Source organism: Sus scrofa, chromosome 17, assembly GCF_000003025.6.
Source record: "Sus scrofa isolate TJ Tabasco breed Duroc chromosome 17, Sscrofa11.1, whole genome shotgun sequence".
Classification (NCBI taxonomy): Eukaryota; Metazoa; Chordata; class Mammalia; order Artiodactyla; family Suidae; genus Sus; species Sus scrofa.
The window spans coordinates 56,476,820-56,765,177 of NC_010459.5; the positions used below are offsets into that span (position 1 = coordinate 56,476,820).

At 42.6% G+C, this 288,358-nt stretch overlaps 1 protein-coding gene across 1 annotated transcript; it reads right to left on the minus strand.

Moving 5' to 3' along the window:
- CBLN4 (cerebellin 4 precursor) lies at positions 198,053–206,442 on the minus strand. Its single transcript, NM_001123092.1, has 3 exons — positions 204,870–206,442; positions 201,840–201,956; positions 198,053–199,368 (listed from the first exon to the last, which is right to left on the minus strand). The coding sequence occupies exons 1-3, from the start codon at positions 205,158–205,160 to the stop codon at positions 199,171–199,173; spliced, it is 606 nt and encodes a 201-aa protein (NP_001116564.1). The 5' UTR covers positions 205,161–206,442; the 3' UTR covers positions 198,053–199,170.

Consider the following 288,358-nt stretch of genomic DNA (forward strand, 5'->3'; position numbering starts at 1 on the left):
CTTAGCAAAGGAGTAAGCCCCCCAGTCTGAGTCACTGTGGGTTCAACAATGCCTTGTTATCCTCTACTCTATTCGTATGCCGTAACGCTTACCAAATTGTGTCTTAGTAGACTTTATGAACAAAATAATATTTTGTGATGATACGCTAGAATCTGGAAGCTTCAAGGTCTTGGGGCTTTATTCTTGAGAAAGACGAAGGTGTCATGATGTAATCAACTTGCTTTTGAGAGAAAACGGTGGGTAGAACAATGGACTTTTTTGTAGACATTCCTAGAAAACCATGTTATCTGGGGCAAATAAGTGTATTATTTAATTGTGAGTGCTGTTAGAATCAGTTTCTTTTATTGGCTGGGAGATTTCACTGAATCTTAATATGCAAATACAATTTGTGAATTTCAAGGAGACAGTAAACAGTGTTTTCCAAGTTTAGATGAACAGAAAACACTTTCTCAGGAGTTCCCGTCGTGGCGCAGTGGTTAACAAATCCGACTAGAAACCATGAGGTTGTGGGTTCGATCCCTGGCCTCGCTCAGCGGAGCGTTGCCGTGAGCTGTGGTGTAGGTTGCAGATGCAGCTTGGATCCCACATTGCTGTGGCTCTGGTGTAGGCTGGCAGCTACAGCTCTGATTAGACCCCTAGTCTGGGAACCTCCATATGCCATGAGAGTGGCCCTAGAAAAAGCAAAAAAGACAAAAACACTTTCTCTTGGGGCCACTAGATAAGAATCTCTAGGAATCAGTGTCCTCTGATACACAGTTGGAGAAAAAGAAGTTTATTGTATAACAACAGAAGTTATCCCTATAAGTAGTTTCCTGTAGGTAATCTATAGGTGTGTTAGTTAAACTGACCTGCAAGGAAAGCACATGTACTGTTCATTCTGCTTTGTCCCCTTTGAGGATCCTCTTTTTACAGGTTGCTTTTGGGAATTCTGAGATGTCTTCACGTGGAAATTAAGCACCTAGAAGGATCCCAGGGAACTATGTGTCTGTATGATGTCCATGACACATTGGAGATCAAGTACTGCTTAGGGCCACGCCTGATACAGGAGTAGGAGCTTCACAAAGACTCCTAAAGCCTCACTTACAGAGCTGTGGGATTAGCTTCCTATCTGAGCAGAGTGAAGAGCATCAAAAATTAGTCCAAAGCAATTAATTGAAGCACGAGAAAAGCAAAGAGAGCAAAGAAAATTCATTGTGTAAATGCCTTAGTTATCAAAACTGTTCAGACTTTGGTCTTTCCTTTCTTCACTAAGCACCATGTCCATTTCCAATGCTCTTAAAAATTCTTTGAAAACTTTAATTGGAGGGTTTCCTGCCATCTCATTAGCATGGATGTACCAAAACCCATTTAAAACAATTCCCTATTGTTTAACACTGAGCTGCCCCTCAAAGCCACAAAAACCAGGATGCAGTGGAAATTCTTTTGTATAAACTTTTTTTTTTCATTCACAAATATTTGTGTGTCAATATGTATATGCAGCCTTAGACTCTGGGAGTCCAAAGGTGAGGAAAAAAATGAGAGTCCTTGCCCTTGATGATTCCTACAACCATATGTAAAACTCTCAACCTTGAACGTGGTTTTAGCGAGAGGAAGACTGGCCTGAGAAAAAGAACAAGGGTCTCTGGGGGACAAACAGCATCACTTCTTTGAAGAGGAAGAAAGGAAGTTTTCTGCCCCCCACCCCAGTTCACGCCATTTAAATTTTAATGTTAAGATGTCTTATGGTGGTTGTTAATTCCTCAATTTCTTCTAAAGCTAGGGTGTCTCCTTCTCAGGAAATTTTTTTTTTTTTTTTTGCTTTTAAGGGCTGCACCTGCGGGATATTGAAGTTCCCAGGCTAGGGGTCAAATCAGAGCTGCATCTGCCACCCTACCCCACAGCCACAGCAATACCAGATGCAAGCAGTGTCTGCAACCTATACCATAGCTTACAGCCACATCGGATCCTTAACCCAGTGAGCGTGGCCAGGGATTGAACCCACATCCTCATGGACATTCGTCGGGTTTGTTACCACTAAGCCACCATGGGAACGCCTCAGGGAAACAATTTTGCTTTTCCAGTGAACTCCCCTGGAATTGTGAGGAGTCATATGAACTGGATGGGTCACCCTTTGGCAAGGAAACTGACCTCCTCTTAGTCAGCGGGATCCCTTACTTGTTACTCAGAGTAGTTGCCTTGAGAATGTTCATGCAGATAATTTTTAAACTATCTTGCTTTGGATGTGTGGACACGAGAAAGTTTATTTGTTTGGGGTTGTTTGGGTTTGCTGTTTCTTAACCATCGCTCAAAGCACAGTGCAAGATTTCAGGGTGTGTGCCTGGAGTGGGGATCTGATAAGTTTTCCATTTGCCTCAAACGGTTCACTCTGTCAAAGGATACCTCCGACCGTTTTTCAGTTTTAGGTGTTTTCAGTCCTATCATAGTTTGTAAATAAGGTTTTGTGGACGTGGTACAAACAGTGCATTTTTGCCAAAACAGGATGGGAAAAGATAAGAAACGCTTTCCAATCTGATGAGAGAAGTGATGGACAAAGAAAACCACCACGACAGACAAAATAGCTGCAGAATACAAATGCGTCTTCAACGGCACAGGGGGAAAGGGTAAAAGAAAATTCCTCGGGGGCCAGATCCGGATAACACAGCATCCCAGACATCTTTCTCATTTGCATGAGCATCATCTCATGTCTTTTCTCTGAGAGTCAAATAAAGTCTTAAAACTTGTCTGCTGGGGAAAATATTAAATTATGGAATCTTTCCAACTAGAAGACGCCATGGTAAAGGAATAAAAAAAAAATTCCAGTTATGTATATTGCCTCTAAAATGACCATGACTGTGAATATGCAAAAGAGAGAATATGAGTGAACATGCTGATTGCAAAAGATAAAAGCACTGACTGTCCCTTAATAACAATAATGCCTCAAATTGGTGTGTTTCTCTCTGAATTTACTATTAACCATAAATCATCAGGAGACTTAATATTTCGCTTGGACTCATTTGTGTTTAATGTTCCAAGGAGACAGAGATGGAGACGGGGTGTTTTCATAAAGAAAATGATCCAGTGTTTAATGCTTTTCAAATCTCATTCTACTAACAGTATATCTTTCCCTAAATAGCTTCCGTTTTTATGGCCATTCCATCACCATGAGTCTTGTTGATTAATAGGACTCTTATTTATCATGTGTTTAAATTCTTAGGAACTTTATATAACAGAGGCAGGTAGTTAGACTTATTTCAGTCTTTTCTTCTTAACTTCTGGACCCACCTCCACAGGAGAGGAGGGTTTCTAATTACCAGGTAAGGAAGGACTATATAAGCAGTGGGGAAATATCAGGGCGAACCATTTACCCCAATTTTCTAACTAATCTCAAAGGGAGCTAAGCCTGAACCTCAGTGTTTCACCTGGATTATGTCTATGTTCTCTGATTGGATTTACGGGCCAATTTCTAACTCTCTACAACCCTTTGCAATTCTCTCATGCACCCATTGAGACGTTATATTCTAGATTCTAGAGAGCCAAGTTAGAATGCATTTATGGTTTTGTAATTCTCTGCAAGATGTAGCACATCCGTTTAAGCTCTTTTGATTGCCAAAGGACAAAAACACATTTCAAATTTGCTTAAGCTCAAAGGGGATCTCTTTTCTCAGGTCACAGAAAACTACAGGATTCAGCGTGGCTTGCTGTGGGTCTTGAGGGCGTGGGTCAAATTATGTCACCAGGACCTGGAAGCTTGGGCATCTCTGTCCTCCTCCATGTCACCCTCATCTTCAGATTCCACCCAGAAGAGGTTGGCTGCCAATAGACTCAGGCCTTTGGGCTCTTAGAACAAGGATTTCTCCTCATGCCCCATTCTGAGGTGATATCCTGAGCTTCCTGTGCCCAATGTAACCTAGCCCTGGTGACAAGGAAGAAGAAATGACAGGCCCAAGGCCCGTGGCCAGTCCTGGAGCTGAGAATAGGGTCAATACCCAGGAAACTTCATGAACTGAAGAGACTGGTTCCCCCCAATAAAAGATGGTCTATGACTAGAAGAAGGGTCCTTGGAATTGAGGCAGCCAATCAAGTAACAAGTGCATATCAATAAGTCAATTAATTAAAGAAACAAAAGCAACACCCAAATATCCAGTACAATTATTATCATCTCTAGACTCAGATGAAATGTCAGGCTTCTTTCCGTTATTTTCTAGTGGAAAATAAATAACATCCTTTGTTATTCCTCAAAGAAACTCATAATGGGCTGGTGACACATCAGGCATTCAGGAAAAGAAATGAACCAGCCCACCAAGCTCTGGTCAATTGTGCATGCGGATGTTCAAGTGTGCTGTAGAGCAAAGCCAGACAGAACCCATCGATTCCAGAGCTACAGAAGAGTTTTTGTTGTGTTTCGGTGTCAACCAGGGGTCACATCTACTCAAATTTAAATTCTAGTCATTCTCAGAATACTTCAAGGTTAGGGGGGAAAAAATCTCTTTTCATTAAAAAAAAAAAAGATTAAACATAATCAATTTTACCTAGAGAACAAAAAAGTGGGACATTTTCTACTAAACCGTTTGATGAGAGACAGGACCAGAAAACCAGCTGGCAAAGAGGAGATCTGAAAACAAACAAACAAAAAAAAAAAAAGGGAAAAAATCCACAAGATCACTGTTTTTGTATATTTGGAACTAAGAGCTGCTGTAAATAGTTCTTTCCTTCAAGCCGAGAAAGTTATAAAATCTTAAAACATATCTTTAAATTCTACCTTTCGCTCTCCAAGATTCCCCTCTTTCAGACTATGTTATTGACCCTCTCCCACGTGACACACACAGTGCTGGTCCACTGGGGAAGACGCCACCGACTGTGCTCCATCACTCACAACTCAGATAGACCACCGTCTCCTTGGAATGTCATCTTCTCTCGAATTGTGGTTGTCTTGAGTGTGTAGTCGGCAACCAAAGCCATGCGTATGGATGAAACCTTAAAGGATGAAGGGAGGAGAAAAAAAGAGGAAAGGAGAGGCGGAAGGGGAAACCAGGAGAGAGGAAGGCAGGGCAGGGGAGGGCTTGCATCCTAAGGGGGCTTACTGTCATGGAGCACCACATCTGCGGAGGAAAGTAGTGATCTTCTAACTCATCTACCTCCTGTGGAAGGGAAGGAAACTGAACCCCAGGTCTATCAAGTGCTTGTAAGTAAGTAGAGAGAAGGTTACTCTAATAAACTAATTAATTGCTAAAGACATTTGAGGACAATTTAAAAAAAAATGTATGGCCACATCTACAGCATATGGAGGTTCCCAGGCTAGGCGTCAAATCAGAGCTACAGCTGCTGGCCTATACCACAGCCACAGCAACTCAGGATCCAAGCCACATCTGCAGCCTATACCACCGCTCACAGCAGTGCCAGATCCTTAACCCCTTGAGCGAGGCCAGGGATCAAGCCCACATCCTCCTGGATCCTAGTCAGGTTCCTTAACCGCTGAGCCACAAAGGGAACGCCTAAAAATGGTCAATGCTGAGTTGTAAGAAGATAGCTATTAAATTGTTTTCTAAACTTTTAAAATTCCCTCCAAAAACTTACTAAAGCCTATGACATTCCCCCACAATAAAGGCAGGAGTGAAAAATAACCAATTACCCTCTCTGCTAAACCCTGTTCCCCTTGAGGGCAGACACATACGTGTTCTTATGTCCAAAAGTCATTTTGAGCTTGAAATGGAGCCTGCATCTTCCAGAGTAAATCCGCAAATCTGATCAATTCAGTAAAACTCATGGTTTAATATTCAGAGTATAAATATTGAGAAGGGGAGCATCTTAGGAATGTCATAGGTTAGAAGTGCCTTCCAGGATGACTTTCCTCTCTCTGTATGGACAGTGGGAGGGTCTCATGGTGTTTTCATATTTTCTACTTAAAAGGGAAAAGGTACCCAAATTTTATTTTGTCTTTTGTCTTTGTAGGGCCGCACCTGTGACATACAGAAGTTCCCAGGCCTAGGGGTCCAGTCTGAGCTACAGCTGCCAGCCTACACCACTGCCACGGCAACATAGGATCCCAGCCACGTCTATGACCTACCCCACAGCTCACGGCAACGCCAGATCCTTAACCCACTGAGCAAGGCCAGGGATCCAACCTCCTGGATATTAGTGAGGTTCTGATATTAGTGAGGTTCGTTAGCCGCTGAGCCACGACAGAAGCTCCTTAGCCAGATTTTAAATCCCAAGGCCTGGCCTCCACTGTGTTCCCTCACCCTGTCCCTCATCCCCCTGCCTTTACATCAGATTGGAGTTCTGCCGTGATTCCAGCAGGTCTAGCTCAGCCCCTGGGTACCACTTCAGAAAACAGCCACGAGGCCCATCAATTGACGGCAATTACAGGCCTGAGACATTTTCCTCTGGCGCTGTATTGTATTAACTTTTTTGTTTGTTTCCTTTAAATTACAGGGTGACCTGTTTTCAGCTTAGAAGTTATAACCAGTGGCCGAATGAGTACAATACTTTTCATCGAAAATAACAAAAGAGCTGAGGATTCCTCAAAGATTCTAGAGCCCTGAGAAGGCAAATGAACAGACACAAAGCTCAGCTATTACGAGACACAGACCTTTTTTAAAAAGATGAACTTTTCACACTCAAATGTGATTTTTTTCGCACATTGATCTGCAGACATTTATGTCATGATGCCCTGCTGCATATTTATATGCAAAAATGCATAAATATTGTTGGTGTGGGATGCACAGTGCATTAGTCTGATGGAGTATCATGTTATCTAGTTAACTTCATCTTACATTTTACCTTCTGGGCCTGTGGTGTTGAGACACTCATCAAACTCATTTCTCGGTAAATAAGTTCATATAAAGAAAGTTCTCTGCCCCAAGGTCTATTTGGGCCCGAAATACATATTTACATATCGTGGCAATAAATAAATACGTAGCAGATTAAGAGAAGACCTAAGTGTTGCTCATGTCTGGCGCTGGAAATTAACAGTCTGTGCTTCATGATAACTGAAAAATTAGCACAAATTGTTCTGAGTAGAAGCAAACCAAACAGAGGGGCAAGGAGCAAGCTTTGAACTGTTAGAGCTTGCACAAATTATAAAGCATTGTTAGGGAATCGCTGAATGATTTGAATCGTACTAAGATTTTGAAATAAAGCTAGGAAAATATCAAAGCTTTATCCATAGTAAACTATTGCACAATGACCAGAGGATCCATAGGAAGTGTCTGATAGATCTCAGAATCACAAAATTTCAGGAGGCATCTGCTGTAACTTACAACCATGGATTCAATGTATTCCTTACCCACCGACTTTGCTTAAATGTCTGTGTTGGCAAGCAAACACGTCCCTCTGCAAAGCAATCGCACGGCATTTCAGATAAGTCTGAGAAAGAAAAAGGAGGGAGGGATTTCTCAGCTGGATTCAAATCTGCCTTCCTGCCATTTTTATCCTAGAGCTACTGTCTGATATTGTACAGAATAGGACCGACTGAACCCCTTCTGGGTAGGGCTACACTTCAGCCTTAGAACTCAGCTGGCAGGAGTTCCCATTGTGGCAAAGTGGAAGCAAATCTGACTAGCATCCCTGAGGATGTGGGTTCGATTCCTGGCCTCGCTCAGTGGGTAGGATCCAGGGGGATCCATTGTTGTCGTGAGCTGTGGTATAGGTTGCAAATGTGGCTCAGTTCTCGCATCGCTATGTCTGTGGTGTAGGCTGGCAGCTATAGCTCTGATTTGACCCCTGGCCTAGGAACTTCCATATGCTGTGAATGCTGCCCTAAAAAGCAAAACAAAAACAAAAACAAACTCAGCTGGCCTGTCTCCTCCAGGTCTTTGCTAAAGTAGGGCAAACATCTCCAGTTCATTTGGTTTGTTGTTTTGTTTTTTCAGTTCACATGTTTTTTTCAATGGCCAAAGTTCTTTTAACACTATTTCAAACAGTCGTCTTAAAGAAAAACTCCAATATCAAACTGTATATAAAGAATGATCTAATAGGAAACAAATGACACAATTTTTAATATATTTTTTTTTTATGGCTACACCACAGCATATGGAAGTTCCCAGGCCAGGGATTGAATCCAAGCTACAGCTGCAGCAACACCGGATCCTTTAACCTACTGTGCTGGGCCAGGAATCAAACCCACACCTCCTCAGTGACCTGAGCTGCGGCAGTGGGATTTTTTACCTCACTGTGCCAAAGCAAGAACACCACAGTTTTTGAATACAATTTAGTTTTGGATTTAAAAATAGACTCCTGAGCAAATCCAGTCCATTAGTGATAGTTAGATAGGTAAATAATATATTTTGTACATATAATAAAAATATGTATGTATAATATACACATATAAATGTTATGTCCTTGTGGGTATATACATATATTATATAAATTATGTAATATATAGATTATATATATATATAGAGAGAGAGAGAGAGAGAGAGAAGTATTCCCCTTCATTTTTCTTGGAAGGTACGCCCAGTTTAAATACTAAGTTTCTCACTAAGTGTCTTCATTAACCTTGTTAGGAAATCCCAAATGTTGAACACTCTCTTGACAAAAAACTGGATGCGAAGATTAGAATTCCATCCTTGGAGATGGGTTACGTGTATGTGGGGGTGTGGTTCAGGATAAAGGGAATCAAATTCTGCGGCGTGGAGGAGAAAAATTTAATTGAGCAAATATAAATTGCATGTTTCCCACGTGCCAACTTGTGGTTGTGAGATACGAGGAACAGACACCATAAACTAGATGTCAGAGGCTGGTGCAAACGGCACACCCATCTTCCTTCAGGTAAGGACACGCATTCTTTCACTCAACCAACATTTATTGAGCATTTCCGATGTATGAACATTGTTCTGATAAACAGAAAGGACGTCAATGTGCCTGGAACAGAGGACGCAGCAGAAAAATGTATTTCAAATAATTCTAGATAACTTGAACTAATTTAAGTGGTGGTGTGCCTTCAACTCGGGCAGGACAAAGAATAACCCCAGCAGAAGGAGTGGTCTGCCTTCCCAAATGGGTGTTTGGTAATAGTACTACTCTAGAGTGCTAATAACAACCTTTACCTGAGGGCTTACTGTGTGCCCAAGCAATGAGCTAAGCCCTGTACTCTCATTAGATGTCTTTATCTTCACAACAATACTTTGGGAATGATATATGACATAACTCATCGCTATTTGACATGCACAGAAGCAAAAGCCTAGTTATCCAAGACCCCATAGCTGATGAGCATATACGGTAGCTTAATCACAAAAATAGCCACAGTTCTCCCTAAAGCCATCCCCTTGGCAGTGTACACTTGCAGCTCCTCCAGTCTAGAGGTGGGGTCTATTTCTCTATTTCTTGGAATCTTGTTGGCCTGCGACTTACCTTTGCCAACTGAATACAACGGAAGTGGCAATGCACCAGTCTCCAGCCTCAGGCTTAAAAGACTTTGCAAGCTTCTGTTCTGTGTCTGACTCCTGGGATCACCATATGAACAAGCCCAAACCGGCCTGCTGGAAAATGAGAGGTCCATGGGGAGAGCGTTCCAGGTGAGGGCACCCAGACAAGCCAATACCAAGTGATGCATCCACTGACTGCAGAAACCTGAAAGAGCCTGGCGAAGTATAGCCGAGCCCCACCAAGGCTCCCCCACTCCCAAGACAAGAATAGCCACCAGCTAGCCTGCAGACTTGTGACCAAGGATAAATTCTTGTTTTAAGCCACTAAGTTTTGAGGCAGTTTCTTATAAGATTGAAACCAAGATTGCCTGACTCCAGATGTGATGCGTTTAACTGCTATCTGTTGTCATGTCAAACACTGAGACACAGTTCTCCATCTTAGAAGTATGGAATTTTTTTTCCATATCGGATGACCAATGAATGTATTTTCAATGATTTTGCTTTTTTCCTAATTCTCCCAAACAAGAAATCCATCTTGTTTATGCAAATTGATTTTTCTGTTCTAAGGTTGTTTTTCTCCCCAAACTCTCATTTCCAGCTGCTCTGGGTCAGGGGTAAAGACAGAGCCTTCCAACAAGCCTTTTGGCATTCCAGAGCCGAGAGCCATCTGTTTGGCTGTAGGCTATTCACCATGGACCAGCAAGTAACATGTTTCTGACCAGTGGCTGATAATTTGATAGCTCATCATTACCCAATAAATATGCTAATCATTGCCCCTGAAGTGGGACTAAAACAGTAATTTGATTGCAAAACATCTAGTGCATGTCCAGAAGATAGAGAATGAGTGTGATCCAGGCTTAATTTCATTAAGCTGTCGTGTTGTTGTTTATCCCATTTTATTTGCACCCAAACTCTGATCTATCCATTACCACACGTGAGAGATCCAGTGGTACTCCCTGTTTTCTGATAAATAAGTATATACTCACTTGCTTTGACATGTGATCATTTTACCCCTTTCTCATCTTCCAGATGAATTTTCTTCTTCAAAACTCTAATAGATTAGCTGAGGCATCCAAGAGAGAAAAATGAGAGAGAGGTGTGGATCAAGGAACCACTTACTCACTCCTCCAACATCTGACCATCAAAATTACTTAAAAAGTGCCTCCTATCTGCAACATGACTTCAAATTAGATTCCAGAATCTATTAAGCCACCTCCATTGGATGGATGTTCTTCTTCATTAGGTAATCATAATGATGACACCTATTTAATATGGAAAATAATATGAAAGTATTTAAACCCCTTCGTAGTCATCATTTTATCTTTTTAGTAACAGTCAAGAGAATGAATCTAGAAACCACTAAAGGACTTACTCCTAATCTCAGGTATGTTTTTCCTTTTATGTGAAGATTGGGGTTATTAATAGACCAACAAGGAATAGACACCCATATCCTGGGCGTCACCTCTGCCTTGAGTATTTGCATCACTTGCTGTGTGCGCCGCGCCCTTGGGGGTTAGACAGTGTACAGTCATGAGGCTGTACATGGCAGTGAGGAGATGGCCACAGACGTACCAGAAATAAGGATTTGAGAACAGTCATTTTAACAGATCTGTTTTAATGTGTAGACTCTTTCAAAGATGTCAGCTAGATTCTGAATGGGAATAACAATGTTACTTATTAAACAGCACACGTGTGTGCTAAACATGGAATACACACTATCTCACTTCATCTTTAAAACAATTTTCTGAATTGGGTGTTAGTATCATTATCCCTGTATCGCAGAGAAATATGAAGCCCAAGATGTAAAGCACCCTCCCCAAGGTCACGCAGCGATGGGAGGCAGGGCTGTGACCCAGAGGTGGGTGCTTCTGAAGCAGATTTCTGCTTGGGGAAATGAAACATCTACAGGGAAGGGAGAATGCAGCGGCATTTCCAGAGAGCAGCAGAACGGAGAGACAGAGATAGAATTTTCAAAACAATAAACAGAGGCTAGGCCTTGGGTTCCCAAAGACGGTGCTTCTTGGGTTCCCACGGAGGGTATTCCCACGGAGGGATCCACAGTAAAAAGACAGATGCTCCTCATCTCCAATTCATCACAAGCCAAAACATTTTTTTGGTAAAAAGTAATAAAAAGTAAGATACTAGGAAATAAAAAAATAGAAAATACAAGGCTCTGATTTTTATTATTAAATCCAGAAAAAGCAAAATTATTCAATAAATTGCTGGAAGTGCATAAACACTTTAAGTTTCTGTCCTTTCCTGGTGGATAAGTAGGAATCCGTCAAGGACCACATTTTGAGCAGACAGCTCAGCTGCCTTGGGAGAGTTTCTGGTATTCACTCCAGAGCTCAAACCCTACCCTCTGTTCCTTGAGGATCAAACTGCATGTATCAGAACTTCAGTAAAATGATACAAATGAACTCATTTGTGAGGAAGAAATAGACTAACAGGCATAGAAAACAAATTTATGGTTACCAAAGGGGCAAGGGATAAATTAGGACTTTGGGATTAGCAGATACACATCTACTATATAGAAAATAGATGAACAACAAGGACCTACTGGAGGGTACAGGGAACTATACTCAACATCTTGTAATAATCTATAAGGGAAATGAAAATATTGTGTGTATATACATATATATAACTGAATCATTTTTCTGTACACCTGAAACTAACACAATGTTATAAATCAACTATGCTTCAATTTAAAAAATAAAAATGAGGAGTTTCTGTCATGGCTCAGTGGTTAACAAATCCGACTAGGAACCACCATGAGGGTGTGGGTCTGATCCCTGGCCTCAGTCAGTGAATTAAGGATCCAGCGTTGCCATGAGCTGTGGTGTAGGTTGCGGATACAGCTCGGATCCCACATTGCTGTGGCTCTGGCGTAGGCTGGCAGCTACAGCTCTGATTCAACCCCTAGCCTGGGAACCTCCATATGCTGTGGGTGCGGCCCTAGAACAGGCAAAAAGACAAAAATAAATAAATAAATAAAATAAAATTTTAAAAAATAAATTTAAAAAGTAAAAAAAAAATAGTTTTAAGAAAGAACTTCAGTATCAGGATAGTTTAGTGGTTACAAGATGCTCACTTGCAAATGAGAGATATCTGAGTAGCTCCTTTGAACACAATGATACAGCAAAAACATTTTTAGTGATTTTATGAATTAAAACTCTTCGAAGCCATGTAAACATAAATGAGAGATATAATGGCTAAATGGGAATCTGCATTAAATGAAATTTAACAAATATTTACCTTTCCTTCCTTCTCAGACTTTCAAAAATTCCTAGAACTGGAAAATACTTGGAGGGATTTCTCTCTCCCTTAGCCTTTTGCAACTGCTTCCTCTTCTACTTCCACCCCAACTTTTCCAGCAAGAGTAACATAAAATAAATAGGCAATTTTCTTGAAAAATTTTTTGTTAGAATACAGGTTATTTATGGTGTTGTACCAATTTCTGCTGTACAGCAAAGTGATCCAGTCATACATATATGTATACATTCCCTTTCTCATACTATCGTCCATCATGGTCTATCCCAAGAGACTAGATAGAGTTCCCTGTGCTGTACAGCAGGACCTCATTTTTCATCAATTCTAAATGTAATAGTTTGCATCTAGAATCCTAACTCCCCTCCCCCTCCGCCTTGGCAACTGTAAGTCTGTATTCTATGGCTGTGAGACTCTTTCTCTTTGATAGATAGCTTCATTTGTGCTATATTTTAGATTCCACATATAAATGATATCATATAGTATTTGTCTTTCTCTTCCTGACCTACCTCATTTAGTATGAGACTCTCTAGTTTCATCCCTGTTGCTGCAAATGGCAGTATTTCATTCTTTTTATGGTTGAGTAATATTCCGTTATATATTTTCAAAGACAGCAATTTTGTGTCACTTCATTATCTCAGAGTCTTTTTTTTTTTTTTGAGGAACAGGAAGTGAGGAGAATATTCCTCTCACAAGTCAAAGGCTGGTCTAGGAGGATGGAGAGGTGGGCTTTGGTCATCATGAAAAGAAAAGACCCTGAGTTAAGTCACTTGGTTAGTTAATTGGACCCAGCAACACTGAACAGACATATCCTTGGAAAAAGGCAGCCAATGAAATATTTCCGAGGGAATCCTCAGAAGGATAAGCAAGTCATTATGAATGGAGTCTATGTTGCATGGAGAACCACCCAAATTAAGCAGCAGCCTGCTCTGTTTCTCTCACACGGAGCCTTCTAAACTCACAAGTGAACAGGTGAACATACCATTAGTCTTGTCTGTTTTATCTCAGTGCATCTGAAGGAAAATATGAGATGTGAACAAATGAACAGCCAACAGGATCATGCAGGTTAGGATAAGGTCTCTGGGGCCAGCTCGCGGAGGCTGTAGCATCCATCCAGGAGATGATAAATGGGTCTCGAATGTCTCCAAGCCCCCTCTTCTCCTCCATCCTCCCCCCATCTGCTTCTTTCTTAAAGTTTCACTTTTTAAAAAAAATGCAAACCTATAGGAAAGTTGTAAAACTAGCACCCATATGCAAAAATGAATCCCTCGGGAGCTTGGGCTTATCAGACACAACTTAGAATAGATTTACAAGGAGATCCTGCTGAGTAGCATTGAGAACTATGTCTAGATACTCATATTGCAGCAGAAGAAAGAGTGGGGGGAAAAATGTATACATGTAAGGATAACTTGATCCCTTTGCTGTACAGTGGGAAAAAAATAAATTAAAAAAAATGAATCCCATATACTGCTCACCCAAATCACTCATTTTGTCACACTTGTCTTCTCTCTCTGTGTGTGTGCGTGCGTCTACATACAGCATGCCCAGGAAATATGCATGTACACTGCCACTGTTATGTTGCTACACAAGCTGGCCTTTCATCCTAAATACATCAGCACACATCTCCTGAGACTAAGGATATTATTTGACATAATCCCAATTCAGCTATTCAATTCAGGACATTCATTAATCCTAATATAATACTATTATCTAATAGACATTCCGTATTCAAATTTCACTAATCATCGCAATAACATACTTTGTACATTTTTTTGTTCTGATCCAGGCTCAGGGTCATGCACTGCATTTAATTGTTTTGTCTCTTCAGTGCCCTCAATCTGGAACAGACTTTCAAGACATTGACTTCTTTTGAAGGGCACCTGACAAGTGCTTTGCAGAATACCCTTCAATTGAGGTCTGACTGTTCGCTCATGATCGGATTCAAGTTACACCTGTATACTCTATCAGTGACAGCCTGGCATTCCCAGACACCCTACTGAACTATGATCCCACAGGGGAGGCTGTTTCTGGAAGACTCTCCTGGAAAGTCAGCTGATTCCCTTTCATAAAAGTAATCAATTGGGAGATGCACTGATATTGCACAAATAGTCTGTTCCCCAGCAAACCCATCCAGTGGTTTTTGCACAAACTCCTCTTATTATTTCTGTTTGTAACAATGGCCAAGTAGTTCATGTAAACCGTTCTGAAATTTAATTACACGCTCAGCCCTTGCCAGCTCTGAGCTGGTATGACCTATCAGTTTACTGTATATGCCGTGAGCCTTCTCCATCCATTTTAAAAGCAGTCCCTTTCCATGTTAACAGGTGAAGCCTTGGAGATTAATCCACATTCACACTTTATATCTGAGGGATGATGACACGGGCGCTGCTATGATCTTGATACATCTCCCCGTTCCTATTTCACCCCATGAAAAGTGACCTTGCCTGGACTCTGTCTTAGGACACCACGGTTGCTTTAGAAGGGCTGGGCAAAGCAGGTGAGGAAAAACATCTACATTCAGAAACCATACCAAGTCCCAGCCAATCTGGAAAGGAAAATGCCCGCTTAGTCTGCAAGCCACAGCAGGGCATCCTGCTGACTTCTAAGCAAAATTAATTGCAAGACCCTGGCAAAGCGCCAAACCACCGGCGTTCCTCCCTTCATTATCGCAAATGTCTGCTGTCACTTCTTAATCAACGCTGCCTTCGCAATTCTATAGACCATATTTTGCTTGCATTTAGAGAGAGGCTGGTGCAAACACCACTTTCATGCCACACTTGCTTTGCTTGAGGACTTAAGCTGGAGCTCACAGTTGGGCAAGATTTGGAATTTAGGCAGCAAAAACCCCTCAGGGCACACTGGGAACCACATGGACTCCTACCTACACTGGGGAGACACGTGGAAACTCTCTCAAGGTCATGGAAACACACCCTGCAGATATCAGCCCATAAAGTGAAATCAGCAAGCTCACGCACTCTCTCTCTCTTTTTTGCTAGGAGTGCAAAAATAAAAGAGACCAATAAAGAGGAGTTGGCCACAAAGGGAAAATATGTTAACATTTATTGGGAAGTTTTTCGACGCGTTTCTCTTCCTGCTTGATATGAGAATATCACAAGAGGTAACCTGTTTTTCTCCAGACCTGGCCTTCATGCTCCAATCCTTTCCTCATTTGCAAAACCAAATAAGTCAAACCAAGTCGTGCAACATTATTAAGATAAGGAGTATTAACATCCACTGACACTGACTATCAAAAAATTATCTACTGAGACAGGAAAAGGGGAATTTAAGGATATTTGAAGGATATTGCAGGAAAAAACACAGTTGCAGAAGGTAGGTGAACTGGGGGTTTGAGGAAGGCCTAAAAAAGGCCTCCATTAATAAATCAAAGAAGTAAATCAAGGTGATTTTAATTGTTCTTTTTTCTTTGGAACATTATCGCGATATCTGATGCTCAGAGAAGTCTCGTGGTCTAAAACCCAAGCAGTGAACAAAATTGCCAATGGCCCAAATCAATTTCCTTGAAAATTCTTCTGAGATAAACATTCTATAACCTCTCTTTGGAGGAATGAAATAAAAGTAGGTCTGACTCCCCCAAGAAGGAGCTGGCGGTCATACCCTGTTTATATAAAAGGACACAGTCAATTCGCCGCGTGTAATTGAGCACAGGTGTAGGTTATGTTGGCCCAGTGGTATCTGGAAGGTCCCAGGATGCCTTGCTAATATATTTGCCTAGAGTCGCTTCTGTGGCTCCGAAGTCTCCAATGGCTCCTTCTCTTTACACTTAGAGCAAAACCCAAGCCCTTCACCAAGGATCAAGCCAAGACCCGCTGATCTGGCCTTACGTGTGCCCATCTTCTTTCCCCCAAAGTTTACGATCCTCCAGCCCCATGGGGTCTCGCCCAGTTCCTTGAGCTTGCCAACACGTCTGTCTCCTGGAATTGTGCATTTACTCTTTCCACAGCTTGGACAGCAAAAGCCTGGAAGGCTGGTCTTTGGGTCTCAACTCAACATGCCATCTCCTCTGAGAAGCCTCCCATTACCCCTGCCTCCAGGGCACTCCGCCCCGCCTCTCTCTGTGGAGCTATTCACTGGATGCCCCTTCTTCGCTATCTGAAAGCCTTGCGCAGTTGTCGCTTTACCTGTTTCTGTTCTCGCCCGCTGCCAACAGGAGACCTTTTTGGTCCTGTTCAGGACTCAGTAGACCAGAGCTCCGCTCAGTAAGCAGAGGGTAAACGAACAGAAGCCCCAGTAAAGGACTCTAACAGGTGAAGGTCATGTGGATTCGGTTTCATGTTGGTGCTTCTGCCTTGCATCTTAAGTACTCAGGGTCAAGATTAATGGTCTCTAACAGAGGAAGAGCTCTTCGAGGCTAAGCGCTCTGCCCTGTATCTCCCTCTTTCCCCCTGCAGCAGCCACCACTCAGGGAAGCTTGCTGAATGTCGGAAGGAAGGGAGGGACAGCGGGAAAGGAGGCAGAGTGTGAAAAGTGAGAACTTCTTGCACCCTGGTCTAGAAAGAGACGATAAAGTAAAACACAGAGGGAGGGAAGGGACGGGAAGGAGGGAAGGAAGAATGTGCCACGTGCTGGGCCGTGGTTTTTCCGGTAGCAACACGCTGAAGCAGGGCACCATGAATTTGCTGCTGGAGCTTGTAGCAATAAGGATACTGCTCTCAGTATAAATTCCGAGCAGAGAAGCGCTGCCAAGTGTCTGCGGGAGTGTGGAAGGTGGTACTGGAGAAGTCTCCCCCGGGCAGCCCCTAAACCGTGGGAAGCCGAAGCTCAGCAAGTGAGAGACGGGTTTTCCCACGAGCCCCAAGGAACAATCTTTAAAATCAGGGAGCCAGATGGTCTGCCTTATTAAAGGGTGCCTCTCAAAGACAAATCGCTTTATTTTTTCCCTTTACTATTCACCTTGGTGAAAGGTGAACTTCTATCTTGGACTCAATCTCTCTAAGGTCCCCTGTTTCAGCCTCGACTTCTGTTCAGCAGCAGGACATTCGGCCTCTGCTGTCTGCTTAGTGTTATGAGGAGGACGCGGAGCTCGTCCCCAGCAGCCCAAGGGCGGCGTTTTTGCCCTGCGTCATCTCAGAGACAGGGTACAAATCCCATTTCCATCTAAAGCTTGGCTGGAGGAGAAATCACCTCCACGGCGGCACTGACACCCTCAACAGCTGCTGTGTTCCAGGAACGCCACGCTCCTACCAGGATGCTTTCTGTGGAATGCCCTGGAATGGCTCCCCGCTGCCCATTCTGTGAAGATAGCATGATGCCGTGAAAAGAGGGAACCACTCGGAGCTGGGTCACAAAGTCGGTATGGGATCCTGGACATGTCACATCACCGCCCGCTCCCCACCCCCACCCCACCCCTGCCCTGGGGTCTGTTTCCCCCACTGGGCCAGATGACTTTACACACCTTGGGAAGAAAACAAGGTTAAAATCACTACTTAAATTACAATGAAAGATCGCTACTTCTGACTTCTAAGGGAGATCCTGAATGATTTCAGCAACAATCTTTGCTAGTTTTTTGCTTAGTTTGTTTTATTTCAATCTAACTCCGTGACTCTCAACCTGCTGTCCTTAGACTGGCAGCACCAGCATCATGTAGGGAACTCACTGGAAATTAAGATTCTCAGCCCCATCATGGACCTACTGAATCAGAAACCGTGGGGATGTGACCCAGAATTCTGTACATTTCCAAGATCTGTAGGCGATGCTGATGCTCAGATTTGAAAACGGCTGGTCTAAACAAATACTTTGAAGCACCCTGCAATGGACATACGTTTGCAGCCTTTCCTACATCTGACCCCTCTCATTTCCATCTATGGTCTCCAGGGTCCCAGAGACTCTAAACCCACCCATCCCTAAGGACAGGGCACATGGCTTTGCTAAGCCTATTGGTGCATCCCATTCTTCTGGCTATAGTAATTGGTGCAGGGCAGTTATGTGACCTAAGCAAATCCAAACAAAGGGAGTTTCAGGACTTTTGGTGGGACAGCGACACTCCCAGTGAGGAAGTGCTGTGGGCATCAGCTGCTTGGGGGTCATAAGAGAATCAGGCTTAAGATGAACCAGACACCATGGAAGGAAGATGGGAGATTGAAGAAAACTAAAGCTTTGGTGACACTGCTGGGCTATCCCTTGCTTGGTGTCAGTTCTACTACAGTTTAGCTCTTCTGTGTCAAAAGGCAATGAATTCTATTTATTTTTTAAGCCTGTGTGAACCAGGTTTTCTATCAGTTGGCTCTAACTTGAACATCCACCTTAAGTGTGAAAAGTGAGAACTTCTTGCACCCTGGTCTAGAAGAACGAGATAAGGTAAAACACAGAGAGAGTAAAGAGCTCCCCATAGAGTAATATGAACCTGGGGTTGTTTCCTGGCTAAGACTGAGGAGAATTAAGATGGGGTGGAAAGGTAAGAAGGTGAGCAGGAAAAAAAAGGAATATTTCAGAAGGGAAGGGAAGAAAGTTTATGTCAAAAGTCAGATACTTGTGGGGAATATAGCCATTAAGAAATGGCCTTGGGAATTCCTGTTGTGGTGCAGCAGGTGACAAACCTGGCTAGTATCCATAAGGACGCAGGTTTGGTCCCTGGCCTCGCTCAGTGGGTTAAGGATCCAGCCTTGCTGTGAGCTGTGGTGTAGGTCACAGACCCGGCTTGGATCCCATGTGGTTGTGGTTGTGGTTGTGGTGTAGGCTGGCAGCTGCAGTTCCGATTTGCCCCCTAGACCGAGAACTTCCATATGCTGCCCTAAAAAGACAAAATTATATGTATACAAAATTCACTTGTAGCACTTGCAGATTGTGAAGGAGCATATGAAATCCAGATTTCCAGCTGCCCTTGGAAAACTCAGAAGATCGAGAAACACTGAGCTCATGTTTCTACAACAAAACAGCTGTGAGAGTTGAGTCACGGCTTCCCACTGCAGGCAGGACACGTGCTCTCAAAGCTCTCACCACTCCTATCGCCATGCCCCACCTGTCTGTCCTCCAAAGGCACCAACATTTCATTCTCTGCCTTATTTAGTCAGACTTCTCTCAGTGTATTGTTTTGCCCACGCCATCCTGACTCATGCCACTCTCTCCACCATGTCCTGAGTCATAGTTACTCTCCTGTTGAGAGCGGAGTCAATTTGCGCCCCACCTCTTCCCACTTCTCTGAATCCATCTGATCTCTTAGGCGCTCCCTTGTCATTGTCATATTCAGAAAAACTTCAGCTGACTTTGGTCAATGTCAGTCCCTTCCTTCTCTGATCACTGGAATTCCTTCTTTCAATTAGGAAGTCTGGTTTCTATGTATAATGATACACCATTCTCTTGTAGCATTTCTCTTCTTTGAAAGTGAAAATAGAAACAGTAACATGGCAGGAAGGGGTCTAAAAACTCACCTGTGGGTCAAGGCCTGCTAGGCCCAATTCTCTACTAGGATATCACTGGGATTGAAAAGTTATAAACTCTGCCTTTGACTAAGGTTCCTCAACTTCAAGACTGTTGACATTTAAGACCAGATAATTCTTGGCCATAGGGGACAGTTCTGTGCTTTGTATATGTTTAGCAGCATCCTTGCCTCTTCCCCCTAGAGGCCAAGAGCAATGCCCCAGTTTTGATGACCAAAAATGTCTCCAGACATATGGGCGACTGTTCCCTGGGGCTCAAAACCACCGCAGGATGGATATTGCCGCAATAAAGGAATTCAAAATCTCATTGAAGAAATCAAAATGACCATAGAAATAGGATTAAAATCATGGAGGTAGAGACCTGCTGTGTGTGAGCATCATACCCAACGCGTCTTCTTTCAGAAACAGTTCTGGGATGTTTTAAGGGACACCTCCCTCTTTTCCTTTGGCTGCTGTCTGCTAGGACTGTTGATGACTGTGTCTGAATCTTCCCCCTTCCAGTTCAGGGAAAGACTCGTGCCTAAGTCTAGCCAGTTGAGCACAGCCACATCCTCCCTCAATGACCCACAAAAACAGCCTCACGTTCACTGGCTTTCATTCACCGCAGAAGCCACAGCTAAAAGTTACTGTCAGGCAATGTCTGCCACCAACACTTTCTGGAACTTCCGAAGTCTAGGTCTTTCAACCCTTTCGAAGTCTAGATCCTTCAACCCTTTGAGCAGCCAACAACCCTTCAGATAAATTCTGGTTTTGGATACGTAAGTCAGGGTAGGTTTCTGTTGTTTGCCGACAAAGACTCATCATTGATTTAGTACCTTAAAAGGATAGAAAATAACCAGCATAATTTATAACTGAATATATAAATACATATTCTATGAACAGATATGTATTTTGATCCTCATTAATATATCTGATTACGTATAAATATATGGGCACCTAGACAACGGTACATATGAAAAAGTAGACTTAAATATTAAGAAGCCATTGTAATTGGGAAATGACAGGGCAGATGATCTGAACTGAGATATTTTCTGCACTTTTCTAGGTATTATTTTTAATATTCTCCTGTGTTTTACATACAGATACATTTATCCTATCATTTAAAAGCCTATGTATTTTTAAATGTCTAAAATGCCCACAGTTATTGATATTTTGCTTTTTTATATGTTTTCTCTCAAACATTTAGTGCTTTACTAACAACTGAGCCTCTATCGAACCAAAAATTCATTCTACTTTTCTGAAATCAAAATGAATAGCACCAGTAGGATTGAACAATCCTACATTTTTCCCCACTTCTACTTAAAACCATTTCACCATATGACCTCAAAACACTTCAATTTTGAGGTCCGATAACTCGCGTTAATTAGTAAAGTATTTTTGCTAATTTACTAAGGGTTTGCTGCTATGGCCCTTAATAACTGGGAATATTTGATATGTCCTCATCAGTTAAGCAAAATTGGAAAAAGTCATGATAACAAAAGCAAATGGAAAAGGACCACACTGGGAGGCAGATATATAATTAACGAGCCCCTTTATCTAAATTTTCATTAAAGACAAACAATCAAATGTTGAGATTTAAAAGGCACAACTTTAATTAAAGTGTAGCTTCCTTTCAAGAACTGCTTCGCCTTGGGCAAACATTTGTCAGCAGACATCCCAAACCATCACTCTTTCCCAGGGTGACTAGCTGGTATTTTAGCACATTTTCAGATCACTCAAAATAATAAATTAACTTATGAATGCAACAAGTGAAATTGAGAAGCAGAGTCTAATACATTTGTCACATACAAAAAAAAATCCATCTCTTTAGAGAATTAAAGGATACATAAATATTCAGCGCCTAGGATAAATTCTTAATTTCTAGCCTCACCCTCTCACAGACATCCACGCTTGCCAAGGACAAACACCGTCTAATGCTTTTAATTGTTTGCTTTTAAGAACTGAAGAGGAAATGCCCTACTTGCCTATGTGTAAACATACTCTATCAACCTGAAAATCAGGTTTAGAGAAAAAAAATCTCCAAATTACCCCTGCCATCTAAACATGAGGCCAGATTATAAAGGGGGCGGGCAATAGGGTCCCTGCCTTTACTGCAGCTCATCCAGAAAGAAAATATCCCTTCCACTTCTTCCATTGGCACCAATATTCTAAGTCCATCCCATCCTGCCTCTGTTCTGTTTTGAGGATGGTCCATTTGGGCTCCTCAGCTAGCTTTGTTTCCTCTTGCTGTTGGCATTTTCCCTAAGTCCCACGTGGTTAAAGGGACCACTCTGCTTGCATAGAGCAGGTTGTGTCTTTGTCAGCCTCCATCACCTCCTCACGGTATCTTCCCTCCACAAACTGCATGGCATTGCCATTCAATTCTTTACCACAGAACACAGCAGAGCCACCCGACAACCTCTTGGCAGGCACTCAGTACAGGGGCCACTGGAGGGGCTATGGAGTTAGGCTGGGTTCAAATACCAACAGCGTTTCTTGTTAGCTGAGTATGACCTGGGTGGGAACGGACTATCTCCTCTGCTTTAATCCCCTCCTCAGAATAAAGGGGATTGCCTTTATGGGAGCAATCTAAGAAGCCATCAAAGGAAGCTCACGCATATATGAAATGTTTTGCACAGTGCTTAGCACACTGTAAACACTCAGCCAATGGAAACTTGCACGTGTAAGCCATTGTTTTTGCCTTGGAAGTTATTTGCCTACATGATATGAGGGCTAGCAAGGATGTCTATCTCAAAAATCCTCTAATTGCTCTGAGTACCCCAGACTCCCATCACTCAAATCCCCTGAGATTTTTCTAAGGACAGAAGTTTCCTATATAAGCACAAAGATGCTAGCGAGGAAGAAGGGCACGTGGTGAGCCATTTTCACTCATTAAGAGCAATTAGTTTACCAAATTAGCTATCCCAGTCAACTAGCAGCTTCCTGCTCCAATTCAACACACATAAGCTCAGCACTTGCTGCCGTGAGAGACTGTACTAAGGGCTGGGGAAGAAGCAGAGCTGAGTAAAAGCTGATCCCAGCTTCAAGGAGCTCATAAAATAACGGCAATGATGGACGTGCATGGATGGATGTACACACAGTATAAGGAACACACTGGGTATGGAATTGCTGTGCACACATGCTTTTATGGGAAGAGAGCCGCTATAGGCTGACCCTCTGTGTTCCCCTGCCCCCAAATCCATACATTGAAATCTTAACCCCCAGCATGGTGGTATTAGGATGGAGCCTTTGGGAGGCAATGAGGTCACGAAGGTGGAGCTTCACTGCAATGACCCAGCAAGACGACGAGAAGATGGCCATCTATGAACCGTGAAGTGGGTTCTCACCAGACACCAAATCTACCTGCACCTTGAACGTGGACTTGCCAGCCTCCAGCACTGTGAGGAATAAATGTTTATTGTTTAAGCCACATGATCTGCAGTTCAAACTGTCAAAGAGAGAAGTATAAATGCCCTTCTACATTAAAAAAAATTTTTTTTTGTCTTTTTAGGGCCGCACCAGCTGCATATGGAGGTTCCCAGGCTAGGAATTGAATTGGAGCTGTAGCTGCCAGCCTACACCACAGTCACAGCAACGCAGGATCCAAGCCACGTCTGCGACCTACACCACAGCTGACGGCAACGGCGGATCCTTAACCCATTGAGCAAGGCCAGGATTTGAACCTGCGTCCTCATGGATAGCAGTCAGATTCATTTACACTGCGCCACAATGGGAACTCCCTAGAAGAAACTACTTTTGAGCTGTAGTACTCATTCATTCATTCACTCATCCATCCATCTCACATACACTATTAAATGCCAACTGGATGCAAAGCATATACTAGGCACTGAGTTTGTTAAAATGGTGAAGATAACAAATGCTAACCCTGGCTGGTCCAGTGTGGTGGCCAGCAAACACACAGATGGATATATAATCACAAGTTGAGACAGGAATTAGAACGAAAACCAAGAGTGGTTTATGAAGTATTTAGAACCGTGCCTGGCACATAACAAAGAGTCGGATTAGTAGCTATTATTGTCATCTAGTCAGAGTATGACTGTGACTGTGATTACGTATATGGATGAATGGATACAAACTGACTCCCTGACACTCAGACATGAGAAGGGCCACCATCCAGTTAAGTAATTTGCCCAAGATTATGAGGCTAAAAATGGTGCATATTGGCTTAAACACCCAAAACCTGGCTCCAGAACTAAGCTTTCTAACTGTCCCATTGGCCTTCTAATATATACAAGGGCTTACACTGTTTAGGCTATTTTGTAATAGGGCTTTAAATTTAGCAAACTATTAAAACATATCCCTGTTTCTATTAAAAAAATATATTGCAACATCATTTTAATATGTGCTGCATGATTTACTTAACTATCTACAGAACACAGAGATAGTCTCCAGGCTTTTTGGTACCATAAATAATGCTGTAATGAACATCTCTTTATTGTTTGTTTCGCCCACAATGATGACTTTTTCCTTTCTAAGAATTAATTCTTACAAGAGAGACTGTTGTTGAATATGCATGAAGGTTTCAAGGATGTTGCCACATGCTGCTAAGTCATTTTTCAGAAATGTTGCACCAGTGTATTCTCTCATAAGTTTTCGACTGATTCCTCTCAATAACCAAAGACTTGGCCACAGGGCATCGGGGTGGCTGCTCTTAGGGCCAAATCAGCTGAGCCTCTAAATGTCCCGCAGACCCGTCTCTACCATCTCCATGGCCATTGATGGGGGAGGTGCCTCTGCACAGAAACGCCCTGCTGGACCTTGGCAGATAGAGAGGCACTGAGTGGGAAGATAAGGAAGGAAGAGGAAGATGTTCAAGGAAAGGGCAGCCTTCCCTCGACCGGCCCCTCCCAAAGCGATGCTGCCCGGTACCTGTATTTTCGGGCTGGCATTTGGTATGGGAAGTTCAAGTACAAGGCTTCAGCATTAGTAGCGAAGGTCAAATTCTCATCAGTCTTCTGTCTTTAGATAAATTACCTTCCGAATCTCAATTTCCTCAAATTATTATATGTCAATAATATGAGTACAAAATTGGGAAGGACGTATTTCACTGATACTAAAAGGTATGTTTTTCACATTTTGCTCTTCTGAAATGGGGATACAGGATACAGTTGATCATTTTAAAAAGTACACTGTTTCAGAGTTCCTGTTGTGGCTCAGCGGTAACGAACCTGACTAGCATCCATGAAGATGTGGGTTAAAGATCTGGCTTTGCCATGAGCTGAAGCATAGGTCACAGATGCGGCTCAGATCTGGCATTGCCACAGCTGTGGTGTAGGCTGGCAGCTACAGCTCCAATTAGACCCCTAGCCTGGGAACTTCCATATGCCATGGGTGCAGCCCTAAACAAACAAACAAACAGCACATTGTTCCATAGTCTAACTGGCAGTGTTTTTTCTTTTCCCAGGTGGGTGTGGTAGGCAGAATTTTAAAAATGACCCCACCCCATGAGCCTTGCCCTTGTATAACCTCCCCCCCACCGCCCTTGAGTGTGGCTGGACCCTCTGCATAAGACACAATGTCCCCCTAGGGACTGAGTCACGCTCTACAGCAAAGGGAGCTTTCCAAGAAGACCTTATCCAATCACAGGAGCTCTGAGCGTTTTCCCAGCTGGTAGGGAGAAGGAGAATTCAGAAAGATGCAAGGCAGATCAGAGATTTCAGAGACAGAACCCCTGATGAAAGATGGCTCAGAGAAATAGGGCTTTGTTGTTTCTGCAGGGAGACAGCCAGGCCCCGGGTCCCAGCTCAACATCTATTAGGACACAGGTTCCCTCTAAAATTTTGCTCCAGCATCTGCCTCCCTGCTCCCATCACCTCTTATCCTTGGACCATGGGGAAGGCCAAGGACAAAGGAAACATGCTGATGAATGTGTCTTTTCCTCAGGAAGCAAAGACGCTCCCCAGAGACTTTGGCTAACGTCTCCTCATGGATTACCTTTCCCCATGTTTAGCCCTAGCTGCAAGGGAATCTGAAAGGTAATTTTCTTCTGGGCACATTGCTACCCTAAAGGAACTCATCCTTCTTAGTGATGAGCACAGATGTTGTTAGCATGGATTTGAATAGGTAGAGCCTGCCATGGCCAAGGCAGACCCCGCTGCCCCCGGTGGGCACGGCAGCAGGTGTCGGGCCATTTTCATCCCTTGTCCTTCAACCTATCATCAGTGTATTTATCATCAGTGTATTTCTTTTCTTTTCTTAGGTATAATTGATTTACAACATTATGGTAATTTCTGCTGTGCAACAAAGTGATTCTGTTTTATATATACATACAGCACTTCTTTTTCCGATTCTTTTCCCAAATAGATTATCATAGAATATTGGCTCCGCTAGCCAATCGTTCCATATCGTGGGTATATTCCTTAAAAAATGGCTGATCCTGAACATTTGTTCTAGAGTTTCCAGGACTGAACTTGCCTGAATTTAAATACTGAAGTCGTTTCAGGATTTTTCACTGGGAACTTACTTTTTTGATTTTTAGTGACAAAAGTAATGGGTTTATCCTCCTTTGTTCTTTCCAGGGACACCCAAACAAAGTTCTCAGAAATAATCAAACGAAAATAGCTCTTCAAATCTTCTAGTACCTCCATTGAAAGCCCTCAGGCAGCGCTTCTAAGAAACAAAGAAATACCAGTGTTCTCCCCTGGGTCAGAGAGTCACCCAGCGCTGGGCAGGCCGTTCAGAATCTCTGCTCAGTATCTATAAGTTATTCAAATGCCAGGAATGAATTTCTGAAGAACAGGACATTTTATTGATTTTTTAAATAAAGAATGTATTCCATCTGTCTGTAAGAATTGCTTTCAGCCACATATTTTTTTTTTCCTCCTCTGAGAAAGGCAGAATATGTCAAAAACAAATAGCAACAAACTTTCTGAAGGACGTGGCTTTTATTTAATTTTGTGAATCAAGGGAAACTGCCAAGCATTTCCAAATGGAGGCTGGGTTTCTTTCTCTCTCGTTTATTTTTGGCACCTGCTGGAAACTGGCAAAAGCAATGTTAGTGGGTTTGGGTTTGTGCTTATTTAGCATCGGGGATGCAGGTGGACAAAACGGTCAGGAGACTGGATGACCTGAGAGCTGGCTTTGCAGCTGAGGTGTCGTGGGAGCAGTCCAAGGTGGCAGCTTCCAATTGTGTAAGAAAAAGAGGAAACACCCCCCACCTAAATTCCTGCAGGTTAAATGAGAAGTCAGCACTTGTGTGTGTACACCCATGTCATATGTATTTCATGAAATAGGTAAGTATTGGATAATTTGGACTAACAAGGAAAATGACATCAAGAAGTCAAATCCGCAGTTTTCCCCATACTGCAATTATAAAAAAAAATGTCCAATAGGATAAAAAATAATTTCATAAACAGCTCTTAGTACTATGAGAAAATAGAAAGAATGTCATCCAGGTTCCGGAAACTTTAAGGAATTGCTACCATAGATTACACAGCTAGAATCAAGTTGAAAAAGGAAGAAAGTGGTAACTGAATTCCCAAAACTACGTGGGAGTCATGAGTACTGAAAGACGGTAGAGTGGTCCCCATACAACCCCACCTCAAGGAGTGACAGCAGGCCATGGGGCTGGAGGTTACAATCAGCATAAGAGCAGCCAGATGAAAGAGTGTATAAGTGTGTCCTGGGCAGTATTTGGGATATACTTATACTAAAAATAATTTATTACTTATCCAAAAAATTTTTTTTGTCTTTTTTGGCCTTTTTTAAGGGGCGCTCCTGAGGCACATGGAGATTCCCAGGCTAGGGGTCTAATTGGAGCTGTAGCCACTGGCCTACACCAGAGCCACAGCAACGCAGGATCCGAGCCGCGTCTGCAACCTACACCACAGCTCACGGCAACGCCGGATCCTTAACCCACTGAGCAAGGGCAGGGACCGAACCCGCAACCTCATGGTTCCTGGTCGGATTCATTAACCACTGTGCCATGATGGGAACTCCTCCAAAATTTAAATTTAACTGGGTATTCTGTATTTTTATTTGCTAAACCTAAAAACAAGCCTAAACCAGCAAAAGATGCTGGTGGAGACTGGAAAGTCTCAAGCAGCCATAAGCCAAGTGCCACCAGATACAAATATTCAGGCCCATGGAAAGATATTTCCTGTTGTCAAGAGGGGCTCAGTCTCTGATGCCCTAAAAGAAGTAGGGAAGGATTTTAGAGAATGTTTCATTTTTCAAGTGATCCTATAGGATACTCCAGATATTAATCTAGAAGCAGCTGGTACAAAGAAGATCAAAACAAATGAACTAAAATGAACCTATCTACGAAACAGAAACAGACTCACAGGCATAAAGAACAGACTTGTGGTTGCCAAGTGGGAGGGAGAAGGAGAGACTGGGAGTTTGGGGTCAGTAGATTCAAATGATTATATTTAGAGTGGTAAGCAACGAGGTCCTGCTGTACAGCACAGGGAACTCTATCCAATCTCGTGGGGCCAGACCATGACGGCAAAGAATATGAAAGAGAAAGTGTGTATATATACATGTAGCCAGAGCTCCTTTGTCTGGTCATGTATCCATAATGTAATCCTCTTTGTTCGAATCAGTATATAAGTATCCAACTCTAACTGCTTCTTTGGGTCTTCCTTTCTGCAGTGGGCTCCTGTGTCTTATGTGTGTTTTTCTCTTGTCAATCTGTTTTATGCCCCCTTAACTCTCAGGCCAGGGAGAAACCCCTGTGGTGGCTGCAGCAGCACTGTCTCCCCAGTCCCCTCTTCCACATAGTGTGCCCCCTCCCCCCATTGCCACCCATGATCTTCGGAAATGCCATGCACTCCAGCAGGTGACAGTGCCAGTGATGCTGCCACATGCCACCGCCAGGAATTCTCTGGGATCCCGGCTCCTCCCCTTCCTGACTCAGAGTTCAAAGCAAGGGAAGCTTTATGCCAACAGGTAGCCAGCATTGCAGCTTGGCAAACCCAGCTGGACAGGCGAGCAGAAAGGCCAAAATCTGGCTGCTGAAATCTTCGAAAATGGGAAGAAGGTTCAAACAGTGGCAGTTAATTTTTTTTTAAAGGCCAGCTCCACCCAGAAATAAAAAAAAAAAAAAAAAATACATGAAAACACCAGCTTTGGGTGTCTGGGTTGTCATCTATTTGGGGAAATAAGGTTCTTTAAATTTTTCTGCATTGTCTAAAGTGTCTATCAGGAACATGTATTTACATCCCAGTTTGGGGAAAAAAGTGATTGTGTGTGTGTGTGTGTGTGTGTGTGTTTTCGCCATTTCTTGGGCCACTCCTGCAGCATATGGAGGTTCCCAGGCTAGGAGTTGAATCAGAGCTGTAGCTGCTGGCCTACACCACAGTCACAGCAATGCGGGATCCGAGCCGCGTCTTCGACCTACACCACAGCTCACAGCAACGCCAGATCCCCAACCCACTGAGCAAGGCCAGGGATCGAACCCGAAACCTCATGGTTCTTAGTTGGATTCGTTCCCAACGGGAGCTCCGGGAAAAAAGGGATTTTTTAAAAGACTTCAAATATCTCTCCCAAACCTAATGATAATTACTTCTACCCGTTTAATCTTGCATATCCTTTGGGTGGTAATGAAACATTGTTTAGAGTTTTATTTTTCATCAGGATATTAAAATATTTTTCCTGATCATAAATTCATCCCACTGTGTCATGGAAAATTCCCTTAAGAAGAGGCCAGGCAGAGCAGAGCTCAAGATACAAGAAAATATTACCAGTTGCTTTGTGACAGGCTTCCTAGGAGGAAATGAATGATGCCACTTCTTACAATAATGCCACTTGGTACAGGAAGGGGCAAGTCTTGCAGGTAGAGGCACCATCCATTACTGTCTCTCTAGCACCTGTACCTTAGGAGAGCGAGGGCCATCAGGATAAAATGTGGCATGCAGCCCATGTAAATCAACCGAGGTGAGCGAAAACCCAGGAGACACTCGCACTTGTTTTGCAGGTGGTGTGCGCCCCACGCCAGCCCAGAATGTCATGGTCTTGTTTATGCAGCCACAGATATTTCAATCAATGCATATGGTGATATCTGAGTATGTCTTTAAAGAAGGAGGAAGCATGAGCTCAAATCCAAATCCTATTTGTATTCCATCGAGAACGATACCTATGAGCAAGCCAAACAAAATCAGGTCCTTCTGCAAGAACCACTCTTCTGTGTGATCCGGACTGAGAAATCTGAGCATGTAGTAAGAGGCGGCGAGAGAGCCGGGGAGGCAGGTGGGAAAGTCAGAGGTGAGGCGAGCTACATTTATCTTGCGATGTCACCTTGGTCTTTCTATTCGCTCTCATTGTAGCGTTCTGCCCTTGTCATGTTTTTTTCATTTGTAGACACTTGGAAGCAGCCCTAACCTTATTATATTCATTATTAGTTACCAGCCATGGATCATTCTGTTTTTCAGTTCATCTCCCATTGCATAGGAAACACCGCATCGTTTGTATTTTGCTGTGCCTTGATAGTTGGCGTGAACAAGCAATCCTGTGTAGCCAGCATGTGGGCGGGGGGAGTCCACTGCCAGGGTCTGGTGTTTAATCTCACCGACATTCGTCAGCCCATGCAGTCCTCACGCCCTCTCTGACAGGGATACGCCACGGCTGCAAGCTCAGCCTCTGGAACCTACACCTGGCTTCACGTCACACCTCCGTGACTGCTGGCTGGGTGAGCTTGAGCAAGCCGCTCCCCCCCTCTGAATTTCAGATACGCACCTGCAAATGGGCATAAATACACCTATCCCAAAAGTTTGTCACTAGGCTTACTGAGGTACGAAATTTTAGGTGCTTAGTGTAGATTAGTGTGGACAAATATATCTACACACACAAATACGTATCACTTATAAGTAATACATATATAGGTTATGTATACATAAGATGAATCCTTATACTCTACAGAGAATATTTGTCTTAAGTACAGTGGATTTATTTCTTCTTCATGAACTGGGTTCTATTTTTTGATAACGATTTTTGTTTTTCCCATTATAGTTGATGTACAGGGTTCTGTCAGTTTTGCACTATACAGCAGTGACCCAGTCATGCACACACACACACACACACACACACACACACACACACACATATACATATTCTTTTTCTCACATTATCCTCCACCATGTTCCATCACAAGTGACTAGATATAGTTCCCAGTGCTATACAGCAGGATCTCACTGCTTATCCACTCCAAATGCAAGAGTTTGTATCTACTAACCCCAGACTCTCATCCATCCCACTTCCTCCTGCTTCCCCTTGGAAACCACAAGTCTGTTCTCCAAGTCCATGCGTTTCTTTTCTGTGGAAAGGATGAACTGGGTTCTAAAACTCTTATCTAGTCATAATTACTTTTGAAAAATCTCTTGGGTGATGCACAAAGGATGGGATTAACATTACGAGTCTGAACGAGCGTGTTATTCCTCCGGCGGTACACGAGATCACTCCGAGCACCAGAGGTAGGGGCTGACCCTCAAGTATTAGCAACACACCCAGAAGGGAGAGATATCTGCACTCTATGGAGCATGGAGAACCTCAGAAGTCCAGGGAAAGCAGATCTGGGCCCCCCACCCCATGCTCAGGCAGCCAGCACTTCCTAAAATTCTCTTTTTGCCTCCTGCCTCCCTCCCCCAGGTGTAATGAATAAAGTATGGTTTATGTTAATTACACTAGTATGAAGAAAGAAGATGAGATGTGATTGACCCTAGCAGTAATGGCAGAGTCAATAGCAGTAATGGCCATGTGGATATCATGTTTTGGTTTGAGGCTCTTGTTTCAGCCTGCACACCTGAGGTCCAGCGAGTGGTTCTCCAACATCAGCAGGGACACGGTCACTTGAAGAGCCTGTTGAAAATACAGCAGTTCCCCTCTTGGCGCAGCAGAAACGAATCTGACTAGGAGCCATAAGGTTGCAGGTTCGATCCCTGGCCTGGCTCAGTGGCTCAGTGGGTTAAAGATTTGGTATTGCCGTGAGCTGTGGTATAGATCGCAGATGCGGCTCGGATCTGGCATTGCTGTGGCTGTAGTGTGGACCAGCAGCTGCAGCTCCGATTAGACCCCTAGCCTGGGAACCTCCATAGGCAGCAGGCATGGCCCTAAAAAGACAAAAAAAAAAAAAAAATGCAGATTCCAGGGAGTTCCCTGGTGGTCTAAGGGTTAGGATTCAGTGCTTTCACTGCTATGGCCTAGGTTCAATCCCTGGTCTGAAAACTTAAAATCCCATATCAAGCTGCTGCACACCACTTGATAATAATACAATAAACTAATAATAATAAAATAATAACATAATAAAAATAAAATGTAGATTCCAGGGCCATATTTCTTGAGATTCACTATACTTGGGGTTGACCCTGGACCATGATACAGGTGATACTGGCTCAGAATCAAGTTCTTAGAGCATATTTTGGGCCTCATTCAGGCCCATATCTCACATCTGACAAATCCAAGGGAATAATTCCTTGTTGAAATTCAGCAACAATTGCATGAAACTTGAGAGGCTTCAGGGGAAACAAATGAATACAGCATATATAGAAGGTTAAAAATGTTTCAGTTAATACATTTGTTAACACTTGCTTGAGTTGTCCAATAATAGCCCAAAGCCTTAAGTCTTAATTCCTAGTATTTAATATACCAGCCACTCGAAATTTTTTTGAAAAACCACTTCTGCTCTTCCAAATAGGAAAAAATCAAGGGCAAATATTGCATTTAATAATTCCAGACAAAGATCCCAACATGAAAAGTATTCTTAAAAAAAGACACAGCAGAACCAAATGCAATTAGGTATGCTGGATGGGATCCTGGGTTGGGGCGGGGTGGGGAGGGGGAAAGAAGAAAAGCTGGTAAAATTCAAAAAAAAAAAAAAAATAAGGAACTTAGTTAATGGTCATGCACCAATGTTGATTTCTGAATTTCCCCAAATATGCCATAGTCCTGTGACATGATGATATTGGAGAATATTAGGTGAGGGGCATTCAGGCACTCTATTATCTCTGCAAATTTTCTATAAATATAAAAATTACACCCAAATTAAAAGCTTATTTTTTAATGGCAGTAGAACGTAACATTTACAAGCATAAGTTTTAAGTCAGATGGCTCTTAGTTTGGATCTTGGACATAACCAGCTCTCACTGGCCATGTGGCCACGAGCAACTTACTCATCAGGCCTGCAACTCTTCATCTGTAAAATGGGGATAATACTTGTACCACCTCCTAAGAATATTTGAAGATTAGATGAGTTAAAACACATAAAGTGGAGAGTTCCCGTCATGGCGCAGTAGGTTACGAACCTGACTAGTATCCATGAGGATGCAGGTTCCATCCCTGGCCTCAATTAAGGTCAGGGTTAAGGTCCCAGCATTGCCGTGAGTTGTCCTGTAGGTCAGAGATGCAGCTCGGGTCCTGTGTTGCTGTGGCTGTGGCATAGGCCAGCATAGATTCAGTCCCTAGCCTGGGAACTTCCATGTGCTGCAGGAAGCAGCCCTAAAAAGCAAAACAAAACACCTAAAGTGTGTAACAGTGTGCCTGGTACCTAAAGAATGTGCCCCTATTATGTTCAGCCAGACAGCTGTAGTTTCTTCCTGCATAAGAAGTGAATAATAGCAGGAGTTCCCATTGTGGCTCCGTGGGTTAAGAACCCTGACTAGGGGTTCCCGTCGTGGCACAGTGGTTAACGAATCGACTAGGAACCATGAGGTCGCGGGTTCGATCCCTGCCCTTGCTCAGGGGGTTAAGGATCCAGCATCATCGTGAGCCATGGTGTAGGTCACAAATGTGGCTTGGACCCCCACATTGCCATGTCTGTGGCGTAAGCCTGCAGCTGCAGCTCTGATTCAACCCCTTGCCCAGGAAATTCCATATGCTGCAGGTGCTGCCCTAAAAAGAAAAAAAAAATAGTGGACAATAGAGTACCCACTCACCAACTTGCCAGGATGACTGAAAGAAAGGCAGCAAAGTCAACCCTCAGCACAGTGTCTGTACACAGAGCGCCTGAAATAGAATTTGGCTCAGATTAAACATCCAACAAATGGTAGCTGTAATTATTATCATTAGTACTAATAAAAGCCGGTGGGTGACCTGCCCCACTTCTGGCTTCAAAGAGACAAGGATGTTGGATTTGAACTCATTAGCTCCTCCCTGGCCTCTGCTTGGTATGCATATCTAAAAATGGAAAGACACAGACGCTGGGGGGCCTTTATATCCCCAGCCCTGTCCTTTTCCCGGGTAAGAGGCACTCCTCTTTAAGGGATCTCAAGGCAATTGATGGAAAACACAAATCAGACTGACCCAAGAATAAACCCGGGTCACTGGCTTCATAACCATGCCGAGAAGGCTGACTCCAGGGATTCAAACTGCTGCCACCAGGGTCCCGCTCTCTCCACTTCTTGGCTGTACTTTCCTCCAGGCTGGCTTCACACTCCAGCTGCACATGATAAGGAACACCTGTCCAGAGTTCAAGTACCAGGTCCTCAAGGGTCCAAGTCCACAAGGAAAGAGTCTCTTTTCCCTGAAATGCGAACCCAAGTCCAGAGCCTGACTCCCAAAGAACCCGCGAAGGTCACGTCCACCCCAGAGCAATCACAGTGCTTAGGGAGGTTGGGATTCACTGGTCTGCTGGAGTCTGACCCACCTGTCCATCCCAGGTACCAAAGGGGAAGTCAGCCAAATGGAGTGGGAATATGGAGGGGTGTTGCCCCCAAAGAAACATCAGACGCTGGGGCCAAAGCCGAGGTAATGGATGCTGTGTGGCTATAAAACAGCATATGTTCACCATAATTGTGTGGATTTTAGAATTGATGATCACAGTTGGCTAAGCAGATGTAGAAACTTCAGGAAGAGAAAAGTCAGGTGCCCTGCTCCCCGTCCTCTCCACCTGAGCAGCAAATCTAGTCGCCCCGGGAGTCATCCCTCCATGGGCACAGACCCCTCCAGCCCTTTGAGGGTACACAGCTTCGATTCAATTCACCATGGTTTTCTCCAGCACTTAGTATGTGCCAGGCACTGTGCAAGGTCCTGATTCTAAACTATTATTTACACTTTACAAAAGAAAGAATATATTCCATGGTGAATCCATAAAACTAAAAAATTTCTTTTCTTTTCTTCTTCTTTTTTTTTTTTTAAGGGCCTCCCCTGCAGCATATGAAAGTTCCTGGGCTAGGGGTTGAATGGGAGCTGCAGCTGCCAGCCTAGCCACAGCCACAGCCACACCAGATCCGAGCCATGTCTGTGACCTCCACCACAGTGCACAGCAACGCTGAACCCTTTAACCCCCTGAGCGAGGCCAGGGATTGAACTCACATCCTCATGGATACTAGTCAGATTCCTAACCCACTGAGCCACAATGGGAACTCCCCCATAAAACTTTTCAGACAGATTTTTTTTTTTCCCCACACCATAAAATTCGCCTCGTTTAAGTATCCCTCGCAGTCATTTGTGGTGTATGCACACAGGTGTGCCATCACCGCCAGAATCTAGGTTTTAAGACTCTTCTCTCACGCCCATTTAAGTGAGTCCATGTTCACACGCCTATTCCCAAGCAACCCCCGGCAAATCTACTTTCTGTTTTTATGGATTTGCCTTTCTGGATATTTCAGATGAAATCATACCATAATATGGTCTTTGGTGCCTGGCGTTCTTCATCTTCAAAAATATTGTAGCAAGTATTTGCATTTTCTTCCTTTTCATTTGCTGGATCATATTCTATTGTAAGGCAGTGTCACTATGGTTTTCGACCCATCATGTGTGGACACGTGTATCATTTACATGTTCGAATATTATGAATAACGAACATATTAGGGCCACCTGAGTACAAGATTCCTGTGGACATGTATGTTCGCCTCTCTGGGGTAAATACCTAGGAGTGGAATTTCTGGATCATATTGTAAACGTTCCCAAATTCTACTACATAAAAATGAAAACCCTTATTGTGTGCCCGCTTTTTTCCACAAGTAGAAATATCCAAAACTAAATCTGTGCTCCTTCACCCCAAGCAAATCATATTCTTAGTATTATGCATATAACCCTAATAAAGGTTAGAACCTATATGGACTAGCCTTTCCACCAAGTTATGAAAAGGAAAAAAAAAAACCAAATACAAACAAACAAACAAAACCCAAAGCATTGAATGGTAACCCAAAGTTAACTGCATAAATAATCCACCCATTAATCACTTGAGGAAAATTTATATCCCTCAACACTTTATAAACATCTCCTTCCCTTTCCTTTCTGATTTCCTTCTCCCCTATTAAAAAAAACAAAAACAAAAAACAAAACCTCTGTTCACTTGATCCATGTGGCATTTTTTGGTCTGTCCCCTCCTCTTTCTCCTCTCTTACTCTCATGGAGCCTCTCTGATTTATTCCTGTGCTAGAGACTGTCTGAGGAACGAGAGGCCTGTTTCTGTCTCTTCAATGCCAAAATCTAGTTCAGGAAAATAAACATCCAACCTGTCATGCCACTGAAATGCCTGTGAAATTTTGCCAAGCCAGTCTCTGACAGATTACAGGGAATTCAGCTTTAGTCTCTTTGTCTATAACTCCATCAAGGCATTAGATCAATCCGGATGGGCTAGGGACACCAAATGACAAACAACCCCCAGATCCCCATGGCTTACAACAACCACACGGCTTGGTGGGTTGGCAGGGAGGCTTTGCTCATATCTGTCCCTCAAGGCCCAAGTGGACAGTGCAGCCACATCCGTGCCACCATGACAAAGAACTTTAGAGAGTCTTGCACTGGTCATGAAATATTTATCCCAGATGTGAAACATACCCCTTCTGCTTGCAACTCATGAGCAAGAACGAGCCAATGTTCCCCCTTGACGACAGGAGGTCAAGTACGAGCCTACCACCTGCTCAGAAAATGGGACAAAATGTATTCAGCATCTAGGACTAAAGACTCTCAGGGCTATCAGTTGCCCTAGAGTGCCTGACATTTGCAAAAATGTGGAGTTTCACAAGATATTTGTTTAAAAAAAAAGTTGAACTTCTTTTAACCCACTGGGAGTCTCCAGAAAAATTTGTGTGTCCCTCACATATTTATGAATAACATTTCAACTTAAAATATTTCCTCATTTAAAGAAGAATACCGGTGAATTATTTTTCCTCTGTCTTTTTGGAGAATGATTATGCTCCGCATGAATTCTCAAGTTCTGGGCTGCACGAGCATGGGATGCCCTTAGCACAGTCAACGGATCACAATATTTAGTGAGCATCTTCTCTTTAGTCTGCTCCTCCAGGCTCTGGGAAGACATTTGGGGCTCACAGAACTGGAGAGCATCCAGCTGAGGCTTCGGTCACCCAAAGGATCTTGCCCTTTGTGGCTGCTTTCTCCTGCACCTGCTTTGTCCCACTGCTGCTCCTTTTGAAGGTCACCCAAGACTCCCAGGGCTCAGCACTTCCTGATTCCCATGCAGCAGGAGAGAATCTGTTACTGCTAGTAGCCCTTTGAGAAGAAGAGGAAGCATCTCTTCCAGCGTCCGCAAGAATCATCGCCTCTCACACCTGCCCCTGAAGTGGGCATGTCAGTGACTGAGCCAAATACAGAGACCACAAGAACATACCCCACCCCTGAGACTGAGGGGTAAGCTTGGTCATCTCCCCAAACTGCAGGACCAAGAAGAGAGCAGAAAGGGACTGCCAGAGAAAAATATGGGCACCCTTTGGAAAAAGGAGAAGGAGGGATGTTGCCAGGCAACGCCATCAATACACGTCCACACACTGAGGTCACTGGAGGAGCCTAACACTCTACGGTGATACTAAACCCTGATAATATTGTGTTCTCTAGAACACAAAACGCTCCAGTGTGCCAAACAAGATGCCAATGCCCACTGAGAATAAAAAAATAAAAGATGATTATGGAAGATCGTTGTTCTTAGACTACAAGGGGATAAGCACATCATCACTGTGGCAGGAATTTTTAGTCCCTCTCCTTTAAATCATGCCAAATACTAGTTAAAATCATTTCCCCCAAATTATCATTTTATCGCCATGACATTATGATACCACACACAAAGATTCAACCTCCTTGCTTTCAGAAACAAGCATCGGGGCTTACAGTCAAGCCCCCTCAGACGTGGAAAATATTTATTTCCATAGTCTTCCAAGCACTGTACAGGACGCTGTTCAAACCATGGTCATTAGGCTGCAATTTCTACTTCTGTTTTTACATTTCTGCCTGGGAAACTAATTCAGTCCAATCCATCTCTTTTGGATGATTGGGAAACTTTCAAAAGATAAATACTGACTGTTGTGAAATGTAGCCAGAGGAAGAAGCAATTCAAATTAATCTTACTAAATATCACTGTGAGCAAGCCGTGATTTATTTCACTCACTTAGAAAGGAGGATTTTTTCCACGCCTCTCCAAACTGCTACTTGATATTGCGGCTAGCCCTAGTTGACAAGAATTGTTTCAAGAAATGAAAACAGCCAGCACCAAAGCTAATGGTTGTTTTCAGTGTAATCTTGGGCTTACCCAGCCCACTTGGAAAGCAATTTTTTTTTTATCTGCATCACACTTGAAGATAAGGTATTAGAGATCTTAAATGAGTATCTGTTGCCGGATCTATGTTCAAGGCTAGATAAATAAGCAAGCCCTCAATTTATATATGTATTTTAGGTGGAGTGAAGGGCAAGGTACATCTTATGATAAGCTGGAAGGCTTGGAACTGGAAAGGTACCCAGCCACTCACATACTAAATGATATCAGGAAAGGAAATCACATCAATTTCTTCCTACTTAAAACATGGTGGAGACAGCTACTCTCCTAACAGCTGGCTCAGACAACGGGGAAAATAAACTGCACTCTATTGATAATCTCCTCTCCACCGAGAAAAGGAACAAATTGAACTGACAGAGCACCGAGATCAGAGCTCTTTTCCATGTTTTAAAATTCCCCCCAGGCACCGTGCAGACAGTGAGCCCCGGCTAATTATCCTCGGCCTCCAACACCCAAGCTCGGGTGGCTGCCGGGCTTCGGAGCTCAGGCTCCTGGGCTACAGCTGATGCCCCGCCCTACCCAGAAGTCGGTTTGGCCACTGAGTCGTGTGGGTGAATTCATAACATGGATTTGTGCGAACTTCTGGAGAAATTATGAGCACACAGATTGATCATTTATGAGTGGGAGTTTAGCAGATGTTTTCAGAACCACCTAAGGCAGAAAACCATCAGGGGACCAAAGTCCGGGGGCTGCGGGATCGTACCCTGCCTGGAGCAGTCCCTGATTTTGGGGGGGGGGGTCTGAGCCATTTTAAGTCTCTAAATTCCCCCTTCTCCTTGGGTGAATAGAAGAACAATAATATGGGGAAAAAATCACTGGAGAGGACTACTGCTCTGTCTGTCCAGCACCTTCGCTTGCCCCCCCCACTTGCCCGCCCCAGGGAACCCACCCCCACCCCATGGCCAAGTTCTCATCCGAAAACCCCACCTCTGGCTGCAGAGACGGCGCATGCCCAAGGAGCCTCCAAAAGCAGAGAGAAAGGCAGGCAGACGGTGTCCAAGAATCCACGGAAAGTCCACTCTGCTCTGCGGACAGGAGGGCGGGAACCAGCTCCGTGCATCAAGCATCAGTTCTCCCAGGGCCCACCTGCCAGAGCTTAATCCAGCCTTTCCCAAACGAATCAATTTACCAGACTTTTGTTTCTTGGAAAGATGTAAAGCGTTTACCATCCAAAATAAAATTAAAAAAAAAAAGAAAAGAAAAGAAGAAAAAAATTTTTAATTAAAAATAAAAAATAAAAGGTTTACCATCCAGGACTACTACATATATATACTCTGTACTACACCTGAAGATTTCTACCAAGTTGTAGCTGAAAACCTGTCTTAGCTGAAAATTGTTTATTCAGACAGCAGTTCAGGAACATTCATCTTTGTCCCCGCCGTTCCCCTGACCCAAGCACACATCCTCAGCCACCGGCCCGTGAATTGCTAGGAAAAAAAACCCCAAACGGGGGGGGCAGTAATTAGCACAGACCCACCGTGACTTCTATTTCACTTTGTTTTCTAAACCATTGGGAACAGTTGCCCAGGCATCCACAGGCCGGCTTCATTTCAACCCCAGAAATCAGTCCTTCCTCAGCAGGGTCTCTGTAACTTCCAACCCCCACCCCCAGGGCTTCTGGAATTCCCGATCTGTCATCAGAAGAAGTTTCTTGTCCCTTTGCCTCTTCTCTGGACGTTCTCCCCTTCTTCTGTCTCTAACCAAAGCTTGACTGTAGGTAAACATGGCCAGCCCCCCGCACACCCCTGCACACCCCACGCCCACCACGGCCTGTCCTTCTGCTCTTCAAGGCCTTGAAAAGCTTCCTCCGCCCGCCTCCTGGAGGTGATGCTGCCCCACGGCAGTCCTCGTCGTCTCCTAAAAACAGACCCCTCCCTGTCTCTCAGGGGAGGTGTGGCCCCTGGCTTGCTTCTCCACTTCTGCAATCAATTCCCTTGATACCGTCAACAGCTTCATAGGCCTTCTGTCTAACCCACCTGCCTCTCCATCCATGGCCCTGAGTTCACACAAAACACCTCCGTTCCCTCCAGTCCCCTCGTCAGGCGCTGATATATGACACTCTTGACTATATCACCAACAACGGCACCACCTCAAAAAAAATACATATTGATTTCATAGGTTCCATTTTTTGACCTTCACCACCGACGTTCCAGTGCAGTTTCTCTCTAGTAACCCCACGACAACAGTTCTCCAAGCCCAATGGGACATTAACCCATCCGTTCTGCCCTTTTCTCCTCACCCACCTTGCGTCCACACTTCCCTCTTCCTCCGCTTTGGCTTCCATTGCCCCTCCCACAGCCTACGGCCACTTGCTGGCCACTGTCATGTACTCGCCTGGCAAAGCCTAGTGCAGGTTAGGACCCACTCTGCAGTGGACCTGACCATTGGAGCATGGCTACCTCTTTGGTCTTCCCTCCTGCCCCACCTGCCCCTCTCCCTGCATCCTGGCTGCCCCCACCGCCACTGAGTCTTCTGAGAGCCCCTCAAGTCACCCCAGCTTGCCCCAGAAAAGAATCTTTACTCTTTCTGTCGCCTCCACCCGAAGGCTTCCAGCATCCCCAGGGTCTTCCCTCTTTCCCCGGATCAGTTTCTCTTTCTTCTGGCCTCTGCTCTAACATCCACTCCCCCCCTTTTTTTTTCTTAACTTTATTGAGGTGAAATTCACATAACATAAAATTAGCCACTTTGAAAGTGAATAATTCAGTGACATTTAGTAAAATATATTCACAATGCTGTGCAAACCCCACATCTGTCTGGCTCCAAAACATTTTCATCACTTTCCCAGGAAACTTTGTGTCCATTCCGCTGCCACTTACGTCTCCCTGCCCCCAGCCCCTGGCAGACCACCACTCTGTGCCCTGTCTCTGTGAATATGCCTATTCTGGAACGCCTTTCCTTTTGATAGGCTTTCTTTAAAGAGTCTCAAAGAACCACCCTCATTCTGCCCTAGTCTCTGACATTGTTTTTTTTTAATGGAATATGGCATTATATGAAACTCCATTACTTGTATATTTGTCTTGTCTTCCCTGCTAGGTTGCAGGCTGCAATGAAGCAAACACCCTGTTTTGCTTACCGCTCTGCTCCCAGTGCCTGGCACATAGTAAGCTGTCCATAAATATTTGTCAAGTGAATAAAGACAGTCCTAGGAGGTCATCTAGTATTAACATTCTTTAGGTAGCAAAGGACAAAATTAACTTTGAACTAATTCGGGACAAAGATAAGTAAATAATTGAGGTACGTATTGGCTTATTTACCAACTGTGAGAGTGTCATGAGAACGACTCAACTGGCAGAACATAAGACTGAAACACCCCTGGGGGTCCATCAGTCTGTGTGTCATCTGTCTGTCTCTCTCCCTCTCTTTCTCATCTCATAGTCTCCGATAATTTTTTTTACATGGTGGTTGTCATATGAATCAGGTAACTATTACAAGTTTACCATTTATTTACCATCCATCCATCCATCCATCCTTCCATCCATCCATCTCTATCCATTAAACAATTTACTGGGCCCCACTGCCATGTTTCAGCACTTTTCTAAGTGCTGTAAAGGAAGCAATGACCAAGACTAAATCAGATAAGATGCTTTTTTTTTTTTTTTTTTTTTTGCCTGCCAGTAACATAAACTATAACAAGCAAGTGGGTGGCTATGTGGGAGAAAAGTGTTTCAGGCAGAGGAAGTGATGGAAACAAAGGACCCAAGGAAGAGCTGTGCCGAATGTGTTTAAGAAACAGCAAGAAGACAAGTGTGACTAAAAGTAGCATCAAAATTAAGGAGGTTGGTAGACCATGTGGTCAGAGAAACGGCACAGGGTAAGTGGTGCAGGGCCATATCGGCCACTAAAAATACAAGTTATTTCATCTGAAATAAGCCAGTGGAGGGTTTTAAGCAGAATAATGATGTTCCCTGACTCATGGTTCCAAAGTGATTCCACACCCAGCTGCTATGATGAGAATGAGACTGTAGGTGGGCAAAGCAAAGCAGGAAGACCTGTTCCCTGATGCCAGTGGCCCAAGAGAGATGATCATGGCGGGATGGGAGAAGCGCATGCGGCAAGCAGTGGGATTTTGAACTAATTCTGAATGTAGGACCAGTGGGATTGGCTGATGGATTGTCTATGAGGAATAGGGTGGGGATGGGGAGCTAGAAAAAGGAATATCCTCAAAGTCTGGGCCTGAGCCCCGGAAAGGGAGACGTGGCCATTGACCGAGGAGGGGCTTCTGGGGAAGTGTTTGGTGGGGAACAAGAGTTCGGATTTGGCCCTGTTAAGTCAGGAGATGCTGAATGCTATCTAGATCTGGACATGTAAATCTGGGACTCGGGACAAATTAGACCTTGGGACAGACAATGGCTTTTCAAATAAATTAAAATCATACATACGGAAATTGTGTAAATACAGGTTGTAGCCTCCCTCTTTTCATGGTGTCATGAAACCATGCTTTCAACTTTCCCTGGCTGCCCACATGACAGGAAATTCTGGGTCCTTCCAGCGGCCTCCAGAGCCCAGTTCCTTTTTGACCTCATCTCCTCCGTCTTCCCTCCAGCCAGCCACAAGGGCTCCTGCCTCTGTCTGGCGTGTTCTCTCCTCATGTTGTCTCTTGCCTCACCTCTTCAACAGCTTTGCTCTCATACCCCCTTCTCAGTGAGATGGACCAGATCACTACACCCAAGTTTGCAGGCCTCCTTGTGCCAAATCCTAGCCACACCCTTCTTGCAAGCCTCTAGCATTTATCTGTTGTCTACCTCTTTCCTTATACATTTCTAACTCCTAAGCGTAGGGACTAGGCTGCTGGCTCTCCCCCTGTGCTGTCAATGCCCAGGACACAGGAAACACTGGATAAATATTTTTGTTGCATGAAATGAAAGAGTGAATGAAAGCCCTGCTCTCTGAGTGTGACCTAGTTTGGCAAGTACTTCACCTCCCTGAAATGTTGGCTTTCTTCGACAAAATGAGACATTGGATGAAATGTTTTCCAGGGTGTCTGCCCACCCCAGTTCAGACTTCTAAACTTAGGATTCCAAAGACCAGTGGGGAAAAGGGAGTTTAATGCTAGAGTCCAGCTGCCCTGGTTCAAACATGGTCTCCATCCATTAGCCCTATCTTCTCTTTTTAACTGTGTTTCTCCTGAAAGGAGGAGGGAAATTATACCTAATGTATCAGTAGGGAACCAGGGAGAAAGAGAGAAGTCATACTAGTTATTCCCACTGTGGGAATGCATCATGAGGAATTGATTATACTCCAGACCCACTAGGTCTTGTTAATGAGAATACAATTGTCAAGCTCCTAGACTAAGTAGTAGTAAAAAAAACATAAGCAATGAATCAAAAAAAAAAAAAATTAAAGACATTGTACCTTGAAATTGAAGGTTTTTTTTTTTTGGTTTTTTTTTGTCATTTCCATTTTTGGGTGCCTAAAAGAGCCTTCTTTAGAAAGCAAGAAAAGGCAAACAATAAGAATTCAATTAGTGGAATTCCCATCATGGCTCAGCAGAAACCAAACTGACTAGCATCCATGAGGACACAGGTTCGAATCTTGGCCTTGCTTGGTGGGTTAAGGATCCAGTGTTGCTGTAGCTGTGGTGTAGGTCACAGACATGGCTTGGATCTGGCGTTGCTCTGGCTGTGGTGTAGGCCGGAGGCTGCAGCTCAGGTTTGACCCCTAGACTGAGAACTTCCAGATCCCGCAGGTGCAGCCCTAAAAAGACAAAAAAAAAAAAAAAAGAAAGAAAGAAAAAAAAAAAAGAAATCAATCAATTAGAAATTCAAAGGACTGGAGGTCCCGTCATGGTGCAGCGGAAACAAATCCGACTAGGAACCATGAGGTTGAGGGTTCGATCCCTGGCCTCTCTCAGTGGGTTAAGGATCTGGGGTTGCCATGACCTGTGGTGTAGGTCACAGACGCGGCCCGGATCCTGCATTGCTGTGGCTGTGGTGTAGGCCAGCAGCTATAGCTCCGATTAGACCCCTAGCCTAGGAACCTCCATATGCCTCGAATGTGGCCCTGAAAAGACAAAAAAGGCAACAACAACAACAACAACAACAAATATTTAAAGGACTTATAATTAAAAGAAGGAAAGTTGGGGTGAAGAGTGGGGTAACAGTTATTCAACTCATCCATTCTTTGCTTCCAAAAGAACGTGAGTGAGAATTTCTACTTAAGGGGAAGAAAAAGAAAAGCCAATTTATGCTGTCAGAGTCAGCCATTATTTTAGTCCCACAGCCCCCTGGTGAGCATAAGGTATTTTTATAGCTAGTGTTCATCTCTAGTGCTTACCCAATAATTAGATAATCCCTATAGCAATCTATTGTAGTCATGCCTATAAAAGATTTCTTATTGCATTTCCACATATGTCAATAGCTTTCATAAACCATAAATCAGGAAGATATTGCTGGCATTCGAGTTTTAAGCAATTAATGTTAATCAATATGAAAGGCAAAAGATGGATGTGGTTGGGCTTTTTTTTCCCCCCACTCTCTCCATACAATGAAGATGCTGAAACTCTATTTATTTGAATTAGTTCATCAGCCTTTGAGATTTGTCATTTATTTGAAATGACAGTTACTGTCCAACCATCATCATCATTATCTGATAATTCTTCCACCAGCCTAACTTTGCCTAGCACCATGACAGACCTTGAGTGTGGCCGGTATCGTAGCTCATGTTTCACGTTAACTGCTAAAACAGAACCAAGTCTCAAGGGTGGGGAAAATTTCAGTCCCCAAATACCCTCTGGAATGCCAGTGCAGGAGGTCCGTTAAAGCACAGCAATTGACCTTACAGTGTTGCAAAGTCTTTAGACATTCAGATTAAAATATTGATGAAAGTTTGGAGACACATCCCAGGCAATTACCTGTGCCTGTGCCCAGGTTGTTAGTCTTGGTCATAGAGATGGGGAAAAGACAAAATTGTCTGCTGTTGTTCCAGTATTTTGAAGACGGAGATGCCATTCTGTACCAGCCTTCTGAAGCAGGCACTGAGGGTTGCTTCCTAGGAGTCTCTTCCCCCTTCTTCCTTCCCAATAAGGCTGTGACTTTGTTCAGGTGTCCACCTCTCCTCCAGGCAGACCCTATGCTTTGGAGGAAGATGATAACACAGCCTTCCAGGTGGACCTGATTGGTACTAGGGTCCTTCCTCCAAGACATTATGCCACCATTGCCATATTCAGTTGTTTTATACTCATTTCCAGCAACTAAGTAAATTTAATCAGCAGGTTCTGGACCTCCTCTGGCAAACAAAGTGCAAATAAATAAGGATTCAAGTGCCTGACTTTGGTCTGAAATTCCAGAGGAGAGAAGACATGGGCTCTTCTTGGCATGCTTCTTTTTAAACAAGTTTGATGACCCTTGCTGAAAAATTCATAACAAGTAGAAAATATCTCTAGCGGTAATTACCACCAAAGCCTTAATTTATGTATATGCAGATACACAGAAAATCAACATGTGCTAAAACACTTTGATATTTATGAAACCTAGAGCTGTGGACAACATTATGAATGCTAACAGATGAAAACTGCATGCATTTACTCATGATTTAGACCATAAGATTAATTTACTAAACAGAATATAGAACGGCACTTCCCCATCATGGGACTGATACTCCAGTATTGTCCTGGCATCCCAGCTGGGGGAGAGGAAGGGATTCCTTGCAAATGCATTTGCACCCTTCAAATGGAACTCAGTCCCGAGCTCACCTTGGCCATGGCAGCCTACCTTCTGCCTACACACCGTGAACATCTATTGATTACCAGCCATGTGCCAGGTACCCAGTTAACCACCATACATACAATCTTTCCATTTAATCTTCACAACACCCAAAGGAGGTCAGTACTTATCACTCTGCCTCTACAGATAAGGAAAGGGAGAAACGGGGTGAGGGTCCATAACCAGCTCATGGTCACAAGGCTACAAGTGTTGGAGCCTGGGTGAGAATCCTTAACTATGGGGTCTAAATCCTAAGCTCCTAACCATTACAGAGCCCGCCCCTGGGTAACCACTGGTGGGTGTTTAACCAATGTTGCTAGAACCAGACTCCAGCTCTCGATTCACATTTTCATTTCCTGCATCTTTGTTAGTATAATCAGGCATTTGGGCTGAAAGCTAGTCCTTTCAAAAGCCAGCTACTACTGAATCTCCACTCTATTCAAACTCTTCATCCAATATTCATCATCCTCTGGGTTTTCTTCAGTCATCCATCCCTTCACCAGACATATGCATATATCATGCCTATTAGGACAGACACGATGCAGAGCAAAGTGGAGTGAAACATGGCCCCTGCTCTCTGGAAAATTGAAATTCAGAGGAGGAAGCAACAACTAAACCAATTAGTACGGCACAGCCCAAGATGCCAGCGTGTGGGCAGCAGGAGGCTTATCCAAACTGCACTGGGTGGAAGCACAAGATTGACAGGACTCCTGAAGCAAGGACCACTGCCGGGCTGAGATCCGAAGGGTGGTGGGAACTGGCTGGATAAAGATCTGAGGCTTGGTGGACAGTTTGGAGGCCACCTGAGGCTTGGTGGACAGGCATTGTAGGCTGAGGGAACAATATACATGGAGCTGAAACTAGCAGGAAGAACTATCAAATTATAACTAGCTCATAGTTTGGCATCTAAAGCTAACTGGCTGTAAAGCCTAGGGACCTAGGATATGTCTGCTTCTGTGGGTGAATAAGCCGTCACCGAAGCCCCAGAGCGTGGTCCAGGAGTTCACGCTGAGCTCTGAGAACGAGGCCCCACTCCTGCTTCTTTCTCACTTTGGGTGCATGTGCTGTAAGCGCGTGTGTTGCGAGTGTATGTGTGTGCTGTGTGTGGCAGGGGGAGTGCGTGGGCAGCCTCCACTGGAAGGCTCCTCTCTTGCCCTTGTGTCTTGCAGAGGGCTCCTCATCATCCCCTTTCCCTCCCTCCCTCCCTCTTGTTGAGGAAGACTCGGAAAACCACCCCCATGGTCCTCCACACCCTCTGCCATCACCGCATCCCTTTCAGTCCTGCAGAGAAGATGAGATGAGCTGCCAACAACTATTGCCCACATAAGGCACGCCAGGCTCTGCGGGGCCCTTCCTGGAGAGCGTGTCTGGAGCACTGGGCCAGGCGTCCAACATGCTGCTCAAAAATCTCTCTTTGTCGAGACATTATCTTTGTTTCTTTCGTCTTGCATTTGACTGAAGGTTGGAGTAACCTGGCTCTCCAGTATCCCTAGTGCACAAATGACTGGGAACTAGATGTCACTATAGGCTACATAAGAGACACAGACAGGTAGACAAGAAGGCTCCACCCACGTCCATCACTTGGCTCCAGCAGTCCTGGCCCAGGGCTGTGGACATGGATGAACAGGTGCCCATGCCCACGGACAAGCAAGTCGCCCTAGCCCAGTGGGCAGGATCTCACAGATCACAGAAGAAACTCACCCTAAGCAGAGCACCCTGATGTCTGTATGAAACTTGCATGTAGGAAAAAAAAAAATGTGAATGTGGCATCTTCTAATATTCTGTCTCCTGCAATCTACATCTATGATTTCTCTGTGAAGTTCTGTCAAGATACAGCCTGATGCAAAGAGCAGAGATGCCCTTGAGCTGGGCAAACCCTAAGATACTTCCCCATGAACTTTGTCAGCCTTTCTACACACTTAGACTTTTGGAAATAAAGCCTTCCACCAGAGCAGAGTAGCGTGGAACACACCTATCTGCTTGAATGATTTATTTAAAAGGCAAAAAAAAAAAAAAAAAAAAAAAGGTGAAGAGGAGGCCAAAACCTCATTTAGTCATAGATGCCCCTGAAGAGTTTTCTGGGCATGGGTTCACCCTTTTCGTGACAATCTCAGAGGATGTGGTGTCCTCTGCAAAGGTTTAGAATCCCTGATTAGGTGAGATTTTTAGAGATGGGGTCGGGGGAGGGGGGGAGCTTCTGCTTCTTCAGAAGAGAGCAGAGGTACCTCTGTCATCTGCCCTGAGATGAGCGGGATGCTCATTGCTCATTCAGGTAAGAAGCCCTTCCATCTGACACCACTGCTGCGTTCTGATGTACCTGCAACTCTCGTGATTTTACTACCCGTGCAAGGTGGCGCTTGCTGCCTCCAGCAAAAGACGCGAGCTATTTATTGCCTCATTGTACAGATGCTGCCAGAGATCGCACTGAACAATACAGATATCACAGAATTGTCTTTGGATGTCACGAGCTGCCAAAGTGGAGCTCAAACCAGAGCTTTGAGAACTTTATGCTAATGATCTTACACACATTCTGGGCTTAATTAGACGAGGCTGAAATAGAAGCCTGCTTCTAGCAGTCACACCCTTTTGTCAATATCTAAACAGGAATGTTTATCTCCTGGTTTGTGACTTAGCTCACAGTGTTGACAAGTGCTGCATTTTATTAGCAGAAACAAAGTTGAAGATCTACCCCTACAATATGCAAAAAGCAATTCTGTTTAGGATGGAGACGTGCACCCAAAAGAAAGGGAAGGTAGTCTTACCTGGGCATTCGCCTTTCTTTCCTTGGGAACACAACACACACACCCTGCTTCTCATCCTTGCTTTGTGCCGAGTTAGCTCTAGAAATAGTTGAAACTTTCCAGGTTTGCATGGAATGATGTGCTGGATGGGAGCGTTAATGTAGCCACAACCAGATATGCTGACCAAGCTGCCTCCTGAGGAATCAAGGCCACTTTCACCTCCCTGCGCCTCGGTTTCCTCGGTTTTAAAACAGGATAATAGGAGTTCCCGTCGTGGCTCAGTGGAAACAAATCTGACTAGTAACCATGAGGATGCAGATCAGATCCCTGGCCTTGCTCAGTGGGTTAAGGATCTGGTGTTGCCGTGAGCTGTGGTGTAGGTCGTGGATGAGGCTCGGATCTGGTGTTGCTGTGGCTGTGGTGTAGGTCAGCAGCTAAAGCTCTGATTTGACCCTAGCCTGGGCTCCTCCATATACCACAGGTGCGGCCCTAAAAAGACCAAAAAAAAAAAAAAAATTTAAAAAATAAGTAAATAAATGAAATGGGATAATACCTTCAGAGCATTGTTACCTGGGGATTACATTGAGGTAATAGCTGTAGGGTCCTTAGACCAGAGCTCGCCACTCTATGGTAGGTGTTTATAGGCGATCTTATTATCTCCAAAACAGGCATAAGCCCTGTAGACACAGAGCAAAGCTGCTGTGCAGTCGCAGGAGTTGGTACAAGTGTAGCACTTGGAGGAAGGTGCACAGGTGGGAAATCTGTGCACCTGTGAGCTGTTACTATCCCGTCCCCTGGATAGACCATCTCGAAACTGACCTATTACAGTCACTGATGTGCAGCTATCAATTTTGTGGACTTATGTGCATTTTGGACCCTATTTACAGGGTCGGATATTGTGCAAGGTGAAGGGGTTGGTGATGGACATGAGGACAGAGGGGGTGGGAAAGGGAAAAAAAAAGAAATCAATAGAAAGATGATTACTGAACTGTTTCATGACTTGTTAGTAAGAGCACCTTTTTCTGCTTTCTCTGTGCTTCAGGGAACTTTCCATCCCTTTCGGCTGGTTTAAACTGGCCCAATCACTAGGAACACGCTTAATAAAGAGATGGGAGATTCTCTTTTTATTATTTTTGGCCCGTGATGCTCTGGTTTAAACTAATTACAAGGAGGCCCAAGGCGCTGGTTCACTCACTTTTAGGTAAAACTACAACACGGCTGCATTCAATGGGGAAGAGGTTTCAACTCTCTGGACTTGAGGAAGGCATTCTAGCTGGTACCTGTCTCACCGGAGTCATGCCAAAGGGTGAGACTCATGAGGATGACAATGACAATAGGCAATCCAGGTGTTCCCCAGGGTCCCCATCCCTCAAGACCTAGGCAGGATTGTTCCAATCCTAATCCCCAGCCTGGAGGACCCCTAGTTTCCCCCCACCTGGCTGCTGATGCCCATGGGATTTAGCTGTCCTGATTCAACTTCTAAGCAGAAAGAAGCAATCTCTGTGAACACAGATGCTCCATGAAGCCCGTGGCCTCCACCGCAGGGCTTTCCTCTTCCTTTCCCTCTCAGCCTCCTCTCCCATCCTCCACCCTCCCACCCCCACAAAGAATTCCTATTTTGTTCCTCATCTCATGATAGACAATACTGTCCCCTTCTTGGAATATGTGGTTCCAGCCACCAAGACCTACCTTCTGCCAACAGCTGCAACCAAGAAAACGAAAATGCAAATGAACACATCTGCAAAACTGAAACAGACTCAGACATGGACAACAGGCTTGTGGTTGCCAAGGGGCAGGAGAGGGAAGGATTGGGAGTTTGGACTTAGCAGATGCAAACTAGTATATGTAAGGATGGATAAATGACAAGGTCCTATTGTACAGCACAGGGAACTCTACTCCGCATCCTGGGATAAGCTATGGAAAAGACTGTGTGGGAGAACATGTATAACTGAGTCACTCTGCTATGCAGCAGAAATTAACACAACCTTGTAAATACTTCAATAAAATTTCTAAAATGCAAATAAGACAATAACAATAACAGAAAGTGTAGAACTCACTACAGAAATGATAGAGGGCATTCTTTAAGTCTTCATTATAAAGGTTATCCAGTCTTTATCGAACCATCTGATTTAAAACTTCTAACAACCCCATGAGGTAGGTGTTATTACTAGTATCCTTCCCACTAACCTTTACACCAGTGGTTCTCAACTGGGGACATTTGACAATAACTGGAGACGTTTTTGGTTGTCACAAATGGGGGAGGGAGCTGCTGGCATTTAGTGGGTAGAGGCCAGGGACGCTGTTAAACTTCCTACAATGCACAGAGCAGTCTCTCAGCTCCAAATGTCAAGTGCCAAAGTTGAGAAATCTTGCTTTAGAACAGTTTAAAAAACTAAGTCTCCATTAGCTAACTTGTCCAAGGGTGCAAGTATTAAAGGGCAAAGAGGAAGGGATAAATTAGGAGTATAGAATTAACAGATACATGCCACTATATATAAAATAAACAACAAGGATTTACTGTAGAACACAGGGAACTATATTCAGTGTCTTGTAATAATCTCTAATGGAAAAGAACCCGAATATATATAAAACTGCATCACTTTGCTGTACACCTGAAACAAACACAATACTGTAAATCAAGTACAGTTCAATTTTTTTAAAAAAAGGGGGGCAAAGGTGGGCTCTGCCTGTGCCAATGGCTTTCCAAGTCCAGGTTTTCATCTATGACACGAGATCTCTGTTTTAATGATCTATTGCTAAGTAACAACATTACAGGAACCCAGCAGCTTATAACAACTCACAGTTTGTGCAAAGCTTAGCTGGGTGCGCTGCTTAGGATTTCACAAGGCTGTAATTCAGGCATCAGCTGGGGCTGGGGTACCATGTGAGGCTCACCTGGGAAGGATCAGCCTCCAAACTCACTCAGTGTGTTCTCAGAATTTTTTTTTTTTTGGGGGGGGGGCAGCTGGAGGACTGTTCTTGCCAGCCATCAGTTGGAGGCTGTCTTCAGCTCCTAGAGGCTGCCCACAGTTCCTTCTCACATGGGGTCGCCCGACATGAGCACTCACTTCCCCAAAGCTAGCCAGAGAGAAACGCCAGCAGGGCAGGCATGATAACTGTATGTCATCCAATCACATGCATCCATCTTCATCACCTTTCCTGTCCTGTATTGATCAGAAGCAACTCACACATCCCACTCTCCCACCCACACTTATGAAGAGATTATCCAGCTCATGAACCCCAGGGGTGGGGAGGGGACCATATTAAGACTGTCCCCCATACTATTCATGAAATCACTACCTTGAAGGTAGTTTCCTTTGAGGGTGTCAATTTCATGGGCCATATCCTTGCAAATATTTATGTATCTGTCCTATCCTCACAGACTTCAATAAATATTTACACAAGGCCTACTACAAGTGCGAAGCCCTGGGCTGATAACAGGTTAAGGCAAACACAGCAAAGATATTTCTGAAAGGCAACTTGTTAAGGCTTCTGGACCACTCCCTGAAATCCATACTCAATGCCCTAAATTGTGAAAGAGAAGCTCAATGGACTACACACACACACACACACACACACACACACACACACACACACACACAGAGCCAGATGATCTGATGATAGATAATCACATGGCATCTCATTTAATTTCAAAAGGAAAAGCACAAAACCCATCCCTCCTTTAAACCCCTACTTCTGTCTCTCCACCCATATTTGTCCTTCCATTCTCTCTCTTATTTTTCTCACCCAGGCTCTTGATGGACACCCCTTGCTGGCTTTCAGACAGAGAGAGGTCAGAAAATTCAGAACCAAAATCCTACATTTATTCCAAAACTGTCATATATATTAGTGAGAACCTTCGGCTGCAAGCAACAGAAAAGAATTCTGGTGATGCTAAATGAAAAGGAAATGAAGGAAAAAAAGGGAACTACAGCAGTTGTGAACGATGCACCAATGCAAAAATTAAAAAAATTCTAGTACAATAGAGTTTGAAAAAGCTTCCCCTTGGCCAGGGTGTGGTATGGGTGGGAGGGTGAAAATCTCTGATCTGTGTCAGGCTACGGTTTAACACGTTAAATTAACAGCAGGGTTTTAGCAAACCTCCATGTCTCTTTGCTAGAGAGCAAATGTGTTTCCGTTTGATTTTTTTTTTTTTTTAATGTTGCATGGTTTTGCTTTGTTTCCCAATTTAGTTCTTGCTTTTTTTTTTTTTTTTTTTTAATGCTACCTGATCAAGACCTGTGGTGATTAACCTACCCTTTGGATCTAGGTTAATTTTAATTAAACAATCCTCCAACTCTCAATAGTCTAAACGTTTGTTTCTTCTGCAGTTCTTATCACAGGGCAATTTTGTAGAACTCTATAGATTTTCTGAGAAATTGCTTTATCAATTTTTCCCTGCAGCCGTACACTGAAGCTGACTTGTATCACTAGCTGTTGCTTTAAATTAATTTTCCTTTTTTTCCAGTTTTTTTTTTTCTGTTGGGCTAGTTAATCCCTACATTAATTTCATCACCTTCGGAATAACAATTAACAGTGGTTGTGATTGGTTCCCTGACTCTAAAATTGGCCTCACTAGCCTCCACATTTATCTTGCCTTAATGATCAAATTTGTTCAATGTAAGATTTTTTTTTCCCCCAAGATACCAGTTTTCTGTATTCAACTTGGGATCTAAACCTCAAGCTGTGTTCTTTTTGCCTCTTACATCATCACCAGCAATAAAGATTTTACTGTCAGAACTTGGCTGACAAATTTGCAGGCTCTTTATTACTAGCAATGATGGACTATAAGAAGCAGGAAAAACACAGCTTGAATTTCATTCCCAGCTTGAATTTGCAAGACTGGCATTTAGAAAAATTATCTTGTGACTTCATAAACCAAGAAAATTTATGGATGAAAGTCACAGAATTAATAGAAAACTCTCTCCACCATGTCCTTATGAAATGACTTTAGTAGAGTCACTGCACAGTATGGATTTGGTCAAGTCTCCACTAACACAATAAAATGTATAGATAATACATGTGAATCCCTTTTATTTCAATAACCTAGATAATTCAAGATAGAGGAATTTGAAGAAGTGAACTATCTTTCTAGACGACGAGAATTTGCACTATTGTGTTCCAAGAATACACACTAAATTTGTGGTTCAGTGGAAAGCTAGGCATTTTCCAGACTAGAGGGTTATCTATTCTATGGGAGCTTTTTTTTAGGGCCACACCTGCTGCATATGGACGTTCCCAGGCTAGGGCTTGAACTGGAGCTGCCGCTGCCGGCCGCAGCCACTCAGGATCTGAGCCACATCTGCCACCCACACCACAGTATAGGAGCTACTTCATAGCTTTGTAAAGTATAGATAATTGATAGCAAAGTCAAATCATTCTCATCTACAGACATATAAATTCTGTTCTGTGCAGTAGAAGCTGATCTTCCCTCCTCCGCTGTGAAAGAAGATGGTTTTGTCTTCATTTGCACATTTGTTTGATCATCCCTTTATTCTGTTTGAATGTATGAATTTTAGACATTCCCTTGCACCTGGTTTCCCCATTGATTGAATTAGAGTCTCTAACAATGTTCATTTTATATCAGAGAGTCATGATTTACTTTTACTTTTTTGGAAAATTATCTTTTAACAACACACAATCACTGCAGATAAGCTCCCAGATTATGCTGCAATAAAGTGGTAAGGTACTTCCCTGAAATAATGCTGTGAAATATTTTAATATTTAATATACTATTTAAAATATTTAACAGTAGTATTTTAAAATACTAAGCTTGGGAGTTCGTGTTGTGATACAATAGAAACAAACCCGACTAGTATTCATGAGGACATAGGTTTGATCCCTGGCCTCACTCAGTAGGTTGGGGATCCAGGATTGCCGTGAGCTGTGGTGTAGGTAGTGGATGTGGCTTGGATCCTGCATGGCTGTGGCTGTGGCTGTGCCAGCAGCTGTAGCTCTGATTCATCCCCTAGCCTGAGACCCTCCATATGCTGCAGGTGCAGCCCTAAAAAGCATAAATAAATAAATAAATAAAACAGTTGAAGAGCAACCATGATATAGTACCATGATGTACCACTGTGTAATAGAACAGTGAAACACTACCATGAAGTACTGCCACAAACTACTACCATGGAGTGCTACTCTGAAGGAACACTGTAAAGCAGTACCATGGAAGAGTATGGTGACACAGTACTGTAGTATAGTACTGTAAGGTAGTGCCATGAAGAAATACCATGAAATACTACCTCAAAGAACTACTCTGAAGAAGCACCATAAAGCAGTCCTATGAAATAGTACAATGATGAAGTACCAGGAAATAAAGGCCAAATTTAGGAGTCACGTACACATGGTTTCTATTTCCAGATTTGTTCTTGTTGCCTGGATAAACTCTCAGGTGAATTATTTAAATTCTCCTAGGTTCATTACCTCATATGTAAAATGCAGTTAATAATAATATCTACCATGTGGGTTTTGTTGTGAAATAATGCAAATTACTACAAATTTCTAGTAATCACTATTACTTATTGTTCTGATAATACGTATTATCCTTAAACAGGCTTTAATGTAAAATTTTGTGTGGACATAATCTCACTAAACTGGCTAGTTGCTTGAAAATTCCAATTAGACTTCTTGGACCTCATTCATGAACTTCTAACTTAGGGCCACCATCCTTTTAAAATAATAATAATAATAATATTCAGGAGTGGTGATTTTATTTGCTTTGTGAATGTATAGCCATAAAGACATGAATATGTTGGCCCATTTTAATTGTTCACCTACATTAAAAACATATGTATCTAAAATTCCAGAGGCAGACCAAGTTTTCTTCATCTTGTTTCTGAGAAAGTAAAAAGAATCCAAATGTACTTTGTCAGCAACTCAGAAGATGTGACTCGAATCTTCACAGGAGGAAGGAGCACAGAGGAAGCCTGCTCCAATGATACTTAACTTGGCTCCCCCCTGGAGTAACGCTTTCTAGCCGTGAAGCACAACCCACATCAAAAACAAAAAGAGAAGGTCCCAAATTTACCCTATAGAACGGACATTGTTACATATGGAGATATGTATCTAGAAACTCAGGAACTTTGAAGCTGGCATTACCCTTTCAGGGAAAAAAAAATCATCAGATGCACAGACTTAGGTTCAATGGTTTTTACCACAGGACAATTTTAGAGTGAAAAATTAGAGACAACCTTAATACTCAACACAAATGAATGAATTATGCTTCTTCCTTATAATGGAAAGTTATCCAGCTCTTATAACTCTTAATAACACTTAATAATATAGAAAATGCTCAGAATGTAAATGCTACATTTAGAAAGAAAAAAAATAAAATTATATGTGTTCTATGCTATCAGTTTTGTAACATTTCATAGGGACACACACAGGGAGTGTATGCACACACATGTGTACACAAGCACACAGAATGATGAGCTGGAGGAAATAGTCCAAAATATTTATAATACTTATCTCTTAGTGAGATGATGGGTGAGGTTATTATTTTTCTTTAAATTACTGTAAATTCCCCAAATTTTCAACAATGAGCATATGCTATTATTATAGTTGATAAAACAAATATTTTTAAAACAATAGAAGAGAGAAAAAGAGGTACAAACTTCCAGTTGCAAAATAAATAAGTGACAAGTATGAACTGTACAGTGAGGGGAACATGGTCAATAATTAAGTAATGTCTTTTATGGTGACTGTAACTAGACTTATTGTGGAGATCATTTTGAAAAGTATAGAAATATCAAATCATATGTTGTGTAACAAGAACTAACATAGTGTTGAAGGTCAATTATACTTCAAAAACAAGCTTTCAGAAAGAGATCAGATTTTCAGTTCCCAGAAATGAGATGGGGTGGAGTGGGAAGGATTGGATGAAGTCAATCAAAAAGGTACAAACTTCCCAATATAAGGTAAATAAGCACTAGAGACAGGATTAAGATGGCAGAATACAGGACTGGAGCTCAACTTCTCTCATAAAAACAACAAAATTTCAACCAAATGTTGAACAACCTTCAACCAAATGGACTGGAAACCTTCAAAAAGATATCCTACTCCAGAAGACAGAGAGGAGGCCACATCAAGAGGTAGGAGGGGTGATTATGTGATATAAGCAACCCCATACCTCCTGGGTGGGAAGCCCCACAGACTGGAAAGTAATTGTATCACAGAGACTCACCTACAGGAGTGAGAGTCCTGAGCCCCACGTCAGGTCCCCATGCATGGGGATCTGGCACCAGAAGAACGAGCCCCTGGAGCATCTGGCATTGAATGCCAGTAGGGCTTGTGCACAGGAACTCCAGGGGACTGTGGGAAATGGAGAACCCATTCTTAAAAGGCGCACACAGGTTTTCATCTGCACTGGGTCTATGGGCAAAGCAGAGTCTCCATAGGAATCTGGGTTGGACCTGACTGCAGTTCTTGGAGGACCTCCTGGGAAAACGGGGTGACTGTGGCTCATTGTGGGGTAAGAACATTGGAGGCAAAGCTCTCGGGAATATTCATCAGTGTGTGTTTCTCTGAAGGTGGCGATTTTGGGAAAATATGGCCCCAGCCATCATTGCTGAAAAGCTCCAGGCCAAACAATAATCCGGGTGGGATCACAGCCCTGCCCATCAGTAAACAGGCTGCCTAAAAACCCCCAGGCACAGCTACCTCTAATCTCACCCAGAGACAAAGCCCCACCCACCATAGGGATAGGAATCACTAACACCTACCAGTGGGCAGGCACCAGTCTCTCCCATCAGGAAGACTACAGTAAGCCCCTTTACCAACTTCACCCACAAGGGGGGCAGACATCAGAAGTAAGATGTCTATTGTCTGCAAAAAGGATACCACACCAAAAACTTATAAAAATGAAAAGGCAGAAAACTATAACTCAGATAAGGGAAAAAGAAGAAAAACCAGGAAAACAACTAAATGATCTGGAGATTATGAGCCTCCAGGAAAAAGACTTCAGACTGATGATGCTTAAGATGATACAAGACATTAGAAATAAACTGGAGGCAAAATGGATAACTTACAGAAAACATTGAACAAAGAAATACAAGATTTAAAACTTAAGTAAGCAGAGATGCAAAATACAACAACTGAAATAAAAAATTCCTTAGAAGCAACCAAGAGCAGAATACGGGAGGCAGAAAAATGAATAAGCAAGGTGGAGGACAAACTAATAGAAATCACTAATGAGGAACAGAAAAGAGAAAAAAAGATTGAAAAGAAATGAAGAGAGTCTCAGAGAACTCTGGGACAATGTTAAACCACCAACATCCATATTATATGGGTTCCAGAAGGAGAAGAGAGAGAGAAAGGGTCAGAAAAAATATTTGAAGAGATAATAGACAAAAACTTCCCTAACTTGGGAAAGGAACCACTCACTCAAATCCAGGAAGCACAACAAGTACCATATAAAATAAACCCAAGGAGGAACACCCCCAGACACATATTAATCAAACTGACCAAAATTAAAGACAAAGAGAAAATCTTGAAAGTAGCTAGGGAAAAGAAACAAATGACATACAAGGGAACCCCAATAAGGTTATCAGCAGATTTTTCAGCAGAAACTCTGCATGTCAGAAGGGAGTGGCATGATATACTCAACATGAAGAAAGGGAAAAACCTTCAACCAAAATTACTTTACCCAGCAAGGCACTCATTCAGATTTGAAGGAGAAATCAAAAGCTTTACAGATAAGCAAAAGCTAAGGGAATTCAGCAACACTAAACCAGCTTTACAACAAATACTAAAGGAACTTTTCCAGGCAGAAAAGAAAAAGCCACAACTAGAAAAAAAAAAAAAATACCACAAATGGCAAGGCTTGTCAGTAAAGGCATCTATACAGTAAAGATAGGAAATCATCTACACACAATTATGCTAACAAAATCAGAAATCGTGAGAAGAGGAGGATACAAATGCAGGACAGTGTAGACACACTTGCAATTAAGGGACCAACAACTTAAAGTGATCTCGTATTTATATAGACTCCTATATCAAAACTTCGGGGCAAGTGCAAACCAAAAATCTACAATTGATGTACACACAAATAAAAAAAATCAACTCAAATACAACACTAAAGATAGTCATCAATCCACAAGAGGGGAGAACAAGAGAAAAAGGGAAGAAAAAAGAACAACAAAAGCAAATCTAAAACTGTTAATAAAATGGCAATAAGAACATACATATCAATAATTATCTTAAATGTAAATGGCCTAAATACCTCAACCAAAACACACAGACTGGCTGAATGGATACAAAAACAAGACTCATATATATGCTGTCTTCAAGAGGCTCACTTCACTTCTAGGGTCACATACACATTGAAAGTGAGAGGATGGAAGAAAATATTCGATGCAAATAGGAATCAAAAGAAAGCTGGTGTGGCAGTACTCATATCAGACAAAATATACCTTAAAATAAAGAATATTTTAAGAGACAAGGAAGGATATTACATAATGATCAAAGGATCAATCCAAGAAGAAAATATAACAATTTTAAATATATATGCACCCAACATATAATCACCACAATAAAGAAGGCAAATGCTAACAATCTTAAAAGGGGAAATTGACAATAACACAATAATAGTGGGGGACTTAACACCATGCTTATAGCAATGGAAAAATCATCCAGGAAACACAGACCCTGAATGAAGCATTAGACCAGACGGACCTTAATAGATATTTATAGGACATTACATCCAAAAGCAGCAGAATACACATTCTTCTCAAGTGCACATGGAACATTCTCTAAAATTGATCACATTCTGGGCCACAAATCAAGCCTTGGTAACTTTTAAGAAAATTGAAATCATATCAAGCATCTTCTCTGACCACGTTGCAATATGACTGGAAATCAACAAGAAAAAAACTGCAAAAAAGCCCACAAACACATGGAAACTAAACAACATGCTACTGAACAACCAATGGACCACTGAAGAAATCAAAGAGGAAATTAAAAAATACCTACAAGCAAATGACAACGAAGATATGACACTCCAAAACCTATGGGATGCAGCAGAAGCTGTTCTAAGAGGGAAGTTTAGAGCAATAGAAGCCTACCTCAGGAAACAAGAAAAAGCTCAAAAAAGCAACCTATGTTTATATCTAAAGCAGCTAGAGAGAGAACAGACAAGACCTAAAGTTAGTAGAAGGAAAGAAATCATAAAGATCAGAGCAGAAATCAATGAAATGGAAATGAAGAAAAGCATAGAAAACATCAATGAAACTAAAAGCTGGTCCTTTGAAGAAATCAACAAAATTGATAAACCCTTAGCTAGACTTATCAAGAGAGAGGACTCAAATCAATAAAATTAGAAACGAAAAAGGAGGAATTCCCATTGTGGCACAGCAGAAAGGAATCCAACTAGGAACCATGAGGTGGCAGGTTCAATCCCTGGCCTCACTTAGTGGGTTGAAGATCCAGCATTACCATGAGCTGTGGTGTAGGTCACAGATGTGACTCAGATCTGGCACTGCTGTGGTTCTAGCGTAGGCTGGCGGCTACAGCTCCGATTCAACCCCTAGCCTGGGAACCTCCATATGTTGTGGGTGTGGCCCTAAAAAGAAAAAAAGAAAGAAAGAAATGCAAAAGGAGAAGTCATAATGGACATCACAGAAATACAAAGGATCATGAGAGACTACTATATGCAACTATACTACAATAAAATGGAAAACCTAGAAGAAATGGACAAATTCTTAGAAAATCACAATCTTCCAAGACTAAACCAAGATAAAATAGAAAAGATGAATGGACCCATCACAAGAACTGAAATTGAAACTGTGATTAAAAAAACTGCCAACAAACAAAAGTCCAGGACCAGATGGCTTCACAGGCAAATTATATCAAACATTTAGAGAAGAGCTAACACCTATCCTTCTGAAACTATTTCAAAAAATTGCAGAGGAAGGGACACTCCCAAACTCATTCTGTGAGGTCACCATCACCCTGATACCAAAACCAGACAAAGATACCACAAAAAAAGAAAACTACAGACCAATTCCACTGATGAATATCGATGCAAAAACCCTCAACAAAATACTAGCAAACCACATCCAACAATACATGAAAAGGATTGTACATCATGATCAAGTGGGATTTATCCCAGGGATGCAAGGGTTCTTCAATATCCACAAATCCATCAGTGTGATACACCACATTAACAAACTGAAGAATAATAACCATGTGATCCTCTCAATAGATGCAGAGAAAGCCTTTGGCAAAATCCAACACCGGTTTCTGATAAAAACCCTTCAGAAACTGGGCATAATGGGAACCTACCTCAACATGATAAAGGCCATATATGACAAACCCACAACAAACATGATTCTCAATGGTGAAAAGCTGAAAGAATTCCCACTGAGATCAGGAACAAGACAAGGATGTCCGTTCTCGCTACTACTCTTCAATGTAGTTTTGGAAGTCCTAGCCACAGCAATCAGAGAAGTAAAAGAAATAAAAGGAGGAGTTCCTGTTGTGGCACAGTGGTTAACAAATCCGACTAGGAACGATGAGGTTGCGGGTTCAGTCCCTGCCCTTGCTCAGTGGGTTGGCGATCCGGCATTGCCGTGAGCTGTGGTGTGGGTTGCAGATGCAGCTCGGATCCCGCATTGCTGTGGCTCTGGCGTAGGCCGGTGGCTGCAGCTCCGGTTTAACCCCTAGCCTGGGAATCTCCATATGCCGCGGGAGTGCAACAAAGAAATAGCAAAAAGACAAAAAAAAAAAAAAAAAAGAAAGAAAAGAAAAGAAAAAAGGAATCCAAATTGGAAAGGAAGAAGCAAAACTACCACTATTTGCAGATGACATGATACTATACCTAGAGAATCCTAAAGACTCTACCAGAAAACTGTTAGAGCTCATCCATGAATTTGGCAAAGTCACAGGATACAAAATCAATACACAGAAATTGACTGCATTTCTATACACTGACAATGAAAGATCAGAAAGAGAAATTAGGGAAGCAATCCCATTTACCACCACATCCAAAAAGAATAAAATACTTAGGAATAAACCTACCTGAAGAGACAAAAGACCTGTACTCTGAAATCTATAAGACACTGATGAAAGAAATCAAAGATGACACAAACAGATGGAAAGATAGACCATGCTCGTGGATTGGAAGAGTTAATATTATCAAAATGGCTATACTATGTAAGGCAATCTGCAGATTCAGTGCAATCCCTATCAAATCACCAAGGACATTTTTCACAGAACTCCAACAAAATATTTTAAAGTGTGTTTGGAAGCACAAAAGACCCAGAATAGCCAAAGACATCCTGAAAAAGAAAAATGGAGCTGGAGGAATCAGGCTCCCGGACTTCAGACTATACTACAAAGCAACAATCATCAAAACCACATGGTACTGGCACAAAGACAGAAATATAGATCAGTGGAACAGGATAGAAAGCCCAGAATTAAACCCACGCACCTACAGCCAACTAATCTATGACAAAGGAGACAAGGATGTTCAATGGAGAAAAGATAGCCCATTCAGTAAGTGGTTTTGGGAAAACTGGACAGCCATGTGTAAAAGAATGAAATTAGAACACTCCCTAACACCATACACAAAAAGAAACTCAAAATGCATTAAAGACCTAGATATAAGACCAGACATTATAAAACTCTTAGAGGCAGAAAGACAAAGACAAATACCATATGATACCACTTATAACTGGAATCTAATATCCAGCACAAATGAACATATCCTCAGAAAAGAAAAGCATGGACTTGGAGAAGAGACTTGTGGCTGCCTGATGGGAGGGGGAGGGAGTGGGAGGGATCCGGAGCTTGGGTTTATCAGACACAACTTAGAATAGATTTACAAGGAGATCCTGCTGAATAGCATTGAGAACTTTGTCTAGATACTCATGTTACAACAGAAGAAAGGGTGGGGGAAAAATGTAATTGTAATGTATAAATGTAAGGATAACCTGACCCCCTTGCTGTACAGTGGGAAAATAAAAAAAAAAAATTATTAAAAAAAAAAAAAACTCTTAGAGGAAAATGTAGGCCAAACACTCTCTGACATAAACCACAGCAACATCTTCTCAGATCCACCTCCTAGAGTATTGACAATAAAAACAAAAATAAACAAATGGGACCTAATCAAACTTCAAAGTTTCTGCACAGCAAAGGAAACCCTAAACAACACGAAAAGACAACCCACAGAATGGGAGAAAATCTTTGCAAATGAATCAACTGACAAGGGATTACTCTCCAAAGTTTATAAACACCTTCTGCAGCCCCATACCAAAAAAACAAACAACCCCATCAGAAAAAAAAAAAATGGGCAGAAGATTGAAACTGACAATTCTCCAAAGAAGACATACAGATGGCCAAAAAACACATGAAAAGATGTTCAACATCACTCATTATTAGAAAAATGCAACTCAAAACCACGATGAGGTACCACCTTACACCGGCCAGAATGGCCATCATCCAAAAGTCTACAAACAATAAGTGCTAGAGAGGGTGTAGAGAAAAAGGAACCCTATTACACTGTTGGTGGGGTTGTAAATTGGTGCAACCACTGTGGGAAACCGTATGGAGAGTCCTCAGAAAACTAAACACAGAACTACCATTTGATCCGGCAATCCCACTCCTGGGCATCTATCCAGAGAAAACCATGACTCAAAAATACACATGTACTCCAGTGTTCATTGTAGCACTATTTACAATAGCCAAGACATGGAAACAACCTAAATGTCCATTGACAGAGGATTGGATCCAGAAAATGTGGTACGTATACACAATGGAATATTACTCAGCCATTAAAAGGAAAGAAATAATGGCATTTGCAGCAAAATGGATGGACCTAGAAATTACCATGCGAAGTGAAGTCAGTCAGGTGGTAAGACACCAACATCAAATGCTATCCCTGACATGTGAAATTTAAAAAAGGACACAATGAACTTCTTTGCAGAAGGGACACTGACTTACAGACTTTGAAAAACTTATGGTTTCCAAATGAGACAGCTTGGGGGGTGGGGGAATGCACTGGAGTTTGGGGATGGAAATGCTATAAAATTTGGTTGTGATGATTGTTGTACAACTATAAATGTAATAAAATTCATTGAGTAACTCAAAAATAAAAAAATAAATAAATAAATAAGCACTAGAGATGTCATGAACAAAATGATAAAATTGTTAAGAGAGCAAATTACATAAGATTTCTCATCACAAGGCTACATTTTTCTTTCTCTATTCTTTAATTTTGTATCTATGTGAGATGTTTGGTGTCATTAAACTTACTGTGGTAATCATTTCATGCTGTCTGTAGTTCATGATGATGTATGTCTATTTTTTTGTTGTTATTTTGTTGTTTTTCTAGCCATACCCATGGCATGCGGAAGTTCCCAGACCAGAGAAAGAGCTCACACCATAGCAGCAAACCTGAGCCGCTGCAGTGACAACACTGGATCCTTAATCTGCTCAGCCACATGGGAACTCCTGTACATCTTATATATACAGTACTGTGTGTCAATTATATCTCAATAAAATTGGAAGGAAAACAATAACAACAAACTAGTAACATTATATTATCAATAATGATATCTAAAGATTGCAGAAATTTTCACTGATACTTAGAGGCATCAGCTAGAAAGAGCAAGGAAAAAGTGATTGCTACAACCACTTTAGTTGTCATCACCAAATGTGCTGCCTTTTATGTCATCAGTGAGAGGTCATAAAATTTTTAAATTTTATTTATTTATTTGGGCCGCACCCATGGCGTTTGGCAGTTCCCAGGCTGGCGGTTGACATGGAATTGCAGCTGCTGGCCTACACCACAGCCATAGCAACACCAGATCCTTAACCCACTGAATTAGGCCAGGGATGGAACCCCCATCCTCATGGGTACTAGTCGGGTTCGTTACCACTGAGACACAACAGGAAATCTAAGATGTCACTTTTTGAGTCTCTTTTCCCCAGGGCTGAGGACCAGCAGATTACAATTAAGTGAAAACCGATTTTGACATCTATGATTTTGTTTACATAAGCCAATATTCTACGTGGCTCCTCCTGAAACCTCACTGATTTTCAACCTCAAGCAACCTTTGAAGAGTCATCCTTCATCAGAAAGATGTTCAAATGCAAAACAGCCATCAAAATGGTGTTAGATTTTGCATGCCTATTTTAGCCTTATTCCTGATTCTGATGAGTTCCCTGTTGACAGATTTAGGAGTTTGTGTGCTTTTCTCTCTCACACACACACACACCATTACTAAGACTCCATTATCAGACAACTAAAATTTGCACATTTTAAGACTTTAATACAGTAAGTTTGAAAATTCCATTAAACTTCCTTCCTGCTAAGAAGTACAGCCTGATTACATACAAAATAATTTAATTAAGAAGGTAATAAAAATCATTTGGAAATAAAGAGCTTCCTATGCCCATCACCAGTGCCAAGTTGAGCCATTATGTCTTCTGGAACAAACTAAAAGGAAGCTCATTTTAAATATGTGATTCCTTTTTGAGTCATTATTTTCTTCATGTAAATGAAAACCCCCTTGTGGGTGATAACTATGATTAAGGATTTTTCCTTCCAGTTTTCAGAGAGACAGCTCATACCCTCTCTTCCCACAAAGTGGTTCCTTCAATTTGGCACCTAACTGAACCTGAAGTTTCCTACCTTCTCCAAGATCATGCTAATCTAGTAGGAGTTTTTGGTTAAAGGCAAAGAGTTTATTGAGAAAAGCTGTGACTGGCATGCCTTCTGCTGACCAATTGCAATTTCCCCTCCTTGTAAACTCTATTTAGTGTTACAAAAACAATTCAAAGGCAGATTGTAGGTGCCAGGCTTTTCCTATGACCTTTAAATCAAATTTAGAATTTCACAGGGTAGTATGCCTTGAAGCAAAATCTGTCAACTTAATAAAGTGGAAATTTTCTGCAATAAATCTGCAATAAATTTCTACCATTCACAAAGAAAGGTAAGCTTTACGTATTGTTCTATAGTTCTGAACAAGGGCTTAAGCTTCTTGGGTGAAATAGAAAGAAGAGCTGATAAATGTAAGGATAAAGCTGAATAATGAAAGAAAGGATGAGTGGCATCAATATAACGAGGGAAAGAAAGACACACAGATAAAGAAAAAGAAAAGACAGAAGAAAAAGGAAGAAAGAATCATAAAGAGGTCAGATCAGGAAATAAATGAAGGGGAAAAGAAGAAAGCACACAAGGAAAAACATTAGTAATTTTTTCTAGCTCTATGAAGGAGCACAAAATCATTAAAATCATAAGCTCTCCTGCTGGGGATGTATAAAATCAGTTTCAGGCGTGATGAATTATGATTGTACTCTAATCCCCGCTGAGTCTCTTTGTGTGTTTGTTACAGCACAAAATGACCGGATGCTTATTCCACTTTCCAAACAAGTAAATGTCAGGCACTTACCAAGCAAATGCAGGACTACACATTGCCTCTATTGTCAGAAGAAATCTGGGTGATTCCCAACAATAGAGGGCAATATATTTCAGAAGACATAAAAGCAATAAGAAATCTTCCCTGATGCCAAAGCTTGGCTCATTCCATTTAACCAAAGCCATTCTCCCTAGGACATGTTTCAGCAAAAAGTTTTCTTCAAACTGAAGCATTCTTCCACATGGAGAACAAGTTCCTTGACCAAATCATTTGCCTAACAACTTCCTTGACCTAATCACTGTAATGCAATTGGCATGAAAACCTCTTCTCTCTTCCATCTTGGACCACTGCTAATGATAACAACAATGAACCCTTTATTGAGCACTGGGGATGGCCTGGGTGTTATGCAAAATACAGTGCAACTTTACTGGCATCATCATCTCATTTAATCTTCACAGCAGAGGGTTCCACTTTGCAGGTGAAATTCAGGCCCCCAAACAGTTCATTGACGTGCGCAGACTCACGCTGGAATGATGTCCCTGGGTTGCTTGACCTTAGCCAGTCAAATCCTCCTTTGCCACCAGTTTATAACTCTTAGATCAACTACCCCAATATTCTCATTTGAAAAATGTGTGTACTCGGATATAGAAATAAAATGAGAAATTTGAGAAAATGAACTAGGATTTGTTACATTGTTCACTGAAAATAGTCAAACAATGGAACTGATTTCCTCTGAACTACTTGCTGAATAACCTTATGAAGTGCTGCCTCGGAAAAAGTAAGTAGTTTGAGTACACCATGAGCTTTTGGAGAAAAAGGAGAGACATACACTCTGCTTAAGACAGGACTTTAAATCAAAAACATTTGAGGTTATGAAGGAAAATGAACTGAACAACATGACAGGGAGATGTTTAGAGTGCTGACCCAGGTGGCAGGTGAAAGGTGGTCCCTTGATATACTTTTGCCAGACTGCTTGCATTTTCCTGTGGCCAAATTCACTCCATGATCTTGAGTGGGCCATGTAGCCCCCTTTCTTGATGTTTTGGGTTATGCATCTGTCAAACGAAATTTATTATTCTAGCCGCTGTTTGTCCTACATGGGCAGAGAATTGCTCAAAAATGAAAACCTTGATCTGAAAAATCATTTGGGAAATAATTCTCAAATCTATCTCTTCTCTCTGTCTATACCATCATCTCCCTAATCAAACCATCATCATCATACTTGCTATGTACCATAGCCTCCTCACAGGTCTTGGGGGTTCCATTCTCATCCCCGTGAAGCTCTGGCAATTGGGGTAATCTTTTAAAAACATAATTATTGGATTGATTTATTTATTTATGTCTTTTTAGGGCCGCACCCACGGCATCTAGAGGTTCCAAGGCTAGGTGTCGAATCAGAGCTGTAGCCTCTGACCTACACCACAGCCACAGCAATGCCAGAGCCAAGTGGCAACTGCGAGCTACACCACAGCTCATGACAATGCCCAATCCTTAACCCACTGAGCAAGGCTAGGGATTGAACCTGTGTCCTCATGTAGCAGATGCTAGTCAGATTCGTTTCCACTGAGCCACGACAGGAACTCCTGGACTTTTCTATTTAAAACATCACAGCAGCTTCCCATGGCATTTGGATAAGAACCAGATGCCATAAAATAACTCACATATTAACCCCTTAGACCTCCTCTTCTCCTTAGCTCAGTGGCTTCTTGATTTCTTTCCTTCCCACATCTTCCTTCAGGCATTTGTCTCTATCAGGATGCTCTTCACCACCCTCATTGCTCTTACTAATGGCTAATTTTTCTTCAAACTTTGATTCTCATACATGAAGCTCCAAAAGAAATCCTGATAAAGAACTACCATCCTAGGCTTTCTATCCTCACTCAATATTTCACTTGCCACTGAAACAACCCTTCATCACGTCCATTTATCCAACCTCATCCTGGGCCATCAGTATATTTATGCAAATGAGAGGCTCTCAAACTTGGCTTCAATCACTTGTGAGATTATTGAAAATAAACATTAGTTGAAACCTCTGTCCACAAAGATTCTGACCCAACTGGTCTAAGATGATGTCCAGACATTTGTTTGTTTGAAGTTCCCATGTGAATCTACCGTGCAACTCAGACTGAGATCCACTGATCGATAGGAGGAAGCCAAGGAGAAACTGAACAGGTCCACACATTTTTCTATCAGCAGTGTCACCAGACTGAATTATTTAATGAGCTGAGTTGTCAGCAAACATGGGGTATAAATATTTCGCTCAACAGAGTACATGATCATATATTATGTCTACATTTAATTTCAGACCTTGTCCTATAAGATGAACTTGGAATAGATGAGGTAGTATATTACATACCAAAGTATGATCATCAGATATCTCAGCACAGGCATTTATAAATTCATAAGCACTATAATAAAACTTATAACTAGCAAGGCTGTTGAAGAAAGAGTTTTCTACTTAAAAGGAGCAGTGTGGGGTGAGTTAAGTACACATTGCAATAAGAAAAGGCTTATGAATGAGGATGCCTTGCACTGCAGGGTCAACAAGAAGGTTCTACATTTCCATCTCCTATAGATAGAGCTCTAATCTGTTCTAAATAATGCTTTTTGGGAAAACATTAATTTATATTTTTATATTGAAAACTATACTTTTGAAAGCAGAAAAATAGAAACAATAGAAAAATATATACCGTTAGAAAAAGAAAGGATTGATACAATATGAATAATTAATTCCCTTCTCTGTGTAAAGGCATGTTTTATGAACTTAGGTGAACCCAAAGTTGTATACCTAAAACTTGATGCATGAACTTTTATATGCATCTAAAAAATAAAGTTCAATGATATCATGCGCATCTTCCTAAATCATCATCTATTTTTTCCCTCCAGTTTTATAGATACAATTGACACACAGCACTGTATACGTTTAAGGTATACAGAATAATGATTTGACTTACATACACCATGAAATGAATATTACAGTATGTTTAGTGAACATCCATCACCTCATATAGATACAAAATTAAATAAATGGAAAAACATTTTTCCTTGTGATAAGAACTCTTAGGATGCATTCTCTCAACATCTTTCATATAAAGAATACAGCAATGTTAATTATATTTATCATGTTGTACATTACATTCCTAGTGTTAATTTATCTTATAACTGGAAGTCATCATATATTTTTAGAAAAACAGTTCTGCTGTACATGTGGTATCTATTAAATAAACCTACAGTTTTTACAGAACTATTTACATTGACTTCAATTTTTCACTTTTGCAAGAACATAAGAATGTGTGTATGTGTGTCTGTGCTTGTAATTATTGTCATACAGAATGATTGGGTTTGAGGAAACTGGTAATTCACGATTTTCTGTAAACCTCATCATTGTGTTCTCGAAGTACCAACAAATCACAGTGCCACCTGCTCCCCCTCCAAGTGTTTTGACTCCTAAGGTCTGATGTGGGGCCAGATAATACGCAGTTTTTTGGTGAGTACCACAGGCAGTTCTTTGGCAACTGATTCATAACTTCTATTTAAGAAATCAGTATCCACATTTTTGAAATTCTCCCTCATGCTGGCAAAGAGTCTGTCAGAAAGATAACTTTATTTCCTTCTGATCACACACATTAAGGTTATTTTTTAAAAGTTCTCTGCTGATTTGATACGCAAAAAGTGGTATGTGTTGCTCTTTAATTTAGAAAGTCTTTGACTGCTAGTGTAAGATTAAGGATTTTTATATTTTCTGGACATTAGGCATATTCTTTTAATTTCTACATTTTTCATAAACGTTGCTCATTTTTTCATTAAGATTTTATTTTATAAAAATGCTTTCTGTGTTAAAATTACTCCTGGGCTGAAAAAATATTTCCCAGGTTATTGTTTACATTTAGTGCTAGGTCTCTTATTGTTAGTATTGTTGTTTTTTTATTTTTACTTTAATCCTTTAAACCTACTGGAATTTATTTTCATATATGATGTAGAAAATAAATTCTTTTTTTTCATGAATCCTAAACCTCCAATCAATAAATTCATTTTTCAAGAGTTTCTGGTCTTAGGGGGATTAAAATTAGCTCCACCTACAAGTGGGCGGTCATCAGCCCCTCCCATCAGGAAGCCTACAGCAAGCCCCACATACTGACTTCAGCCACAGGGGGGGCAGATATCAGAAGTAAGAGAGGCTACAACTCTAGTATCTGTAAAAGGTCACCACACCAAAAACCTATAAAAATGAAAAGACAGAGAACTATAACTCAGATGAGGGAGAAAGGAAAAACCCCAGAAAATCAGCTAAATGATGAGGAGATTCTCAGCCTCCAGGAAAAGACTTAGACTGTTGATGCTGAAGATGATGCAAGACATTGGAAATAAACTGGAGGCAAAGATGGATAACTTACAGGAAACACTGACCAAAGAGATACAAGATATCAAACTTAAACGAGAAGAGATGCAAAATACAATAACTGAAATAAAAAATTCACTAGAAGCAGCTAACAGCAGAATACAGGAGGCAGAAGAAAGAATAAGTGAGGTGGAGGACAGATTAGTGTAAATTAAGGATGCAGAACAGAAAAGAGAAAAAAGATTGAAACCAAATGAAGAGAGTCTCAGAGAACTCTGGGACAACATTAAACACACCAACATCTGTACTATAGGGGTGCCAGAAGGAGAAGAGAGAGAGAAGGGGACAGAAAAAATATTCTAAGAGATAATAGCTGAAAACTTCCATAATATGGGAAAGAAATTCCTCACTCAAATCCAGGAAGCACAACGAGTACCATATAAAATAAACCCAAGGAGGTACGCCCCCAGACACATATTAATCAAACTGACCAAAATTAAAGACAAAGAGAAAATCTTGAAAGTAGCTAGGGAAAAGAAATAAATAACATACAAGGGAACCCCACTAAGGTTATCGGTAGATTTTTCAGCAGAAACTCTGCAAGTCAGAGGGAGTGGCATGATATACTTAACGTGATGAAAGGAAAAAACCTCCAACCAAGATTACTCTACCCAGCAAGGCTCTCATTCAGATTTGAAGGAGGAAATCAAAACCTTCACAGATAAGCAAAAGCTGAGAGAATTCAGCAACACTAAACCAGCCTTACAACAAATACTAAAGGAACTTCTCTAGGCAGACAAGAACAAGAGAAGAAGGAACAAAAAAAGAGCAGCAAAAACAAATCAAAAGTAATTGATAAAATGGCAATAAGAACATACATATCAATAATTACCTTAAATGTGAATGGACTGAATGCCCCAACCAAAAGATAGACTGGCTAAATGGATACAAAAACAAGACCCATATATATGCTGTCTTCAAGAGATCCACTTCACTTCTAGGGTCACATACACATTGAAAGTGAGAGGATGGAAGAAAATATTTCAGGTAAATGGGGATCAAAAGAAAGCTGGAGTAGCAATACTCATATCAGACAAAATAGACTTTAAAATGAAGAATATTTTAAGGGACAAAGGAGGACATTACATAATGATCAAAGGATCAATCTAAGAAGAAGATGTAACAATTTTAAATATATACGCACCCAACATAGGTTCACCACAATATATAAGGCAACTGCTAACAACCTTAAAAGGAGAAATCGACAATAACACAATCATAGTGGGGGACTTTAACACCCTACTAACAGTAATGGACAGATCAACCAGACAGAAAATCAATAAGGAAACACAGGCCCTGAGTGACGCATTAAACCAGATGGACTTCATAGCTATTTATAGGACATTTCATCCAAAAGCAAAAGAATACACATTCTTCTCAAGTGCACATGGAACATTCTCTAAGATTGATCACATCCTGGGCTACAAAGAAACCTTGGTAACTTTAAGAAAATTGAAATCATATCAAGCATCTTTTCCGACCACAACGCTATATGACTGGACATCAACAACAAGAAAAAAACTGCAAAAAACACAAACACATGGAGATTAAACAACATGCTACTAAACAACCAATGGATCACTGAAGAAATCAAAGAGGAAATCAAAAAATACCTAGCAGCAAATGACTACAAAGATATGACACTCCAAAACCTATGGGATGCAGCAAAAGCCATTCTAAGAGGAAAGTTTATAGCAATACAAGCCCACCTCAGGAAACAAGAAAAACCTCAAATAAACAAGCTAACCTTACATCTAAAGCAGCTCGACAGAGAAGAACAGACAAGACCTAAAGTTAGTAGAAGGAAAGAAATCCTAAAGATCAGAGCAGAAATCAATGAAATAGAAACCAAGAAAACCATAGAAAAGATCAATGAAACGAAAAGCTGGTTCGTTGAAAAGATCAACAAAATTGATAAACCCCTAGCCAGACTTATCAAGAAAAAAAGAGAGAGGACTCAAATCAATAAAATTAGAAATGAAAAAGGAGAAGTAACAACGGACATCACAGAAATACAAAGGATGATAAGAGACAACTCCTTGCAACTCTATGCCAATCAAATGGAAAACCTAGAAGAAATGGACAAATTCTTAGAAAATCACAATCTTCCAAGACTAAACCAAGATGAAATAGAAAAGATGAATGGACCAATCACAAGAACTGAAATTGAAACTGTGATTAAAAAACTTCCAACAAACAAAAGTCCAGGACCAGATGGTTTCACAGGGGAATTATATCAAACATTTAGAGAAGAGCTAACACCTCTCCTTCTGAAACTATTTCAAAAAACTGCATCAAAAGGGATACTCCCAAACTCATTATATGAGGCCACCATCACCCTGGTACCAAAACCAAAGATTCCATAAAAAAAGAAAACTACAAGCCAATTTCACTGATGAACATCAATGCAAAAACCCTCAGCAAAATACTAGCAAACGGCATCCAATGATACATGAAAAGGATTGTACATCATGATCAAGTGGGATTTATCCCAGGGATGCAAGAGTTCTTCAATATCCACAAATCCATCAGTGTGATACACCACATTAACAAACTGAAGAATAAAAACCATATGATCCTCTCAATAGATGCAGAAAAGCCTTTGACAAAATCCAACACCTGTTTCTGATAAAAACCCTTCAGAAACTGGGCATAATGGGAACCTACCTCAACATGATAAAGGCCATATATGACAAACCCACAACAAACATGATTCTCAATGGTGAAAAGCTGAAAGAATATCCACGGAGATCAGGAACAAGACAAGGATGTCCATTCTCGCTACTACTCTTCAACATAGTTCTGGAAGTCCTAGCCAAGGCAATCAGAGAAGTAAAAGAAATAAAAGGAATCCAAATTGGAAAGGAAGAAGCAAAACTACCACTATTTGCAGACGACATGATACTATACCTAGAGAATCCTAAAGACTCTACCAGAAAACTGTTAGATCTCATCTACGAATTTGGCAAAGTCACAGGATACAAAATCAATACACAGAAATCAATGGCATGTCTATACACTGACAATGAAAGAGCAGAAAGAGAAATTAGGGAAGCAATCCTGTTTACCATCACATCCAAAAAGAATAAAGTACTTAGGAGTAAACCTACCTGAAGAGACAAAAGACCTGTACTCTGAAATCTATAAAACACTGATGAAAGAAATCAAAGATGACACAAACAGATGGAAAGATATACCATGCTCGTGGATTGGAAGAGTTAATATTATCAAAATGGCTATACTACGTAAGGCAATCTACAGATTCAGTGCAATCCCTATCAAATCACCAAGGACATTTTTCACAGAACTCCAACAAAATATTTTAAAGTGTGTTTGGAAGCACAAAAGACCCAGAATAGCCAAAGACATCCTGAAAAAGAAAAATGGAGCTGGAGGAATCAGGCTCCCGGACTTCAGACTATACTACAAAGCAACAATCATCAAAACCACATGGTACTGGCACAAAGACAGAAATATAGATCAGTGGAACAGGATAGAAAGCCCAGAATTAAACCCATGCACCTACAGCCAACTAATCTATGACAAAGGAGGCAAGGATGTTCAATGGAGAAAAGATAGCCCATTCAGTAAGTGGTTTTGGGAAAACTGGACAGCCACGTGTAAAAGAATGAAATTATAACACTCCCTAACACCATACACAAAAAGAAACTCAAAATGCATTAAAGACCTAGATATAAGACCAGATACTATAAAACTCCTAGAGGAAAACATAGGCCAAACACTCTCTGACATAAACCACAGCAACATCTTCTCAGATCCACCTCCTAGAGTATTGACAATAAAAACAAAAATAAACAAATGGGACCTAATCAAACTTCAAAGTTTCTGCACAGCAAAGGAAACCCTAAACAAAATGAAAAGACAACCCACAGAATGGGAGAAAATCTTTGCAAATGAATCAACTGACAAGGGATTACTCTCCAAAATTTATAAATACCTTCTGCAGCCCCATACCAAAAAAACAAACAACCCCATCAGAAAAAAAATGGGCAGAAGATCTAAACTGACAATTCTCCAAAGAAGACATACAGATGGCCAAAAAACACATGAAAAGATGTTCAACATCACTCATTATTAGAAAAATGCAACTCAAAACCACGATGAGGTACCACCTTATACCAGCCACAATGGCCATCATCCAAAAGTCTACAAACAGTAAGTGCTAGAGAGGGTGTGGAGAAAAAGGAACCCTATTATACTGTTGGTGGGGTTGTAAATTGGTGCAACCACTGTGGGAAACTGTATGGAGAGTCCTCAGAAAACTAAACATAGAACTACCATTTGATCCGGCAATCCCACTCCTGGGCATCTAACCCAGAGAAAACCATGACTCGAAAAGACACATGTACTCCAGCGTTCATTGCAGCACTATTTACAATAGCCAAGACATGGAAACAACCTAAATGTCCATTGACAGAGGATTGGATCCAGAAAATGTGGTACATATACACAATGGAATATTACTCAGCCATTAAAAAGAACAAAATACCAGCATTTTTAGCAACATGGATGGACCTAGAAATTATCATGCTAAGTGAAGTCAGCGATACAATGAGACACCAACATAAAATGTTTTTACTGACATGTGGAATCTGCAAAAAGAACACACTGAACTTCTTTGCAGAACAGATGCTGACTCACAGACATTGAAATACCTATGTATCCGGAGGAGACAGTTTGGGAGGTGGGGGGAAGTGCTTGGGCTGTGGAATGGAAATCCTGTGAAATCAGATTGTTATGATCATTATACAACTACAGATGTGATAAATTCATTTGAGTAATAAAAAATAAAATAAAATAAAGAGTTTCTGGTCTTGCTAATTAAATATCTTTTTTTCTTTTTCTTTCTTTCTTTTAAAACTATTTTTTGCTATTATATGGCACAGCCTTTCCTAACCACTGTATCTTACCAGTTTCTCATATGTAATTAGGTTGGGTGTAGTCGTATAATATTCCGAGGTAACCAGTGCTCATCCCCTTATCCTGCTTTTCCTGATCAGGAATTGTTGGAGATAAACCTTTACCTGATTTAGTGTTGTGTCCCTTTAACATGTATTAGCTACATTTTTAACTTAAAAAGAACAACACATTTTCTGAGGGAAAAAAAATACCTCTTTCCCAAATACATGTTCATAGGTTGCCACTTGGACTTCATTTGCACAACCTTCAAATACTTCAAAGACTGACAAAATGTCACGTACTCCTGCTGCAGCTGTTATCAGGTTATTTCAAGATTTTTATTAGCACAACAGGATTACTGATATCTACAGGCTCTCAACATAAATGCGTATGATCAACACGTATCAGAGGAATATTTTGAACCGGTAGTTGTTGTATTTCCTCTTTCTAATATTTTTTTTAACCTGAAGGCCATCCCACCATTAAAACCAGACCTAGTTGGGAACAGATGTCCCTAAAAAGGCAGGACATAAAAGAACTCAATACAAATGAAGTCCAGAAAATTTTGTCCTTTGATTGTAAGAACTGAGCACTAGAGAAGATTTCCTTCTTTTTCTTTCTCTTTAAAAAAAATGAAAAATCCAAAGGTTTAGTTGTATCTCCAAGAGGGGTTTACAACAGATAAGAAAATTTCTCCACCACATAGGGTGGAGATGATAACACTTTCTGGGCTGGGATCAGGGATCTAGAGGAAAAGATAACTTCAAGGAGGGTGTGAGGTACCTACCACATGCTTGTGTCTCCTGTATCCTGACCAGACCACAGCATTGGCAAGAAGATGGCAGAAATCAGAGAGAAGTTACACAGAGTGGGAAGGCTTGGACTTTTTCCCACAGAGAGCTCAGGAAACCTGAAGAACCCTGCAGGACTCCCTGATCTCATCCAGCTGGGCACCAATTGGCAGATATGCAGTGATTGCATGAGAAGCCAATGGCCAGCAGCCTGAGGGTGGTCCTGAGGCAGAATACTAACTCAGGTAGTCAGTGTATGAGCATGGGCTTCCATGCATTCTTTGATCTGGCTATTGATTAACATGTGTGGCTTAAGGGCTCCAGGGAGTAATTCCCCACAGGCGTTGTTTACTATAGGAAATGTTCCTTCCCCATATGAACCTTAATCTCTAACCCACAACTCAACTGATAGAAAAGGAATGAGAGGAATGGTGACCCAGTCTAAGTAAAGACAAGGACAAGGAAATCATAAAACTTCTGGGACATTTCCACTCCTAAAACCCTTATTGGACAAGGACTGATATAGGTAAACTGGGCAAGGCCAATGGGAGAAAACCACGTTTTTCCAGACCTCATGTTGGTATCCTCCTCCATCTTTAAGGGATAAAAACCCCTATAGGACTATGGTGGGGGCACTCTTCTCCCCCCTCCCAGCAGCCCTGGGAGCTGTCTGCTTTCCTGTAAGAAAGACTTGGCTTGCTTGCTGCCTGTGTGTTCGTGGAGTTCATTCTTTCACTGTGTGAACAAGAACCCAGATTCTGGTAACATCTTTCCAGCATCAGTCCCACAATACCCTGCAGACCAGGGGTTGCCACACTTTTTCTACAAAGGGTCAAATAGTAAGTAGCTTAAACTTGGCAGGCCATATGGTCTCTGTGGCTACTCAACACTGCCCTTGTCAAAGGAAAACAGCCATGGATACCACATAAACCAAAGGTGTGGTTGTGTTCCAGGAACACATTATTTATTTGAAATTAGAATTTCAAATTTATGACCTTTGTATAGCATAAATATCATTCTTCTTTTGATTCTTTTTCAGCCATTGAAAAATATAAACATCATTCCTAACTCACAGGCTAGACAAAAACTGCAGCCAGTGGGCTATCATTTGCCACCTCTGCTGTAGAGCCCAGCATGGCAGAGCAGAACAGCTGAATGCTTCTAGTGCCCGAGGATGGGTAAAGAAAGTTTTGAGGGACTGGGTGAACTAGATGACTTTCAGTTATCTAGTGGACACTACAAAGGGTCCAGCACTGACTATGGAAGAGGAAAGCATGAAAGGACTATAGACACCATTGGTGGGTCCAATGATGACAAGCCAAGACTTGGGAGCTGAGTAGGATGAGCAGAGGGTTAGTGAAACCCAGCAGGGCATGAGGGGGTTCCTGGGCACAAAAGCCTTTTTGGGAATAAGCTTTAGCCTTCATGACCTTCCCTGGGTTCCAAAGGGTAGGTTCAAACAGCTGCTAATCAGGTGAGGAAGTGGATGCTGAGACAACGGAGGAGGAGACAAGAAACAATAGTGCAGTTTTGGGTCAGGGTCCTGGTTCCCCCTCAAGGAATACCCATAGCACTAAATTTGTGCTCTTCTGGAGAACTTAAATCTCCAAACAAAAGGTGTTAACTACTTGATGAAGCATTCTTCATTCCAGAAAGAAGGAGGTCCACCAGAACCAGTCCTGGGGCCACTAAACTTCAGCTCTGAGGAATGCAAGCTTGCACATACACTGAACCTTCTCTGTGGCCCTATTTTCCACTCCCAAACTCTAAGTCCATCTCCTGTTCCCTCTCAAAGGAGGACACAGTCTTTAGGGCATTAGCCTGCCTTGGCCTCCTTTGCCTGGCAAAGCAATAAAGGCTATTTTTTTTCTCCTTCACCCAAAACTCTGGTGGACAGAGGTTGAGTTTCAGTGAGTTTCGGCAGCATTATGACAAGGGCCACATGATTTTCACCAAGGCCAGGGTGGCATATGTCCCCTCCCCCCACACCCATGACCTCAGCTCATCCCAGAGAGAAGGTAAGAACCATAAGTATGTCAACTGTGACAACGTTTTGCACAAGAGAGGCTGAGTCCCTTTAATTTGGCACGGTTAAGTTTTCTACTCTCAGAAGAAATAAGGGCTGAAGAGTTGCATAAGTACTTAGGAAGAAAAGAGAAAGCAACGTGTTTCAACACCTGAATCATGTGATACATCAGTGTCCCCAAGTCCATAGATGTTTCCAGTCTGATGCTTAAAGTTGATTTTCTACTTTCAAGAAAAAAAAATTTGAACCATACTTAAAAGAACACAACCAAAAAAACTCTCTTAATAATTTTTGAAATGGTTACTTCATCAAATATCTAATACTTAGGTCTATTTCTCTGATTTTTTTTTCTTGTCCATTCATGTCTACATATCTTCTTAATCCACAATTGCAATGTGTAAATTACTGTAGCTTTGTAAACATTCATATAAATGGTAACAAAGTCCCATTGAACTATGTTTCTTTTTATAAAAATCTCATCAAGCTTCTGCATTATTTATTGTTTCAAATGAACATCAGATTCTACTTTGTCAACTAAAGGGGAAAAAATGAATTCCTGGGTTTTTGATTAAAATCCTTTAAAGCCACAAATTAATTTGAGAAAACGTCACACCTTTAGAAAACTAAAATTTACCATTCAGAAATATGGCTTTCTCTATCATAGTAAAGTATTTAAGTCTCCATAAATTTTTCCACTTTTTTATTTTAAAAGTGCACATTTCTTTGAGGGTTTTCTTGGAGGAGGGTAGTTTATTGCTACTGCAAATTTAATGTTTTATTATATATGACTGTTATATATAGTTATTGATTTATGTGTAATTATTTATATATATGTAAATGCTAATTCTCCCAATAATTTGTAGCTAATTCTTTGAAGTTCTCCAGTTAAAGTTTTACTGTCTATAAAAAATAATGCTTTATCTAATTTTTTGTAATGATACTAAAAGAAGTCAGTAGTTCACTGAAAAAGATGCGATTGACCCCTAAAGATCTGGGGAATAAAAAGTCAATGTATCTCGTGATCATTAGCTCGTTTGCTCTGGTACCATCCAGTCTTCACCTATTGCATGGGCAAAAATTCAAAAGTTGGCAACACATTTTATTGGTGAAGCTGTGGGAAAGAGGCTCTTGCAAATGTTGATGGTGAGATTGCCAGTGACTCAAAATCACTACAGAGAGGTGTTAACTTAAGAAAAAAAAGCACAACTTGAAAGTTGAGAGTGAAGTTTTATTGGGGGCAAAATTAGGACTTAGCCCTGAGAAACCAGGTGAGGGAGGAGCTAGGATATACAGGAGTTTTAGTAACAAAAGGGCAGACAGCAGGAACAAAAGAGGCCTGGGCTCCCTGAAATCATTCCTCTGATATGCAACTCCATTATCCTGAGTTTTCAGGGCTTGCAGGACTCACTGGCTCTCACCCTTGGAGGTGACTGCATTCACAGATGACTGTGACATTCTTTGTTTTACCCTTAACGACAGCCTGGTGTGAGGTATTTCAGATAGCTCTGAAATGTCACTCCCAAGAGGAAAGAGGAAATGTAGGGATGTGATAAAGGGGAGGGGGAGGGGCATGCAGCACACAAACATTTTACAAAAGTTTGTTGCTGGTCCCCTGAAGGTTACCATAGTCACAGGAGCAGACATCACCATGGAGAGTTTTAGTGTTTTTCTAGATATAAGGAGAGGCAAGAATTGGGCACATAAAATCTCCTAAAATATCTATCTAAAGACCTGTTCTCCCAGTTTTCCCAGAGCACGAGTGCTTTGCTCCTAATTTTCACCCTGAACTCTGCTGGGGGGGGGGGTGTGCTATGGGTGGGCAGATGCAGTGGCTCATGATTTAATCCATGTAGAGGCTGATGGCAAGGGCCAAACTTCAGTTCACAGAGGAAATTGTAAGGCTATCTACAAATTTATGCTTTGACTCGGAAATTCTACTCTTTAGAATCTATCTCAGATATGCTGCCAAAAATATGAAAAAAAGATCTATGTATCTACATCGCTATAGGAAGGCTATAGATTGATTTCGTTCTTAGAAGTTTTTTTAATTATTTATCAATTACTTCAACAGTGTTTGATCTTAATAATAAAAGACTTTGAAGATTAAATTGTTCTCCAAGAATAGCTTCAGCCATGTTCTCCTAAATTTTTATCTTTTTATTATTCATACTTTGTCCAATGTCTTCATTTAATGGACTTTCCTTCATTTTTGATAACCTGTTTATTTGAAAGTCTTCAATCTTGAAAGATTACTTCTTTATCCTTGAAATACAAATATTGTATTCATTTATCTTAATGATCTTGTTTAATTCAGAATGATATTTGTTGATCTTTTTTTTTGTTTGAGTTGTAGACTGCAATTTTTTAGCTTAGTGAAATTTCTTTCTTGTATCTGATATTTGTACTCACCAGGCCTGTGTTCTCTTTCCCTACAATTCCCAATTCCCATTTTAAAGATTGCCCAGAACTATCCTGGTTTTTTTTGTTTGGTTGTTGGGGTTTTTTTTTTGTTTGTTTTATTTTGTTCTGTTTTTTGCTTTTTAGGGCCAAGGTTGTGGCATATGGAAGTTCCCAGGCTAGGAGTTGAATTGGAGCTACGGGTGCCGGCCTACACCACAGCTGTTGCTGGAATTCAGCCTCTGTCTGCCATTGCTGAACTGAAATGCAGAGACAGAGTTTTGGGCAAAGGAGAAAAAAAAAAAAAGCTTTATTGCTTTGCCAGGCAAAGGAGGGTCAAGGCAGGCTAATGCCTTAAAGTCTGTGCCCCCCCTTTGGGAAGGACTGAGGGAAGTTTTATAGTTAAAAGGAGAAAAACAGGCTTCTGGATAAGAATCACAGTTGGAGGTAAACTCACATTCTTCCTTTGGGGAATGGACTCTTCAGCCACGAGTTTCACCCTGACCCTGGTGATCCTGTGGGTTATTGTGCCCGGATCTTCCCTGGAAATGAAAGAACTTGCTGGAAGGGCATAGTGGTTAGAGATTAGGGCCATTGAGGAAGGTCCTCAAAAGAAACATCACGTGCTTATAATTTGTGACTCACGAGGCAGTCGTGCCTAATCTATAGCTTACGGGTGATTGCGTTTAGGGCGCAATTAAGCCAGCAAGAAGGACAAGGAAGGACTCTGAACTGTTCAATTGTAAAGTACACACTTCTAAAGAAGCAAAAGGAATATAATTTTTCTCTTGGAGGTATGAGGTGCCTGCGCCACAGCCACGCAGGGTCCAAACTGCATCTTTGACCTACATCACAGTTCACGGCAATGCCGGATCCTTAACCCACTAAGCGAGGCCAGGGGTCAAACCCATATCCTCATAGATACTAGTCGGATTTGTTTCTGCTGCACCACAGCAGGAACTCACTCCATTCACCATTTTTAACTCTTCTTTCTTCTCTTTGGAATTATGACTAAATTTCTTCATTTCCCTTCTCTGAGGGAAATTCTGCCTTCTGCAGCACTGTCTCTGCTGTTCCTGCTCTCTGTCAAATTAAATCATCACTTAAATTCCCATGCAGGCTTTCCCAGTGGGGAGCATCAGTGGGGAGCATCCCTTCTCCCTGCTTATTCCAACTGTGTGAAGGCTGGTCCAGTGAATCTTCTTTTTTTTGAATAAATTTTACTGGAGTATAGTTGACTTAGAAATCTGTGTTGGTTTCAGGTGTACTGCAAAGCATATCAGTTATTCATATATCCAGTCTTTTTCAGATTCCTTTCCCATAGAGGTTATTACACAGTATTGAATAGATTTTTCTGGGCTCTACAGTAGGTCTTTGTTGCCTGTATATTTTATATTGTGTGTACATGTCCACCCCAACCCCTAATTTATCCCTCCCACCCCACACCCCGTGAATCTTCTTGGTCAGGTGACCATTTTCCCAGGTTCTCCTCTATTTTTGTAGCCAATGTATGTCTTAAAAAGGCTGTTCCTCTGAAGCCTCCGGGTTATTACTTAAAACTAGGACCCCAGGTATTCTTTCACACACACAGCCAAAAAGTCTATGGTCCCAGCTCTTAGTTTTGGATGCCCGCAGGTCTTGTACTTGTTCACCTACACTTCCTGAAGTAAAGGCCTGAGGTTGGGGGGAGGAGGAATAGTTTTTCCTCTACCCTTCCAGGCTCGTTGGCTGCCCTAATAATCTAATTGACATCAGACAGATTAGTGAAAGAAAAGCAAATTTAATCATGGACATAAGGGAGCACCGTAAAAATCTGAGATCCAAGGACAAGTTGGGCAGTGGAGTCTTATAAGCCACTCTGAGCTCAGGGATGCGATAGGAGCCTGAGGCTTCCAAGGGGAGGAGGGTAATTTGCAGGATAAGAAGAACAGATGTTTGGTAATTAGGCATTTGCCCTGCCAGAGGGCGAGGTCACTGAGATAAAGTGATTTCTAGTAGGAGCTCTCTCCCAGATGCAGGGGCCCCCAGTCTAAATTCTTTTAGGTAGTTAAGGAGGAGGTAAAAGACTCCCCTTAAGTCTTTTGAACCTTGGTTGTCTTTGGCTCAAAACAATCCACCTGCTAAAGTGGAATCTTTGGGGGAGGCTTGCCTTGAACCCCTTCGGGAACTGTATGATCCTCACTGACTTCCTTCCTAGAAATTGCAGTATGATTTGCTCAAATGTTTAAATTCATTTCAGTTGCACTCTCTGCAGCTAAGTATTCATAGCACTGGACGTATGCAGAGCCCTTGCCTGGGTTCCAACACTGTGCTTGTTTTTAACTTCAGTGAGTCAGACGCAGAAGACTCTAGAAGGACAGGAATTAAATTTCTCTTGTCCTGTGTTACCCAGAAGATGACAGACGATGGATCATAATTTTCTACTTCGAAAACAACCACTCTGTGTCTATCCGATAAACCTATCAGCAATTTCAAATTAAATAAAAAGCAAAACCTTTAAAGACACCAGGATTATAGGATATATGAGTACTCAGGGCATCCCAGAACACACTTCATTGTAAAGTTGGGAAGGTTCTTTTAAAGGGATGCCTGTGTCTGAGGTGGACTTTTCCCAATGATAAGCTTCCTACCATCTTTCATTGCTACAGCCCACAAGAAAGGGAGCAACAGAAGAATAAAGGAGAGGAGAGGAAAAGAAGAGAAGAGAGTGTTGGACTCCACAGCCTCTCCAAGGAGGTAGAACTCAAAGCCTCTGGCCAAGACAAGAATCACCAAACTCTTACCATCACCCCTACAGGCTCACTGCAGTGCCCCTCCACCAGTCTACTCCTTCTACCCTCTACTAGGAAAGGTATGTGGCCCCTACAGGGGCCTTATACACCACCAACCAGCCAGCGAGTGTATCCTAAGACCCCTCTTTCCCCAATTAACCAGTCAGCAGGTGTAACTTAAGACCTCTGGGGACAACTCTCTTGAATCATCAGGAAGTCGTCCTGCTGCACTATCAGTGTCTCTCGTCTCAATAAACTCTTCTTTCTCTTCATCTCCCTCTGCTGGAAAATCCCGTTTTCTTACCCTTGTGCACAGACCATGACAAAGAGTGGTTTTCAAAGCATGCGCTGAAGCAAAGCCACATCTCCTGAAATGCTAAAATTGTATTCATCCTTACAGTAGCCTGTACTTACACTAAACAGCATAATGATGATCGTTAACAGTGCTGCGTTTACTTCGCCAAGTGCCAAGATCTGTTTTTAAATACCATAAAAAGTCTGTGACCATGTGTGTTCTTTGTCGGTCCTTGAAAGCCTCAGCTGATATCACTCCTCCTCCACATTTCCGCTGTGCTTTATTTTCCACACTTCTTTATCCTCAGGTCTCCTAAACTCTCCTTCTCGTCCACTTCCCCCTCCTGATGACAATTATCAACATCATCCCCTGATCCTTCTGGTCCGTCCGGAGAACATCTTGTTCCTGTGTTTTTCTCTTCAGCGTCTTTGAATATTTTAAATGCTGTTTTATCATCTTTTCCCCACAATGCCACTGTCTAAATGTATCAAGGGTGCCATTCTGCTGATTCTTGCTGATGATGGCTTGTTTCCTCCTGTGTGGTTTAGGATTGTGGGGTACGGTGCAGTAGGATGTATCTGTGGCAGTGGTTCCCAGCAGGGACAGTTTTGCTCCCTGGGGCATTTGGCAATGTCTGGAGACATGTTTGCTTGTCACAACTGAACACCATCTACGAGGGGTAGAAGATGAGCATTCTGCTAAACATACCACTCACCTAAAAGATGGAAGAGGTGGGCAGACAAACAGTGGACACCATCTAGACGGTTTCAACAGCAGGAAGTTACTTACACACAAAGGCCTGGATGGACCGTGAGAGCAGGTGGTGTGACCACAGCTTAGAAGCTGGAACCCTGCGGCAAAAATCAGAACTGCAGCAGGGACTGCCTTGGGGATGCTGAAACCGCAGGGAGAGAGCTTTCTAGCCAGAAGCTAGAACCATGGAAAACACAACCATGTAGGAAAATGCCCTCTGGAGCAAGAGGCAAAGGAGGAAAACACTATTAAAAGACATAATTCAGCGAAGTAAATGTGAAGATCTAATTGGCTTTATTCGGTGATTCATGAATCAAGCAGCATCCCATCTAATTAATATAAGGGTGCTCTGAATAGCAATATAAAATGCAAGCCTTTTAAAGAGAGGAGGGTGAGGGGAGGACATCACTAACAAAAGAATAAAATGGGTTATCATGGGCCAGGACATCCTCTTTTTAATGGGGAAGGGACCACACAGATTTTATCATGCGGACTTCTTTCTATCTTCTTTCTCTGGGGAGGTGGGGAGGAATAAAGAAGGGCCACTGGCCAACTGCCTTGTTGGGGTCGACCAGAAAATTCCAGACTGGACAATTAAGTTTACACTTTCAGTTGTAAATTGGCACAGCCCTATGGAAAATAATATGGAGGGTCCTAAAAACTAATAATAGAGTTACCACATGATCCAGCAATCCTACTACTGGGCATATGTCTAGCAGAGATGAAAACTCTAATTCAAAAAGATAATGCACCTCCAATATTCACAGTAGCACTATTTACAGGAGCCAAGACCTGGAAGCAACCTACGTGTCCATCAACGGAGCAATAGACTCACAGGCACAGAAGACAAACTTATGGTCACCAAGGGGGAAAGTGGAGGGGGGAATAAATTGGGAATTTGGGATTAACAGATACATACTACTCTCCATAAAAGAGATAAACAACAAGGGCCTACTGTACAGCACAGGGAAGTATATTCAAGAGCCTATGATAATCTCCACTGGAAAAGATGTGGAAAAAGTGTGTGTGTGTGTGTTTGTGTGTGTGTGTAACTAAACCTGAAACTAATAGAATATTGTAAATCAACCATATGCCCATCAATCAATCAATGTATCCTTTAAAAAAAAAAAAAGATTGCATTCCCAGGGGAGGTTGAAACAAATTCAGTCAGGTATTCAATCCAGATTTAGTGTCATGGGCTTTAGCATAAGTTTCAGGCTCATGGCCTTCTCTTTAACATCATACTGGCTTCTCCCTCCCACTTCCCAATTTTCTATGAGTGTCCTTCATAGACCAACTTACTGGATCCTAAGAAACAGCTCTGAAGAGAAGCTGGGAGGAAGAAAATCTGAAAGCAACAGGTGGTACCTTCCCAGTAGCCTTAAGAAGAGTGTCAGCTCACGTTTCTGTCGAGAACCATGACTCTGGTTTTCAGACCCCTCTCTAGGGACTTACCTTCCCCCTCCCAAGTTCAGCCTTCCATTAGTAAGATGTTTGTTGTATTTATATACCCTTTAAAATTGTCTCATCAGGGGAGAGTTTTTAATATCTTCTCTACACTATTGCTAGCAAGCAAAATAATTTTTTTTGTGTGTGTAAGTTGAAACTGAGCCCCCTTAAACTGAGTTCCCCTGCCAAGTTTATGATTAATCTCTCTATCTAAAGCTGTATTCCCTTTCTTGTCCTGCCCCCATTTCCCCTGGGAATGAGGAGTATCCAAGAAAAGTGGGGGGGGGGGCAAAAGGGAGTTGAAACAAAGCAGGATCCTGCATGGGCCTTCCTGGTGCAAAGGCCCCTCCACATTCCCTGTTTCTTGTTTACAGAAAAAGGCTTTGGTCTCCAAGGCTTTCCCTAAGTTCCAAAGAGCAGACACAAGCAGTTGCTAATTAAGGAAGTGATAAAATGCAGAAACAAAGAAAAAGACATTAAGCAAGATAGTTTGAACAGTCATTCAGCAACAAAACAGAATCCTAGTTCTTCTTCAAGGGATATACACAACAATGTGACGCATAACTTTTGACATGTTCTCCAGAAACCAAGACCCCCACCCAGGTAGAGGATGACGACTAGATGCTGATCCCAAGCAAGCTGACCTCAGACTGACTGGAACCAGAAACTTGATGACTAAGATTCGCCAAACATTACCCTGTTACCTCACCATCAACCCATCAAACAAAAAAAGTCCCTGAGCTGCAACCCTCACCCCCCAGGTTGCCTTATAAACCCTTCCTTGAAAGTCATCAGGAAGGTCGGGTCTTTTGAACGCTTGGCCCTCTCCTTGCTTGACATCCTGCAAATAAATGCTGGACGTTCCTTCACACAACCCAGTGTGAGGAGATCGGCTTTGCTGCATGGCAGGCAGGCTGAGCCAAGTTCAGATCCACCAACACCTTAGTGAAAAACAATTGATAGTGTATAACAAAATACGCTCTAAGCATTCATTTATTTAACCAGCAAATATTTATGGCATATCTATCTACTATACGTACCAGGCACTTTTCTAAGTTCTATTGAAATAATGAGGAACAAGATAAAATCTCTGACCTCAATCTATATTTGTTATGTATGTGTGTGTGTGTATGTATACATATATCCTCAGTATAGCTATACTTTTAGAATTGAATCAATGTGCATTTTCTTTTAGATACAACAGGTTATATGATATTCATTACCATATAGGTATTCTAGTCACTACAGGTTGAAATGAATGTGTGAGTTTATATGTGTGTCTACATGTGTGTGCACATGTGTACATTATAAGGGGAACTTTGTAGTCAGTGGCATAGAGCACATTGATTACATCAACATCTCCTTTGTATCTTCTCAACAATCCTTCTACAAAGTCCTAAGTTAAAAAAAAAAAAATAGACATTACTAAGGGGCTATAGCTGAGTTTCAGGAATCTAGAGTTGGTTTATCAAACAGGAGCACTTACAAGACAAGAGCAATTTTGCATTTGGGTGTCCTTTCCTGGAAAAATAAAAAAGCAGCAACAACTACATCAGCAAATAGAAAGACTAGGTTCATCAGAGTTTTCCATGATTTCTGCCCGCTGGCTGCCTTCTTGCCGTTCTAAAATGGGTAACACTTCAAGATTCCAGTGACAAAGGAAGCACCAAAATGATTAATTATTCCAGGCTCTAGAGAATTTTAGGTGAAAAAAAAAAAAGTCAGAGGTTATTCACATTTGTATCTGTTGTTTCGTTTGGGGTATATTTTTATCTCTCTAAGAAATCACTGGAGAAAGGGAAAGTGATTAGAGAAGAAGCTTGGAGGAGTAAAAGAGAAGCTAGAGAACATCAAGATACTGACTGATTGTGATTAGTTAAATCCAAATTTAGAAGCTTATTTCAAGTCATTTTTCTTTTTAGTCATTACTAAAGACAGTGGGGGTTTTTTGGTTGGTTTTTTTGTTTGTTTGTTTGTTTGTTTTTGTCTTTCGTTGTTTTTTAGGGGGCCGCATATGGAGGTCCCCAGGCTAGGGGTCTAATCGGAGCAATAGCTGCCAGCCTACGCCACAGCCACAGCAATGCCAGATGCGAGCCACGTCTGCGACCTACACCACAGCTCACGGCAATGCCGGGTCCTTAACCCACAGAGCGAGGCCAGGGATGGAACCCTCAACCTCATGGTTCCTAGTCGGATTCGTTAACAACTGCGCCACCACGGGAACTCCAACAGGTATGTTGTTAATATCCAAATAGTCTTCAAACTTTTAGCTACGATCTACCAGAAGAAAGAACTCAGCTTGAAGGAAATTCATTGACTCGTCACCAAAAGAAGAGGGGCATTTTAACTCTAGGCTTTTAATCAAGACCTATTATATTTTGATTGAGGTCAATTTATTTCATAGGTGAAATTCATACTCAGAAATAAATTCCCACTTTTCTCATTCTTACAAACTTAAACTGTACGTAAGTTTTGCCAATGGGAGTGTGTGACCTACTTTGAAATTCAATTATATCCTTTTTATTCTCTCATAAGGCCTGTAGTTTTTCGGCTCAATTCATGCAAAATGCAATAAACTCGTCCTTCACTTGTAAAACACAGGTAAAAATACACACAAAGCAATTTTAGATATTATTATAGATATTATACAAACTATCAGGTTAAAAGGGACATTATTTTATTGCAGTGTTTGGATGAAGTCTTGACAAATATTCAATAGTTCTTAAAATCTTCCTTACATACTAAACAAAATGTGAAACCTTTGGTTGTTTAACAAAGAAATCACCATGGGATTACTTTTTTCTTCTGTTATTTACCAGGACTGGGGGAGAGGAAACAGTGATGGCAGAAATGTTGTTTTCACCTAAGACATTATCCATAAAACAACAGGCTTACATATTCTCTGAATAAAAACATGCCATTTCACACTAGCCCTGTATTTTAATAGGAAATGACCTGGCATCGTCTCCTGTCAGCTAATGAGAAAACTGGGGACTATTGGAGAATGAAAGACAAATGATTAACAGCTTTATCTGGAGTCAAAGAAGCTTTGTTCATGTCTTAGTGATGAGGTGGCAATTTCTTATTCGGGAAGCCTGTTTTGAATGCTCAGAGGCAGGGAGCAGGGAGAATTACAAGTTATTGTGTTAAGGGTATTATTATTTTTATTATTCATTTTACTTCTATAGATGTAAAGGCAAATGCCAGAGGCATGGACAAATCCTGTCTCTGGGGAAGGTAACCATTCTTTTTCATATCATCACAAGAAGATTTCTATCAAATGCTTGGTGCAACAAGACATTTAGACAGTTTAAAACTTGGCAACGGAGATGAAGCAGAGGAACTGGACTCCAAGGAATGGAACAGTCATCTTTGTCGATGGAATCATGTCTCCAGAGTTGGGTAATTGAATGCGATAAGATTTTACCAGCCATGTCACATAAATTATGAAATAACACAATGGATTGCAAACCCGTCATTAAAAAATCTTCATGTAGACAGTAAAACATAATGTCTAAGGTCAGAGTCACTGGTATCAGATAGACCAGGGTTCAAGTCCCCATCCTCCCTTTTATTAGCTAAATTATCTTGGGCTAGTTATTCATCTTTCCAGAATTCCTCACCTCAGAGAGTCATTGTTAAGGTTACATGAGATAACACGCTTAAAACCCTTATCCCCAGACCTGAGAGTTGTTCCAAAAAAACTTACTAAATGAATAAACAAATATTTAATAGACTTTTTTTTTCTTTTTAAGGCCACACCCATGGCACATGGAGATTCCCAGGGTAGGGGTTGTGTCGAGCTGAAGCCTCCAGCCTACACCACATCCACAGCAACACCAGATCCAAGCCTCATCTGCAACCTACACCACAGCTCACAGCAACACTGGATCCTTAACCCGCTGAGCAAGTCCAGGGGTCCAACCTGCATCCTCATGGATGCTAGTCAGATTCGTTTCCTCTGAGCCATGACGGGAACTCCAACTTTTTTTTTTGAACAGACGTTTTTTTCTTATCATAAACATTTTGAGTCGGAAATATACACAGGCTATTGCTGAGTTTTAAAAAATCAGGTTTCAGAACCACATATACAGTATGGTCTCATTTACAGGAGTCCCCCACATGCTTCTCTACCTGGCTTGGTGCCCACAAGCCACACAGAAGGGTGTTCTGAAAATGAAAACAATTGTTATTTCCCTGCCATGATATTTTCAGGGCTTATCGCTCTTTGCTTTGTATTTTTCTTTATATGTCATCTTACAGAAACCATGGAGTCATATGTAAAATCAATATTCACCAGACAGGTTTCAACATTTATCCAAACAGTCAGTTAGATGAGGCTGACATCTTACTGGAGAAAGAGATTAGGAAGAAAAGGACATCAGGAACAATTTATCTTTAGAGACCCTTTTCAAAGATGAAAGATACAAAGGAATGGTCTCCCTGCTCGTGGGGGCACAAAGGAAATTGTCTCACCATTCCAGAGCTGCCAGACAACTGTCTTTTGAAGAGTGTCTTTGAGACTTCCCATGTAATAAAGAAAAGTTTATTACCCATTTCAAATGACCTCGCAGAGAACCTCAGCTCCCACATAGCTGGAGAAATTTAAACAAGAAAAATGAGGGGAGATCAGATCCTCGTTGGATTCCTGTCAAACTGTACTCTTGCTAACCAACTTATTCACAAGGGGATTTCACAAAAGTAATTTGATGACATAGGAAAAATGCACTGCCTCAGCTGATATCCATGGTGAAACCAGTAGCATTATATTCATGTCTATAAGTCATTATAATTCACGTGATGGTGAAACATCCCCAGGAGTCTGGCCTTGGGTTTTTTTTGGGGGGGGGGGAGCTTTCTTAGGATAGATCCAGGAAGGCTTTAGGGAAAACACTAACCAAGAATGGCTGGCACTTCCTGGTCTGTGACAAGGAGGGAGCTGGCCACCTTCCGAGGCTTCAGAGGCTTCACGTTCCCTTACTCTGGGTCAATGACCTTCTACGAGCAAGGGCTGAGTTTATGGGGACAGTGAGAGAGGCAGCACCAACCCGCAGACCCATGTTACTTGACTTCCATGCACAGGGATCACACCATGGGAAACAAAACAAGCAAACTAAAAACCCCCAGAAACAATGGCTTTCCATAAAAACAAAAATATGTGTGCACGTGTGCAAATGGACACATACCTAAGGAAGAACACGTAAAACAAAGAAACTCAAGTAGCTTGGCAAATGACCGGCTTAGTGGCAAGAATCGTTTTATCCAAAACTACAGCCGTATTTAGTTGCAAATTAAAATTAATTAAAATTCTTTAGTTGTGCTAACTACATTCCAAGTGCTCGGCTGTCTCATGTGGCTAGTAGTTACTGTACTGGAGAGCACAAAAATAGACTCTTCCTGTCCCTGCAGAAAGTTCTGTTGAATAGCCCTGGGTAAAAGACTATAGTATACTCTTTTGAATTTTGTACTCTGTGCATATATTACTTGTTCAACAATTAAAATTATTACCTTTTAAAATTTTTAAGTAATAACTTTTAACTGTTTATGTCATTTGTATTAGAAAAAGCAAAAGGGCTTTTCCATTTCTCATTAGGGGCTATTAGGATTGCAAGCCAGAACACTCCTCAATGGTCAAATTCAGAAATCCTATTATAGGTTGTTTTCCCTAGAGTAAACATAAAAATTAAACAATAATTTAAGGCAAGTATTAATTATAAGCATGAAGTTCAAAGGTCTAGTTTTGTTTTCAAAGCTAACAATAAGTTGCTCTTTAAAAATTGATTTTTACTCCCCAACACAGGAATCATATGACAGATGGAGGGTGTAACGAGACAAGTGTCAGATGGTCCGCACTGAACCCAGAATCCAATTGTGCACAACAGGGCTGCAGAAGCGACAATCACTGGTATGTGACACTGGGTTCTCCCCCTCCTTGATGTTTACATTAAGCAAAAAAGTCAACTATTGAGTGAGAAATGACATTTGAAATTTTGGTCTTTGTCAGCATTTACAGGTGCCCCAAATAGGGACCTTGGGAAGTTGTCTTGGGGGAAATGACATACCGGTGAAATATTTATACCAAAAAATATATCGAATGCTTGCCATGCGTGAGTCTCTGTTCCAAGCCCTGGAGATGTAGCAGATAAAGTCCCTGGCATCAAGCTGCTTACTTTTGAAGCTATCTGCTCATCAATAAACTACTAAGTAAAATAATAGACATATAAGTGAAAGCACATCAGATGGAGGGGACTGAGCATGTTGGCGGAAGCATACTAATTTTCACAGCATGGTCATGGCAGGAAAAATAATGGTCCCCCAAAGATGCCTATGTCCTCATCCCAGAAATCTGTGAATATGTCACCTGACATGGCAAGAGAGGTTTTGGAGATGGGATTAAGTTAAGGAACTAGTGATTGGGAGATTAGCCTGGATTATCTGGGCAGGCTTTATGTAACGGTAGGTTTCCTTTTAGGAGTGGGGCGGGGGCGATGTGGAGAAGGAAGCAGATGTGGACTGATGTGCTTGCTGGCTGCAAGGGGGCCATGAGCCAAGGAAGAGACCACCTCCAGATGCCAGAAAAGGCAAGGAAGCTGATTCTCCCCTAAGGCCTCCAGAGGAAACAAAGATCTGCCTACACATTGATTTTATCCCAGTGAAAAACATCTTGGGAGTTCGCTGGCAGCCTATCAGTTAAGGAGTTAAGGATTCAGCATGGTCAGTGCTGTGGCTCAGATTTGATCCCCAGCCTGGTAACTTCTGCGTGCTGCAGTCATGACCCTCCCCCCCCATCACCACCCTTAAAAAAAAAAAATGCATTTTGGACTCTGACCTCTGGAACTCGAAGATAGTCCATCTGTGTTGTTTGGGTCACTAAGTTTGTGATAATTTGTCATAGCAGAGGAGGAAACAAATATGGCGGCCATGGATGGCTCCATTGACAACTTGACCTTTAAACAAAGATCTAAGGAGGGGAGGGGCCCGTCTTGTGGGTCACCTGAGGGACGCACATTCCAGGCAGGGAAACACAGGTGCAAATTCCCCAAGGCAGGGGCATGTCTGGCACAGGCAGCTGAGTAGATTCAGAGGGAGGGAGATGTACCCCAAGGTGAGAGCAGAGGTGGCTGGCAGGGGTGGTGGACATGGACCAGTGGCCTCAGGGCTCTGACTTATACCCTGGGTGAGACAGGAACTCATTAAAGGGTTTTCAAACTTAGAGATGACATGATGGAGTTTACACTTTAGAAGGATTACTCTAGAGGGTGCTGAGGTTAGATTGTAGGGGGCAGAGGCGGAAGCAGGGCCACCAGTTAGGAAGTTCTGCTAATAATCCAGGTGAGAGGTCATGGTGACGGGACCAAGGCAGTGAGAAGTGGTGGGTCTCTAGATATGCTTTACAAAGACCGTTCTGGCTGTGAGGTTGAAAAGAGACTGGAGACGGGGCAAGTGAAGGCAGCTGGGAAATGAGTGCAACCATTTAAGCAAAAAATGACAGTCACTTTGACCTCCATCCAAGAGGATGTAGTTGACACTGAAATCAGTTTCAAGGTAGGATCGATGGAATTTCCTGACATCTGGTAAGAATAAAAGTTATCCAGGGAGAAAGCTACTACCCACAGCGATGTCTTTTCCTTTCCCACAATCTACAATCCTAACCCCAGGCAGCCTAACTATTCTCCTGGAAAGTCTCACTTTCAGCATCCATTTGAACAATTTGCAAGATTATTTATAACAAGGAAAGAAAAGGCTTGGGTAACTAGATTCAAGTCAGGTCCTCAAATGATATCTCTACTGTTCTTTTCAACCTCCTTTGCCCATTAACTTTCTCATCAATGCTGTGCAAGAATAAAATTACAAGAGGCTGAGGGTAGAGTCAGCAGCTAGAACAGAAAAGTCTTCAAGGTGTATAATTTATCTGGACCAGGCATTCCAAGCATGGCTCCTAGATGCTCCTGAAAGGTCATGGGATTGTGTGAACTGCTTTCACTCTTTCAGAAATCTTTTCAGAAACTTTACACAGAAGTAGAATGTTACATGAGTGATGATATATCAACTGTCTGACTTTATAGCCACTCTGTGGGGCCCAAAATTATACTAATCAGTAAGCGATTAATAAAAGTAGAAAAATCAACGGCTGCCTAGAAATGCAATTTGTATGAAAATTATCTTTAAAACCACAGGAACTACAGAAAAGTAATAGAGAGGGCGCATAGAAGAAAATTTGGGGATAAGTAGAGTTAATTCTTCTTGGCTCAGGGGATTAGCCCAGCCCCCTCTATAGCTTCTCTGAGATGATGAATCTGACACCCCGTTTCCCAAACACTGTCCCGTGTAGCGGACAACTGTGATTTTCCTGACCAGCATCACTCACTCACCTTCTGATTACAACTTCCTACTGTTCCTTGAGGAACTACTTCTCTCCAACTCTCAGGCCACAGATCCAAAATGATGGAATGGCAGGAGTCAGCAAGGCAAGGTCCATGAATAATTGAGAACTGTTGACTCAATAATCATTCTGCTTTTAAACCTTTAGAGTGGACTCTGCTTGATGCATGTTCTCTAAGCCATGTGTGTCTTCCACCAAACACCTTTTACCTCTGTGTGCTATAACCAGCCCAAAGGAAACTCTGGTTGTGTGTGTGTGTTTATTTTCCCTCCATTAAATGTGAATAGGACACAAGTCATTATGAGCTCTCATTCCATTATAAGAGTACGGGAGCCTTTCGACATTTGCATATGAATAAGTAAGAGAGATCTATTATTCTATCTTTGAACATTAAAAAATTTGTTGCATAAATTACACTAATATTTCTAAGTGCATGTGGCTTTCTCTGTTGCCTACCCTTTCAGATATGCATGAGTTGTTCCTGTGTTCCATAGGGAGGATGCTAAGAGAGGCACATGCATTTTGGAGCTTGGGGAAGTACTATATTCCTCCAGTGGAGTTTGCTGACACACCGTGAAGAGGCAGAGCTCCCAAGACAGTAGGAAAAGCCTTGCCAAGTTCAGTATAACTTGGTTCTTTAAAAGCTGTAGCCCAGCTCAAAGATCTCCGACTGTGTAGACTGAGTTCAAACTAAACACAAACGACAAGTATGCTTCTGGAACAAACTGGAAGATGATGTACCTTGAGAGCTAGAGTGAGATAATATACAAATATAGGTAGTTGTGGTTGTTACTGCCATTGAAAAAGTCACATCTAGCCCAGGATTCCAACCCAGATACCAGTGCAAAGTCCACGCTGCTTTAAGCTGCCATAGTGTGTACTGCAAACTGCCCAAACTCTGAGATGGACATTTGAAACATGTTTGTTCATAAATACCTATCCTTCCGCTTTCTCATTTTCTGATATCTATTGATGATATTCTTTAAATGCATCTTGATTTCTTAACCCTTGAAAGCTTTCCAAGTTTTCCAGTCCCTTATCCTATTAGGACTGATCTGCACCCCCAGCCCCAGCCCCCCAAGCCTGAAACCAATGCTCTTGTGAGTGCAGCATCCACTGGGCTTCAGGACCTTCAACCCCTGTCAAGAGTAACCTCCTGAGCCCAGTTCCCAGCCATGAGTATTCCTTGTCATCCACTTGCTTAGATCCTAAACTGCCATATATGGCCCCAAAATAAGACAAAACTGACCCCCGGCAAGGTTTTTTTTTTCCCACCAAGACCCACACAGGACCATGGAGGTGGTAAAATAGTTTTAACCTTATTATGAACGGCCTGAGTGATAACTAGCATGACCAATCATCACCCACACAAAATGAATTGTCTGAGACAAATGATGCATGTCGTTGTCCTCGGCAAGCAAGTCAAGTGCTCGCTGAAGTTCCAATACACACAGCCATTGGTGAGCAGGAGGTTGAATGCAAGGACTCTGGAGTCTGACTGGTCCCAGATTAGATCCCAGCAACCCCATGTTATAAGATTATGACTTGGATCACCTTGCTCGACCCCTCTAAGACTCAATCTCCTTAACCATAAACTATGGAGAGTCCCTGTTGTGGCTCAGTGGTTAATGAATCTGACTAGGAACCATGAGGTTGCGGGTTCTATTCCTGGCCTCTCTCAGTGGGTTAAGGATCTGGCATTGCTGTGAGCTGTGGTATAATCAAAGACGTGGCTCAGATCCCCTGGCATAGGCTGAGCCTGGGAACCTCCATAAGCCGCAGGTATAGCCCTAGAAAAGACAAAAAGACCAAAAAATAACAACAACAACAACAACAAAACCATAAACTATGGATACTCAAAGCACCAAACCTTACTATTACAATAAGGATTTTAAAAATTAAAGATTATTTTATCATGCTATGTTATTTAACTAGTCTCCCTGACATTGTTCAGGACAGTAATAAGTAAATCTTTTTTATTTTTTTGTCTTTTTAGGGCTGCACCTGTGGCATATGGAGGTGCCCGGGCTAGGGGTCGAGTCAGAGCTGTAGCTGCTGGTCCACACCACAGCCACAGTAACGTGGGATCCAAGCCACATCTGTGACCTACACCACAGCTCATGGCAATGCCAGATCCTCAACCCACTGAGGGAGGCCAAGGATCGAACCTGTGTCCTCATGGGTACTAGTCAGAGACGTTTCTGCTGAGCCACGACCAGAACTCAGTAAGTAAATCTGCTGCTGCCTCCTACCCTGGACGTGTGGAGAGTACTGCATGATCTTAGGCAAAGTTGCTCCATTATGAAGGTTCCTGCGCTCTCGGGTTTATAAAATGGAAATTCCTCTGATAGGTAAGAGGTTAGAAAATAGGACGGCAGAAGGTCCGTGTCTTAGCTCATTCGGGTTGCTACAATAAGATGTCACAGACTGGGTGGCTTATAAACAACTGAAATCTATTTCTCACAGTTCTGGAGGCTGGAGAGTCACAGATCAGGGTACCAGCAAGTTCCGATGAGGTTCTGGTTCATGGCTGGCACCTTCTCGCTATGTCCTCATGGGGCAGGAGGAAAGAGGGAACTCAACAGGGTCTCATTTATAAGAACACTAACCCCATTTATGAAGCCTCTACCCTTATGACCTAAGTACCTCTCAAGGCTCTATCTTCAAATACTATCACATTGGGCACTCATATTTCAACATACAAACTTTGGAAGGACACAAAAGTCGGGGCCATAGCAGTGTGTAAATGTGTGTGCTGTATTCTTCTTCCCATCCTCCTGGCCCTTCCCCAAGTCTTCTCACATCTTCCTCCATGCCGACAGCAAAGCCATTTTCATCTCTAAGACTGAACACTGATTAAATGTTTACTGGGATCATCCACTGGAACCAAACAATGTGGCTGGGCTGGGAGGCCCTTCGTCCTTTTCATCTTTTCGCCAGCTTCATCCAGAGAGCATCATTGTCTTTTTCAAGTGACTTTGGGCTCTGTGGGTGCCGAGTACATTACCTTCTTCCCTGCCAGCTCTGCAGAGGGGCCGGCACTGTGCCTCCCTCCTGCCAACCACACGGTTTGCCAGCAAAACCTCCAAGCTGGGAAAATGCACACACATCAAAAGAGCTGCTAGGAGGTTTAGAAGCCGGACACAGAGCAGAGGCGCAATTGTAATTCAAGTCAAGACCACAAGCTCTACGCCAAGCCTTTGTGATTGACAACTGGCACACACCTCGGGCACATTCTAGGGTCTCTCCAGATGACACTGCTGCCAAGTACCAAGGGTAATTTTGTGGCTTTTCCATCCTAGCCACCAGGAGGAGGGAACATGTTTCACTTACCCCAAGTCTAGAGAGGTCCCTCTAATCTACATGCCCCTTGGGGTTCTCTCTGCGCTGAGAAGCAGCAGGTGAATCCTGGCTGCCAGGCATCTCCCCAAGGAGGACACACACAATTAACAATCTTGAAAAAAACAGGCACTTCAAAGGCCCCATCCTCAAAAGAATCAGAAATAGAATGGCTTATTAGCAGAAGCTAGAACTGGGGACCAGGGTCGTTTGTGTCCACAAATGCTTCCTTCTCCTGGAAGCCTGCCACCAGATTCCAAGGAGCCCAAGGAGAGGAGGCTGGGAAAAAAAATTAAGCCCTGAGTCCCTGGCTCTGCCTTCTACTCCCACCACAAAGAGGCATGATAAGGTGGACAGAGAGAAACCATAAAGTGCTGTTTAGCTGCTTCAAAGTTTTTGCTTGCTTGTCTTTGTGTTTCAATCAAGTAACTGTTTGGCCTACAATGGGGGGAGTTTATCATTTGCCATTTTGGCCTGCGATCCTTCAATCAGCACTTACCTTTCCTGTACCCAGAAGGCAGGGCCAACTCAAGGCCCTGGCTGACTGTTCTGAGTTATTCATTTACTCAAAGAAATTGCTTCCCTAAGACATGGAAGGTCTGCCAGCACAACACTGGGGTATCTGGGCTACAGGAGACAGTATTTTTCTCATTTTGTTTTTGAGTAAGGTGAGTTAGTGTTTGTCCATGTAAACCAGGTAGCCTCTCTTAGCATCCAAGAAGGAAACTCTAAATGAAAGATAAAGTTATCCCAAAGTAGCTAGGAGGATAGGAAAATATACATGTCATAAATCAACCATCATTCCTTGGGTGCATATTTGACGGTAAGCAATATGCTAAGTGCTGTACAAACATCTCTTTTAAACCTACAGGAAACTCTTTTAAGTGTGTATTATTATTCCCAAATGATAGGAGAGGAAATGAGACTTCAGAGATATTGTTAAGTAACCTACCCAAGGTGATGCTGAGAATATGCTGAGAAGGCAGGTGATTCCTAAGCCAAAGGGGAAATGCTCACCAGATTAAAATAGTAAAATGAGAATCATAAAAAATAGGACCAAATGGGAATGTAAATTGGTACAACCACTATGAACAACAGTATGGAGGCACCTCAGGAAACTAAAAATAGAACTACCATATGATCCTGCAATCCCCCTTCTGGGCATATATGCAGACAAAACCATAACTCAAAATGAATTAAATACCTAGATATAAGACCAGATACTATAAAACTCTTAGAGGAAAATGTAGGCCAAACACTCTCTGACATAAACCACAGCAACATCTTCTCAGATCCACCTCCTAGAGTAATGACAGTAAAAGCAAAAATAAACAAATGGGACCTAATCAAACTTCAAAGTTTCTGCACAGCAAAGGAAACCCTAAACAACACGAAAAGACAACCCACAGAATGGGAGAAAATCTCTGCAAATAAAGCGACTGACAAGGGATTACTCTCCAAAATTTATAAACACCTTCTGTAGCTCCATACCAAAAAAAACAAACAACCCCATCAAAAAATGGGCAGATCTAAACAGACAGTTCTCCAAAGAAGACATACAGATGGCCAAAAAACACATGAAAAGATGTTCAACATGACTCATTATTAGAAAAATGCAACTCAAAACCACGATGGCCATCATCCAAAAGTCTACAAACAATAAGTGCTAGAGAGGGTGTGGAGAAAAAGGAACCCTATTACACTGTTGGTGGGATTGTAAATTGGTGCAACCACTCTGGAAAACTGTATGGAGATTCCTCAGAAAACTAAACACAGAACTACCATTTGTTTTGGCAATCCCACTCCTGGGCATCTACCCAGAGAAAACCATGACTCGAAAAGACACATGTACTCCAGTGTTCATTGCAGCACTATTTTCAATAGCCAAGACATGGAAACAACCTAAATGTCCATAGACAGAGGAGTGATAAAGAAGATGTGGTACATATATACACAACGGAATATTACTTGGCCATTAAAAGGAACAAAATAATGGCATTTGCAGCAACATGGATGGACGTAGAAATTATCATGCTAAGTGAAGTCAGTCAGACAATGAGACACCAACATCAAATGCTTTCACTGACATGTAGAATCTGAAAAAAGCACACAGTGAACTTCTTTGCAGAACAGATACTGACTCACAGACTTTGAAAAACTTGTGGTCTCCAAAGGAGACAGTTCGGGGGGTGGAGGGATGTGCTGGGGTTGTGGGTTGGAAATCCTATAAAACTGGATTGTGATGATCATTGTACAACTATAAATGTAATACATTCATTGAGTAATAAAAAAAAAAAGATACATGCACCCCCTAGGTTCATAGCAGCACTATTCACAATATCCAAGACATGAAAACAGCCTAAATGTCCATCAGACACATGAAAGGATTAAGAAGATGTGGTACCTATATACAATGGAATACTACTCAGCCATAAAAAGAATGAAATAATGCCATTTGCAGCAACATGCATGCAACTAGAGATTCTTATACTAAGTGAAGTAAGTCAGAAAGAGAAAGACAAATACCATATATATCACTCATATGTGGAATCTAAAACATGGCACAAATGATCCTATCTACAAAACAGACACAGATTCACAGATGTGGAGAACAGACTCGCACTTTCTGGGGCAGGGGATGGAGGGAGTGGGAAGGATTGGGAGTTTGGGATTAGTAAACGCAAACTATTACATATAGAATGGAAAAGAGAATAAGGTCCTACTATATGATACAGGGAACTATATTCAATCTCCTGGAATAGACCGTGACGGAAAATAATATTTTTAGAAAAGAATGTATACAAATGTATAACTGAGCCACTTTTGTGTACAGCAGAAATTGGCACAACATTGTAAATCAACTATAATTTTATTTTTAAAAAAGAATAGGACAAAAAAAAAGACTTTTTTAAAGTTAGAAGAGACCATTTTAGCCACTGAGACATGAGAGATACACTGTCCAACTTCATCGTCTTAACTCCCATTCTCAATGTCCTAGGTTTCATGGAACCTGGAGGCTAATTACATTTCTCCTCAAATGTCCAAACCCTTATTTTCCACATTTAGACTGTGACCCTCGCCAAAAAGTTCATCGCTCCTCGTAGAGGTAATCAAAGTCCACACTGGGGATTGTGACAATGACTGCGGTGGCTCTGTCACGTCTTTAAATCAAGTTCCTGCTCTCCTAAAAATAAGTACTTACACAAATGCTTAGCAAAGCACACACACACACATATATATGCACACACACATGCTGTACACATACGTACACGTGCACACGCGCGCACACACAGACACACACACCCCATAACCCGACGACAATGATTATTTCTAGGACAGTGTGATTTGTGATTATTCCCAGGACACTAATATAGCAAACATTTTTTTTTTTTTTGGTCTTTTTGCCTTTTCTTGGGCTGCTCCCGTGGCACATGGAGGTTCCCAGGCTAGGGGTCAAATCGGAGTTGTAGCCACCGGCCTGCGTCAGAGCCACAGCAGCACGGATCCGAGTCGCATCTGCGACCCACACCATAGCTCACAGCAACGCCGGATCCTTAACCCACTGAGCAAGGGCAGGGATCGAACCCACAACCTCATGGTTCCCAGTCGGATTTGTTAACAACTGCGCCACGACGGAACTCCAAACATTTCCATTTTTTTTAAATAACTGGTTATCAGTAACATAGAGAATAAGGATTTGTTGGGAAGAATTGATTGAACACACTCCAAGTTTTGTGGTAGGAAAAACTGTGTTTGGGAAGGTAGTAACTCTAAGCAGCCCCATTGTCAAAGAGTTCTTCCCCTCTGGAGGATGCTGATGGTCCAGGACGCCATCCTCCATGTAGCGGCTGAGAGCGTTGGCTGATAATAGCTTATAGTTGCTCCCTTTTCCAGAGAATTATTTTCTGCCCAATGGGAGCTGCATGCCTTTCCAAGGAAGTTATACCTATGCCCTATTCCCTGGAGAGGTAGGAGCTACTTTGGGGAGCAGTTAGGAGCCAATGCCTGACTATTGGGGGGGGGGGTTAGATGCCTAGCTGCCTAGTCTCAAGAAGGCTACTTCTGTGGTGCTGTTCATGCTCCACACCTCTCCATGGATCAGACCAAGGCAGCCCTCCAGCAGAGACCACATCCTTGCTTCAATCCTTCCCTGCTCTGTCCTGCTTTCCTCTTTTTGCTTATCCTCGAAGCACTCCCTCAATAAATCTCTTTTACAAGAATCCTTGTCTCAGACTCTGCTTTTAGGAATCCAACCCAAGTTGTGCCCAGTGCCCACCACCAGTGGGCCATTTATGGCCTGAGATATTCACAAATGAATTCAGTGAACCTTCAATGAACAGACAACTCCAAACCCTTTAAACTGTTCCAGAACATACAGAAGGAAAAAAAAAAAATCCAAATGCATTTTCTGAAGCCCTGACATCATTGACACCAACCTTTGACAAAGCAAAGGAAAACAGCCCAATAGATCTGACTTAATAGTGCAAAAAGGTTTAAATAAAATATTAACAACAAAAAAATTAACATATTAGTAGACAGATTCACCATACCCAAATAAGGTTCATAACCTACTGACATAACTTATTCTATTAGGTAGTCAGTGGTCACAAGCCCTATGATGTTATAAAAATTATAAAAAGATATTTGATTAAATTCTATATTTCTTATTTTAGGAATAATAGATACTTTAATAATATTTTGTAGAGATATATAATATAGATAACAATGAAAACAGCTAGAAAGTATAAAGGAAGAATACACTTTGTTTCAAAAGCAAGAAAAAAGATTTTCAAATACCAGCAAATAAATTTAATAATAAACATATAGAATCTTTAAAAACCTATAAAGCATAACTCTTTTCTAATATAGATCAATCCTGTAAGACAATCAAATTTCCCCTAAAGTATGAATGTAATATGATCCCTATTAAAACACCAAGAAGTGTATTTCATTGACTGGTTGAGATTTTTTTTTTAGGAAGGAAACAAGTTAATTAAGGTCTCGGGGAAAATGATACAAAAATAACCAGAAAATTTTTGAAAAGGCAGAGTAAGTAGGTGGTGGAATTAGCCTTGAAAGATAAAACGTTATAAAGTTAGAGTAAGTTAATGAAATAATGAATGTAAATTGCTTAACACAATGCCTGACTCAGGAATGGAGAAAAAGATTGATGGAACAAAACTAAATGAAAAAACAGACACAAACACAGATGGAGATCTAATTTATGATAAAGTTTCCATTTTAAATCAGTGGAAGAAGGATTATTCAATGAATGAATTTGGGACACCTGTGAAGTTTCCTAAGTATAAAATGAAGTAGAATCTCTACATCATTTCTTTCATCAAAAATCATCTCAAATGGGTCAGTGATATGATCAGTAAGAAATGAAACCTTAAAAGCACTAGAAGAAAATATGAAATTCAAAAAATTAATCTTAATTTCTAAACAAGATCTTTCTAGTCTTGAAATAGGAACAATCTTTCTAAGAAATGGATTATGGATCTCACTATCTGATTCTTTTCATTATTCTATTATATATTGTTATGCTTTTATCAAAATACAAATGTCTAAAAAATAGAAGTATTTAAAATCCGTATGACAAAATACTAATTCCTCTACTGCAAAAAGAATATTTAACTTAAAAGAATATTATCCCAATTTATAAAAAGGAGAAAAAGCTTCAATACGCTGTTTATAGAGAGGAAAAATATGACTTTTGAACATGTATAAAGACATTTGCCCACGCCTGTAATTTTAAAGAAAATAGCAAAGATCAATACACAGGGCCTGGTTAGCATATGAATAAATGTAGTTTCCAAATCCTATTGTGTGAGCAAAGATTAGTGCCAGCACTCCAGAGGTCATTATAGCAGTAATGTCTATAAAAATGTGAAATGCCCTTAATAATGGTTCCAGCAATTCTATTGCTAAATGTTCACCTTATAGACACAACCCTCTTCCTGCCAACAAACTTATGCACAAGGATACTCATTGCAGCTTTTATTGTAAAAGACTGAAAACAATCTAATTGCCCCCGGTAAGAAGATAGTTAAACCAAAACCAATCCGTACAAAGTTTAGCTATTCCATCCATACAGCTTAAATAATAAATAATTTTAAAATTTACTAATGTAAAATAATTAAGTAAACCATTTACACTACCGCCAAACTTTCTTTTGCTGTAAAGGGCCAAAGAGTAAATATTTTAGACTTTTCACACAACACGTACTCTGTCACAGTTATTCCACCTGATCTTAGCCAAAAGGCCGAGAAGCGATTCTGCCACAATTACTCAACTGTGCCATTATATAAACAAATAAGCATGCCCATGTTTCACTAAAACCTTACTGATAAAACCAGGTAGTAGGCTAGATTGGGCCCTGGGTCCATAGTTTTCCAGTCCCAGATTTAATGGCTTTATTTATGGATAAATAATCTGTATTTGTTTATGCATATATGAATATGGATGTATAAATTGTCCATTGGTATATGGATATTCTGAAATAATTTAAGTATATAATATATATTAAATTGTAGCTATATGTAATTTGTTATATATTTGCTACATGACATATATGGTTAAATAAATGGTCTCTGCAAGACAATCCTCTACAGCTATGAAAGAGAATGAGGTGGAGATTCCTTTGTGGTTCAGCGGTTAACTAGCCCAACTAGGGTCTGTGAGGTTGCAGGTTCAATCCCATTAAGGATCCAGCATTGCCGTGAGCTGTGGTCTAGGTCGTACGTGCGGCTCAGATTCCCAAGTGGCTGTGGCTGTGGCTGTGGCTGGCAGCTGCAGCTCTGATTTGACTCCTAGCCTGGGAATCTCCATATGCTGAGAGTGTGGAGCTAAAAAGCAAAAAAAAAAAAAAAAAAAAGGAAAGAATGAGCTAATCTATATATTATGATACGGAAAACCTCCAAGATACATTAAGCAGAAAATGCAAGCAGCACACCCCTGAGAAATGCACACTCTCATCTGCGTTTACCAGTTTATAGGTTTTTGGCACCATCTTGTAAATGATACAGAAGAAGCTGACATTGCTTACAGGAAAGTAGAGATAAACTCACTTTCTTTTTATTTATTTATTTTGATTTTATATATATTTATTTTGCTTTTTTAGGGCCACACCCGCAGCATATGGAAGGTCCCAGGCGAGGGGTCTAATCAGAACTGTAGCGGCCGGCCTAACACCATAGCCACAGCAACAAGGGATCCAAGCTTTGTCTGCAACCTATACCACAATTCACAGCAACACCAGATCCCCGACCCACTGAGTGAGGCCGGGGATTGAACCCACATCTTCCCGGATGCTAGTTGGGTTCATAACTCGCTGGGACACAATGGGCCCTCCCATCATTTCCTTTTTATATACTTTTGCACTGTTGATTTGTAACTGTGAGTATAGATAATTCTTAATTATGAAAAGGTATTTTTTAAAAAGAAAGTAAAATTTATGGAGTGAAACAAAGGGGTTTAGTAACATTTTTGGAAGTTGCGCTGATGGTCAGGTGGTATCCGAGCCAGGCAGATCATGCCAGTTCTTAAAATGTTGAAACATATTTAGATCAATTGATACATAAACATTGTTGTCAGTCTGGCATCCTACTCCCCCCTCAGTGCCTCCCCCAACTCCAAGTTCTCAGCAAGGCTCATACCTTCCCTGAGTTTCCCTTTATTTGTCAGTGAAACATTACCGGTAACACTAGGTCTACTTGGAGCTGGCTGTCTTGGCATATGAAAGGGGGTAATATCTAAAAGAACCATGCAAAACAGAATGCTCGAGGTCAGTGTAAGATAACCAACATCATTTCTTTGTACTCAGAGCCTACTGGCAAAGACAATGTGGAATATTTGTTCCAGGAGCACAATCATTTTCTAACCACCCACCTCAAAACATCATCTTTCACTCATGTGACTATTACGGTGAGAATAATACTGTTGTCTAGTGTGTTGAATAGATGTCAAGTTCCTTTGCTAGCCAGAATTTCTTTGAGAACAGATACTGTGGCTTCTTTATTTGCATACATCATACACTCAGGATGCAATATAAGGGCTGATGTAGATTCCATGTATATTTGATGAATAAATAAACAGGGAGCCAAGGCACACAATGAGAGAGGTCTACCAAAAGAAATCTAGTCAATGTGTTGAGAGCAAGATTCAACTGTCTCCTGAGTACCTGCCTCAGTGACTCAGTTTATAACAGCAGCCCCAGGATAAGGACGTGATCAATGACTCTTTGCTTGAATCCATTGATGGGATTCTAGTGCCTTATCTTTTTTAAAAATTTTTAAATTTTTTATTATATTTGATTTACAATGTTTTGCCAGTTTCTGTTGTACAGCAAAGTGACCTAGGCATGTGTGTGTGTATAAATATATGTATATATTCTTTTTCTCACATTATCCTCCATCACATTCCATCACAAGTGAGTAGATATAGTTCTCTGTGCTACATAGCAGGATCTCATTGCTTACCCATCTAAATGCGATAGTTTGCATCTGCTACCCCAAACTGCCAGCCCATCCTTATCTTTTTTTCTTTTATAAAGAATTTTATTTTTTTCTATTACGGCTGGTTTACAGTGTTCTGTCAATTTTCTACTGCACAGCAAGGTAACCCAGTCACACATACATGTATACATTCTTCTCTCTCACATTATCATGCTACATCAAAAGTGACCAAACATAGTTCCCAGTGCTATACAGCAGTATCCCAATTGCTTATCCATTCCAAAGGCAATAGTTTGCATCTATTAACCCCAAATTCCCAGTCCATCCCACTCCCTCCCCATTCCCCTTGGCAACCACAGGTCTCTTCTCCATGTCCATGATTTTCTTTTCAATGAAACAAACACCCCCTCACACCTCTCCCTGGGACTGACCTCCGGAGCCTGAGTCTCAGCGTCCAGCCCCACTCAAGCGTCTCAGGCTGTGGTGTCCGGGGCAGTGATGCAGACGCTCTGTGTGGCTCTCATTCTACTTTGCCTTCCTCAGTCCAGCTGCTGGGCTTTTCTCAGCAACTCTGAGGTCCCTCCACTTCGACTGATCTCCCCATCGATTAGGTGGCTTCCCAGGATGTGGGTTCCTTTTCTCCGTCACAGCTCCCTCTCAGGAATGCTAGTCCCATCCTGATTCCTTTTCTCTCCCTCTCTCCTTTTCTTTTGTTCTATCCAGTCATGTCAAGAGCTTCTTGTCCTTTTTGGAGGTTTAAGTTCTGCCAGCATTCGGTAGATGATCTGTGTGAGTCATTTTACATGTAGATGTGGGGGTTTTTTGATGTGTTTGTGGGAGAAGGTGAGCACGAGGTCCCACTCCTCCACCGTCTTGATCCACCCCCCTCATCTTTTTTTTTTTCAATCTGACAAACATTTGTTAAGTGCCTGCAGGACCTGTGTGAGGGACTTGGGAATGTGAGCAAAGCAGACATTTCTTTTTTTGTCTTGGAACTTGTCAAACAAAACGGTAATGCAACTAACACAAATGAGGTGGGGTTTTTTTGTTTTTTTGTTGTTGTTTTTGTTTTAATGGAGATGCGTGGCAAGCAGGAAATAAACTTGGTTCTGTGAGAACATTTAACAAAGAGCCTTGATGAGAGTGTGCTTGGGGGTCGGGTAGGGGGGCAATTATGTGATGAGCCTTCCCTGGGGAAGAGGCACGTGGGCTGGAGCTGAACACAGTGAGAGTGAACGAGACCAGAGGAAGGGGCTTGGTCTCTATGTCCACAGGAAGTACATGCAAAGGCCCTGGGGAAAAGTAAGCATGATGCCTTTTTTTTTCCTTTTTCTTTCTTTTTTTTTTGGAGGGGGGGGGGCACACTTGTGGCATACGGACATTTCCCAGGCTAGGTCTCAGATCAGAGCTGCAGGTGCAGGCCTATGCCACAACCACAACACCAGATCCAAGCTGCATCTGTGACCTACACCACAACTTGCAGCAATGCCATATCCTTAACCCAGTGAGCAAGGCCAGGGATCACACCCGCACTGTCATGGATACCAGTCAGGTTCTTAACCCACTGAGCTACAACGGGAACCCCAGCATGGTGCCTTTAAAGACAAGTGGCATGGCATAGCTGTAGCCCGTGGAGAGGAGATACAGTGATGATACACTGACTAAGAACAACACGTGGAAGCCCAAACCCTCCTATCCTGGAGGCACACGGTCACACTGCATTCCCCAGCTGCCCTTGCAGTTGGTTGTGACCATGGGACAGAGATCCAGCCACTAGGATGGGAAGGAGGTGAGGCCTGCCTAACCCCAAGGAGGCAGCAGTCTTTCCCAGTGGGTCTATGGGACGAAGAGTGTGATGAGGCCCCAGGAGGAGGCCAAGGATAGAAGGAGCCTGCGTCCTCCAGGAAAACCACCAGTCTACCTGGAATGGTTGTTTGGGCTGTTGTCTGAGGGAGCAATAAACTTCCATTGTGTTGGACTCATATAGTTTTTAAAATCTATTTCTTCAGCCTGGTCTATGCTAACTAAGAGAGAAAGCTAGGGCCTGGCAGGTCAAATTTAAGATGCTGGAGTTTATCCTAAGAAATGGGGAGCCGCTGAAAGGTTATATGCAAATGGTGAGACATGACCAAATGCCTATGTTTAAAAAGTAGTCCTCGTCGCTCTGTGGAATGATCAGTTTCTCCGATTTTCCATTTTACCTTGCCTGGTTGGCACTGTGCATATTAGATAAGGAGAGGCCAAAATAATCAGATACGCTATAGAGTGACAGGCAGCAGGTTGGAAATAAGGGGGAAGAAAGACATGAATATCAGCAGGTAGGCCACGTTAAAAGGATGAGAATCAAAGGTCAAGGCAAAGAAAACATTATGGCATTTTGTACAACTAAAAGTATGGTCACAACGGGCATCAGAGAAGACATAAAGCACTGTCATGAGGACCCGGGGCTTTGGAGTCAGGACACAGCTAGACCACTCACCAGCCTTATGATCTTAGGCACGTTGCCTGCTCTCTCTGGTCTTCCAGTTTCCCCATCTGTGAAATGGGGATAATAGACTTTATACTGCAGCATCTCCACAAGGACACAGTGAAGCAGTAAGAGCCATCATTCGGTAAAGCTCGTGGCCTGGAGTTAGTGCCCACCCCTGTGAGTGGTCATGAGCATCTAGAGCTGGGCTGGGGATGCAAGGGTCAAACACCCTAGTAAATGCACAGGAGATAAGGAATCAGACAGATTATGAAGACTGAAATTGAGGCAGATGATTCAATATTCTGTGAAAAACATCAAGAACTTAGTATCTTTGAAAACCAGAAGAACCATGACAAGGGAATAGGAAAAAAGAAGCCCATCTCACTTAGAAATAAAAATGCCCTAATTTAGGATCTTCAGCCTCAGCACGATTGATATTTTCAGCTAGATTATTCTTCGTTATGTGTGTGTGTGGGTTTGGGCGTAGAAGGGTAGGGGGTACTGTCCTGTGCTCCCTGGACATCCCTGGTCATCCCTGGTCTCTGTCTACCAGATGCCCATGGTGATGCCTCTCAGATGTGACAACAAAAAATGTCTGCACATATTGATGAATCTCTCCCCCTCTTTATTCATTTATCCACTAGAACCCTTTTCACCAGGAATAGGAAAAGAATTTGAGGGACATGTTGCCACCATCATAGAACTTGTAGTTCTGATATAAGTGATATCATATAGTATTTGTCTTTCTTCTTCTGACTGACTTCACTTAGTATGAATCTTTAGTTCCAATCATGTTGCTGCAAATGGCACTATTTTGTTCTTTTTTAATGGCTGAGTAGTATTGCATTGTGTATATGCATCAAAGCAAAAAAAAAAAAAAAAAAAAAAAAAGAGTTTACATTTCTGGAGTTCCTCTGTGGCTCAGAAGATTAAGGATCTGGTGATGTTGCTGCAGTGGCCTGAGGTGCTGCTGTGGATGTGGGTTTGATCCCTGGCCTGGGAATTTCCATATGCTGCAGACATGGCCAAAAAAAAAAAAAAAGAGAGAGAGAGAGAATTTACATTTACTTTTCCCCAATACTCTGCCCTTGATCTTATGGATAGAGTGTATCTAAAATATTTAGAGAGGTTATTTGAATTGAGCACCATTAGTTTTTAATTTTTCTTTCATCTCCTTATTAAAAATACATTTTAAAAACTTGCTGAACAAATACTGAGACACATGAAACATGAGCTGCATCTCAGTTTCATGTACCTTTAATACCTTGGTCCTATTAAGAGGGTCTCATGTATACCACCTTAAGGTTCATTACCATTTCCTAGGACCCTGCAACTAGGAGTAAACTGTGCCACCTTCCTGCAGGTCCTTGCTGCTGTTAAGAGCCCAGAAACCAGGCACTGACTATGAGCCCTACCCATTGCCTCCTTCTCCCTGGAAACACACTCAGCACCCTAGGGATAACAGCCTGCTCACACCAAAGAATGAGACAGTGAATACCCAAACTCCCATGCGAAAATAAATAGTACTCCCCCACAAAATACAAAGGGGTGCGCTTGCATAGAAGTAGCCCTCCAAGACTATAGTTTGGCTTCCCTAAACTCACTGAAAAAAGAAAAACATAAGCTAGGTGAAGAAGCTCAGGAACCATTCCCAGTTATAAGAATAGGAGAATTCACCTAAAGCAGACAACAACGAAACAGACCTCTGCAGTCTGAGAGACACTGAGTTCAAAAGGGAGGAAGTGAAACTACTGAAGGAATTAAGGCTGAATATCAAGGAATGCAGAGTGGATATAAACAGTGATGCAGATTCCTTAAGAAAGGAACTAGAAAATATAAGGAGAACATAGAAAAATTAGAACATTCATTTGCAGAGATGCAAATGGAGCTAAAGGCACTAAAGAGCAGAATGAATAAGGCAGAGGAACGAATTGGTGACTTGGAAGGTAGAATCATGGAAATCACCCAAGCAGGACAGCAGATAGAAAACCAAATGAAAAAACAAGAAAGCAATATAAGAGATCATATGGGATAATAAAAAGCAGGCCAATCTACACACAGTAGGAATTCCCGAAGGAGGGGACAAAGAAAAGGGGATTGAAAATACATTGGAAGAAATTATGTCTGAAAACTTTCCCAATCTAAAGGATGTCAAGACACAGGAAGCACAGAGGGCCCCAAACAAGTTTGACCTAAACAGGCCGACACCGAGACATATTATAATACAAATGGCAAAACTTAAAGACAAAGAGGGGACTCTAAAGGCAGCAGGACAAAAGCACAGCGTTAATTATAAGGGAACCCCCATAAGGCTGTCAGGTGATTTCTCTACAGAAACACTACAGGCCAGAGGAGAGTAGCAAGATATATTCAAAGTTCTGAAAGGAAAAAAAAAAAATTGCAGCATAGAATACTCTATCCAGCAAGAATATCATTTAAAATAGAAGGGGAAATAAAGAATTTCTCCAACAAAAAAAGCTAAGAGTCCAGCAACACTAAACCCATTCTAAAAGAAATACTGAAAGGGCTTCTCTACATAAAAAAAAAAAAAGAAGAAGAAGTAAGAAGAAATAGGATGGAGGAAACCACAATTGGAAAGCAATCACTTAAATGAGCCAGCATACAGAACTAAATGTGGGGGGAACCTACTGTAAAAGTGACAATGAACACAAGGAACAGCAAAAGGACAAACATGAAAATGTTAAAAAAGAACTTCATGATCATAGAATGTGGGGAAGGAAAATAAAATCTAGACTCTTTGTTTTTTTAATAAAGTGTTTGAGCCTATATGACTATCAGGCTAAAGCAAGCAGATACAAGAAGGGGTAAACACACTTAAAGAACAGGGCAACCACAAATCAAAACCAAACATTACATTCACAAAAACTAAAAAGAAACATACACAAGTAAAAAATAAGTGTAAATCATCCAAGCAAAAAAAGAAAGGAACAAAGGAGAAACATAGAAATACCTGAAAAACAAGGTTTAAAATGGCAATAAAGACATATCCATCAATAATTACCTTAAATGTCAATGGACTGAATGCTCCAATCAAAAGACACAGAGTGGCAGGTGGGATAAAATCGCTAACACCTACAATCTGCTGTCTACAAGAGACTCACCTCAGGGCAAAGGACACAGAGAGATTGAAAGTGAGGGCCTGGGAAAAGATAGTTCATGCCAATGGACAGGACAGGAAAGCAAGAGTGGCAATACTCATTCCAGACAAAATACTCTTCAAAATGAAGGCCATAAAGAAGGACACTATTTAATGATTATAGGATCCATTCAAGAAGAGGATCTTACAATCGTCAATATATATGCCCCTAATATCGGAGCACCCAGATACCGACAGCAAATACTAACAGACATAAAAGGAGAAATTGGTGGGAATACAATCATAGTAGGAGATTTTAACACCCCACTCACATCAATGGACAGATCCTCTAGACAGAAGATCAGTAAAGCAGCAGAGATCCTAAAGGACACAATAGAAAAGATAGACTTAATTCACATCTTCAGGACATTATATCCAAAAAACAGGATATACATTCTTCTCAAGTGCACATGGAGCATTCTCATGGATCGATCACATACTGGGGCACAAAGCTAACCTCTACAAATTTAAGAGTGTAGAAATTATTTCAAGAATCTTCTCTGACCACAATGGCATGGAACTAGAAACCAACCACTGGGAAAGAAATAAACAAACAAAAAACTAACTACATGGAGACTAAACAACATGCTACTAAAAACCAATGGGTCCATGAGGAAATCACGAAGGAAATTTAAAAAATCCCTCTAGACAAAAGATAATGAAGACACAACCACTCAAAATCTATGGGATGCCTCAAAAGCCATGCTTAGAGGGAAATACACAGCAATATAGGCCTTCCTCAAAAAAGAAGAAAAATCTCAAATTGACAACTTAACCCACCACCTAAATGGATTAGAAAAAGAAGAACAAACAAAACCTAAAGTCAGCAGAAGGAAGGAAATCATACAGATCAGAGAGGAAATCAATAAATATAGATTCAAAAAACAATAGAAAAAGATCAATAAAACCAAGAGCTGGTTCTTGTAAAGGTAAACAAAATTGACAAACCTCTGGCCAGACTCACAAAGAAGAGGAAAGAAAAAAGATCCAAATAAAATAAGAAATGAAAAAGGAGAAATTATAATGGATACTGCAGAAATACAAAAAACCATACAAAATACTATGAACAATCATATGCCAACAAATTTGACAACCTAGAAGAAATGGACAACTTTCTAGAGAACTACAACCCGCCAAAACGGAATCAAGAAGAAATATATCAACGGAAGAGACCAATCACTAGAAATGAAATTGAAGGAACACTCCCAAAGACACTCTATGATGCCACCATCACCCTAATACCAAAACCAGACAAAGATGTCACCAAAAAAGAAAATTATAGGCCAATATCTTTGATGAATATAGACACAAAAATAGATGTGTGGTTGCCAAGGGGGAGGGGGAGGGAGTGGGATGGACCTGGAATTTGGGGTTCATAGATGAAAACTATTGCTTTTAGAATGGATAAGCAATGAGATCCTGCTGTATAGCACTGGGAACTATGTCTGGTCACTTATGATGGAGCATGATAACGTGAGAAAAAATGTGTACATGTATGTGTGGCTGGGTCACCTTGCTGTACAGTAGAAAAGTGACAGGACACTGTAAACCAGCTATGATGGAAAAAATACAAATCATTAAAAAGAGAGAGAGAGAGAAAGGCTCTTAGTCATTCTGGGAGGCTGATCTTGAAGTAAGAGATCTAGGCCCAAGTCTTGGTGTCTCATTATTTCTATGTGACCGTATATATGGGCTTGTAAACTCCTGAGTTAGTTTTCTACCCTGTGTAACAAGTTGCCACAAACTCAAGTGCCTGAAACAACATCCACATGTTTTCTCCCAGGTCTCTGGGAGGTCAGAAGTCTGGGCAGGCTCAGCTGGCTCCCAGCTTAGAGTCTCACTCGGCAAAAATTCAGGTGTTGGCTGGACACACTCTCATCTGGAGGTTCTGAGACAAATCAGCTTTCAGGGTCAAATTGTTGGCAGAGCTCAGTTCTTTAGTGGTTGAAGGACTGAGGTCCCCCTTCCTCACTGCTGTCAGACAGAAGCAGATCTCAGATTCCACCTGGTGCTTTCTGCACTTTTCATGTGTCACCTTCATCTTCAAGGATTGCCCTGGTGCCTTGAACTCTTCTTGAACATCTCTGGCTCTTGGTTCTGACACCACCCAGAGAAAAGTTTAGAGGGCTCACACGATTGGCCAGACCCACTCAAATAATCTCTGTATCTTCAGATCAGATCGGCTGACTCAGGGCTTGCTTTACATCTGCCAAACCACTTTAGAGAAGTACCTAGATCACTGGGGTGTTTTTCTCTGTGGCCACATCCTCGGCAAGTGGAAGTCCCAGGGCCAGGGGTGGAACCCGTGCCACAGCAGTGACAATGTCAGATCCTTAACCCCCTTAACCTACTGAGCTACCTGGGAACTCCCTAGATTAGTGTTGATGAAATCACCTGGGCATGGGAATCTTGGGGGCATCTTTCTTATTTTCTTTCTTTTTAGGGCTGTACCTGCAGCCTATGGAAGTTTTTGGGCTAGGGCTAGGGGTCAAGACAGCAGCACTGAATCTGAGCCACATCTTCAACCCATGCCCCGGCTTGCCGCAAAACCAGATCCTTAACCCACTGAGCAAGGCCAGGGATTGAACCCGCATCCTCACAGAGACAGCATTGGGTCCTTAACCTGCTGACCCACAAAGGGAACTCCCCTGGGGGCATCTTTAGAATTCTGTCTACTGTAAGCCTTCTGGAAAGTGGAGGGTAGGGACTCCGGTGAGAGGCCCGAGCTTTCCTAGTTCTCTTTTATGTCCTCCTTTGCCTGAGGCTGAGCCCTGTTGTATTTCAGTGGGGATCTGCCAGCTGCAGAGGGGAATGAGTGCTGTCCTAGGTGAGGATAATTTAATCCTTATACCCATTTGTTCTGGAACCCTGAAAGGACTAAAGATAAGTAAGGATATTGAATGGTGGGGGGAATTCATTCATGATCGATTTTCATCATTCCTATGAAATGATGTTTTCTTTACTTTGTTTCCTCTTACTGGTCTTTTAATTTAGTTGCAACAGACAATGAAGGCTCCATGCTCTGAATGTGCATTCTAGTCATTACTGGGAGCTAGATTATAGGCTTCACAAAGTAAGGGGGCAGAAATACTTTAATTTTGTTTTTAATTATACAATAACAAAAACTATTATGAACCAAGAAAGAATACCTTAAAATTAATTATCAGCCAGAAGAAGAGCCTCAGAAAGGCCTTTCAAAGCTTAATCAAGATAAGATGAAAAGAACATAAAATTAAATTTTTTTAAAAAAAATCTGCTTAAAGATGAAAGAATTCAGAGAAGAACATGAAAAAAAAATAATTTATTGGAGAATAAGGGCTCTAAATTAGAGACTTTTCTTGACTCATTGTCAAGAACATATCTTACTTGAATTATGATCAAAACCCTTATCAATCTCCTTCTACTAAAAAATAAGGAAGAATGACTCAAGTTCTATTTCACCTTCCAAGGATGACTCAATTCCCAATTCTATGACAACTTTCATTCTGTTTTTATAAACAAACAGCAGATGAGCAAATTATGAAACTATGATAATCTCAATTTATAAAAAGAGAGTATAGGTCTAAATCTGATATTTGGCCTCAGTCTTAGCAACCTAGGTCAGACATTTGAAGATTCTCTGGCTTCTAGGAAACACCAGCAATCTTAAGGATAAAATACAGATGTGATTGATCCATCAGGGAAAGTCCCTTCATGACTTTGAAATAAAATTTTGAAGATTAAGTGTGTGTCCCAGGAGGTTATCACAATTTATCTCTCTTGAGTCAAGAGGGAATATCTTAAAAGAAAGGCACTCTTCCCAAGTTCACCTAATTACCATTTTAGCATCATGTGACATAATAAATGTCTACATTATTTGGTTAATTCACCTTCCTAGTGCACATTTTCTCTTATAACCGCATTCTACTTCCCAACGAAGGAAATTCCGTCCCTTCTCTCAATCCACTTGGCTTGGGGGAGGGGACAATGACCTCCATCCCCAGTTCCAAAGGAAAAAATATGTGATCCAGGATCAGAACACTGGATATCCTGGACTCAGGAATTGGTTCAAAGATGGACATGTGTCATAAGCTAGGCCAGTAAGGCAATATCTCAAACCTTTACTAAATCTGTTGGCAAATGGAGGTTCTACCACCTGGGTTGTCTAACTGGTAAGTAAGCCTGGATCAGCTGGTATCATCCTCCCTCCCAGAAGAAGGAGCTTTCCTATAAATGAAGCCAATACATGGAAAAGCAAAGCCAAGAGATGAAGAGAGAAAAGGTCTTGACACCACTCTTTGAGCACCTGGATCCAGCTTTACCTGATGCCATTTACATTGACATAATTTCCATTTGTATCAGCAAATAAATTCACTTTTTGCCTTGGATCAGTTTGAGCTGGTTTTCTGCCATGAAATTTAAGGAGTCATGACTAATCACTTTGTCTGGAAAGACAGTCACAGCTGCTCTGTACCATCAGTCTCAGCATATTTTTTTTCTTTTGCCTCTTCAGCTTCCTCTACACAAACTATGCAAATTCTCTTCACTATGGCTTTATTCATTTGCAACTACAATCTGAAATGCCCTCTGAGCTCCTCCTTCCTCATTTCTTTCACAGCCCATGCTAAGTCCCAACCTCAAAAAGCCATTCTGATCATTTCTAACTCCTATTTCAAGAATCCACCGCACCACCCATGGTTACATCATCTTGTTTGTTTACCTGCCAATTCATCTGTCTACAAGTTAATGTTCCAATTACCTGACTGGATCTCATAACAAAGTATATTTCCATCAGTCCCCAAGTTTTTACCACAATGTTCAGCTCAAGCCCCCAGCATTTCTCTCATCTGAGCTGCTGACAAAGCCTTGTGATGGAACAATCCATGCCCACATTAGCCCTTTAACCTGTTCCCCTCACCAGACAGACACCCCTACTGAAAGCACTTTAGTGCATTGTGGACGCTCTAAGATTTCTATCCAAACATCCTAATTGGCCCACAAAGCTCTACAGGGTCTCTGCCTAGCTCTCCACCTGCCATTTCTACCCCTCTCCTGCCATCTCTCTGCTCCACTCAACATTTTCAATCCTTCCTACCCACTGCTCTCCCATCACAGGATGGAACATACTCCCCCTTTTCCCTAACACTCACCCCTCCCTTTTTTCTTTTTTTGTTGTTTGTTTGTTTGTTTTTTCTTTTTATGGCCACACCTGCAGCATATGGAAATTCCTCGGGTTATGGGTTGAATCCTAGCTGCCATTGCAGGCCTACGTCACAGCCACAGCAATATGAGATGCGAGCTGCCTCTGTGACTTACGCCACAGCTTGCGGCAATGCTGGATCCTTAACCCACTGAGTGAGGCCAGGGATGAAACCTGCATTGTCATGGACACAATGTCATGTGCTTAACCCTCTGAGCCAGAATGGGAACTCCTCTTCCTTCTTTTCCAGTTAACTCTTGTTTGTTCTTTAGACCCCATCACAATCTTAGTTCCCTTAGGGAAACTTCTATGCCACCATGGATTAATTTACATTTCCCCCTGATTACAATTATAAGTGCTCATGACTCTGTAGCCTTTATCTCACTGCATTTGTCAAATTTGCCATTATATACATCCATATGCATACACATATATAGGGCTGTTTTGTTAATGTTTCTGTCCTTCTTGAACATAAGCCCTGTGTGATTAAGAACAACGACTATATTCTTGCGTGTCGAGTGTCTTCAGGAGCCCTCAACAAAGGCAACATCCTAAACAGAGTCGGCACTTAATAAACATTGGCCAAATGAGTGGAAGAATCACACAGCCAGGGTACAATAAATATTGCCGGCTGGAGAGAAGGATAGATGCAAGAAAGGAAGATGCGTAGAAGGAAAGATGGATAAATGGAATCATTGGGGAATGCACTTTTATCCTCCAACTGTGATTTTTGCCTCTATATGGAAAATTAGTAAAAAAGAATAAAGCTCTTAAGAAATAACTGCAGACGCGTCTAGAAATATGAGCTCCTGGATGAAACTCACTAGTCACGCAGACCTACATCGTGGGCAGGACAACCCAGAAGACAATAAGGAGCTTGGGAACCACAGAGCAGCTTTGAATCGGTGATTATTTTGCCCTGTGAGTGGCAGGCACCAAACATGTAATTTCAATGCCTTGCACCCCAACTCTGTAATTGAGCGGCATGTTTGCTTTTGGCCAAAAAAAAGCAGCTAGGCGGAGATGATTTATATAATCACAGAAGCTTTTTTTGATGTAGATTTCTAAGGCACTGGAGTAATATTTTACTAATATAGGTTTTCTTTCTGTGAAAGCTAGCAGACTATCACAGATTCAAGATATTCTGAAACTATTTCATCATGCCTTGCCTCCACCCAGGAAAGTCAAGCTGTGGCAATAACACATCTCCAAGTTTAAAACAGGTTTTATTCTTACAAGTCAGATCACCTACTGATGGGTTTCTGGGTATTAAAACAGGCATGGATGATAAAGATTTGGATGTTTTCAAATAAATTTTCAGTTTTCTGGATAGGATGGAGTGGAAGAAGGGGGGTAAGGAACATAAATGAGCAGCTAAAGACTGTGGCGGGCACTTCTTGGGGAGGTTTAGATGTATCACTACATCATGGAATCTGCACAGAACCCTAGAGCCAGTTATTAATTTCTCCATTTAAGAGATAAGGAAACAAAGACACAGAGAACTTCAGAGACCTGTTCAATCAGCAAGAAACAAAACAGGGATCTGAACCCACGTCAGCCTGGTAGACTAAACCTCCAAGTATTTTGCCCAAATACATGGCCTCTAGGTCAAAGACACCCACTCCGTACCTGCCCCATCTGGGAGTTTAGAACTTTATAGATTCTGTAGTGAAGGAAACGACAAATTGCTCTTTCCCTGAATTCACATATGCGTGTGTGATGTGTGCACAGGTATTTTTGGATGGAGACAGACCCATATCCCGCAAATGGCAATCAAATCACATAAAATAAAGGAAGGATGGATTTTAACATGCCCACATCTTTTGTTCATGTGTCAGCAGAGGTTCCTTTTTAATGCAAATATTTTTTCCTCAAATGTAAACTTACTTAATAAAAATGCAAATAATATGCAAAAAGATCCTAACAAAAGCCAAAGCCAAGTTGACCTGATTTGAAATCCCACCATCCTAAGATTTAATTTACTGGTGACATCTTTTTGGCTGTTTTTCTATAGGTTTATTGATGGCCAACTGTCTATTCACTTAGGACTGAGAAGCTGCCCTGGACATGGGACTTTCAGTACCAAAACAGGGATTATCCCAGCCAGATGGGAACAGACGGTCACCGAAGATGTGTGTATGGATTTATATTACCATCTCAATGCTGTCAGAGTAAAAGTGTTTCATTGAATGCGTTTGCCATAACTCATCTAAACAGTCCATCACTAATGAAAATTTAGATTGCTCCTAATTATAAGCCATTGTTTCCATCACAAACCATCTGTGATAAACATATTTGCACATATATCTTTGAACACTTGACAACTACCTGCTTGGGCTATATCGCTGGAAATGAAGTTGCTGAGTCAAAGAGTATGTATGTGACACATTTTGGTCCATGCTACAAAACTGCCCTATTTAAACATTTTATCAATTTACACTTTTGACCATTTGAACATGAGGCTGTTTCCTCACACCCTTGTCAAATCTGAGTTTTGTCAACCTTTGCCAATTTGATGGGAAATTCAGTTTAAATTCTTAATGCATTAAGAATTTATAATATCTTATTATTTTTCTATCAAAAAATCAAATGCTTTATTAAGGAACTATAATTTCATCCTCAGTTATTAAACAGTTTTATGGAGATATAATTCATATATCATAAAACTCACCTGTTTTAAGAGTACAGTTGAGGAATTTTAGTGTATGTATCGAGCTGTCAGCCATCGCCATCATCTGATTTTAAAACATTGCCATCAGCCTAAAGAGAAACCTTGGGCTCATTGACAATCACTCCCTATTCCGACCCCCAGCCCTAAGTAACCATGAACCTTGCTGCTTCTGACTCCCGAACCCAGGATTTAAACTGCTGACTACAGTGTAGGGTGACCAATCTGGCTGGTTTTGCCAGGACTGAGGGATTTCCAGGACAGGAAGTGTTCAGTGCTAAATAAGAACCGTCCTAGGGAAACCAGAACAAGTTGGTTACTCAACTGTAGTGCTTTTCATAAACCAAACTCTTCCAGTCTCCCTTCCCCTTCTCGTGTTTCAGTTGACCTCTGCCTCCCGGAGTAGCCTGCTTTGGTGAGTCAGGGCAGAGGCACCTTGCAAAAGGAGATCTGGAGTAATCAGGGTCTGTAACATATTCTGATTTGACGAGAATACAGCAATGAAGCAAGGAGCTCCTTCTGACTCTAGAACAACGGGTGGTTCTGGTTAAGCCACTGTGACACCATGACGACACTGGTTATTTAATGTCCCTCACATACAAGCCATCATTATCCAGCCGCAGAGTCGAGAGAGGGCCAGTACCTCGACTATCCCAGGAGATGAGAAGAGGTGAGATGCATGTGACAGCATCATGGGGGAAATAACTGAGAGCATAAAAGTCCCACAGACTGCCCCGCATCCTCTCCTTCCATCCTTATCATCCTTCAAGGGGTGGGTACCGTTACTCTCCTTTTACACATGAAGAAACTCAGACCCAGATGAAGGAAGTCACGGGTCCAGAGCACCAGAGCTGACAGCTCTGGGTCAGAAACAGGATTCAAACCCAAGTCTTAGCCCAACACCAAAACTCGACTTCCTTCAGGTATCCACGTGGCCTCCAGAGAACAGAGAGGGTCTGAAAATGAAATTCAGAATGTAGGCAGAAATGCACCCTCTAAATTTACATCCCTTTCACCACAAACATAGAAACATAAAAACACTTTGATTTTTTTTTTCTCCCAAAGTGTCTTCTCTCCAATGAAAGAGCATTAAGTTGAAGTGGGGAAGAGGAGGTTGGGGGCTCAGGGGTATGCAAGGAATAGGGAAGCCAATGTAATTCAGAGCGAAATTGATTTAAAATTTGTAAAACCTTTTTATGTTTGCGTATTTCACACTTACAGCATACCTTTAGTCTTATTTACCGTTTTGATTAAATCTATACTTCAGTACTTTACATAGTGCATAAAAATATAGTTTTATATAAATATTTCTCAGGGAGATCTATAAAAGTGTCTCATATAATTGATACAACATTTCAAAAGACAGAGTCAGTGTCTCATAATCAGGTACATGTCCTGGGCTTAATGAAAGAAAGCATCTCACATTTATATTTACTAGTTTTTAATTATCTCATTATCTATAGCTGTGAGTATCTTTGATTTACCCAGACAGAGATTGGGGGAGTAATATATTTGAAATTACTGGATAATTTCCATTTATTTTTGCCTAAAACTTTTTTCCTTCTTCAAATAATGGGAGGAGAGAGAGAGAAACTCTCAGCTTGTTTTTATACCACCAACAGAGAACTGATTTTTCAATACATCAATCTGCAGCAAAATCTTGCTTGGCCATAACATTGAAAAATGCAGCCAATGTCAGTGCTTGCATATTTAAACCCACACTGCTGCAAATAAATACAAAGAAATCAGATACTTCAGACTTAATGTTTCAGGATTTCACCGGTAACTGTTGCAGTTACAAAGGTGGTGTGGGAGAGCCACTTGAACTTGGCTTAGACCTACTTTGTCCTCATCTGACAATGAGGAGTGGAGTCTCCTGACAATTAACAATTTGCCTTTCCTTGAACCATCTTTCAAATGCTCTATTATGTGGGTAGATAAAAACTAAATACCCTTCTGTTCTTTAAAGCCACCAAGTTTGTGATAAGTTGTTACAGCATCAAGAGGAAAAAATTACAGTGGCTGATGACAAATGATCAATGAGATGTGTTTGGGAAAAATTTCTCTAGCACTGGTTTGAGTGAAAGCAGAGAAATCTGTTGAGAAATTATTGCAGTAGTTCAGGTGAGAGATGGTAGTTTGAACCAGGAAGTTGGTGAGGGGTTTACAGCAGTGCTTCTCAACTGAGATACTATTGAATTGGAATGAGAATTTTATTCTGGTGGGGGTGGGGGCTGTCTTGTAATTTGTAGGGTAAATTTAGCAGCTTTCCTGGTCTCCAGCTACTAGATTCTAGTAGCAACCCACCCCTCCCCACCACCCATCACCCTGGTATGACAACCCAAGCTGTCTCTAAAAATTGATAAATATCCTCTAGGGGGCCAAAACTGCCCTAGTTAAGTATTTCAGAGTTGGAGAAAATTGGACAGAATATGGAGGTATCTGAAGGTGGAATTAATAAGGACCAACTGATTAACCCTAGGTTTTCAAAAATATATATATATATATCAACTGTGTAATCACGTACTATTTTTATTAGGATTCTAGAATTATCCTCCAAAAGATAATCGAGAGCTTTCTTCCTCTAATCTATCTTATTCCTCACTGACTCTTTCCCTTGGCATTTGGCAAAGACGGCAGCTATCATTTCTCCAGCTGTAGGGCAGCTCATGCCAGAGGGCAAGTGTCTCCGGGGCAGTAGAATGGGTCTCTTTAGGACCTGGAATGAAGATTCACAGAACACGGCTCTCACGAAAAAGCATGATCTTCCCTTTGGCTCTTTTATTTTTTTTGAGATGTAATTCACACACCATAAAAGCCAGCCTTTTGACGCCTACAGTTCAGTGGGTTTAGCACCAATCGCCACTAATTGCAGAACGCTTCTTTCATACTCTCCCGCAGCCCCTGCCAACTACTAATCTACTTTCTGGCTCTACAGCTTTGTCAATTCTGGACATTTTGTTGCTTTGTTTTGTTTTGTTTTGTTTTTTGTCTTTTTAGGGCTGCACCTGAGGCATACGGAAATTTCCAGGCTAGGGGTGGAATGAGAGCTGCAGTCCCTGGCCTCGACCACAGCCACACAACATGGGATTCGAGCCATGTCTGCAACCTGCACCACATTTCATGGCAAGGCCAGATCCTTAACCCACCAAGTGAGGCCAGGGATCGAACCTGTGTCCTCATGAATACGAGTCAGGTTTGTTACCGCTGAGCCACAACGGGAACTCCTGCACATTTAACATAAATGGAGACACACGGCATGTGATCGTTTGTATCTGGCTGCTTTCATTTAGTGTGATGTTTTCGAGGCTGATCCACGTCGTAGCATGAATCAGTGTTTCCTTCCTTTTTATGGCTGAATAATAACTCCATTGTATGGATGGACCACACATGCTTATCCATTGATGGACATTTGCGTTGTTTCCACTTCCCTTTGGTTCTTGTGGGTGAGTCTGTGCCCTAAAGTGACTGCATGGGCTGAATCCTTTCATGGTAAAAACAAACTGAAACTTTCCAGCCTGACTGATGTCTAAAGGAAAAGAGTGCTTCTGTTATTCATCATGTATTTATTAAGTACCTAGTGGATGTCAGTTTTAGGGCTCTGTGCTAGATCATGGGGATGACACACCAAACCAAGCCCCTACTCTCAGGGCTATTTTCTTCCAGCAGGTGGACACAGGAAATGGGCAAACCAGGCAAGATGGAAACTCACTTATTCTGTTGAGCACCTGCCACATGCAGGCACCTCATCAGTACTGGGTAGACACAAATGGAAAAGCAACAGAACCTACCTTTCGTCCCTCCCATGTCCACTGGGAAAGCTTAGACACAGGATTATGGTCACAGGTGCTGTAATAAAGTCTGAACTGGAATCTTCCAGGGAAGAGAGTAGAAGATTGTTAGGAAGGCAGACAAGGCCTCGGGAGGTAGGGAGCACTTGGCACTGCTCCCTGAAGAGCCCTCATGCCCGGGGTGGAGGGGGAGGGATCGAGAAAGGGGACCCTGTGGGAGAAAAGAGAGGAGGGAGCCCTCGTGTTGCAGAGCGCAGGCCTCATCTCATCAACACGCTTGGCCCGGACTGGGGATTTCTTCCCTCTTGTTCCTATTCTTGCTTTTTTTCTGCTCCGCCTCTGGTACCCAGGCCCCCTCCATCCATCACCAGCTCTTCCAGCTCCCATGGCTTGTTTCCTCTTTGATAGATTTGGACTTCAAAGGGCACCCTTGCTCATAGGCCATGTGTCCTTCTCTTGGTAACTATCCCAGAAAGGAACAGTCTGGGTGTCTTCTTGTCTGGTCTCAGCCTCACCTGGGTCTTTTGTGAGAAGAGGGGACTCAAGGTGCTGTCCTAACCTCACCTACACACCTGGACGGGCACAATCCTTTACTTCATTTTGTTCTATTGGCCGCACCCACTCATTCCTTGGTAAGCAGAAATTCCAAACAATGCCAGAGCAGTGACAACACCACATACTTAACCCACTGAACCACCAAGAAACTCCCAATTCTCTACTTTAGTATTGATTAGCAAGCACGTTCAAATCAGATGCCCTTGCCTAGAATTCCAGTGCCACCAATGAGTTGGGCAAGTTAGTTAAGCCTCAGTGTTCTCACCTGCAAAATGGGGATAAAATTAATCCCTGGGTATCTGTTGAAAACAAGCTCGTATTTGGTAAACACTCAACATGATGCCTTGCACACAGCAGGCACTTGACAAAGGCACTTGCCTTTTTGTGTTTCCATGGCTTTAAATTCAGCTCTGAGGAGGCGTGGCCTGCCACCACTGGGGGCCTGTGAGTGGGCTCCACCTGCAGCACCAGTCACCTCAGGGGTTGGCAAAAAAAAAAAAAAAGGGCACTGCAACCAAGCACCACACTTTGTTGCTCTCACTGTCCTGGAAACACACCTTCCTGCAGCTGCCACTGCCAAATGCTCTGAGCAGCACCCAGACACTTGATCACTGTCCTGTCCCAAGACCCTACAACTAGGAGCGGTTGGGGCAGAACCTCCTGTGTGGGCTAAGCAGGACAGGGTGCATCTTGCATGGTCTGTAGGTGTCGAGGGCAAATCACCACAGTTATTTCGGACTCCAGAGGTGGGCATGGCCTGCCAGCATTAGGGGTCTGTGAATAGGCAACATTTGCAACCCCAGTCATCACAAGGGTACCACAGAGGAGGGTACTGTGACCAAACACCACCTGTTGTTGCTCTTGCACTCCTGGTAGCACACCAGTCCTGTTACTACCTCTGCTGCATGCTCTGGGCAGTGCCCACATGCTTGATCTCTGTCACTTCCCAGGATCCTGCAAGTAGGAACACCCTGTGCAGCACCTTCTGTGTGGGCTACGTGAGAAAGGATGCTTCTTGAATGGTCTGCAGCTGGCGGGGGCAAATCACCGCAGTTATCACTGACTCCAGAGGTGGGCATGGCCTGCTACAACTTGGGGGGTCCCTGAACAGGCACCATTTGAGGCTCTAATCACCTCAGAAGAGGGCTTTGCAATTGAACACTACCTGTTATTGCTCTCAGTCCCCTGGGAACTCACACACCCTGCTGCTGACACCGCAAAATGCTCTGGGCACCTTGTTAATCAGCCTAGGCTCATTACCACTTCCCAAGGCCCTGCAACTAGGAGTAGCCTGTGCCACCTTCCTGTAGGTCCTTGCTGCTGTTAAGAGCCCAGAAACCAGGCACTGACTATGAGCCCTACCCATTGCCTCCATCTCCCTGGAAACACACTCAGCACCCTAGGGATAACAGCCTGCTCACACCAAAGAATGAAACAGCGAATACCCAAACTCCCATGCGAAAATAAATAGTACTCCCCCACAAAATACAAAGGGGTGCGCTTGCATAGAAGTAGCCCTCCAAGACTATAGTTTGGCTTCCCTAAACTCACTGAAAAAAGAAAAACATAAGCTAGGTGAAGAAGCTCAGGAATCATTCCCAGTTATAAGAATAGGAGAATTCACCTAAAGCAGACAACAACGAAACAGACCTCTGCAGTCTGAGAGACACTGAGTTCAAAAGGGAGGAAGTGAAACTACTGAAGGAATTAAGGCTGAATATCAAGGAATGCAGAGTGGATATAAACAGTGATGCAGATTCCTTAAGAAAGGAACTAGAAAATATAAGGAGAACATAGAAAAATTAGAACATTCATTTGCAGAGATGCAAATGGAGCTAAAGGCACTAAAGAGCAGAATGAATAAGACAGAGGAACGAATTGGTGACTTGGAAGGTAGAATCATGGAAATCACCCAAGCAGGACAGCAGATAGAAAACCAAATGAAAAAACAAGAAAGCAATATAAGAGATCATATGGGATAATAAAAAGCAGGCCAATCTACACACAGTAGGAATTCCAGAAGGAGGAGACAAAGAAAAGGGGATTGAAAATACATTGGAAGAAATTATGTCTGAAAACTTTCCCAATCTAAAGGAAACAGATGTCAAGACACAGGAAGCACAGAGGGCCCCAAACAAGTTCGACCTAAACAGGCCGACACCAAGACATATTATAATACAAATGGCAAAACTTAAAGACAAAGAGGGGATTCTAAAGGCAGCAGGACAAAAGCACAGCATTAATTATAAGGGAACCCCCATAAGGCTGTCAGGTGATTTCTCTACAGAAACACTACAGGCCAGAGGAGAGTAGCAAGATATATTCAAAGTTCTGAAAGGAAAAAAAAAAAAATTGCAGCATAGAATACTCTATCCAGCAAGAATATCATTTAAAATAGAAGGGGAAATAAAGAATTTCTCCAACAAAAAAAAACTAAGAGTCCAGCAACACTAAACCCATTCTAAAAGAAATACTGAAAGGGCTTCTCTAAGTAAAAAAAAAAAAAAGAAGTAAGAAGAAATAGGATGGAGGAAACCACAATTGGAAAGCAATCACTTAAATGAGCCAGCATACAGATCTAAACATGAAGATGCTAAAAAAGAAAAAAAAGGAAAAAAGAAAGAAAAAAAAGAAAAGACTTCACAATCACAGAATGTGGGAAAGGAAAGTAAGAAAATATAAATTCTTTTTTAAATTTTATTTTAATAATGTGCTTAAGCCTATATGACTATCTGGCTAAAGCAAGCACATACAAGAAGGGGTAAACACACTTAAAGAACAGGGCATCCACAAATCAAAACCAAACATTACATTCACAAAAACTAAAAAGAAACATACACAAGTAAAAAATAAGTGTAAATCATCCAAGCAAAAAAGAAAGGAGCAAAGGAGAAACATAGAAATACCTGAAAAACAAGGTTTAAAATGGCAATAAAGACATATCCATCAATAATTACCTTAAATGTCAATGGACTGAATGCTCCAATCAAAAGACACAGAGTGGCAGGTGGGATAAAATCGCTAACACCTACAATCTGCTGTCTACAAGAGACTCACCTCAGGGCAAAGGACACAGAGAGATTGAAAGTGAGGGCATGGGAAAAGATAGTTCATGCCAATGGACAGGACAGGAAAGCAAGAGTGGCAATACTCATTCCAGACAAAATACTCTTCAAAATGAAGGCCATAAAGAAGGACACTATTTAATGATTATAGGATCCATTCAAGAAGAGGATCTTACAATCGTCAATATATATGCCCCTAATATCGGGGCACCCAGATACCGACAGCAAATACTAACAGACATAAAAGGAGAAATTGGTGGGAATACAATCATAGTAGGAGATTTTAACACCCCACTCACATCAATGGACAGATCCTCTAGACAGAAAATCAATAAAGCAGCAGAGATCCTAAAGGACACAATAGAAAAGATAGACTTAATTCACATCTTCAGGACATTATATCCAAAAAACAGAATATACATTCTTCTCAAGTGCACATGGAGCATTCTCATGGATCGATCACATACTGGGGCACAAAGCTAACCTCTACAAATTTAAGAGTGTAGAAATTATTTCAAGAATCTTCTCTGACCACAATGGCATGAAACTAGAAACCAACCACAGGAAAAGAAATGAAAACAAAACTACATGGAGACTAAACAACATGCTACTAAAAACCAATGGGTCTATGAGGAAATCACGAGGGAAATTTTAAAAATCCCTCTAGACAAAAGATAATGAAGACACAACCACTCAAACTCTATGGGATGCCTCAAAAGCCATGCTTAGAGGGAAATACACAGCAATATAGGCCTTCCTCAAAAAAGAAGAAAAATCTCAAATTGACAACGTAACCCACCACCTAAATGGATTAGAAAAAGAAGAACAAACAAAACCTAAAGTCAGCAGAAGGAAGGAAATCATAAAGATCAGAGAGGAAATCGATAAATAGAGATTCAAAAAAAAAAAAAGAAAATCAATACAACCAAGAGTTGTTTCTTTGAAAAAGTAAACAAAATTGACAAACCTCTGGCCAGACTCACCACAAAGAGGAGAGGAAAAACCCAAATAAACAAAATCAGAAATGAAAAAGGAGAAATCACAATGGATATTTCAGAAATACAAAAAACTATAAGAGAATACCATGAACAATCATATGCCAACAAATTTGACAACATAGAAGCAATGGACAACTTTCTAGAGACTTACAGCCTGCCAAAACTGAATCAAGAAGAAATAGATCAACTGAACACACAGATCACTAGAAATGAAATTGAATATGTCATAAAAACACTCCCTACAAATAAAAGTCCAGGACCAGATGGCTTCACAGGCAAATTCTACCAAATGTACAAAGAGGAGTTTATACCCATCCTCCTTTAACTTTTCCAAAAGGTTAAAAAAGAATGAACACTCCCAGAGACATTCTATGATGCCACCATCACCCTAATAACAAAACCAGACAAAGAAACCACCAACACAGAAAATTATCAGCCAATATCTTTGATGAATATAGATGCAAAAATCCCCAACAAAATCTTAGCCAACCAAATCCAACAATATACAAAAAAGATCATACACCATGACCAAGCGGGATTCATCCCAGGTTCACAAGGATGGTTCAACGTACCCAAATCAATCAATGACATACACCACATTAACAAAAGAAAAGTCAAAAACCACATGATCATCTCAATAGATGCAGAGAAAGCATTTGACAAAGTCCAACATCCCTTCATGATAAAAACTCTTACCAAAGCGGGCATAGAGGGAACATACCTTAACATAATAAAAGCCATTTATAACAAACCAACAGCAAATATAATACCCAATGGAGAAAAGCCGAAAGCCTTCCCACTAAAATCTGGTACAAGACAAGCATGCCCACTCTCAACACTTTTATTCAACATAGTACTGGAAGTCCTAGCCACAGCAATCAGAGAAACAAAAGAAATACAAGGTATCCAAATTGGAAGAGAAGAGTTAAAACTGTCACTGCATGCAGATGACATGATACTATATATTGAAAACCCTAAGGACTCAACCCAAAAACCACTTGAACTGATCATCAGATTCAGCAAAGTAGCAGGATATAAGATTAACATTCAGAAATCAGTTGCATTTCTATATACTAACAATGAAATATTACAAAAGGAATACAAAAATACACTACCTTTTAAAATCACACCCCAAAAAATCAAATACTTGGGAATGAACCTGACCAAGGAGGTGAAAGACTTATGTGCTAAGAACTATAAAACATTAATCAAGGGAATTAAAAAGGATCCAAAGAAATGGAAAGATATTCCATGCTCTTGGGTGGGAAAAGTTAATATTGTAAAAATGTCCATACTACCCAAATGAATCTACAGATTCAATACAATCCTGATCAAATTACCCATGATATTTTTTGCAGAACTACAACAAACCATCCAAAAATTTGTATGGAACTGCAAAAGCCAAAGCAATTCTGAGGAACAAAAACCAAGCAAGAGGCATAACTCTCCCAGACTTCAGGAAATATTACAAAGCCACAGTAATCAATACAGTGTGGTACTAGTACCAAAAAAGACAGACAGACAGACCAATGGAACAGAACAAAGAACTCAGTAATAAACCCAGACACATATGGCCAATTAATCTTCAACAAAGGAGGCAAGAATATAAAATGTGAAAAAGACAGTCTTTTTAGCAAATGGTGTTGGGAAAACTGGACAGCTGCATGCAAATCAATGAAACTAGAACACACCCTCACACCATGCATGAAAATAACCTCAAAATGGCTGAAAGACTTAAATGTAAGACAAGACACCACTAAACTCCTAGAAGAGAACATAGGCAAAGCATTCTCTGATATCAATCTTACAAATGTTTTCTCAGATCGGTCTCCCATAGCAACAGGAAAAAAAAAAAGCAAAAATAAACCAATGGGACCTAATCAAACTGACAGGCTTTTGCACAGCAAAGGAAACCATAATAAAAAACCAAAAAGACAACTTATAGAATGGGAGAAAATTGTTTCAAATGATGCAACTGACAAGGGCTTAATCTCTAAAATATACAAACAACATATACAACTCAACAGAAAAAAAGGCAAAAACCCAATTGAAAAATGGGCAAAAGACCTGAATAGACAATTCTCCAAGGAAGGTATACAGATGGCCAACAAGCACATGAAAAAATGCTCAACATCCCTGATTATTAGAGAAATGCGAATCAAAACTACCACGAGATACCACCTCACACCAGTCAGAATGGCCATCATGAATAAGTCCACAAATAGCAAATGCTGGAGGGGGTGTGGAGAAAAGGGAACCCTCCTGCACTATCAGTGGGAATGTAAGCTGGTACAGCCACTATGGAAGACAGTATGGAGATACCTTAGAAAACTATACATAGAACTACCGTATGACCCAGAAACCCCACTCTTGGGCATCTGTCCAGAAAAAACTTTCCTTGAAAAGGACACATGCACCCTCATGTTCATTGCAGCACTATTCACAATAGCCAAGACATGGAAACAACCTAAATATTCATTGACAGATGATTGGGTTAAGAAGATGTGGTATGTATACAGTGGGATACTACTCGGCCATAAAAGAGAACAAAATAATGCCATTTGTAGCTTCGTGGATGGAACTAGAGACTCTCATACTAAGTAGGTCAGAAAGAGAAAGACAAATACCATATGATATCACTTATATCTGGAATCTAATATATGGCACAAAGGAACCTTTCCACAGAAAAGAAACTCATGGACATGGAGAACAGACTTGTGGTTGCCAAGGGGGAAGGGAAGGGGGTGGGATGGACTGGGAATTTGGGGTTCATAGATGCAAACTATTGCCTTTGGAATGGGTAAGCAATGAGATCCTTCTGTATAGTACTGGGAACTATATCTAGTCACTTATGATGGAGCATGATTATGTGAGAAAAAAGAAAGTATACATGTATGTGTAACTGGGTCACCTTGCTGTAGAGTAGTAAGTTGACAGAGCAGTGTAAACCAGCTATGATGGAAAAACTAAAAATCATTATAAATAAATAAATAAATTCCGGTCTGAGAAGCTGCAGGGATAACATGGACCCAAATGCAATTGAAAGACAGCAACCCAGAGTTCCCTGGCAGCCTAATGGTTAAGGATCTGGCATTGCCACCTCAGTAGCTTGGGTCACTGCTTATTCTTGGGTTCAATCCCTGGCCTGGGAATATCCTCATGCTGCAGGTAGAGCCAAAAACAAGAAAAAGATGGTATCCCTTTCTTTCACAACTTGAAATGAAATCATTATCTACAAGATTATGTTTAGATGTTATGACAGTATTTAACTTGAATTGATCTATAGACATGAATAAAGGAAATTAACAGTAAAAGCAGTTTGACCTTAACAGGATGTTCCATACCTGGGTGTATTCTCAAGTCCTGGGGATTCTGGAAAACAGAGGATGCAGATACAGGCAACAGCACCAGTGACTCCACCTGCAGTGCTAACAGCTGCAAAACACATCCTACCTGCCACCTGGTTGCCCCAGGGGAGCAGGAGGAGACCCAAGAGGCCGAGAGCCCCCGACACTCCCTAACAATCTCCCCTGGGTTGGTCTACTATTCCTTCTTGGAACACAAGTGCTAAAAAGCCATCCACGGGCCACATTGGAGTACCGCTCCTCTCTCTTCAGGGCCTTCTGTTCTCCGCAGTGGCCCCTGTGGTGGCCCCAGCATCTTCCATCAACCCCCCGGGCTGGGGCAATGCAGCTATTAGATGTATGGTCTCTGGAGACACACTGCTGAGGTCTGGATCCTGGTCCAGCTCCCCCAGCCCTACAACCTTTTGCAAGTGGCCAACCTTGGGCCTTGGTTTCCTGGTCTGTAAAATGGGGCCATATCAGAATATACCTTGTTATTGCATTCCTTCAGGGTCTGCAGGAGGTTTAAATGAAAAAAGACAGGCCGAGACAGTCCTTGAACATCTGCACTTACTCTTTATCTACCCTTACTCCACCAGGGCCCAAAACAGGCCCTTGGAAGTCACAGCAGACTCTTAGTCAAATATTCAATGACTTTTCTTCCATGAGGCCGAAGGGTCTTGGCAGGTACCTGAAGCAGTTTTTTAATGTATTCTCTAGGAATGTCTCAGGAGGAACAATGAGGAAAGAAGTAAATCGTTAGGGAAAAAAAGAAAAAGGAAAATCTCCTGGGTTTCCAGAAACAGCCTTCACCAACGTTAACACAACCCAGAGCTCATCTATAATCCATTATTTTTATTTTATTTATTTTATTTTATTTCATTCTGTCTCATTTGATTTCATTTTATTTTATTTTGGCCATGCCTGCAGCACAAGGAAGGTCCTGGGCCAGAGATCAAACTTGCACCTCAGCAGGTACAATGCCATCAGGCCAAGAGGTACCTCCTATATTCCATTCTTTAAGATGGTCAGGCTTGAGGTAGCCATGTAATATTGGGGAGCCACTAAATGGTGTTCAAATGATCTGCCTTATTTTAAGTCAAATTGAAGTAAAAAAATATTTTTACACAAAGCACAGTAATTTATGCAGCAACCACCCCATAAAGAGCAGGTTCAATAACAGATAATTATACGGGAAGTATTTAAATGTTAACTATGTACTTTTAAAACGTTGCAAAAGTAGGTTCATAATTAAATTATAATTACAAGTAAAAATCTAGACAATGATGATTCCCTGAGAAACCTGCACATTTTTATTTCTGGGGTTGTGTGCAGCTTCTCTCACACTCTGATTCATTTCTTTTGTTGGTAGCTCCACTCTGCTCTGGCTCGTTTTGCATGATGGATTTTAAATTTAAAATTAACTACAATTATCTTGCAGATTATTAATTACCGTATACAATGATTTCAACAGAATACCTGGGTTGCCATTAGAAAGTAGTTTGTGAGCATCTAAGTTTGAAATTGTGAAAAACTTATAGTGAGAAGAACATTGGCTGGTCATCAAATAGAAATTGAGCTATTGGCAGATATCAAGAAAGCTGTAAAGGAATCTCGGAACTGCTTACAGGGAGAGCTTATGTATAGCTATGAATGTAGCAAAGCTACACAACTTTTCTAGAACTTTGTTTTATTCAGAATGGGTCCATTTGCAAGTGAAAGAAACACATCTGAAATTAGCCAAAGGAAAGAGAGAGAGATTGATTAATTGAAATTAAAAAAAAAAGTTTCAAATAACAAATGCTGAAGATGGTATGGAGAAAAGGAAACCCTCCTACATTGCTGGTTGGAATGTAAATTGGTACAACCACTATGGAAAACATTATGGAGGTTCCTCAGAAAACTAAATATAGAACCACCATATGATCCAGCAATCCTACTCCTGGGCATATATTCAGATAAAACTATAATTAAAAACGATACATGTACCACTATGTTTACTGCAGCACTATTCACAATAGCCAAGACAGGGAAATAACCTAAATGTCCATCAGACACATGAATGGATAAATAAGATGTGGTGCATATATGCAATGGAATATTACTCAGCCATTAAAAAGAATAAAATAATGTCATTTGCAGCAACATGACTGCAAATAGAAATTCTCATACTAAGTGAAGTCAGTCAGAAAGAGAAAGACAAATACCATGTGATATGACTTATATGTGGAATCTAAAATATAGCACAAATGAACCTATCTGCAAAACAGAAATAGACTCACAGACATAGAGAACAGACTTATGGTTGCCAAGGGGGGGGGGAAATAGGCTGGACTGGGAGTTTGTGGTTAGTAAATGCAAACTATTACATTTAGAATGGATAAGCAATGATGTCCTGCTATCCAGCACAGGGAACCGTATCCAGTCTCTTGGGACAGAACATGATGGAAGACAGTATGAGGAAAAGAATGGGTATATGTGTATGACTGGGTCACTTTGCTGTACAGCAGAAATTTGCACAACATTGTAAATCAACTATATCTGAATTAAAAAAACAAAACAAAACAAAACTGTTTTTGGCTTTTTAGGCCCACACCCACAGCATATGGAGGTTCCCACGCTAGGGGTCAATTTGGAGCTGTAGCTGCTGGCCTACACCACAGCCACAGCAACACCAGATCTGAGCCGCATCTTTGATCTACACCACAGCTCACAGCAATGCAGGGTCCTTAACCCACTGAGTGAGGCCAGGGATTGAACCTGCATCCTTGTGGATACTAGTCAGATTTGTTTCTGCTGAACCATTATGGGAACTCCTAAAATCTTTTTTTAAAAAACAAAGAAGTTTAAATATATCTTTGCTTCAGGTCTGGCTGGATCCAGAGTCTGAATCCTGATCCTCAGAGTTTAAATTATCTCTCTCTCTCTCCAGACCCCAGGCTGCTTTCCTTTGTGGTCACTTTTTATCTCAGCCAGACATTCTCCCCATGAGCTGCCAGCCACACTAGATTCCCATCCTCAAAGCTGAGGATGCCCAGTAGGAGACAAGTGCTCCCTTCCCAAGAGCTGCAGCTAAAGTCCCAGGTCTGACTCTCACTGATTCAAAGGATAACAGTCTCTGTGGTACCCAGGGTTTAACTGGCCAACTCTGAGTTACACACCTTCCCAGGGACGCATGGTGGAGTCTGCATGAATATATAGGGGCAAGATTCCTGAAGGAAAATGAGCTGTTGCTTCCAGAAGAAGCAGGAGAAGATGCCTGGATGCCAAATCTCTCTAGATGAACAATCAACTAATCAAATTTGTCTCCTTTCTCTACTCCTCTCCCCCTGTATTTTAATTAAATAAAAGTTTCCATCTCTGCCCAGTCATCACTTACCCTAGAATGAGTCTGTTTGTCATTCAGAAATTCGTGCATTTCAGCCAACAAATGCTTCAAAAATTTGGCCAGATAATATTTTTTGGCCACGGCATGCATGCTTGTGGAAGTTCCCAGACCGGGGATCAAACCCACACCATAGTACTGACTGAAGCCATAGCAGTAATACCACCAGATCATTAACAGCTATCACTAGGCCACCAGAAAACTCTCAAAAGAAACTTTTTGTGTATGTGTGTCTTTTTGCTATTTCTTGGGCCGCTCCTGCGGCATATGGAGATTCCCAGGCTAGGGGTCCAATCGGAGGTGTAGCCACTGGCCTACACCAGAGCCACAGCAACACGGGATCCGAGCCGCATCTGCAACCTATACCACAGCTCACGGCAATGCCGGATCGTTAACCCACTGAGCAAGGGCAGGGACCGAACCTGCAACCTCATGGTTCCTAGTCGGATTCGTTAACCACTGCGCCACGACGGGAACTCCAAAAGAAACTTTTTAAAAGCAGAGATCTGATCATGTTACCATCTTTCTATCACCAACTCTAAACTTAACTTTGTACTACAGTAATATTTAAACATAAAGTAGAAGAAATACTATAAAGAACCTCAGTAAGTCTAAGTTTCAAAAATTATAGGGAGTTCCCTCGTGGCCGGCATTGTCACTGCTGTGGCACAGGTTTGAACCCTGGCCTAGGAACTTCTTATGCCTCGGATATAGCCAAAAAGAAAAAAAATTATAATCATTCACCAATTTTTATTTTATTTAGTTATTTCACCTATAAATTCCATCTTCTGTACGTTTTTTTGCCAGAGAATCTTAAGGCAAAGCCCCAATGTAATTTTACTTCTTAGAATTCTTCAGTATGAATCTCTAATAGGGCATTATAAAACCATAATCACCATATTATTTTCATGTTTATCAATATTAGAAATTTCTTAATATCATCTATGAGTCCTTATTCACATTTCCCCTCAATTAACTCAATCATGTATTTCTACAGTTGCTTTGTTTGATTAAAAAGTCCATGAATTGCATTTAGGGCTTTTTAAATTTTATATTAATTTCCCTACTTCTTGTTTTTTGAGCCATGGATTTGTCAGTCAGGTCATTTGTCCTGCAGAATGCCCCCACGGTTTGGATTTGGCTGGTCACCTCCTTGAGGTGGCATTTATCCCATTCTTCTCTCCCTCTTATTTCCTGAAGCCTAGTAGTTTGATCTAGAGGCTTGATTAGATTCAAGTTCAAATGTTTTGTTTTTTTGTTCACCTAATTCTAGTTCATCGCCTTCCTACTGCCCTGCTCCCCACCTCTGTAAGGTCCATGTGATCTGGCTCTGCCTCCCTCCATCAGCACCTTTCATCGCTTTTTTCTCCCCTGATACCTCTGGAATTCTTCTTCTTTCATCAGGCTTCTGACAGCACACCTACATTTTTCCCTGCTGAGAAGGGTCTTCTTTCTCTTTGGGCCTCAGTCCCCAGCTCCTTAGAGGAGCTACCTCTAACTGCCTCCTAACCAGGGCAAATCTTCCCACTAACAGTTCCCACAGCATCAGGCCATTCTTCTCTGCAGCCTTATCACAGTTGCATTTTCCATCTGTGGTATTTATCTTTCCCTGGAGACAATAAGCTTCATGAAAAAAAAACAAACAAAAAAAACACAGCATTTGATACACCAATGTTTATGGAAAGGAAAGAGCTAACTAAAAGCATATACACATAAATACCTATACACCTTTCCCAATTCAATATAATTTCCTTCCTCAGGGCTATTTTTATTGACAGCAAAACAGGTGCAGGCTGTTTTTCTTGGCTTTGAAAACAGGAGGGAAGAAAGCAAGACATAAGCTTTTTTTTTCTTTTTTCTTTTTTTTTTTTTTTTGGACCACACCCATGGTATATGGAGGTTCCCAGGCTAGGGGTCCAATCAGAGCTACAGCTGCTGGCCAATACCACAGCCAAAACAATACCAGACCCAAGCCAACTCTGTGACCTACACCACAGCTCGTGGCAATGCAGGATCCTTAACCCACTGAGCGAGGCCAGGATCAAACCCACATCTTCATGGATGCTAGTTGGATTTGTTTCCACTGTGCCACGATGTGAACTCCAAGGCACAATCCTTAAAAGAATGACATAGCCCTTGAGGACACAACAAAGACTGGTCAGAATCAACTCAGTCCAAGATGGTAGAAGATTCGATTTACAGTGGACCTCAACCCTCCTTATGTGCTCATTGTAACACATTAGCAGCCACATGACATGCTCACGGGAGCCTTGGCAGTTCCAAGACTGACCACAATAGGCCAAAGGGTGGGCAGTGGCCCAATTCCTGTAAATCCTCGCTCCCTCCCCCAAAATAGTTGGAATAATCCTCCCATTTATTAATCTATGAAATTATCCCATAAAAACTCACCACCACTTCGGGGCCTCTCACCTTCTGAGATGGCCCAAACTCTGTCGATATCAATAAACCTGCTTCTGACCTATTACTTTGCCTCCCAACGAATTCCTTCTGTGCTGAGACACAGAACATCAGTAAGTCTGAACATGAACTTCAGTACGTCCTGGGAACAGGTGTGTAATTCTTAACTAAAAAACAGTGAGTTTAAGTCCCAAGCTGGGTTCTGGCCGGGTTCGAGTCCCAGCCTCTGGGTTTGAGTCCTAATCTGAGTTGTGTGCTTTCAGCTTTATATCACAAACCCTGATAGCCTATTTCATACCCTATTTGTAGGCCTTACAATTGTTCTGCAAAGTAGATGATAGTGTCCCGCTCTAGAGATGAGCTCACAAAAGCTCAGAGAGGTTCAGTAACTCATCCAGCATCACCAAGCTAAACCCTCCCTCCTTGGGGATCTTCATTCTTTCAGTGATATTTTGTGTTTCATGCCTCATTTTCAGATAGGGTGACCAACCGTCCTAGTTTGCCTGGGACTGAGGTTGTCCCCAGGACCTGGTACTTTTAGAGCTGAAACTAAGAGAAACCTGGACAAACCAGGACAAGTCAACCACCCTATTCACTTTTATTTACTTGAGGCCTAAGACACCTCAGTTAATTTCCACTGGTCCTACAGTTTCATCCTCCATCTGTCAACCCCTACAGCCTCCACCATGCCAAACCACTACAGTTAACCATGAGTTTGGATGTAAAAGTGGGGTTTCCAAAACGAACTTTTGGCGGCTACCCTAATTGGACATCAAATCTTTTGCTCCAGAGAAAAGCTACAACTGAGACAATTTCCCAGCTTTTCACCTTGGAATTCAAGGGATTCTAACTGACATCTTCTCTTCATTGGAGGGATTATATCCTTCGGTATGATTCTCAACCCCCCTTCTTCAGGGCCAGTGGCATGACCCTCTGCTGTATTCTCAAAAGAGACCAAACACTGCAAATACAGACGTCACAATAAAGTACCAAACTCAAGTGTGATCAGACTCAAGCCTGGTCCTCAGGCACCCCCAACTTCTTTCCTACACCCTGATGCGGGTGTAAAATGACTCTGGAGCAAATCTGCTTATGATGATTAGCCAATCTGTTCATTTGTTTCCAATTTTATCCTAATTACAATGCACTCACTACATGCCTGAGCCCAAACAGCCAACAACGGTATTAATGAGAGGATAATTCCCACAATTTGGGGGAAATTGTACAAACAAATTGGAGTGCCTGCTAAGTCTCTGCTAATGTTCAAACGTGCTTCATCAGACTTATCAAAACAGCAAATCAAGCTACTACGTAAAAAGTAGTTCAGTTCAAACAGCCGTATTCATCAGAATATTCATGTGCTTTGAGGAGTAACACTCAGTGAAACAGCTTTTAATCCGTTCTAGGACACTCTAACCTCAGGGGGTTCTGGGCAAGTGATGTCTTTATTATGCTTCCGTAACATCACTGAGCTTCCCAATTGAATCTGAAATCCATTTACTGCACAAGGTCTATCTAAAGATCAAATGCCAGGTAATGTCCTCTGCCAAGAACAATTAGCAAACTCAGTTCTTTGGTACGCTTTTTTTTTCCCCTGATCTTTTTAGGGCCACACCTGCAGCATATGGAAGTTCCCAGGCTAGAGGTCAAAGCAGACCTGTAGCTGTTGGCCTACACCAGAGCCACAGCAATGCTGGATCCTTAACCCACTGAGCCAAGCCAGGGATCGAACCCGAGCCCTCACAGATACTAGTCAGGTTTGTTACCACTGGGCCATGATGGGAACTCCTCTTTGGTACTCTTGATTATCAAGGAGAATCATTGGTTTTCTCTAAGGGATATGTTTAGTCTTTATTAAAATCATTTGGGCAACTCGGGGGGGGGGAATTCTAAGAGCTTAGAATTAATTCCATGACAATGAGTGACCCACAGGTAGGGATCATGACAAGGGACAAGACCCAACCAACATTTTCAGGAGCAGATACATTAAACAGGCTTATAAAAAACAATTACAGTGATCATAACAAAATTAACTTACATTTACCAAAAAATTAATTAAGAAAATAGATGAGATCGGGCATGTACAGGGTGGTATGGCCATAGACTAATTAAGAAAATAGAAAAAAAAAAAAAAAAAACAAAGCTATATGCCAAGCAATGAACCATGTAGTCTCAAGGAAAAAAAAATTAATCAAGAGTCAGTCTAAGAAAGAAATGGAAAATTTTATTCCAGCCAACCTGGAAATTATAACCTGGAGACAGTCTTTCAGAAAGTTCTGAGTTCCACCCTTTAGAGGTCAAAGCATAGTTATATGTAAGTTTTGAGACAAAAGGTTATCTGTCAAGTGACTTATGAACAGTTTAAACAATTCAGAAGCGCACTTACAACACAAGTGGGGTCATGGGTCTTCGTGACCCCTTACAAGATTAAGAAGGAAGGTTATCTTCTAAGGAGTCGTGACCCTTTATAGATTAAAAGGGAAGGCTAACTCCTACGGAGATCTGGTTGATTCAGATGCATGATACACACTAAAGAAGAGGAAGGAGGCCCAATGGACAGAGGAAAATTTTATGTTCAAATTTTTCTTGTCTTGCCATAAGATAGGAATTTTATTTCCTCAGCAGTTTACCTGCATGTTCTCACTCAATCCTCAAATCAACAGAGGAGAACAGTACTATTATTAGCTCTAATAGCAATGGGGCTAAGGCCGGGGTCAGAAAACCACAGCCCAGTGCTCCAAATCAGCCCACTGTCTAGTATTTTTAAATAAAACTTTATTGTAACACAGCCATGCCCATTCACTTCTGTGTGGCCCCTACTTGCTTTTCCAAGCTGATGGCAGAGTCGAATAGCCGAGATAGAGCCCATCTGGCTCACGAAGGCTCAAATATTTACTAGATGGCCCTTTTCTGAAAACTCTTCCCACCCCTAGACTAGACATGGGAGGCTCAGAAGGGAAGACAAAAATGTATAATTACAAATCGGTTTCAGTTCTATGAAGGGAATAAAAAGAGACATTGCGAGAAATTGCTCAGACATCAGTGACATCATCTGTTTAATGCAGAGATCTGTGTTTTTAACGCCAGTGAGGTAGATTCAGACTTCCTTTTATAAGACGTTTCTTCCCCTGCTCTCCTCTCTTGACTGCAACAGGGAAGCTCCAGCCACGTGAATTTGTCTGAACTCCCTGCACCTTTCCTAACTTCCTGCCGTGTTTTCTCACCAAACCTTACAGCTGGTGATTTTGTAATCTGCTCTCAGACTTTGTTCTTCCTCTCCAGGCTTTCCCAACTTGATATCTTTTCTGCTATTGGCTCAGCATCTCGATTCGGCAGAACCCTGACTCCAAGGTCAGTCTATGCACCAGTCTTTGGTCTCAGCCTTAAACTCTCATTCCTGACCTGGCTTCTTCTTCCCCATCCCAGTGGGGACATCTCAGACGGCCACCCCTCCACCCTGAGCGCCACCTTTGAACATCAATTACATGGACATGTTTTTAAGTGTATTTTTTAAAGGAAGTTTAAATTTCATAAGTAATGCGGGCGTTCGTTCTACTTGTGAAAGTGCAAACGGTGCAGATGAAACAAAACCACTTGAACGACCACTCCTGGCTCCGTTCCACCACAACAAGAGAGCAACAACACTCAACAGAGTGGCAATGGGAGACTCTAGGCAGGCATGTGCCTTCACAGACTGCTGATAAGACAGGAGGGCATTTGGACAGTATCTCTTAAGATGTAAAATGTACAGATTCTATGCAGAACCACTGCTTGATATGTAACGTGTAATGCTCCTCAAACATGTTGACAAAGAGGCATACACATAGACTTGTCCCATGCAGTGCTGGTGGTAGTCAAAATAAACAACTTTCATGATTTGAAAATGCAGCCCAATCCATGGCATTTGCAAGACACAGTGCTATCAGCCATGTGGCTACCCATTCTTATTTTCCAAACCTTTTCTTTGTCTTCATTCTTTTCACCAAATCATTCATATTCAGGGTGAGGCGAATGCATTAAGTGAAGTAGGAGAAAGACTTAGAGGATTCCTGTTCTCCTCCCTTTGCCAAAAACAATGAATAGATAGTAAGTTTTCTAGAAAACGGATGGTGGAGTTCCCGTCGTGGCGCAGTGGTTAACGAATCCGACTAGGAACCATGAGGTTGCGGGTTCGGTCCCTGCCCTTGCTCAGTGGGTTAACGATCCGGCGTTGCCGTGAGCTGTGGTGTAGGTTGCAGACGCGGCTCGGATCCCGCGTTGCTGTGGCTCTGGCGTAGGCCGGTGGCTACAGCTCCGATTGGACCCCTAGCCTGGGAACCTCCATATGCCGCGGGAGCGGCTCAAGAAATAGCAACAACAATAACAAGACAAAAGACCAAAAAAAAAAAAAAAAAAAGAAAACGGATGGTGATATTAGTAATTTGAGGTCAAAGAGGTGACTCTCAGTGAAGATGGAACAAGACAACACAGGTCAGAGAGCTCAGAACAGGTCTGGCACATCCTCACAGATAATCCATACCTATGTAAACATTGGGACCTAAGTCTGCCTTTCTAATATCCACATGTATCTTTATTCTGATTATGGGAACTCCACCCAAAAATCATCTTCTCCATTAGGATTAAAACTGACTTTAAAAAAAAAAACAAAAACTTACTTGTTTTTACTTGTCTTTTCGTTTTTGCCATTGAAATTTAAGGAAAGGAGAAAATAATTGGGTTCAAATCATTCTGGGATAAAAACCCAATCTTTACTTTCTTATTTTCATTTCACTTGCATGAATTCCAGGAATTCCGAAACGTCAGAGAATGTTATCTAAGAAATGGACATGGGAGAAAGCTGTATCTCTGGGCATCAGAAACTTAGTTTTTGCTCTGGGGAACAGCAAACAGAAAATTCTAATTTTGAAAGGTTCACAGCCAAAAAACACTAAAAACCTTTGTTTTCAAGAAGAATCATCACATATATAACAATTGAGGGCTGGTTCCCGTGACTGATGGGGTAGTTCTCTAAGTTTATGAACTTGTCCTTGGCTCCTGTGAGGGTTTTCTACAAAGTGGAACCATTCAATGTATGCAAATTCCAGTTATAGGTAATCTGAGAACCTGTCAACTAACCACATACCATCTCTCACCTCAACCCTGCCAAGGTAGGTCTCATGATTTCTTTTACACACACACACACACACACACACACACACCTGAATTAAAGTTATGGAGGCCTAGCATTTGAAAAAGGAAAATAAACCCTGATGGCAAGAGAACTATTATAGAATTCTCCACGTATCTTTTCCTTTGTCACAGAAAACTGCATATAAAAACTTTGAACAGTCAGAGTTCCCACTGTGGCTCAGCCGAAACGAATCTGAGCAGCATCCACGAGGACAAAGGTTGGATCCCTGGCCTTGCTCAGTGGGTTAAGAATCTGGCATTTGCCAAGAGCTGTGGTATAGGTCAAAGATGAGGCTCAGATCTGGTATGGCTGTGGCTATAGCGTAGGCCAGCAGCTGCAGCTTCAATTCAACCCCTAGCCTGGGAACTTCCATGTGCCGCAGGTGCGGCCCTAAAAAAGACAAAAACAAAAAAAGAAAAAAAAACCCAACCGAAAAATTCTGAAAACAAAAAAAAACAATGCAAGGGATTTTCAAGAATAATCCTGACACTACCTGACTTTGACTATTTGCACGTCAATGTCAGAACCTGCCCAGTATAAGTGGAAACACCCCTGAACTTAACCTGAGAACATCCTTGCTTCCAAAATCAGTTGCCTGTAGAGTTAGTCATAGTAGGATGCTACAATGTCCCCAACAGCTATTATAGTGCCTGGCACCTAATAGATGTTCAACAAACCCTTGAATTCAAGAAATAAATTAATGTAGTAGGAATCAGAACGGATGCTTTGGCATAAGAGCTGAAATGCAAAAAGAATACTGATCAACCCTAACTCTGATTAACACGGCAATGGCTGAATCAACAGTGACATGGTCACAGTATAGAATGCTATGTAGCTATTTTTAAGAAATGAGAGATGTATAATAGATCTACATTATAGTGGACCATGGGGAAGAAAAAACTCATGGATTCATATACATTATTACATCTCCCAGGTCTATCATTGAGTGGGGAAAAAAAAAATTCTTGGACAGTATAAATAGCATGATGTCACATATATAAACATTTTTTTAAAATTCTCTGTAATTCCTGTGGGCATGTATATGTACACAGATGATTCTAGAAGTATATTCATAATAGAAGTTATCTCTAAGGAGGGGGAGAGTAGGTCCAAGGAAACTTTAAATTTACATGGGATGTTTTACTTGTTAGGTGGAGAATATATGTCTTTGTCACACAATTAGAATCATTTTTTAAAAAGCACTGGATGGGGAGTTCCCGTCGTGGCGCAGTGGTTAATGAATCCGACTAGGAACCATGAGGTTGCGGGTTCAGTCCTGGCCTTGCTCAGTGGGTTAACGATCTGGCGTTGCCGTGAGCTGTGGTGTAGGTTGCAGACGCGGCTCGGATCGCGCGTTGCTGTGGCTCTGGCGTAGGCCGGTGGCTACAGCTCCGATTCAACCCCTAGCCTGGGAACCTCCATATGCCGCAGGAGCGGCCCAAGAAATAGAAACAACAACAAAAAAAGACAAAAGACAAAAAGCACTGGATGCATGATGATGACACAGGTCTCCCTCTTTCAGCTCCTTTATCAGCAGCCTTGCTATCAACAGCTAAAGATAGACCCATAAGAGGCACCACCTCTGTGCTCACCTTTCTAGGAGCTCCACCAAGCTCCTCCTCCTGGTCCTGCCTTCTTCCCAAGCCTCTTGCTCTGATTGGCTGTCTCTCATCCCCATCCCACTGACTCAGGCTCCCACCCCATCTCTCTGCCCACCCTGCACCCATTCCCCAGATCCCAGCACCCCATGCTGGCCTAGCTCCTGGAAGCTGAGAATCCAGTGGGAGAGGGGGTGTAGTTCTAAGGACATGATAAGCCACAATGGGATCGAAATGTGAGTTTGGGTGACTTGCTAAAATATAAAAAGCACTGAGGAATTTTCTAGGTATGTTCATGCATTATCTCACTGAATCTTTTCCATGGCCCTCTGATGTCATTTCTATTAGCATTCCCACATCATAGATGAGGAAACTGATCCCAGGGAGATCCACTAACAGGCCCAAGGAGACACAATCAGCAACTAGCACAGCAGGCTTTAAAGTCCACGCAGTCTCGCCCCAGCGTCTTTGCTCTTAACCATTGCCGTCTCGTATCTTCCCACCCCCAGGAAGGAGCATGGGCTCAGAATTAGAAGCCCGGGAGGGGTGGGCAGGAGGAGGTCAGGTGTTCAAAGGCATTGAACTGGGGCCATGAGAGAAGAGGGGGTTTGAAAGCTAGCTGGAGGAAGAACCCAAAATTCACACGAAGGTGTTTGCATTCACACGAAGGAGAGTTGTTTATTAGCACGATGGAGCCACTAAGACTTATGAATCCGGCGCTGTTATAAATCTGTGCTTCAAGAAGATTAATCTGGTACAATGGGCTGGAGAGGAGAGGAGACAGACAAAGAGACCATTTGGAAGTTCTCTATTAAAACAGCCCAAGCGTGACGGGAGAAGGGCTTAAACTTGCCGGCAGAAAGAAAGAAAGGCTGAGTTTGAGATTGCTTTAAAAGAACACCTCCCTCCCCATTTTGTCAATTCCATGTTCACCTTGCAGGTCTGCCTTTTCCCTTCAACAGCACGCAAAGCCCTTCCCTCCTCCTTCTGGAATGTATCCATGCTAAATCCCTTCCACTGTGTTCAAACTTTGCTGTGCTTAACATTAAGCCGTGGTGCAATCATCTATTACGATGCCTGAGAAATATTCTCAATGGCGCCAGAGCCAAAGTAAGTTGGTGATTCAGAGCAGGGAGCATTAAGGTTAATTACCTAATAATTTACTACAGAGAAGGCCTCTGTAGACATTTTGATTTTTACTAAGTGTGGTGCTAAACAAAGTAAACAACACTTTGTTTCACATTCCAGCTGTGGAAATGTGTCAAAGGGAACCTTTTCAGTGATTTATAGCCCCTCGCTTTACCCTTGAGCACAGGCCACTGGATGGGAAGCTGGAAAGACCAATGGCTTGGCAGACTCCACGTATTGGTTTAGTAAAGATTTCCTTTAACAGGGCTGTGAGCTGAGCCGCCTTTGCTCCACTGCTGCGTGTGCCATTCGGAGAAACCAGGCACCAGTGATGCTAATGGGATGTGATGAGTCCTGGGGAGGATGGGAAGGGAAGTGGGGAAAAAGAGGGTGGGATGCGAATGCTAGAACAGGGGCGGTTAGAGGGCAATGGCTAAGAACACAGCCAAATCCAGACCCAAACCCAGCTTCTCCAATTATTAGCTGAGTGGCCTTGAGCAAGTGAGTTAACCACTCAAAAGCATCTGCCTCTTCATCTAACCGAGGACTATTAGTACTGATCTGTGGAACTACTGAGAACTAAATGTGACACTTATATGAGGCATCTGAGATTTTGGAAAACCCGACACCCATTTCACGCCCCCTGACTTTCTCCTACAGAATTGGCTTTTCTTCTCTCAGTCCAAGTGATTTGAATGGGTACTGAGTACTCATCTCTGGCTTCAAGAATAGGTGCTTACCCTGAGTCTGGCCAATCAAAAACAAAACAAAACTCATCTCCTGACCACAGTTAATCAGCTTAAGGATGGACACATTACCCAACCCAAACCAATCAGGCTAAATAAGGCCCAACTCAAGTTACTTTATTGTACTTTTCAGGGAAAGAGGGATGCTCACTTGAAATTACTAAAAGAATAGGACATCAGCTCAGAACAGATGGCATCCGTATTACTACCGCAAGAGAAGAACCTAATTCAGAAGGAGGCCAACCGGAGGAAAACAGACCAATACCCTGAAGGGAGGAAGATTGGATCCTTATGATACTAACTGAGCTCCTGGATCCAACCATGCCTGAAGCTGGATGTTACTGGAATGATTTTTTTTCATGAACCAATAAATTACCTTTTTGCTCATAAAAGTTTAGGTAAGCCTTTTGGATCTTATAACCTAAAGAGTTCTATTACTTCAATTAAAGCTTTATGTATACTTTGTCATACATAGAAGGCACATAAAAACTACTTCTTGTTATTTTTGAAGGCTCCATACTTATCCCAATTCTCAAGTCATGTTTATTTTCCAAATTACCAGAAATCATGGAAAGGGGATCTATTGCCTAGTCTCTGGTGTGGTTCAAAATAAAACAAATATTCCTGATCTCTTTGAACTAAGAGAAAGGCCTGTAGATGGTTAAAGCAGCAGCAATTCTGAGGGGACAGGAGGGATAAAAAGAAGCAAAGAACTGTGGCCTTTTGTTAGATGCCTAGTGACCGGGAGACCATTCTGTCCCCGTGCTGTGCTTAGCCACTGCTGGCACAGAATTTAATTTTCTTGAGGTCAGGTACTTTGTTCATTCATGCCATCATGACACAAAGCCTTGGAAATATTTGGTACTTCTTACCTTTCGAAGCTCATGCATGTTGTTGGATCTGTGACGATGACCCACAAGTCACGCACCATCTGGCGGAGGTATTATTCAGAGTTCCATGTTCCAGGTAAAGAAGGCAAAGCTGTAAGAGATTAAGTGATGTGATGGAGTATCATGTTATGTCCTCCAGAAAAGAGCAAGGATCTGAATTTGAAATCTAGGAAGTATAACTCCCAAGCCCCTTCTTCTCCATAATTGAGTGGTTGTCACATGACCACGCATGGCGGTGACATGGTGCGGTAGGTAAATTCTGGCCACTGAGTGTAAAGTTCTACCCATCATTTCCCCTGGAGACCACTGTGATTTAGGCTTTTGCAATCTCTCCTCTATCAATTATAATATAAAAATGTTAATAGAACCCATCTCACTTATGACTAAAGGTCTAAAAAAGATAATGGCTGCAGACACATCTCACAGCCAGACCAGAACACAGGAAGAGGCTGCCAAACGCTTGTTCAGTTTGACTCTGTGGGTACCAATCAAATTTTTCTGAAAAAAAGGATTGACTGCAAAGTTCTTCCTGGAAAACTCACATGGAACATGAGTCACATCCAGGATGCCCGAGGCAACCTGTTTGTATGAACAAAAAGTCAGACACAATCTAAAGATCTGCCAATAGACAGACACGACAAAGGAAAGCATATCTCTATGATAGAGCATTCTACCTAACAATTTTAAAAGAATGTTGCACAACTCAACATGCCCTGACACAGCAAGGTCTAGGGGACATTTCTGAGCACGAAGAAAAATGGTGACAATTATATGTGTAAAAGAATAAACGAATGTATATTTCCAAAGCATACACACGGGAATAAGGCACTATGTTTTTCTTTTTACGGGCACACCTGCAGCATATGGAAGTTCCCAGGCTAGGGGTCAAATTGGTGCTATAGCTGAGGCCTACACCACAGTTTGTGGCAACGCTGGATCCTTAACCCACTGAGCAAGGCCAGGGATTGAAACTGCATTCTCATGGACACTGTCTCAGGTCCTTAACCCGCTGAATCACAACGGGAACTCCAGAAATGCTCCTTTTTTAAAAAAAAGTATTAAGGACACACACAAAACTCACAGTTTAAGTACTGAATTGCATGGAGGGGGTCAAAAAAGAAACTAGCCATATCTACCATGCTTTTATTTTTAATATTGAACTTATCTAATGACAAATTAACAATAAGGAAACACTTGAGGCAGTCAAAGGTAACCTGAGATTGCTTTCAGCTAAAAGTCATCTGCCTAGATGTAAGCTATTATATATAGGACGGAAAAATCACAAGGTCCTACTGCATAGCACAGGGAACTATACTCAAATCTGATGATAAACCATAATGGGAAAAAACATATTAGAAGAATGTGTGTGTGTGTGTGTGTGTGTGTGTGTGTATCTGAATCACTTTGATGCACAGCAGAAATCAACACAACATGGTAACTCAACTATATTTCAATAAAAAAGTAGCAGTAAAAGCAACCCGCCTGAGCTCTTTGGTGCTAAAATAAACAGGAAAAAGGAAAAGACACACTCAACCACTTTCTGAGGTATAAAACAAAAGGGTAAGAAACAAGCCACTTGACCAAATTTTTCTCTTTTTTTCTTTACAAATTTTATGTATTTATTTTTATTTTTGCTTTAACTGGTGGTGTCCCATATACACAGTGCAATTATCCTTCCTCAAAAATATCATCTCTCAGTTGAATGATCTTGCCACATGAAAAACAGGTTTGGCTCAATCGCTGCATATTGTTGGGAAATTATCATCCACTTTCTTTTCTCTTCAAAAAAAAAAAAAAAAAAAGAACATTTCACAATGACACTGATGAGTTCCTTTGTTTTTCATCTAATACCTTCACACAGTGTAAATCCATAGTCTGCATAAAGTCCTTGAAGTGTGATATTAATGGTAGAAATATTCCTAGGAGATGAAGGGCTGCAGCTAGAGGAACTTCTACGGGACTCGCCCGGTGTGGACAGCTGCAGCATCCCTCAGATCACCCCACTCAGCACGCCTGCAGCTACCTCTGCCCTGAAAGGTCTGCCTCCCAGTCCCTGATTTGTTCTTGGTCAGCCTTGACGCTCATAGATCCTGCTTCTGGAGCCCTGAGCCCCTGAGTCTCCAGACCCTGCTTCTGGAGCCCTGAGCCCCTGAGTCTCCAGACCCTGCTTCTGGAGCCCTGAGGCATATGGACCAGTTTGCAGATATACACGTGGCTTCGAACCCACATGGAAGTCTTTTCTATCCCCTTGGCTGACTTTTGCCCATTCTCGGGGCTTTCCAATACCATCTTTCAGCAACACGGATTCATGTCTTTAGTCCAGATCTCTTTCTCGAAGCTCTAGATTCAGAAAACCAGCATCCCCTTCGACATCTTTGCTTGGATGGCCTGTCTGCCTCTCCGACTTAACATCTCCAAAGTCAAAACTGATTTCTCTCTCTGAAATCTCTCCTCTAAATTCCTGCATCTTTGTGACTCCAAAAGGACGCAACGTGGGAGTCATGCCTGACCCCACATCTTCCCCGTCCATTCCCACATCCATGGGCCCTATGGGCCTGTCCCCCAAAGTTTCTCTCAAGCCCATCCCCTTTCCCTTACCTGCACTGTCACCAGCCTGATGGGAGCCACCATCGTGTCTCACCTGGTCTGGGGAAGTGCCTTCCTCACCCGCCCACCCCCCCATTTCATCCTCACACCCACTTTTTTTTTTTCACTGTGTTACTCCCCTTGCTTTTATCCTTCAGTGGCTTTCCACCACATTTAGATTAAAGCCCCAGCTCCTCACTGGCACCAGCAGGACCAGAGCCTGAGTAACTCCCAATTTTACCATGTGGCCCTCTGCCCAGCACTGGCACAGGGGCTACTCCAACAGCCTAGAAAACAACTTCTTTCTCATTGTATTTTCTTTCTTCTGGATATTTGCATCCTTGGCTCCTTTCTGCCCTGCAGGCCTTGGCTTCAATATCACCTCTACACAGAGCCTTTGTTGGCTGGAGTTTCCATGTATCACAACAGGATTGGTGGTGTCTCTGGAGCGCTGGAACTCAGGTTCAATCCCGGCCCGACAAGTTAGGTTAAGGATCCAGCACTGCCACAGCTGTGGCTTAGGTGGCAACTGTAGCTCGGATCTGATCCCTGTCCCAGTCACTCCATATGCCATGGGGCAGCCAAAAAGGAGGGGAAAAAAAGTCTTTGTTGGCCTTCCCTCCCAGACAAGGCCCTATAAACACACATGTGATTGGCGTTATGACTTCATGTTTATTCCACCCATGTGTGTTTACTCCCTCACTATCCATCTCTTCCATGAGAGCAGGAATCTTCTCTATCTTGGGTGTGGCTGGAGACACCCTGTAAACCTCAAGGCCTGATATACAGTTGAGATGCAAACAACTATTTGTAGAATAAATAAACCAGAAACACATCTATGGAGTTCTGTGCTATGTGTCCGACACTCTGCGTGCAGGAATAGGGAGTTATTTTATAAGAGATGTAGAATTAAATGCCATAATCTTTGCCATGAAGCAGGGCGTATTCCATCTGAAGAGACATAATCTATGCAGTGAAAAGATAAAACTAGTAACATGAGCCAATAGATGCTTGAGGGTTCAATTTAAATATTAAATTTTATGCCTTTGGTCATGCTGAGTTGACCAGGTGAATGTCTGATGGCACAGCCCAAACAAAGTGCTTACTTATGGATGAAAGGGGTAAAGTTACAGATGTTGGAGATGTGAGAACAAACAGTCTGGAACATTCAGAAACAGCTCTATGGGAGTTCCCATCGTGGCTCAGTGGTTAACGAATCCGACTAGGAACCATGAGGTTGTGGGTTCGATCCCTGGCCTTGCTCAGGGTTGTGGGTTAAGGGTCCAGCATTGCCATGAGCTGTGGTGTAGGCCAGCAGCTACAGCTCTGATTAGACCCCTAGCCTGGGAACCTCCATATGCTGTGGGTGCGGCCCTAGAAAAGACAAAAAGACCAAAAAAAAAAAAAAAATGGAGTAGGATGGATGTAATCAACCTAAGACAGGTCAGAATTCATTAAAATTATTCAAAACCACCTAAAGGGATGGACTTACAGGCCTAGAAAATCGAAGGAAAAAAAATAAAGAGTCTATTTGCTTACCAAATAGCAGGGCATTTTATTATCTCTCTACTATCTCCCATACCAGGGAGTTCTGGCAATTTCCCAATCAACTCAGAATTGGCATGAGATGGCATGGCGGGGGTGGCAGGACCGTGGGGAGCTTATTCTGAGAAAGAGGCTGGTTTGATACTAAATCTGCCCTTTGTCCAAAGGGTTCTCCTCACCTACATTGTCCTTGCCACTTCGAGTCATTTTGGGATCATTAGCATCTTTCCACAATCAGTGACAAATTAGGACTTTGCAGGACAGCTGGTGCCCCGCACTAAACCTCGGAAATGTGAGTAGCTAGGGGCAAACAGGTGTTCTTCACCATCCCCGCCTTGCCAACCTAGGGCTGTAACTGGTCCAAGGTCTTGGGCATATTTGCTTAACAGATGTATCTTAAGGCAAATTAACTTGAAAGGAATGGGGAAAATAACAAATAAGAAATGCAAATGTTTAGCCACTCAAATTTTTCTGTCTTAATCACACACTCCAGGAACTCATGGGGGAAGGAGCAAAGTGCAAACATTCCTTATCGATTCTGAGTTCACAGCTAATGCTCTTTTCATAGTAGAACATCTGGAGATAAGTAAGAGTACAGACCAAGAAACTGAGGAAATGAAGGAGGGAGAAAATTTGGATGGACAGAGAGAGAGCCCTAAGTTTGGTGCTTAAAGACAATAAGGGGCCAAGCTGATGCCATACAGGTAAACTGGGTGAAGGATGGTTTGGAAGGTCGTGCCAGGGAACTGGACTGAAGCCACATCTGCATGGCAAGCTCACGGCTGTGACTCAGAGCATTTGCTGACTTGGGCTTGTGGGAATGTTGGAAATTACAGGTGGGAATAAACTTCACCCCAGCCATTTCTTGGCACCACCGACGCAGAAGAGACGAGAGACTTGTAACCAAGCTGAAGATGTATGTTAGAGCAGTGGAAAAGGAGGGGTGGAGACCCCAGTTAACAGACAAGAGCAGGTGAACGCCTAGAATACCATGGTAACAGTGAGAAAGAAAGAGAGATACAAGCCATTCTCCTGGGTTGGATTCAAAAAGAGGCAATGACTGGATACATTTAGGAGGTGATGGAGATGAGACGACGGAAACCCACCCACGACGCAGGTGTGGCGGCTGAGAATGTACATCAGGGAAGTCAAGGGGAATCACAGGTTGGAGGGGAGAGCAGAATGATGACTTTGTTTCTCTACCTGCCAAATTTCAGGTGACAGCAGGAAATACAGTTGAAAATGCCCTGTAGGTTACTGGCAATACAGGAGCCAGGTCCAAATAGGGTGTATGTTAATACAGCACAGTCTGCAAAACTCACCTAAAACTCACGGGCAGTGTAGTGCTTTTTGGAAACCTCTGAAGCTTGAGGATTATATGTTCTCAGTTCTTTGTGATGCCCTGAATTATAGATGCATATTCCCCAAGGCTCATGAAACCTAAGTCTTTCTAAACAAAGAGCTGTGAATGCACAGAATAAGGTCTGAAAAATACTACGGTTTTCAGCCCGGATTGTGGACATCAGTCTACTCCCTTTTTGATTCTTTTCATATCTGGGTACCACTATGTATCTATCCACAGCAAAGTAGCACTTCCATACTGTCAAGAAGAGTGTGCTTTTCACCTAAGTAAATTTAATTTACAAAGTAGTACTACACTAAGATTAAAAAATAGCATCACTTGTTGTCAATACAATTGTACGATAGAGTTAATGGGGAGAGAGAGACATTGAATTCGGCTGACTGCTAGCTGTTTTATAGTAGATATTTGTCCAGTTTTTGATACCCAGCTTCTGAAAGTCCTTCCTTTCTGGGGAGTCCAAACTGTAGGGTCTTGACTTTCAAGATGGGTGCTAAAGAAGGAGTCAGAGTACTTGCCTCATCTCCTGGCAAAAGACTTCGACGTTGCCAATCAGATGTTCCGACTCATGCCTTTGAAACATAAAAGGAAAGACTCGAGGACAAAGGGATAGACATAGTGAATCCCCATTGAGGGACCACACAGAGGTTATGGCAGATGGCCCAACACCATCTACAGGGTCCGTGCAGCCCATCCTGTAACACTGTCTCACTTGAGGTCTCAGAATTCTCAGATTTTCTTTGTTGTTGATTTAGTAGGTTGAAAAGTATCTCCCCCCCCCAAAAAAAAATTGGGGTCTACTTGGATCCTCAAAATGCTACATTATTCAGGCATATGGCTTTGCCGATGTCATTAGTTAGGGACCTCAAGCTGAGATCCTAGGCTTGGGGCAAGCTCTAAATCCAGTGATGGGTGTGACCTTTAAACACTCCTATGTAGAAAATAGGTACTGTATAACACAGGGTAAACGATTCAATACTGGGTAGTAACCTATATGGGAAAAGAATCTGAAGAAGAATGGATATATGTATATGTACAACTGATTTACTTTGCTGTGCACCTGAAACTGACACAACTGTGTAAGTCAACTATACTCCAATAAAATTTATTTAAAGAAGAAGAAGGACAAGGAAGAGGGGGAGGGGAAAGAGACGAGAGAAGAACACAGAGACACACAGAGGAGAAGACGCTGTGAAGGCAGGGACAGAAGTGAAGAGATGCCTTGAAAAACAACGAATGTCAGGAGCCCCAGAAGCTGGAAAAAGGCAAGAACGTCTTCTTCCCTTGAGGTTTTGGAGGGAGTGTGACCCTGCTGTCACCTTGACTTGAGACCTTCAGCCTCCACAACTGTGAGAGAATAAATTTCTGTTGTTTTAAGCCACCAGGTTTAGGGGATTTGTTACAGCAACTCTAGGAAGCTAACACCCTAGGTTTGATGGTATGAATTTCCCTTTATGTGAACTATGCTTTGGATCCGAACCTCTATCCATCTTTTTAGTAATTAACATTTTCTGGCCTTGTGCTCCCACCTTCTGAGAGCTACCCAATTTGTTTTCCTCAGTGGCTTCTGTCACTTGCAACCAAGAACCAGGTTGGAATGCCTGGCATACCTTTGAAGCCAGAGATCCACTTTTGGTTGAAATGAAAGCAGCAACATTTAGGGAGCAGCTAATGCCACCATTAATAGCACCACATTGAGACTTTCTCCTTGGGGCCATCAGAAAGATGGAAAGAAAGTGAAAAGGAGATAACCTTTTACGAATGAACATTATGAGATGCCCAGTCTCCCCCCTGCCCAAAGTCATCTAATGTAGCACGGCAATACGTCCCACATCTTGAGAAATACCAATTCAGGGCACTGTTCCAGCTCTATAAACGGAGGCATGGCATCTGGGTAAAGCACAATAAAAAAAAAGTAAAAGATAAAACAAACAAAAAAAAGGTAAAGCTTAAAAAAAAAGGTAAAGCAAAAAAAATAAGTAAATAAATAAATAAAAGGACTTGCATACCATCCTATAAATCCACTGGGAGAAGAGGCAAGTCCAGGACCCTATTCTTCCGTATTCTCATTCTACACCCACCCCACTCTTTTACCATACTACGTATCTCTCCGTAAGGACGGTTTAAACCATACTTCCAGCTCCTGTGAACTTTCTGCTGTAACATCTGCCCTACATGCACATGTGAGACACCTCGTTCCGGCCCCACGGTAGGCTTGGGTCAACTTGCCTTGGCCTCCTGCTTCCTTCATTGCCATCACCCACCAGGACACTTTTCAAATGCAGTCCAACCAGTCTAGAGCTTCTAACACCCTCTCTTATCAGTCTTTCTCATTCCAGGCCACCATCCCCCTGTCCTCATCTCCCCAGGGACAGGGACTAGACAATTAGGGACAGCCCCATGCCTCCAGAGCCCACCGAAATTGCTCGAGCTGGCCAGTCCTACCCTGTTGATCCCACCTGGCCTGGCCCAGCCTTCCCTCAGAAACCACGTAATTCCTTCCCCTTCTCCTCAGACCAGCCCCCACTGCCCAGTGGGGTCCCCCGCGGCAGGGCCCCTCCTCTTGGGAACTGTGAGCGGCAAACCCTCTTTTCAACGATTGTCTTCTGAACTGCCAACCTTTACTATGTCGCAAAATTTCTGTTAATATTATATATATATGATGTCATTTTGTAATCTCAAAAAAATATTTGTCCCATTATATAAGAGAGATGGAGTGAACACATATTCTTAAATTATTCCAAATGAAAAACAAATAAACTACTTTAAAGGTAGTCTTCAGGAGTTCCTGCTCTGGCTCAGCAGGTTAAGGACCTGCGGGTTCAATCCCTGACCTTGCTCAGTGGGTTTAGGATCCAGGGTTTCCTCATGCTGTGGTGCAGCTCACCGATGTGGCTAGGACCTGGCATTGCTGTGGCTGTGGTATAGGCCCACAGCTGCAGCTCGATTCAACCCCTGGCCTGGGAACTTCCATATGCCGCAGGTACAGCAATTTAAGAAAGGAAAGGAAAGGAAAGGAAGAAGGAAAAAAGAAGTTAGAAGGTAGTCTGTAGATATTACATTACAAGATATTGAGCAGAGTCCCCTGTGCTCTCTGGGAGAATCTGGTTGTCTACCCATTCTGCATGTGCTAGTTTACCTCAGCTGGTCCCAAACCCCAATCAGCCCTCCCCCTTGACAACCACATGTCTGAGTCTATGAGTCTGTTTCTGTTTTGCAGATAACTTCATTTGCATCACATTTTATAGTCCACATAGAAGAAAGCACTATATTCTGAAACGAGGCTCTCAAGAAGGAAGTACATGCCTTCCAATAACCCTGAATGCTGCTGGGATCTATGATGATAAGATTAACTTCTTTTGCTACTGTTCTCTTTCCAAGGGAGACATAGATTCTCTGGTGCCTTCTTCGCCCACCGTGTTTTAGTGCTAAAGTAAAACCCCGCGTGATAGGGACGCAGGGTAAATGTGGAAGCAGCCTGTGTGGTTTAAATCCAGCCTCTGCCATGAACTAGCAGTGGAAACCTGGTCATCAATTGACCCTGCTGACCCCAGCTTTCCATCTGTAAAATATCAACACTGGTAGTACCACTCCCCTAGGGTTCTTCGGAGAATTGCAAGCGCACGTACAATCCAGGTACAAAGGACACTGCCGGGGAACGAGTAAGGAGGGCTCAATAGAGCTAAATTCCTAATGAGAGGAACAGCTTCAGGAACTGCACATCGGAAGTGATGTCCCCAAGCCCCATGCTCCTGGTGGCTTGTGCTTGGTAGGAACATAACACGTGTTTGTTTTCTGCCAAACAAGAAAGCATTTATCGAGCACTTTCAATATACCAATAAAAATACCTATGGCCGGCCTAGGCCGGGAAGGTATTAAAATAACTAAATTCATTTGACGCCTTCAAGTATTCCAAACCTCACTTCTTTCCAACTCAGGAATCTGCTAAAATTTCAAGAGAGAAACTCCCTTGACTTGAAGAGAATCTCACTTCTAACAAAAAAACCAAAACAAAAATAAAAAACAAACCTGATTTCATTGAGTTTCATCTTTTACATGTACCCAGAAATCATATGTTAATAGCTCATGATAAAACAGCCCAGCCCAAGTCAATGGAAACCACAGAAATCATCAAAACCAGGCAACAGCCTGACCACCTTATGTCCAGTCAAAGGTCCCAATAATTCGGGATAACTCTGTAATGGTTTAACACCCAGGTCTGAAAAGAAAGGTGATTCCCCCAAAATGTTTCACGGAAGCATGCTTCAAAAGTGATTCATTCTTGGCTGGAACTCTTCGGCATGTTTGGGGATCATTCATCAAGTGTGTTTATGACGAAGGTCTCTCTCCAAACTCAGGATGTTTGAAACAGCCCTTAATGCAATAAAGCTAAGTCTAACCACCAAAGCAAACAGACAGACTCTAGACAGTCAGCCGTAGGTCAAAGCAGACGAAGTGAACGTGAAGGGAGCTCATACGCCAGGGCTCCGGGGACAATCTTCTTCAAAGGAGCACATCACCTGCTTGCTCCCTGCTGGGAAAAATACCACCATTACAGCAGCATTCTTGGAACCTAATTAAAATGCCAAATAAGGACCTGCTGTTGGGAGACAGTTCTTCAGGAGGCTCTTGCATTTCTTCCTGCCTTGTGAGCACAGGCACTGCCTGCCTTTGCAACAGGCTCTTTGCATAACAGACGGCCTTGGAAGATAGACTGAGGTCCCCTTATGAAGCAAGGGGAAGGTTTGTTTACTGTCCAGGATAATAAAGATATCATCTCCCTCTGGAGAAGACAACACTATGACCCATTATGAACGCTTTGGGCTTCCATAAATTTAGGAGTCCTCTCTTAGAACACAAACCCCAACCAGATGCATGCTCAGACCTCACCCGGCCCTGCAGGTGTAAAAGTCCAGGAACCAGCACAAATGCTGATACTCTGGCTACTGCCATGTCTACAAGCAGTAAATGCCCGGACCCAAGAGCTCTTTCTTCAGCAACATCCATAAAACTACGGCAGGCCATGTTAGCTTGCAAGAAGGGGGAAATTTCAGCTCCTTCGTAGTCCTTGCCATCTGCCATATCATTAATGTTCCTTTATCAGTCGGGGAAGCTTTATCAAAAGGCCCTTTGAAGTCTCCCCATGGTTATGATATAAATAAAATAGTATGCTAACTATATGAAGATAGCCTCAGGACAAGTCACCACAAGCCCTTTCTGAGGCGAACTCTTCCTCCTCTGACTCTCCAACATAGAAACTCAAAGATCCCACACCCAAAGAAAAACGACAGAGATTATTCCAAAATCTTGGCAATTTTGTCAGGCCTGCCTGCCAAATATCATTATTTAATTCATGGTTGAGAGATTAAAAGACTTAGTTTATGAACGCACCTTTGATAAGAGGAAAGAAGAAAGAACAATTTTAAATCTGGAGTTCCTATTTTTATTCCAGACCAAACTAATTATCATAATTAATCATCATGCCTAAATATTCTATTGGAATAATAAGGGTTAGCACATTATGACTCAAATGCAGCCCACTGACTGCTTTTGTAAATAAAGATTTATTGGAACACCAGACGCCCATACATTTAGCATTGTCTATGGCTGCTTTTGTGCTACAACAGCAGAAGGAAGTAGTTGAGTCAGAGCCTGGAAGGCCCACAAAAACTAAAATATTTACCACCTGACCCTTTAGAGAAAAAGTCTGCTGACCCCTGGTAAATTCTAACTTTCTTTCTGGCACTCTTGCTGCCTGAGTTATTTTCCAGAATAACAAAGCTGCATCCTTCCTTACTGAAGGGCTCTGATGCCTTATAGGATGAAACCGTATTCCCCACCTTCCACAACTGGCCCTACACTACCTGAGAACAACCTTCTTCTCTGACTTTATCTGCCATTACACCCCCTCTACTCCTACACCCCCACCATCCTGACCTTCCCTCTCCCAGGATATCCACCTCCCTGGAGATCCCCTGGGATTCTGCCCAGCTCTGCACCTGCGCAGACAATAATCCCATCGGTTTCATCATCCGTATAATGGGACAGTAACAATAAGTGAGTCTCTCTTGTGGGATTGATCTAGGGTTAAAGGAATGCTGACTTATAAAATGAGCAGAGTTGTGCCTGAGACACAGATCCACCAAGCATGGTCACTAGGGATGGAACCTACACAGGTCACTCCCCCACTATCCACTGACACCCCACAATAACAGGGGCTAATATTATTGTGTTCTGCCTACTAGGAGATACCACCCCAAGCCTTTTACATACATTACTTTAATGAACCATGGTAAAGCCCCAAGAGGTACTTATTATTGTTCCTAATAGATCCATGAGGAACACAGATAAGAAGACTTGCCCAAGGCCATACAGCTAACAAGCCAGTATCTGACTCACTGGGTTCTGGCTTTAGGTCAATGAATCAGTAAGTCAGCGAAAGAATGCAAGTAAAGCAAGCTTGGGTAAACTTTGAGGAAGGCCCTGGGGAGGGGGAGGGTCTCTATTAAGGAGCGGAAACCATTAATGGCTCCAGGTAATCTCTTCCCTTCAGACAGGTGGTTTTACATAACAAACTCCAGTGAGCATAGTTACACCCTTTTCAAATGATTCCCCAGGGGCCCTTTAACTTAATCTTTGCTTCAACTCGCTTATTAACATAATAAAACATGTAACCTAGATATTAGAGCCTTGCAAAAATGCCTCCCTCCGTCAGCCACTTGTGTGCACTTTTCTCTCTTGCAAGTTCACAGACTTCTGTGTGCTGACCCAAAGGGGGAAAGGCTAACCAAGGAAGTCCAAGCCAGCCAATGGTCATCAGCAAAAGGTGATTTACTAAGGGAAAAATAGAACAGCTTGCCTCCAAGAGACAGCCCTCACAACCAGATCCACAATTAAAACTGAACTGTGCAATCTTTGCATTTAAAGGGAAATCAATGGCATCGATTGAGTCCAATAAAGGCAGCCACATATGAATGCATTACAGATCTGACTGCTGCAAAACAGGGTTGTGAAATAAAATGTATAAAGATGACTGTGTGTTTTATGGCCAGACATGATAACGGGGCTACCCGCTGGGGAAGCTAAAAAAGTACTCATTTTATCAAGGGAATGGGATGCAACAACTTTGAATGAGGTCTTTGCTGGTGATCCTTCCTCTGCAAACCCCTCAGTTGCCAGTAACTTCCTGGAGGGTTTTATTTAATGGTGAGGATTTGAATGGATTCGCACCCCCTTTCCTGGGGTTGCACACAGCAGTCAATTAAATTAGTGCCAAAACCTTAAAAGATACCAAGGTAATCAGTTTAGGGGGATTGGGGCCACATGGGCTCCAGATCTGGTTTTGCAAAGCAATTTTAAGTCTCCCGTTGGCTGGGTGGAGAAATACACCTTTTTTCAATGGGAGGAAATTTAGCAGTAACAGTAAGGCTGACAGACTAGGAAATTATCTTTCAATTTTAGTAGCGTCATTCCAGGCCAGCACTGAATTTCAGGCTTCATCATTTTATCAGTCTCAGGGAGGTTGATTCTCAATAATTAAAGGGGCTTCCAACCCCCTAACATGGGTGTACACTGGGATATTTAAACACAGGTGTTTCTATAAATTATGCAAAACCAAAAATGTTAATGCCAAGCTTCCAATATTGCATAAAGATTTATTCAGAGAATTTGATTTTGTAAGAGTAGTGCAGATTTAGAAAAGTCAACCAAAGCTGCTTGGAAAATATTTATTCTCAAGCCATGATGCTTCTGGCAAACTTATGTTTAAGAGGGAGGCCCTAGGAAGCCTCAGAGAAGAAATGGTTTTCCAGGGGACCATCAGGATGGAATTTCAGGTTTATCTTAGTTATACGGAGGTGTGAGGCTTTTATGTTTCTTATGTCTTCATAATATAAATTGGTGATATGAAAAAAAAAAATATATATATATAAAACCTGGCAGTATTTTCATCCCATTATTAAGGGTTTCATTAAATCTGATTCAGGGAAAAAGAGGAACCTCAAAAGAAGAACTGAAAAAGAAAAGAAAAGCAGCAGCCAATTTTCATATTTCTAAATTAAAGTGAAGTGGGATGAAAACTGTAATGCTGTAAGTCACTCCCAGGATCCTGGTGAATTGTTCTCCAGGGTTCAGCAACTAAACTACAAATAAAAACTAAGCTAAATATGGAGAAATAAGACAGCAAATCCAACAGCTAAATCTTAGTTTTGTCTTTGTTGGTTTTTAAATATGTAAATCCATCCATCCATCCATTCATTCATTCATTCAACAACTCTTTTTGGAGCACCTACTAGGTGTCAGGTGCTACTCTTAATGCTGAGGATATAGCAGTGAAGAAAACAGACAAAAATCTCTGCTGTCCTGAAGCTTACACTTTGCAGGGAAAGGTAATAATGGAAGTACCAGGTATAGCATGTCAGTATTTAGATAGGCTGCAGGCTGCAGCTAGCACAAAGGGCATCTTTAAATTAGGTAAAGGTACCCCCTTCTCAGTGGATGTGTCTTCGTCCTCCATCAGGAGTACATGAAAAGTAGATTATGGGCTGGATCTCAACCTCCCTCAGTCTCTCTCCTTTGAAAAAAAAAGAGCACAGCTAGTACCCGGCAGGACAGAGGTTACAGGTGGTCAGGAAACACTTCAGGGATAAGATCTGACATGGATGAAGAATTAAGTCCTCTTGACAATTAGCAAAATGTCATAGGCAAAAGGAACAGCAGGGGCAAAGTCCTGGGGCAGCATGCCCCATGGCAGAGAAAAGAGGCAGAAGGGCTAGAATGGAAGAGCCATCTTTCCTTCGTCTCTGATTTTAATTCTAAATAAGATACAGGTACTTTATTTTTATGGGATCTAGCTGGATGCTGGATGCTGCAGATCTACTTTGGAAAGAGATCTTGTCCTTTAATAATCTGATATGGAATTTTAACATGTATCCCTGATGTGACCTTGAACATTCATGTAGCAAACACATGTGGAATATTTACTATGAATAAAATCTTTTCTAGGCAAAGAGTGAAAAACAGACCAATATGAATGCTGCCCTCATGAGGCTTATCATCCACAGTGTGGGGGAAAAAACAAACAAGCAAAAAATTAAATTACAAACGTTGTTAAGCGCTATAAGCTAAACAGCACGTGTAGGTTACAGAGAGCAGGAAGCAGGGCAGGAAGGGGGGTTACCCATGCAGATTTTTAAAGGATTAGCAGGTGTCCACCTGGAAAAGATGAGGCAAGGGAGACCACCCTGGACACAGGAAGGAATAATGGGGCTTAACGAGGAAAAAACTAATCTGTTGAAAGAAGAAAAAAAAATCCAGTGTGGTCAGAACAGCACAGGAAAAGGAGAGATAAAGGAACACTATGCCAGACCCAGGTCTTGGTGGTCTTGCAGCTGGTGGGGAGCCTGCATTACCTTACTACATGCATGGGGACGCAAGAAAGAAGCCTGGGAAGGGGTTGGGGGGAGGCGGGGTGTGGGTATTAAGTCAGAGGGTGAGGCAATCTGACCTATAGGACAGCAGCTCCCAAGTTCCCAAGCGTCTTGGTCCATTCAGGCTGCTCTAACAAAAAACCACAGACCAGCTGCCTTAAACAATTTTTTCCCACGGTTCTGGAGGCCGAGATGTCCAAAGCCAAAGTGCCAGTAGATGTGGCCCTTAGCGAAGGCCCTCTGCCTGGTTTACAGGCAGCCACCTTCCCAGTGGATCCCCGCAGGGAGGAGAGCAGAGAAGAGCAGCCCCGGTCTGATGGGGACGGTCCAGCTTTATGTTTTGTCGCCATGTAATTATTAAAAACATCATCTTTTACTGCCAAAAGTGAATTGGTTTGGACGAAAAAAATCACATGATCCCCTAACAAGTCTCACCACATCCAACAGAGATCTTCCCTCCAGAGTTGGAATATATCACGCTTTCTTTTTTCCTTTTCTTTATCTGCGCCTACAGCAGGTGAAAGTTTTCAGGCCAGGGATTGAACCCATGCCACAGAAGTGACCTGAGCCACAGGAGTGACAATGCTGGATCCTTAATCCGATGCACCACAAGAGAACTCCCTCAATTACAATTTCTTTAGCAAAGCTCCAGATAAAGTTGCCGTCTACATTTAGTGGCCATGCCCTATGAACCAGATAAAGCGTTATGTTCTGGAATGATTGCATGAGATACTGGAAGACGATAAAATGGACAAAGAGTGAAAGAGGTGAATTTCTTCTGCCACACGCTTATTCCAGGTGGAAATTCATTCCTTAGAATTTCTGGCCATATCAGCTGCACAGCTTAAATTGTTTCTACCCCATGGAGTGCTTGCAGTTGAATTCTGGCAGGTGACCTGCGAACATAATATGACCTGACGCACTGTACTGGCCTCATGAGGTTATGAGAATCAACATGAGAAACTTGGTATGGTTTCTGGCATACAGTCAATATTCAGGGAGGATATTATTTTTTTCATTACTTTATATTTTAACTATTTTCTTGGCTTGAATAGGAACCAATTGCTCATCATAATTGGTACCCCTCTCTAGGTATTTGTGTAAGTTGTTCCAGTAGGATTCTTTAGGATAAAGGCAAAGTAAAAGTGACGTGGTTTGAGGCTAATCTCAGATTTTAGTTTACCAGGATGGGTTTTGTTTTTTGCCATTTGTTTGCTGGATTTTTCTTTTTCTTTTTTTTTCCTTAAGCTTGAAAAAAGGGCATTCAGGAGTTCCTGTTGTGGCTCGGCAAAAATGAATGTGACTAGTATCCATGAGGACACAGGTTCAATCTCTGGCCTCCTTCTGTGGGTTAAGGATCTGGCATTGCCATGAGCTGTGGTGTAGGTGGTAGACGAGGCTGGGCTCGTGCGTGGCACTGGTGTAGGCCAGTGGCTAGCCCCGATTGGACCCCTAGCCTGGGAACCTCCATACGCCTCGAGTTTGGCCCTAAAGAGACAAAAAGAAAGAGAAAGAAAAAAAAAAGGCATTCAGGCAAGAGCAACAGCCAGGGCAAGGACAAGGAGGAAGGAAAATGTGGGCGTTTCAGGAGGTAGCATTATTTCTGGCCTGGCGGGAACACAGGAATCGTGGGGAGGACGGCTGGACCGGAAGGAGGGACCGGGGCCATTTTGCAAAGAGAGTTGAACGCCAGGCTATGGAATTGGACTTCAACCTGGGGACACATTGTAGGTTTTTTGTTTTGTTTTGTTTTGTCTTTTCTAGGGCCGCTCCCGCGGCATATGGAGGTTCCCAGGCTAGGGGTCGAATCAGAGCTGTAGCCGCTGGCCTACACCACAGCCACAGCAACACGGGATCCGAGCCGCATCTGCAGGCTACACCACAGCTCACGGCAACGCTGGATCCTTAACCCACTGAGCGAGGCCAGGGATCGAACCCGCAACCTCATGGTTCCTGGTCAGATTCGTTAACCACTGCGCCACGATGGGAACTCCCACATTGAAGGTTTTTAATGCAGTGGAGCAACATAATTAAAATGTGTGGCAAAGTTATAAGAGAAACTTAAAAGATGGACATAAAGGGATACACTTGGAAGCCTGGAAACTGGTTGGGTGGCCACTGCCATAAACTGAGACAGACAGGTGCCCAAACCATAAAGGAAGACAAGTGGAAACAGAGACGAATTCACCCGTTTCTCTAAGGAAATAATGTTAACGGTGACCTCCCTCCTGTCCATCCTCTCGTGACCCACTCTCCTCTTCTATTCTTGCATCTGAAGAGGAGATGACCACATCTGATCCCAAGTGGGAAAGTCAAAGCATTTTTCCTCCTATCCTGTGTATTGATGTGGTAATAATGGCCCAGGCATCGTGTAATCTGGGTGCCAAGTGCTATTACAGGGATTTATTTTTATTAATGTATTTCATCTTCAGGATGATTCCCTAACAGATGCACCATTATTATTCCCGTTATGCAGATGAGAAAACTAAGGCAGGAGAGGTGAGGTAGCTGGCCAAGGTCATTGAGGAAGAGGGGGCTGGATTCAACTCCAGCTCCAGAAACTGCCTTCTTAATGCACCTCTTATCACCTCTTGATGGAATCAAAGAATGCAATTGGGGCGGTTTACCACTAAGGAACACACGTGGTTTTTGTTGAGTGATACACATGCCATGATATCGCATATCTTCAAGGGCAACAAAAGCTATTTTTAAGACAGAGTATCTTTTTTTTAAGTATAAGTAATCTGCACAACTTCTCCTTAGGGGATTATTTCTAGTAAACCCATTAAAAACACAGCTTGCGTTCTGCCCTGCGGTTGGTTGAATTCTATCAGGAAAGTTACAAGAAGCAAAGATGGGGAGATAACATCTGATGCTTTGTGGTCAGGTTTTTCCTTTGGGGATGATCTGCCCAGGTCCTCTGATGGTAAAGACACCCTTCCCCCACCAGCGCCTGGATTTTCACAGACCAAATTCTTCCACCAAACCCACACACCAGAACCAGTCTGCAAACGGCAGACTTTCCTCCCCACCTCAGCTCTTCTGGCACCTTTTCTTCTCCAGGCCCTTGAAGCCATCAGCTCGCTAGAATTCCTCCGACAGCCCAGCTTTTGCGCTAACTATGGCCACCACTCTTCTTAAAAGGCGTAATATTAGCACATCACAGTGAGGGGAGGGGGAAAAGAATAGATGAAAACTAATTGCAGTTCTTTTTTCCCAAGTGGTACGATATCCACACCACTTGTGTCTTTCTGTGCATAGGTCCCCAGTGGTCTCAGAACATCACTTTTGTTTGTCCTACAAGTCATAAAACCAAGATGAAGAGGGAGATGGGGTGGGGGGTGCCTTTTGTTGCTACTATACTTTTCACCAAAACTTTAGATTCTTAAATGGTCATACATAAATCTCATCCCAGCATAGTGCTTTAGTTATATAAACACAATATTCTGCCTTTCTTACTCTCCAAAATCTGAGTGAGCTCATTGAATTTGACCTGTTTGGTGTTTTTTTTGTTTGTTTGTTTTATTTGGCTGAGTTTGTGCCTTGCAGAAGTTCCCAGGCCAGGGATCAAAACGATGCCACAGCAGCAGCCGGAGCCATCGCAGTGACAACACCAGATCCTTAACCCACTGAGCCCTAGGGACTTTCCTGACCATGTTTTATCTTAATCTTCCCTCAACAAACTGCAAACTTCAATTATTCCTTCAAGAAAATATAAATATTTCTTGAATGTACAAAATGATTGATAAGACTAAGTGTGCTGTATGGTACACAGCAAATCCTAAGAGTTCTTATCATAAGTTAAAAAAAAAAACACTTTTTCTTCTTTCTCCCTTATTTTGTACCTATATGAGATGATGGATGGTCACTAAACTTATTGTGGTCATCATCTCATGATGTCTGGAAGTAAATCATGACGCTGCCCACCTTAAACTTATACAGGGCTATCCATCAAAAGGGAAAGTAGGGCGTATTTATAGAAAATGTCTGAGAAAATAAAAACAGTAAATATAAGGAAGATAAGTATTTCTGGATCTCATGTTAGGTACCAGACTCTGCAGAACACTGGAGATCTGGAGGTGAGCAAAACAGATGCGCAGATGTCCCTCCAAGGAGGAGGTACTCAATCCTGCGAGTGGAATGAAAAGGAGAATGAGCTGGGCAATAGTTTGTTTCTCATCACCACTTGGATTGGTTATGGCCACAGTAATATTGCACAAGCCATTGACCATTTATTCTCACAGCCATGTGGGTCGTGGCTCTGCCGTGTGGCTTTACCAACATCAGCTGAGCTCACTCACCCAACTGGAGTCAGCAGAACAAAGTTGGACTCAACGGGGACAGTTTGTTCCCCATGCCTTTCATTCACCCCCTTCCTGGACCAGAGGGCAGCCCAGATACATGGCTTTGACAGTTACGGCTGAGGTGCAAGAGGGCCAGACACACCGTGTAAGCGTTTGCTAGGAATTTGCACCATGCCCAGCAACGTTTTGTTTGCCAACACAAATCACATGGATAGACCCAAAGTCTGGGGCAGGGAAACATATTCTGCCTCTTCAGAAAAAAAATAACTTGCAAAGTTGCTGCAAAGGGCATAAATCCAGGGAGAAACAAAGCACTGGGGCCATTCACGCAATTGACCGCACCACTCAAACTTTCTGAGTTCTTTCAACAATTGATGTTAAGCTTGGGAAAAGGAGACACACAGTCCAGATACTAAAAATTGAGAGTTTACTGTCAAGAAAATTGGTGCCTTGTAAGAAGACTCAGAGAAGCTTGTAGGTGGGAGATTGGATCTTCTTTCCAAAAGATCTAGATCTGAGACTGACTGGGCCATAGCTTCCATTTGCTGTATTCTGGGCAATATCTTTAGCCTAATCATTTTCGAGTAGCTTCCATATAACTCCACAGGAATTCATTTGCCTAAGAGCCAACCACTGGAAACCCAAAGAGTTGACATCATTCCATTACTGTCAAAAAGCAACCAGTCAGAGTTACCAGTCAGGATTCTAGTGAGAACAGCCCATTCAAAGGGGTACGAGAAGAGAGTTCAGTAGTTATTTACAAAGCTGTGGGCAGAGTTTGCAGAAGCAACAAAGGATAAGGAAGCACCCAAGTGCTAGGGAGGGGGGTAGAACTGTGCCACCTTAAGATGGAAATTGCCAATAAATGGAGCTGTTAGCAGAACCCATGGAAAGCTCTCATTGTGGGAAGGGGGCTGCTGGGATGAGCTGTGGACAGAGATGGAGAAGAAAGGAAACCAGGAAAATAAATAACCCAAGTATCTTTTTCATCCTCCAGACTCCTGCAGGTACCTCTTTTGGCTGAATCTAACCAGAAAGCAGGGGTGAGAGGGAGTGCTGGTGAGGAAGGCAGAGAATCAAAGGAGAAGAGTGGAGAGTTGATGTGGGATATCAGAGAGTGTCCAGGCCCCTCAGGCTCAGCTCTAAGTAGTTAGAACCATTGTTCTCTGATTTCTCTGTTCACTCTCCATCCGGGATGGTCAATAGTTCTGGTCACCAAATACCCCTGACTCTGTGTCTCTTCAGTGTATGATCATGATACAATTGCACTGCCTTGTCCCTGGGGTGGGCTCATGGGATTATTTCTAGCCAGTGAACTTGGATGGAGGTAATGTGGGGCCCTTTGGAATGAATTGCTTATTTACTAGGTTAAGACCCCTCAAAATTCCCCTTTTCTCTCTGCCACAGTTATCAGGAGTATTCCAGATAATGGCTGCTCCACCAGAAGGGGGTCCTTGAGTCAAGACAATAAGTAAATGTCCCAGCCATCCCTAGTGGATATCTAGAATAAACAAGAACTAAATCACTATTATTTAAGCCACTGAGGTTTTGAGGTTGTTCTGTTATTATAGGATACCAAGCCTAGACTCACCGATACAGCCCTATCTGGACCACAACAGCCTACTTCGAGGGCAGAGAAAGAATGTTGGGAAATTCAAATTGTTGTCATTTATCCAAATGGTATCTAATAAAATCCTACCATATAAAAGGTGCTGTGCTTTGGATACAAAGATAAAATGAGTAAAAACTTGTGTCCTCCTGATGCTTTCTGCTCACCAAATTAATTCATTCATTCTCTCTCTTGGCCACAACATGCAACAGCTTGAGGTCTTCAGCAGTGAAAGCACCAAATCTTAACCACTAGACCACCAGGGAATTCCCTCAAATTCATTTTAAAAATAAGACTGTATTAAGTATTTATTATGCGTGTGGTGGTAAGATTGTAAGGTGGCTGCCACAATCCCAGCCCTCTGAGGTTCCCAACATTGTGTGATCTTTATCTATGCAGATAAGATTTGTGAATTGCTTTTCACGCATAGAGTATGGCAAAGGTGACAGAATGATGTGACTATAGAATGTGTTCAATTATATTATGTAAGAATTCAACGCCCACTTTGGAAGAGACTCTCTCCCTTGATGATGTTGGTGAAGCATGTGGGTCATTTCAAGGAAGGTCCCTGTGTCAAGGCACTAAGGGTGGCCTCTGAACAACAATTAGCAAGGAGCTGAATGCAGTCTCTGACTGAAAGCGAGCAAGAGACTGAATTCCGGGAGTCCCCGTTGTGGCTCAGTAGAAACAAATCTGACTAGTATCCATGAGGATATGGGTTTGATCCCTGGCCTCTCTCAGTGGGTTGGGAATCTGGCGTTGCTGTGAGCTGTGGTGTAGGTCGCAGACGTGGCTCAGATCTGGTGTTGCTGTGGCTGTGGTGTAGGCTGGCAGCTAGAGCTCCGATTAGACCCCTAGCCTGGGAGCTTCCAGATCCCATGGGTGTGGCCTCAAAAGTGAAAAAAGGAAAAGGAAATGGGATTCTGCCAAAAACCATGTAAATGTGAACATGTGCCTTCCCTAGTCAGGTCTTTGGATGAAAACCCACCCCTTCCTAAGACCTTGATTGCAAACTTGTGGAGGACCTGGCTTGGTGGTACCTACGGAAACTGTGAGATAACAGCTGTAGAGTAAGGGGCAGAGATTGTGGTTATTTGTCACACAGCAATAGACAGCTAGCAGACTCACTAGGGACAATGTAAGGTGCGTCACATACCTCATCTCTCAACCGGTCTGTGAAGCAGGTGCTATTGTTACTGTATTCATTTTACAGAAAAGGAAGGGGCCTGAGGCTTAGAGAATTTGTTCTTCTCACTCAAGGCCACATCATCAGTGAGTGACAAACTCAGGGTTCACACACAGCTGACCCCAGAGCCCACGCTCTCACTCTGTTCTGAGCTGCTTGCGCATTCTGCACGTTTGATCTTGCCATCACTCTGCTCAGAATCCTAGAGTTGAGAGCCATGGCCTCCACCACCTGTGAGGCCTCAGTGACTCTCAAACTGCAGTGCCTAACATTTTCAAAGCGCTTGCTCTATGCCAAGCACGTCACGTGCAATGCTTCATTTAATCCTCTCCACAGTCCTGTGATCTAGGTAATATCTCCTCCCCAGAGGATGGATGAGGACATAAAGGCATAGAGGGATTAAGTATTATGCCCAAGGTTACCCAGGTAGTTAAGGAGAAGAGCTGGGAACCAAACCCAAGCAATCTGGCCCTGGAAACCATCTCCTTAACCACTATATAATATAGTGCCTCTAAATTATCATTAGAATCCCAAAGTTTGGGAAGGATTGATTTGTTCAAAATGAATCAGATGAGATCCATCCCTTTGAATATGTCATTCTCACTCATATTCTGATACGTTTTGTTAAATAGACAAAGAAGGAATAGAATTACACTGGATTGTGCACAACCCTGGCTCTTTCCATAGGGGAGAATCACAGGTATGAATACCATCCATCAGGTGTGTCAAGATAGAAGAAGTTTATGAACCACTGGCCCAGAGATTAAATTCTCTGCCTCTCAGCCTCACCTTCAAGGCCCTCCATGACTCAGTCCTGCTCTGAAATTCTCACCTTAATTCTTACAATTCCTGCTTCATGGAATCTACACTCTGGTAAAGCCAAACTTCTTACACACGCCCCATGATATCTTTGCTCACACTGGTTTCTTCTACATTCTCCCTCATCACATGTCCAAACAATCACCACCACTCAGGCATCATCTGAAAATCCCCCTCCTCTTAGATTCATTGTTAATTTCCTTTCAAGCCCCTTGTCATCACAGTCAAGATGGAAGCAAACACTTTCTTCCCGAACCCTCCCACCTCATTCTCATCTGTACCTTCCTGAGATGCTCACTGCTGTCTTGTGTCATAGTTACCTAGGCACCCTTCATGATCACAATGACAGTTATAACAACGACTAATTTTCTGTGAGTACTCTGCCTCTGTGCTAGGTGCTTTCACATATCTTTTCACTAAAGACATGCCTCTCTAGTGGGAAGTCATGCTTTTAATCCCCCAAAGGACAAGCAACCCCATGCTTGAACATAAAAGGATGGTACTTGAAGAAAGGAAAATGACAAACTTTTATCAGAAGTTCACTGTTGAACAGAATCCTAGACGTTTTTGCTCTTATATTTCTTCTCCATCCTTTGCACATTAAAGCCACCAGAAAAGGTCCTTCCATTTACTGCCTAGCTGACCCTTCCCTTCAAGGGACAGGGGAGCTGGTTAGGATGCTGTGGGAGCCAGGCTGACCCTCTCCTCTCTCATAACACCATGAGTTCAAGCATGGATTCCAGTCAAGAGTGAATGTGTGTCCTTATTTTTCAATCTGACAGTGCTATTTGTAGGAATTGAACCTCAACATCTTTGGGGAACATTATGCTCGTCTGTCCTGAACTAGGGTGCAGCTTCTTTTGTGATACAAAATTGTTATGTATTGTACTGGGGAAATAACTATTGAAAAAATAATACTAATAAAGAAAAAATTGTATTGGGGAAATAACTATTAAAAAATAGTAATAATAAAGAAAAAAATTGCTATGTGTTGAGTATAAAGCAATGATTCGAGCTTCCCTACTTTGAGTTGAATCTATTCCATGGACCTTTTGATCCCTTTTAAAAAGTTACCCAGCTGGCAGATAGGGATACACGCTCCAGAATCCATCCTTGCAACCAAAATATTACAAGACAGTCAGTCATAAAATAAAGCAGCTCTTTAGAGAATGTGTATTTTGTCTTGTTACCATGCCAAAGGCTATCATCCTTTCCTGTAAAATTTTCACGTAATTCTCACAATGAGCCAGATACTCATTTTACTTACTTTACATGAAGGTCAGCTCACAAAGGTTAAGGATTTTGTCCAAGGTCAGATAGAGAACAGGGAGGAAAGGTGAGCTTTGAGCCTGGCTTCATCTGGTGCCAAATCCTATGTTTTTAATCACAGCATTGAGGTGTGCCGTAGGATGCATGCATCACCAAATTCGACACCTTAGCGATCATATTTGGAAAAAAGAACCACAAAAGGATCCTACCTCTCTTTTAAAACATTTAAATATAAAAAATTCTAACCAATAAAACTGAGTATGTATATATACACACACACACATATATATATAATATATATACACACAGTAAAAGGTAATACTCTTATTGCTAACCACACTATTATCACACTGAAAATATTGCCTTTTAAAAACAAATCCTTACCTCGACGAGAGAGAGACTAGAATATGTGTAAATAAAATGGGATTTGCTTCAGAATGATTTAGTGGAGACACAGAAGAAACAAGATTGCCAATGAATGAACACTACCAAAGCTGAGCAATTGCTACATCAGGATTCATGCGACTCTGTTATTTGTGTGTGTGTTTACATTTGTCCATAATAAGCAATTCTCTGAAAATAAAATAAAGGAACTCGCAGAAATAAAAAGTGAAATTTCCTCCTCTGACCCCAGGTCAGATCCCTATCTTCCTTCCCCCTCAAACTACCACTGTAGTTTCTGGTCTATTTGTCCAGGAATGTTCACTTGCAAACCAAGGTTTGTAATGGAAACATACTAACACCTCTTACCTCCCTTTGCTTTTCTCATGTGACTACATACCAGGGACTCCCGGCTGGCTGCCCTCCCATTCCTCTGTCTCATCATCTTATTTATGTCCTTCGTAGCACTTAAAATCTACCCTTGTTGACACATAATTTACTTAGTTTTTTTATTTTTTAAAGGTAAAATTCACATAACATAAAATTAACTATTTTATTTTTTATATTTATTTGTTTGGTTGCTTATTTTTTGTCTTTTTCGGGCTGCATCCACAGCATGCGGAGGTTCCCAGGCTAGGGGTTGAATCAGAGCTGTAACTGCTGGCCTACCCCACAGCCACAGCCATGATGGATCCAAGCTGATTCCGCAACCTATACCACAGCTCACGGCAACACTGGGTCCTTAACCCATCGAGCGAGGCCAGGGATCGAACCTGCATCCTCATGAATGCTAGTCAGATTCGTTTTGGCTGTGCCATGACGGGAACTCCAAAGTCAACCATATTAAAGTGTGAGGTTCAGTGGCATTTAGCACATTCACAAAGCTGTGCAACCACCGCCTCTATCTAGTCCCCAAACATTTTCATCACCCCAAAAGGAAAGCTGTATCCATTAAGCATCTCACCCCTCCTTCCTTCTCCCAGCCCGGCAACCACTAATTCACTTTCTGTCTCTATGGATTTGCTTATTTTAAATGCTTCATACCAATGGAACCATGCAGTATGGGGGTCTTTTGTGCCTGGCTTCTTTCACTTAGCATCATGTTTTCAAGGTTCATCCACACTGCAGCGTAATCTTCCATTGTAGGTATATACACCATTTTGCTTAGCTCTTCATCACTTGATGGACAGTTGAGTTGCTTCCACTTTTTGGCTACTGTGAATATTGCTGTGATCAACATTCCTGTCCAAGTTTTTATATAAACACCTCTTTTCAATTATTTGGGGGATGCACCTAGAAGGGGAATTATTTTCTGTTTATTGGGGGTTTTTTAATGCCTACTTATCTTTAATCTGGCTCTTCTCCTAGACTTTAAGCCCCATGAAATCTGGGCTCCCATGAGCTTCAGTGACCATTTCATCCTCAGCCACCAACATAGGCTTATTCAGAGTGGGCACACAAATATCTGTTCAAAAACTGAATGAGCCAGTCAAGTCAGCAAACCAGCACACAACACCACACAAATCGACCATATTTATTTTAAAGCTGCTTGATGCATCCCATTGCTTAGACTCACCATAATTTCTTTCAAAGTGGACTTGATCAAAAGTCTTCTCTGCCCCCAAGGCACCCCCAGCTCCTACCTTCCTCAGAGTAAAGGCCAGAATGATGACAAGATCCTGCAAAGTGCTACAGGGTCTCCCCTCCACACCCGCTGCAGTAATTCTCCCATGTCTGCTTTCTCCACCCCACCCATACTATGTCTTCAAACCTTCCAACCCCACCTTAGAGGTTTTCACTCACTATTCTGTCTGCTTGGCGAGCTCATCCACCAAATACCCATGTGGTTCCCTCCCTGACCACCCTCAAGCCTTTTCTCATAACTTATCTTTCCAGAAAAGCTTCCTTGATTGTGTGGGTAACAAGTGTATACAGACCCCCACACAGACACTCAGCACAAGCCACCCCTTCCTACCTCCCTGGTTCCTTAGCACTTAGCCTCAGACAAACATTTTATTTTCTTTATTATCTGCATCAACCCACCTGAATAGAAGCTTCGTGAGGGCGGGGATTTTCATCTGTTTTGATCACTACAGTAGTCCCCATCCTGCACAAAGGAGATTCTCAGTACAATCTGTTCCATGAATGAAGGAATAAGGGAATTAATTCCCTGCCAACAGTCATGTCCCAGACCTGTTGCTCATCTCCACTGACCTGGCATCAGACTTATGAACAGTTTGATGTCTGAATTCCAGGCTAGGCTGTCTACTAGCAGGAAGCCCCAAAGACTAGCTCCCCACTTTGCCCCCCACCACCACCCCCACCAATCTCTGGGATGCTGAAATTAACTTGGGACCATTGACAGCAAGCTGGCATGTCTGCGCTTGTCTATATGTCTTCAACCACGGTGAGTAGGACAATTTCTAAAATGCCTCCCAGGCAGGGTTAGGAACAGGTCACCAATGGGCTTTCAAGGAAGTTGGAAGGAACTGTGGCTGCACTGCACACATGCAACACACGTGCATGCAAATTCATGCATGTAGAGAAGGATATCACAAAACACGTAAAGAAGGCCTTTCTCCACAATGATCTGAGAGCTCAGAAAACTTGAATTATAACATTAACCATGTGTTACATGTCCTTTGGGCTCTGAAGTCAAGTGAGTGGTTCAAATCCAAGATCTGCCACTTTCCAGTTGCATGGCCATAAAAGCATCATGAACTTTACTAAACCCCTTTCCACATCTACAAGATGGGACGATGACAGTATCTACCCCAGAATGATGAAATAGAACTGAAATAAAATCATTTATGTCGGATACACAGCATTGAATTTAGCTCACAACTGGGCACATTCATTGTAGGTCTTTTTTGTTTGTTTGTTTTTTAGGCTAGGGGTTAAATCAGAGCTGCAGCTGCTGGCCACAGCCACAGTCACAGCAATGCCAGATCCGAGCCGCATCTGCAACCTACACCACAGTTCAGAGCAATGCCGGATACTTAACCCACTGAGCGTGGCCAGGGATCGAACCCACATCCTCATGGATGTTACCTGGGTTCACTAACCGATGAGCCACAGCAGGAACCCCCACTGTAGTTATTAAGCACCAATCATGTGAAAAGCACTGTTGTATTTGCTCACTGCTACGGCATGTGCAGACTGACTCAGTCCTCCTAGAGCTTCCCCTTGGCAGAGAAAACAAACCTTAATTTTTGTGTGACCACGAGATTAAAAACTCAAAAATTCTTTGGAGAAAAATAATAGTGTTCTGGCAGATTGCACATTCCAACCTAGCCCAAGTAGTCAGGAAAGGCTTCCTGGGGGAAGTGGCACTTGAGCTGGGCACTAAAGCAAGAGCAGTAGTTAACTGAGTGGAGAGAGATGGGAAAGCAGGGGAACAAGTTTTCCTTGCAGATAGGGTTGTTGACTTGTCCTGCTTTGTCCAGACGTTCTTGGTTTTGGCACTGAAAAAGCCCACAACACAGGAAGGTCTTCGATCCCAGCAAATTGAGATGGTTTGCCACCCGAGGTCAGGGGATTACATGCGCAAAGGCGCTGAGGCAGAAGGCAGCATGTCCCATTTTAGGAACGAAAAGAAGGCAGGTGTTCCTTCCTTCAACCAACGAGGGAAAGTTGTCTTCAGGAGGCTTTTGTGGCGTATTAAGGCACTCATTTATTCTTGCTCCCGGGAGCGACTCGGAGCCATTGAAGCATTTTAAGCAGGGAGATGACATGAGCAAAGGTGAGCTGTTAAAACTTAGCCCGGCTATGGAATGGAGAATGGACAGAGAGACATGAGGACCAGAGAGCAGGTTATCAACTCAACAAATGCTAGTTCTCATTAATATCATTACTGTTATTTCAAAGCGGGGAGAACTACGGATTACAAACTGAGTGTCTGGCTTGGCTGCAGGGTGTCTGGGAGCGGATGGGGTACATCTTTGGAGACTCTCCTCTCCTCTAAGCAGACTCTGCATTTCTATCACATCAACTTGCTGAGAACGAGGGACCAAAGACTGAATTATGCTTTGACTCAGGTCAGCAATAATAGAGTTCCCCATTGTGAGGGACTGAATTCAGTCGAAAATTTAATTTTTAAAATAAATAGAACAGAAAGGTCAAAATACTGCTAGCAGAAATGGGGAGCTGAAATTGGAAATTGCTCAGAAATGCCTTTTACTCCCTCTCCGCTATATTAATGACTTTTCCCAAACTCTCTCCCAAAGGAATTTCTCTTAGATATGCTAATGTCACTCCGTTTCTCTACAACCTCCTGTCAAATAGTGCCACTGAAAAGGCCCTAATGGGAGACACACTTGGAAATCACCGGTGATTAGCAGTTTTATTTAAAGTGAAACTAAAAGGAAATGTCCCTTCGGGTTCATTTGGCAAAAACCAATAAGGGCTGCTCCCCAGATTCTCATCGCAGCCTCTCCCCTTGGCGCGGACCGTTCCCACCTCTCTCCTCCCAATCCCCCCCGCCCCTCGTGGCTGAGACTTTAGGAATCAGATTAAACAGGAAGCTGTCCCCAGCTCCCCAGGACCCACTGGGACCCCACCGTCTAGCACGGGGACATCAGCATTTCCCCTTACAGGACATTTGTCCCGCTCTGCTGTTGCTGGCTTAATCCTCCTCCTTTCTCACCAGACTACAGGCTGCTCCAGGGCAGGGGCTGGGTATGCCCACGCATACAGCAATCGCGATTCTAGAGCGGAGAGCACAGGCTGCCCCTGGCAGAGGCACAGAAAATGCACAGAAAATACGTGTGTGTTGAATGCATGTTTCTTGGTACTTTGTGTTCCACGGACCGTATTATTTTTGGACCCCCCTCAAGAAATCTACAAAGTGGATATAACCAAACTGTGAAACTGACGGTCAGGGGTTCAATTAATTTATCAGTCATGTTGCCAGTAACGGGCTGGGCCGAGATTCAAGTCAGGCGTGTGACTCTAAGTCCTATGGTTTTGAACACTTCCACAGTGACTCGCAGCGCAAGTTTAGGAGCATGTAGCCGAACGGCCCGTTTTGGGTTAAAGAAAGCTGTTGTCTGTTTTTAACCATAATGAAGTCTTTTAGCCCGTGGTGCTTTACTTTCCCCAGGACAGAATGAAAACTGAAGGGAAGCGACAAATCGGGCCATGGTGCTTTCTTCAGACTGAACTCTGCCTGCCCTCAAGAAAAAGCTATTTTTTGTCAATGATTAGAAGCCCCGGTTTCGTGGGTAATCGAAGCCCTTCTTGATCGGCTCCGCAGCGCAATTATGAGAGGAAAGGCAGACACAGGGTCTGGGTGAGGTGAAGCGATCGAGGCATGGAGGGAGGGTGTGAATTGAAGCAGGTGCTGGCTCGCAGGGCTATGCGAGGCCAGGGTCAGCTCTGGGAACCAGAGCCTCCTCACGCATGCGCCCCTGGCCCCTGGTCATTTGCCTTCAGCCCAAAGAGGAGGAGCGCTTTGATGCGAAGGGATAAAGAGGATGATGCAAGCAGAGAGAGGCTGAGATCTGATGCAGAGAAAGCCACATTGCCAGGTCCAAGGATGGAGCAGCCAGGCTGGAAATGCTGAGAAGCTGATGGTGAAAGGTTATGGAACCCAGCCAGCCAAGCATCCCACAAGAGGCACCTATCACCACCACACTACCAATCGACTGGTGGGTACCAATCGACTGTCCAATCAGCAGACACCCTGCCCTAGCTGCTGAAATCACCACCCACAGATGCTTTCCAGTCAGAGCATGTGTCAAATGAGTATCATGACTCCACAAGGCCTTGTCCCCAAAATGCCCTCAGGACAACTGTAAACCAAAGGAATCCCTGGACATCTAGCAGGACGGGAGCATCATACTTGGGGTCGAGGAGGCCGTGTCTGAAGAGTGGGTGCCTTCTCTAGAGCCTGACATGGGACCACCAATAGATACTGGTCCAGACAACACTAGTCCCAAAGGATGCTGAAGAGGTGCAGTGGGGCCAGGGAAGAATGTGTGGTTTCAAATATTTTAATGTCCATCAACAGATGACTGGATTAAGATGTGGTACTTATATTCAACGGACTACTCAGCCATAAACGAGAACTAAATAATGCCATTTGCAGCAACATAGATGCAACTAGAGATTCTCATACTAAGTGAAGTCAGTCAGAAAGAGAAAGGCAAATATGATATCACTTATATCTGGAATCTAAAACATGGCACAGATAGACCTATCTACAAAACAGAAACAGACTCACAGACATGGAGAACAGACTTGTGGTTGCCAAGAGGGAGGGGGAGAATGGGGGGTGGACTGGGGGTTTGGGGTTAGTAGATGCAAGCTATTACATTTAGAATGGATAGGCAATGAGGTCCTACTACAACCAGTCTCTTGGGACAGAACATGATGGAAGACAGTATGAGAAAAAGAATGTATATATGTGTATACCTGGGTCACTGTGCTGTACAGCAGAAATTGACACAACGCTATAAATCAACTATACTCTAATAAAAATAAAATTTAAAAAAACCAAAAAAGTTTAAGAAATGCAAAGTTGGAGCCAACTGAAGGTGTGCTTATTCAGAACACCTCAAATCATTGCATAGGCTAGTGAGTTTTATCAATGTGCAAGGGTACATGCAGCATCTCTTGGGTCCCTAATTTGTATGGCTACAGAACTCTACCTTTGAGAAGCTTCTGGACCAGATATCTCAAGATGGCAGCCTCATAGGTATGTTTCACCATCCCAAAAAGACCATTAAAATTTTTTGAATTCCACACCAAATTTACAAATCGAGTTTTCATCAAAAAATGAATCCATATATTTACAATTTCTTGAAAAAAAATAAAAAGAAAGAAACAGAGGCTCTGACAACAGAAATTCCCCATTTATGCCTGGCAGCTGCTCCACTGAGCTGGCCTGAAGGCCAAGCTTGCCCCAGTCTGCAGCACTCTTCAATATCTCTCCATCACTAGCCAAAGTCAAAGGTCCACTTCCAGTTATCATCGTGCTTGTTCTGCTGTTTTTATTACAGTGAGAAATATCTCTCCGTGGCCATGCCTCTAGCAGGGGGGAGAAAAGGAAAGGGGTGAAGAGATCCCTGCTTTTCTTGTGACCAGCCTTTTCCTCCCACATACCTGTCACCTGCCAAGTCTCTGCTGGCCGTAGTCAGCTCCAGGAGGATCAGTGCTCCACACATTGGCAAGGATGCCACTCTGGGTTCTAATACTGAGGCCACATACAATGACCCAACATTAAAATGGTACAGAGCAGTGGCCAGGGGTAGTTGGAATCCAGGGCTATTACTTACTAAGTAGGTAAATTTGTACAAATAACTCACCCTCTGTGTGCCTCAGCCTCCTCATCTGAGAAATGGGCAGAACAATAGTGCCACTCCCTAAAGTCATGTGATCATTGCAACTAGGACACACAACACGCTTAGCACAAGGTCTGATATACAAAAAGCACATCAGTGTTATTAATTACATGATCATCACTTCCCAGGGGGCAAGGTCTGAGTCATTCTTTCCCCCTTCTTCTCTTCCACCTGTGCCTACTATTGGGCTCAGCCCAAAGGGATGAGGTGTGGGTATAGCAACTATTCACTAAACGTGTCTTCAGTTATGAAATCACGGAGGGAAGAAAATGTCAGTTTCTGAAATAGTTTGTTGTATTTCTGGTACAGACATGGGGACTGACATATGGAAAGCCTTCAAATAGTTATTAAGTAAATGAAGAAAGAGAAACAGAAACAAAAAAGTAGAAAGTGGCAAAAGAAGGGGCTGATTAAGGACCCAGAATTTATTTCAGCCACTGAAGTCCACTGCCATGGCTTCTGTCCCTGTTTGAGGGTAATTATTTCCTCATTTTAATTGGGGAATCCCTTTTCTCCTCCTCTTAGTCCCTGAAGTCAGGCAGGGCTGACTCCATCTATAGCTAGGAGAAGGGGAACTGTGCTAGTCAGCATCATCCCATCCCACCAACAAGAACAATTTGTTCAGGCTGTGTTTGTGAGCTCAGCTGATCCAACTAAAGTGAATCCCTAAAGTTGTGGGTGCTCCTTAAAGGAGAAACTATTTCCCTGCTGGGGAAGAACTAGCTGGAGGGTGGTGCCTGAAATTCTTTGGTGCCACCACAAGAGAGAGGCCTCCTAGAATCCAGCCAGTAAATACACCATTAGAGCCAAGAGATGGAGATAGAATCCTATTACTACTATTTAAGAACCTGGATCCAGCCATACCTGAAGCCATTATGCTAGGAATATTTCAGTTTCTTGAGCCAGCTCCTTTTTTTTTTTTTTTTAATTAAACCAGTTTGATTTGGGGGGTTTCTATCATTTGCAATTGAAAAGTTCTTAACTAATAGGGCAGACCTAAATTACCTTCAGTTCAACAAGACAGGGTACAAAACAAAATCAAAACCATGGATGCAAATTCTGCAAAAGAGCTATCATTTTGAACACCTACTACACGACAACCTCCAGCCAGGCCCTTGATATACATTGCAATGCCCGAATCATAAAAATTTCTGGCTCTCCCATAAACACTATAACCCTTTTTTTTTTAAGAAACATAAATAAAACATCCAAATTCCCAATACCCAACTCCTCTTGGTCTTTTAAAATGAATCTTGTGTCTTGGTTACCATTCTTTGTGTCAGGGGGAAGAAAACACACATGCAAGAGAACCTCCACATAAATCAATCTTTATTCCATTTCAAAGCCTGCAAGTTTTTCCAGATATTCCAAAGGTCTCCTTCCCTGAGTGAAATAGTACATTTATTTAATAAAGCAGGTAGGATTTACTATCTGGACACGGGTAAGCACTTTTTACTTTTTACAAGATAGATGACAGCTGCCGGCAAGCTTTTTCCCTCCCTCCTTCTTGTTTTTTTTTTTTTTTTTTTTTTTTTTTTCTCTCTCTTTTTCTCTGACTATACAACTTTACCTAACACAATTGAATTACCAAACTGAGCCAAATAAAGATTTGTCCCCATGGGGGTGCTACGTAGGCTGCAGGCTTTATTTTCTTTTAAAGACTTTAAAGAATTAGAAATAAAAATTGTAAACTATGGTTTTAAATGATGCTGACTTATTGCTTTGGGGGAACCTTAACACCCCCTGCAACACACACACTTTTTAAAGAAATTTTTATTAGCGTGTAGTTGATTTACAGTGTTGTGTCAATTTCTACCGCACAGCACAGTGGCCACTCATACATAAACACACATTCTTTTTCTATCTTCTTACACACTACCTTCTTTTAGCTGAATTTGCACAGGAAAGGGCCTGGGAAGTAGGGCGGGGTAAGGAGGGGCACGAAGTTCAGCAAGCTGGCCCCATCTTTGCCAGAGAAAGACAAAGGCTAAGCCAGCAGATTTCTACGTTGGCTTCAAACCTGGGAAGGCATCAGGGCTTTAAATAGAGTCAGCCTGTGGAGGAGAGAGAGCAGCTGGAAGAGGGAGGAAAGAGGTTTGTTTTCATTTGCTGCCAGCAGGACAGAAGGTGAGGGTTTCTCTCTCAACATCTTCACCCATCATTTGGGCAGCAAGCCAGTTTGCTCTTTGGCTGAAAAATCCCAATTAAAAATGTATGACTTCGGTCTTCTGGAGAGGAGGGGCCAAAAGTCAACGCTGGGTTGTGCAAACACTTGAGGCAGCAGCAGCGAACGGAGGCATCTCATTACCTCACCTGCCGACGGAGGTCTGGGAAATCACATCCACTAAATCTGGGCAGATCCAAAGGCACCTTCCACAGCCTTTACCCTTTCGTACTGTTTCATCTTGGGCCCCCCAAACTACAAATTCAAAATAGGCTACTTCAGGGGCTTGCTAAACCATCTTCCAGCACAAATAACTCTTCCAGTCACTTACATGCGCACACAAATAGGTGTGCATGCTGCCCATGTGTGAGTGCGTGTGCACGTGCATACACACACACACACGGGCTCCTCAATATTTTCCCCAGTAACTCGTGCCTTCCTCTTGTTGTGACTTACCAGAGAATCTGGAGATATTTTCTGTTCTCTTATCTTTTTTGGGGGGAGTGGGGGGATGTTTTGTCTCCTTTAATCTCATTACACGTTTGCTAACTCTTGAGCAGCAACTACATTGGTCTTATCCATCCCTGTATCCCCAGCACTCAGTGGGTTGGTGAATAACATTATAGTTGTTGAGCAAAAAGGGCAGATGAAGAAACAGGAGGCAAAACACTCAATTTCCACCCCTTTCCACCTGACAAACACCCAGGGTTGCTCGGAAGCTTCCCTTGCATCCTCCTCTTTACATTCGCCATAGGATTCCTTTCCCACAAAGCGTTAGTGAAAAACTGAGAAATGTCCTGATGATTTGAGAGTGGATCTTCTCCCCCCGGTGCCCCTTCCCCACAGCACAGCCCCTCTTCAGGCGGTTTTCCCCCACAGCAAGCAGCTGCACTCCCCTCTCTTCAGCAAGAACCATCCCGCTGTGTGCCCAAACTTGCCTTCTAGGCTCCACTGAAACAAAATAACTTGCAGAAACAAGGACCCAAAGGCTGTTTATGAGCCACTGACCACCCTGACTTCAATCCCTCAAGCCAATGGCTTATCAAAATATTTCTTCCAAACATTCCGAGTTCTGTCCCTGCGTTCTGTCCCCGGTGAATTAAATGAAAAGTTATCACTTGGTAACCTTTAAGCTTTAATGTTCAAACTCAGCACCCCCAAAAGGTAAGGAGGCTTTTGTTGACCTGGAGTCTCAGAACTGGTTAACCCTGGGGGCCATCTTTATCAAGTCAGTTTCCACCATCCTTAAATTCATCAGAATTCTCTTTCGATGGTTCCCCTTGAACACAGACAGCTCCCTAAAATCTCTGCTTTAATTAGTTTTTTTCCTATGAATCAATTCATTTTTCTCTTTGTTAATTAATGCCAGTCCCCACCTACTGGTATTGTCTCGTGTAATCCCTTGAGTGCAGGTGGGATTTACAGATCTTGATTTAATGCGTAGAATATGGGGGCAGAATGGGAGGTCATTTCAGGCTGTAAAGCATGGGGACTCTCCTCTTGCTCGTCTGTCTCTCCACTGCCTTCTCAGCTTGCACTTTGACGAAGCAGCTGCCTTGCTGTCCAGGCCCATGTGGCAGAGACCCAAAGCCAACTGCCAGAAGAACCGAGGTTTCTAGTCCACCAGCTCTCAAGAAAATGAATCCTCCCAACAACCATGTGAGCAAGCCAAGATGTGGGTTCTTCCCCAGTGGAGCCTTCATACGAGACCTCGGACTCAGCTGACACCCTGACCGCCCCTTTGGGAGAGACTCTGAGCCAGAGATGCTGTCGGATTCCTGGTCTGCAGAAACGGGCAGATAAGAAGCATGTATTGTTTTAAGCCACTCAGTTTGGGGGTAATTTGTTACGCGGCAATAGATGACTAGTGTACATGGAAATTAAGATCCTCCTGGCATGTTCATCACCCCCGTGACTGGTTGAGAAAGAGCCTAATGTGAGGGGCTTGGCCTCTACTCTGTAGACAGCCCTACCCATCAGCACGAGAAGTCCAAAGGAAACCCCTTTCCCTTCTCTTTTCACTGATTCAACAGACACAGGGAAGTTGAGTCCCACAAAATGAATCACTGGTAACCACTCACTTGGTCTACACTAACTTACTCAAGTTCTAAGAAACTCCAAACAAGCAAGATCGATACTCTCTGAATTACCTTTCTGAGAAGACCTTGTGTACACCCTTGTCTTTCTGAATTTTATTTGAGCTGCAAGTCTTTCCTAGCTAGGGTGGGGCAGCCATTATGATGTCCACTGCCTCTTCTGCCAGATGAATCCCCTACAGGTGGAGGTCTTATTCTCCAAGTGGGCTGTCTGCCTGGATCTCCCCTCCGCTTACTACCAGGAAATGGAAGGCTTTGTTCCCCCAAAGTCTACATGATTAAGGTTTGGAGAAGCCGTGTCTAGTGAGAAAATTCCACTTTGGAAATTCACTGATCAATCACTATATGGATCAGCTCTAAGCAGCCATATAAAGCTACCCACTAGAAACAGACTCACAGATTTTGAAACCAAACTTATGGTTACCAGAGGGGGAATGTTGGGGGCGGGGGGGATACAATAGAGGTTGGAACTAACATACACACACTACCATACATAAAATAGATAAGAAACAACAAACTACTGTACAGCACAGGGACATCTACTCCATGTGCTGTATTAACCAATATGAGCAAAGAATCTGAGAAGGAACGGATAATGGAGATAGATAGACAGATGCACTTCGCTATACACCTGAAACCCACACAATATTGTCAGTCAACTATACACCAATAAAATATTTTTTAATGTGGAAAAAAAAGCTACCCACCAGATATTTTTGTTTCTAATCATAGGAGAGAGTTCTACCTGAGCTCTTCACATAGTACTGTGGTGGGCACAGAAATGCACCATCCAGACCCCTCCTCCAGGAAATCTTTGCTGTTCAGCTGCAGGAATACAGCAGCGTCAGACCTCAGCAGCCAAGGTCTGCATGGCCTTGCTAGAGACCACCCCCTTCCTCGTAGCTGGGCAGGGCCATGTGAGTGTGCAGAGGGCTGGACACTCTGATGGGTGCTCTATCCAGAGTTCCCCTTGGGGGGGGGGGGCAAGCTTTGATGGCCTGCATCTCAGCTTGTTTTTTCCTTCTGTCCATTCTGGCTTCCCCTCCCTTCCTTTCTAGATGTTAATCTCTCGTCAATATTTTATACCCCAAACTGTCTCAGCATCCACCTCCCGAGAACCCAAGCTGGGCTATCACTGGTAGGGAGGCCCTACTGAAGATGTGATTCCTGGAACTGTGTGCAAACACGCCCAGCCCAGTGTGAATGTCCATCTCTCTCTCTGCGTAAGCAGTTCCATCTCCAATCTTCTGGCTCTACTTTTTCTTAAGACAGAGGCCTCTGTTAGAGCAGGGACTGTCCCCTCTGATTTTGTTTTAATGCTCAAAGTATAGCCCAAGAATCAGTAACTTCAGTATCAGTGAGTGGACCTCATTGGTGATGTGGAACCTCAAGCCCCACCCTAGACCAACTGGGTAAGAATCTGAATGTTAGCAGGACCACATCGAAGGTGATAGGCAGGCTTCCTGTATCCAATGCCCAGTACCACCCTAGTACATGCTTGAGCCTATGAGAGGGGCAAGACCCAGTCCTGCTGATAAAGTGAGTTGGCGTTAAACATGGGATGAGAGAGCTCAAGGAAGAGAATGGAGCCTATTGAGTAGAAAATGGGAATCTTTCATTTTGGAGAAAAGGGATACTGTCTTGATACTCAGACAGAACATGACAGCACTGCCCAGCTACCAAGGGAACAGTCCTGGAGTTTCTCATTCAGCCATGCTCTCCTGCCCCAACCCCACTAAACCGGGCATTCCTCCCGTCAGATAGGCCTTGTCCTGTCTACCTGTCCCCAAAGGTCCCTGAAATGTCTAGCACATAAATAAGTAAATTAAAGAGCTCTGAGAAGATGAGATTCAAAGCCAGAGAGTTGGTCAAATAAGCCACTGGCACGAGGTGTGACCGTCTGGCCTCCGAGCCAAGTCATGCAAAGGATGATTTCGGCATTTATCACTTAGATGCAGCACAGAGACAGGGACGTGCGAGAGCCTCAGGTCAGCCTTCAAAGAGAGATTTTAATGAACTGGCTGCACTTCATCATTCTGATAATCACAGAAATTAGAGGGGGAAATGAGAGGCTTGGCGGGTCATTCAGTCCATCGGCTGCCTGTACTGAACAGGCCTCTAGTGCATATTTTGTGTGGTTTTATGACACTGCCTAGTTGAAATGATTTTCATGCCAGAGAAAACTGGGGGTCAGTTCACCCTGGTTCCTTTGCTCCTCTCTTCTACAGAGGTCATGGTCCAAGTTCTGCTCTTCTCATTTGCAGACTATTTCCTGCAAGTAGAAGTGAAGTGTTGGTACCAAGTAAGACGCCATAATCCTTTTTGTTTTATGGAATTGATGTTTCATTGGGATAGTCTAGGACATGCAAAAGCAACAACAAAATATAAACCTCAAAGCTTAACATATCAGGTGTTCATTCTGTGTTCACATTAGCTATACGCCCAGCACGGGTCAGCAGAGAGATGACGTTTATCGTGACTCAGGTCGCAGAGTGAAGACACTTCAGTGTGTTCAATGTGTCACTGGAGATGCCATGAAAGCAGACTGCACCTGCACTTCAGACGCGTCTTCATGGAAGTGACACACATCACGTCTCTCATTTAATTGGCATACCACTTAGCCATGAACTTAGCACACAGCCCACCCATGCGCTGGGATGGGAGAAGAACCAGCAATATTTTGTGGGCAGCAAGAACGACTGCCACAAGAAAGAAATCAACAGCCAGTGCTAAATGGTCAACCTTGTTCTCAACGGCCACCTGATGATTAAAATCATGACTCTGAGAGTGAGCAAATGGCTTTCACATACATCAGTCAATGGGTATGTGCTGAGTCCATACTGTGTCAAGACTTCCATTGACAAGAGAAAGTCACTTAGCAATGGCAGTGACATTCAAAAGAGAAAAGCAGAAGAAGAAACAAGTAGATAAACAGACCACACAGTGAGAACATTATGAAGCCTATGATACACACATACAAGATAGGTGTGTAAGGGTGTGTGTGTGAGAGAGAGAGAGAGAGAGAGATGGGCCAGTGCACTACTGATGCCCGAGCAGGGTAAGGAAGGCATCTGTATGGATGGGCAACCTGCCTTGAGATGTTAAAGCCCAAGTGGGTGAAGAAAGAGTTCAAATGGGGAAGCAACCCCCGCCAGGTGTAGAGTCCTGGTGGGGGTGAGGGCCTTCCCCAGCGGGGTGAGGGGGTGCAGCTCAACTTGAGATGTTGGATCCCAAGTGAGGTAAGGAGGGCATCCACGCATGCAAAGGCAATGGCAGAAATCAGATACAGACAGAACAACCGATGGGTAAGTAAATTAAGAACCATATGAGTTTTCTTGGCTTTCAGAGAAGTGAGATGCAGATTTGGAAAGGGAGAAAATGGAAATGAACTTGTGTTATTGGACTGGAAGTAGAGATTATTGGGATAAACTCATAGTTGATAGATAAATGGATGACTGGCTAGACAGATAGTGCGTGTTGAACACACATATATTCCCTAGTTTGTCCACGAAGAATACTTAGGAGCAGAGACACCAGCAATGAGCAATCTTATCTCCCAGATCTTGGCTTCTAAGCACCGATATCCACTAAAAAAACCCAGAGCTTTGGAGAAAGCATTGTTTCCTATGCTGAAGAAGAGCAAGTTCAAGACCCAGGAACATCTTTTTATGTACAAATATGCTCAAAGAATGATCAAAACCTATTTTTTACTTTATTTTTTTATTATTATATTTTTTAACAGTTATTTCCCCAACACAATTTTTTTTCTGCTGTACAGCATGGTGACCCAGTTACACATACATGTATATATTCTATTTTCACACATTGTCATGCTCCATCATAAGTGACTAGACATACTTCCCAGTGCTACACAGCAGGATCTCATGGCTAATCCATTCCAAAGGCAATAGTTTGTATCTATTAACCCCAAGCTCCCCAACCATCCCACTCCCTCCCCTTCCGCCTTGGCAACCACAAGTCTATTCTCCAAGTCCATGATTTTCTTTTCTGTGGAAAGCTTCATTTGTGCCATATATTAGATTCCAGATATGTGATATCATATGGTATTTGTCTTTCTCTTTATGATCTACTTCACTTAGCATGAGAATCTCTAGTTCCATCCATGTTGCTGCAAATGGCATTATTTTGTTCTTTTTTAAGGCCGAGTAGTACTCCATTGTGTATATATACCACATCTTCCTAATCCAATCCGTCTGTCAATGGACATTTGGGTTGTTTCCATGTCTGATCAAAACCTATTTTTAAGAAAAACTGAAAACAAACTGAAAGGGCTCCCTCTGCCCAAATCGAGGGCCATTTGCACATTTAAGTAAATAATGATGGTACTGGATTATTACCCAATGAATAAAGTAGGAAACCAGGAGTCCATACAGAGATGCACATTCAGGCAGACAATTAGTTCTGTAATAAATGGGATATTTACACAGTCTCAAATCTCATCCTTACAAAATACTTCTTCATCCCAAGGGGGAAAAGAGTAACTACAGTGGACAAGCCTGGTAGACCCCACCGTGATCCAACAGAGGGACTATCATCAGGGAAGGGACAAAGTTAAATTGTGTGTCACCTTCTGGGATGCAAGGCAGTGTCACTTGTGTGATGATGCTTAACCTGAACCCAATCATGAGGCGGCATCAGACAAACCCAAAATGAGGAGCATGTTACAGCATGAAACACTGGCTTGCTGTCCTCAAAAGAGGGCAGGTCACTAGAGTCAGCCACAGACTGAGGCAATGTCTGAGAAGAGAGGAGTCTGAAGGGCGTGACAACAGAAGGCAACACACGATTTTGAACTAGAACCTTTCACCATTAAGGACGTGGTGGGACAACTAGTGACACGTGGACAGAATCTGAGAATTATTAGCTGGGAGTGATGCCTCAATATTTTTTCCTGATGTTTGTGGTTGTGTAATAGCTATAGAGAAGAATTTCCTTAGAAATACATAATAAAATATGTATGGCTCAGAAAAAAAGAATTCTGTCCTGTATATGCAAACTTATTTTTTATTCCTCAAAATAACCAAAAATTGCAAAGTTACACTAAAAAGGATGAAAAGATGTTAACAAGAAAGTTACAGAGTTGAATGGCATGACGTCATTTTTAAAAATTTTTTATTGTGGCAACACTGGCATCTAACATTATGTAAGTTCCATGGATACATTATATTTCCACTTCTGCTTGCCCTGCAGCATATGCTCGTCACCAAAAACCTACTTTCTATCACCATCCAATGGATCCCCTTCACCCACTTCACACAATCTCCTCTCTCCCCTTTGCTAACCCCCCTCTGTTCTCTGTATCTAGGTGTTTGTTTTTTGTTCGCTTTGGTAGGTTCATTTATTTGGTTTTTTGTTTTGTTTTTTATATTTCCCAGGTGAGTGAAATCCTATGGTATTTAGAAGACATTTCCAAATCACATATCCAATAATGGGGTCAATATCCAAAATTTATAAAGAACTTGGATAACTCAACGACAACGAAAAACCAAACCACCCCATTAAAAAACGGGCAGAGGTGAACAGACATCTTGCCAAAGAGACTATAGCCAATTTTATTTTATTTTTTATTTATTATTGGCCAATTTTATTTTTAAAAAAGGAATGCACACGCATGTGCACACACACGGGCACGTGCATGCACACACACACACACACACACAAAATCTGCAGCATTGATCGTGATCATCTCCAGGTGGCAAGGTTGGGTCTAGGATTTTCCTTGTTGCTTCCCTGAACCATCTGAAATTCACCACCAAAAGCAGGTATTCCTTTTGTGATGAGAAAGTGTTGCAAAGAGACTTGATCGGCTTTGTTGTTCCTCAGCCTCTCTTGGGTTCTCCCAGCATCTTGATTCTTCAGCCACAGCTTCGCAGAGCTCAAGGCTTCACACAGGCAGCAAAGTAGGACAGAGTAACCGACAGGAGAGAGCATGACTCTGCACAGCCAGAGATGTGCCTAATTTTGTCTGTGGCGCGGAAGGTTATCGCCAGAAGCGCACCAAGAGAAGCCCCTGTGGCGCCTACTCTCACAATTAGTGGGCTGCTGTATATTGCCAGCATTTATCACTGGCCGCCCAGGGCAGCCTTCTTGGCTGTCCTCAGAGCAATTTGAGGTCTGTACATATTCAACAAGAATTTCTAGTACGTAGGAGGCCAAGAGGTTGGGGGCTCTCTCGGGACCTCCATTCAGCCTGTTCTCCGGGGCTGCTGGCTGGGAACTGTTAACGAGCTTCCCACTTTGCCATCACTCACCCCCGGAGAGGTGCTGGGGAGAAAGGCGCCTGGCTGCCCTCCCAAAGCTGCAGAACTAAGCAGTGCTCCCTGGTACCCACACCTCAGGAATGCCATCAGCACCAAGAGGCTTTTGTTGACAGCCGTGTGACAAGTTTTTCATGAATCCTATCTAGAATTGGGGGCAGCTATTTTCGTGCATTTTAAATAAAAAGAAGAGTGCGCGTCAAATTCTTGTCTGGGACTGAATGGTGGCAATATTTGAAAAGTCTCTACCATAGAGCTGATTCTTGGAGTCACTTGGGGAAAGTGAAACCCAGGACAGACGTGTGGGCTCCAACCCCCATCATCGGGACTCCAGTAAGTCAGAGATGCTAGTGGAATTGGCAGGGGCAGGGAGAATGGTCCTTCTGTTTTGTGACCTGCTCATGGCAGCACTGTTTGCAATTTTTTTGAAGCAAACATGCAATGAATATGGTGATTCACAAAACATAAGGAGGAAAAAAATAAACCACCACAAAAATTATTCCAACAGATTGGACTTTTTAGGTAGGGGATTTAATAGCAACTTCATACGGGTTGAGACGCATCCATTTGGCTCACATTTAATGGCTGCAGCAAAAAGACCATGGGCAATACAAGGTCACTCACAGCGGAGTTCAAGGACAACTGAGGAGACTGCTAACCGTCTTAGCAGGCAAGGCACGGAGGAGAGCTCCCTTTCCCAAGGTCACTGTAGGGGTGAAGCGGGAGATCCTCTGAGCCACTTTCCCAGAAACTGCAGAGCCACGGGGCAGCGCAATTCCTCATGAACATTTTGGAAGCAGGTTCTAGAAAGTCTCCCTAGTCCTCCTGGCAGCCTCTTCCAAGTGACAGCGACCAAACATCCGCTGAGGGAGAAGCTAAGGGGGCTAATTGTCTCTGACCCAGCAGGCGCCAGATCCTTCCAGAAGTTACATTTCCCTTGCATGAGGATGGAAGTCCTTTGGGATGCTCGCTCAGAACCATTTGCTGAAAGGCGGGTTCTCCGAGGGGACTGAACCCCTCATCAGGTCAGTTTTGGGGGCCTGGACTCAGCCGGAAGATGAGATGGACGTGCTTGTGGTGGGCGGGAAGCCCAGCGGCAAATCTCAACGCTTAGAAATGGGGTGGGAAGTCGGGGACACGGGTGGGTATCGCAGGAAACAAGGCCAGGACCCCCTACGCCCCGCACGCAGCTCCGTGGGCGGGTCACAGCCAGGCCGGTGGGAGGATGTTTGGACCACGTGACACCCTCCTGCTCCCCTCAGGCAGGTAGCTCGCTTCTCACTCTGTTCCTCGAGAGAAATGTAAGGCAGAAAACAAACTGCCTGGAAGACTTTCAGCGCCTCAGCCCTGACCGAGGAAACCCTCCCCGCCTCCCCAATCAGCAGACCCCAGAACCACGGTCTGGATTGAGGGGGGTGGGGCGGCAAGAAAAGCCCAGGAGAAATTTTCTCCCAGCCCCTCCGATTTGGGGGTGCGGTGGGAGTCTTAGAGGCAGACATATAGCAGAGTTATAGAAGATTTCTGAAGGATTGTTTTCCTTGAAAACCTCAATTTGTAGGTTCATATTTAACCCGCTGAGCTTTCAAGGAAACTGCTTCTTGATTCATGGGAAGTAGGTTGATTCTCATAGAGGAAGAATTTCCTTCCCCTTCCGGCTCTGCGGTCAGTGAGGACTTTTCACAAACTGGATCCCTCCAGACATCCCCGCTCCAAACTGACCTAAGTGAGCTTTGAAGGTGCTGAACCATCAAACACACACGCAGTGGTAGGTGGGCCTCATGCCCAACTTCCCATCACTGGAGACGTCCTGGAGAAACAAGACATGACGGACAGGGCTGAGGAAAGCATGCCTTTCTCTCCTCTTCGGGCTGCCACTAACCTTGGAGGTGCTTTTGTGCCAAGTAGGAAAGGGAATTTTTTTTTCTTTTTTCTTTTTTGTCTTTTTGCCTTTTCTAGGGCCGCTCCCGTGGCGTCTGGAGGTTCCCATGCTAGGGGTCTAATCGGAGCTGTAGCCGCCCGCCTACGCCTACGCCACAGCAACGCAGGATCCAAGCCGTGTCTGCAACCTACCCCACAGCTCATGGCAACACCAGATCCTCAACCCACTGAGCAAGGCCAGGGATCGAACCCGAAACCTCATGGTTCCTAGTCAGATTCATTAACCACTGAGCCATGACAGGAACTCCGGAAAGGGAATTTTTTTACTAAAGATACTTCCATTGGAAGGTTGTCATAATATGCTTGTTAGAATATCATCGTACTGTCTTCTGCTAGAAAATTACAGAAATATACAAATCATTCTATGTTGCCTATGACAAAAGTGGCACAACCCTTGGAAGGGTGCAGTGTACAACCCCCACAACTGTACATGGCAGCCCGTGTATCATCCGTTGTCCTTTTAGCAAGGCTTGACCTTGAAAGAACATTATGGTGAAAGTAAGGAGGGTCACGTACAGCAGTTACTGTTTCAAAACTCCCAGAATGTTGGGCTCAGGGAACACCAACACCACACTCTGCTTTCCAGATTGTAGGATATCTACCCAGAAAGAGAAGCAGCATTTGCAGACAGGTGTGCAACTTGTAGGAATGATGAAGAAGCAGATTTGAAGCTGACCAAAAGTGGGGCACGCAGGAGGTACACGACAAGAGTGTGGTTGTTTATTCAGTGGGCACTGGATGTGCCCGAACCCCAACAGAAGGCTCGTGCCTTCTTCCCTTCCTAACAAACTTGGCCTCTCACACTCAAGAAATTGGGGATGACTTTGTAACTCTTGCCAATGGCAACTCATGGCACCGTGCCAATTTCTAGTCGGATAAGAGGACTCAGTGTTTTTTGCCTTGAGTTTGTTAACAAGCAATTCAATCAAAGAAAAGGAAATCCTGCAAAAAAATAGGACTTTTGAATGTCTCTTAAGGACTCCAGGGTTCCCTTTATAGATACTTAGAAAATATTGCCTTATCCTCTCATGTGAAGGAAAAAGCAAAGAATCCCAGCTCCCCAGAGACCAGCCCAGGGGCTTCTGAAGTTGCTCCTTAATCTGGAAGCCTCCTGAGGTCTCCCATTCTGAGGGTCTCTCCTTGGGCAGAAAGAGCTGGATGTGGCTTCCTTTCAAGCGGAAAGAACTTCCTTGAGTTACTGACCTGTAAGGAGTCCCTCTTCCCTGGAGAGAAGTTACCAAGCTATTTCAGCAGCCTTACTCTTTCTAGTCTGGCTAGTGCATTTTCTACGACAGAACCTAGTGCATTTTCTGATGCTGGCTGTGGTTCATAACAACACGTCATAACTCACTCATATAGAGGAGCTAAAACCTTTGATTGTGAAACAGCAGCCTCTTACCTGCAGAGAACTGGCCCTAATACTCAGGCAGAGAGGAGGAAAAACACAGCCCTTGAACAGAAACCACGATCAATTTTACTCCTTTCTCTTTAACTGTCAGGTCAGATAGCAATGAAATGTTATCGTTCGTTTTGTTGAATCGGTTTTTATTCTTGTATATTACTTCTTGGATTGAATGCTTCTGATACCTGGCGTTGCTCCTTTTTTTTTTTTTTTTTTTTATATTGGGGGCAAAAAGGCATGACACTTTTTCTCTGTGGTGTTAAAAATGCTCATGCTCAAAGTGAAAGCCAAGCTATTTTAAATGAAACACTCGTGGCTGTGTATGCGTCTCTAAATAGCTAAGACACTTAGGGGAAAATGGCCACACACAACTTATAAAGGAAGCTGAGTCCATTCATGCAAACACAGAAAATGACCAAAGGCCCCCCCCCCATCCCATCCTGAGACCTGAATTACGCAGAGAAGCCACTGCTGTTGGCGAAACAGGAAGACTGCCCAGTCCCAACAGTGGTCTACAGAGGATAAAATAAAGAAGAGGTTGGTTGTATCACTTAAGGCGGAGAGGTATTTTTCTCACCTGAGTTTCCACAGTGTAAATGCATTCCTTAAATTCCACGGCCAATGGTGACAGCCCTCTTTCCTCTGGGGACAGCCTAACCGGGTGATAAAGCCGCATCCTTGTCCTGGACAAGGATTTCCACAGCCGCCAGACCTTCTTTCCAGCGTCATCATCTCTGGCCTCACTGAATGCCCAGGTCACCATGCTCCTACCCAGAACAGACCCCAAGCCCGCTCCTGCTTGTCCAGCTCTCTTCCCTCTGGAAGGCCGGGAAAGAAAAACCTCTGAACAGCAAGGCTTTTTAAGCCATGTTTTCCTCTTGTCCCAGAGGGGCGGGGGTGGGGGGTGGGGGCCGTAATGGAAAATAGCAACTCAACCTGCATTAATTTCCCTGCGTTTCCTTCCTCTTAACGTCAAAGCTGAAACATGACACACAACAAACAAGCCAACAAAATTAAAAAGCCCAAGAGGATAGAGACAGAGAGACAAAGCCCATTTCTCTGCTCTCAACCCTGAGCCACAACAGTTCCTTGCCAGAGTTCTTCATCCTGCCAGGAACTAGCAGACTGATGCCAAGGTTCCTGAAAAACTCCAGTGCCTGGAAAGTCAGGGTCATTTAAAGACTTCCTTAGCTCCTAAGACCATATAGCTTCTCATCGTAAGTATCGCCCATTGGACCTAAAACTTGTCAAGAAAGGCTTCCGCCCTTGGATGAATGTTAAACCTACTGACTTGCCTACTGGAAACTGCTGGTGATGTGGTCCTTCCCACTCTCTCTCCCTCCATCTCTCTCTCTCCCTCACACACACACCCCCCTCATTGCACGGAATAGTGTCTTCCGAAGCCAAATGCCAAGTGTTCCTCAGAGGCCCCACAATCCCTGGAGAAGGATCACTTCAGTGACAAAGAAAAGCAAGATGTAACTACATCTTTATTTCAGGACAGACGCGACAGAATGAGGACTGTCACTATGGGTGTTCTCTCTTCCCCAAGTGGCCACTTTCTGTGGGTGACTTACCTCTGTCTTCACTTCTTTCCCGCAGCCAAGGTCCTCCCGGAGCCCTTCCTCAGCACACACGGTCAACACTCCCGCCGGCCTTTGCTCATCACAGAACGAGACTCTTGTGTGAAAGCCTCGCGCTCACGGCCTTTGGCCCCGTGTGTAATCAGGAAGGATAAGAGACACATGTGGGTTCCCCGTCACTGCAAAGGACATGCCCTGCACCTGCGTGGACTGAGATTATAAGCATCACCTGGGGACTCTGTGAAAGCGGTTGGAAGCCCAGCACAGGTGGTTCTGATGGAGATGGTCTTTGGGTCTCACGGGCAGTTTTTCACAAAGTTGACTGTGCTTAAGAACCGTGGAGGTGGGGTGGGGCAGAAGGGCTTGTTAAAATGCAGACGCTGACTCAGCAGGTCTGGGTTGAGTCTAAACCCCACCCCGGTTTCTAACAAGCCTCCATGATGTGGTTGCTACTGGTCCACAGGCCGCGCTTTGTGGTGGAAGGTCTCACTGTTCCATGGGCATCACCTGGGAGCGTGTTACAAACGCAGACTCTCAGGTCCCACCCCAGACCTACTGCCCCGAGTCTACATTTTATCAAGGTTCTCAGGTGATTCTTACGCACATTAGTTTGAGTAGATGACACAGGAGAACTTCAGGATCACATTCACAAAGAAGTTGTCCTCTGTAGAAAGGTCAAAGAAGGTCAAAAACCACACAAACCTCCCCCCAAAAAACAAATTGGATTCTAAGACATTTGAAACCCAGATTAAAGGCAGGTTGATCTTACAGGGGACAGAGGAACCTACTTAGAAACCAACTTCTTAAACATGCCTCGCTCCCTCCCAGAGAAAACCACAGGAATCCAACTTGAGCTACACAACTCTGAATGTGAATGGCTATTATATGCTGTCACGTCTTCCTGTTTTCATTACGTCTCTGTGGTCATTAGGTCAGCCAATTTGGGGACCAAGGGATGACTGTCATCCTGGAGACAGATGGTTTATTTTTTGTCTTTTATTATTATTATTTTTTTAATCTTTTTGCCTTTTCTAGGGCCGCTCCCATGGCATATGGAGGTTCCCATGCTAGGGGTCCAATTGGAGCTGCAGCCGCCCGGCCTACACCAGAGCCATAGCAATGCGGGATCCAAACCGCGTATGCAACCTACACCACAGCTCATGGCAACACCGGATCCTTAACCCACTGAGCAAAGTCAGGGATCGAACCAGCAACCTCATGGTTCCTAGTCAGATTTGTTAACCACTGAGCCATGACGGGAACTCCTGGAGACACATGGTTTAAATAGCCAAGGTGGACTGGTAAAGCCCAGCTCCCTTAGTGAGAAGACAAAGACCTCTGTTGCTTCTTGTGAAGATCCTAGCTGTGTTTGCTGTCTAGGGAGATCCCAGAAGGGCAGATGTCACCATATCTATAAACTCAGTACCAGCAAAGCATGTAATACAGTATAAGGGAAATCTAATCAATGTTGGTTTGAAGATGTTTATTCCAAGAGTCAAAGCAATAACTTGCTAAAAAGTAAAAGCCAGAAGAAGATATTCAGCTATCCAGGTTTCTAGAAGCCAAAAAGAAAGGAGGAAACAGCCTTAAAAAAAGTCAAAAAAAAAAAAAAATGGGAAGGAAAAGAAAGAAAAAAAAATTTGTTTAGATAATCAGGCTCCAACAGAGTCTGGAATCAAGGAGCCCCCAAAAGCACTTAGAATCAGGGCGATCCTATGCACAAGCTCCCTGTTTCCTTCAGTTTCATTTTGCGTCCGGGGAAAATGCTTGCTGCAGACAGTGGCTTGCCTTTGTTGATCAATAGATCAAGGAACAGTCAAAGGAGAGGAGGCCACCTAGAAAGGGAGGGCGCTGGCATTAACGAGGGTGGACAGGGCCAATGCAAATACTGTGTTCAATTAGCATTTTTGTGGACAGAGCAATTTCTGAAAACCGTTTTCAAGGCCCAGGACAGGCAAAGGAGCATCTGGCTCCATTTATGGAAATAATTCTGACACCACCACCTCCTGCTCCTCCAGCCAGCCCCCTCAAACTCGATTTTCCTCTTTTCATCATTCAGATCCTAATATCCCACTTCTGGAGGATACAAAAGAGGTTTAGAAAAGATATTGTGAGTTCAGAGAATAGTAAGATATTTAGAAGACAGGTTAAAAGTGTGCTTTCAACATGCTTCATTTTATCGGATGGACCCTATAAATATCAGACCTGATCATTTTTCCTTTTTTTGGTCTACTCATAAGATGGTCAGAACCAATTTTTGTGGCCCATCTCTAGCTGTGCTGTAGCTTGACCTACAGGATAAATTTGATGTATCTCTGGGAAAATAATATCCTCCTTCTGCCCTCCTTTGGCCTGAGTGACAGCTTTACGTGTTATTGACAATAGCAGGCCCTTCGTTGAGCTCCTATTTTGTGCCAGGCACTTCATATACCTTAGTTAATCCTCACAGCCATTTCTGGTTCACAAACAAAATAACGGAAGCTCAGAGAGGTGAGGAAACCTGCCCAAGGCCACAGAGCTGGGAAGTAAAGGGTATAGAATTTCATCCTACAGCCATCCAACATCCATGCTGCTCTGGCTAAACCATTCTGTTCCTTGCGGCTTTTACTCTTCACTGAGATACGGTCCTTCCAGCCATTATGTTCTGGGGACCTCTTACGCCCTAGTACCAGTTTGGAACAAGTGTCTAAGGCTTTCATTCTGACCTCATTAATCAAATGCCTCATCTCTCCACTGCGGGTACTCCCCTGTGGCAGCCCCACCCCCCACCCTCCCATACATCTGACAGCCACAGCTTCAGTGCCTTTTCATATAGATTTTCTCTTGGAGGTTCAGAATGGATTTGCATTCCCAAATATATTCACTGGAGCTTAGGCATTAAAGTCAAGCCCTTTTATGTTCAGAAAAAGAAGGGCAAGCCCCAAAGGATGGCCATAAGCATGTTTATAAAAGATACTCCACATTGGTCTTCTCTGTTAAGCACCAAACTTGCCCTGTCCTGCCTAGGTATCTCGTGAAAGCTCCAATACTCTTGAGCCATTTGCCCAAACAATGACTAATAGTATCTTTATCCAAGTATGAATCACTCTGTTGCAATGGAAAAACGCAAACCCTGAATACAGAGAACCATGGGGAAGGTTATGTAAGAGCAGGTACATTTGCAGAGGATGCAATTTGGATGAAAGTCCTTGTGCAATATTTTTTTTTTCACATTATACAATCACAGAGGAGGAAAGATTTTTGACTGAATGCCAGCTGTGGGATAACTTGCCAAGCAAAACATTGAGGATCCATTGCCAGTATCTCCAGATAATTCTTCTTGGGAAAAGAAGAGAGTCTTCCCGTGATGAATCAATGTTTTGACTTGGTGATTAATCAGAATTATACTGCAAGACCGGCCTGCGTGTTTCCTCTCACGGAATCCTGTAACCGCTTCCTCGCGGCCACGAGCTACAAAAGGGGGCCCCCCAAATTGTTTTAATTAACAACAGACCAGGAAATTGAGCCACATCTCCAGATGAGACATCTAAAACAATAGTTCCTCCTCAAAAGAAATCTGCCATCTTCTGTTCTTTAGTGTCAAGAAAGGGGCAGAATTTTTCCCAACGTCTTCAGTTTGAAAGTATTGGTTTTCCCACTTACCACTCATTCATTCACTGAGCCTCTCGTGATATTTTAGGGGAGCTTTTTAAACTTAACTTCCTATCAATAAGTCCTTCTGAAAGGAGAGTTTACTAACTTCATTGATCCCCTTTTGGCAAGCTCGCAACTCCCAGATCTGGACACATTAAATCCAGTAAAGATTTCCTAGGCTGATTCAAGAATATTCCCTCCAAGTTCAGAAAGCTTTTCTTAAACTCCAAGACAAAGAAATGAGATAAAGGAAGGAAAGGATAGGAGGGAGGGAGTTGGTGAGAAAGAGGAAAGAAATCGTGTAAAATACATATTTCCAAAACCGAAAAGACAAAACGATTCAACGAACGTATATTAACCTTTATTCTATAACAGAGACATAAATAATTGTATGAATTCATACGACCTGTACAAAAGACAAAATAAGATATTGCACTAAGTTTAGATATGGGATATTTGGATTTAATAGTAGCTGAACAGATCAATCTATACAATTTAAGGAGTTAAGGCAAAACCAGATGATACTTCAAAACACAACAGAAGGTTTGAAAAATAGGTATAATTAAAAACAAGGGTATCCCATCTCCAGTTAATGAAGTGGTCATGTCTAAGGAAAAAAGAATCCCTTAGGGTTTTAATAAAGAGGTTATTATCAATCACGTTAATTAAAGTAAGCAATAAAGTATAAGATTTCTTGTGGAGGAGAGCGGTTTCGTGGGGGTTTGAGGATTGAGCGCTTAGAATTTGGGTGAGCAACTTTTTCTGTTAGATTTATGATCTACTCTTCCTGTTAGAAAATATAACTTGGAAAATATGACTCTTTCACATATATAATTAAAATACAACTATGAAGCATTCTTTTTTACTTTAAGGAAAGTCATGTTGGTGAGCTCAGAGAGAAAATGTTCGGGCAAGCCGTTACCCTATTTGCAGAGAAGACACAAAGCCAGCAGTTACCTTAAGAGAACCAAACAAACTGATTCCAAAAGAACCAAAACAAGTGTAACCAGTGTATCAACACAGCACACAACTCTTTGGCAGTATCCCACTAATTGTTGCTTGAAGTCAGAACTTTTCGAAAGTTCTCAAATTCTCAGACCTGGCTGCTGGTCTTTGAAAATGAAAGAAACAAAATGCCACATCTGCAACGAATTCAGGAAATTAAATTCAGAATAAACTTTGCAGACAGCTTTTAATTGTTACACTTAAGCGTAGATAGGTATCGACCTCTGTGAGTCCCGATCCAAGACTGAAACACACACACACACACACACACACACACACACGTCATCTGTGGAGCCTGGTACTGGTTCAGACAGGTCTAGAATCCTTAAAGAGAATCCATGTTCACCCATGAGAAACCAAGAAAAGACATCAATCCGACGATGAGGAAATGACCTTCCAGAAACTCAGGGGTGGGCCGCCCCTCAAGGATGAATACCGTGGAGAAATCCATTCTATAGGGGGAAGACCAGAAAGCCAGAGAACGTGGAATACTGCCAGCCTCCAACCAAGTTACCTTTCTCCAGTTTTAGGTAAACCTTATCCTCTTTATCTAGGTAGAGCAGCACCCCATTCGTGGCTGCTTCGCGAGTAACGTCTTTATCCCCAGCAAAGGCAGATATGACAGGTTTTCCATTTAACATTAGGTTAACCTACAAGAGAAAAAAAAAGAAAAAAACACAATACTGCAAAGCGCTCACTAAAGTCAAAACAAACAAATGAATAAAACGAGATAGACACAGATGCACAGTAATAGAGAACAAACTAGGGTGACCAGTGAGGAGAGGGAAGCAGGAGGGGGAAGATAGGGGTCACAGGTTGAGAGGTACAGACCACTCTGCATCAAATTAAGCTACAAGGATATAGTGTACAGCACAGGGAAAGATGGTCATTATTATATAATAGCTTTAAGTGGAATATAATATATAAAAATATTGAATCACTATGTTGTACACTTGAAACCAAAATAATATTCAACTGTACTTCAATAGAAAGAAAGAAAGAAAGAAAGAAAGAAAGAAAGAAAGAAAGAAAGAAAGAAAGAAAGAAAGAAAGAGAGTGAGAGAGAGAGTGAGAGAGAGAGAAACGAAGGAAGGAAGGAAGGAGGGAGGGAGGAAGGAAGAAAGTCAGAGCATCTACAAGGGATGAGGGCAGGGGACTAACAATGTCTAAGACGACCAACCTGGTAAAATATCTGCTGTTCAGCAAATACAGCCCTTTCCTTACAAACGAGCAGACTGTGCTGGCTAAACTTAGTATGATCTTACTGAGTGGATCTTGTTTAATTAAAAAATTTTAATTTCTCCCAGAGAAATTTCCTTAAATGTCCACAAAAGAATACCATCCGCAGAGACAACCTAGATATATGAAAACCAGCTTCCCTTCAGCACATAAATCAAGCTTTCTATTTTATTTACCTCTTGTATTCAAGAGCAATTTTTTGGCAATGAAGCAAGCCTGTGGCTTCATTTTTATGCTAGTAAAAAGAGCCCCAGTGCCTTTTGCTCTGATCAACCCAAGCATGGCAAGATTCTAGCAATATCCTTGCAGGTTTACTGAGACAAGCAGTGTTAAAAATCAGTTGAAATTGTGGACTATGTGTATGTGTGGTGGTTTCTTTTTCTGTTTTCCCTGATAAGAAATGTGTATTAAAAATAATAATCACCACTACTGCTGAAGATTTTAATGATGGATAATTAACAAAGAATCAATTCATACTTATTCACTTCTCTCCATACTACAATTTTGATTACACTGTGTTAAACATTACATAAATATCTAAATATTGAGGCTTGCAAAAAGCTTTTCCATGGAAGTAAATCTGTTGACTACATACTCATTCGTGTTAAAAATAATATTGAATAAACTAGCTCTGAGGCTAATCAATTTATCTATTGACTAGGATATATAAAGTATATCTGGAGTTCCCGTCGTGGCGCAGTGGTTAATGAATCTGACTAGGAACCATGAGGTTGCGGGTTCGATCCCTGCCCTTGCTCAGTGGGTTATGGATCCGGCGTTGCCATGAGCTGTGGTGTAGGTTGCAGACACGACTCAGATCCCGCGTTGCTGTGGCTCTGGCATAGGCCAGTGGCTACGGCTCCGATTCGACCCCTAGCCTGGGAACCTCCATATGCCACAGGAGCGGCCCAAGAAATAGCAAAAAGACAAAAAAAAAAAAAAAAGTATATCCTAGTATGTATTCTATCATTCACATGGACATTATATATAATACAAACATTGAAACATTGAACACATGATAAAAAAGTTATCCTAGAGTTCCTTAGACATGTATTGGTGTTACTGAGTGTTAGCATATTTTAAGTTTGTAGGAACTAGCTTCATCATTGTCTTTGAGGGTGAAGTTCAAGCCCATCCCTTAGAAAGCATAACACAAAATATGCATTACACAAAATATATTAATTATGGAATTGCAATTGGTAAGAATTCACCAACATCAGAGTAACTGAGGATAAACTGCTTAAAGCATAAGCCTTTCTTTAAAAGTATATCAAATAATTGTTCCTTCATAGATTTATCCTCAGTGGTTAATTGTAGCTCATAATTTTTAATGATGACAGCAAATTTGTTTTATTTAACAGGTACTTGATTTCTTAAAAATTTTGGCCATGCCCATGGCATGCAGAAATTCTAGGGCCAGGAATCAAACCCCTGCCACAGCAGTGACCAGAGCCATAGCAGTGACAACACCAGATTCTTAACCCCTTGTGCCTCCTGGGAACTCCTATTTAGTAGGTACTTGTAAAGCTCTGATAGTCTTACTAGCTTTTTTTTTTTTCTTACAATTTCAAGTCATTTCTGCACATGTTTTAAAAGCAATCCAGATCCTAGAAAAAGATTTGTGTCACTGAATTTTTACTGTGTTTTTTAAGCAATTGGTTGTCATTAAGGTAACAAGTTCAATAGTTTACTTTTCTATAGGCTTCTTGTCATATGCCTTAATAGGTGTTCTTGGAAATTGTTTCAAAAATAAACTATTATAAAGATGGTTGTTAATTTTTTACAACAAAAACACATCTCTGGGGTAAATACTTAAATACATAAGCCACTACCAATACACACGGTTGTGTGGGATAGAGAAGGAACAGTTCGAAAGACATACCTGGATTGTTTGGCTCTGGTAGACTTTAATTACGTGAAAACTGAAACTGTAAATTCCTTTTCTTGGTGCTACAAAGACAGACTCCAGGGTGAAAAAATTACCCACATTTACTAGGATCTACAAATGAAAAGAACAAATAACAGTAAATTATGACAACATTCTCCTCTGTAAGTAAAATGTCTTCTTCCTTCCTTTTTCTTTCTTTCTTAAGAAAGAAAACTACCTTAAAAACCCATAAGAAATACAACATTGATTTCTATTCCTTTTTTCATTAGTGACTTGGAAAATGGATTTCCACATGGGAAGATTCTTCTGTCTTTTAAATGGCATGGGAAAAAATTAAGTAACAGCTTAATATTCATGCCTTCATTTCCAGCAAGGCCCAAGGGCTCTAGAAACATCTAGAAACTCGAGGGCTTATAAATATTAGCTTTACCTTGAGAGTCAGATAAAAGGCATCAGCCGTATATTTATAGGCCCACCCTCTATGAACATTCAGTATGTCCAGAGGTGACGTTTCCTAGCCAGCCAATCAGCATCCATGGGCTCTCTGCAGTCATTCCTGGACGCATCACACAGAGGCCTGGACACTCCCTCCACCGTGTGACATAATCCATGACACTGAACAGTTGGTGCACAGAGTGATCTGAATGCCTGGCCCTCCTCTGAGCCTCCGCCAAAGCTCTGCTAAGGTCCATGGCCATTTGTTTCATTCCAGTCCCATCTAGGCTTAATTATAATATTTTGGCAATGACTCAGCCTTTACAGGCTGCCAAAGAGTAGACTGTGAAGTAAATGGCCTTCTCGTGGTCCTCCCACTGTTAGCCACTATCCCCTTATAATTACCTGCTCTTTATTTAAAGTTCAAGGGGCAAAAATGAAGGGTGAAATAAAGCACTGGTTCCCAAGAAAACAACAGTGCATTCTGTATTCCAAGCTGTGTGGCCTGGCTCTGTTGGTTATGAGAGTAGCTCTGAATTTCAAGAAGTGAGCTCTAAGCTAAATGTCACATAGGTACATGCTTTCCTACGAAAAAGAGTGAGAACGTACAGGTGTGTGTGTATGGGGTGTGTGGGGGGGTAACTAGGGTTTCTTCCATGTCTCTCGAAGAAATAAACCTATAAGTGGCATTCAAAAAACTAAATGTCCTTATAAAGATACAGTGCCTCTGTATCAATGACAGTCTGCTACTATCTCTTTTAATCACTATATTCATGCTAATACTAAGCCTTTTGCATAATTCCCTAAAGACATACTATTACCTCTGAGCAATGTACCAGAATACAGTGACGGTCAGGTTGATGTTCCAGGCTCAAATCCCAACTTAAAACACGTGTGTATTATTGCATTCTAAGATTATACCTTTTTCCAAGGAAGCATCAGATTTCTTTCTCTGATGCAGTGATCAATGATCTTACAACAACAAAACACCAGCAAGGCAATAATCCCCAACAGAGGTTTTAGGAAGATTTGTTTAAGTACATTTGAAATAATTTGAGGTACTTAGCAGGGACTTCCTGAATCAGATACAAGCAGCAGAATTCATTAGCAATAGTGGAAATGGCTGATTAGTGTTGACTACACATAAGGCTGGATGTTGACTCTACACTGTAATTAGAGCATCCAGGCACATCGAGATTTATAACTAAATGTGTCTCCTTGTCTCGAAGATACATGACCCCCCAGAATGAAAAAACAAACCCTTCTCCTCTTCTAATTGACAGAAAGGTCATTGAAAAGAATCCACTGTAGAGGACAGCATGATGTCCACAGTATTTAATTAATGCACTGAAATACAAACCAGGGGTTGTGCCAGACTTTATTTCCATCAAGATGGAAAATACTGCACCAAAACCCCAAAGGAGCTGCTTAATTCTTTCAAAATGATAGCTACTCGATAGTAAGCCCCAGAGAGGCATTCTCTGTCTTTGGCCAGCTGGAGAGTACATTCCTTGGGAATAAATAAGTAAGGAATAGAAACGTCACCTCATCCCTTCCTTGGCACAGCCGCAGCTCCACTTAACCTGTGCTCCTGCACGTGTGGCACACAACTGTGAACTACAGAAAGGACTTTGGAATTCAAAAGGCTCCGGGTGCTGCTGGTTTGAAATGATGACCCCGGAGTCTGTTTTCAGTTTTAAGACTCAGTGCTAAGCTGCTATCCCCGGGGTTTCTCATCACCCAAACCCCAGAGCTCCAGGTCGCTAAAAAGATGCCCCAGCATTCATCAGTTCCTCCTCCATCCCTTATCCTCCTCCCCCCCAAAGTCTGTCTTTCCCCACTAATCTGCAGGTCTCTGAAAAGCTAGGAACCCGGGGAAGGGAGAACAACTCCCCAGCGCTTCCCTCGGGGAGCTCAATGCAGTTGCCCAATTCCTTTTCCTCTCCTCCTCCGCAACTTTTCTCCAAGTACCAGAGAAGGGCTTTCAGCTGCAGCGGCGCCTGCAACGTGTGCGGGGATCCGGGCGGCGGAAAGCTGGGCGAGACCTGACCCAAACCACAGCTCTCCACCCTCTTTGGCCACCAGCGAGATCTCTGCAGAGAGTGTGGACCACCCCTCACCCAGCTCTTTTTGGGGGAGAAGCTTCTCCATCTGGGAGAAACGAATCATTCATCCAGCGTCCCAAAGGGTACTGAGCGCCAGAACGGCCTCGGCGGCATCCGCAAAGGAGTCTGAGCTGGGGGCCAAGTCCTGGCCAAGGGATTTGCGAGGTCCGGGGACCAGAATCCCGCCAGCTCCTATAGACCTGTTGCTGTTAAACTTGTCCTGAGCTCTCGCCGCCGGGCTCTGCGCTCCCAGACTCTCCCACCGCCCCAGCAGCACTTTCGGAGGCCAGGAGGGAATGGGGGGCGGGGGTGGTGATGGGAGAGACACTGGAAGTTTCAGATCCAGACATCCGGGGAGGTGAATGCCGAAATGATCCCCCAGACCCCAGGCCGACCAGCTTAGCCTTGAGCAGGTAGCCCGGGTCCGAGCTGCCTAGAGAGCCCACCCCCGACTCCACATACCCCGCATCCCTCGAGGTCTGACCTGATCGAAGTAAATGATGCGCGTCTTGTTGCTCATCTCGGACGGCTCGTGGTTGGTGCTCCGCACCGCCGAGAAGGCGACCTTGGAGTTAGCCGCCCGGACCGAGATCCCCAGAGGGGAGGAAGAGGAACCCTTGGAGTCCGTGGCCGGGTTCGAGTCGCACACCACGAGGCACTTGCCTTCCAGCACGATGGGCTCGGTGTCGTTCTGCGCCCAGACGGGCAGACCGGGCAGGACGAGGGCCAGCAGCACGGCCGGCACCACGGACAGCGCCCGGCGCCCGGAGCCCATGATGAGCCTCGTGGGCAGCCGCAGCCGGCTGGCGCTTCTGCTCGCCGGCGTCGCCTCCTACCCCGGGACCCCGGAGCTCGGGAAGGTGCCAGTAGCTAGATCGACAGCGCTGCAGGAACGGCGGCGGCGGCGGCGGCGCACACACTTCCACCAATTCTGTGGTTTGAAGTCAAAGTCTCCCCTCGCGCTCTCTCGCTGGTTCTGCTACCTTTGTCCTTTAAGGAGCTCATGCAGAACCCCTACCCCACCCTCCGCCCAAGAATCAGCCCTGCCTAGGGCCCCTGCACCCACCCTTGTTCCTAGGCATCTAACAGTCACCAAACCCTCACACTCACACCTCAAAGAGGAAAATGATAATAAATTCTCACCCCAACCCAAGCACCCCCAGGTATCACGGAGCAGGAAAAACGAAGGGGACTCAAAGAAGCCACGGGTAGGTGGATGCCGAGCGGTGCCGGTGTCGCTCCCGTACGCGTCTGCCTCGCGGCAGGGACCAATTACAGAGGCAGAAGGTGTTTCCCGGACTGGGAAGAACCGGAGGCTGTGTTCATGGCCAGGACGCCAGCGACTCCCACTTTGGCTTGGTCAAAATTTCCCCAAGGCTTGGTGTCTCTCGCACGTCGGCAGGTAGGCAGCGCTAGCCAGGTCCCCAGCACGGAAAGCACAGATTCGCGGGATCAGTTCCAAGGTGCAGGGCGGCTCCGCCGGCGGGGTCCCCTCCTACCTCTGCCGCTGGACCGGAGTCCCTGCGCACAACTTTCTCTGTCCTCGCGCAGCCGGGAGAGCGCGAGGCGGGCACACGCGCGCTATTTATAGGAGCGCACGTCCGGCTGGGGTTGGCTTCCAGCTCAAGCCGCCGGCTCTCGGGAAAGGGGAAGAAGGAGTGCGGTGACCCCGGCTGAGCAGCTCGTGCCCGGTGTTTAACGCACCCCTGGAACAAGCGGGGCACACAGCGCTGCTGGCTGCCAGGGTCTGGGGCCACCCCGCCCCGGGGAGCGCGCGACGCGGAGAACGCCCAGAGAGAGGCGCCCCCCGCCCTGCACCTGCCCCAGCTCCTCGCCTGCTCGCCTCCTCTTCCGTCTGGGCCGGAGGAGGGGGCCGCGGCTCCCCTCGCCCCTGCCGAGCACGGGACTCTGCCGCCGCCGAGCGCCCTCCGAGCCGAGCGCGGCGCTGCCAGGCCCGGATGCGGAGCTGGATGGGCGGCAGCAGCCTGGCGCAGCGCGCTGCTTGGGACCTGGGGACCCGCGCCGCCGTCCCGACCGCGCCTGGCCCAGAGCCTGCCTCACCAAGCTCTGGGGCCTGGGGAGCTCCGGGAGCCTTGGGGCGGACCAAAGCCGGTGGAGGCCGCTGGGGGGAGGTGCCTGAGGCCTTCGGCTCTGGGAAGATGGGCTCGGAAACCTCAGGGCACGCCTTCCCATCCACACCGCGAACCTTCCCCAGGCAAGGCCAGAAAAAGAGAGAGGGAGTTTACTCAGCAAGAATCAGTCCTCTGAAACCTTACCCCTAAAAAAAAAAAAAAAAAAAAAAAAAAAAAAAAGCCAATCCCCCTCCTGAGAATCCAACACCTCTCTCAATGTGCTGCGCGCCCCCCGACCCAGTGCCACCCTATTGCCATCTTGGCTTCTGATTGGCATCGTTAATCTTCCTCTTCCGTAGCCACCACTAGGAGGGAAAGGTTTGTCTCTGTCTGACCAGCTGTGTGAACTTGGCCAGGTCACTTACTCTTTCTGAGAGGGAGGGACTCCACCAATTAAGGTCCCATCAGCCCTCCAGTTCTTTGATGCTTTGGGGTCACATCACTCCCTTCCCAAATTTCCTTTAAACTCCCAGCTGCCAGGGGACAAGACCCACATCTTTAATCAAAACAGCCTCCCTGGAGTTCCTGTCCATGGCTCAGTGTTAACGAACCCGACTAGTATCCATGAGGACGCAGGTTTGATCCCTGGCCTGGCTCAGTGTTAACGAACCCGACTAGTATCCATGAGGACGCAGGTTTGATCCCTGGCCTGGCTCAGTGGGTTAAGGATCCAGAGTTGTCTCGAGCTGTGCTGTAGATCGAAGATGTGGCTCAGATCCCGAGTTGCTCTGGCTGTGGTGTAGGCTGACAGCTGCAGTTCCGATTGGATCCGTAACCTGGGAACTTCCATATGCTGTGGGTGCGGCCCTAAAAAGACCAAAAAAAAAAAAAAAAAAAAAAAAAATCACTATCAGACATTCAGAGCTCCTAGAAATGTACTGACTCATTATTCATCGAAGGGTGTTTGTTGAACAACGCCTCCTAGATGGATGGCATCCTATTCCTTCCTGAGAGAGGAACATCCTCCTTAGCATGGATTCGAGCCCCTCCACCACACAGGTCAGACTTGCACCTCATAAGGTCCTTGTGGGGGGAGGGGGGGAGCCATAGCACCACACTGCAGCTCCAATTGTTACAAGCAGAAGTATTCCTACTGGTTGATATTTCCCCAGCCCTTATCTCCCTATAATCTTGCAACTAAAGACTTGGTGCCTGCAGTCAAAGAAGCCTCCAGATTCTGCTCTGGTGGGACCAATATCACTTCTGATTGGCAGGTGCTCTTGCTGTGCTGTTTGTAACATTGTTGCATGTCACCAATCTAAGCCACAACAAAAAGGATGAACTGGTGCCTTCTGAGGGGCTGGCCATCATTTCCCCCACCCCAAGGCTCAAAGAGCTTTTCACCAGAACCCTTGTGGCGTTTTGTAACTCTCTCCTCCCTTCTGTGACAGTCGGCCTGGATAGCAGCTACAATGTCTTCTCATTTGATGCTGCCTTTTGAGGATAGGGGCTGGATCTAATTTGGTTCACCCTTTTCCCCTGTAAGGGTAAGTACTCTGCCTTCCTTGTCCAAAACAGCTCTTTAGTAACTAAGACGTGGGCTGTGCGATTTCAGGCTGGAAAGCATTTAAGGGAAGAAAAAAAAGAAAAAAGCTCTGTTGATTATAGAGTTGTTAAATAGTCAATAACACAGAGTTGGCTTCTCTAACAACCCCAATATATTCTCTCTGCATCCTTTTCTTCTCTAGGGATCTTTCTTCCTGAAAGAACTCAGATTTAAAGAAACTTCTTCCCTCCTTCCTCTTTTCTTCTCCAAAAGTACTTATTTTGCAGCCCCCAAATCCAGCAGAGCAACCATATTAGGGACTCAATCATTGATTGCAAAATGACTGAATGCTCCACATAGAGTGTTATTATCAGTCATTCACCTTATAGTATACACTGGCTGAAATGAATCTCTCCCAATAATTTTTTTTTCTTTTTAGGACCACACTTTCAGCATATGGAAGTTCCCAGGCTAGGGGTTGAATAGGACCTGCATCTGCCAGCCTACACCACAGCCACAGCAACGCAAGATCTGAGCTGCATCTGCAAACTACACCACAGCTCACAGCAATCCCAGATCCTTAACCCACGGAGGGAGGCCAGGGATGGAACCCACAACCTCATGGGCTCATATCCACTGAGCCACAATGGGAACTCCTCTCCCATAAAATATAAATGCAAACCCTCTTAGGTAATTAAAGATGAAAGTCTTGATTCTTTACTAAAAGATGTTCCCTTAGCCAGGGTGTTCTGAAGATGTGAAACACATTTTCTTTGACTCCTACTAAGAGAATCTATCTGACGTTATAAATCACAGGGTCCTGTCTCCCTTTCCCACCACATGTGACTGAACAAAGATAGCCCCTGGGTTCTAGGGCTACCAATCCATTTGATACCAGAAATCCATGACTTGTGTGTCCTGTCTCAGCCAGATAAGATCGGGCTGCTAGATTTTCTTTCTCTAGGATCTGAAAGAAACACAGAGATGGTTTCCAGTAAGCACTGGGTCCTAGAAGAGAGGTCTCTAGTCTCCCAAACCGGCTATTGAAGGGCCACGTGCAAGTAGAAGCAGAGGATAATGCTGGAAGAAATAAAAGGACTGATCACACTTGGAGACAGAGGCCGATTCTCTGCCTTCTGAAAGATGGAGGGAGCGAGAGAGTGAACAGTGAATCTCCAGTTCCTTGACCGCTACTCATAAGAGGTCCAGCAACACTGTCTTTTGACCTGGAGTTTCTTGAGAGCTTCCTGCCTCCTCGTAATAAAGCTCATTTCACTCGAGCTAGTTTTAGTAACCTACTACTGTTCCTTGCCATCCAAAATCCTCATTAGAACAATGTCCCAGAAATCATGCCACATAAGCCCATGCATCTCCTGCCAAGAGACATGAACAAATCCAATCCCCTGCCTATGGGAAATGTTTTCCTAACAATGTGGGAACGGAAACATCACCTGCTCCCCACCCCTACTCCAGCCCCAGCATCCGGGGGTGGGGGGGCTGCGGGGGAGAGAAAAAGGATCAAGTCCAAGTTTCATTCCAGGCACAGCACAGATCTGCTCCTCCTTCTTTCTTCCCTTCCTTCCCTCCCTCCTTCCTTCTTTTGCTGTTAGAGATGTACAATTAAAAAAAACCTGTTTGTGATTTTGTGGCCAGATGTTTCACTTTTCTGAGATTCCTAGATTGTACCTGATGCTAGGAATTTTGCTACTAGACCTCTAGGGATTTCACTTCTCTGCACTAAGACTCCCCTTAAATGAGTAAAATAAAATAAAATCTGAACTGGTCTTACATAGGAAACCAATACTCTGGCGGTCAGTAAACCCCACCACTGCTTGTCTGACCATTCCTTAGAGAAACCAAGTTTCAAGCAAGCCCTAGACAGCAAGGACCCAAGAACAATTTTCTTTTCTGAAAGAAACTGTCTCAAAGAAGGCAAAGACAGACACACAAGGCATTCAGCTCTAAAGGCCTTGCCTGAAAAAGAGCCCCGAGGTTGAATGAAAGAAGACTCCATGCATCAGGGGGCAGACAGAGCCTCTGGGCAGTGATGCAGAAGGTGGAAAGTGGGGCCAGGGGTGGGCAGTGAGACCCACGTCACAGCCAGACCAAAGCCCACCGGGTCACTTGATCACCCTTTTCTCTCCTTGGGGATAGTTAGCAACCCAAGCAAATGTTATTCGTCAGGGGAAAATAAGTAGCTTTAGGAGAAAAAGGCTCTGTGAACAACCAGCCCGTGAGTTCTAAACGTTTCAGAGCAGTGCGGAGTAAATTCTCCGGACTCCCTTGGGAAACAGCCAAATTATCGACTTGTGTGCGACGGCTGTCTTTGCGGGTGGAACTAGAAGGATGGTTTAAACATCCTTTCTCATGGATTTTATAATTTAAAAACAGTTAGGGATGGTTCATCCACAAGGTCCTCCAACTGCCACATTAGCCAACAACTTGCATGTCTAAGACGACCATGAGCAGTGAGACGCTGGGGTCCCGGGGCAGACAGATTTTGACGCCCCCACAACACCCTGTGCTTGTCCCAGTCATTACGCTTATCCTACTTTCTGGAACTCGTTGATTTATTTATTGTGTTCGCCATAGATTATCAACTTCCTGGGAGCACAGAATTTAGCAGAGACGCAGTAAGCAATCAATCAATAAAATAATTTATCATTGCTTTTATTTCTCACAGGGGAAATAATAATACCATTTACTCACTATAAATATGATAGGAAAAGTAAAATTCTTTCCAAAAAATTTGGAGCCTTGGAGTGTTTTGATTTTTTTGTTGGAATAGCGATAACTTAATGTTTTGTTAGTTTCACGTGGAGAGCAAAGTGATTCAGTTTACATATATGTATTCTTTTTCAGATCATTTTCCATTTTAAGTTATTACAATATATTGAATATAGGTTCCCTGTGCTATACAGTGGGTCCTGTTGTTTATCTATTTTGTATATAATAGTGTGTATCTTGAATCCCAAAGTTCTAATTTATCCCTCCCCCCTTTGCTCCCCTTTGGTAACCATATGTTTGTTTTCCATGTCTGTGAGTTTGTTTCTGTTTTGAAAATAAGTTCATTTGTATCATTTTTTTTAGGTTCCATGTATAAGTGATATCATATGATATTTGTCTTTCTCTGACTTACTTCACTCAGAATGATAATCTCTAAGCCCATCCATGTTGCTGCAAATGGCATTGTTTCACTCTTTTTATGGCTGGGTAATATTCCATTGTACAGATATACCTCATCTTTGTCCAGCCATCTGTCAGTGAACATTTAGGTTGCTTCAGTGTCTTGGCTATTGTAAATAGGGCCGTAATGAACATTGGGGTGCATGCCTCTCTTGGAATTAGAGTTTTCATCCTTTCCTGATATATGCCCAGGAGAGGGTTTGCAGAATCATATGGTAACTCTATTTTTAGTGTTTTAAGAAATCTCCATACTGTTCTCCCAGTTTGCTTTCCTATCCATAATGAAGGGGGGGGGGTGTCCCTTTTTTCCATACTCTTTCCAACATTTATTATTTGTAGACTTTTTGAAGATAGTCATTCTGACTGGTGTGAAATGACACCTCATTGTAGGTTTGATTTGCGTTTCTCTAATAATTAGCAAAATTGAGCAACTTTTCATGTGCCTGTTGACCATCTGTAGGCCTTCCTTGGAGAAATGTCTATTTAGGTCTTCTGCCCACTTTTGATCCCAAATCAAAAATGGGATTTTTTTTTCATTTGATTTTTTTTTTTTTTTTGATAGAGGGCTTGAAATGCTTAGTCTATGCTTAGGTACTAAGAATGGAAGTCCAGTGAGGCAAAGGGGGTTTATTGGAAGGATCCTATCGTGTAAAGTCCAAGGGCAAAACTGAACCTTGGCAATGTAATGAAGCTTTGTGGATAATCCAAAATATTGCCTTTCCTCTGCCTACCTATCTATCTATCATTTATCTCTCATCTATCTATATATCTCTCCCTTTGGCACACTGCAATATTCTTTTGCTCACTGCAATCTAGCTTTCTCTGAAGCCTCCATGATATGCAATGGCAACTGACACTCCCAAATGTTGCATATAACAGATCCATCCACCCAAAATCTCAGGGAAAGGACTCAGTGCCTCATCCGGGATCACATGTACACCCCCTGCAGTGCACACGCAATGATTCCTACAATCAGGTACGTGGAAAATTAGAGCAGGATCAATTCCTAAAAAATGAAGGTCAAAGTACAGATTAATTTGTAATGTGTGATTCCATGTTAGCAGACGGTATGTGTACATAGATGTGGGTATGTTTGAATAAGCAAAGAAAAAGATGAAAAGCCAGACACCAAATTGTCAACATTAGAGAAACGGAATAAAAGGAAAGGAAACTCTATTAATTTTACTTCAGCTGTTTGTTATTTGAATGGTCACAGCAATCATATATTACATAATGATTCACCTTTACTACAGTTTTTTAGAGGAAACGGGTGCCAAGAAGACCATCCAATAGGAGTCTGGACTTTTTTTCATAATTTAAACTTAATTAAAGTTTGGAGAGAAAAGGAAGCAACATTCTTTCTCATAAGCAGCATTGGTTGAACAGCAATTTCTTTTCTTTTGTTATATTGATCCAACTCTAAAAAATCATTCAAAGTCCAGGAAGATGCCCAGACATATAAAACCTCCCAGCCTACATTAAAAAAAAAAAAAATTACACTGCAACTGGTAAAGCTCATGAGTCATATCTGATTACATTTCAGATTCAACTTGGATCTGTAGTTATATAATATGTTAGCACCTGGGAAGCCCTGGCTCAATGGCAGGTCCATGATATGGGCCCAGACACGTTAGTTTCTGTTGCCTACATGAAGGGGATCTGAATGTCCAGTCCAAACCAAGAGCTTCTACTTGTAAGAATCTTCTGGGAGGCTTCTCATCAGGGCAGTCTCTCTGGCCCTACTCTGAGACGATAGTTCTGCTCTGAACTGGGAATTTGTTTATTAAACAGCACCTGGGCGACTCTGAAGCAGAGGCTGCATTGACTTTGTAGATGGTGGAGCAGCACATCCACCAAAGGTTCACGTGCAGTCAGGTGGATTCGCCCTTTGGTTGAAAACAGAGCCTTTAGAACCAGCTTCATCTGCTGCTGGCCTTACAACCATGGGAGAAAGTACAGACTTCTGCCCGGAAAATCACAGTCATAAAAACAATGCCCCATCTGTAGTCCATGGTGGGGCTTGAACAAGGAAACATAGCAGGGTGCTTAGCACAGTGTCAGGCACACAGGCAGTGCTCAATTAAAGGTATTGACTATTATCATTAACTTATGGCATCTATTCATGACTAGAGGTGAGGGTGTGTGGTGGGGCCCTGGACCAAGACGCACAGCTGGCCACAGCTTAACCTCACGGACCTGATAGAGGAGAGGGCAGCGTGCCCAAGTGTGAGACAGACTCAAGGGCTAGAGAACCCAGTGCAGAGACAATAACGGAAGACAAGTTTTGGGGGCAAGCCATCGCCAAGGGAGGAACACCTGGGTTCTAGAGTGATGAGGCCGAAGTGAGTTAATCTGCAGTCATTCTCCCTGGCTGAAGCTCCCACGTGAGGCTAAGACACCCAGCATGTTGTGAGCTTCCTGCAAAGGATGGGCAAAGAGTTTCGTTTTCTCTTTATTTCTCTTTTTCTCCTGAAAACTTTTGTTGATGTTATTACTTATGGAAAACTTTTTTTCGTTTTTTAAAGTTTTGTTGCAGTGTAGTTGATTTACAATATTGTGAAGATTTCTGCTGTACAACAAAGTGATTCAGCTCCACGTGTAGTTTTCTTTCTTTTCTTTTCTTTTATTTCCCTTTCTTTCTTTCCCATTGTCTTAATCATTGGGTCTTATTCAGACTATCTGCAAGACACATTTAGCAGCAATAGATTTTCCCACTTGAAAATCGTACAGAACGTCAAGAACGGGTGGCCAGCAACAGTCATCACAGCAACAGAGGAACCAGAAAGCCACGTACGGATGGCAGAAAAATACCTGAGCCAGACAGAGGTATCTTAAGGAGCTGGTAGTCCAACTAGTTATTTGGCATTATTATTATTTAATGTCTGGAGGGTCCTAGACATTTTTAATTTTCCTGACTTTAACTGTGTGTATTGGAGTTCCTGCTGTGGCTCCATGGGTTAAGAACCTGACATATTATCCATGAGGATTCAGGTTCAATCCCTGGCCTTTCTCAGCAGGTTAAGGATCTCATGTTGCTGCAAGCTGCAGTATCAGTGGGCTTGGATCCAGCTTTGCTGTGGCTGTGGCGGAGGTCGCAGCTGCAGCTCCAATTCAACCCCTAGCCTGTGGAACTTCCACATGCCACAGGTGTGGCCATAAAAAGAAAACATACAAACAAAAACAGTGTGCATCTTGAGGGGAGAGAGAGAAATAGCTTCAGTCCACAAGGGAACCCTCCTCTCCACTGCCCTCTGTGCCCCCTGCCCGGGTGAGTGTGCAACGGGAGGCGGGAATCCGCAGAGACCCCTGATAGGCTCAGTGCTTGCTGCCTCTCTCGTATGAGCATCCTGTGCAGTGGCGTGTGACGCTAGTGTTTAAAGAGCAGTATTTTCCTACCACATGGCCACTAAGGAAGTAAGCCAACCACTTTATCTGGCTCTCCTCTGAAGAAATGGCAAATCTGTTCTGACTCTGAAGGAAAAGCAGCTATGGGCTGCCTGAGAGCTGCTGTGTCAGCCTCGGTGGTAAGGATTCCAAGAGGACTTTTCAAGGCACCTCTGACCCTGAGGGGTTTCCCTTGTACACTAATTTCAGGAGCCCGCCCTTGAATACAAAGCAACTTCAAGAGATTTTTCCGTCTGTTTGGGGAAACCTCAACTGCTGGTAATGTCTCCATTCGCCTGCCACCACTCATCTGCGCGCAGTATCTTACTACCCGCATCTCACCGAGGAGAAAAGAGAGGGGTCTGAGAGGCTGCTGCCACAGGGCTGGATTTGACTGCAGGACGTCGGGCTTCCTGTCCAAAGTCTCCCCCCAAACCACACAGGACAGGTCGAAACAAAAACACAAGGGGCTTCTGGTATGTTCAGAACTACTTTTCATCACTTGATGAACCAAATGCAGATGAGAAACTGACTGTACTCCAAAAATATTATAATTAGTAGAGGGCAAGCAGAATGAAACAGGGCAGAAGAAGAAAACAGGCTTCAATTAAGAGAATTTTTAATAAGAGCTATCGACCCTAAACCCAAGGTGGGGAAATATATATGTATATACACAGAGACATATATATGTACACACATATTATATATACATTGAAATGTATAATATATACACAATATACAGTATGCTTCATACATATTATGCATTAGATAGGTGGCTATATCATCTTATGACCTTCTCATAGCTTTATAGGCTTTCCATTTACAGCTCTCCCCAGAGCAATTGTACATTTATTATCTTGTTATTTGACTCAAACTGTCTTCTCTGCTATGCTGAGTTCCATGAGGGCAGAAATGGGCTGTTTTGACAGAGGCATGGATAAAGAAGATGTGGTGCATGTATGCACTGGAATATTACTCAACCATGAAAAAGAACGAGATAATGCCATTGGCAGCAACATGGATGGACCCAGAGACTATCATACTAAGTGAAGTAAGTCAGATAGAGAAAGACAAACATCATATGATATATATCACTTATATGTGGACCATTCTAAAATGATACAAATGAACTTATTTACAAAATAGAAACAGACTCACAGACATAGAAAACAAACTTATGGTTACCATAGGGGAAGGTGGGAGGGAAGATAAATTATAAGTTTGGGATTAACAGATACACACTAGTAAACATAAAATAGGTAACAACAAGGACCTACTCTATAGCACAGGGAATTATACTCAATATCTTTTAATAACCTGTAACGGAAAAGAATCTGAAATAAATATATACCTGCAGCATATGGAGGTTCCCAGGCTAGGGGTCAAGTCGGAGCTGTAGCTGTCAGCCTACACCACAGCCCAGCAGCTCAGGATCTGAGCTGCGTCTGCGACCTACACCACAGCTCACGGCAATGCCAGATCCTTAACCCACTGAGTGAGGCCAGGGATCGAACCCACATCCTCATGGATTCTGGTCCGGTTCATTAACCACTGAGCCACGAGGAGAACACCTGAACTTTGCTGTACTCTTGAAACTAACACAAGTATTGTAAGTTAACTATACTTCAATAAAAATAAACTTAATTTTTTTTTTTTTATTTTCCCACTGTACAGCAAGGGGGTCAGGTTATCCTTACATGTATACATTACAATTACAGTTTTTCCCCCACCCTTTCTTCTGTTGCAACATGAGTATCTAGACATAGTTCTCAATGCTATTCAGCAGAATCTCCTTGTAAATCTATTCTAAGTTGTGTCTGATAAGCCCAAGCTCCCGAACCCTCCCACTCCCTCCGCCTCCCATCAGGCAACCACAAGTCTCTTCTCCAAGTCCATGATTTTCTTTTCTGAGGAGATGTTCATTTGTGCTGGATATTAGATTCCAGTTATAAGTGATATCATAGAAGCAGGCTGCTCTTTGCCCATCATCACTGATCCCCCAGAACCGTTCCTGGCTTGTTAGATGTCAGTTGACGTTAACAAAGTGGTGTGGCCTAGATTTGAGCTGTATTTCCCATTACAACACTAGACAGTTTCAAAAATTAACTTGAGTTTTCTCTGCTTCTCACGCATCATCCACGATGTGTAACAAGTCATCCTTCTGTACCTGGACGCTTGCTATGTTTCTGGGGAAAGGGCTGTGAAGAAGCCCTTCCTTTCCCTAGAATCCCACATGCACAGCTGTTCCTGGTTTTCTCTTCCCCGTGCTGGGCTGTATCTTAACTTTTGGCCATACTACCAGCTCCGCCACTTTATCTGCCACTGGCATTGTGAGAACGCTTGTTCTTTGCTAAGGTTGTGGGTTCAGTGAAGCAAAATCTGCCGTGCTTTGTCCTTTGCCAGCTAATTGGGTACCTGCAGGATTCCAGGAACCGATCCAAGGGGATGGGCTATGGCTTCTGAATCCATTGGCTTCTGGCTATTTCGGCTGGCTGTGAGCATCCCAAATGACAAACAATACACCAACTCACTTGCCTTTCTTGGCCATCTGTCTGTTGGCTAAATAGCTACCTCGTGGAGAGACTAACTCATCACTTAGGCAGCTGGTGTTCTGGCGATGGACTGAGCTCAACAACTTCTGGGCTGGGGCCAATATTTCTTGACCACAGAAAAAATAAATAAATTTCACAGGGCTTTAAGTGAGCTTTGTAGAGTCTTTCTAAAGCAAAACAGATAAGCAAAGCCAAGTGAATGAGGAAATCGATGGGGTGTACTTTACAGCAAAGCTTTGTAAGGCATGAGTCACTTTGAATTCTCCCCCTTTGTAGCTGTGTGTCACTCTCGCTCTCGCCTTTCCACATGTCCTCCTGCTTTGCTTCTTTTCTCACCGTTTTCTTAGAATTTTTGTTCTCAGGTTCCATTCAACCAATATCTAATTAGGGCCTAGAGTAGATTAAGTGTTGGTAGAAAATTCTAGTGCCTTTGGGGGCTATAGTGGACATTTGCTGTTCTTTTAGATTATTCAACATCAGAAACCTCTTCTGTCTGGAAACCCTTCCTTCTTATGAAGCAGAGCCTGGGTCCCACCACAGAAGCTAGAAGCACCCAATACTTGTTTCCAGCTTCCCTTGTAGCCAGGGTGCAGGCATGTGATCCACAGTCTGCAAATCAGACAAACCCACCCCAGGCATGGAATGGGAAGTCTGGGAGGGGGAGCAGGGACCCCCAAGGGCCCCTTCCAGGGGAAGTGGCAGCCGGTGTAGCAATTCTGGGGCAAAAACCAGCATCACACACCCAGAGCTGGTGATGTATATGCAGCAGGCTGTGGGGTCTGTGCTCAGCAGCCACACTGTCCTGTCTTGATGGCCCCAGTTCTGCTGCAGGAGCTGTGAGCCATGGTGCCACTCTGGCTGCAGCATCTCCAACGAGGTTCTCCAATCATCTAAGACACTCTGAGAACCACAGACTATACCTTAATAAGGTCCTTTTCTACTGACATTAGCTGCTTGCAAATGTGAGTCCAGATGGATACTGGGGCTCATCAGGAGCCATAAATGAGCAACAACCGTCGGAAAGCTGCTGCACTGCCCCCACTTCAGTGTCGAGACTGAGGGGCAATGCTGATCATGACGCCCTCCTCCTGTTCCCCAAAACAGGCCGGTGAAGCAGAACCAATCAGAGGGGTTCCAGGAGGGTTTGGTATTTGGAAGCACAAGAGAAAGGGACCCTGCCTTTGTCTTCTGAGTCAGGAACCTGGACACGTCGGCCAGCTGGTGGCTGTTTTCTTTGACGGCAAGGTTGGAGAATGATGTTTGGAAAATAGGGAAGCTTAGGCAAGAAGCAGAGATGGAGGTGAAAATTTTCTGAGGTCTGCCCACTCCTAAGGGAGGCCCCCACATCAGGACTTGGCCCAGACAGAGCCCATTGGGAAAGGCAGTCTCATGGGCACGGTCTTGGCCACGTTTGGGTAGACATGGAATGCTTCCTTCCCCCAAATAGAGTCCTCCCAGCCTGTGCTGGGCTTACCATCTTGAGTGGGAATATCATTTCCTGATTCAGACTTGATGCATGCTCTTCTCTTCTGCTTGAGTGTGGGTGGCATTATGGCACGTGACTAACCCCACTGCTCTCTCTGTCCCCTGCAGGGAGGGGATGGGTACACCACAGGGGTACACAGAGGCCAATGGCCCTGCCTTGGCTGCTGTGAGGGACCCCAGTAGCTGTGGGGACCAATGGCTGATCTTTCTCGATCTCTCTGGTGAAGAAAGTGTTTTTCATGCAGTGCTTCCCTGCACTGTTTTTCTTGGCGACTCCAAGAGCAAGGTGCAGCGGGCAGAAGTCTTCAGACCTCCACCCCCAGTGATGTGCAACAGATGTCACTTGCTCATCAATAGAACCCACACAGCCTTCTTATATTAAACGGAGATCAGGTTGAATTTCTGCTTCTGCCAACCCAAACCTCTGTAGTGACAGGGTGGTCTTTTGCTTTTAACAGAAAGCGGTAGAAGGATACAGGGGCAAGTGAGTTTTCTCCATTTTGGTAATCACCACGAACATTTGCCTCTTAGCTTTTGCCTATGCTCGGCTCTATCCAAGAAGATGCTTTGATTAAGTCCCCCCCAAAAAAATGTTAATAGAAAAACTAATCTGACTCAATCCAGTGACAAGAAAGCTCTGTGTGGGTCCAAGATGTTTTGAGGATGATCAAGCAAGGACTTTAGCCGAAATGAGCCATGGTGGGGGTCAGGGGGGGATGCCCTTAAGAAAGACAATTCAAATGGTGAGATGTCATCACTAACAAGCCCTGAAAGAACCTTCATTTCCCAAATCGTTGCCCAATGAAGTAAGTCCTCGCTGCCTGAACCTCCAGGTGTTCCGTGGCTGTCGTGGGCAGCACATGAGGAAGTCGAGCCACCGATATTGAAGGGAAGGAAGAATGCTGTTCCCAGATGCACGTGGGACAAAAGATGTCCATCCAGCCTCCCAAGAGCTTCCTTCACAACAAGCAGATATGCCAAAGAAGCCAGACCTGCATGCAATTAGTGATTTTAGTTGGTTTGCCAAAGCCCCATCAAATAGCCTCTCAAAAACTCGAGTTCACAAGCTCCCATTGCCATGGAAACATCCTCATGTCAAACAGAAAAAAAAAACCCACAGGAGTTATTCTCAAGTTTTATACAAACTGTTGAATCTGTTCCTGCATGAGCATGTGTGCATGTGCTTGCTCACTCACATGCACACGCGTGCACACATGCATATACACACACACACACTCCACATGCGTCCTGGAAGAAGCCTGCCTATGCTTATCCTCAGGACTGCAGATTTACATTAAATGGCCTTTTTTTTCCAAAGGGAAATGGTTGAAAATAGCTTCTTAAAGAGGATCTACAGAAGCCACTTTGCTTTGGTCCAGTGGAGTGGGGGTGGGGGGCAAGGGACAGGGTTCTTTGATAGATGAAACGTGGAAGAGAAAAGCGCCATAAAGCTTCCTTTGCTCTTTTAGGAAGGACCCCCCCCCCACCCCCGCCCGTCCCCTTCCTGGGTTTTCATACTCGCTTCATACCCGGAACACCCCCTCCCCATCGAGCACTTGAAGTTCCCTTTCCTTTATTTCTCTTTTCATCAGCAAGTTGTGAAACTCTAACTTTCTTGGGACTAAATAAAGCATCAGTATCATAGTTCCACAGCAGAGTAGCTAATTCTATGAGAAGTGGGCAGAAATGGAACATCCACATTTTCCAGGAGTGGGTGTGGGCACTTCGTCTCTCAGGTTCCCCTAGAATTTCTTCTAGAAGACCAGCTTCCACTTTTGCTCTGTCTTTACTGCCATCACTCCGGTTAAGCCATCAGCATCTCCTACCTGGGTAGTGAAAGGCTTTCTAATCGGTCACCCTGAATCCAGGGTGGTGCCCTTATTCCATTCTCCCCACTGATGCCAGAGGGAGCTTTAAAAACTGAAATTTGACCATATCATTCCCCTGATGAAAATCTTTCTTTCGATTCCCGTTACCTGTAAGATAAAACTGGAAGTCCTCACCTTCCTACAAGGTCCACTCACTGCCAGACTCTCCACTTTCCAAGTCTAGCCACAGAAGCTGAGTGCAACCCTCCATCTTCAGCTGTGACCCTTCCCATCTCAGGCCCGTGTGCACGCAGGTCCCTCTGCCCACCTCTACCCCTACGTACGGGTCACCTCTATATTTCCTGCTTCAGGGCCACTTCCAGCCCCTCCCCCATCTGGTCCTGGAACGCCCTCACCTCCCAGAATATTAGCTTTGCTTTCTTCTTGATTGTCACAATTACAACTATCAGTTTATTTTACTTTCCAACAGTTTATAAATTCCATGAGACCTATGATCGTATCTGTCTTATTCAGAATGATCATTCCTATACCCTGCACAATGCCTAGCATGCAGTAGGAATTCAATAACTTTTTGTTGAATGAATAAGTGAATTAACTAATAGATTCTGGAAATTGATGCTCCAGCTGTAAACCCCCTAAGGGATAACTCCTTGGTGCTTCAGCCTGCTGTATTGTGTAACATAGTGCACAAGCGTAAGTCTCAAGACAAAAAAATGTCCCAAGTCAGATCTCTACTAGTCCAAAAGGTAAGTGTCCATGAGGTCCCAACTTAAACATTGTCCAGACCTCTGCCTTTAAAATGGGTGCAGGGGACACCGAACACAGGGAATAAACAAGGAGGAAAAGTTATCTTGGGAGACAGACTTAAGAACCGGGAGTGAAAGATTCCAGGGACCACATCAGGATAGATGTTAGGCATGACAGCTTAACGTAGACTCGACCTTGGCAAAGGCAGTCAAGGTCAAAGCTAACAGATTGCAGGACACAACCCCGTACAAGGTCAGGCATGATATGGGAGAATGAACAGCACAATTAGTCCATCAGCAAGTGGAGAAGAGCTTTGTGGCAAGTGCTTCAGAACTAAGTCCAGGAATGGAGAATTCAGACTGGGTCATGACCCTGACTTGGTCCCTAGAACATGGCTTAGGGACATGAGTGCTGGAAGAGAGGAGATGTGCTGGGCTGGACTTCATTCCCCAAGGTTTCCTTGATTCCTTTGGCCAGAGTCCCTCTCTCCTCCTCCAACGACCAAGAGCAATCTGCATGTACCCCCTTCACTGCACTCAGCACATTCTGACTCAGATGACACCCGCCCTTGGATCTCCAGCTGGCGCATGGAGGCTTGGGGGATCACACCTAGGAGAAGTGCCACAGGAGCAGTGCAGTATTTGACACAGCATCATAGGCTCTCCCACCTGTTTCACTGAGTTGTTATAAGGGCTACTACGTAAGATAAATTATGTCCAAATAATTCCACAAGTTGTAGATGCTCCACAGATATATGTATTACCTATATGTTCCAAGGCTGCAAGTTATTTAACATTCAAAGTCCCACATGAAATAGAGAACTACCATACAATCCAGCAATCTCACTCCTGGGCATATAGGCAGAGAAAACCATAATTCAAAAAGATACATGCACCCCTATATTCAATGCAGCACTATCCAAAATAGCTAAGACATGGAAACAACCTAAATGTCCATTGACAGAGGAACAGATGAAGAGGTGGTACATATATACGATGGAATATTACTCAGCCATAAAAAAGAATGAAATAATACCATTTGCAGTAACATGGATGAACTTAGGTACTATCATACTAAGTGAAGTAAGTCAGACAGAGAAAGATGAATATCATATGATATCCACTTATATGTGGAATCTAATTTAAAAAGTGATGCAAAAGAACTTATTTACAAAATAGGAACAAACTCATAGATTTCAAAATCAAATTTATGTTTACCAAAGGGGAAATTTGGGAAGGAGAGATAAATTAGCAGGTTGAGATTAACATTTGCACACTATTATATGTAAAATAGATAACCTACAAGGACTTACTATATAGCACAGGGAAATCTATTCAATATTCTCCATATTCTGTAATAACCTTTAGGGGAAAATAATCTAAAAAAGAATGGGAGTTCCCATTGTGGCTCAGTGGTAACAAATCTGACTATTATCCATGAGGAGGCAGGTTTGATCCCTGGCCTTGCTCAGTGAGTTAAGGATCCGATGTTGCCTTGAGCTATAGTGTAGGTTGCAGACACAGCTCAGATCCCGAATTGCTGTGGCCGTGGTGTAGGCTGGAAGCTTCAGCTCCAATTAGACGCCTAGCCTGGGACCTCCATATGCTGTGGGTATGGCCCTAAGAAAAAAAGAAAAAAAAATTTTAAAAAGAATGGATACATGTATATGTATAACTGATTCACTGTACACCTGATACTGATACAACATTGTACAGCCAATACAATGTTTTTAAAAACTGCCACATGCTGAGATGAGAAAGCAGTCTAATCTGTCTCTCTTCCTCAGAGGCTTCTCTGGGGTATGTTCAAGAATCCCAGGAGGATGTGTCTGGCTCAAAGGGTCCATCGTCATAGCTCCCACAAGCTTCTGGGGCTGGACAGTCTGAAGAGCCAAAAGCTCAGGGCTGAGGCCTCTGCTAACTAGAACCATTGCTGGGATGAAAGGCAGCCCCATCCCTTGCTGCTGGTGCCACTGTGGCTGAGCCTCATGATGCTTCTTTGGGTGTGAAGAAAGGGGTTCCTTTCTTATAGTTCTCTTCATGGCTTGGGCCCCCAAACTTAACTTCTTATTCATCTGTTCCTTCTGCTTGGATACAAACAACCATTTCCTCCAAGACACGGGGATGAAAAGAATTTCAGCGTCATGCACATACTGTCTCCAAAGAGAGCCCTCCCCTCCAGTAGCTTAGGCTTTGGTTTGGTCAAGGTCACCTTTTCAAGCTCCCTCTGCCCTAATGATAAGTTTCTGAGGCTTTTCATCTCATCTGACACCACGGCTCAAGATCCCACCCTGTGATGGGAGAGGTTTCAATAATTTTGTACCACAAGGAAAGGGGTCAAATTCTTTACCAACATCTTCTTAGAGGCCCCTGAGGCCTTACACCTATTGCTCCAACACCCCCCATAAACCTCCACCTTGCAACACCCATAGAATTGAAGTCCATACTTGCCCAAATCCCTCATCTCAGAACAATAGCTCAGTGCTTGTTTTTCATTTGTGTAACCAAAGAATCGATTCTGCTGTTTTTCAAAATACAAAGGGGGACCTAAGGTGAATTGAGGCCCCCACCCCTAGAAAAAGAGAACACCTCCCTTTTTGGTAACTGGATCTCCAAGTTCCCAAGTAAAATCTCCCCTCCACCAGGTACTTTTTACATATACATTAAGGTTCTGGAGATGTTCTCGTTACCGTGGGCACATAATAAACATCGATGCTTGAATGATGATCAAATTATAATGTTGATTAAAACAGGGGATGCAAATGGTTTAGGGCCCACTTTAGAACACTGTCATGGTTAATTTTATGTACCGACTTGACTCAGCTAAGGGATGCCCAGGTAGCTTGTAAAACATGCTGGGTATGTCTGGGAGGATGTTTCTGGAGGAGATTAGCATTTAAATCAGTGGACTAAGTAAATATCTCTTTCTCCAAAGCCAGTGGCATCAGCCCCTCCATCAGAACAAAAGGTGAGGAAAGGGGAACTTCCTCTCTGCTTGAGCTGAAACGTGGATCTGCTCCTGCCTGTGGACACTGCGGTTCCTGACTGTCGGGCCTTTGGAATCAGACCAAGACTTAGACTATGGGTCCCACTGGTTCTCAGGCCTCTGGACGCAGATCGAATTACACGATCCGCTTTCCTGGGTCTGCAGCTTGCAGATGGCAGATCCTGGGACTTCTCAACCTCCATAATTACATGAGCCAAGTCCTTTAATCAATCAATCAATCTTTCCCTCTGTGTGTGTCTGTGTGTATACAGTATATATGTGTGTAATTTTTTTTTTCATTCTTGGGAGAACCCTGGCTACTAGTAGAGATTTTGGTAGCAGGAGTGGTTCTAAAGAAAGAGGTTTTTTTTGGAGTTTGGAACAGAGAAAAGTTTATTGCAAGGGTCAAGCAAGTAGTATAAAGGAAGAGATTTTTAAAGATGAGTTTTCTGATTTGGTTGTAGAGTTTCTAGAATTGGCTCTCTAGTAAGATTAAATTTAAAGATTCTATTTCCATTAGTTAAAAAGAGCACTGACTGCCCATGGCTGTGAACTTTCAATGGAGATACGCAACATCCCTGCATGGCATAATCCTAACCAACCACTTGTAAGAAGTAAGGAGCTAAGTGATTCTGCATATGAGCTTTCTAAAATTTTTGGAACACTAAGGAAAATAATGACATTGATTGGTTGCTCCTAACGCTACATACTGGACCATGTGGTGATCAAACAAGAACACGAGCTCAGGGATCGATGACTAAATCCAACTGGTGATGCTGATGATATTGATCGTATTACCTAATTATTATAATTAATACTTATCATAAATGAATCTTATTGATAATGCTGATTAAAACAGTGATGTAAGGGTTTGGGGCCCGTATCACTCTAGTAGGAGCAAGTGTGGAAAGTAACATAATGTCTTTTCTACCAAAGGAAATCTTGGTGACTCCATTTGCTCCAGTTTTGGCGGAAACGCCTTCCTGCGACCCCCCTCCTCTTTCCCTCTTCTCCCCGTAACAATTGTTTCAAATCAGCCAACCGAGAAGAATTTGTGCCCTGACCTGACCCACGGGAAGGGGACAGGTACATCACCTGCGTTAGGGACCAATAGGGAGGGTCGTTTACTCTTTGCGCATGCTTTTTGAGCATCCATGCCCTTCTGCAGAAGTAGAGTCTTGTCGAGATCTCCCCGTGTTCATGTGTCTCATTTTTTGACACTGATGATCCAAGCCATGTCCCCAACAGCACCCATTCATTAAACAATATTTAGTCAACATCCATGCTATATTTCTTTTCAGTTACCAGATAAACAAATGTTCTTCACCCTTGCAGCCTCCAATCCATTCTCCTCACTACAAACAGAGTGACTTTTTTAAATAGCGAAATACTCTCATGCTTAGAACCATACAATGATTCTCTCTTCCCGTAAAATAAAGACACCCACCTGAAAGGCTTTGCAGGTTCTGACACCACCCCCTCCTCATCCTTGTGCTAAACAGCACGGCCTTTCCTATGGTCCCAAGTAGACCACACTTCTTCTCACCGTAGGAACTTCTCCCAAAATACCCTCTAATCCTAGAATGACCACTTCCCTCATCACTTGGTTAAATCACACTCATTTTTCCAAACCCCACTGTCCAACAGAACTTTTCTATGACGTGGGAAGGATCTAGGCCTGCACTGATATGGCAGCAGTGGCTGCTGAGCCTTTGAAATGTGACTGATGCAACTTGAGGATCTGAATTTAAAATTTTACGGAGTTCCCATCGTGGCGCAGTGGTTAACGAATCCGACTAGGAACCATGAGGTTGCGGGTTCGGTCCCTGCCCTTGCTCAGTGGGTTGGGGATCCGGCATTGCCGTGAGCTGTGGTGTAGGTCGCAGATGCGGCTCGGATCCCACGTTGCTGTGGCTCTGGCATTAGGCCAGCAGCTACAGCTCCGATTCGACCCCTAGCCTGGGAACCTCCATATGCCGCAGGAGTGGCCAAAGAAATAGCAAAAAAGACAAAAAAAAAAATTTATGTCACTTTAATTAATCTGAATTTAGAAGAGCCACATGTGACCAGTGGCTACCATATTGGATTGTGCAGCTCTGGGATTCTGATGGAGGACATTCAGTTGAAAATATCTTTTATCGCCCTCTAGCTTTAGGTAGCTATGTATGTTAATCTTGTACCTTTTCATCATAAAATTTTCCACAGAAATTCCACGTTATTAGTATGATTATTTGTTTATCTTCAATTTCCCCTCTTTGTCAGCAATGCCCAGGAAATCAAAGGTGGGTTCTGTTTTGTTCCAATACTGATCCCTAAGACCTAGTACAAGGGCCTGGCATAGAGTCGATGATATTTGTCAATCAATCGGTCAATGTGATTCTGTGACTGTATGACTGCAGAAATTCACTGCACACTTCTGAGCTTCAACTTCTTTATCTATAAAGTCTATGGGTCCCTTAAGCGTTTTGTAGATCACCTCTAAACAGGAAATTACAGAAACGTGGCACTAGGTCAAAAGTTCGAGATATTACCTGAGACCGTTTTGTCTCCCCAAAGATTTTTCCTAAAGCATTTCAGAAAATGACAGTAATTTATCGTTCGAAGACCAAATATGCTCCAAAATTTTACCAGAGCACATTTCTGCCCCTTTCATTAAGGCACACAAAATCTATACATTCCATATTTGACAATTCATTGGGGTGACCACTTATATTTTGCCTGGATTGGAAAGGTTTTCAGACTGAAAGTCAAAATCTGGGGCCTCAAAATGTGAGCAACACTCTCAGCAGTCACTCCACCTCTGATTTATGCAACCTAGCAACTAATAAAATATGGATCAGAGAGATTTAATATCAATTTATAATTATCTTTTACTTCTTATTACTTTTGGTAATAACTTCTGTAGCTTTCTCATCACACACTCGCCTTTCAGAACAAAGTAAACCACACCAAAGACACAGAAGGGCTCATTTGCCAAGCTGCAAAATAAATTGTATAAAAAGTGGAATGACGGGGGTTTGCACTGAGATAGGAAGTTTATAATAAATTTAAACTTGACAAAGGCCTTGTGTATAATACCACAGTCTACTGTCAGGATTCAGAATATAGATGCATCACAGTCATCCCCTGGACCTAGTTTAAAATCTATCCTTCTTTCCATAGGGCCCCAGTCAAGCTAAGGCCCTCCCCTGCTCTTTGCCTGGGGGAAATGCTTAATAAATGGTCTGTGGTGATGAGCTCACAAGGGTGACAACAAGGACGGCCCAGCACAATGGGTGCAGGCATAGGCACTGGAGGAAGACTGCTTCCGTTTAAAACGGGACCTCAGTTTCCCTATCTGTAAAATGGGAATAATCATTGACACCTCCAGAGTCTGCATGAGGATTCAATAAGATAATTACGTGGGAAGTGCTGGACACACTTTATACGTGTCAAAGAATATCGGCCACCTTGATGAGGATGACAGAGGAACAGAAGCTGTGTGTGGCATCTCCTTTACTCAGTGCCTTTGTAAAATAGACAATATTGTCGATAAGTTTAATGCACCACCTTTTCTAGTGGCATTAATATTTGACTTAATGGCTACTACTTATCAAGCACCCACTGACTACCAGGCATACATGACTTCACTAAACCCTCCTAGCCACAGAGGTAATCGTTGTGGTGGTAAACACAATAAAAATGATACCCAGCAATGTTTACGGGCTAATTGTGTCCGGCACGGTGACAAGACCACTTAGGTTTATCACCGCACTTTACCTCCCTCAGCAAATCTATGAAAGTAGAATGATAACTATTGTCATTTAGAGAAAATTATCTATGGTCTAGAGAGCTAAGTAACAAGTCCAAGTTCAGACCATCCATCCCTATGTGGAAAAGCTTGGACTGGAATTCAGGTGCATCTAACTCCTAATACCTGCTACATTATACTCCCTCAATCTCCCACTTCCAGAGAACAGAAAAACAGAGTATGAGTCAGCGGATGGTAAAAATATGAGCTGAATAATTATGTGGAGGAGGCCTGGGGCCGGGACGAGGCAAAGGAAGCACCAGGATGCCAAATTCAAGGAGGCACTCGCTCTCAGGAGGAAGCCAGAGGAGCCGGGATGGGACTGGAAACTTCCTGTGTGGATCACTGGGAACGGCGGCAAGTGGGGCCTCTCATCCTTCTACCCTTTGAGTCCAAAACCCCTGTTTTCTACCACCAGGAACACAGCATGGACTTGACTGAAGGGATATGTTGAAAACTGAGCTATGGCACCCTATCCTCTCAGGTTATCTCCAAGCTCAGCTCCTTCTTCAAAAGGCCATTTCTTACTCTATCAGCCTGGCAGCTCTGGGGGCAGCAGAAAGCCTTGGGACCAGTGGGACCTTGTCCATGCCCTTCATTACTGCAAAGTGCTCCACTACCACGTCACATAAGATTCCGTACTAACGGATCAAATACTGTGCAACCTTGGAACGTGGTGCTGGCAGGGGCTCTATGAGCAGGACGGGAAAGGCTATGCCTAGGGGAGGTCTTGACACCAGCGATGATGAAACGTGGCGCCTTCCATGTATGAAGGGGACTAATGTAATCAAGTGACCCCCAAGCGGCTGGTTGGACTCCTCACAGAAGGGGCATTTTATCAGTGGCTCCCTCAGAATGCATTCTGCTGCTGGCGGATCAGACAGCCAGCACGTGGCTGGATCAGCCTTGGTGATCTAAGCTTGCTAACAGGCCCATGTTTATTTTCCATCCCAGCCATTGCAACCCCTCCATCATGCACTTGTGGCAGTCCTGGGTGATGGATGACAGAGACTGGCTGACATCAGCCAGCTGAGTTATTGGATCTCCTTGATTACTTAGTGCTTCTTCCTGGTGGTTGCTGTCTGATGGATGTTAACATGCAACACAAGGATCTTCAACTTTGCACCTGCTCCCACAGTTCAACAACAAGCCATTTCTCCAAACCATATTGATCCCATCCTTCCCATCCTTCTCCTTCCAGGCCCCTCACCAACCATCCAAGCCATTCTTCACCATGTAAGAGTCCATAACTGAGTGCCCTGTCCAAAGCTCTGACATCAGGAGGGTTTCTCTTCACTGTTCTTTTCTGGAACATTCCTAAATATGCACCAGCTTACCCCCACATACGGAGCCAACTCATCCATGCAACAAATTTGGTCCCTTTTTCTCCTTTATCAGTTAGTCATAGGAGGACTTTCCAGCAGCCACAGGTATGAACTGATGCATAAGCAGTGGTACAACACCCTGGTGAATGACACGGGGCACTGTGCCACCTGCTCATGGAGTTTACTTGTACCCTTTGGCCTTGCTCCTTCCCAAGTCCAGATGTGCCACCTGTATTTTACACTGCATAGCTTCTGGGCCTGATAGATCCTAGACCACCATGAGTAGCCTTGGCCACATGGTTACTTGATATTCCAAGGCATTTCATCTCTACTGAAGTCAGCAGCATGCCAGGAGCTGGGTTTTTTGTTTGTTTTTTTTTTAATTGTGTGGTAATTCTCTGCTGTAGAGAGCAGGGCTGTGTTCCAGAAACCTAGGGTTCTGCATTCTTATTTTCCTACTGGAGTTTGTCATAAACTCCACTTGGCATCTTTTCCCACTGAAGATACTTCCAAAGCCATCTGGGCTGTCAGGTCAAGTGGCCCAAGCAGCAAAACAACTGTACTGCAGCCTGGACTTCTGCAGAGCCATCTATCAGTGATAATGTGGTAAAAATATGATTTCTAGTTGCCCACATACTGATAACTTAATGAAATGGACCACTATCTTGAAAGGTACAAACTACCAAAATTCATACAAGGAGAAATCAATCAACTGAATAAGCCCACACCTATTAATTAAATCAAAAACTAATAATATTCTATAAAGCACTAGGCCCAGATGGTTTCACTGGTGAGTTCTATCAAACACAGAAGGAAGAAATGATACCAAGTCTCCATCATCTGTCCAAGAAAACAGCAGCAGAGGAATACTTCCAACTTCATCCCATGAGAATAGAGTTACCCTAATACGAAAACTAGATGAATAAATTATAAGAAGGGAAAACTGTAGACCAATATTTTTCATGTACATAGATGCAAAATCCTTGACAAATATTAGAAAATCATATTTAGCATTGCATAAAAGTAACCCCACAACTAAGTGAGATTTACTACAGACATATAAAGCTGGTTTAACATCTGAGAAGCAATCAATGTAATCTACCATATCAACAGGGTAAAGAAGAAAAGTCACATAATCATACACATCGATGCAGCCAAAGCATCTGAGAAAATCCAACATCCATTCTGACAAAAACGCTCAACAAAGCAGAGATAGAGAAGAAATATTTTAACTTCTCCACTCCAATTAAAGGACAGCTACAAAACATCAGCTGTTAAAATCATACTTCATGGTAAAAAAGTAGACTTGCCCCCCTCAAGTTGAAAACAAAGCAAAAGTAGCCTCTCTTGCCACTTTTATTCAACATTGTACAATGAGTTCAAGCCAGTGCAATAAGGCAAGAAAAGAAAATTAAAGGAATACAGATTGAAAATAAATAAACTTTTCTTTATTCTTAAATTCCATGTTTGTCTATGAAGAAAATCTGAAAGGATTGATGCACACACAAAAACTAAACCTCCTGGAACTAATAAGAAAGTATAGAGATAGAGGCTTTATGTTACAAGGTTAATACACAGAAGTCAATTTCTTTTTTACATATCCACAATAAACAACAGAAATTTAAAATTACAAAAATAATATCATTTATAATGGCCCCCAAAATAAATGAAATATTTAGGGATAAATGTAACCCAATGTAAATGGGATCTATATGTAAAACACTACAAAATTCTGATGAAAGAAATCAAAGAAAGACTAAACAAATGGAGACATAGCCCATGCTCATGGATTGGAAGATCCAATGTTGTTAAGATGTTAATTCTCAACAACTTGATATATAGACCTAATGTAATTCCAATCAAAATCCAAGAAAGCTATTCTACAGATAATAAAAAACTGAGTCTAAATTTATACAGAAAGAAAAAAGTTTAGGCAACACAATAATGAAGACGAAAAATAAATTTAGAAGAATCATAACACCCAATTTCAAGACTTACTAGAAAGCTACAATAATCAAGACAGTATCTTATTGGTAAAAGAACAGACTCATAAATCAATGAAATAGAATAGAGTACCAAGGAGTTCCCGTCGTGGCTCAGTGGTTAATGAACCCGACTCGTATCTGTGAGGATGTCCCTGGCCTCACTCAGTGGGTTCAGGATCTCGCATTGCCGTGAGCTGTGGTATAGATCACAGATGTGGTTCAGATGCCGAGTTGCTGCGGCTGTGGTGTAGGCCAGCAGCTACAGCTCCTATTGGACCCCTGGCCTGGGAACCTCCATATGCCACATGTGCATCCCTAAAAAGATGAAAAATATAAAAGAAAAGAAAAGAAGAGTACCCAGAAACAGACCCACATAAATATAATCAACAAACGTTTGATGAAGGAGTAAAAGCAATTCTTTTTTTAGGACTACAGGTGCAGCATATGGAAGTTCCTAAGCTAAGGGTTGAATCAGAGTTACAGTTGCCAGCCTACTTCTCAGCCACAGCAACGCCAGATCCAAACTATGTCTTCGACCTACACCATAGCTCACCCTACACCACAGCTTGCAGCAATGCCGGATCTTTAACCCATTGAGCAGGGCCAGGGATTGAATTCACAACCTCATGGATACTAATTGGGTTTGTTTCCACTGAGCCACAATGGGAACTCCCAGTAAAGGCAATTCTTAAAATAACTAGGAAAGTACCAATCAAAGGAAGGCTAGATGGTCAGCCTTACTACAGAAGCTGTAGTATGTACATAGTGCAACCCATGGTCTTAAACACAATCTTTAGCCATGACCTTCAGTAAAACAGAGACAATACTAGTGAGAGAATCTCTTGAGGTGCTAATTGAACTGATATCCCTTTTCTAGAAGCCAGACTATTGGGTTGAAGTTTCCTTGATAGAAGCCCTGCTGCAGTTGAAAAAAAAAATAATAATGAATTCATTCTCTTTTGATAAGGGAACTCTAGCAATGGAAGTTCCCAAATTAAAAGGGATCTTTCGTTTTGTTGTCTTTTTTCCTTGTTGCCATTTGAGTTGTTAAATTCAGACTATCAAAAGAGAAATCAAGATATAGCCAAATCACAACACTAACACTCACATAAAAGAATTTTAAAAGAAACTCCAAATGCTTCAGAGCTCAGGGATTCCTGGACCAATGTTATGAACGGCAATGTGGTCACTTGAAGAATCTGAAGTTGGAAGTTCCCATTGTGGCTCAGAGGAAATTCAACTAGCATCCACAAGGATGTGGGTTTGATCCCTGGCCTCCCTCAGTGGGTTAAGGATCTGGCATTACCGTGAGCTGTGGTGTAGGTCACAGATGTGGCTCAGATCTGGCGTTGCTGTGGTTGTGGTGTAGACCAGCTGCTGCAGCTCCGACTCGACCCCCAACCTGGGGACTAACTTCCATATGCCGAAAGTGCAGCCCTAAAAAGCAAAAAAAAAATTCTTAAGTTGATCCCTATTCTCTGACAAAGTGTAGGAGGACGATGCATAACTGGATACATCTGATTTCATTTTAGCCTTCTTTTGTGCTTTTTTGGAAGCAATGACACAATCTGCCTATGTCGTCATTACCATCAGCATCAATGATGTGTCATTCCAAGTGCAGGAAAAAGAAGGTTTGAAAGAAAGAGAAAAATCAAAGGATGTTTATAATGAGAAAATTGCACGTTGAAGAGGAAGGCAGCAATTCTTGACAATATTATAAGTAAATTCTTAAAATAGCAGCAATTTTTCTTGTTAACAGCATTGGAAATAAGAGAGCAGCAGTATTTTGGTGAGCATGATATTTTTATGTTAGTAATAAGTTGCCAAGAAGATAACTAGGAAATTGCAGACTTCAGAAATTAGGTTCATCGGCCACATGTTCCTATCCTCCCCAGGGAGAAAGATTTGCCTGAACTTTTCAAAAAATTGAAAGGCGCCAAGATAAACCATGCTTATTATTTCCTCGGGTTTTTATAACTTCACTGATGTAAATTGCCTTATAGGCAGTGAAGTATTTATGGGGAGTTACAGGTCACATTCTGGCTCCATCTCTTCTTAGCTCTGGGACTTCAGACAGGGTCCTCGAGGGATCTAAGCCTCAGCAACCTCATCCCTAAAATGGAGGAGATAATAATACCCACTTCCTAGGGCCGGGAGAAAGATTATATAAAGCACTGAATACAGGGCCCCTCTCTAACATCAGCATTCAAAACCGCTCCATATCACTCTTATTGCAACGGCAATTCATCATGTCCCACAAGCCCACCCCTAGTCCCCCCCACACGCCCAGTCTCAGGTTTCCTGTTTCACAGAAAGCCCTTCAGATGATGAAAGATGTGCCTGCCAACAAGTGAAACCGACTTTGGTTTTTTTGTTTTAGGGCCACACCCACAGCACATAGAAGTTTCCAGGCTAGGGGTTGAATCAGAGCTATAGCTTCCGGCCACAGCCACAGCCACGTGGGATCCAAGCCTCATCTGCGACCTACACCACAGCTCACGGCAACCCTGGGTCCCTAACCTGCTGAGCAAGGCCGGGGATTGAACCCACATCCTCATAGATATTAGTCGGGCTGTTACCACTCAGCCACAACGGGACCTTGTGAAACTGACATTTTAACACACACCAAAATCTGCCTACCCACGAGCATGTGTGCTGGATTTTTTTTTTCTTTCATACAGTCATACGTGAAGGCTGCACACTTCTTTCAAATCGCACAGAGCCATTTGTCAAATCATTCTTGAAATTAACCCAGTTCAGTTCACCCGTTCACCCAGGAAAAACTCTCATTCTTTATAGGCACCCCTGTTGGATTTTTTTAAGTATTTATTTTTTTATTATAGTTGATTTACAATGTTCTGTCAATTTCTGCTGTACAGCAAAGTGACCTAGTTACACATATACATACATTCTTTTTCTCACATTATCCTCATCATGTTCCATCACAAGATATAGTTCCCTGTGCTATACAGCAGGATCTCTTTGCTTATCCACCCCAAATGCAACAGTTTGCATCTACCAAGCCCAATCTCCCCATCCATCCCACTTTCTCTATCTTCCCCTTGGCAACCACAAGTCAGTTCTCCAAGTCCATGAGTTTCTTTTCCATGGAAAGGTTCATTTGTGCCATATATTAGATTCCAGATATAAGTGAGATCTATGATATTTGGCTTTCTCTTTCTGACTTGGTTCACTTAGTATGAGAATCTCTAGTTCTATCCATGTTACTGCAAATGGCATCATTTTGTTCTTTTTTATGGCTGAGTAGTATTCCATTGTGTATATCTACATCTATTCATCTGTTCATCTGTTGATGGGCATTTAAGTAGTTTCCATGTTTTTTGACCAATGTGACCACCCTCACCTTGTTAAATCCCTTCTTCATTCAACTAATATTTGATTGAATATTTACTATGTGTAAAAAGCTATGATAAACTGAATATGTATTCAAATAAAATAGATATGGCCCCCGACATTTTGACACTTAACAACATAGTAGAGAGACAAACAAATAATCAAGCAAAAAATATATATACGTACATAATTATACATTGCAACAAATGCTACCAAAAAATGAACATGACACAGTGCTGTTGAGAGTAATTGTTGGGGGTGTTCTACCTAGACAAGCCGAGGATATCTCTTAAATGCACAGAGAAATGACTGCAGTTTTAAGCGGGGGAATGACAAACCTGGATTTACATTTTCAAACAGGCACTCAGGCCGATCTGTAGAAAAATAAACAAACCACAGCCGTGTGCATGAGGAAACCAGTAAGGAGCCTATTATGGAAATATCCAAGCAAGAAATGATCACAGTTTGGGAGTTCCTGCTGTGGCACCCTAGGTTAAGGATCCAGCTTTATCTCTGGGGCAGCTCGGGTCGCTGCTGAGATGCAGGTTCAATCCCCAGCCCGGCGCAGTGGGTTAAGGATGCAGTCTTACCGCAGATGTGGCATAGGTTGAAACTTTGGCTCGAATTCAATCTCCGACCCAGAAACTTCCATATTCTGTGGTTGTGACAAAAATAAATAAATAAAATAAATGATCACAGTTTGAACAAGAAGAACCTTACCAGGAGTTATAAAGAGAAGCATATGCCTCTCTCTATAGGTCCTAGGGATGTTCTTTTAAACAGCAAAGGCAGAACTGGATGGCAGCATCCAGGATCTCTAGCAGGCAGAGGTAAACTTGTCATGAAGCCATGGAGATTAAGCCTCAATTCCCTCCTTAGAGAGAGATCCATCCAAGGCTTCCAGGGGAGTCTTAGCAGTAAGTGCATGAGGTTATTTTGTTGTTAACATTCTCAAAAGTAAGATATGTGTGTATACTTTTTTAAATGGAGTGTCATCAGATTACAGACCCCTCAAAACTCTACCTACTTGCTTCCAACACTGAGTTTTTACCACCAAGTGGACAGGGCTCCTCCTTTTATGCAGATGAGGAATGAGTGAGGCTGGAAGGCTCAAAGTTCCGTTTGGATGGGGGCGTTTGGGATGCCTGCCAGGCATTCAGGTCCTCAGTCAAGATCCTAAACACCTTCTGGATCTTTCCAAACATCCAATCCACATTCAAAGAAAAAAAAAAAATTCCACCATTGACAATACACAGCTTTGCAATTAATGGCTCTGGATATTTTAAAATCATCCTTGATAATTTAGAAGATTAAGAGGTTTTTCCTTTAAAAAAATGTGCTTACAAATAACAGTTTAATTCACCCTGAGCCAAGAGCCCATCTCTTCTCCAAATGCAGTCATCACACTAGGGAGAGAAGGGAAGTATATGTTCCACTATCCCAAAGAGTATCCTAGTCAGCACAACAATCCTTTTCATGTATGAATTTGGGGATGTTTGTTTAAAATCAGCCATATTGTCTCATAAACCCATCTTATTTCCACAGTGGCAAAATATTCAAGAACACGGGAGCTGACATGGTTCCTCTGCTTAAACCATCTGAGAATGTTTATTTTCAAAGCACATTTTCATCCTTTGCATGTTCCCAGGCAATGCTGTTTTAAAGAACGGAGTGTATTTCCTAGCCTCAATAACATGTGCTATTTTTTTTTTAAGAGCATCAGCCGATCACTGGAGAAATTCATGAATACTAAATATCGCTCTGCAGCATGCCTTTTGCTGGCTCCCTCCTCTGGTGTCACTCAAAGTCCTGTTGTTTATTCACTGAGTTGTATTACCATGTCTCTGACTTTTCTACCTAATTCCATGATAAACCTAAGAATGGGAAGTATTGGTGGATGCTCCTTCTCCATTTTGCTGGTAGGAAAATGAAGAGGTTGTTTATCAAATCATCAAACCATCAATACAAATTCTATTAAGACCAGAATTCAGTTTCCTACGACAACAGCATCTTCCGCAAGGTTAGCCTGTCCAGAAATTAAAGGGATCTCGGGGAACAAAGAGTAGCCTCAGTGAGTGTGCCGTCCTCATGGGAACCCCCAAATCTTATTTTCCTAGGCAAGCCCCCATCCATCTGTCATCTCCCCTGGACAGAGAGCTCCTTGAACACAGAGATGTCCATAAACCTGCCTTGGTGACCACACACTTTGCCCATAGTAAATATGAAATGCATTCAAAGGAATGAAAGGATGAGAATGGCTTGGTTATTTAGCTTTGCTAAATCATTGACTTTTCAATTTGGTGTCACTTTTCAGCTATAATTTTGGGGGTGCCTGCCCCCCAGCAGGCATTTATCAGGCATGTTCCACAAACTGTATCTTTGATCACTCATGAGAATCATGCTATTATATTGTCCTCATTCTGCTCATGAAAAAGCAGAGGCTTTGAGGAATTCAGTCACTTGCCCGGCTTCCAAGAAAACTGGACTGCTGGACTTGCTGGACCACCAAGCTCCTGCTCTTTCCACTCCCAACACTCACTCCATGGCTCACTCGGTTGCTGCCAACCTGGCCTCTGGAATGTCCATCAGATACTCGAAGCATGAACCTACCACAGGACCTTTGTACTTGCTCTTCCTTGTACCTAAAAGACTGTTTCCCCAGCTACCAATATACTCACTTCTTCTCAGCATCTACCTCTTCACATCATTTCCTCAGGAAGTCTATTCCTGACCGCTTGACCCAAGGCTCTTTGTTTCCCGACCACTTTCTATTCTTCTGCCCTGTTTTAGGTTTTGTCACAGCACTTATCAACTACCTGTCAGTATGTTACAGTATGCAATACATCTTGAGTTCGACTGTTTCCTAAAATTTTAGAATTCAAGACATCTGTTGACTGGCTTCAGATGACTTAATTTTGTAGCTGTTGGGTTTTCTTCCCCATTTGTTTCATGTTTATATGTGACATTTTTCCATTTACCAGTTGATATGGTTTAGGAAGATAATAGAAGATGCCAATTTGAAGGCGTTGTGAGCAGCACTCCCACCCTTGTGGAACGTTTTATTGTGTTCTTTTTGATTGGTGGACATTTATTATTTTCTGTTTCTTCTTTTATTGCTATCAGCACCATTTTCCACCCCAGACAAAGTTAACTAAAAATTAATCCACAAAGATATTAAAATGGGATCTGTTCCCTAGGCCTCATCTTTCATTTGTCATCTTTATGTCCTTGCCAGTAAAATTTTTGGCATTTGTTTTAACTTTGTGTTCAGTGGGACTTGATGGAGTGTAGGAGCATGAGCTTGGCTGTGATCAAAATTTCACAAAGGGATGTAATTAATAACAAAAACAGCAATAAAGATAATAGCTGGCACTTAATGAGTATACACTACATGCAAAGCTGTGTCATAGAGGTTTTTTGGATAATCCTTGCAGCAACCCTGTCTCACAGCACTATTATTCTCACACACATGTGAAGGGACCAGGCACGAGAGTTGGAAAACTTGTTGATAAGTAAGTGGCGGCAGTAGGATTTGAACACAGGCTGTCAGACCTAATGTGCTCTTAACTGCTCTGTGATGTCGTGGGTACAGTGGGGGCTGCTACCCATTTCCTGTGCCCAGGATTCAGGATGGTCATCATTCAGGAATCCAGAAATGCAGGTGGAGGAGAGCAGACAGACATCGAAGGCTGACGCACGGTGAGTCAACGTAAGATGCGCCTTGAAGGTGACTACTTAGTGCTCCTCTAAGTGCTTACACAATTTGATCTCCCATCCACCCTAATAGGCAGGTGGCATTATTAGTCTCACTTTACTTTTAGGGAGACAGAGGCAGGGAAAAGAGAAGTCATCTGCCCACCTGGTAAGAAGGAGAATTAGGGGTCGCACCCAGGCAGCTTGATGCAGAATTCAGCCCTTGACCAAGACTGCTTTGTCCTTAACAGGCTGAAGCCTTTTAAGATGCAATACTTCATGGTGACTTATTATTTATCTTTTTTCCTTTTTTCATTTAAAAAGCTCGAGGGACAGACTGTGCAGTGAACAGAGCCTTTAAGCCATGAATACTCTTTAAAACTTACAACAGCAAAAAAAAAAATAATAATAATAATAGGGGAGTAGGAGAGAGAAATGGTTCCCATAAATCAAGGAGTTGCCCCCCCACCCCGCTTCATCTGAGCATTTCCAATTGGCATGGAGTTCTACAAACAACAAGTTTTTATATTTGTGGGGGGTTTAGAGCCAATCAATAGCCTCAAATTTCACATTATTAAAGCAATTCTGAACCTGTCAAGAATGCTGACCCACAAACCACAAGTATATGGTGGAACTGGATCAACCACAGAATGGGTCAAAAATCTCATTTTTCAAACCACTTCATCAACTGGACAGTAAGTGACAAGCAACCCCCCAAAGTAACTCAACTCATTTGTGAAAACAATTAGAAAAGAAGCTTTGGGGGGGATCAAGAAACATCAAATGAGCCATCAAGCCTGTCTTTAAACATGTTTTTGAACACGGTCCCACTGCAATTTGAAAATAATTGGGAATTGCCAAGAAATTCCCATGTCATCATGAAAGCAATACTGAAATGCTCTGCATTTTGTCACTACTCTGGCACAGAGTTGAAAGGTCAGGTAACAAAGTGCTTCACAAAATTAGTGTGCATAGGAATCCCCTACAGGGGAAGGAGGAGAAAATTCATTAAAATGCAAACTCTAATTCGGTAGCTCTGGTGTGGAGCCTAAAATTTTATATTCCTAACAATCTCCCAGGTGACGGGTCACAGTTTGAATATAAAGCTTACATCATGGAAAAATCACAGGTTTTAAAATCAGATAGACCTGGGACTGAATCCCATCACTGCCATTGCTTGGCTGTATGACCTTGAGCAAACCTTTATCTTCTCTGAGCCTCTGTTTCCTCAACTGCCAAATTTGTCTGATAGAACAGAACCCCTAAGATGACCCTGCAGTGTCTGAGAAAGAGTAGAAATTCCATAAAGAAGAACTCCAATAATAATGCACATTATGTTCATATTAATAACTAACATAATCATAATTAGTTGAGATAACACGGAAAAGGTGTTAGAGGTGACGTCAAAGAGGTGAATGGAATCCCAAAAAGCCATCAAATGAGATTCTTCTGTTCATTTACGGAGCATCCTTCTGTGCAAGTCATGGCTTGAGAACTTTACATGCGTCACTCCCATGAATGAAAGAGTAAATCATCTCATTTAATCATTGCCATGATCCCTGAGGAAGGTACTAATACCACCTGCATCTCACAGAGAAAACTGATTCTCAGATGTATTAACTTACCCAAGATATCATGGCTCACAAGTGACAAAAGAGGGACTTGAACTTGGCTCTATAGCTCGCAGCCTCTTGCTTTTAATCATTAATAAATGGATACATGTATATGTATAACTGTTTCACTTTGCTGTACACCTGAAACTAATACAACATTGTAAGTCAACTATACCTCAATAAAATTTTATAAAAAAAAAAAAAAGATAATGTCACTGAACTCTGACTGAAAAAACCAACTTCCTCTAGCCAAATGGGAAGACCTGGAATAAAAAAAACCAAACAAAAAAAAAAACTACAACAAAATTACCACACCTAGCTGTCTCTTGTCACAACAATGGAAGCAGAGAATAAAGGTTGGCAATATAAATACTCCTGGACCTCTGCATGGAGTCTAGGCAAAACAGAAAGAGAAATCACGGAAGTCACTTTTGAAGCAAGTGGTCTATTGTTGAAAGAGTAGAGAAGACAGAGACTTGGCATCACAGCAGATCTAGGATGGATAATCTCAACATTTAATGAGATATAGTTGACATGTGGTGTTGTATGAGTTGCAAGCATACGATATAATGATTCAACGCATATATTGCACAATTTTTTTAAATGGCCTTGAGTGTATAGCTGGCAGATGAAGTTGTAGTGAAGATACAGTCCCTCCCTTAGAGGAATTCCCAGCCTCCTGTGGGAAACTATTTCAGGACAATTTGAGAGATCCCTCTAACAGCCAGAATCACTTCGATTACTCTGAAAGAGGTGGAAAGCCCCATCAATGAGGCATCCACTTAATATAGACCTGCAGTGAAGTCTGAGTTAGGGTGTCTTCGGGAAGTATTTCTGCATAGGGCTGAGGTCCGTGGCTATTCTGTAGAGTCTCAGTTGCTCTAAGTGATTCAAAGCATTCTGCCTGTATTTCCTTACCTATTAAATGGAGCCACCATCATGGGATTATTCCACTCCTGTTGTGTTAAATTGCTTTTCACATTTCCTCTAGTTCCTGCTATGTAATCCTGAGTATTTCATTTGCTGACTTATTGATGCTGGACACAGGTGAGAGACCCTAGCAAATAAAGCTGGGTTCGCTGATTGTTTGTATAACTCAGAGCTCTTTTTGCCACAAGTGACAGGAATCCAATTCAGACTAGTTTAAGGGGGAAAAAGTTATTTATTGACTCACCTATCTGAGAAATCTTGGTTGATGATCTGACTTCAGGAATAGCTAGACCCAGGGGTTCAAACAATGTCAGCAGGACCTAGTCTTTCTATCTCTCAGTTCTGCTTTCCTTTGCACTGGGTTAATTCACAGGTACCTTCTGATGCTGTTAAGACTGTTCACAGGAACCCTATACGTACATTCCTATCAAAATGTAAATTTCCTTCCCAGTGGTTTCAGGAGAAGTCCTGGATTTACTTCTAATTGACTGATGTGGAACATGTGTCTATTCTGAAAACAATCACCGTGGTTGATGGAATAAAACATGCTGATTGGCCAGGACTTGATCATGTGACCACTCCTAAGTAGGAACAGGACAGGGTCATCCAGGGACCACGTGATTGGGCTATGGGAAGCATGGTCTATTAAGACGCTGTTGCCAAAACAAGAGAAAACAAATACTGGGCTGATGAAAACATCAGCAAGTTGTCACCAGACTGTTGGGCAAGTTCTCACAAGATACCAAGAAATGACAAGGAGGTTGAAGAGAGCTGCAGAGTTAAGAGTTGGAGATGCACTGCAAGAGGATTTATCTCATCTTTCCTGATGCCCATTTCCAACCCAAAAACATAGAGACGTCAGATGGAGGAGGAATGCAGGCTCGAGCTGGGACACAGTGTTTCTTAGGACTACTATAACTCCTGGTCTAAAATGGTACTGCTTTTGAGGCAAACTGATAGCACAGCGGTACCCAACTTCCCTGTGGCTCTCTGGGTACTGGAACATGATCAAATATCCCAAGTCAGTACAAAAGCAATTCAGCTTTATCATCTATCTTTCAGGTTTTCCAAGACCCCAAACATCAACGACTTCTGTAAATGAGGTGCCCTCCTGAGCAACCCAGTGGAATCTCAAGGTCTGCTTTGGGACGACATTGTAGCAAAACACTTTGGGGCTGACATTGCAGCATAACACTGTAGCAGCAAAACATTTTCAGATTGCCACCAAGTCAGTCCGGAAAGGAAAAAAAAGGAAAACAAAATATTTGCGTATTTGCATGCGCATACACACACAGTTTTACAGAAATCATTTAGTTAAATGCAGTAGACCGCCCAGTGCTAAAGAGTTAAGCCAAAGGTAGAAACAGAAAAATTATCATGACCAACACAAATTCAGTTCGAGGCCTCAGGGAACTGGATACCATGGAAATAGAGATTGTATTCAAGGCTATTTTACATGATCCACATAGCAATGAAGAAGTTTCATATTTGGGGAATTCAATGATCCACAAAAAATTGCCAGCAAGTTAAAAAACTATATAGTGCTGATGACTGTACTGGATTTCCACATCTTTTTCAGTTTGATCTCCTGACAAGGGACACCATAGGACTGATGAATTTAAATACCTTGGAAACTCAGCAGAGAGGGCAAAATCTAAGGTGAGGAGTTCCTGTGGTGGCTCAGTGGTTAATGAATCTGACTAGGAACCATGAGGTTGTGGGTTCAATCCCTGGCCTTGCTCAGTGGGCTAAGGATCCGGCATTGCCGTGAGCTGTGGTGTAGATCGCAGACACAACTCAGATCCTGTGTGGCTGTGGCTCTGGTGTAGGCTGGTGGCTACAGCTACGATTAGACCCCTCACCTATGCCGCGGGAAGCGGCCCTAGAAAAGGCAAAAGACACAAAAAAAAAAATCTAAGGTGAAGTGACACTGGAATTATTTTTCAAGACCATGGCTTTTACAAAGCTGTCCCTCTTCTCTGAGAGAACTCAGCACTGCCATTGATTGTAACAGAAATGCCGATTCAAAACAGCTTAAGTAGAAAAGAATTTATAACATAAGTGAAGATTCCCACAGAGGCTGCAGGCATGGCTGTATCAAGAAATCCAGCGATGCCATTAGGACATGGTTTCTCTCTCACTTTCAGCTCTGCCTACTATCGCATGGGTGTCATCCTCAAGTTCCCTCTGCAGTTCTCAGTGGCTGCAGATGCATCATCCCAGGTTAAAGATGATAGGAAATAGACTCTCTTGCTTGCAGAGAGAGAGAGAGGCCAGGGATCAAACCCACATCCTCGTAGAGACAACAGCAGGTTCTTAACCCACTGAGCCACAACAGGAACTCCTAAAGAGGGCATTTTCTTCTCTTCTGGTAACAACGTCCTGCATTTCCTTTGCAGAAACAGTTCCTCCTCCACTAGAAAGAGCTCTGTGGGTGGATCCAGTGAGCCAGATCTGGCCAATCAGAGACTCAAACTCTTCTGGCTATGGTGACCAGTCCTGGAGAGACACAGGATCCATGTTAGCCTGTTCAGAGAGGTCCTTCTAGAACTCGATGTTGTCTCTGTGAGGATGTGGGTTCAATCCCTATCCTCTCTTTCTCTCTCTCTCTCTCTATACAAGCTGCAGCAAAGGTCACAGATGCGGCTTGGATCTGGTGTTGCCAATGCAAGGCTCAGCTGCAGTTCTGATTCAACTCCTGGCCTAAGAACTTCCATTGCAGGCAGGTACAGCCATAAAAGAAAAAAGAAAAAGGAAATGCCCTGTTCATAGACACAGAAAATGTCTATTAAAAAGGGTTTGGAGCAATGAAAGCTTCCTTCAAGTCCAAGAGCAAATGGCTGTTCCTAAGTGGACAGAGAAAGCAACTTAATTTTCCTGACTCTCACCTTTTAATGCCATTTTTCTGCTTGCAATCTGGGCATCACTTCCAGCCCATTTGAAAATCAAACCACAGCCTCCACAATCCAGAGCCCACTGTTAGATAAACTTCTATTCTTCAGGAAAAAAAAAAAGATTCTGAATTTTGTAAGTGATCTTCCACCCTGTCCTGGGCAACTAAACTAACCCCTTCGAGACCATATTGATTAACTAGAAATTTGTGGGTCTTCACACCAGTCAGAATGGCCATCATTAATAAATCCACAAATAACAAGTGCTGGAGGGGCTGTGGAGACAAGGGAACCCTCCTGCACTGCTGGTGGGAATGTAAACTGGTACAGCCACTATGGAGAACAGTTTGCAGATACCTTAGAAATCTATACATAGAACTTCCATATGACCCCGCAATCCCACTCTTGGGCATCTATCCGGACAAAGCTCTACTTAAAAGAGACACATGCACCCGCATGTTCATTGCAGCCCTATTCACAATAGCCAGGACATGGAAACAACCCAAATGTCCATCGACAGATGATTGGATTCGGAAGGTGTGGTATATATACACAATGGAATACTACTCAGCCATAAAAACGAATGACATCATGCCATTTGCAGCAACATGGATGGAACTAGAGAATCTCATACTGAGTGAAATGAGCCACAAAGACAAAGACAAATACCATATGATATCACTTATAACTGGAATCTAATATCCAGCACAAATGAACATCTCCTCAGAAAAGAAAATCATGGACTTGGAGAAGAGACTTGTGGCTGCCTGATGGGAGGGGGAGGGAGTGGGAGGGATCGGGAGCTTGGGCTTATCAGACACAACTTAGAATAGATTTACAAGGAGATCCTGCTGAATAGCATTGAGAACTTTGTCTAGATACTCATGTTGCAACAGAGCACAGGGTGGGGGGAAAAAAATGTAATTGTAATGTATACATGTAAGGATAACCTGACCGCCTTGCTGTACAGTGGGAAAATAAAAAAAATTTAAATTAAAAAAAAATTTGTGGGTCTTTGGTATTAGATCAAATAATAAAACAGTGAAGAAAATATGAATTTTCTCCAGCCACACAGAACTTTAGGTTCATGGGAAGCACAGGAAAGGGGCACTGGGATATGGAAAAAACCAAAGAAATAAGAGTTGCTATTCTTTTCACCCACAAAATATTAGTGAATAAGTTCACCATTAGTAAAACTCACAATACAACTTCCAAGAGCTTTTGCTTCTTTTAGAAAGCACGGCCCTGTAAATACTGGCCTGAAGTTTCTCAACTTTGCACATCACTCTTGTTGCTAAAAATAATTAAATAATACACAGTTGATTGTTTATACATGAATTGAAAGCATATTTTTTGTTGTTGATGATCTTTTTAGGGCCACACCCGCGGCATATGGAGGTTCCCAGGCTAGGGGTCCAATCGGAGCTACAGCTGCCAGCCTACACCACAGCCACAGCAACACGGGATCCGAGCCGCATCTGTGACCTACACCACAGCTCGTGGCAATGCCGGATCCTTAACCCACTGTGCGAGGCCAGGGATCAAACCTGTGTCCTCATGGATGCTAGTCGGGTTTGGTAACCGCTGAGCCATGAGGGGAACTCCTAGAAAGTTTATTTTGTAAATCAAACTTTTTAAATTAAAGTATAGTAGATACACAGTGTTATGTTAATTTCTGCTGTACACCATAGTGACCTAGTCACACATACATATATACACATTCTTTTTCCCATACTATCTTCCATCACGTTCTATACCAAGAGATTTGATATAGTTCCCTGTGCTGTATAGTAGGGCCACTGTGCTTATCCATTCTAAATGGAATAGTTTGCATCTACTAACCCCAGACTCCCATTAAGAAGTTCCCAGGGAGTTCCCGTCATGGTGCAGTGGTTAACAAATCTGACTAGGAACCATGAGGTTGCAGGTTCGGTCCCTGCCCTTGCTCAGTGGGTTAACAATCCGGCGTTGCTGTGAGCTGTGGTGTAGGTTGCAGACGCGGCTCTGATCCCGCGTTGCTGTGGCTCTGGTGTAGGCGGGTGGCTACAGCTCCGATTCGACCCCTAGCCTGGGAACCTCCATATGCCGAGGGTGCGGCCCAAAGAAATAGCAAAAAGACAAAAAAAAAAAAAAAAAAAAAAAGAAGTTCCCATCTGTGAGTTATAGTCCTTCTCTTAAAAAGAATCATTTTGTCTCGTAAATAACCACTTCCAAATCCAAGTATAAAGACTAGACATATGGGAGTTCCCTTTGTGGATGAGTGGATGGTGAACCCAACTAAGATCCATGAGAATGTGGATCTGACCCCTGGCCTCACTCAGTGGGTTAAGGATCCAGCGTTGCCACGAGCTGTGGTGTGGGTCACAAACATGGCTCAAATCTGGCATTGCTGTGGCTGTGGCAGAGGCCAGTGGCTGTAGCTCCGATTAGACCCTTAGCCTGGAAACTTCCATATGCTGCACATACAGACCTAAAAAAGAAAGCAAAAAAAAATAGATATGTGCCAACTCATCTCAATCCAGGGCCCACCTAGAGCAAGCGCAAGCAAACATTCCATGAATGGCTAGATAGTGAGTATTTTCAGCTTTGTAAGCCACTCAGTCTCTGTCACAACTACTCAACTCTGCCTTTGCCCTATGAAAGCAGCTCCAGGCAATAAGTAAACAGGCACACGGGGCTGTGTTCCAATAAAGTTATATTTATAAAAACATACAGTGGGCCAGAGTCAGCCCCACAAGCCATAATTTACTGATCACCTCCCCCCAATCTAGATCATTGTGTTAAGAAAGATTCTGAGGTTCTGTCTGAGCTCAGTAGAAAAGACCGTCCAATGGTTAGCGATGTCTGGCAAAGGTTGGGGAAAGAAAGGTCACTGCACATAAGCCACACCCCTGCTATTCCTGCAAGACTGACCATGGCTTATTTCAACCACATGCCAAACAAGTCCCCTGTGTCAAGAACTATGACCTCACTGCCTAGACTAGAAGGTGTAGCCTGGGTTTTCTTTTAAGGTTAACTAATTGCCCTAGATAGGGATTAAGCTCATGACCTTGGCCTCATTAGTGCCAGCCTTAACCAGCTGAAATATCTTGCTACAGATCAGACTTCTGGAAAGCAGAAAAAAAATAATGTCCTTGTTCTTTTGAAATGGTAGTAGCTCACACTGCGAAAATGATCCTTAGAAGAACAAAGAGTTAGTGCCTGTCCCAATTTAACCTCTTGTCATTAGATATCCTTAGCTGCCCTACATCGGGGGTTGTGGATTAATGAAACTTATAGTAAGCTTGTACACCTTGAATAAACATAGGCAAATGTTCCCTCCTTTACGAGGCAGATAATGCACTATTTAGTAAGAAAACTGGAATTTCCAAATACGTAATATGGGGAAATGAAAAGAAAGCACAGGAATTCATAACACTGTGGATTTTTTTCTCCTCCAACCATGTCGTCAGCGTAGATAAAAACAAACTTATTTTTCAGAAGAGAGCTCCTAAAATGAAAACAAAAAAAACAGGCAATTTAAAGATTTTAATTATACCTGTTGTGTGGAGGTCTCTACACTGATTACAAAGATGTTTAGGAAACATTTGGGAAATGTATGAACCAATGGATGAAACTGCTTAAAATATAAGTACAGCTGGCTTCACTGGCATGTGACCCAAGACTCCAGGCTCAGAAGGGCCCCCCACATCCAGAAGAGCCTAGCCCTGGGTTTAAGGCTCAGCTGTCGCCATCTTGAAATCCCCAACACTTCTGGAATCTTTTCACCTGGTACGGCCCCCCCCACCACTGCATAAAAATCCTGAATGCACAAGTCACCAAACATAATTCAGTTCTAGTCTCTTCAATGCAGTTCGGTGAAAGGTATCCAGGGACTGTTTTCATTCATTCATTCTTTTTTTTTTTTTTCATTTTTTTATTCATTCACTCAACAGTAAACTTTTGAAGGCTTCCTCTGTACCCCCCAATTTTAAGTTCTTTCCTTCTAATCTGATCCTTATGCCCACTCTGCATAAAGGAGAGACAGACTCAGGACGCATCTATGCAATGTGTCAGATGCAGCACGTGGCCCTTGGCCCACAGGATTCCGGAGGCTGATCTTTTTACCAACCTTTCAAATCTTACTTTAGACAGATCTCAAACATAATTATTTTTCTCCACATTCAATGTGATCCAGCCTCCTCAAAGCACTCCCCAAAGGGTGACCCTTGACCTCTTTGGGGCCCCTTCTCTGATTCAGGAAACAATGCCATTGAATGGTCATCTAGCAACATTTTTCAAAAGCTCACTTATGTGGAGTCTAATTTTTAAACATGATCCAAAAGAACTTGCTTATAAAACAGGAAAAAAAAAAAAAACCCTCACAGATTTCAAAACCAATCTTTTGGTGACCACAGGTAAAACCACTGGGGGGAGGGAAAAATTGGGAGAGTGAGAATAACACAGACTTACTACTGTATAAAACAGGTGATTAATGAGAACCTACTGCATAGCCCAGGAAACTATACTCAATAGTTTGTAATAACCTATATGGGAGAAAAGAATGCTTATGTTTATATGTACAACTGATTCACTTTGCAGTGCACCTGAAACATTGTAAGCCAACGATACTCCAATAAAATTAAGTAAATAAATTAAAAAAAATAGCTTCCACAAACATACAAGTGAATGATAAGCTACAGCTAAATTGCCAGGCACCAAGAACTAGACTGCAAAACCGCTTTTCCAAATTAATGGCTATGCCTGCCTGGGCTTACCTGAACTCACAGATAAATGCAGAAATCCAGCCAAACGGCCCTTGGAATCCTGGCCAGGCTGTTCCCCAAATTGTTCCTGAGAATGGCCCCCCCAAAATCATTTTACTGTTTTACTGTGGCAGATATTCTCAAGCTGGTAGATTTTTTGAAATGCAAGGCCAATTTTGCTCAGAACAGCAGAATAAAATGACCTCTTAGGAAATCTCTGTTGAGAAATCTGAGATGCTGGGACAAATCTACCCAATGCCAGCAAACCATTAGACGTAGCACCTTCTGGCTGGGGCCACACATTTTAACAGGGCTGCGTTTCCCAGAAAATTTCTTCTAAAAGGTAAGAGAAATGTGAGTTTGGCTCTTCCACCCTAGAATACTGGCAGCTTTTACCAGCAAAGAGTTCACACTGAAAACATTTTGCGCTAAAATTTTGTCAGACTCATGCTTCTTTGGTGGGGAAGGAGATTTCAGGAATCAGAGCAAAAAAAAAAAAAAAAACTTACATGTCAGTTGGAGACACTCTAAACATTCAGTACCAAGGAAACTCAAGGTGTCCCCCCTGGCCCCAACTGGTCCCTGAAGTTAATCCCCTAGAGCTGTCTGCATTCACCAGACCCAACCCCCAGCAACACATCAACATGCATTTAGCCAAATGACCCAGACAGAAGAGCCATTCTGAACACTTCTCCAAAACAGGGTACTTGACGCTTGTGAAGGACACCTTGCCTGTAACTCCACCCAGAGTGTCCAGCCCAGAAGATGCTCAGTAAAATGTAGTCCATCAATGGTGGAACATACATGTACTTCATGTTCATAGCATCCTCTGGAGTAGATCCTATTTCTATCCCCATTTTACAGGTAAGGCAAATGAGACTGTGATATCAATCAGGCATCATTATACTGCAGGAGAGGAGAGAAATTCTGTTGGAAGCCCAAAATTTATTCAGTCAGGGACATTTTTATGAAAAAGAAGACAAAATAGCCTGGGAACCTCCATATGCCATGGGTGCAGCCGTAGAAAAGACAAAAAAAAAAAAAGAGGAAGACAAAATAGCAAATACAAAATCAGACACAAAAGTGAGTATTGACCTTGACTGAGGCGAGAAATAACAGTTTACTGGAGACGTAGAGATTCATGACGTTTTGCCTCTAAGATCTCTTTAGCAATATCAGAAATGCTTCCGATGGCACCCCAACTCCCTTTCTCCCTGAAACATTCTATAGCCTCACAGCAACTCCCAGGATCACAGCGGCCCAGACAAGAGAGGAGCCTTGATGCTTGAGTTTCATTAGTTTTGGGGTAAATTCCCCTCTGCCTAGATCTAACCTCTCTGTACCTTTGTCTCTCTAAAGTAGAGATTACACCTGTACCTAACTTATAGGGTTGTTGTGAGAAATAAGGATTTTAAGTCCATGTAAAGTACTTAGAATAGCATTTGACCAAAGAGAGCATTCAGTAAGAAAAGAGAAAAAGAAGGAAGGAAGGAGGAGAGGGAGGGAGGAAAGGAGGGGGGCAGGAGGGGGAAGAAGGAGAGAAATCAGTCTTGGCAAATGTGTTAACCCTTGGTAACTCCATCAACTATGTTCCCAAAGCAACTGGTTTACGGTGTTCAGTGAGGAGACCTAAGAAATGGAAAATCTGGGTAGAAGAAATGGAAAATTGGGTAGAACAGCATGTCAATGGTGACTCGTGGTGATGACGAATCAAGCATTTCTTGAATGTTTACCGTGTCCATTCATGGATTAACTCCAACAACCCTTGCAATCGTTTGACCACAGAATACCTGAGCTGGTTAATACATCATTAGAAAAAGCTATGAGGCAGATGTACTTCCTTGCTTCTCAACTTCAGAGTTCTGAAGGACCCTTCCCTTGGCTCATGAAAAGGGATGAGAGAGTGGCTCCCAGAAGGAAGCGGGTTGGATGCTGTGTTAGCCACATGGGCTTCAGTCTGCGAACCGTGGTTTGGATTCTCCTCCCATGTACCAGATCATGGCTGTGGGATGACTGCTTTCCTTCTCTATGACTCGCTTTCTTCCTCTGTAAAGTAAGGGTGCTCTTACCTGCCTTTCATGTTTGTTGTGAAAATGAGATGTGACAACACATGTAAAGTACCTGCAGGGGTTCTGCACATGGTAATGCTGAACTATTAACACTTCAGCAAAGTCATAGAAATGGATGTTCCCTCTTGAACTCTAGGGGATTTTTCCTAAGAAAAATTAACAAAAGAATAAAACTATAAGCACAAAGACAATCCTTTCAGGATCAGCTGTATTTGTGTTATTTTCTTTTTAGAAAAGAATTAAAATGCTTGTTGTCTATAACAGCAAATAACTGGAGACAACCTAATTGCTCAACAGTAGTATAATATTGAAGGCAATTATGGCACATCAATATGATAGGATATTATGAGGACCTTAAAAGTGATAATTATTATGTTATAGTGACGTGGAAGTGGGTTTTTCTATAATGTTAGGAAAGAGAAACAGAATATACAAAATGCTGCACCTTCTCTGTAGTAACTGGAACTGTCTTCATCTCACTCACCACGACTGCTGGCACCTTGTGCAGAATAAGCACTGGCGAATACGCACTGAATGGACTATAAAACAAAGTGGACTTGGAAAGTCCAATGCAAAGAATTAAAGTGGAACTGATGGTATCAAGAGGGTTTTTTTTTTCTTTCATGTTTCTGCAATTTAAAAGGAGGTAGTAAAGAAGGTGGAGAGGAAGCAAAGAGAGAGGAAGGAGGGAAGGAAGGAAGGGAGGAAGGAAGGAAAGAAGGGAGGGAGGAAGGAAGGAAGGATGGGAGGGAAGAAGGAAGGAAGGGAGGAAGGAATGATGGAAGGGAAGAAGGAAGGAGGAAGGAAAGAAGGGAGGAAGGAAGGAAGGATGGGAGGGAAGAAGGAAGGAGGAAGGAAGGAAAGAAGGAAGAAAGGAAGGAAGGATGGAAGGGAAGGAGAAAGGAAGGGAGGAAGGAATGATGGAAGGGAAGAAGGAAGGAGGAAGGAAAGAAGGGAGGAAGGAAGGGAAGGAGAAAGGAAGGGAGGAAGGAATGATGGAAGGAAAGAAGGATGGAAGGAAGGATGGAAGGGAGGGGTGAAGGAAGCAAAGAAGGACCGACTGACTCAAGTCTCTTCTGGGCGACACTGAGAGCCACTGTAACATTAAGAGTTGAGACCTTGAGTGTCTGAAATAGTTCAGTTGGGAGAGCGTTAGACTGAAGAGTTGAGAACCTGGGGTCACAGGAACTTAAACTTGAATCTCAGCACCCCTCATCATTTGCCTACCTGAACACATTGGACAAACTATGTAATTTCTCCTAAATCTAATACAAGCAGATAAAACAGGGCCAACAATAAAGCCAACCTCTTTGGAATACCATGACAATGAAACAAGTTAATTTATGCAAAGCACCAAGAGTGACACATATTAGACACCAAGAATGGTAGCTACTTTTAATATTACCATGAGCCTCGTTTTATCATCATAAGAACAAATCTTCTGAGCCACCAACCTATAGAAGAGAAAACGAAGAGAAAACTCTCCAGTCAGACGCTGGGAGAGGAGTCATAAGGGAGCCCCAGAGGATACCATTGCTGACCATCTATCTGGAGCCCCTTAGTGGTTTGGCTCTTCCGGTCTAAGGGAGTTTGCTTCTCACAGTCTCACTGCACCAATGCATTTTCTCATCAAGCAGTTTCTTGCACAGACCAACTGCAATGTCTCCATCCATAGAAATAATTAACATGCCCCTGGCAGCCTTTATTGATATTCGGTTTATAAAGCAGTGACCTGGAGATGGGGCATCTCTTGCAGATTAATGGCTCACAAGGGTCATTACTGGTGCAAAGGCACTTCCAGGAGCTACTGATTCCTTTTGACTGGTTATTAGCCCACGGTTTCAACTGCCAAATGCTTCGAGCACACAAGGGTTTCCATTAGCAGTTGGGGTGTGCACACAATAACAAGATTCGCCTTCAGACACTCCGCTTTGCATTTTTCAAAGTGAGGAGAGAGGGACTTAGTCTTGGAATCAGATTATTTATTTATGCTGGAAATCTTCACACAAATAACCCTGTTCTGCTGATAACCAGCACAAGGTCTGCAGCGCCACAGTTGAGATTGCTCACTGCTTGGCCCAAAGCCATTCCCTTTTCTTCTCTGTAACAGAACACCAATTATATTCCAAGGGAAATGGTGCTCAGCCAAATGGCCACATTCCACAGCCCTCCTTGTAGCTAGGGTAGCTACTGAGATGTAAGCAGAAGTCACTTTGTAGGACATCTGGGGGAGCGCCAGTGCCACCTCTTCCAGCTTTCCTACCTGGGCACCAGAAGGCAGCCCGTGGCCTTAGGAAAAGTTAAAGATGGTGGAGCCAAACGCTAAAGGCACTAGGGTACCTGCTGACTTCCTCAGCTGCTACACCAACCCTCCTCTGCCTACCTCCAGCCCTCTTTTATACATGAGAGGGAACAAAACCATCAAGAACTGGGAAGGCTCCAGTATTTCACCCGACTCGCAAGATAACAAGATAGCCTGCCACAGTGGCAAGGATTCTGGCAGAAGAAATGAGACTCCTGGGTCAGAGACAAAGGACTATTACTCCTCCTGGCACAGCAGACAGCACCAGCCTGAAGATCGTCAATTTCCTTTGCCCCTGGAGGGCCATGAGGCGATGGGGAGCAGCCCGCGTAGATTCTGTGCACGCAGGAGCCCTGCATCATAGCTGAGGAACCCCCGACTTAGGACACCTGATTTTTTATAACTGGCTCTGAACAAACCTGTCCAAACTTTACCCTGTAACCAGACATTATCTTTATTAACCTGCACAGCAAACAAACCTTCCCTCTGCCCCAGAGGGAGACAGTATCTCTAGTTTCCAAAGCTGTTTGCAACAAATATTCTGCAGGAGACCCTCCAACCCAAAAGCTGCCAGTGCCTCTGCTCACAAAATATTCAGACATGAGGACCAGCCAGGCAGAACCACCGGCAACAATAACCACCTATTTTGTTTAAGCCGCTGTGATTTCCAGTCAGTTCCCAGCCACTGAGTGGAATTCCCTACCAGTTCTTCCAATGGCTGCATCATCTTGTCATTTTTCTTTTACATGGAATATAACTCTGGTCACAGGACTCTCTTCCAACTTCAGAGGTCCCATAACAGAGCAGAAGGCACCTGGGCCAACTCTGGAACCAGCCTACCTGGGTTCTGACCCCAATCCCACTGATCATTAGCTATAGGACTTAGCAAGTTACTCAACCTCTCTGTGCTTGGTTTTCTTATTTTAAAAAGGAGTAATAAGAGCCGCTACTTCCCAGTTGCAGTGAGAATTGTGTGTGTTGATACACACAAAGCACCAGGATAGTGCCTGCGGGCTGGAAACAGAGAAGAACACAGTGGTCATAAGAAAATCTGAGTTGGAACCCCTGCCCCATCACTGATGAGCTGAGTAATATGGGGCAAGCATCTTAACCATTCCATAATGTCTTTATCTGCAAAGTAACATGTTCCCCTCAGATTGCTGGGGGGTCAAAAATGGATAATATATATAAAATCTTTAGCACAGTGTCTGGCACTGGTGATAACCCTTCACAAAACAGCTGTTATTGTTGCTATTATTGTTCATTTTGTGTTGGACTTAAAAATCTGTTCTTTAATCATTTAGAAATCTCAGCAGACCTCTGTACTCCTTACTTTATCATATGAATATTTTTAGCCAAACTTTATTAAATTTCTCTGATTGCAGACCCGTTTAATCTTCTGGTTTTGTTCTGACAGAGGTCACCTGGGGTTGTCCCAACCTCATCAAATTCTCGGTCAATTCAATTGCATCATAGAAAGAGACAGGTTCCCAGAGCCAACCATTTTTATGCTTCTGAATCAGTGGAAAAGATGTGGTCTTTCTTCTTTTAAAAGGTCTCTGAACTCCATTTGTTCCAAATAATACTTTCTAAGAAAAATCCAAGTGCTAATTGAAAGTTCGTTCCCCATACATTAAACAAAAATGAGATCTGGAACGCCTCATCTACATTAAAATCCTCCACTGCCGTTCACGTTTCTACTGTGAACCTAACACACTGAAACAATGTCAGAAATTTTTAAATTGAAAGATTTTATAGATTTTCTAAAGTAAGACGGATTTGAATTATTTTTTAAATACAACATTCACTAGAATGTCACTGTAGAATTTCTTCATTTCATCGCATCTTTTTGACAGCTAAGAATGGTCTCCTTCATACCTCTAAATTAGATCCTGTACTAAATACACAATCTTGACTTGGGACAGGCTTAACGTACAACCAAAGCCTCTAGCAGTAAGCTTATAATTAAGCAGTAATATTAGTAGACAGTGAGCTTGGGCATGTATTCCAATAATGTGCAAAGATTTGAAAAGAGCTGAATGTTGGGTGATAGAAGGATTTCCTATTTATTAAAGTGTTCGGGATGATATTTCATCCTAGCAAGCTCTCATAGGTGCATCTCTATTCTTTACCACTTTTTCTGACATCCCCAGGCTGAATTCTCAAACGCGCCAAAATAAATCTTCAGTTCCTTCTGCTAACATATTTTTCAACTTCAAAACTGTTAAAAAAAAAAAAAAAAAAAAAAAAAAACTCTGAAAAAACCCAGATTCTTTAAGGGTTGCCATTATTGAGTAATAGAGTCTGAGTAACAAACATTACACCACAGTGAAACACAATTCAATCAGCATTTGTTAAGGATCAATAATAAATCAACATAGGAGGAATTCTCTCTTCATCATGTGGTGAACTCCTATTCATCCTCCAAGGAAGCCCAGGTGTCCTCCCTCCAGGAAGCCCTCCTTGATTTCATTTGGCTCAGAGTAGAATAAGCATAGGCATCCCTTCTCTGTTATCTCAAGGTGCCTTGAGCACATCTCAACCACTGCATTTATCCCATATGATATATTTTTTAAATTTTTATATTATTCATTTGTATCCCACATGACTCAGAGCATAGCAGGTGTTCACATAGGTGTTATGACGGTGCATACATATAGAATCTTTAAGAAGGTTCATGTGAGAAGAGAAAACAATTTTGAGGTAAGGCATGAGCAAAACCGCAGCTCTAGAGATAAGGCAGAAGCAGTTCGTGAAGGTTTTGTAAACCATGTAACGGATCAGGATATAAGGAATAGTCAAACATCTCTAGGGTACAGAGGAGTAATTTTTAAAAGGAAAGTAGGCCAGGTAGCACCATAGGGAGTAGTGGGGGCTTTGGCAAAGTGAGCAATGACAAAGCCCAAAAAGCAAATTTTCCTAATTTCTAAACAAGGCCCATTTTTAAACATGGCAGGATTTGGCCATCAGTTTGAACCCTTGAGAAGTTTTAGTTCCCAGTCCCGGATTTGAACAGTGGTCTTCTCTGCTTCTGTGCTAGAAACACAAAGAAATGATCATTCATAAGCCTATAGGCCAGAAGAGCATGCCTTTCTTCCTTTTAATTAAGAAAAAAAAAAAAACCAAAATAATAAGGACTTCTATTTCCAGCTGAGATATGGAGTAAAGAGGACCAGATTTATGCTCCAACATTAAAAACCTGGAAAGCCAGGGAAAATATACAGGGAAAAAAAGAGTTTGCAGGTAGCACAAGACAATGAAGAGAAAGCCCTACGGTTTCACTGGCTGACTGCCTGAAAGCAATTTCGAGCCTGCAGCAGTAGGAGAAGGAACCCAAACAGAGCCTGGTGATCCAACATAAATGAGGAAAGAAAAACCAAAGCTGTGGAGGTCAAGTGGCTAGAATTTAGGTATCAGACTCTCAGAACGCAGGAAGCTGCACAGGAAGACAGCTCCAGAGATTTGCAGAAGGGTCTTCCAATGAATAATGAGAGTCACGTACGGAAGACTCTAGCCAAGACCAAAAAAAGATCCACTGGAAAAATAAAGGAAGAACTATTGCCAGAACCTTCACAGGGCTGGGAAGTTTGTGTTCCCGACAAGCAGAGAGAAAAGATCTCGTAGTACAGAGGGTGCGGGGTTGACTCCTTGGAAGGAGTCACACATGTTGTGATGCTAAATTAGCCCTAGACTAATGGAGACTCTGATCCTGCCCAAACAATACCTAAAAGCAAGTCTCAAAAGGATTCAAGTGATTCCAAGTAACTGAATAGCATTTTGGAACAAACATCCAACACTATTTAAAGGAGTATAATAAAATCAATTCCAGCAACCGGCAACCTAAAATTCACAATGTCCAGCAGGAACAAACAAGAGGCATCTGTACAGTTCCTCAAGAGATAAATGAATAATAAAGGAATCTATGAGGAATACTACACCCTTAAATGGACAAATTCCTTGGAAGTTACAAACACCAGTTATTACTCAGGAAGGAAGTGGTAACCTGAATAGCCATGCATCCACCAAAGTTGAATTCATAGTTTAAAAATCTTTTTTTTATTTGAGATTTTTATTTTTTCTATTATAGTTGATTTACAATGTTTTGTCAACTTCTGCTGTACATCAAAGTGACCCAGTCATACATATATGTGTGTGTGTGTATATATATGTATATATACATATATTCTTTTTCTCACATTATCCTCCATCATGTTCCATCACAAATGATTAGATATAGTTCCCTGTGTTACACAGCAGGATCTTTGCTTATCCACTCCAAATGCAATAGGAGGTGTCTACTAACCCTAAACTCCCAGACCATCCCACTCCCTCCCCCTCCCCCTTGGCAACCACAAGTCTGTTCTCCAAGTCCATGAGTTTGTTTCTTTTCTTTAGATAGGTTCATTTGTGCCGTATATTAGATTCCAGATATAAGCGATAGCATATGGTATTTGTCTTTCTGACTTACTTCACTTAGTATGAGAGTCTTTGGTTCCATTCATGTTGCTGCAAATGGTGTTAGTTTGTTCTTTTTTATGGCTGAGTAGTATTCCATTGTGTATATATACCACATCTTCTTAATCCATTCATCTTTCAATGGACATTTAGGTTGTTTCCCTGGCTTGACTATTATGAATAGTGCTGCAATGAACATAGGGGGGGCATGTATCTTTTTAAATGAAAGTTTTGTCCAGAAATATGCCCAGGAATGGGATTTCTGGATTATATAGTTTAAAAATCTTTCCACCAGGAAAACTCCAGGCCAGATGGCTTCGCTGGTGAATTCTATACACACACTCTTCAAAAGAGGGTGATACATTCTAAGTCATTTTAGAAAACCAGCATTACTCAGTTAACAAAACCAGCAAAGACACTATTTTTAAAAGAAAACTACCACATACATACATACTTCATGTACATGGGTGTGGAAAATCCTTTTAAAAATCTTAGAAAATGGAATCCAACAACATGTTAAGTCAAGTCCCAATAATGTAAGGTTGATTTAATGTTTGAAAAATAATCCATGTAATTCAATATATATTGCAGACTAAAGATAACAAAATATGACCTTCTCAAAAGATGCAGGAAAACATTTAAGAAAATTCCACATCTGGTGTTTATAGTAAAAACTCTCAGAAAACTAGGAATAGAAGAGAATCTCTTCAACCTGATTTTTTTTTAAAGGCACCTGTACACTGAGGTCTATGGAATGATTAGCCAACAGGGACCTAGAGTACAGCACAGAGAACTCTACCCAATATTCTGTGATCATCTATGTGGGAAAAGAATCTGAAAGAGAATGGATGTGTGTACATGTGCAACTGAATCACTATGCTGTACAGCAGAAATACTGACAAACATGTACATCAAGTATACATCAATAATACTTTTTAAAAATGAAAAAATAAAAATAAAGAAATGAAATTTTAAAAGGCAACTGTGGAAAACCTATAGCCAGCAACATACTGAAATGTTGAAAGATTTTTTTTTTCCTGGAACAGAAAAAATGATTTAATAGGAAACTGGGGATACCAAATAAACTGTATTTCAGTTAATAGTACTCTTCTAATGTTAATTCATTTTTTTTTCCCACTGTACAGCAAGGGGATCAAGTTATCCTTACATGTATACATTACAATTACAGTTTTTCCCCCACCATTTCTTCTGTTGCAACATGAGTATCTAGACAAAGTTCTCAATGCTATTCAGCAGGATCTCCTTGTAAATCTATTCTAAGTTGTGTCTGATAAGCCCAAGCTCCCGATCCCTCCCACTCCCTCCCCCTCCCATCAGGCAACCACAAGTCTCTTCTCCAAGTCCATGATTTTCTTTTCTGAGGAGATGTTCATTTGTGCTGGCTATTAGATTCCAGTTATAAGTGATATCATATGGTATTTGTCTTTGTCTTTCTGGCTCATTTCACTCAGTATGAGATTCTCTGGTTCCATCCATGTTGCTGCAAATGGCATGATGTCATTCGTTTTTATGGCTGAGTAGTATTCCATTGTGTATATATACCACACCTTCCGAATCCAATCATCTGTCGATGGACATTTGGGTTGTTTCCATGTCCTGGCTATTGTGAATAGTGCTGCAATGAACATGCGGGTGCATGTGTCTCTTTTAAGTAGAGTTTTATCCGGATATATGCCCAAGAGTGGGATTGTGGGGTCATATGGAAGTTCTATGTATAGATTTCTAAGGTATCTCCAAACTGTTCTCCACAGTGGCTGTACCAGTTTACATTCCCACCAACAGTGCAGGAGGGTTCCCTTTTCTCCACAACCCCTCCAGCACTTGTTATTTGTGGATTTATTAATGATGGCCATTCTGACTGATGTGAGGTGGTATCTCATGATAGTTTTGATTTGCATTTCTCTTATAACCAGCGATGTTGAGCATTTTTTCATGTGTTTGCTGGCCATCTGTATATCTTTGGAGAAATGTCTATTCAGGTCTTTTGCCCATTTTTCCATTGATTGATTGGCTTTTTTGCTGTTGGGTTGTATAAGTTGTTTATATATTCTAGAGATTAAGCCCTTGTCGGTTGCATCATTTGAAACTATTTTCTCCCATTCTGAAAGTTGTCTTTTTGTTTTCTTTTTGGTTTCCTTTGCTGTGCAAAAGCTTTTCAGTTTGATTAGGTCCCTTGGGTTTATTTTTGCTAATGAAATGTTGAAAGATTAAAACTTTAATCTTAAGAATATGGCAAGGATTGACCATGATGGAAGATAATATAAGAAAAGAAATGTATATATGCATATGACTGGGTCACTAGGCTGTACAGCAGAAATTGGCACAACACTATAAAGCAACAATACTTTAATATTAAAAAAAAGAAGAAGAAGAAGGCAAGGATATCTGCCCTTACTACTCCTAGTCAACATCATAGTGGAGGTTCTTGACATATAACAAAAAAGAAAATGTATATGGATTGTAAAGGAAGAAGTAAAATCCTATTTTATTTTTAGATGATATGGCAGAAAATCCAAAAATAATTACTAGATTAATAATTGTGTTTAGAAAGGCTTCAAGATTCAAAATCAATGTACAGAGTTATTTAGATTTCTAGATATGAGCACTGAACAAATGGAAATTGAAATCTTAGAAGTACCCATTAAAATAGCATCAAAATCATTAAATACTTTAGAATAAATTTAAGAATAAGGAGTTCCCGTTGTGGCGCAGCAGAAAAGAATCCAACTAGGAACTGTGAGGTTGCGGGTTCGATCCCTGGCCTTGCTCAGTGTGTTAAGGATCCGCAGCACTGCTGTGAGCTGTGGTGTAGGTCACAGATGAGGCTCGGATCTGGCATTGCTATGGCTGTGGTGTAGGCTAGCAACTATAGTTCCAAATAGACCCCTAGCCTGGGAACCTCCATGTGCGGCAAGTGCGGTCCTAAAAAGATTAAAAAAAAAAAAAAAAGAATAAAACATTGCTAAGATAAATTAAAGAAGGCCTAAATTAGCAGAAGCACATACCATGCTCATGGATTGAAAGACTCAATAGTGTTAAGATGTCAATTATTACCCAATTGATCCATACATTCAATGTAATTCCAATTATATTCCTTGCAGGAATGTTTATGTAAATGAATAAGTCGATTCTAAAATTCGTATGGAAATGCAAAGGACCTAGAAAAGCCAAAATAATTTTTCAAAAGAACTACAGTAGAGGATTTGCAGAATTTACTATAAATCTGCAGTAATCAAAACAGTACAATATTGGATTTATAATAAATGTGTAGACCAAGGAAGAAGAATAAGATATTCCCAGAATTGAGTCACACATGTATAATCAATTGATTATCAGCAAATGTTTGATTCAATGAAGAGAAGATAGCTTTTTCAACAGATGGTGCTAGAACAATCAGATACCCATATTCAAAAAAAAAAAAAAAAAACTTCATTCATTACCTCCCAAGACAAGTAAAAATCACTCAAAATGGATCACAGCCCTAAATATAAGAATGAAAATGATTACACTACCAGTATAAAATATAGAAACAATCTTTCTGACATTGATTTAGGCAATGATTCTCAGATAGGACATAAAAACATGAACTAGAAAAGAAAAAACTGATAAATTGAACATTAAAATTGCTCATGCTGCATAAGGTATTATTAACAAAGTGAAAAGGCAAGCCATAAATTAAGAGCAAATATTTGTAAAACATAGATCTAAAAAAGCAATCATATCCAGAATATATAAAGAACTGTTACAACTCAACAATAGGGAGACAAAAAAAAGATTAAAAATAAACACAAGATTTGAATAGCTACCCATACCACAGAAAATATATGAATGAAAAATGTGAACTTACAAAATATGTTCAATATCATTACTCATTAAGTAAAAACTCATACAATTGTACATTGAAAAAGGTAATGCTACTAAAAAATTTCAATACTCCTATATCTAACTTCAAACAATAACATTATAAAGGTGCCATCACTACACACCAAATAAAATCTGGGGCTGAAATTATGGATACTAACAATGCCAAGTGTTGAATAAGAATAGGAAGCAATTGGAATTCTCATGTGGCATTAACAGGAACGTAACAGCAACAATCACTCTGGAAAACAGCTTGGTGGTTTCTCATAAGGAAACTGCCCGTATCACCCAGTAATCTCTAGGCATTGATGAAGATAATAAAACACTTGTTCACGATAAGCATTCTCCAATGTTCATGGCAGCTTTAGTCCCAGTCACTATAACTGAACACAAACTCACAATGAACACAATGTCCAATGACAGGCAAACAGATACACAAACGGTGAGAGAACCATTCCAGAGAGTACTACTCGCCAACACAACACACTAGCTACTCCTACACACACCAATACAGGTGAGTTTCAAAAACATGATACTAAGTGAAAACAACCAAATGCAAAAGTCTGTATGATTCCGTTCAGCAAAGACAAAAGAAAAGGCAAAACTAAAATGACAGAAAACAGATCAGTGATTGCCTGGGACTGGGGGTGAGGGAGATTATTTTCAAGAGGCAAATGGGAACCCTGGAGAGTGAGAGGAATGTTTTGTGTCATGAGTGTGGTAAGGACCTCACAACACTATATATTTGCAATCTTCACCTTTTTTTAATGCTATTTCCTTCACATCTCTCTTCTTGTTTCTAAGTTTCCTGGAATTTGTCTTAAAGAAATATTTTTTTTTTTGTCTTTTTAGGGTTGCATCTGCAGCAAATGGAAGTTCCCAGGCCAGGGATTAAATTGGAGCTGAAACTGCCAGTCTACACCACAGCCACATCAGATCCGAGCAACACCTGCGACCTACACCACAGCTTGTGGCAACTCTGGATCCTTATCCCACTGAGCATGGCCAGGGATCAAACCCACATAATCATGGATACTAGTCACGTTCTTAACCCTCTGACCCACTGGGGACTCCTTAAAGACATAATTTTTAAATGCATGCATGATATTAAAAACAATAAAAAATTGGAAACGGTCAAAATATCTAATGATGCAGAAAAAAACCAAATGACAGCACATCCCTTTAAGGGAATATTATGAAGGTAGCCAATAAAAATCACATTTTCATACAATATTTAATGACATACGGAAATATTCATGACACAATGTAAAATACAGAAGCAGTAGCAAACACTTTATATTCAAATAATCCTAACTTTGTTTATATATACAATATATGTATGAATACATGCATAAAATTGTGAGATTTCTTTGTCCTAAAATAGGGCAGCGCTACCCGAACAATGTAAAAATGCCAAAGAACTTTCCAGAACTGGCACTTGAAATTGTCTGAATCAAGGTCATGCAAAGTAAACTTGATTACCCAGCTCTACCTGGGAGTGAGGAGTGTTTCCTGGCTCAACAATCTGATGGTTACAGTTGCAGGAGAAGCCTTGCCCTCAGTACCCTTTACACTGGACTCAAATGCAACATAACGAAATGTTTGATACACTGAAACCAGACCACATGCAAATATTTCCAAATGAACTTGAAGGCATATGTCAGGGACTTGGAGCCTAAGAACACTAGCAATCCTTGTACTAAGAGAGAGTATACTTTCACTGGGAGGAGCATGCGTGACTTACCGCCACCAGAGCACATGACAGAACCAGAGTTCAGCCTCCCCGTCCAGAGACCATGGAACAGCATTTCCCCATTAAGCCCGCCTCTCAGGGTTATGGCAAAAATCAAATGAGCCGATGTATGTAACACGAATCTTTAATTCACAAATCACAAGTCCAGGATGAAGTAGTTTTATTACTGTGACTTTGGGGCCATTAACAATTAGCAACTGCTTGACTGTGTCTCTGATTTAAATTTACATTTAAATGCATTTAAGAGAGTTCCTTCGGAGCTCAGCATTAATGAACCCAAATAGGATCCATGAGGTTGTGGGTTCCATCCGTGGCCTCACTCAGTGGGTTAAGGATCCGGTGTTGCTGTGAGCTGTGGTGTAAGTTGCAGATGAGGCTCGGATCCTGCATTACTGTGGCTGTGGTGTAGGCCAGCAGCTGTAGCTCCGAATGGATCCTACCCTGGGAAGGATCCAATATGCCATGGGTGCGGCCCTAAAAAGCAAAAAAAAAAAAAGAAAAAAAAGAAAAAAAAATGCATTTAAATGCTTCAGTGGAAGGGACCTTGAAGCTCAAAGGGTAACCAAGTGGGTAGAGGGTCCATCCCCAGATAGGAGTCAAGAGAATTGTAACCACAACCACGAGGGTGAAGAGACTGATTTCACGACCCCTCTCCCAAACCCTGACCCTAACAGGGCTGCTAAATAGAAAGACCACTGAGAAATCTAAAAAGATGATACAAATGAACTTTTTTACAAAACAGAAAGAGACTCACAGACATAGAAAAGAGAGGAATACGGCGCGATTACCAAAGGGGAAGGGAAGAGATAAAGGAGTTTGGGATTAAAATGTACACAGAACTCTATATAAAATAGATACATAAGACCAGCGAGGACCTACTCTATAGCACAGGTATACTCAATATCTTATAATAACCTATAATGAAAGAGAATGTCTTTTTGCCATTTCTTGAGCCGCTCCCACGGCATACGGAGGTTCCCAGGCTAGGGGTCAAATCGGAGAGGTAGCCACTGGCTTACGCCAGAGCCACAGCATCGAACCCACAACCTCATGGTTCCTAGTTGGATTTGTTAACCACTGAGCCATGACGGGAACTCCAAAAAAGAATATATATATTTTTATATGTGTGTGTAAACTGATTCACTTTGCTATACACCTGAAACTAACACAATATTGTAAATCACCTACAAATCACACACACACACACACACACACACACACACACACATCTTTTTTGGACTGTGCCCAGAGCATGCAGAAGTTCCTGTGCCAGGGGTCAAACCCACACCACAATAGTGACCTGAGCCACAGCAGTGACAACCCTGGATCCTTAACCACCAGGCCGCTGGGGGACTTCTAGCAACTACATTTCAATAAAAACTGTTTTAAAAAATAGACCACCAAGTATGAAGCCAGACAGATCTAAGTTTAATTTCCAACTACGTGACACATGATTATTTCATTTCACTGAACCCCAATTCAATTCCTTGGTGAAAGGGGACGAGAACACCTCCTCTTGGGGTTGTAATGAGGGATAAGTGAGGTCAAATCCTCGACATCTATTAGGTACTAACACATACTCACTCTTCCTCTTGATATTTAGAGGTCCATACACTTCTCTAATTCAGGCCACTCAATGACAACCCTTAACACATACAGGCATAGGGCTGGGGACAGACAGAAAGGGAGGTACTTGCCTCTAACTGTCCAAAGAAACCAAAATCTGAATCTGTTAGAAACAGAGAAAACTTCCAAAATTTCATAGTTTAAGATGCACACAATTGTGGGAAATGTCATGACCATATCTGTTCCAAATCAAAACTAAGTAATTTAAAAAAAAAAAAAAAAAAAACCTAGAGTGACTTTCTCCAGGAATAAGACCTCAGGGCTTACTAGTGTCTAACACTGAAGAGCAGCTTCTGTTTGAAGAAACACCAGAAAACTCTGCCTGGTGCAGAAGATTTTTGTTGAACAAGGGTGCAAATCAAGGTGAACCTTCCTTCCTCGAAGCAGAGATAACTACAAATAGAATACAGTGATAATAGGCAGGTGGGACTATTATATTCTTTTAAAAATTGGGAACAGCAGGAAGTTGATAGCTCCTGGGTGAGTGTGACAAGAACTGAAAGCACAATAGGACCTAAATCCATCCAAGAGCCCAACTTGGGAATATTCTGACAAAATTAGTTTTTTACAAAAGAATACATTCTCTCACCATTTCCCCCCTAATTTTCTCCTCTGGAGAGCCTCACCAACATCTTAATTGATTGCAACTGATTGAGATTTTAGTCACTCCAAAGGCTACACGTGGGCCCCTCCCCCAGGGCCATTTTAAACACATTTGCGTTTCAGCAATGCGTGTGGTCTCCGCGCGGATAGCGAGTTCTTAATAGAATCTGGGAAGATGTTCCTTGGCAGAAAATGATTTCATAGATATTTTTCATTATGATAGATGTGGTATTACAGCCGTTATAAAAAATTTCAAGCTGTGTTGCAGCTTTGTCACTAGAGCTATAAATCACTCACTCGTATATTAAAGTCTGCGGAAAGCAACTACAGGAACATGGGGGGAAAAACAGCCGCATCTCCTATTTACAGACTGGGTATGATTCGGTATTATTCTTAAGGTTCAAGGCAGCTTAGAGAATCTGTATTCAGTGCTTCCATTAGGATCACGAGATCACATTCCATGACTGCTGAGCCCAGGGAGGCACCGGCCACGCAGCAAGCAGTGAGTTCACATTTTCTGCCCTAAATCCTGATGTGAACAGGAAAGGCTGTGCTTCCACAAGAAGTAGGGCAGAGAAACCCACTGCCATTTGCAATATAAGGTGGTAATGGAATTAATGAAGGATTCGTAAATTACATACATTAGAAGCAATGCGTGCCACTAACAATTTATTTTGCTTCCATGGGGGTCTGTGTGTATGACGGTCTGTCTGCCTTTGTATGAAACTGACTTCATGGCTTTGATTTCAGCTGGGCTGAGGTGGCCCTAATTTGGGGGGAGTCCACATTTAAGAATGACCTCTCTCTAATCCGTATTGGATGATGGGTGTTTTTAACTCAATAGCATAGCAATGGCCGGGAGAGGCAAAGACCCTTGATGGAGTTACACCCAACCCATTCTCGCCATCAAAAGCAAACACCTGAACTGAATGTACACGGCCTTTCGTCCCCCTCACAAAGGTGGGATTCTCAGTGATCTCAAGGGTCTGACACTGATGCAGTGGGGTGGGGGATATGAATGAGGGAATGTCCCAAACGCCTGTAGCTGAGCCTCGAACCTAGTGGTTCCCCACCAGGAGTGGTTCTGCTCCCCAGACACATGTCGATGTCCGGAGATGTTTTCACATGTCACAACTGTTTTCTAGAGACCAGGGTTGTTGGCATTGCATCGCACCACACACAGGGCAAGCCCCCCACCCCACACCCCAGAGAATGACCCAGCCTGCAATGTCAACAGTGCCAAGGCAGAGAAACCCTGGTCTCAAGTTAACCAGGCAAATCCTCAACTCCTCCAGCCAAGAAAGTGGTGATATGATCTTTTTTACTAACTCTTATAGAGAGAAGAATTGTGTGGTCAGGGTGAACTCTGACACCAGCCTCATTTTCATTGCAGGACGTGGTTCTATTATTTACAGAGATACGAAGGCTTTATATTTCTTTGAAAAAGGGCGGGGGGAAGGGGCTCTAGCCAGAGAATATGGGCATATCCCTCATGCTACTCAATGAAGGTCTTCCTGGATCCTGCAGGAAACACTGCAGTGACCAGAGCTTCAGAGCCGTGGTCATAATCCATTCAAAGAATGTAATTTCCCCTCCTCCGGGAAAGAAAACCATAACACGGTGATACCAGGTCTTAGGCCAACTACCAGTGTTCTAGAGGACACTAGTCCATAACTAGTCCACAGCCCATAGTCTAGTCCACAACTGTGTTACCCACCCAGTTCCTAAAGGGAAAAGGAGGGAAAGGGAATAAGAGGAAAGGGAGGGAAGGAGACCAGTATATACTGAAGGGAGGGAAGGAGACCAGTAGACACATCCCCATTCATTCTCACCATCCTGAATTGGGTTGCATTTTGCATAGTTGGTACTAACTTAAGTTAGGAGGCTCAAAGCTGCTAAGTCATCTGGCCCAAGTTTCACTCCTAGTAAATAACAGAGCTGGACTTTGAACCCAGTCTGTGTGAATACAAATTCACTATTTTTTAAGCTTTGTCACACCACGGACTATTACACTGGAGATTCGTTCCTATGTTTAAGTCTTTCTTGACCTCAGAAGCCAGCATGTGGAAGTGGCGAGACTGGTTTGCTAGTTTGAAACAAAATTCTGGTTAAGATTCAAACATGGTTATGAAACCCACAGGGACGTGTGGGTTAATGAGCAAATCTCCCTTAATTCAAGATGGCGCCTAAGTCAAAGCACCCAACAGGGAGCCCGTAAAGCACCCCCCACACTCCTCCCAAATGTCGTCTCCTGCCAGCATTTCCACAGAACTCAGAGGTTGCATTTGCACCAAGAACAATTTTTGTGTGTGATTTTTACCCCCTAAAGAAGGACTTTGCGGTTATTTCTGACTTATTGTTTTGCTCCCCAGCTAGATTTAGAAGCATAGCATTTGAACCTTCCTGCCATTGCTTAAATCTCCACCCCACCAACAATTTCCTATTAGTATTTTGACACATTACATCAGTGGTTCTCAATCCTGAATGTGCATCGCATCTAAGAAAAGATGCACCTTCCTAAAAAAAATTACCTTCAGGGGCTCCTCTCGTCATTCAAAAGAATAAAGTTTAGGAGTTCCTGCTGTGGTGTGGTGAGTTAAGAATGCAACTGCAGCGGTTTGGATTGCTGCCAATGGATCGGGTTCCATTCCCAGGCCCAGCACAGTGGATTAAAGGATCTGGTGTTACCACTGTTGTGGTGTAGGTCTCAGCTCTGGATTGGATTCAATCCCTGGCCCTGGAACTTCCATATGCCACAGTGCAGTCATTAAAAAAATAAAAAAATAAAAAATAAAAAAAGAATGAAGATTATTATTTAAAGCCTACCACTATCTGATCTCAAACCACACTCCCCAACCTTCCACTATCCAACCAAACTATTAACTGTTCCTCAAATCCAGCCACGTGTTTCACCTCCCCACCTGGCTCCCTCCATTCATCCTGCCTAGGACACCTCCTCTCCCTCCCTCTGACCCTCCAGACCCAGCACTCACCTGAAGCCCACCATCCAGGGAAACCCATCCCAGCAAAAACAATAGGTACACAACCTAAGGAGTAGTTTGGTCCATTCATTGAGCAATGGTCAATCCAACAAACGCCAATGAAATTCCCACAACATGATGGTGATCCTTTGGCACGCAGCTCATTGTGTCAGCCTCCCTAGACTGCAGGCGTGAAGACAAAGATAATGCCCAACCCACCTCCTGAATTCCAGCATCACGCCCAGCCTGGCTCCCAGCATATCTTCAGTGAGGTCCGCAGTAATACCACGGATCTCAGTTCTCTACAACCAGGAGACACTGGCATCCATCAGCATCCCCAACCACTGAAGGATGGTGAAGTAAATCAGGACCCATCAGGAGGTGGGAACCGACAAAGCGCTGAAATACTCATTACAAACACTATATATTGTCTTCTCTTGAAAATCAGGGACCCTAGTTCCTACCCTCTTCAGTCTGGGAGAACTGACTTTCTACTTGGGCCGCTACAAGACCCAAAACTGACTTTTTAATCACAGCATTCTTCACATTTTGGAATTCTTCTCCTATAGAGGGAATTATTGGTTTGGAAGAGATACTCTCATAAGCCTTTTGGGTCAACGACGCGCCCCCACGAGCCTTCTAGTAATCAAAAAAGGCCAATAGGAGTTCCCACTATGGCTCAGTAGGTTAAGAACCCAACATAGTGTCCAAGAAGATGCAGGTTCCATCCCTGGCCTTGTTCACTAGGTTAAGGATCTGGTATTGCCGCAATGCAGTCACAGATGCAGCTCAGATCTGGCGTTGCTGTGGCTGTAGTGGAGGCCAGCTGCTGCAGCTCCTATTCGACCTCTGGTCTGGGAACTTCCATATACCGCAGGTGCAGTCTTTTGTTTTGTGGAGCATAGAGGCATTCGAGTATAGGGGTAGAGCTGAATTGCCCAGATAATGGGGGGGGGGAGCCAGTGGGTGCAGGAGAAAGGAATTAAGAAACCCAATCAAACATGGCGAAGGTTTTTAAGGGTTTATTACCAGGCACACATTGGAAGACTACTTCTCCAGTGGCCTTGTGTTTCTGCACAGAACTTTGTTTTAGACCATTTTTTCAAAGATATTTGCATAGCAAGGAGCTTTGGGAAATAGAGACAGTGTCTCCCTTCAGAGCAAATGGCAGAGATGTTCATTTTCGGTATAAGAAAGACAATGCCTCACGGCAAACATCGGGCGGGCTGATGGACACTAAATATTCCAGTTTCCCGATTTGGGCGGTTCTCCTGTAACCAAGCCAGCGCATATACAGATGTCACCTGGCCCTCTTTGTGTCACCCTATGGGAACTGAGGCTCAGGGAACCAAAACAAATGCTGATAAATCTGGCTGTGGCCATTGTGCTGAGTGATAATATGTCCTTTTGTCTCTGAGCCCAGAGTCTCATAACTTGTGGCAGCATCCGGGAAACCACTTGTCAGCTTGCACATAGGGTAGAATCTTAGATCCTTCCCAGACCTTGAAAGTGTGCACTGTAAACTCTCTCTTAAACCTATTCAGTGGAATCTTCAATAAATTCTGCATTATTTACTTGGGTCTCTGTTGCAAATGGAATGCCTGGGGAGATGCAAAGAAGTTCCAGAGCCAGTGTCGCAACTGGTACAGGAGGAAAACAGGGAAACCACCAGGTGACCAGACCTCAACCAAACAGTTAAATGTGTTGAGGTCTTCCCTCCTCTGAGCTTCTCTTTTTTTTTTTGAAACTATCATTTTTATATGTTGGATTAATTGATTTTGTTCAGTATTTTATCTTCATGGATAATACTGATATGTCTTCATTTTTATATCCTATCACTGTTGGATTTTCTACCTTTTCTTTCTATCTTCCTTTCTTTCCTGCTTGCTTTCATTCATTTATTTATTTTTTATTTAGGGCTACAGTGAGGCATATGGAAGTTCCCAGGCTAGGGGTCGAATCAGAGCTGCAGCTGCTGGCCTGCGTCACAGCCACAGCAATGCCAGATCCTTAACCCACTGACTGGGGCCAGGGTTCAAACCTGCACCCTCATGGATACTAGTCGGGCTCGTTACCCCTGAGCCACAGTAGGAACTCCTACTCTGAGCTTCATTAAGGGAGTATTCTATTCATTGTCGAGATCCCGTGCTAACCAGCTGCCTCCTGGGATTAACTCAGTAAAGCCTGAGTGAATGACCCAATGGCCAATGGCTGAGACCAGGCTGGTCAATCTGCTCACTTCACTCGACTTCTCTCAACTCTTCAACAACTCTCCACCATGCTTAGAATAAAATCCAAAGTTCTTACTAAGGCCCACGAGGAGCCCCATGACCTGACTGCTCGCTGCCCCCTGGGCCACCCTTCTGCCAGCCCCTCTTCATGCACTGTTTAGCCCTGCTGTCCCCGTGGCTCCTCCCCAGATACACCCAGCCTGCTACCATCTCAGGGCTTTTATGTTCCCTGCTCCAGCCACCTCAAGTGCCCTTCCCTAAGACATAAAAATAGGTCACTCCCTTTATGTTATCCAACATTCACCCCAATAGAGATGCCTTCTCAAAGCACCAACAGAAAAGAGCACCCCTCACTCCACCCCTTTGTCACGCTTCTTTAATGACCTCTTCATGTGTCACCACACCTAACATTCTACCACACTGATTTGCCTGTTTGCTTATTATCTGTCTCACTGACTGGACTGTCACCTTCCCAAGGGTAGGCTTTTTCTTCACTGGCTGCATCCCCAGTGCTTAAAGAGTCCCCAGCATATAGCAGGTGTTTAATGAATAAGTGTGGAATGAATGGAATCTGGAGGAGAGGAAGAACGGGGAAAGAGATGGGAAGAGGATGCGAAAGAGAAAGGAGTGGCGAGCAAGAAGACAGAGGAGGAGGAAAAGTTGGAGGAGAAGGAAAGGATGGAGAAGAAGGAAGAAGAAGAGGAGGGAGAGGAGGAGGAGAGGATGGAGGAGGAGGAGAAAGAGGACCAGCCGCAGAAACAAGCAGCAGCACTGAGCAGCAGCAAGAGTCCCAGAGGCAATCTCAAAGTCTGTCTCCTCTGAGCCTGAACAGGACATCATGCTCCCTGCTTCTGAAAGCAGACTCCTCCCTCTAACAGCTCCTCCATCAGGAAGAGAGGCAAAGCCAGTGTCTGGCAGGAGGCTGGGTTCTGGGAGACCCCACAGCTCCCTGTGCAGAGGAAGGAAATTTCACCTCACTCTGCCAAGCGATGATAATTGGAATCTTTCGGCTTTTTCTTTCCCAGCTTCTCATTTAGGTAGTTACTGATGGTGCAAGATAGTCTAATACTGCCACAAATGCCTGGCTAGGTTTTAGTTGTTTGCAAGGCTGCGTTTTCTGCCTTAATAGCTGGAACACAGAAATCTTAGTTAAGTTCTGTCATAAGCCTTGAATAAAATGAATCCTTTAATCATGAAGAAAATTCCCCAGCTGAAGTAAACAAGCAGGTTTTAAACTGTTCTATATATCTAGGGTTTCACGACATTCTCAAAGGAGACGCTTATAGAAATTATAAATATTTCAGTGATCCTTTGTTTTTTGGGGGGGTTAGAGAGCCTCAACTCTAAGTGAATGAAAGTAAAACAAAGAAAATAAATTAGCCTTAATTGCATTAGAACACGATTAGTGATCTATCAATACGACAGTGGTCTAAAATCAGGATGTCTGAGGCTGTCAAACTGCATTGTGGGAAACGAACAGTAAAGCCTGTTTGGGTCCAACCCAGCGCATCAAATGTTTCTGCTGATTTTCCTGTGTGATTGGCTTTCAGTTGGTTGGTTGCTCTGTCTGTTGTTGGTTTTCTGCTGCTTTCCTGTGGCTGAGACCGTTTGTGATGAATCTGTTTAGTTGAGCTTCCAGGCAGGTTGGGGGCACCAGATGCCTCTGCTCCGTGGCAATAGAGGGGGAGTGAGTATGATAACACACACGGCAGCTCCTCTCGGAGGTCCTGTGTGATAAGAATGAACAGCTCTACCCAAGGGCAAATTCCGAAACCAGGAGCAGAGAGACGGACAGTTTCGAATCAGCCCATCTCTAAGTTAGTTTCATGCCACTCAGGATTTCCTTGGCTTTAAGAACTGTAAGCCAGGGATCAAAACCCTTTTGTAAACTGCCTCTGAATAATGCAGCAAATGGCATCATGAAGCTAAAGCCGGATCATTACAGTATGAAGAAGCGATATTAAAGTTGTAGACTTTTTCCTCCCCCAGGGAAAGGCTCATTTCCTATAGAGAATTTTACAGTTTGCATCGGGCTCCTTAATAGTATCTAATTGATGGATTTCAATTACCCAAAGAACAAAAAGTAAGCACAGCTGCTACTTACAGGCTGGAGATCATTCATACAGCCTGGAAATCTTCTTATCATTAGAGGAGGTCCAACCTTTGGCCCAAGCGAGGAATTTTACTCGTCTACCCAGAATATGATTAAAAAGAAACGCAGAGTATAATGAGAGAATGAATGCCGGGGCCAGCTTGCACAGGGTGGGTTTTAAATAAAGCATGAATTATTCTCAGCTCTGGAGACGCTACCCAGGGGAAGGGGAGAGCCAGAGGGATGGTACGAAAACAAAATGAAAGCCTCTGCCCAGAGACCCCACATTCTCTCTGAACCCTGACCCTACTAAAGTAAGTGTTCATCAATATTTAATTTCCTCATTTCTCTTATCTCTCCCTTCCTGCAGCCCTGTGTTCTCTTCAACTGAACGGCGCTGGTGTCATATTTTAGACACCAACAGAAACTTCGAGGCTGATGCTAAAGGTACCCTATGACTCTGGAGAGTCTGTTCAGCTCAGTAAGCAGTTCCTGAGCACCTACCGTGCGCTCGGCTCTGAGACTAGCAAGAAGAGGCAGACACAAACCCCAGCAGGGATGAGGAGCCAGAAAGGCAAAGTCCTGGCCACTCACCTACTCTGCGACATCAGGTAACATTTCTCATTTGCAAAAGATAGATGTTAGCAATCTACCTATCACAGGAGTTCCCGCTGTGGTTCAGGGGGTTAAGAACCCAACACAGTGTCTGTGAGGATGAGGGTTTGATCCCTGCCCTTACTCAGTGGGTTAAGAATCCCAAGTTGCCACAAGCTGAGGCTTAGGATGTAGATGTGGCTCAGATCTGCCGTGGCTGTGGCTGTGGTGTAGGCTGGCAGCTGCAGCTCCAATTCAACCCCTAGCCTGGGAACTTCCATATGCCACGGGTGCAGAATAAAAAAGAAAAGAAAACCCAAGCTACCCATCATAGAGTCAAGCAAACATTTTAAGTGTAAATATATGTAAAGTACTTAGAGCCATGACTGTCTACACAGTCAACTCTCTATCATGTGAGCTTTCAACTATTTTTCTACGAGGCCTAGGCTGAAGAATAAGCACCCCAACCTCAGAGGATAGATGCTGTGATATTGATCAGCACAGGAGCCTTGAGAGTGCTGAGGCCGGCCTGAGTGGGAGGGAGGGAAGTCGGGCTGAAATAAGGAAAGATGTTCAATAAGAGATGAAACCTCATTGAAGTTTGTTAAGAAGAAAGAAAAACCTACTCGCCAGCATCTCTCTATAAATGTCCACGTCTGCCTTAAGAATGAGAGTTTTTTCCCCAACGGCTCTATCCTTTCCTCAAGACTAAAGGACTTGACATTTTCTAAGAAAGTAGATAGACTTCAAGTGTTCTCAACACACACACACACACACACACACGCACACAAAGATGGTAACTATGTGAGGTGATGGATGTATCAGTTAACTTGCTATGGCAATCATTTCATCGTGTGTGTGCGTGTGTGTGTGTGTGTACATTACATCATCACATTGTACACCTCTTAGAAACCACACTGCACAACCTACATAGATACAATTTTTATGTGTCAGTCACACCTCAATAAGGCTGGGGACGGGGTGTGGAGACTAAAGCTGAGAACCATATTTATGAGATGAGTTAATCCTTCTTGCTCCAACTTCCTCCAAGTCCTCTGCCCTAGTTCCAGGAAATATCACCGCCAACGGTGAAGAGTATGGACAGCAAGACATACAAGCCAGACAGCAAGGAGGTAAACCCTGGTTTTGCCACGTACGGTTCTGAAACCTCGGATAAGTCACCTAAACTTGCGGTGGCTCGATTTCCTTATAAATAAAACAGGGACCAAAATAGCCCCTACCTATAATGTGGTTATGAGGATTAAATAAATCATGCTCGTAAGGCATTTGGAACAGTGTCTGGCATAGAAGAAGCCCCATATCAACAGTGATGATGATGATTCCTTTTTTTTTTGTCTCTTTTTTTAGGGCCACACCCGTGGCATATAGAAGTTCCCAGGCTAGGGGTCAAATCGGAGCTGTAGGTGCCGGCCTATACTACAGCTGCAGCCATGCCGGATCTGACCCACATCCGTGACCCACACCACGGCTCATGGCAACACCAGATCCTTAACCCACTGAGCAAGGCCAGGGATCCTGCATCCTCGTGGATACCGGTCAGATTTGTTACCACTGAGCCATGATGGGAATTCCTGATTCCTTTTTTTAAAATGACAGCGTCCCCAGGATCAGAGGTGGCAGTTTGGCCTCAAAACCTATTGACCATCTCAATGCTTTGGAAAAAAAAAAAAAAAAAGTTTGAAAGCTCTGACATATGTATACCCATAAATCCATCATAACAATTAAAACAAAGTTTCCTTTATAATCTCTCCCGAGGTCACTCCCTTCCTCCCCTATCCCTTTGCAATGACTAATATATAGATTGGTTCACATTGTACAGAATTTTATTAGCATGTACTCGTTTGGGGTCTGGCTTCTTTCACTCATTATAACTCTCTTGAGAATCATTCCTGTAGCTGGACGTACTGTGGTTCATTCCTTTTTATTAATGAGTAATATTTCATTGTTGTTTATTCATTTACTTGCTAATACACATTCTGGGTTGTTTCTAACTTGGAGCTCTAAAAAAAAAAAAAATGTTTACTGAGTCTCCTCAGACACACAGACCTAAAGCCCAAAGAAAAAATGGTCCAATTTCTCCCACTGTAAAAACCTCAATTGTATTTCGAAAATCTCTCAGGTTCAAATCAGAAGCCTGCTTAATTTTTCCTTATTTTAAGAAAGAGAACACTGGGGTTAAAAAGGAGAAGTCAATAAAATCACACTGGGACAAACTCCAGTCTGTTACTGAAACACTGATGAAAATGTGGAGCCCAAATCCAGCAAAATCTACAATGAAGATTCACCTTTAATGGCAACGGTCCCTGTGGTATTCCATCTACCGCTCAGAAGAGGGCAACAGTTCATTCCAACAATTATAAATTTACGAAGACAAACACCTTTTCAAGTCAGGAGGAAAACTGAAATTCTTTTGAAAATAAAGCATTTAATTGCAATCAAGGGGGAAAAAAATGTTCACGTGCAAGTCTTTTTTGAATGCATCCTTTCCTTTCCCTTAAGTAAATAACTAAAAATGGCTCAGTCATAGGGTATGCGCATCTTTCAATTTTAAGAAACTCTCAAATTGTCTTCCAAAGTGATTGTGCCATTTTACACCCCTCCAGGAGTGTACATTTCTCCATATAGAGTTTCAGTTTCCCCATATCCTCACCAACCTTTGTTTGGTTAGTCTGTTTAATTTTAGAATTTTAGCCATAGGCATGCAGTGGTATTGAAATATGATTTGAATCTGTGTTTCCATATTGACTAATGACGCTAAACACTTTTTTTTTTTTTTTTTTTTTTTTTTGCTTTTTGGGGCCGCATTCAACCCCTAGCCTGGAAGTTCCCAGGCTAGGGGTTGAATCAGAGCTGCAGCTGTCAGCCTACACCACACCCACAGCAGCATGAGATCTGAGCCCAGTCTGCAACCTACACCCCAGCTCACGGCAATGCCAGATCCTTAACCCACTGAGCAAGGCCAGGGGGCGAACCCGCATCCTCATGGATCCTAGTCAGGATCATTAACCGCTGAGCCACAAAGAGAACTCCCTAAACCTCTTTTCATGTGGTTATTTACCATACAGGTAAGTGACCTTCTTCGGTGAAGCTTCTTTTCAAATCTTTTGCCCATTATTTATTTATTTATTTATTTTACTTTGATGCATCTTGATTTTATTTTTTTTTCTTTCTTTTTTTCCCCACTGTACAGCATGGGGACCCAGTTACCCATACATGTATACATAATTTTTTCTCCCATTGTCGTGCTGTGTTCTACGTATCTAGACATAGTTCTCGGTGCTACACAGCAGGATCTCATTATTCAGCCATTCCAAAAGCAATAGTTTGCATCCCTTAACCCCAAGCTCCCAATTCCTCCCACTCCCTCACCCAGGGCAACCACAAGTCTATTCTCCAAGTCCATGATTTAGTTTTCTGTGGAAAGGTTCACTTGTGCTGTATATTAGTTTGATTTCTTAGTAGTGAGTTTTGAGGACTCTTTATGTAATCTGGATGTAAGTTCTTCATTAGATGTATGACTGATCATATTGTCTTCCAGTGTGTTGCTTGTTTTTTTCACCCTCTAACCAGTGCCTTTTTAAAAGGATGCATTTTTTTCATTTTGATGAAATTCAATATGTCAATTTGTTTTTTATGGCTCCTACTTTTGGCCTAGTATCTAAGAAATCCCTTCCGAACCCAGGCCTCAAAGAGTTTCTCCTGTTTATTTTCCCCCCAGAACTTCTATTGCTTAAGGCTTTTCATTTAGATCTATGATAAAGTTGAAAGTAATTTTTATATATGGTCAGAGACATGAACCAAAATTCATTTATTTATGTATGGATATCCAATTATTGTCATACCATTTGTTGAAAAGGCCATCCTTTCCCCATTGAATTGGTGTTATACCTTTGTTAAAAATCAGTTGTCATATAAGTTGGGGTCTAGTCCAAACTCTCTCTCTTCTTTCACTAATACATTTACCTATCTTTCTGCCAATCTTGATTTGCTTTTCATGCTGTCTTCATTACTACAGATCAGTATAAGCCTTGAAATCAAGTAATGTTCCTCTGCCGATTTTGTTTTGCTTCTCCAAAGTTGTTCAGGCTATTCTAGGTCCTTTGCACTTCCATGTGAATTTTAAAGTGAACTTACTGATTTCTACAAAATCTTCTGCTGAGATTTTGGTTAGAATTAGATTGAATAAATACATAAACTTTGGGAGAATTCACATCTTAACAAAATTGTATCTTCCAACAATGAATATGGTATATCTCTCCATTTATTTAGATTACTGATTTAATCAGCAATAGTTTATAGTTTTCATTAAGGTAACTTCAATTCATAGGACTTTCACATTTTATCAGATTTATCCCTAAGTGTTTCACATTTGTGACACTATTGTAAATTGTATTGTTTTCATAATTGCAATTTCCAATTTTGGTAGCAAGGATATAAAATATAATTCGTTTTTGTATACTGATCTCAAACCTGCAAACTTGCTAAATTCATGTGTTAATTCCAATGGTTTTATTGATTCTGTAAGATTGTACATAGAAGATCATGTCACAGGCAAAAAAAAAAAAAAAATGGCAGTTTTACATCTTCCTTTCCAATCTGGATGTGTTTTGTTTCTTTTTCTTGCCTTATTCCATTGGCTAGAAGCTTTAGGACAATGCTGAATGGAAGAGGCGGGAGCACACATCTTTGTCTTGTTTCTGATCTTAAGGAACATCATTGCCTTTCACCATTAAGTATGATGTTAGCTGTAGATTTTTAGTAGATGTCCTACCTCAGAGTGAGGAAGTTCCTTCTATTCTAAACTTGCATCTGTTAAACCACTTTCAGCTGAACACTGCAGATCTCTCTTCCCTCTGGCACTCCACCTTTCAACTGATACCCACCCTTATTTCCCTGAACCCTCATCTCCATCTCCCCAACTCAAGGAAGCTCCTGGGTTCCACCAGGTTCCCTCTCTCTGTGCCACAGTCTGGAAATCCTCTCCAGGTAGTAAACAGAGGCAAATGTGGGGCTCACCATTTTTGTTTCCCATCTCTCAGGGACCATTGTCCTTCACTGTCTGAAGTCCAATGTCTTGAAAGCCACTGTTTGACTTATTTTATCTTTTTTGATTATTTCAGGAAGGAGGTAAAATCTTCCATCTTAGTTGGAAGTAAACATCTCTGTCTCAACTTTTACTCATTTACTCTGGTTTCTAATGAAAGCCACTCTTGTCTTCCCTACCGATGGAGCTTTTGGCCTTGGCACTTACTATCACCTTTTGTCTCTTTAGACTGGCTCAAGAAAAACTATGGCCTTGGGATCAGGAATATCTAGGTTCCAGAGTTGCCTATTGCACTTACTAGTTAATTTCCTCATCTATCAATTGAAGTCACAAAACATACTTTACAGGATTGTTGGAAGATTTGATGCCATCACCAGTAAATTCTCCAGAGATTGGTAAATCACAGGGACTCAATAAATGATGGGTGTCATAACTCTTACTAGACTTCTTGTTCCAGCTTATTCTCTCTTCCTCCTCTTCTTCCCTGCCTCCACCTTCCTTTCTCCGGATCTGTTCAGCCCTAATATTTGATGACTGTGGGCTGTAGTGACAAATTGCACTTTAAGTATCAAGCCCCACGACAGCTGAGTCATGCCATCAAGAGTCTGTAGAGCAGGAATGAGTCCCAGCCCTGAAATATCAGGGTGTGTGGGTGGTTTCACTGACGAACACCTGTTAAATATTTTACTTTTCTTAGACAATCCTCAGTCACTCACTTTTAAGATTTAAAATAGTCTCTCTACATTTGACAAAAGACCAAATACACCTGGGCCACCATCTATGACTGTTCTGACTGTTCTTTGCACAACTCCATGGGGCACTTATCACCCGATAAACACTGGGCATTTACTGAGTTGTGACAAATGCCCAACAGATAGCAGCAAAGCATATTGAGAAGGGATACATTTTTCTACCTTTCCTACGTAGACCTTTGGCTACAGCGAAGTTGAAAGTGGTTGAAATGGGTCAACCAAGTATCCCACTAGTTCTATATGGGAATAAAGATTCACCTCCCCACTGGAAACCAACTTAGCTACTCCTTCTGGGAATTCTTTTCAGGCCTGGGAAAGAGTCCATGGATCTAGAAGTAGCATATTTTAGTGGCTTAGAACACAGGCCTTCATCAGCCAAAACTGTGTTCCAATCCCAGTTCTACCATTTACTAGTAGTACTACCCTGGGTAACTTATTTGACCCCTCTGGGGATTTTCACTTGTAAAATGAGAGTAAATACAGCTGGTTTAGTTAAGAGTTTATGCAAAGGTTGGCATGAGATAATATGTAAAGTGCCCTGTATATAGTGCATGCCCAATAAATTGTAAATTATATCAATCTACTATCATTATTATCATCATCATCGATGTTGTTGTTTTTAGCAACAGTACATCTAACCACCAAAAAGTCCTCTAGGACAACATTGTTCAAAGAATTTCCCATGGTGATAAAAGAGTTCCGTATCTTTGTTGTCCCATATGGTAGCCACAAGTCTACCATGTGGATAATGAGCACTTGTACTGGATGGCAAATCTCTAGGGAACCCAACTGCCTTAGTCTAGGGAATCCAAGGCTATAGACTGGGTGACTTAGAAACAAGAGTTCCCACACTTTCCACAGTTCTGGGAGCTGAGAAGTTCAAGACTGAGGCACCAGCAGCTTGTCTGGGGAGGAAATCCCTGGCTCACAGGCAACTGTCTTCTTGCTGTGTCCTCACGTGGTAGAAGGGGCAGGGAACTCTCTAGGGCCCCTTTTATAAGGGCCCTAATTCCATTCATTAGGGTGGAGTCTAATGATCACTGCCTCAGGTCCCACCTGCAAATATCATCACACTGCAGGCTAGGCTTCAACTTAAGAATTGGGGAGGCAGGGGCGGCGGCGGGGGGGACATAGGGAACACAAATATTCAATCTGTAGCACCCACAATGGGAATGACTGATTAGGAAATCTCACAGAAATGTGGCACCCCTACAATGGGAAAACATTGCCAAGGATCAAACCAGGGATGCTAACAGCTTACATCTTGGGCTTAAAGAAATGATCTGCCACAAGACACCTGCCTGGCCCCTCCTTCCCTCACTTAAGTCCCTCCTCAACACCGCCCCTGGAGAAGGCCTTTCTCTGACCACTCACCTTTCCACCCCTCCCTCCCGCTCTCTTCTACCACCTTTCTTTCTTGGCACAGCAATTACCATTGACTTTTTAACATGTTTTTTATAGTCTTGATGATGATTGACTTTACATCTTGATTTGTTGCTTTGGTAACAGTCTGTCTCTGACCCCTAGAAGGTAAGCTTCATGAAGGCACATTCTTTTTCTCCTTGGATAACTGCTTGACCTCAGTCCCAAGAAGGTGCCTGCTATGTTGTAGCGTTTCAGTAACTATGTGTTGACCTTCACACAACCAGATTGCCTAAAAGAAGGCCAGAGCTGGGGATTTTATAAGCAGCAGAATTCTTCTGTAAAATTAAAAACACTCCCCTTCCAGCCTCTGCTCCCACCCACTGCATGTTCAGCAAGTGCCACCAGCAAGGGCCTGGGACTCTCAGCACCCAGCTCTTAGGCAAGGGGCTTCCCTTCCAGAATGGGAAAAGCATTTTGAATTCTAAACAAGACCTGACATTTAACATCTTCTCTTCCCTTCCTTCCTTCCTTCCTTCTTTCTTTCCTTCTTTCTTTCTTTCTCTCAACTGCTTATTCTCTTCACAGCTAATGTGATTAAGCATTCACAGCAATGGGTGTACATTTTCCTTAGGACTATGACAAGTGATTCAGAGGTAATTAAGCAACGGAATGTTTCACACAAGGCCCACTCCACTTAAGGAATAAACTATGTTTTGCTGGATTAATAGTCAAAGGGGAAAAAAAGAAAGCATTCGGAGAGTGTCAACTGCTATAAAAAATAATTATCGGAACTATTGCTGGGCCCTTGATAATCGTAAGAAAGTGAAAATTCTCATTTATACAGAAGGATGAGGAAGATACAAAAATCCATATAAAGATGTATATTCCACAGTCAGTTATTACAACCCCAGTTTTTTAAAGAGGCAGCATCTTAAATGTACATCAATAGAAGGATGAGTGCATAAATAGGAATTTTACGTAGCATTTTAAAAGCGTGGGGTAGGATGATAGACACCTTGGCAGATGACTATGCTATATTGATAAGGCGAAAATATTGTAGGATAGTTCTCATTTTAAAAAGAAAGTTGATCAATACAGGTATGTTTATCTGTATATTGAAAAATGATTCAAGAACACATGTCAGATTGTTTGCAAGGGGTAACTTCTAGGAAGTGGACCTGGGCCTGAAATTACAGAAGACATGTATTATCTTCACAATTTTTTTTTTTTTTTGTCTTTTGTCTTTTTTTGTCTTTTGTTGTTGTTGTTGTTGCTATTTCTTGGGCCGCTCCCGCAGCATATGGAGGTTCCCAGGCTAGGGGTCAAATCGGAGCTGTAGCCACCAGCCTACGCCAGAGGCACAGCAACGCAGGATCCGAGCCGCGTCTGCAACCTACACCACAGCTCACGGCAACGCCGGATCGGTTAACCCACTGAGCAAGGGCAGGGACCGAACCCGCAGCCTCATGGTTCCTAGTCGGATTCGTTAACCACTGCGCCACGATGGGAACTCCCACAATTTTTTTTTTTTGTCTTTTTTTGTGTGTGTGCCTTTTTAGGGCCACCCCTGTGGCATATGGAAGTTCCCAGACTAGGGGTCCAATCACAGCTATAGCTGCCAGCCTACGCCACAGCCACAGCAATGCCAGATCTGAGCCACGTCTGCAACCTACACCACAATTCACAGCAACGCCAGATCCTTAACCCACTGAGTAAGGCCAGGGATTGAACCCGCAACCTCATGGTTTCTAGCTGGATTTGTTTCCGCTGTGCCATGATGGGAACTCCTATCTTAACAATTATAAAAGATATTCGAACATTTTAATTTTTAAAAAAAGATAAGTTAATATATCAGAGTTCTCTCGTGGCGCAGCAGGTTAAGAATCTGGTGTTGTTACTGCAGCGGCTCTGGTTGCCGCTATGGCGTGGGTTCGATCCCTGGCTGAGGAATTTTTACATGCCACAGGTGCAGCCAAAAAAAAAAAAAAAAAATGTAAGCTAATATAGAGTAGATAACCAACAAGGACCTGTTCTCTATCTTATAAAAACCTATAATGGAAAAGAACTAAAAAAAATATGTATTTATATATATGTATAACTGAATCACTTTGCTGTATACCTGAAACTAATGCAACATTATAAATCAACCAAATTCCAATATTTTTTTTAAATGAGGCTAAAGTAAAAAAAGAAAATAAAAATAAAACCAGGAGCCAAGGAATCATAAAAATAACATAACTGCTGAACTCCAGTCCCCAATCCCCACCACACACACACACACACACACACACACACTCTCTCTCTCTCTCTCTCTTACTTTTGGTTTTCCAGTAAATAGCATTTATGTTTCAATATTAATGAAACAATTTATATTAATTGGACTTCAGAAGAAAATCTGTCTAAATTAGGAAGAAAATAAATTTATACAACATAACAAAGCCACAAAGGGCGCTGATCTTATAATAAGATTCTAAAACCCTGTTACTCATTGTTTGCATTATTCATATAAGAAAACAATTATGTCCAAAAGAGTGTAAATAGTCTTTCAACATCATTGCTCTTACCCAATCCCTCTTTCACATGAGAGAAGGTTTAATTTCGTTCCTCCCTTTCTTAGTACACGAAATACCAGAGAGTGAAGTAAAATACCCCAATAACTTCATTTAACAGACACACATCCAAACACACTCACCCAAGGGAGGGGAAGAAAAACAGATAAACATTGCAAGCCTTCCAGGTGATTCCACCTGCCACCCCAGTCAATGAGCATAAAATGGCCTGGGAGATAGTAATTCCATCTGAAGAATGAGAAAATTGAGGTCCTGTGTTGCGAGACATGTTTTTATAATATTTTCTTAGCCTCTTTGCTGAAATCTCCATCTTGTCCTTCCTTACTTTGTCCCGTCTTCCTGCTTGAGAAACAGTCACGGTGATGATAAATGACTTGAGGATTCTCTGAAATGCTCTGCCTAGACAGCTAACTCAAATGCTAATGATTCTTAAATGCCTAAAGTTTAGAGTAAAAGTTTAACTATCTACCAGCTAAGTGACTTTTAAAGTAGTAAAAGAACTTATAAAATAATAATAAAAAAAAAACCTATATCCTGCACCTACAACCCCCTTTTCGCTTGACGTCATCCTCAAGAGCACAATAAAAGCAGTGTGGTTTCTAGAGGTGGCGCTCTTGGTCCCTGAGACCTTGAGTCCCCCAGTTCCCACCTTTACTTAAGACAAATGTCTCTGTGTCTTGTTTTATATTAACTTTTTTCCCTTGAGTTCCATAGCACCCGTTCTTCAGCCCCATCCTGCTGAGCTGGTCTCAGCGGTCCTGTTCCAGAGACATGGATTTGCCTTGTATCCACCCAACCTCCTAGTACCTGGCCAGGATCTACCACATAATTTTCAGGGTCCAGTACAAAATGAAAATGTGAGGACTCCAGTTCAAAATTTGTTAGGTATTCCAATATGGAATACCTTCAGCAGAGCATTGAAGCAAGGGCAAGACCCTTCCAGGCATGGGCTTCCCATGGGTGACTGGGTGCCCACGCAGATGGCCCTGGGTCCTGCCCTTGGAGTCTGCAGAGCCAGCACGGAAGTCCCATGCTGGAGCTTGGCAGAGCTGCTGCAAGGCTCTGCTCCGGGGTGAACAGGCAGTTTCTGGCACCTTACAAAAGTCAGCCCAGAGCTCCCAGGAAAAGAAGCTCTCCTACCACACCAGGCGCTGGGATGTGTCCTGAACTCCCATCCTGTGACACACCATTGGGCAGGCTCCACTCTCTTTCCCATCTCTGACCTCAGGAGCAACCCCCAGACTTCCTCCTTTCTCCCCAAAAACTCCTCCACCAGCAGCATCCTCACATCCCCACCACACAAGGCGAACCGGAGGATGCCTGCCCATAGGTGGATGTGAAGTCACTCCCCCCGACAGCCCTCCCTGCTCCCAGGGTTTCACGCTGCCTCTGGGGTAAGAAACCATGATTTGGCCACTCCACCCACTGCAGAAAGTATGGCTGTTTTTAAGAGGAATCCAACCTTACCCCATTTACTGAAATAAGTTTCAAAACCAGTAAAGAATGAAGTGTAAACCAAGACAGATGGACAATGATACCCTCGAACCAAACACGTGCCATGAGCGGGATACTGCCTGAGTTAAGTGCTTGACATTTTCTCATGTATTCTTCACAGCAACTCTTTGAAGTAAATATAATATCTATCCCATTTTACTTCTCAGAAAGTGGAGAGTCAGGAAGGTTTAAGTAACTTGCCTAACTAAATAGCTAGTGGGTATGGACAGTAGTAACTAGAAAGCAAACCCAAGGCTATGCCCAGGCGATACAGGATGGTTGATATTTGCTGTAACCCCGAGTGGAGAAGGACTTTCTAACGAGAGATACCCAAGTGTGACGGCATAAGGGAAATCTGATAAATTGGACCAGGTAAGAATTGTAAACATCCACATGCCAGAAAACACAATGAACAAGACTGGAAGTCCAACCATAGCTATGAAAAAAATATATTCTGAAGCATGAATTCCTTATGATGGATAAAACACTTACAAGTCAGTGAGAAAAAGACAAACACTCCATTGATTTAAAAAATTGGACAAAGAGGTGAAAAGCTATTTCACAATAAAGAGTAAAGGCCAAGGGGGAAGGAGTTGGGAGAGAAGGCTTGGGAGTTTGGGATTAGCAGGTGCAAAGCCAGAGCCTGCTGTACAGCACAGGGAACTATATTCAATGTCCTGTGATAAACCATAAGAGATAAATGAAAAGAAAATGAAAAAGATTATACATATGTATCTTACTGAAGCACTCTGCTGTACAACAGAAATTCCCATGACATTGTAAATCAACTATACTTCAATTAAAAAAAAAGAAAGAAAAAGAGTCAAGGACATGTAACAAGCTACTCGGCCACCCTAGTCATCCAAGAGACACAAAGTTCAACATGACATCATCTTATTTTATTTATTTATTTTTTTTGTCTTTTTGCCTTTTTCTAGGGCTGCTCCTGCGGCATATGAAGGTTCCCAGGCTAGGGGTCTAATTGGAGCTGCAGCCACTGGCCTACACCACAGCCACAGCAATGCAGGATCCAAGCCGCATCTGTGACCTACACCACAGCTCACAGCAACAACGGATCCTTAACCCGCTGAGCGAGGCCAGGGATCGAACCCACAACCTCATGGTTCCTAGTCGGATTCGTTAACCACTGAGCCACCACAGGAACCCCAATATGACATCATTTATCACCAGTGGCAGTGAGATATTTTTCTTTGTTAACGATGTAAAGGGGATACGTTATTTGAAATATATTAATGAGATGTCCTCCTGTTGCTTTTTCCTCACCTCAGCCCCTCCCACACCCATTCTGCTGAAGTCATGCATTTGCTTCATGGGGGTTGGGACTCTTACTTTTGGAAGGGAGGGAGGGAGAAAAGAATCCATGTTTAGCGTTTGACTACCAGAACTGGTATTTGAACCTCTAGACTCATGGCCTCAATGTTTTTGTGACTGTCCCAAACCAAAGAAAAATAAATGGAAAATGCTAGTTTGGTAGTGTTTCCTCTTTTATACGGTGGTCAAAGATAGTTTCTCCAATGAGGTGACATTTCATCAAAGACCTGAAGGAAGAGAGAAAAGTCAGACATGCAGAGGGGCTGGAGCGAGAGCAAGCCAGGCAGAGCCCACAGCAAGCCCCAAGGCCTGTGGCGAGAAAGGACTTCTCCTGTCCAAAGAGTGATTCGAAGTGATAAATATTTCACCTCCCACCTGAGACACTTAGGAACCAGTGTGTCACATCCACATCCACTCTTGCCCAGAAGTTCGTATGCCGAGTGGTGGAGTCACCAGGCAGAGGGATCCAGGACCCCTTCACCCCTTTTTTATATACATCTCCACATACTGGCCAAGGAGAAACGTATCTACTGATGTAAAATGAAAGTCTCACTGGATTTTTTTTGGGGGGGGAGGGGGGATGTTGGTGAAAATAAGTTCTATTGCATCATTTAACAAATGCCTACAAAGTGCTAACAGTTTTAAACAGTTTTTGGATCTGGGGTCCTGTAATAGTACACTTAGAACTGAAATCCACAGCAAGTATGAAAATTTTCTGGGGTTCCTGTTAATAGATTGTCCTTTCTTATGTATTTATGTGTTTTGGGTTGACTTCAAAGTACTAATAGTCATGCAAAAGAAAGTTATTTTAAGCTAGGTCTGCTTGTGTAGCAAATTGAGACAAGCTGCTAGGCAAAATTGTGCTGTCAGTGTGTGGACTCATGAGAAACAAAATCCTTAGTTGTAATTTATGAACAAGGAGCACCAAATCATTTACATACTAAAAATGTATTCAAGGGGAAAGGATTACAGTGAGACAAAAGCAAAGTAGCATTTCCTATGATGTTGATACCTTTCCTCTCCATTATTTCCATCAATACTTTAGAAAATGAAGCTGGACAGTTCCTAACCATTTAAAAATGCAGATGCTAAGCAACTTCAAGTCTCTTTTCTCATATTTCTTAGAGCTGTGCATTCAGAGCCTCGGGAGCCATGGAAGGGAAACGTGAGAAGGAACCAAATTGTTTGCACTTCGGAGACAAGACTTCCATCTGAGTTGGATGCATGCACTTGAACTTCTCATTTTTGCTAAAGGAAGGAAAACCCTCAAGGTTCCAGGCTGCGTAGGAGCTGGCATTTTTGCCAGCATCCCCGAAGGGGGCTCTAACAAGAATGATGCCTTCTTCTCATCTCCGCACTGTGCTGTTGCTCTCACATGGGTGGCCCGATCTGACTCCCTCATACCAGCATCCCACAGCATTGGCTCAGGGCCCAGGTGCCGGGCAGACTATGTGGACACGGCAGGTAGGAGAAAAAGCTCCCCGTCACAGCAAGGGAGGCCACAGGTGCGTGTGGATTCAGGTTTAGTTTGTGAGATGCCCCCCCAACCAGGCAGGCTGTCCCAGGGTACAACTGGGGGCAGAGCCTGGAGGGTGGTGGCAAGGCCAGGGGATAGCCAAGAGCTCAGCGGTGGCTCGTGAAGGAAGTCCCGCAGCCCAGCCCCAGCATCAGCCCAGAGCCTGCACTCTCTATTCCTGGGGCTCGGGATCCATCAGGAAATAAGCCAGTGTTTTAATGGATTTTCCTTGGTCCCATCTGTCCCTGGGACATTGTCCCTCTTCTCCATTTGCTGGAAGTATAGCCTGGTGCAGTCTACAATGAATGGGCCAGGAGGGAGTTCTGTTGTGACTCAGCAGTAACAAACCCAATTAGGATCCATGAGGACATGGGTTCAATCCCTGGCATCGCTCAGTGGGTTAAGGATCCAGCGTTGCCATGAGCTGTGATGTAGGTCACAGAGGCGGCTTGGATCCAGCGTTGCGGTGGCTGTGCAAGTGCAGCTCTGATTCGACCCCTAGCCTGGGAACCTCCATATGCCACGGGTGAGGCCCTAAAAAGAAAAAGGCAAGAAAGGGGGGAAGAATGGGCCAGGAGACCACCAGCAAGCTCCCCGTGGTAGAACGCAGTCAACCAGGGAGCACAGGATGTCTCACTGCGGCTCCGTCTTCGTTGGGAAGAAATGAAAAGACCTTCCCAACCCTTCCTGTCTCATGTGGTCTTGAATCGGCATCTCATCAGTAGTTTCCTTTGAATTAAAAAAAATCAAAACATGGTCTAGCCCAGAAGAGGGAAATACGCTCAAGTGTGGGAGCCGCCCCCCCCGGTACGTTAAGGGCAGAAAGGTGGAGTGAATTAAGAGGGAGAAAACTGCAAAATTACAGGCAAAGTCTGATCAGAAATTGAGTGAAATGAGGCAAAATAGGAAGATTTTTTTTTCTATTTTCAGAGTAACTTTCCAGAGTAAAGAAAGTAAATTTCCAGTCAATTTCCACAAACTTTATGGAAAAATTCACACATAGGGTTCAAAATACCAGCCCAGAGCCAAGACCTCAGCAGAGAGAATTCCTCACCGATTCTGTAACAATCATCCTGACTGCTCCTTCCACCCTCAGCAACTCTAGCCCTGAACTTGACCCTCCAGCCTCTGTTCCTTTGCAATCACCTGACACTCGATTGAAAACCCTGCTTCAAACTC

Coding starts and splice junctions, on each gene's coding strand:
- CBLN4 (NM_001123092.1), bottom strand. CDS start 205,160: ATGGGCTCCGGGCGCCGGGCGCTGTCCGTGGTGCCGGCCGTGCTGCTG. Junction 201,957..204,869: donor GCATCATTTACTTCGATCAG/GTCAGACCTCGA, acceptor TTTCATTTGTAG/ATCCTAGTAAATGTGGGTAA. Junction 199,369..201,839: donor ACCAGAGCCAAACAATCCAG/GTATGTCTTTCG, acceptor TTTCTCTTGTAG/GTTAACCTAATGTTAAATGG.